The 243,992-nt window shown below is 41.1% G+C and overlaps 8 protein-coding genes and 2 long non-coding RNA genes across 11 annotated transcripts; 6 read left to right on the forward strand and 4 right to left on the reverse strand.

Annotated features, from left to right (window-relative positions):
* Positions 1-457: 457 nt before the first annotated feature.
* Positions 458-20,634, reverse strand: LOC106904611 (uncharacterized). The gene is made up of 13 exons (XM_014969026.2): positions 20,583-20,634; positions 13,491-13,805; positions 12,360-12,653; positions 11,347-11,652; positions 10,634-10,744; positions 8,123-8,284; positions 6,690-6,920; positions 6,558-6,608; positions 5,528-5,782; positions 4,294-4,641; positions 2,648-2,917; positions 1,597-1,872; positions 458-742 (listed from the first exon to the last, which is right to left on the reverse strand). The coding sequence occupies exons 1-13, from the start codon at positions 20,632-20,634 to the stop codon at positions 711-713; spliced, it is 2,703 nt and encodes a 900-aa protein (XP_014824512.2). The 3' UTR covers positions 458-710.
* A 4,216-nt stretch (positions 20,635-24,850) lies between these two features.
* On the forward strand, positions 24,851-33,094 carry LOC106909825 (chymotrypsin-like protease CTRL-1). The gene is made up of 6 exons (XM_088000968.1): positions 24,851-24,948; positions 25,779-25,793; positions 25,912-26,074; positions 30,621-30,889; positions 30,984-31,129; positions 32,152-33,094. The coding sequence occupies exons 1-6, from the start codon at positions 24,891-24,893 to the stop codon at positions 32,449-32,451; spliced, it is 951 nt and encodes a 316-aa protein (XP_087857094.1). The 5' UTR covers positions 24,851-24,890; the 3' UTR covers positions 32,452-33,094.
* Positions 33,095-37,016: 3,922 nt separating this feature from the next.
* LOC106909826 (fructose-bisphosphate aldolase A) lies at positions 37,017-78,611 on the reverse strand. 2 transcript variants are annotated; one of them, XM_088000967.1, is made up of 7 exons: positions 78,493-78,611; positions 41,775-41,893; positions 40,549-40,815; positions 40,319-40,479; positions 39,186-39,444; positions 37,728-37,927; positions 37,017-37,649 (listed from the first exon to the last, which is right to left on the reverse strand). In XM_088000967.1, the coding sequence occupies exons 2-7, from the start codon at positions 41,884-41,886 to the stop codon at positions 37,557-37,559; spliced, it is 1,092 nt and encodes a 363-aa protein (XP_087857093.1). In that variant the 5' UTR covers positions 41,887-41,893; positions 78,493-78,611; the 3' UTR covers positions 37,017-37,556. The 2 variants fall into 2 exon arrangements, with proteins under 2 accessions (XP_087857093.1, XP_014831788.1); XM_014976302.2 differs by lacking the exon at positions 78,493-78,611 and adding an exon at positions 43,288-43,408.
* On the forward strand, positions 41,829-43,262 carry LOC148153756 (uncharacterized). Its single transcript, XR_015761517.1, has 3 exons — positions 41,829-41,966; positions 42,044-42,107; positions 42,602-43,262. It is a non-coding gene; the product is annotated as an uncharacterized LOC148153756 (long non-coding RNA).
* Positions 48,088-71,697, forward strand: LOC106909824 (integrin alpha-M-like). The gene is made up of 30 exons (XM_088000958.1): positions 48,088-48,764; positions 50,776-50,878; positions 50,966-51,069; positions 51,734-51,804; positions 51,910-52,024; positions 52,153-52,280; positions 52,531-52,673; positions 53,759-53,909; positions 54,324-54,474; positions 54,719-54,792; positions 54,894-55,017; positions 55,240-55,376; positions 57,100-57,240; positions 57,335-57,556; positions 57,895-58,028; positions 58,177-58,319; positions 58,393-58,547; positions 58,651-58,776; positions 58,970-59,043; positions 60,518-60,659; positions 68,155-68,253; positions 68,334-68,413; positions 68,492-68,578; positions 68,660-68,729; positions 68,827-68,925; positions 69,001-69,078; positions 69,319-69,429; positions 69,532-69,645; positions 69,730-69,840; positions 71,054-71,697. The coding sequence occupies exons 1-30, from the start codon at positions 48,728-48,730 to the stop codon at positions 71,132-71,134; spliced, it is 3,405 nt and encodes a 1,134-aa protein (XP_087857084.1). The 5' UTR covers positions 48,088-48,727; the 3' UTR covers positions 71,135-71,697.
* Positions 78,612-78,734: 123 nt separating the features above from the next.
* Positions 78,735-102,722, forward strand: LOC106912808 (integrin alpha-M-like). The gene is made up of 30 exons (XM_088000960.1): positions 78,735-78,819; positions 80,289-80,391; positions 80,463-80,563; positions 81,217-81,287; positions 81,366-81,480; positions 81,608-81,735; positions 81,880-82,022; positions 84,309-84,459; positions 84,875-85,025; positions 85,244-85,317; positions 85,426-85,549; positions 93,435-93,571; positions 93,993-94,133; positions 94,223-94,444; positions 95,426-95,559; positions 95,728-95,870; positions 95,949-96,103; positions 96,199-96,324; positions 96,537-96,610; positions 98,670-98,811; positions 98,880-98,978; positions 99,058-99,137; positions 99,216-99,302; positions 99,397-99,466; positions 99,569-99,667; positions 99,743-99,823; positions 100,060-100,170; positions 100,272-100,385; positions 100,470-100,580; positions 102,048-102,722. The coding sequence occupies exons 1-30, from the start codon at positions 78,783-78,785 to the stop codon at positions 102,126-102,128; spliced, it is 3,405 nt and encodes a 1,134-aa protein (XP_087857086.1). The 5' UTR covers positions 78,735-78,782; the 3' UTR covers positions 102,129-102,722.
* On the reverse strand, positions 90,531-93,050 carry LOC148153757 (uncharacterized). The gene is made up of 4 exons (XM_088001032.1): positions 93,023-93,050; positions 92,679-92,743; positions 92,544-92,574; positions 90,531-91,558 (listed from the first exon to the last, which is right to left on the reverse strand). The coding sequence occupies exons 1-4, from the start codon at positions 93,048-93,050 to the stop codon at positions 90,531-90,533; spliced, it is 1,152 nt and encodes a 383-aa protein (XP_087857158.1).
* Positions 102,723-105,399: 2,677 nt separating the features above from the next.
* On the reverse strand, positions 105,400-106,762 carry LOC148153758 (uncharacterized). Its single transcript, XR_015761519.1, has 4 exons — positions 106,646-106,762; positions 105,929-105,972; positions 105,631-105,698; positions 105,400-105,521 (listed from the first exon to the last, which is right to left on the reverse strand). It is a non-coding gene; the product is annotated as an uncharacterized LOC148153758 (long non-coding RNA).
* An 11,180-nt stretch (positions 106,763-117,942) lies between these two features.
* On the forward strand, positions 117,943-225,686 carry LOC106911476 (integrin alpha-M-like). Its single transcript, XM_088000959.1, has 30 exons — positions 117,943-118,039; positions 122,089-122,191; positions 122,266-122,366; positions 123,480-123,550; positions 123,629-123,743; positions 123,871-123,998; positions 124,128-124,270; positions 125,039-125,189; positions 125,616-125,766; positions 125,984-126,057; positions 126,151-126,274; positions 126,486-126,622; positions 127,049-127,189; positions 127,279-127,500; positions 127,882-128,015; positions 216,367-216,509; positions 216,588-216,742; positions 216,838-216,963; positions 217,176-217,249; positions 220,435-220,576; positions 220,645-220,743; positions 220,824-220,903; positions 220,982-221,068; positions 221,162-221,231; positions 221,334-221,432; positions 221,508-221,588; positions 221,879-221,989; positions 222,094-222,207; positions 222,292-222,402; positions 223,441-225,686. Exons 1-30 carry the CDS (start codon positions 118,003-118,005, stop codon positions 223,519-223,521), a joined length of 3,405 nt encoding a protein of 1,134 aa, XP_087857085.1. The 5' UTR covers positions 117,943-118,002; the 3' UTR covers positions 223,522-225,686.
* Positions 225,687-226,795: 1,109 nt separating this feature from the next.
* On the forward strand, positions 226,796-243,369 carry LOC148153759 (integrin alpha-M-like). The gene is made up of 30 exons (XM_088000957.1): positions 226,796-226,897; positions 230,022-230,124; positions 230,199-230,299; positions 231,413-231,483; positions 231,562-231,676; positions 231,804-231,931; positions 232,061-232,203; positions 233,048-233,198; positions 233,620-233,770; positions 233,987-234,060; positions 234,154-234,277; positions 234,489-234,625; positions 235,046-235,186; positions 235,276-235,497; positions 235,879-236,012; positions 236,184-236,326; positions 236,405-236,559; positions 236,655-236,780; positions 236,981-237,054; positions 238,941-239,082; positions 239,151-239,249; positions 239,330-239,409; positions 239,488-239,574; positions 239,668-239,737; positions 239,840-239,938; positions 240,014-240,094; positions 240,346-240,456; positions 241,577-241,690; positions 241,775-241,885; positions 242,609-243,369. The coding sequence occupies exons 1-30, from the start codon at positions 226,861-226,863 to the stop codon at positions 242,705-242,707; spliced, it is 3,423 nt and encodes a 1,140-aa protein (XP_087857083.1). The 5' UTR covers positions 226,796-226,860; the 3' UTR covers positions 242,708-243,369.
* Positions 243,370-243,992: the final 623 nt, after the last annotated feature.

The following is a 243,992-nucleotide window of genomic DNA, read 5'->3' on the forward strand; positions in this document are numbered from 1 at the left end:
AGTGTGAGAGAAAAGAAATTCCTCGTTTGCGACCCAAACTTGGCAAACGGAGCTGATTCTGGTTAAAACTTCAACGTGCCTTAATACCAGAAACCACTTCCTGTTTCAAGTCCACTGCCTCATGAAGTATTGCTTCATGGCTTCCGAAAGTACAACTTACACCAAAATGTTGTAATACAGAATTTATAAACACAGTCCTGCAACACTGAGTGGCATTTAATAAAACAGTGCAAAAAGTGATCAATGTGACATAAATTTGTAAATAAGGACGCCACGTCTCTGCAGCACCTATGCAGAGATGAGTAATGAGCTGCTCCTGTGGTCAGAGCATAAAAAAAAAAAAAAACAGAAGTATATTTTGAAACAAGAACTAATCTTGGCAGGTAACCGTAACGGCTACATCTTTTTCACATAACTTTAAACACCAGAGCTGCAGAAACGACAAAACACATCCAGGTCAACATGATTTAGTTTTTATTTTATCGTCAGCTTATTCATACAAAAATAGGAACTTTTGTGGGAAAAACATACAAAGTTTAGAAGAAAGTAAAAGACAAAAGACTGGAGATATAAATAGACCCTCATCTAACAGCGAAAACATGTGAGATGCAGCTGAATGCTGTAATTTTTGTTAAGCTTCAGAGATAAATACATCACATCAGATACATTAGAAGGGATGTGAAATAAGGAAGCTGAGATGCGAATCTTCTTCATGCAGAGGATGAAATTTCCTCATTGGGCTCTGAAAGAGAAAAACACAGATGAGCAAACTTCCTATTGAATGTGGGAGTTTCTTTCTTAACTGGTAAATATTTCTTCATCTGAGAAATGTTTGTCTGTTAGTAGAAAAGTTTCACGTTATTATGGTTGATATTTAAAAGTGGAGTTAAAGTGCTAAAGTATAAAGTTTGAATAAAGTTTGTTGAATAAAATATTTTAGTTGGAAGTTGAAATATTTTTAATAAATTCTTATATTTGGAAGAGATAAATAAGAGGCTCTGCTTCCCCCTCATGCTTCATTCTAATGTTTTATCACTGCACTGCAAAACACTAAATCTTAATCCAACTACTTTTGGTGTAGTTTCTAGTGAAAATATCTTAATAAACTTGAAATAAGACAAAACTAATCCAAAACTCACTTTTCAGCAAGATGTAGGAGCTTGTTTTCAGTCAATAATTGGGTCTCTGTCTCTTTAAAAACTCCTGTTCTTTCTGAAGCTCTGCCTTCAGGAAGTCATCCCAACATGGTTCCTCTTTAAACCCTTTAAAGGTTTTTTACCAGCGTTTCACTGGGAAGTACCACAGCAGATGAGCAGTTCCACCAGGTGTTTGCTAATTGCTGCTGGCTAGTCTGAAGGAGCTGAGTGGGGGAGGAGCTGTGCCTCAAAGGCAGAGCTAAGTTCATCCAGGCGTTTTGAACAGCTGAATGGTTGCCATGGAGACTAAAGGATTTCTCAAACATGCATGAAAGAATCAAGGCAACACTCCAGGAATGTTTTTGATGACACAATAATATAATATGATGCAAAGCTCAATAAAGTAAATTTTACGTAGCACTGCCCCTTTAAATGAAAGGTGTGCTACTGAGGGTCTCACCTGTCCACGTCCGGTAAACAGGAATCTTGAGTGCCGGGTGTGTGATCTCCACACACACTCTCAGACGTTCCCTCTCGCCGTCTCTCAGACCCGTCCTCAGGTTGACTTTGTTGATGTGAAGCGCGCCGGCGGCGCCCGCCATTTCCTTATCGCTGTCCTCTTCGTCCTCCTCCGACTCGGATATCGTCTCCTCGTCCCTGTCCTTCTCTCTGTCCACCTTCTCATCTATGTATTCTATGCCTTCAGTGTCGGGGTCTGTGACAGCCGCTTTTGTTTCTGAAAGACGAATTACATTCCAGAAAAGGTGACTCAATTACTGAACTGATCAAAACATCAATTATTTAATATTTAAAAATTACATAACCAGATGGACCACAATATAAAATTGTGTGAAAATTTTGATATTTTAAAGGTCAAAAAGAAAAGAGCCCTGCTTAATGTTTTTATTACATTGGGTTATAATTGTACATTTATGAAAGTATACTATATTTCTAATAATGCTTAATTACTTTACTATATAAAGTGGTGTGATTGTGCATTTACTGTTTTTGCAGTAAACGTTTTGTTTATGACTTGGACCCCAAGAAGAGTAGCCATTGTTTGTCATTGCGGAATGGGGATCCAAATGAACTAACAAAATGAAAATTAGTCATATTAACAACACAATTAAAGTTTCACAAGTTATAAAACTTATGAAAACTGCAGGTTTATGTCTGGTGAATTTTTGGTTGAAACAAACTTGTTTTTACTCAGTGAAGTTACTCACAGTGGGTCGATTACCCAGAAATTTCACTGAAGAAAGAGCAGCGATACTTCACAATAAAAATACTCAAATAAAAATAAGTAATAAGTACAACTTATTAAAGATACTCATAAAAAGTTTTTTATGGGTATAAAAAAAATCCATCAAATCCTAAAATATTAGCCTGTCTTTTTTTGTGCCAAAAGTGATTTTGGCAAAAATAAATAAATAAATATAAAATAAATAAATCATGCAAAACATGAATAGGCTATTGTATTAGGCTGGTGATATGATATAATAGACATTTACTTATTGCGTGGCCATTCTTGCGTCTCTCCGGTTTGTCCGGTGTTCTCGGCAGGTTTGCGGACTTCTCCAGGGCGCAGACACTTTTCAGTTCTCTCTGTCCGTCATCTCCGATCTCCTCTGTCTCACTGGACACTAACGGAGAGAAAGTCGGTCCCCCCGCTGACCAGAGTAGCTTGGCCTTGGGGTGACCTCCCTTCAGCAGGATGGAGAACACGCCGACGCCTTCGCTGCTCCAACAAACGGAAATCGACGGCGGAATGGTCGGGGAAGCTGAAGAAAACGGAAGGAAGTCGTCAAATGTTAATCCTGAATCAGGACTTTACGCTACGTTCACACAGCAAGTCATCATGCTGATAATTCCCTACATGCTACTAATTAAACGCTACAGCAACAAGATTTCTGTATAAATGGCTAACGGCCCTAAAGCAACCCGCATGCGCAGAAGAAGAACGTTGACGTCACACAGCAGCGCTTTGTTTACGGAAGTAATAGTGGATTGAGCCGTTTTGGATTTGGAAAGTTTATTCAGCAATGAGAGCCGATAGTATTGTTGTCACATGATCATAAAAAGAAAGATTAATTGATAGCGATGGCTTTTTGTGGAGCATTTACTGTAATTTATGTTGGAAAGTTTGCTTGGATGTGTAGTAAGAGCCAGAGACTGCGATTTATAAATTCATAACCATAATTTTCAGTCATTGTTTACGTCCTGATTTACAGCGTCTAGTCTTTTCTGGTCCAGAATTAAGACACATGTTTCACCTCAATCACGTAAAATTCGGATAAAATACGACATGATCCTCCAGACTGCAGAAGCTGTGAAAATAATATCCGAACTACCACACCGAACAGATCTGTTTTTTGGGGGGATTTTCCCTGAAAAGGTTGGAATTGTATGACAGAATATTAGGGAATTAAATCATAAATAAATAAAGAAGACTGGTTCTGTTCTAGCAAAACTGTGGAACCTCTGGAGATGATAATGGAAATGATTTTACAGGAAATCAAGAAAACCAGGGACAAACCTGACCATCCTGTCCGAGAGGCTGTCTTAGAAAAACTGAGTGCTATAGTCAGAAGCTTCTTCAGATTTGCCATAAGACAGACCTCCACAGGAGATCTTTCCTGCCAATAGTCATCACTATTTACAATAACTCTGAAGAATTTTTTAATTAATATGAGTTACAACATTTAATTCCCTTTGGGCTCAATAACATATTTTTGAATTTGAAAGAAATGATCAAATAAATAAAAAGATGACAAAAAAGTGAACATTGCGAGAATAAAGTCATAGTATTACAAAATTAAAGTTGTAGCATTAGGAGAATAGTCATAATATTACGGTTTGATTCTCATACTATGACTTTATTTTCATAATAATTCTGATATTGATACGTTGTTGTTCATAAGACTTTATTCTCATAAAACTATCACTTTATTCCCTTACAAGCTTTTTACTCATAATTTAATTTTTGTTTTTAATTTTTCTTAGTTTGGTTCTAAAACTCTGTTGTAGAATTAAGTCATTCAGACTGAAGGGATGAAGTTGGATATAGGTTGCATTTGAGCTAAAATACTGATTTGGGTCACATTTGTTAATGTGTGTTAATATGGCTGTAATAACTGTAAATGTTAATATTTCCCACCATTGTCTCCGTTTCTCCAGTGTCTCTCTATTGGCTCCTTTAGGGAACAATGCTGGACTCTGCAGGTAATGCCGCCTCCTCTGTCCCTTTTCTCCTGCAGGATTGGTTTCCTCTTCAGAGTCGCTGTGGCCCTGAAGAGTCTGGGTTCAGTTTGTATGGGGCCCCACAGCTCTCCTCCCTCTATCACCTCCTCTTCTCTGTCATCCTCCTCTCCATCTCGGAGCTTCAGCCACGTGACAGAAATGTTTGGAGGGTAGAAATCTGTGATTTCACATCCCAGAGTGAAGCTCTGATCCGAGGCTTGAGTGAAGCTGACAACATCAGACACACACGGCCTTTTGATGAAGCCTGAAAGGAAGTAAATGTTGCAGAAATGTGACGTATGTTACATGTAAAGTTTCTTTTTATTAGCTGCGTTTCCATTACAAATGTATGCAAACCTTTGTCAATATTCTGCTGATGCCGAAAAAAAAAAGTAATTTTGCAATTTCTGTGTGTCCATTAAATAGGAAATTAAATTAAAATCACGTGAATAAGCTTGTTTATAAGCCATTAAAATGGATGTAAACAGTTACATGAGAAATATTCATAATTCAGCCATCAGCCAATCAGAGGAGACGTTGGTGTGTTATTTCCTAAGGGCCGTGCTAATAAAAAAAATATGAAAATAAAGTCATAATATTTCAAGAATAAATTCATAATATTACTAGAGTAAAGTTGTAATTTTATTACTTTATTCTTGTAATTTTTTTTTCTAAGCGTGGCCCTAACACTGCACCGTGCAAATATCTCAGCACTTTTGAAATAAGACAAAACTAACTTGCAAGTAACTTTTCTGGACAATTTTGGGGAATTTGTAGTTGGTGATTTCACAGAAGAGCTATAGATTTAATATATTTAAATGACAACCAACTTCTTATGAACTGTGACACTGTGAGAGCTCTGGTGGAATCGGCTCCACATTGTCTGAAAAAACAAAAACAAACCATCGTCCTTGTACCACTTCCTGTCGTCTTTGCAGTTCCCGGCAGTAGTAACATCCGGTTGTTGATCACATATTTCATGTAATGTGAAAAAAGTCTTTCGATATGGTTCCAGCACAAAAACGTTTTATGGCAAAACATGAGTTTTGTCAAAATTGATGTGTTTCTATTAAGTTATTTTTTTTCTCGTCATTTCAGTTTGCGCAATTTTTTGGTAAATGGAAACGCAGCTCGTTGTCTGTTGTGGGCACCTCTAGTCTCGCGGGTGATTGGTTGCTTCAGGGCGACGTGGTGCACGCTCACCCACACCTTGGTGGCGCCCTTCTCCACTTCGCAGCGGGGAAGTTTGCACTGACTGAAGGCGGAGAAGAAGCCCTCTGAATTGGGCCGAGGTGACGAAGAGGCCTTGGACGCCACGGGGCTGAGCTCCCCGCCCTGACAGAACCAGCGGAAGGTGATGACATCCGGATGGAAATGTGTCGCCTGCACTGTCATGTTGATGACATCTGAAAGAAAAGGACGCAGCTTTGAAAACACGGGAGACTAACACACTGGATGGTACATTTAATACACAAACCTGAATGTGTTTTAGTGGGACTGGCAGGCAAACACAAAGTGGGACATGATTCATTCATTTACCTCTGAAGCCATGTTTTTACTCAAGTAAAAGTAAAAAAGTATTTAGTAAAAAGGAAACTCAAGTGCTGAGTAACTGATCAAAACATCAATCACTTAATATTTAAAAATTACCTAATCAAGCAGATCAAAATATGGAAATTTTGATATTTTAAAGACCAAAATGAAAAAATTTGTATCATAATTACAAAATAACAAGATCAGGAAAAATAAATATTTTTTCAAATCAATTTATTTTAATATTAAAATCACAACACTTTAATAAAAACTGCAGGTCTGTATCTGGTGAATTTTTGGTTGCAGCATGTTTGTTCTTTATTCAGTGAAGTTACTCACATTACGTTTTACTCAAGTAAGAGAAGTGATACTTCATAATAAAACTACTCAAGTGAAAGTAAAAAGTACATCATAATAAAAACTAAGTAAATGTAAACAGTTACTCTGGGTGTCATGTATTGGTTTTGATCAGCTTCCTTGTCTGTGCTAAGAGCATTCCCACAGCATAATACTGCTGAAAATTGATGTTTACTGACTCAGTCTGAGGTGTTTTGTGGTCTAAACTCACTATTCCTTCTAGTCCCAATGAAGTTTGTGGTTTTAATGTCAACGGATGTGGAGAAATGTTTACATGAGGATTTTATTTACCTGGATTATTTTCTGTCTCTGCCAGCTGTATTTCAGACACCTCTGGAGCAGCTGCGTACAAAAAAGCATTGTTACAAACAGATTCTAAAGAAAAATTTAACGTATTTGAAGAGAAAAAACAGGCTTTCTTACAGAGAATAGTAAACCTCTCCGACACTCTTTCCTCCACAATCTTGTCCTTGCCCACATAGGACACCTGACATTTAAACACAGCGCCCTTGTGCAGAGAAATCCGCGGGACGAAGGTGAGAGCGGAAACCAGCTGCTGGGTCCCCTTCCCGGAGGAGAGGACCGGCCCCTGCGTGTGCAGCTTGTAGTACCCCATCTCGCCTCTGGAGGTCAGCAGAGGACCTTTCTCTGAAGCTGGGGAGGTGAGAGTTAGACCGAAGGGCAGATGGATGGTTGTTAGCGGAGTGTAAAGGCAGTTAAAGTTAGACCTGGAAGTTTCTATTTGCATGTTATGTTGTCAGGCGGGAGGATTATGGAGACGTTGATGAGAAAACATTACAAGTTAGATGTGCAAATATTTCACCATCACTTATTTAAAAGTTGTTGCACTGCAAAAACACGAAATCTTACCAATTGTTTTTGGTCTGGTTTCTAGTGCAAATATATGACGCAGTACTAGGGCTATACTAGTAAAAAACAATAAAATAAAATGATGAGAATAAAGTTATAAAACCACAAGAACAAAGTAATAATATTATGAGAAAAAATTATATTATTACTTATTTTGAAGAATGAAGTTGTATGATAATAAAGTTATACTATTCATTGACTTGAAATACCACAACTTTATTCTCGTATTGTTTCGGTTTCATTCTTGTACGAGTTTATTCTATTACGACTTTATTCTTGTAATTTTACAACTTTTTCTTGTAATCTTATAACACTATTCTAGTAATTTTATTATCTTGTTCGTGTAATTCTATAACTACTTTTTTGTAGGTTTATGACTTTATTCTCGTAATTTTATGGACTTTCTTCCATGTAATTTTATTAGTACTTGAAATAAGACAAAACTAACTTACAAGAAACTTTTCTTCAATAAATATGAGCTTGTTTTAAGTAGGTAATTCTTCAAAATTATGAGCTATAAATGAAATAATCTGCCTGTGGAACAAGACATTTTAACTCATAATATGGATGAATATGGGTAATATGTCTTGTTGCAATGGCAGATTATTTCACTTATAACTACTTGTTTTTAGTTAATATCAAGGAATTGCTAACTTGAAGCAAGCTCCTATAATTTGCTGAAAAGTTACTTGTAAGTTAGTTTTGTTTTATCTCAAGTGTACTAAGATATTTGCAGTAGAAACTAAACCGTTTGCAGTGCTGGATGATGCAGAAATGGTCTGATATTGCTTCTCTCTAGAATCCCAGATCAACCTTTTGACCTGCACTCATCCATTTTCCTGTCAACAATCTAAAATACACAACATTTCACTTACATTTTCTTACTTTTCCTGTATTTACATTAAGAAAAGAACTAATTTATTCCTGTCATTCAATCCAAGCTTAGCTCAGTTTGATGAAACCTGCTGCATCTGAAGTGTCCCAACCTGTGAGCGAGGTGTCATTGATGGCGGTGTCGTTGAGGAACCACCTGGTCTGGACCCGGTCCACGCGCCGGCCCTCGATGCTCACGCTCACCCGCCCCTTTTGGCCGGCGATGATGCGCGGCGGCAGGATGATTCCCGACACAGTGAGCGACTTCTGTTTCTCTGTGGCAGGTGAGGCAGAGGAAATGAAAGCGTTGAAAAAAATAAACAGTTCCTTCATCTGGCCTTCCCCTAAATTTGACCTCTAACCCAGTGGCGTCCAAACGTTTTGCAATGAGGGCCAAAATAATTTTATTATGGGTTTTCCAGCCACATGATAATTACTTGATTATTATAGCACAATTAAATAATTTTATTATGCAACACAAATCTGGAAAAAACTTCCAGAAAACTGCAAAACAGCTGAAACACTGAGTTCCTTTGAATCCAGACTGAAACCCCTCCTGTTTAAAGTTGCTTTTGAAACATAATAAATGAAACATTAATCAACATCCTCATGTGTAACAATGGCAGTTAACAAAATGTGATGCTTCAGTTATTTTTGTGTTTTTATCATGTAAAACATTTTGAACAGTCTTGGTGCTGAATCAGTCAAAAAATAAACTTGACTGATTGATAAAAATGCTCTATATATCAATTATGACTTAAAAGGAATGTTGGCTTTGTGAAATTGGGCCTCTGTCTCTTTAAGAAACCTTTGCTCTTTTTGAATTTCTGCTTTCAGCAAGTAATCACAACATAAATAAACTTTTTACACTTTTTACATTTTTTTTATCTGCTTGATAAAAAACTAAAACTGTCTTTAAATCAACAAAATATATGTTTCTGTTCAGAAGGTGAAGGAAATGTCAACATGGCTGAACCTGTTTCTCAGAAATGAACTCACTTAGAGCTAAAAGCAGAGTCAGTAGAATAAATGTTTTTATTTTTAAGCTGGCCTGTTTAGGATGCGGCTTCGTGACATTTCCTGAGTGAATGTGTGAACACGCTGCTGCAGCGATGCAAATGGGATTTAATCTGTCATTTGCAGGAAAAAAAAATTCTCCCTCATTTTGAAGCATTTTTGTTATATTTTGAAAAATATATTTTCTCATAAAATAAAGAAAATCCATTATATTTTTAAAATATTTTAGGGGCTAAATAAAGACAACAAATGACTGACCTAAAATGTGTTTAGGTTTCGCAGAAAATGTGATTATATACTCTTTTTTACTGTTTTGTGTTTTTGTTCTGTTATTTCTGCTAATGTGAGACATATTGTTGATAAAATCCATGAAAATAGAAAATAAATGATCAGCTCTCTTCCTACACTGCAAAAACAGAAAATCTTACTAATTATTTTTGGTTGAGATTAATGTAAATATGAAAAAAGTTTAAGTTCCACCAGCAGATTATTTCACCTATAACTTGGATAAAATGTCTTGGTTTAAGTAAAATAATCTGCTAATTTAACCAAAACTTTGTCATCAACATTAAGGAATTAATGACTTAAAACAGACTTCTTCATGATGCTGAAAATGACTGGTAAGTTGGTTCTGTCTTATTTCAAGATATTTGCATTTGGAACTAGAAATTAATGCATGGTAAAATGTTGTGTTTTTGCAGCGCCTGACTGTGTGTCTAACCTTTTAGAAGATAAACTCATGCATTATTTGTTTTACCCAGTTTTTAAAACGTTTTAGCCTTGAAAAGGCCACATAAAGATACAGTACTCACTAAGTCCATAATGTCCCACTCAAAACAGACCTTTAACAGTTTTTACATTTCATCATGAGGTAACCAAAAACACTTAAAAAAAACCTTTCTGTGGTAAACCAACACAAAGTTGTACTTGATTGTGATGCAGATTGGACAGGATACATGCAGACTGTGACATGTTTTTATATGTCATGAGTTTTCACATCCAAAGACTGACATATTTCCTCCTTCAGTCAGGCCCAGTCAGACTGACTGTAAACACCAATTTTTAAGTCTTTCCATAGATTCTCAACTCAATATAGGTCTGGACTTTGACTAGGCCATTCTAACACATGACAATGCTTCAATCTAAACCATCCTATCATGTCTCTGGCTGTTTAGGGTCGTATCTGTATTTAGCCCTTCCATAAATGTCAGATTTGTGCTGCACATATTACCTATCCACTCATTCTCCCACCTGAGCTATGGATCTCTGCAGCTCCTCCAGAGTCACCAACAAGTGGTTTCTAGATGATAAGTCACCAACAGAACTCTCAAAATGTTCTGGAGTTCAGATTGGGTTGCTAGGTAACAGGCCTTGGCTTTGCTGGGGTTGCTAGGTAACAGCCCAGTTGAATGTGACTTAACAGTCGGGAGGTTTTTGAAACAAAAAAACATTAAGTTATTGCCAATAAAACAGCTGGATGGTTTTTTAAGTACTTGGGTTGTTTTTAGAAGCAGCAGAGACACAAATGAAAGGACAAGAAACTGAAAAATGATCATTTTGAGTAAAAGATCCCCTTTAAGCTTTCTGCATCTCAGGCTCTGACTCACCGTCTCTCCTCCTCCAGGAAAAGCCGAAGCAAAGCAGGAAGACCAACACAATAGAGATACACATCATGGCCACGGACGCTTTGGCTGACTTCGTCAACACAGGAGCTTCATCTGGCAGAGGGAAAAAAAAGGAAAAACTTAATGAAGAAGAACAAAAACAGCAAAAACTAAAATACACTTTAAAAAAATCCACATTTCAAGCAGCTCAAGATGCCAGAAGAAGATATTTATTTAATCAGATACGAGAGAGCATTTACAAGCCCAGAGATTCTCAGAAAATAAAAAAAAAAACTATCACATCTTAGAATCAACAAAAATGGAAAATAAATTATTAACTGTCTTCCTACACTGCAAAAACACAAAATCTTAGCAAATATTTTGTCTAGTTTCTCGTGCAAATATCTGACTTGAAATAAGACAAAACTGGATTCAAAGTAGCTTTTCAGCAGAAGTTTAAGTAAATAATCTGTGAAAGTAAAATAAAAATAAAAAACTAATTCTACTAGGAGATTTTTTCACTTATAATGTGTGAAAATGTCTTTTTATAAGAATTATCTACTCAAAACAAACTGCTATATTTTCCTGAAAAGTCACTTGTAACTTAGTTTTATCTTATTTCAAGAGTACTAAGATATTTGCAGTTAGAACTAGATTAAAGCGACTTGGTACGACTTTGTGTTTTTGTAGTGCAGACCAGCATGCTGAGCTCTTACCCAGAGGGTCCAGCTTGTCTAGATCTGCTGATGTTCTGGTTGGATCCACTGCCCCCGGCTGGTTCACTGCACACTCCACCGTGCCGCGCCTCCGCCTCTGCTCCGGGCTCAACGTGAAATACCGCCTGGTGCTGTAGGTCCGATCTGGGTTCTGATCCGTGGCCGGGGGTTCTGGGAGCGCCGTGCCGTTCTGGAACCAGGACACAGACACGTCCTCTGGGTAGAAACGCTCCACATCGCAGTAAAGAGTAAGAGGAGCGTTGGTGGAGTGAGTCTGAACTACGGACAACCTGACAGAAGGGAGACCTGAGAAGACAAGCAAGAAAAATCTTCAGACTCAAATGAATTTAAATCAGATGCAGCAGGGTGTTAAGGCTATTGTGGGTAAAAATGCCAATAAACTAAAAAATTGAGAATTATCTCAGAAATTTTCTAGAAAAAAATAATTTCTGAGCTCTAAAAGTTCAAAAGTTGCAAGAAAAAAAACATATAATTTTAGATGAATCTAAATTTTTTAAAAACAGTTGAAAAACTAAAAACTTCTAGAAATTTTGAGATTAATCTAAAAAAAATTTCTAGGAAAAATCTGAAAATCTCTGAGTTTAAAATGATGGCAAATTTCAACTTTTGAAAATTTTGACTTTCCAAACTGAGAAATTTTCCAAAAGTTTTTTTTTTTTTTTTTTACTTTTGAAACTCAAAAATTAAAAAAAAAATTATTCTTTTTTTTGCGGGGGGGGGGGGTGGGGAATCTTAACTTTTCAAACTCAGAAATTTAAAAGTTATTATTTATTTAAAAATTTTCATTTTTGGAGTTCTGAATTATGTCTGAAATTAATCTAAAAATTTCAGTGTTTTTCTAGCAAATTTTTGATTTTTTTTAAACTCAGAAATTCTCAAGTTTTTTCTTGAAAATGTATAAAACGGTACTGTGATCCTAATACTCTGTCATAATGAGATTTTCATGCTAAGCCTCAGGCCACAGAGCATTTTTCTGTTGAAAACAAACTCACGGGTGACACTGAGCCGGAAGTCCAGCTCCTTGGTGCTGCCTCTGTGTGACACCTGGCAGCTAAAGGTCACGTTCTGGTCCTCTTTGGACGGGTAAAAGGTCAGGTTGTTCACCGCCGTGTAGAATCCATCCGGACTCGGCTCGCCTTCCACCCGCAGGGCCGGCTGGATCACTTCTTCTTCTCTGGTCCAGGAGAAAAACACCGGCGGCGGGTAGAAGCCTCTGGCATGGCACTCAAGCTGACTCTCTTTCTCCAACAGAACCCACTTCTGAGGCACGGAGACTGAAGGGGGCGCTAAAGAGCAGAAACAACAGAGAAAGGAAGCAGACTGTCACAATGGAGCATTAGGGCCAAGGTAGATATATAAAAAAAGAGTACATTTCTGTCAAAAAGTTAAGAAATTTTTTCCAAAAGTTGACATTTTGAAGCTCAGAAAAGTTTCTTTTTTTTTTTTTTTTTGAAAATATGTTAAATTAATCTAAAAAATTCTGAGGTTTTATTTTCACAAATTTTCAACTTTTGGAGTTCAGAAATTTCCTAGTTTTTCATGAAAAATTTCTGATTTATTTCTCATAATTTCTGGATTTTTTGAGCCAGAAAATTTCCAAGATTTGCGATTAATCTAAAAATTTCTGAGTTATTTCTAGCAAAACTTTGACTTTTGGAGCTCAGAAATTTCTTTTTTTTTCCTTTTCTTTTTCTTTCTTTCTTTAATTTTAATTTCTTGATCTCCAAATGTCACATTTTTCCCCTCGTACATTTATTACCAGTAGCTTGAAAATATAAATTTTATTTCTGGAAAATTTGACATTTCAGATGCTGAATAGTTTCTGAGTTCTTTCTATTAAATTTTTGACTTTTGAATCTCAGAAATTTTCATGTTGTTTCTAGAAATTTCTGAGGTTAATCTCAAACTTTCTAATTTTTTCTTACAAATTTATGATTGTTGTAAGGAAATCCCAATATTTTTCTAGAAAATTTCTGACATCATCTCAAAATTTCTGAGCTCTTTCGGCAGAGATGTACTCCTTTTTTCGAACCACAAAATCTGTAATATGCCGTTGTAGACTTTAAATTTTTGCTTCAGTTTTACAGAATGAATCCATTAGAAACAAGTAAACTATAACATACCTAGAATACTGAACGTAACATTTCTAGAGAGCAGGTCTGTAGAGTTGTAGCTGACTGTGCATTTATAAATCCCCTGCAGACTGAAGCTGGCGCTGAGGATGGAGATGGAAAAATCCCCGTTGGTGAAATTGTAGGGATCCCAACTGAATCCCTCCTTTATTTCTTCTTCTGCTCCATCGAAGGAGGCGACAGTCGAGTTTTCTCTCGTCCAGTCGACTCTGATCAGAGAGACGTCCATTTTGTCTCCTGGTGGGGAGAAGCTGCAGGGGAGCGTCGCATTTGTGTTCGGGTTCGCCTCGATTTCATCAGCAGACACTGAAGCAGAGCAAACAGAAGCACATCTCAGTGAAGTTCATTCAAAAAGCAAAACTCATGTCGATAATTTCACAGAGTGATGCATTTAAGTTGTTAATTTTGTTATAACTTGGAGGTAATGAAACAAAACATTCAGTTTATCTGAAAGCTTGAATATCACCTAAAAGAAATAAACAAGAAGAGTAAGTATCTGGAAAGTTAAGTGGAAGGAAAAAGATCCATCAAGTTAGAATATTACATAAAACCAATAAAAAGGAGGTTGTTGCTTAAATGGTTGACTGTAGTATCCGAGTATGTTAATGGAAAGTTGAGTGGAAGGAGACAAATTATAGGAAGTAAAAATATTACATAAAACCAATAATGAGGGTAAACTGCAAGACGTCATTACTTAAGAGGTTGGCTGTAGCATCTGAGTATGTGAATGGAAAATGAATGAGAGGGAAAAAAATCCATAAAGTTACAATATTACATAAAACTAAAGTGACTTAAATAAAATATATTTTATCTAAATATATTTTATTAATGGGTAGTCCTTGTCAATATTAAATTTATTTATGTAGGTTTAAAACTGCACCAAAGTGCTGCACAAGAACAATAAGAAGTTGGTTATTTATTAAAAGAAAAGAAAAATAATACAAGAAAAAAATGTATGTATAACGTTAAAATAAGAGTAGTAATAATAAGTAAACTCTCATGACTGGGGGGTTTTGGTGAGGTGAGGGAGGATGCAGGCAGGCCAGGATGAAGATGATGGTTCAATGCTAGTCCAACAGAACAACAGGGAGCAAGACGCAACATGACGAGGATTCGACAAGAGACAAAGACAACAAGTGGGACTAAATACAGACTAAATACTAAATACCAGTGTTGTGTTCAAGACCACCTAACCCGAGACCAAGACAAGACCAAGACCAGAGTGTATCGAGACCGAGACAAGACCAAGACTTTTGGGGTCCGAGACCAAGTCAAGACCAAGACCGAGGGGAGTCGAGACCGAGTCAAGACCAAGACCAGCGGCCCGTGCTACATGACACAATAAAATGTAAAATATGATCGAAATTGCTTCTCAAAATAATCTGAAAGATCCATATTACCATAAAACACCTAGATATTAAATACTTAATACATTTTACCAATATTAAATATTCCATTTCTGTGCTAAAATGTGTGATGGTCTCGTGCCAACCCTAAAAACATAACGCCCTGGGCATTTGCCCATATTGCTCATATAAGAAACCACCACTGTCTGCACCATTAAACATAGCAATTGAGGCAATGCCCTGACGGTAAATAACGCTCAACCATGAACACTGACCAAGGAGCAACAAGCAAGAAGTGACCAAACAGAAGGCGCTTATAGTGACTGTTTTCACTCTATCCCAGTACATGAAGCCAGGTAGTCTGACACCATGGCAGACATTACAGCTGCCACTTTGAACAAAAACAATCAAAGAGCAATGTGCATGCTCTGCGTGCTCTTTCGTTCTTGTGTTTTAGTTATTTGTTAATTTAAATATCAATGTACATAATTAAATAAAATAATGATGCAGTGTACACAGAACAAAGAACGGGTGTTCTGTCAGGTCAGATCGTCATACGCTTAGCACAAACTCGCGGTGTTTTGTCAGATCAGCATACGTTGTCAGATAGTCGTACGCTTAGCTCAGACATGCATACGCTGTCATTACCATATGATTTTATTTAATCAGCAACATAGAATAATGACGTAGATCATCATACACTTGGTTATTAACAGTTGTATGGCATCCAGCTGCAGCCAGACCTGCTTTAAACACATTTTGAAACCACGACAACGCATGTATATCCATCTAGTTATCACATTATGTCATATTAGAAACAATTTAATTACTTATTTTCGTCATAACTTGTTGCGTATACTGACAACTACACTGACGGTCGGACTTAATGCGCATGCGCTGGCATGGTACTCACTGCATGTATGCTATTCTGACAGCGTATGGCTATGTGATAGAACACCGGCTATATCTGTCAGACACGTCATTACCATAAGATTTTATTTAATCAACATAGAATCATGACGTAGGTCGTCATACACTTTGTTATTAACAGTTGTATGGCATCCTGACTTAGCGGTTAAGTGAGTTTTACACGGGCGTGTGTTGTAGCTGACTCCAGCTGCAGCCAGACCTGCTTTAAATACACTTTGAAACCATGACAACACATGTATGTCTATATAGTTATCATTGAAAACAATTTAATGACTTATGTTCATCATAACTTGCTGCATATGGTGAACTGACAACTCCTCTGATGGTCGGATTTCTTAATGCTTAATGCATGTATGCTATCTTGACAGCGTATGGCTATCTGATAGAACAACGGCTCTCAGTGAGTGACACTCCAGTCCTATCTAATAAGTAAAGAGCCGTGGAGAATCGACTGTTTCTGAATGTCACCTCACTATATTACAGACTTTTGGACATAGCGTTGTCCCATATATGCGACAAGTCAGTCAACACCTCCGCACAATAATTCAGCACAGTGAGTGATAACATTTTTCATCACAATGCTTATGTGTCTCTATACAGCTAGCTTTGCTAACATCACGTCAACGGAGCTTACCTTCTTTGAGCTACTTTTCTAAGTGACGAAAAAAGTTAGACGTTGTCCCCACCGTCTGTGAAAGCGAAGCGCTGCTGAGTTAGCTGTGGCCATCGGATTTCTTACTATTTATGCAGCGATATTCCATTACTGACGATTAGACAAACATTTTCTGCCGCTGAGAGGAAACCACTGCGTGTGTCCTGGAGCGCCGCGCGTGAGTGAAAGGTGGGGAGGGGAGGGGGAGGGAGAGTAAAAGGTGGGGAGGGGAGGGGGGAGTAACAGAAACACGTGGTTGCTTGGATTTTAATCGGTGCGTTTTGCATCCACTGAAAACAAAGATGTTAACAAAGTGGACAGAATGCTGTACGTTTAGTGATATTTTCACAGTTGCGGTCTTGACTGGTCTTGAAATAAAATGCCGAGTCCTCAGCGCCCGAGACCGAGACAAGACCGAGACCAAATGCGGTCGAGTCCGAGACGAGACCGAGACCATCAAAAAATGGTCTTAAGACCGGTCTTAAGACCAAGACCAACTTCGAGTACCACAACACTGCTAAATACAATACTAAATACTAAATTAAAGAAATGAGACACAGCTGGGAGCAATCAACAGGGAAGACAGAGACTCACAGGGGAACAGGCTAATAAACACAGAAAAACTTCAAAATAAATGACAGAAAACACAGATCACAGCATAAACAAAAACAAAAGACGGTTGGTTGTCCTGTTTGTCTCAGGTAAGAAGCGTTTGATGCTCCCTGTGGGTCAGGAGTGGCCTAACTCAAGTAATGTGACAGTTTCAGTCCATGTGTGCAGGTTCCTGCATCACCAACTCCAGCTGCGGTCCAGGCCTTTTGGGTCTCCCCAAAACTCCTAAATGTGCTTTATGTTCAGTTTAACCTTTGTTCAGAATAAACTGAACAAAGGCTCAGTTTATCCGCCAAACTTTTTCCTTCCACTCAACTTTCCATCAGGATGCTTAAGAACATCATCCTGTTCACATTCAGTTTCTCTGACATTCAGTTTGTCTAACAATGGCCTTTGTGACATAACTTATTTTTCTCAAGTTTGTAATTTTCTAAAATTAAATCAAATTCTTTAAAACTACAATAAAGATTATATATCAGTTTCACATTTTAAATTTAATAACTGAAAATTAACTTCTAGATGGTATTCTAGTTAACTGAGATGCAAATGTTTGTATTTTATTTCATATATTTCTTGTAATATTCTCTGCAGCAGAAGAAGGAAGAAGGAAGTTACAAAACTCGTAGAAAATTTTTTAATTTTCTTCCTGGAATGAAAAATCCTCTGTGCCTTTGAAAGCAACACCAAATTCAAACAATTTTTAAATCATATCAGTCTTTGAACCTGGAGTTAAACGCAGATAGGTCGATTTTTATTTCATTTATCGCTCGTCTCCAGACTCTAGTGTTTTAGTTTCATTCGTTTCCCCTCTAAAGGTAAATCAGTAATCGCAGTATAACCCATTCTCAATGAATCGGTGTAAATATAAAGTCTTCTAATCGGCTTAATTAGTAACCTGCACAATAATTACTTGCATGCAGATACAGCACCAAGTTACACGAAACTTTCCACACTGAAGTGTTTATGTTTCACCTCCAGCAAAGTGTGACAGACGAGCCTTTAGGACTGAACGACGCCTTTTTGTTGCTCATAAGTGCAAATAAGGTGAAGTAATTTCAACCTCAGCTGCAATCAATCATGTTGAGAAAGTTATTTTCCACACTGAGGCACAACTGGAGCTTTTTTAGCTTAAGTCAATTTTACTTCATGAAAATGTATTAGTTCCACTTACAGATTATTTTACCTACAGCAAGATATTTTCCCCATGTTACAAGTGAAATAATCTGGAAGTGGAACTAGAATTGGGTTGCTAGGTAACAGGCTGAGCTTGGCTGGGGTTGCTAGGTAACGGCGCCAGTGGAACTAGAACTTTTTCATCAATATAAGAGATTTTTGAATTAAATCCAGCTCTTATTTTCTTGCTGAAAAGTTACTTGTAAGTTTGTTTGGTCTTATTTTGAGTCTACTAAGATATTTACAGTAGAAACTAGACCAGAAATAGTTGGTAATATCTGTGTTTTTGCAGTGATTCCGTCTGTGGAGTCATTTGTTTTAAATTGGTGCACTGCAAAAACACAAAACTTTTTTGTTCTAGTTTCCAGTGTAAAAATCTTAAACTTGAAATAAGACAAAACTTACTCACTGGAAACCTTTTTGGCAAGATTGATTTAAGTAATCAACTCCTTAATATCGGTGGAAAAAGTTCTAGTTCCAGTGGGGCCGTTACCTAGCAACCCCAGCTAAATTCAGCCCGTTACCTAGCAACCCAGTTCTAGTTCCACTGGCAGATTATTTCACTTGTAACATGATATTTTCCCCATATTATAAGTGAAATAATCTGCCAGTGGAACAAGTATTTTTTAATCAATATTATGGAAATTTAAAAAAGCTCTTTTATCTAGCTGAAAAGTTGCTTGTGAATTTGTTTGATCTTATTTCTTGTGAACTAAGGTATTTGCACCAGAACATAGAACAAAAATACTTGGTAATGTTTGTGTAGAACAACCTGTTTTCAGATTCCAATCTGTGACCAATTTATTTTTATTTAACATGTTCAGCAAGCCCTCTGGAGGTGAAACAAGCCCACAGCATCATAGGTCGCCTACCATACTTAAAGGTGTTTTTGTTTCACACCTCACCCACCTGGAGTGTTTTGTTGCTGAAAAGCTCAATCTTGATCTCATTTGATCTAGTCAAAGCCCAAGTAGTGCTCTGCAGAAACTCCATATGTAAATGTTTGTGATGGTACAGAAAAGTTTTTTTAGGAAGATTACTAATGTAATAATATATTTGAACTAGGAACTAGATTAAAAAACTTGTTAAGATTAATATTTTCTGCAGTGCAGGATAAAGTCGCGTCTTCATCTGGTTTCATTTTTCACAGTAACTTTGATTTTTTTTTTTTATTATTTCTTCATGTAGGATATTTTTTGCTGAACAACTTTTGTTGCATTAAAACTTGCATTTTTCTTAATTTTCTTTTCAGTTAAGATACTGCACTACAGTATTCATTTATTTTCCACACCTTTGCTAGGATTTCCAATAAATGCTGAAGGACATTTTACCCCGAAGCAGTTATATTGTTCTATGTATTGTTTTAGTGAAGATTTTTTAAAAAGCTACATTTTTATTCTTGAAATAATTCAGTTTTAATGTTCTACTTACCCTGCAGCAGGAAGAGTCGGCCACACTAGACAATCATTTCATAAAAACACAGCAGACACCATGTTTCACCAGCGAATATGTGGATAAAAATTAACATAAAGTGCTAGAAAACATTGCTACAGTGCCTTACTTGGAGACTCTTCTTATGCTTTTTTGACATTTTTCCCACTTCCTTGTCCTCTTTTTATCAGCATTATCAGATCATAAATAAGTAAATAATGGCAGTACTTATTGCAAAAACTGCAATATTGGTGCTGATACACTGCAAAAACACAAAATTGTACCAAGTAATTTTGGTCTAGTTTCTAGAACAAATATTTTAGTTCACTTAAAATAAGACAAACTATCTTAAAAGTAACTTTTCAGCAAGATATAGAGGTTTGTGTTAAGTAAATAATTGCTTAATATTGATGAAAAAGTGGTAGTTGATTTGTTGATTTTTTTTATGTTCCTATGACAAAACATTTTGAACTGAACTGTTGCTTAAATGTGCCATAAAAATAACATTTGATTTGTTAATAATCTGCCAACAGAACTAGTAATTTATCATCATATTGACTTAAAACAAACCTCTATATTGTGCTGAAAAGTTACTTTTTAAGTTAGTTTGTCTTATTTAAAGTGCATTAAGATACTCGGACTAGAAACTAGGCCAATAATTCTTGGTAAAATGTTGTGTTTTTGCAGTATACGCATTAAATTGACATAATTTAAAGAAATAAATCTACATTTTTCTACTTTATCATCATTATGCATGAATGTACACCACTTTAATACTGCATGATCACAATATTACAAAGCATAAATTCCCTCTAAGAGTTAAAACAGGAAGCAAAACTCTGCTAAACTCTTACAAACATCCAGTTTGAGCTGGAACCCGCAGATTATGCCCCGGATTATCCATGCAGGCCTGTGAGTGCAATAACACACAATACTCACCAGGCTTTATGAGAGCCAGGAGCACAGCGAAGACGAGGACTTTACACCGCATGGTTGGGCTTGTCTTCACTGCAGGTTCTTATCAACAGGTCCGTTCTGCAGGCTCATGCTTATATAGAGATCCGAGGTGACAGTGGGCGGGATTGTCCCGAAGGAACAAGAAATATTGTTCCTGGGCCTCACAGAGAGTGAAAGGAGGCTCTTTGATATGTGGACGTTCCTCCAAATAAAGGAGGAAAGAGGGGAAAGATGTGCGGGGAAGCACAAGTGGAGGAAACGGGTCACTTAAAATTCACACGGGCCGGAGTCCAAGGTTTTCTGGGGGGCTGCTTGACATTGGTGCAGTGTTGCCGTGAACAAACGGAGAGTAATCCCCACTGAGCTGGTGTGGGCAAACACTCAGCCGACACTACAGCGCTTTTCTGAGAGAGCAAAAAGTTACATTTAGGAGAGAAAAGGAGGTTCTGTTCTCCTTCACAGAGTTTAGTCCCGGCCGTGATGAGCTCCTCACAGGGTTAACGGCTGGAGGAAAGTCTAAGTTTTCACTTAATTGGATGTTTATCTTGCTTCACTTTGGATATTGAAACTATTAGGGCCATCGTAGATAGAAAACGGAAAAAAGGAGGAATACATTTTCATTTATTTTTAGCCCCAACAGTTGAAAATTGGCAAGAACATTTTTTTAGGTTAAGCTCACATATTTTCTAGAAAAAACTTGGGAATTTTTGAAAATCTTTAATATCCAGGTTATTTCCCTAAAATACGTTTGAGATCTCAAAATCTGAGCTTTTACTTCTGGAACTCAAAATTTCAGTTTTCTCCTTGTTTTTTTTTTTCTAGAAAATTTCAGAGATCAATCTTAAAATTTATGACTCATAGCAAGACATTTTTCCCAAGTTATAGGTGAAATAATCTGCCAGTTGAACTAATACTTTCATCAATATTAAGGAATAATCAACTGAAAACAAGCTCCTCTGTGTCTTTCTAAAAGTAACATGTAAATTAGTTTTGTCCAGTTTGAAGGGTACTAAGATCTCTGCACTAGAAACTAGATGAAGTTAGCTGGTAACATTTTATGTTTTTGCAGTGCAGACTGGTTCTGAAAGGTTTTAACGGATCCAGCAGGAATTTGGTTTGAATGTTTGAAATCCAACTCAGATTTCTGGAAAATGTGGATAATTTTCCAGGCTGGTTTGAGCAGCTTTCTTAAAATCATAATTTGATACAATACTTATTTTATTTACTCAGGTTATATTTATTCTATATTTGAATATGTTCAACAGTCAAATACTTTTTCCTAGAATAACACAGCGTACCTACGTCACAGAGCTGAAGTATGTGTGAAGCAAACACAAGGCTTGAAATGCTTTAGAAAGTGACGAATGTTTGTTCATTTGACTTGTTTGCATACTGTGTTTGAACACTTACTCTTATTTAACGGAAGATTTTCTCTTTTCTCCTTTGACACCGATTGGTTTTAGCGTGAACGTTTAAAAAGACGAATAACAGGAAGGAGAACTTTCACCTTTCACCTGATGATTTGATGTTTCGTCTCTGGTTTGGTCTGAGCATCAACAAAATCCTTCTTTAGGCTAAAACAGGACATTTATTTTCCATGCAGACTCATTAAACGTTTTGGCAGACAGAGAAGTAAATAACAAATGTCATGGTGATGGTGCAACTTTGGACAAACGACGTCGGCTCGATTTCAGTTTAATTTTGCTTTTGTTTTTAAATAAAAACTATTTTGAAGAGATTTGACATCAGGGTAGAAGAATCCATCCAAACATCCTCCCGTTTCTCATTTCAGTCGCTTGGATCCACAAATTTGGTCAGAGATCGGACCGAAGATGATGGTTTAATGAAGATCGATCAGAACAAATCCGCCGATCGATCTCCTGCTCCACTTTTACTCATTCCTGAAGAAGATAGGAAGAGGAATCTAACAAAAAAAACAAACCTTTCTATGACGGATCATTAGGGCCACTTTAGACAGAAAAAAGAGAAGTAAATGACCCCAAAAATCTCAGAAATTTTGAGATTAATTTCAGATATTTTCAAGAAAAAACAAGAAAATATTTGAGCTCCAAAAGCTAAAAATTTAGAAGAAAGCAGAATATAACATTTTGAGATTAATCTCAAACATTTTCTTGAAAAGACTTGGAAATTTCTGAGTTTGAAAATGTTTAATTTGCTAGAAAAATATATAAAAATTTAGAATTTAAGAAATTTTCTAGAAAATGTTTTGAAAATTTCTGAGTTTGAAAAATAGAAAGTTAGTTAAAAATGAATTAGAAATGTTGGTGTTAATCTCAAAATTGTTCTTGAAAAACTTGGATTTTTCAGTTTGAAAAGTTTAAAATTTGCAAGAAAAACTCAGAAATTGTGAGATTATTCTCAAAAATATTCTAGAAGAAATTTGAAAATTTCTGAATTTAAAAAGTTTTAAATTTTCTAGAATATAATAATAAATTTTAGATTAAACTCAGACATTTTCTTGAAAAACTTGACATTTTCTGAGTTTTAAAAGTCAAATATTTGCTATAACACCTTCCAAATTTTTTAGAATAGTCTCAGAAATGGCATAGAAAGAATTGGGAAATTTCTGAGTTTCAAAAGTTTAAAATTTGCAAGAAAAAAATCAGAAATTTTAAGATTAATCTAAAAAATTTTGTAGAGGAAATTTGGAAATTTCGGAGTTTGAAAAATAGAAAGTTAGTTAAAAATGAATTAGAAATGTTGGTGTTAATCTCAAAATTGTTCTTGAAAAACTTGGATTTTTCAGTTTGAAAAGTTTAAAATTTGCAAGAAAAACTCAGAAATTGTGAGATTATTCTCAAAAATATTCTAGAAGAAATTTGAAAATTTCTGAATTTAAAAAGTTTTAAATTTTCTAGAATATAATAATAAATTTTAGATTAAACTCAGACATTTTCTTGAAAAACTTGACATTTTCTGAGTTTTAAAAGTCAAATATTTGCTATAACACCTTCCAAATTTTTTAGAATAGTCTCAGAAATGGCATAGAAAGAATTGGGAAATTTCTGAGTTTCAAAAGTTTAAAATTTGCAAGAAAAAAATCAGAAATTTTAAGATTAATCTAAAAAATTTTGTAGAGGAAATTTGGAAATTTCGGAGTTTGAAAAATAGAAAGTTAGTTAAAAATGAATTAGAAATGTTGGTGTTAATCTCAAAATTGTTCTTGAAAAACTTGGATTTTTCAGTTTGAAAAGTTTAAAATTTGCAAGAAAAACTCAGAAATTGTGAGATTATTCTCAAAAATATTCTAGAAGAAATTTGAAAATTTCTGAATTTAAAAAGTTTTAAATTTTCTAGAATATAGTAAAAAAATTTAGATTAATCTCAGACATTTTCTTGAAAAACTTGAAATTTTCTGAGTTTTAAAAGTCAAATATTTGCTATAACACCTTCCAAAATTTTGAGAATAGTCTCAGAAATGGCATAGAAAGAACTGGGAAATTTCTGAGTTTGAAAAGTTTAAAATTTGCAAGAAAAAATCAGAAATTTTAAGATTAATCTCAAAAATTTGTAGAGGAAATTTGGAAATTTTGGAGTTTGAAAAGTTGCTATTAAACATTCAAAAATCTTCAGTTTAATTTAAGAAATTGCTGAAAAGATAAATGAAAAGATAAATGTAAGTTAGTTTAGTCTCACTTTAAGTACTAAGATATTTCCACTAGAAACTAAACCTAAATTAATTGGTAAGATTTAGTATTTTTGCAGTGTCATCAGCTGCCATTTTGACGTCCTTCATAGCATCACCTGCACTGTGTGAATGTCTAGAAATGGTGTGTGTTGTTTTCCAGAAACCAAAAGCCTTTTTGTCTAACAGAGGTGTATCTGGGGTCAGATTACAACTATGATACATACATACACACACACACACACACACACACACACACACACACACACACACACACACACACACACACACACACACACACACACACACACACACACACACACACACACACACACACACACACACATTTACCAGAGATGCTAGAAAAGAACAGGTTGGGCTGCTTGGATAAGAGATGAATAGAAAGCACACGACGTCAGACATTTCTTGACGACTCTATAATTAACTGTAAACTATTTTTCAGGCTTTGGATCCACGCAAAGGCAACAGGAGGGAGTGTACTGGCATAAAGAGAAACAGGTTTGGGCAGGAAGTGTTTTCCTTGTTTCCTTAACGTACATATAAGCAACAAAGACATGAAGCTGAATAAAAGCTTTCTCAACAGTTTGTGCAGACAGAAAACAGGAAGATTGGTTGCAAACAACATGGCGGCGGCTTCGACTCTGTGGGTGCTGTTGATGTGTACGGTCCTCTCTGGCCGAGGTGGGATTAATTACTAATTATATTAATTATATTTACCCTGCTTGTGTGTGTGTTATGTGGCAAACAGGTGAATATAAACTGTTTAAGCTGATTTTTAGTGTTTCTTTGTAGTGAAATCCATTTAAATTCTCAAGAGGTGAATTTCTGCGTTTAAAAGAATTCAAAAAATAGTTTTTCCTGTTCAATTGTACCTGTAAAATTTGAAATTATGACATTTTATATAAAATGCACTGTAAAATCACAAAATTACCAAGTATTTCTGTCTAGTTTTAGTGTAAATATCATAGCACACTTGAAGTAAGACAAAACTAACTTACAAGTAACATTTCAGCAAGAAACAGGAGCTTGTTTTACGTAAATAATTCATTAATATTGAGGATAAAATTCTTCTAGTTCCATTGGCAGATTGTCTCATTTATAACAAGACATTTTCCCCATATGTTATGAAAAAATACTTGTATGTTAGTTTTGTCTTATTTCAACTTTAATAAGATACTTGCACTAGAAACTAAACCAAAAACACTTGGTAAGACTTTATGTTTTCACGGTGTGTAAACATTTGACAGGTTTTTGTTGTGTTTTAACACATATGAGGATTATAAATAAACTGACCAAGGAAATTGAAGCTTAATTTTATCTGTTAAATTCATGGTAGTACAGGTAGGGAACAATAAAAATGTTTATTGGGTTCTAAAAATAAAACATGTCGAAGTTCAGTACAAAGTTCACTGTGTTCTCAAAGAAAGCGCGAACTGCAGCGCCCTCGTGTGGTCATGTTGACACACTGCGATCACCAAGCTGTCATTAATTTTCATTTTCTTTTCCTGCAGGGCTGAAAGCTCAGGGTGAGTGCAATGCCGCTTTTTACAACTTTCTAAAGTTGTAAATAATGAAAATTACTCTAGTAATTATTATTATCACTAAACTCCTGGATATATAATTCTGATCTGTTTGCTTTGTCAGACTGCGGCGTCGCACCTCTAAACACGAAGATTGTGGGCGGTGATGGCGCGACTGCCGGGTCGTGGCCGTGGCAGGTCAGCATCCACCAGAGGTCGAGCCACGTCTGTGGAGGGACGCTCATCAACAGCCAGTGGGTTCTCACTGCGGCCCACTGCATCTTGACGTAAGACCCACTCAACATATCGTCCACTGTGGGAACATTTATGAGAAAAGGAGAAATATTTTTTGTCAAAAAAGACCAGAACCACCTGAAAATAATCAAGTAATAATCATTCAGACTTAAAGTTTGAAGCTAAAGGAGAAGAAAGCAAACAAAAACAGAAGAGCAAAAAGAAGTCAATTGATAAACTTTAGCCTTTTAGTGTCTCTGCTTTAACACACCTAAAAAAACCATAAAGTATATAACTTTTATAAAATAATCTTTTTTTTTACATTTTTGTTACATGTGTGTTGTGACAGTACTTATGAGACAGATAATCTGTGAAAAAACTTCCTCCATCTCTTCCCTGATCTCCTATTTCCATCTGAAGAAATCCACTGCTTGAAAATCAGCCAATCAGAGGCAGAGGCTGTCAATCAGCTTTGTGTATGCTCTACTCAATGTGCTAATGGCTAAGAAACAGCTCACTATTCCAGGAAAACTGTTTATCTATCATCTGTGGCTATGCTAATTATCATTAGCATTCCTGGCAGATTCTGCTATCTGGAAGAATCTGCCACAACAATCACTGTTGTGTAGTGATTAACAGCACTAAGTCCCGCCTCCTGGCTCTGATTGGTTGTTTCTAGTTAGCGCTTGAAGAAGGCAGACTAGCTTGAATTTTTTTCACAGATTATCTCTCTCATATCGTACAGTCACAACATAGTGACAGTTTCAACAGTTTTTTTAAAGTTACATATCAGAGCTTTCATCAAATAACTACATTACAGTTCATTTATTTCACACAGACACAATGTAAAACATTAGAATAACTGTGTAAAAGGAGAGATGCTTGGTACCACATTATAGCAAAAAATGTTACTTTTCACATGGACATGTTGGTGTAAATAAGCATTAACGTACAGATTATAAATTGATGGGAAGCCAGTTTAATAATCCCAGTCAGGATCTGACAGAGACTCTATGAAGGAAACTAAAGATTAGGGTGATGGTAAAGAGGCCCTCTAGCCTTAAAGAGTTGGGAGTTTACTAGCAAATATAAAATCATCAAAACACCAGTGGAAAAATTACAAACGTTTCTGATCCAGCTTTGGTGACAGCAGCTCCCCCAACTGGAGAGAATAGGTAGCGCACCAGCAAAAACAAAACGAAAAGGAAAGAAACGGGAGTCGGAAGGATCCACAACGGTCAGGATATGACGACTTCCTGACAAAGTCATTAGTTCAACAAAAGTATTTTAAATCTGAATATTCCAGGTGTATGTGTACTTTGAGCTGATCACGTACCTGCAACACAAAACTAATGGAGATCGAATACTGAATGCAGATAAATGCAAAAATACATAGACAAACTTTTTTAGTGTTTCAAAACACCTTTTCTGATTCATTAGTAGTTAATATTTACAGTTTTCTGGGAACCTGAACTTTGGACTTTTATTACTTTTAAGGTATAATTATCAGTAATAAACTTTAAATACACACTATGTCTTTAAAGAATGTGTAATTACTGAAATAAGTAAATTTTTCATTTATATTTCAAAGACTTGAGTCACACTAAACTGTCACTGCAAAAAAGTGGCTGACTGTTGTGCAATAGCAAAATACAAAATCTTACCAAGTAATATTGGTTTAGTTTTTAGTGCAATTATCTTAGCACAGTTGAAATAAGACAAAACTACCTTAAAAGTAACTTTATAGCAAGATATACTAGTTTTAAGTAAATAATTATTTAATATTGATAAAAAGGCAGATAAATTAACCTATAATAATGTAAAAAAGAGAAATAATCTGCCAATGAAACAAGTACTTTTCCATCAATACTAAGAAATTATTTACTTAAATCAAGTGCCTCTTGCTACAAAGTTACTTTTAAGGTAGTCTTGTCTTATTTCAACTGTGCAAAGATAATTGCAACAGAAACTAGACCAAAAGTACTTGGTAAGATTTTGTGTTTACGTGGAAAACCACAGTTTGTTCAGCAGAAACTCTTTGGAAAATTCAACATGACAACATGAATACTGGTCAGCAATACTAACTTCAGAGGAGGTAAACGTCTCTGGATACCAGTAACATCTGCCTTTAAAAACACTGAGGTGACATTTAAGCGAAGCAACTAGACAAATATCTTCCATCCAGCAGACGAGAGACTTCCTCAGTGGTGAAACACCCGCCTTCAGCTGTGCGTCGTCGGCTGAAACGTGGCGCCGGGCCAAATAAGGAACACGTCGAGTTTCCCACAAGTGTTTCTCATTCTGACTGGTCACCAGTGCAGAAAGTCACAAACTGACCAACTTAAGGACAGAAAACCTGCAATGACTGAATAAAACTTCGGTTAGAGTTTTTAAAATGAATTTTGTTTTTGCAATGGATAAAAGGGGATTGTGGTTTTTATTCTGTGGTGGGTTTTTTAAGGATCCAGTTTCTCATCGTTTTGACCTTTTTAAGGCAATCAAACACATGGAGGAAGTGTAGGAAGGGGTGGTGATGTGTAAAACAAACAACGACAAAACAAAAAAACTTGAAACTCCCACTGGTTCCCTATGTTTACCACAGGTTTGGCACCATGTCCCACTCTGCTGGAAATCCACTAACCAGAGCTTCTTTATTTTATTTGATTTTATTTGATTCACCTGTAAAGGAGGAAGTGAAACATTATGATTCATCATGAGACTGTTGATGGCTTAAATACAGGAACAATTATTAGTAAGCCGCCTCTTCTCAGAAGGACACGCTATATTACCACCATAAAATCATCATATTAGTTTTGAAACTGTGTAACAGATTAAGGTTTTACTTCCATGGAAAATAAAGAATCAGTACAGAGAAGGATTTTCCTCTCAGTAAACAATGACTTCACCTTTAAAACTGTGACAATAAAATGCAGAACATAATTCAAATCAGTTCCAGTCACCAATCTTGTGCAGCTGCTGGCTAACAGTTTTTCTCATTGTATGACGTTAAATCAGATTAAACATTTCCTGCTTTCATGCTGACCTGAGTAAATACAAAAAGGTATTTTTTTTATCATCCCATTATTTCAAATGAAGCTAAATATTGTAAAATCACAACCCAATATTGTTCTCAAAGCGACTGCTAAATATTCCCAGTATATCTATTGGTATGTGCTGAATGTGCATCATCAGGCATCTGCAAATTTTGTTTCCCTGAATAAATTAAATTATTTAACTGTAAAAAAAAAGAAGCAAAAACAGAACAAGTCTACCGTTTTAAGGCAACGTACACAAATTGCTTGTGGATGTTGCCAAGTAATTTGCGACAGATGAAATCACGATGACAATAATTGATTACATTTGAGTTAATTGGAAACACAACTTTGATTTAAAGGGAAAACACCAAACATGCTGCTTCCTTATGTGACATTGTGGAAAATTCAAAAGAAATGAGATAAACACAGTTAAATACAGGTACAAAATAGCAGTTGACCAAACACTGTCGTTTTGGGGAGGTGATGTATTTTTTGTCCCAGAGATGGAAATATTTTTGGTTAAATGTGCGTCTTGACTCTAGAATAGAAGCAGAAGAACTCATGAAAAACTGATAAGTGTAATCATCATCTTTTGTTTTATTTTTTGCATCCTCTGCCCTGGTTGTGTAACATATGGTAGCTATGTTGGTCAACAGAGGTGCAGTTACTCAATCAAGTTCAAACATTGTGCAGCTACCGACTCATTTCACCACCTGCAGCTTACTAACCTGCTCTCTACAGAAAACGACAAACTAGAACGTGTTTTTTCAAACTTCATGTTTGACGTAAAAAGGGGATCTATTACGCATAATTCACATTTTGCATATTTTTATACTTTCATTTGGGTTTTTACTGCTTCTAAAAACACAGTGTTTTCGCAATAAGTTAATGTTTTTTGGTGTCTGGAAAATGAGCCATTTCAAAAACCTCCCAAATGCTGAGTCAATGGGGACTGCACTGTTACCTAGCAACTAAATCTGAGCTCCAGGATTGCGCTGTACAATGGCTGCAGGAAAAGACAAAATGTTTTGTTGTTGATTTACAATCCAGAAACCACTTGTTGCATTCTTGTTGACTGTACTGGAGGCTCCACTTCTGCTTTTCATACCTGTATGGCTGTATATTTGTGCACCTGTTTTCTGCCATTTTCATGTGGAAGTGTAAGTGCTGAGTTGGGGGCGGGTGGCCAGCAGCAACTTATATGATTTAAAAAGACAAGAGGACCTAAAGGCTCATTCTGAAAAGAGCCCCCAATAGCAGAGCAAAGTAAAATCTCATAATCTAAGAATGACTTTGTGCAAATAAATGTAACAAACATGTTTTGTGTAGATTACAGACCTATCCTAAACTGTTCAAGGAAACACAATAGGTCACCTGTAAATATGCTTGCCACCTTAAATGGCAAGAAATGGTATTTGAGGCTTGCAGAAAGTAATACGTGAGATTTGTTTTTTTTTTTGGGACAGAAAACAGTAAAAAATAAAATAAAAACATCAAATAAATTAGACACATGCCTAATTACGAGACCATTTGTTTTCTTCTTGTTTAATCCCTCTAAACGCAGGACCACAGTGAGTGAGTGGATCCTCTACTTTGGAAGACAGACCCAGGCTGGCCCCAATAATAACGAGGTTTCACGCCAGTTGAGCCAGATCATCGTCCATCCAAACTACAACAACTCGCTCTACAACAACGACCTCGCCTTGATGAAACTCAGCAGCTCGGTCTCTTTCACCAACTTCATCCAACCCATCTGCCTCGCCAGCAACCTCAGCCAGTTCTTCAACTCCACTTCATGCTGGATCACTGGCTGGGGAAAACTGTTGAGCAATGGTGAAGATTCTGTGTGGAGTTTTGTTTGTCAAATTGAATGTTATTATTTTTTAACTGGATCATCTAATGCTAATTGTCACATTGTGATCCTCAGTGTCTTTGCCAGCGACCTCTAATCTACAGGAAGTTGAGGTTCCTGTCATTGGAAACAACGAGTGCGCCTGTAGCTACACAGCGACAGACGCAACCATCACGGGCAAAATGATGTGCGCTGGGCAAGAGAACAAAGGAGCATGTCAGGTGAATCCCTGTAAAGAGCTAAAACGTCTAACGTCAACGTGATTAACCGAGCTAATACACAAGCCTCAGCTCAAAGATTCAACCCACATTATTTTTATGTCATAAACTAACACAAAGTAACGTGAAGAGAAAGGAAAATGATGCTTAGTTTCGAGGGTTTTTTTTTTTTTTTTTTGCAAATAAAGTGTTTCATGCATTCATGTTTGGTCTCAACAGCTGAACCACCAATTAGAGCAGAAAGTCTCAACCAGACAACCACGTCCTTCCGAAACAGATAAAGCTCTTTTAGCTCTAAAGCGCCATCTCTTAACTGGATTTTAGTGTCTTTGTCACAGATTCTCATGTGAATTTAGCAGGCTTTATTTCAGCATTGCCTTGATTTTGGGTCTTCATGTTGCAAAATCAGGATAAGAAGAACATATCACCATGTTTCAGTACAAGGTGATACGAAGTATTTTTGTCTAGTTTCTAGTGTAAATATTTTAATTCGCTTGAAATAAAACAAGACTAACTTACTTGTAATTTTTCAGCAAGATATTGGAACTTGTTTTAAGTAAATAATTCTTTAATATTGATGAAAAATACTAGTTCCACTGGCAAATTATGTGACTTATGACACTGGGAAAATGTCTTGTTATAAGTGAAATAATCTGCCAGTGGAACTAGAACTGTGTTGCTAGGTAACGGGCTGGGCTTGGCTGGTGTTGCTAGGTAACGGGCTGGGATCCGCGGGTGTTGCTAGGTAACGGTGACAATGGAACTAAAACTTTTTTTAAAGGGATTATTTACTTAAAACAAGCTGCTATGTCTTGCTGAAAAGTTACCTGTAAGTTGGTTTTGTCTCAAGTGAACTAAGATATTTTCAGTTGAAACTAGACAAAATACTTAAGATTTAGTTGTTTTGCAGTGTAATCTGACAAAATATCTAAACGTTCAATGGTACAAACAGTTTTGCAAGACACCACATTGTTTGTTATTTATTGTTGTGTTACTCAACTGTGTATTTTGTTGTGCTGTGTTAGGGAGACTCCGGTGGACCTCTGCAATGCAAGCAGGGCTCCAGGTGGATCCAGGCTGGAATCACAAGCTATGGGATCCCTTGTGCCACTGCTGGTTTTCCTGAGGTTTACGCTCGAGTGTCGGAGTTTCAGGCATGGATCACAGACCAGATCGCTGGCACCACAGCGGACTTCGTGACATTCAGCTCTAACGGCACTGACGCAGACACCAGCTTTACGTGTCGCAACTCAGGCGATCTTTCCACTCAGTTCTCATTTGCCGTCCTTGTGACTGTGATGCTGCATCCATTCATCACTAAATGAAAGTCTTTTTTTTAACAGTTTTGCTACACTTTAAATAATCTTACAAAAATAATTATATTTTAGAATAAATAATGTTGGTCAGAGTTGACTTTGTATAAATAGTATCAGTGCATTTGTCATAATTTAGTGGTGCCATAAAGACCCAAAAGTCTAATTTAAAAAGGGAGACTGGAAGCCATGAAAAACAAATTGTACTAGTTTTTCAGTCTTGTACTGTTGAAAATATATATTTTTTCTGTCTGAAGTTAAATCTGATTAAACTTCTCTTGATTTTGGATAGTTGGAATTACCAAAATAATTTATTTATGCTAAATGCAAGAAAACCTTTTTATAATTTTTTTAAATTCATAAGTTCACATAAGTAGGTCAGTATCAGACATAACTGTCTTTTAAACCGCCTGTGCAGTGCAAGTGATTGCGCCTCTGCAGGAAGACTGAATGCTGCAAGTCAGCGATGAAGCAAACAGCTGGGTTTCCTTACAGAGAAAGTTTGTCAAACTAATTTGAATTGAACATGATGTTTGGTAACTAGGAACAATGACGGCGTGATTTAGCTGAAGTGACTTTGTAAAATTCTGTTGTGAAGTAAAGTTATTTGAATCTTAATAAAACAATCTAATAAAATAACATATTATATAATCTATATATATATTGTACAGTTTTGACTTGGTTAGTGCTCTGAATGTTGTTTTTGTTTCAGCAAATTTATATTTTGTTGAGTCTAAAAACTCCAATTAACAATTAATCAATTACTGAATTAGTTGACGATTATTTCAGTAATCCATTAATCTTGCTTTTAAGACTGTTTAACCCCAAGATCCCAATCTAAACTGCACTTTTTCCTGCACTAGAAATAAACTTCTGTTATGTCACGTTTATAATCCAGGAAAACAAAAAGTCGATAATTACTAAGCAGAAGTGCTTAGAAATGGGGATAAACTTACAAACTTCACATTTATTTATTTTAAATGGACCGCCTACTGTTATTAATATCAATTAAATCATTTTTATTGTGAAAGAATATGCAGATGAGATGAGGAGAAAACATTTTAAAGCATTTTTCACATCTTCAGCAGGCAGAAGGTTCATCTGTGTCTGTTCAGGATTAGAGAGCAAAGCATGACAACTATGGCGCTGTGGCGCAGCTGTCTGTGTGCACGTCCACCAGAGGCTCGCGACTGAAATGACACTCTGGCCTTTTTTAGACCGAGGCTGGATATGACAGAGACGATGTTCAGGCCTAAGATTAAAACAAGAGAAAGAAAAAGAATTGATCTCAAACTCTGGAGATAAAAGTCTCTGCAACAGTTGGGACTTTCATTACTTCTCTATCTGGTGTTTATTTTTGCATAATTTGTGTTGAATGTGTCACTTATATATGTGTGTAAGGAGGAAAGAGATAAGGAGTTTGACACTTCATCATGTTGAGGGCATGACATTTTTGGTCATTTCACAGACTTCAGAATCTAAATCTGGTGGTGTCCTCACCAGCACTGTTTCCTCTGCAGCGGCGAAAAGAAGGAACTCATGAAATGTCACAGAAATTCGTGTGAAAAGAGAAACCGAGCCCAGCAGAACAAAAGTACAAAGGAAAATTTAATTACCCATTAAAAAAGGAGAACAGAGTTCAGTCTGGCATGAAGGAGCAACCAATGCGTTAAAATGACTCAATGTGAGAAAATAGGGCAGAATTTAAGTTATTTTTCATGCATGGCGACAAGAAGTCCCAGCTACATGAAGCGCTGATGTAATGAGAAACTACAGGTAAGTGAAGATCTCGTTACTGTGAATTCAAGAAGTGAAAAAAACAAAAAGGGAACAAGAAACAACAGAACAAAGCTGTAAAAAACAGCATTCAAATGTTTTCACTGCTGATAAAATGACATTTACTCTGAAACATTTTGTCTTTTGCTCATTATGTGTCACATAAACACTTGGCTCCCCATCAGGGGTTTGATAGAAATACTAAAGGTCACTGATGGGTGGAGCTGTTTGCCTTTGAGTCAAACAGCTCCACTGTTTACAAAGATAGTTGATAACAGATTTTCCAAATCTACAAAAACCATCTATAACCCAATAACTGGAAAGGAAAATTCGGTCTTCAATGTTTTAATAATCTGTAATCTCTCTGGTCCTGTACAGACCGAGGCCTTAACATCTAATTTATTTATTAGATAATGACTCCATTATGGTTTAAAAATACTACTTTTACTTTTTTTTAGATTTTTCTAGACATTCAGGAGAACCTTGTGTCTTTGCAAGAAGCTGCTAAAAAACAAGTGTTAAACTGCTTCAAAAGAACAAGAGTAGCTGCTTTTCCATTGACCATCTGATTCCGGAAATTGGAATTACGAAAATAAATTTGCTCAACAGAAACACACCAATTGAAAAAAAAGTTTATTTAATGATAATGAGCTGGATTTTCAGCTGCATCAAAATTGCTGTACTTCGTAAATGTGCAGGGGAAAGACTGTTTCTTCGCGTCACACGAGTCATGTGATCAACAACAGGAAGTTACTACTGAGGGAGACGAAGAAGACGACAGGAAGTGACAGGAGGAAGATCTTTTAAATGACGACGCCTGAATAAATGTATTCTCCTGAGATTTCAACTGCGTTTCTGTTTTTAAAGGTTTTGTTGGCTCGATTGTCCTTTATTTGAAAGTAGTTTGACAGGAAAGTGGGTAATGAGAGATGGGGAAGACATGCGGCAAATGTCACCAGGCTGGGAATCAAACCAAGGCCTCAGTAAGTGGGTCGTGGTTTTCCCCACAGCTCCGCTTCAATCGTTTCTAATTTAATGCAAACACATCTGTTTCGAAACTGTGGGTTTTTTTACATTAGAAAATATTGACCCAGTTTTGTTTTTGCTGGCATGTATATGAGAACGTGTAATGTGTTTTTATTTAGCCATCTGTTTTTAAAATTTATTTTATTATGGTATTCACATGACTTTTACGGTGTGAATTGCATTCCATAGCAGAAGCAGCTTTGTTTATTGTATAATGTACAAGACAAATTTCCCTTTGGGGGCAATAAAGTGTCTGTCTGTCTGTCATGCAAACGAGTGACTAAAACAGGATGAACCTCTGAACTGTAATGACGTCGTTTAGTCAGATGTTTGTTGTTCTGCTTTGACTTGTTGCTGTGGAACAGCTGATTACAGATCAGGAAGTTGACTGTAATCTGGTAATCAATACATTTATTTATCATCTGAAACTTCCTGAGGAGACAGACAGGTACAGACATGGACTCATTTCGAGAAATCATGATGCTCATCATGACTTAATCTGCTTTTCTTGTGCAATTTCCTGTTTTAGTATTGGGAGGGACATTCCTACTAACAAAAGGAAAACTCAACCAGTTACAGTTAAATGTCAGACATTATCTGATTGCTTTACAGCTCTACATTACTGCAGCTGAAATAATATATTAATTGCATTTATGATTTTATTTTTATTACTGTAGGTTTTCTTTAAGCTAACAATGTTTATAAAAAGCAATCATTTAGATTTACGTGAATTTGCAGCAAGCATCAGATAAAACTGTGGAAGAAGATGAATCTGGAATAATCAGCCGCTCAGACTATTTGAGGTTTTTAAGTAAATATTATTATTGTGCAGAATATAAACGCTTCAGAAACAACCAATCAGAGCCAGGAGGAGGGACTTAGTGCTGTCAATCAAGCTCATGCTCAACCAGTCTCTGCTAAGCTATTGCTGTTTCACTACTATGAAGCCTGAAGCCAATGCTAAAGCTAGCTAGCATAGCCACTAATGATTTATTTTCCTGTAACATTAAGTTGTTTCTCCAGCATTATGACGTTGAGCGGCGTACACAAGTATGGTTGACGGCGCTAAGACCCGCCTCCCAGCTCTGATTGGATGTTTTTGACTGGGAGTGGTTCATATTAGTAGCACTCAGAGGAGAGCTCAATTTTTTAACAGATTATCTCGGATTATACTGTCAGGACACAGTGTCAATTTGAATAAATATAGAAAAAACTTAATGTTTTAAAAGTGACATACAGCAGCTTTAAGTTAATCTCCATTGTGTTTCGCTGTAATGTTCAAACAACTCATTTCCTGCATTACAGATATCCTAAAAATGATATGCGAATTTATTTTACTACTTACAGATTAAGTCAGCAGAGAAGTTGCTTTGTTTGGACTGTGGCTCTGCCTGAGCCAGAACCAGGCTGCGGCTGTTACGAAACTCAACCGCTGCCATGTTTAGAGGTGACAAAGTGAGGATGACATCCTGCGAAGGGCCGCTGTGACTAAAATGGGTTTAGCATTTGCTGCGACTGACGTCTGGTGCCCAGTGATAACACCTTTTATCTTCTCAGTACCTTTCTTGTCACACATTGCAAAAACCAATAAGTTTTCTTCCTCTTTCCAAAACAGACAATTTTATCTGCAGAAATGAAGAAGTTAATCATGGAACATATCTTTGAAGCTGCTTCTTTTTGCCACTAATGCAGCTTCTCTCCCTGCTTCAGGTTATCACTGTTATTATGTGACATGCAAATAGAAGAGAACTACAAACAGGAAGTAAAGCAACATGTTTGGATACAAACTTTATTTCACGGTATTTGTACACAGCAAAAAACACAAATCTTACATTTTTAGTTATGTTTCTAGTTGGATAATTACTTAATATTGATGAAAAATTATTAGTTCCACTGATAAAAATCAATATTAAGGAACTATTTACTTAAAACAAGCTCCTATGTCTTGCTGAAAAGTTACCTGTAAGTTAGTTTTGTCTTATTTCAAGTGTGCTAGAAACTAGACTAAAGACACTTGGTGAGATTAGTATTTTTTGCAGTGTAAATGTTAAACTCTGTACTTGTCCGAAGCAGATCAAGGAACAAAATGTGTAAAAACAAAAAGGGAATCTTCACCTGTACAAAAAGGTGTTTAGAAATAAAAGGTAAGGGAATGGAGACAAACATTTTCCACTTCTTTCTCTTTCGGCCAAAGTGTTGGTGTTGCTCTTACTGGTGAACAAAGGATGTTGAAGGCGCTCCTTTATGTAGGAAATGCCCTTTTTATAAATGGTGATGCAGTAATGGTGAGTAGAAGGTGGGGAGTGTATTTATGCTTAATAAGCATGATTAGCCACAAACAGTGACTCTCCACCAGCAGCGCTGGCTCCAGAGGAGACGTATTTGCCCTGGCAGGCCAGGCTGTTGGCCTGAAGGAGGAACATTAAAAGTACATTAGTGGATTTATTCTGAGTTCATTCTGGAGTATTTCATATTTGAAAGCTTACCAGAGCTCTCTTGATGAACTCATCTTGGCATGCCTTTCCGTTCTCCTTCTTGCCCCCCCAGGCTTTCAGGGCGGAGGCCTGCAGGGCGCGGCCGTATGAGAAGGTCAGAGCCCAAGGTCGGTGCAGAGGGCACTGGTTCATGGCATTCAAGTTGACAGAGGCCTCCTCCTCGCTCTGGCCGCCAGACAGGAAGGTGATTCCTGTACAAGGAATGGAAATACAGTCAAGTAACAACTTTCCCTGAAGATTTATCCAGAGCAGGCCCAAGGCATATATGAGCGAAGGGGGTGGTTAGGGCCCCCATCACCACCAGGGGGCCCCCAAGAGCGTCATTTTATTTTATTTTGTAGTGACAGATTACACATTTTACACTGTCAACAGTTTCTGTTTTACATTTTAAGAACATAACATATTAAACTTGCTAACTTGGTTACTGCAAATTCAGTGTTTGTCTGCAAATGCTACTTCCAAATAGTTACAGCAAACACCGCTCTGCATTTAAAAATGCAAATTAATTATAGCATCTTCGCTTGTTTGCTACTCCTATAAGATTAAAACCAAGACAAATAATAAAATGGGTATGATGCACACTGCAAAAATTACAAATCTCATCAGTATTTTTGGTCTAAATTCTAATGTAAATACCTTAGTTCACTTAAAATAAGACAAAATTAACTTAAAAGTGGCTTTTCAGCTTGTTTTAAGTCAATATATCCTTAATATTGATTAATATCTTTAAGTATTGGTTCTACTAATGCAGTGTTTCTCAATTCCGGTCCTCAGGCCCCCCTGCCCTGCATGTTTTAGGTGTTTCCCTTCTGCCACACACCTGAATTGTATCTCTGGGTGATTAACAGGCTTCTGCAGTACTTGATGGTCATGCAATCATTTGAATCAGCTGTTCTGGGATAGAACAGCTGATTCAGAAACATGCAGGCGGTGAGGACTGGAACTGAGAAGCACTGTACTAATGAGAGGAAGTAATATGAAGACATTTCCTCATATTATAAATAAGGAAATGTCTCACTTATAAAATAATTTCCTCTTAAAAGTGGAAATCTCTCTTCATCAATATTCAATTATATAATATTACTGACTTAAAACAAGCTCCTACATCTTGCTAAAAACTTAATTGTGAGCTAAATTTGTCTTATTTCAAGTGTGCTGAGATATTTTTCTAGAAACTAGACTAAAAAAATACTTAAGATTGTGTGTTTTTGCAGTGTAAGTTAATAGTAGTTATGTTACATGGATAGTGTAGCGTAGGACTGATGAAGTATCTAGTTTTTGACATATTAATATGAGGCACCCCAAAGTAAAATCTGCTTAGGGCCCCAAAAAGGTTTGGGCCGGCCCTGTATTTATCCTTTATATCAACAAATCCATCAAGAACTGAGGACGTAAAGAAGAAAGCTGCCTTTCTTTTTCCTTTTTTTAAAGTGTTTATAGGTCGTTTACCTGGGACTGCAGGGGGCACAGTGCGACGCAGGGCAGTGACCGTTGCCATGGCGATCTCCTGGTTGCTGTACTTGTGTGAGCAGGAGTGTCCGGAGGTGACCATGTTGGGCTTGAGCAGGGTGCCCTCGAGGTAGACGTGGTGGTCGGAGAGGGCTTTGTAGACGGCGGCCAGGACCTTCTCGGTTATGTACTGGCAGCGCTTCAGGTCGTGGTCGCCATCAGGGAGGATCTCCGGCTCAACGATGGGGACGATGCCATGCTGAGGAGCAAAGGCAAGAAGAAAGAATATCAGAGGAAAGACACTGCTGATGCTAAAGATGACATTTTATGCTTCCTTGAACAGTTAGCACAGCTCTATACTAAATGTCTTCATTACATTTTTTGTACTAAATCATTCTTAGATGATGAGATTTTAGTCTGCTCAGTTCTGCCTGTTCTGAGCTCCTTTCAGAATGAGCTGTTTCAGGGCCTCTTGTCACTGTAAGAGCAATGTTTACACTCGCACGTGAAAACAGTTGAAAACATTGGTTTTCAACTGTTTTTTCAACTGTTTTCAACTGTTGAAAACCTGCTTTCTTTGAAAAGCAGAAGTGGAGCATCCTGCACAACCCACAAGAATGCAGCAAGTAGTTTCAGGACAGTAAGTGAACAACAAAATACTTCTCTTTTCCAGCAGCCATTGTACAGCGCATACAGCAGTAAAACTAGCTAAGCATGCTGGAGCTCCACTCGCTAGGTTGCTAGGTAACCAGCTAGGCTTTGTTTGGGTAGCTAGGTCAGGGGAAGTGCCTGCTGATTTGTTACACAACAATCAGGAGTTTTTTTGAAAGGTGTCATTTTACAGACATTAATTAATTGGCTACGTGTTTTTTAAGAACTTTTGCTGTTTTTAGAAGCAGTTGAGACCCAAATGCAAGTACAAAAACATATAAAATGTGAATTTTGGATAATAGATCTTCTTTAAATTCTAACTTCTTAACATTTTCCTGACATTGATGGACATATTGTATTTGAGTATTTACGACTTTTAAGGTTTGAGCTGTTTTAAAAGTTTAACTTAACAACTATGGGATTAATGGATACAAAATCCTCAGTGAAACAGATTCTGAACCTTCTCAAGAGATTGTTCTCACCATCTGGCAGATGCTGGCGTAGCGAGCCAGGACATTGGCGTTCTCCAGGATGGCCAGCTTTGAGGGGGTGGTGGGCGTGATCTTCAGAACGCAGCGCCACTTGGCGAAGTCAGCACCATCCTTCTTGTACTGTGCGCAGCGCTCATACAGTCCATCAAGACCTGTCGGACGGAACGTATTGCAAAAGTGGCTGGCACAAATCATTGGTTGCCAGCTGCTGTTCTACTCACCCTGGGTGGTCGTCTCGCCGTTGGTCCCGGCCAGAGGGACAACACCCTTGTCTACCTTGATGCCGACCACCATGCCTCTTTCCTTCAGGTACTGAGGGAAGGTCTTTCCGTCGTCGGTCTTCTGGTACATGGTCTCGTGGAACAGGATGACGCCACCAATGCAAGGGACGATGCGGTCGTCAGCGGTGAAGAGGAGCTGGCGGTACAGCCTCCTGTTCTCCTCAGTGTTCTCAGCATTGATGCTCTGGAAGCGCTTAGCCACACTCCCTGCAGGTTATAAAACCACTTTTTGACTGAACTAATGCAGAAGATTCCATATTATTTTGATTTAAAGGTGCATATATCAATGCTAAAGTGTCTCAAAGTTACTTATTTCGGGCTAAAGAGTTATCCAGTTAGCATGGGTTTGGCTAATAACCATTGCTGAATCAACATTTCTAAGTAGTGACACTATTTGTGGTTGTAGTTACAGTAAACAAATGGTAATTTAGTGAAAAATATGACACATGATCAGCTTGATACCACATCTGAGCTACTATTTATAGCTGGGATAGAAAATAATGTTCAAATCTCAATCAGACGATTGAATAACATTTAAAGGGCAAGTTTTAAGTTATTTTTTTAAGGATAATGTTTTCTGTATTCTTATATACAGTTTATTGTTATTATAATCTTGATTTTTTATCATTTGTTTTAACACTAAGAACTTTTTGTGTGAACCTTTAAATCTGTTGCTGCTATTTCACCTGAATTTCCCTTTTGAGGGACATTAAAGATTGTTTCTATTTCTAATGGTTGTTTGTTGTTCAAAATCTAAAGATTAAAGGCTTGGCCAAAGCCCAACAGGATAACTCTTTGGTAACAGAGATTTATTAAAGTGCAGTTTGGAATTACAACGCTGAAGTTTGGGATACTTTAAATGGTATCCTGTTTAAAAACTCCCAGACATTAAGAACTGAACCCTGGACTGAATTAAACTACGCTGATAAATGATCCATAGAAACAGTTTAGATTTGTTAATCATTTTCTCTATGTTTGAAAACAACAAAAAAGTAATATTGGTGTTTAAAACAGAGCGCAACATGGCAATAGATCTCAATACAGCTGCTATTACGTTTATTGTATTGAATCGTGTTTAGCTCTTGGTTGCCATGATATAAATAGATTTTTAAGGAGGATGTTTGTTTTACATTCGCGGTGGATTCTCACTGCTCGCTCTCTCTCACCTGTGGACTCATCTGCAGCAAGGATTCCCTTGCCTGGAGCGACAATCTTCTGAGCAATGTCGCTGAGCTCCTTCTTCTGCTCAGGAGTGAGGAAAGGATAAGCGTGAGGCATCCTGACTCTGCGCAGAGAAAGGAAGCGCAGACAAAGCTTAGGACCACCAAGAGCAAACAAAGGAGCTTAAACTTTACCAAGTACTGAACGGGGGGAAAAGTTCAGAAAAACTGCAACGGTGCAACGTCTAACGTCTGTGGTTTCGGTTTTCTTCTAGATGAGTGGGAAAGTGCTCAATGAGGGGCAAAGACCGAAAGGTTGACAGTGCGAAGGAAGTGGTGGTAAGGAGTATTTGCATATGGTTTTTTTTTGTCTCTCTAAGTTTTGGCATAAAGGGAAACCTGCTAAAGCGTTTGGTACAGTTTCACATGTATGAGTGTTTTCTGTTACTTCTCAGAACAACGCATTGATGATTACCAGGGCTGTTGTAGTTAGAAAAAAATGAGGGGTAAATTTCCACCAAAAGGCTGACTAATTTTGAGATAAATCTCAGAAATTTTTCTAGAAAAAACTTTGAGATTTCAGTTTCAAATGTTTGTCCTACAAAATTTCATTTTTTATTTCTCCTCACAGATTTTCAGTTTTTTGAGCTCATAAATTTCCTTGTTTCAATAATTATGAGATTAATCTAAAAATTTCAGGTTTTTTTCTTGTAAATTTTTGAAGCTCAGAAAAGTCCTTGTTTTGATAGAAAGAAATTCTGTGATGAAACTCAAACTTTATGAGCTTTCTGGCAAAATTAACTCCACCTTTCTGTGTTTTTTTCTATCTGCAGTGGCCCTAACATGCCGTCATACTTAGGAGATCTGCACTCCACCCCCACACTTTAAAATCCCTCCTAGCATGTGGCTGACCTATTCCATTTTCCAGCCTAGTATCTCTGACCTTTCCCTTCACTTGCTTCCTCTTGTCTTTGCCTGCTCTATGAATAGGCTGAGCTAAATTTACATGGTATGCCACTGCAAGGCTCCAAAGCCGAGGAAAAATCCTCACATGTTCAGCAGCCATGCCACTCTGGAGGAGGATTAACAATGCAAACAGCCCTACTGGATTAAAACCATTTCTAAACGACAACTTGTTAGTTTCCCACGTATCGAAAACAGAAACGCCACCACACTAACCACAGTCTCTGATGCTCTGTCTGCTCACTCATAGCACCTATTGAACCGTAACAAGCTGTTATGTTCACTGTATAGGGGCTAAAGATAAAAAGATTTGCAGGCAGAAGTACTGTGATGATGTTATTCACCACACGTTAAAAGTCTTTGTAATAAACAAGTGAAAAACTTGTACGAAGCATGTCAGCTGCAGTGGTGAGCCTGTGGGTTGCATGCAGCACACGTATCTTTTTGCAGTCAACTCGCACTTACAAAATGTGACAATCGTCTGTTTTATCTCTGATTATTCAAAATATTAAATAAAAAGAGGAGATTTTAGACTCTGCGCTCTTTTTTATTTTACCTTTGAGTTTGGGAGGAGAGCTGAGAGAAGAGTGGTAGGCAGAAGATCCGGCCTTCGTCTGCGACACCTCTCTGCCGCGCTGGCCCTTGTATTTATCCTGCCATTGTGACCCCTCACATTTCAGCTGCCCGGCTATAAAAAGAACAGGACGCAACCAGAGACGGCTTGTGACATTCAGCGAGCTCTCAGGCTGGAGTAGCATGCTAGTGGGCAGCCACTGAAAGGGCAAAGATGGTTTCGGTGAATGGCAGAGAACGCAACAAAGTTGAAACGGTTGTAGAGGTGAACAGGCAGGTTTGCTTGATCCCAGTTATTTTACACTCCTGCACCTAAATTCAGCAATTTCCAACATTTTTTTAGTGCTTTAGTGAAATGTGTAAAACTAAAACACTGTTAAAAATGTATTACATAAACCAAAACAAGCCTCTTATTTTAAAGGCTGAATGGTAGAACACTGCTCTGTATTACAGTACCATGGATGCAACTTTTTCACAATTTGTAGAGTTAAAATCACAAACTATAATGTGTTTTATGGAGTTTCATGTGATGTAAAGTTAAATGAAAAATAGCAATAAAAACCAAAAATATTTGACTTACCTGTTGTCTTTAACAGGCAAGTCAAATTGCCTGCTATTTTATTTGGGTGTAAAATAGCCGATTTTACACCCAAATAAAATCAGCTATTTGTCCTGATACAGTAAATGGCGTCATTTTCAGTATACATGCAGCTGTTCTGAGAAGGTTTGTTAGAGAACATTAGAAAACATTGAAAACTAAGGAATCCAGCAGACAGGTCAGGAAAGTTGTTAAGTTTAAAGCAGAATTATCTTCTAAAACTTTATCCAAAGTTGTTCACTGCATGATCAAAACATGCAAAACGCATTGCACTACCGAATGGCCGTTCACCTAAAATGTTGTGAGGGAGCTTCAATAAGAGAAGCACCGTAACTCTAGAGGAGCTGCAGAGAACCACAGCTCAGGTGGGAGAACTAGTTAACAGAAAAAACTATTAGCGTTACATTTCAACAATTCTGGTCTTTATTGAAGAGTGATAAGAAAACCCAGCAAAAGAGTGTAAGAAGATCCTCAGGGAATTCCTTCTCTGATGGAAAATTAACACTGCACATCATCCAGGATTCACTATTCACACTATGAAACATCTGTTCTAAATGCAATTAAGACATTCCTCATCCAGACTGACTGAGCTTGAGGTATTTTGCAAAAGTAAATGTTTAAAACATCTGTCTCTAGTTGTGTAACGCAGGTAGAGTAACACTTTCTGCTACAACAGCAGTGAAAAGTGGTAGAAACACTGAGGGGGCTGAAGACAAATACATGCTGCACTTCTGCAGCTGTGACCATTATTCAAAACCTATGCATGATGACTGCCTCATATTTGTGATCAACTTTTGTTGGTCTGTCATAAAATATAAATAGGTTGACTGAAGAATGTGACTGTAATGAGACAAAATGTGAAAGTTAAAGGGGAATTAAAACTTTTGCAATCACTCTGTAGAGCGAAGGAGCTAATGGTACATATGGGGGCTTGTGCAGCAAGTGACATTGCAAACCTGCCTTTAGAAATCCAAGCCAGACACGGCAACACAGAGCCCTGATCCTTGACCTTTTCCCGACCTTTCTCGCCCGTCTTTGCTTGGCAGGAATGGGGGTCGAACAGCAAGCTCTAGAAAAGGTTGGATGCTTTATATCTGTGATACCCACCCCACAGCTGGGTAGTGGGTGAGGAGTGGGAGCCTTAAAGGTGACCTATTATGCTTCCTTAAACAGCTTCAGATAGGTCAAACAAAACATGTTCATTAATTTTTATTTTATTTTTTACAGAAAATCATTCTTAGATAATCAGATTTTAGTTTGCTCAGTTCTGTCTATGTCGAGGTCCTTTCAGAATCAGCTGTTTTAGGGCTCTGTCACTTTAAAACCAAATAAGCTTCTGCTGGCCACGCCCCCTAGTGGTGTTTACACGTTTACACTCACGAGAAAAAACCTGCAAAACAGATGTTAGACCCTACAACTTCGAAAAGCAAAAGTGGAGCTTCCTGCACAACCAGTGAAAATGCGGCACGTGGTTTCGGGATGGTAAGTCACAGAGCCAGTCAAAGCCTTTTTGGGGCTCTAAGCAGATTCCTAAGATACACATAAGCTTCTGTATGTGTAGCTTAGGAATGATACCGACTATCACTACTGTCATTTGTAATTAGCTTACATCATACCAGTGATATTGTGGCTGATGATTTTAATCTTACAGGAGTAGCAAACTAAAAAAAACATTTGGATTTTTTAATGCAGAGTGGTATTTAGGTATGCCATATTAATTTACATATCTGAAAGTAACATCAGCTGGTAAACGCTAAATTTACAGTAAACAAGTTTAATATTTTATAATTCGCTTGTGGTAGCAGCCAACATCAGGAAGAGATTAGCCTATTATTTGTATCTGTGATAGAATTTAGTTTGGGTTATTCAATGTTATTTCAAATATATACATACATTTTATCATGCTAGCTTGATGCTCTTAGGGTTCCCTGGAGGTGTGAGACACTGAAGCAGCCGCTTAACTATCCCTTAGGCTGGCTCTGGTAAGTTAACAACAAAACACTTGTATTTTTCAGCAGCCATTGTACAGAGCATACAGCGGTAAAACCAGCTGACCAAATATGCTAGAGTTGCTAGGCAACGATCTGGGCTTTGCTGGGGTTGCTAGCGCCTGCTGATTAGAGACATTACATTTCAACAGTTTTTGATGCTGTCGCTTCCCAGACACCAAAACACATTAGCTTATTACCAAAAAATGTCTGGGTGCTTTTTTAAGAACTTGGTCGTTTTTAGAAGCAGCTGAGACTGAAATGAAAATATAAAAACGTGCAAAATGTAAATTTTGCGTAATTCAACCCTTCAAAAGCAGAACAAAGTGAGTAAACTTTATCACTGATAACCAGCAGCCAGAGGGGAGGTTCACTTCCTGAGCTGGTGGCTAAATGAGTCAGAAAAAGAAAGGAGGTTGAGACATGGCAGGCGTGAAACGGAACATAACCTCCACAAGCAGACCGACTTCAAAATACAGACTGCTTTCTGTCTCACCCTGCAGCAAACCTCAGATTATTGTGATAAGACAGATCAGACTTCATGTTTTCAAGATGCAATTCAGCTGTAACAATCTCTTTAAACATGATTTTTTCTCTCTCTTCATAAGCAACATACATCTTTGTCAATTCATCTTTGATAACCAGCTGACATACAGAAACAGCTCATCCTGTCTCACACACAGGATAAAAATATTCAGAGGAAGTCTGACAGAAGCAGAAATGTTCCTTTTCATTTTAACGTGAGTGTTGTGAGAAGACTTGAAAGACTTATGTATGATTTGACAGATGGCTAAATGATAATATTTTCACACCTAGATAATCTGGACTTTTCCTGAATCAAACAAGCAGCAACTTCTCTTTATTTAACAGAAACAAACCCCACCTCCTCCTTTGGCTATGACCAATTTATTCAAACTATCACAAAAAGAAAACATATAGCTTTGGATTAAGGATAATAAATAATACCACAAGTTGCAGTAGAGAAATACTGTAGACTCCCATCTGTTCATGAAGTCACCATATTTTTTTGTGGAAAGTAACTTGGCATATTGTAGCTATTCACACGCATGTTCTTGTTTCTTTAAGACAAGTATAAGTAAAGTGATGTTCAGCAAATTGCTGTTAATTAAGTTTGGCTATGAATTACAAGAATAGACTATTTTAATGCACTGACTTTAAAGTTGCAGTATGTAACTTTTATTAAAACATTTTTTAACTAATTTGTTAAAACTGTCACTATGTCGTGACAATATGAGACAGATAATCTGTGAGAATAAAAATAAATCAAGCTGCTGTGCCATCAGAAGTGCAAACTAGAAACAACCAATCAGAGCTAGGAGGCGGGTCTTAGCGCTGTCAATCACAGCTGTTGCGGAGCTGCTCATTTCCTCTTCACCTCCCTGAAAGCTAATGGCAACTGATGATGGCGGAGTTTTTCCTGTAATGGTGAGTTGCTTCTCTGCCATTAGCTCATTGAGCAGTACATTCACGAGAATGATTGACAGCGCTAAGACCCTCCTCCTGGCTCTGATTGGTTGTTTTTGGTTGGGAACGGCGCATATCTTCAGACAGCAATAGTAGAATGGAGAAGGTGGAGAATATCAATCTCTTCAGAGACCATCTGTGTAATTGTGTTGGTGAACGTTTTAATAAGTATGAAAAAAAAAGATTTTTTAAAATAAAAGTTACATACTGCAGCTTTAGGGTGTAACAAAACCACAACCCAGTAGAGGTTTGAACAGCAGCAAAAAGAGTGTGCTGCAAATGTCACGTCAAAACGTGGTTTGTATGCACCAGATTTATTTTAAGTTGGAGTAAATGGGGCTAGATATAAATGTATGTCACCATTTAAATGTTTTTTTTTTTTTTAGTATTTTCTCTTTAATTTCAGAATAATGTACTACTTTTATGCTTGGTTTATAACATAATAAAACGCAGGGGAAAAGTTAATGGTGGTATGAATGTTTCAAAAACCAGTCAAAGCTGCTGTTAATAATTTAATGTTGTTGTGTAATGAAAGTTAATGCTTATTTCTGCTTACATACAAAATCTGCTCCATATTCTTCTATTTGTATAACTCACTTAAAGAGGGTATGTTGCGTAAACAAAGTTTCTGCAGATATCTCCTCCCACACCACACTTCACACACTGTGAGATGAAAACAGACGGTATCAGAAAGCTGCGTGCAAGCAGCAGTGTGCTCACTTCCAGCTCTATATCTTATGACTAGAAGGGGCAAAAACACCAGATATTTGATGCAAAAGTAATCAGAGGTTATTAGTGAAATCAATAGCAGATTTACTGATGTAAATTAAGCAGCAAAGTTATTTTTATTGCAGGATAAAAACTACAGCAGATCTGTCTGGCATCTTTTTAGGATGTGGCTTCACAGGTTTTAGACTAAATACTAAACAACCCAAATCCGCAAAGACAAATGGCAGAACGATACCCTATTTGGACACAACCTGATTATTTCTACATTTATAGTTAAAACAACCCAAACACAGGTGAGCAAACCCTGATCCCGTTTCCTCCTGCTATCGGTTTAACCTGAGCTAATTAATTAAAGCTGTTAAGACTTCACACTACAATTTTAGAAAACAGACGGGAAAAAAAGGAAATTAAAATACTTCTGATCTGATTTTCAAGTGCCCCTGTCGTAACTCCTCCTACGTCACTCTTCCTCTATTTGCTTTGAGGAGTCTGCATAAATTTCTGCAGTGTACCCCTCAGCACTTTTAGGGGGTAAAGTGACGCTCCCTGCCACCATTTCCTGCTGAAACTGGTTCACAGAGAGGATATCACACTTTTAGTTGGCTCTCCACGCCAGAAGCACAATGGACTGGATAATTACTTTGGCACTTTTCTGTTCAGGTAAGGAACAATTGTGTATCTTTATTTCATTCAGATGTCTTGTCCCAATGTAATGACTTTATTAGGTGTGATCACTTGATGGTAGCTGCAGACAATAAAATAAGCTCTTGTTTTATCCATTACTTCTTGAATGTTACTCAACAAAGTCATAAATAACAGAACTAAGCACAAGATCTATGTTTAAAATCCCCTATGTATATCATCTATAAGATTAAATGTAAAGTAAATACAGTTTCTTATGTCTTACGTAGAAAAAAGCAGAGGCATTTTATTCTTTAGATACTGAACTTCTTACAGTCCTTACTCTGGCCACAAGAGACGTTTTCTACGTGCATTGTACTTTGCTTCACTTATATTTAGTGATTGACCATCAATAAAATATGAAAAATTGTCATTACATATATTCGTGGATAATGTTATCAGGTGAAACCTGTTGGAAAACAAACTAATCTGAACTTTTAAGATCAACACTTTCAAGTGCAGCTTTTCTGTAAAAATATTTCAAAACATGATTTATTGCATCCTTACTGCCACAGTCTTACAGGTGGTGGTTGAGCAACATCCACATCAAGCAAAAATGTATATGTTGACAAAAACCAAAAGGAAGCATAGAAAAACAACATTCAAGGTGCAAAAACATATTAGGAAACAAACGTTCCTGGTTCGTGAACAAACTGGAGGGAAGACAATGAGTTACATGGGGCAGACTAGCTGACTAAGCATCCAGCTGTGACTACGAACCGAAGGTTCCAGTTCTCACTAACATTAAATTAGTGAGAACTGACGAGTGGAACATGATTTATCTGAGAAACAAATGGGAGCTGTCAGAAAATGAACTGTAAAACAGGAACTGAACAAACAAGAAACTAATAAGCACCACAGGATTAAAACACACCTGGATATAAGACTCAAAACCAACAGGAGACTGGGAAATGCGGAAATAGTAGGAAAACAGGAAGTAAAGAAAATACAGAACAGAAAGGACCAAAACAACCAAAATAAAACAGGAAGCTTCTATTAAGAAATAACTAAATTCAAGAAACTCTCCACACCTGATGAATAAGGTTCAATAAATGACTCTCAATTTGAAACAATGAACAAACCAGAATGTTAACATCCAGATATCTGCAGAGGTTTACCACAAAAGAAGTTTAATTCAATCCCCCCACCCCCAGGGTTTGAATTAATGGATGAACAGTAGAAATTTGTGCATGAACATAATTCCTATATACGTGGAATCCATACTACATTTTTTGCTTAATTTGCCATCTGTAAATGAATTAATATTCATATCTCATACATTCTACAATTGAACGGACATTGAAAATAAGCAACAGAAAAATAACCTGATATAATTTTTTCACATTTATTTACTATTTCCTTGTTTGCTGCCCCCAAAGTCACACCACCCTGAGTGGTGAACCATAATGTCAAAATCTTACCTCGTGTGACATTATTTATTTAAAGAAATATCCAACTAGAAGGTCCTGGGTTCGATTCCCAGCTGCATGGAGTTTGCATGTTCTCTCTGTGCATGCGTGGGTTCTTTCCAGGTACTCCGGCTTCCTACCACAGTCCAAAAACATGGCTGTCAGGTTAATTAAGTTCCCTAAAATTCTCCTTGGGTGCGTGCATACATGGTTGTTTGTCCTGGCTATCTCTGGGTTGCCCTGTGACAGCCTGGCCACCTGTCCAGGGTGACCCCGCCTGTCGTTCGTTGGCAGCACCAGCACCCCTCCAGAACCCAATGAGATAAGGCTGTAAGAAAAAGCTAAAAGGGTTTGTGGAAGAAGATTCCCAACCTAAGATTTTGGTATTTAGTGCTCCCTAGAGGTTAAACACAGACATTGCTGAATATGTCAGCTCTCTCCCGTAATCTTCACCGAAATGGTACTGTACACATGTACACAGTCATTAAAACAGAAAACGTGAATAACAAACAAATGATAAACCCGCTCATGGCTCTGTATTAAAGAAATTCAGGGAATTGTTTTCTTCTTTTTTTTCTCAGTGCTAAAAGCTGCAGTCGGCTTTAATGTTGATTCTGGGTCTTGGACAACTTTGAGTGAAGATGATGAAAGTTTTGGCTACCACGTGGTGCAAAGACAATCAGAGTGAGTCTTGATTTAATTTTTAAAAACTTTGTTTTGTATAATGTTTATAAAATGGTTTCCAAATATTGTTTTCTGTGTTTCTCTCAGTGTGCTTGTCAGCGCCCCACTACTGGAGTATCAAGGGAATAAAAGGGGACGGATATATCGGTGCAACCCAAGAGAGAAGAGATGTAGCGCTATTCTTGCTCTAGGTAGGAATAATTTTACTCCTGATTTTAGGTGTGCACAAATTTCACAATAAAAAATATTTAAACTTACAAATTTTAAAAGTTGATCTCATGACCAGATGTTGTTTGCACCAGGAGCTCCAAGAAAATATTTCACACTAAATACTGAGCAATGTCAAACATGCTGTCCTATAAAAAAGTATTTCCTCCATCAAACTTAGATACTCCATATTGTGATCTAAATATTTTCAACAAGGCAAAAACACACAATCTTACCAAAAATGTTTATCTAGTTTTGAGTTCAAATATTTTAGTACACTTGAACTAACACAAAAATAACTTAGAAGTAACTTCTCAAAATATGATTAATACGCTTGCTTTAAGTTAATCAATCTTAAATACAGCCACAAACGGTACAACCAGCAGATTTTTGTTTCACTTAAAACTGGAAAAAGGTCTTGTAACACATTGCCAGTGGAGCAATTAGTATTTGTGTCTATATTAAAAATTGTTGACTTAAAGCAATTTTTTACTATTATGTTAATTTGTCTTGTCTATCATCAGTTGTGAGGGTATTTAGATGAAAACAAAGTGAAATGCTGCAGTAGTATGGTATTTATTATATGGGAACCAGGTAAAATCGGTGATAGCTTAGAAAAGTTGTCACCACCAGTGATTGTTTTTACAGAGCAAATAGCTGCTGTCAACATGTCTCTTGGTTTGGCGATGGCGAATGATCCGTCAACACAAAACACAATGGTGAGAGGATGAGCTGCAGAAAATAATGAATAGATAATGGATGAAAACATAAAGTTAAAGTGACCATCAAATATGAATTTGTTATATTATTGACACCTTTGTCAGGTCTGTGGTCCAACCATTCCCAGAGACTGCACAACTATCACCATGTCTAATGGTTTGTGCTATGAGATCGATCAATATGATACGATTGGAAAGTCTTATCCGTCTGAGACTGAAGGTAGGCACAGTGAGCTTGTTCCATCATAATTATGTCACTGCCTCTGTAAACTGGAGGTTAACTTTCTCATCAGCACACTTGAATAACGGTGCAGGAAACTGATCTAGATCTCTGATTTCTTTTCACAGAGTGTCGAAGCCAAGCTGACATTGCATTTCTGCTGGATGGATCAGGCAGCGTATCTACTGAAGATTTCAACACAATGAAAGAATTTGTGAAAAAGCTTATCGAAACATTCCTGGGAAGAGATACACAGGTGAGTCTCTCATTGGTAATTTGGTCTATTGTTTTAGTAAACGTGTCTGCTGCTGGGCATAGCTGGGAGGCCCACAAAAATTATCCAGTAAGGCAAATGGGAATGAAAAAAATTATCATAACTTCTTCATCAAAAAAGTTTTTTTAAAGTGTACATCTTGTTTAATTTATTTGCTGTTTTTATTATACTCTAGTTCTTTTTTATTGAAGGGAGTTTTAATTTAATAACCATGTTTTTGTTTTTTTTACAGTTTGCCATAACCCAGTTTTCCAATGATCCACGAACAGAATATGACTTTAATACTTTTAATGATTCCAACTGGAAATCACAGATTGACAAGATCCATCAATTAGCCAGAGGAACATTTACAGCTAAAGCCATCCAAAATGTTGTGTAAGTATTGTGGCTTGTCAATGTATTATATACTACATTATTTCAAGTGTATTATACAGAAAGCATAAATTAACAAATGAAAAGTTAAAAATAATTTTCAAAAGTCATGTTAGAATACCACTTTTTCTGTTTAAAGAAAGCAAACAGTTATTTAGCAGCTCATGGTTTTCACCCGCAAGGAAAAATAATTATTGATGTAACTCAAGAGAGATTCTAGATTGACCCTAGCCTGCCCATTCCCTTCCTGTGCTTTTCGGCTCAATTCAAATCTCGCTTACAGCACAATCTAGATCTTCTGCCATTTACTTGGATTTTCTCCAGAAGAACATCTACTGGGCCAATCAGCGAACAGAAGGAGAAGTTGAGAATGATGATGTCGATTTTCTGCAGTGTTTTGTAGTCTGCCTGTAGTTTAAGCAATGGTGGCGGAAGAAGTGAACAAGTTGGCCACACTTCCCAATATTAAATGAACATTAACAGCCATCTCATTCGGTTCAGACCTTCTCTTTGCAGAGGAGGATAGCTATCTTCTAACTTATGGTAAGCTTCATAGCGTTGAACTGGCGTGTTAAATAAGTCAAAGGGAAACGTTAACAAATGGGTCAAATTTAAAACCTCAAAACAGACCACCGCTCCAAGAAGCGATCGTTCCTGTATGACCCCTTCATAAGAAGAAAACTTTCCTTCAGAATATCATCTCTCATCTGGGAGCTATCTGAGAGCTGATGGGGCCACATTGTAAAAAGTTATGGACAAATGACTTTGGAATGCATCTGGTGAATCTGAACCATTGCTGTGAGATTATTTTTCCACTGAAGGGAGTGTTTGCAGGATGAGGTAGCATTCAGAGTCTTGCTGACTTCTGATCACTTAAATTGGCGAAATAGTGCCTTTCAAAACTTTGTCACTGCAGAGAAATAGGTAACTAATCAGCTAGATGATGACACAATGTGGATTAACCATTCAGCTTGTTGAATATTAATTAAAACTAAATGAAAATGAAATGTCATTAAATGTCGAGATCAGTAATCAGTGATCGATATATATATATATAATTAATTTTTTTTTTCTTCTTCGTTTGGTAGGGAGGATGTCTTCTCACCACAAAAGGGTTCCAGGTCAAATGTGAAAAGGATTTTGATAGTGATTACAGATGGACAGTCAAATGATCCCGAACAATTACCAGCAGCAACACAATTAGCTGATAAAAAGAAAATAGCTCGATTTGTTATTGGCGTAAGTTGCATCTATTACTTCTTTTCCAATTTCTTGTAAATATTTATGTCTTTTGTGTGTTAAAACTAGACACATTAAATTTTCATACCGCAAAAACCTTTATTAGCTTTGATACTTATTGCATTGTTACATCCTCATTTGTAAGGTGAATCTGCCAAAAGCATAAATCTAAAAGATACAGTGTCTTTCTTTTCCTCTCAAGATCTTGATATAAATTCTCACATATAATCCAAACTTTTAAAGTTTTTAAAACAAATTGCTAAAAAGTCAGAAAAACAGGTATGTTTTTCCGACTTTTTTTTTGTCACAAAAACATGGACTAAGAGAAAATTTAGATTAAGACAATTGTGACTACTGTTTTAAAAAGAACTACTGCAATATAATGTTTTACCCGCATTGTATTTACACGTCTAGGTGGGGGACGCATCCAAAACTGATGAAGCAAAAGAAGAGCTCAAAACGATTGCATCTCAACCTGCTGACAATTTTGTGTTTGAAGTGGGAAGCTTTGATGCTCTTGACAAAATACAGAACAATTTGCAGGCCAAAATTTTTTCCATTGAAGGTAAAAAATTTATAGTTTTACAAACAACTGTTCACTTTTCAGCATGATAAAATGCTTTTGAAATCACATTTTATTTCATAACTGTGGCTTTTAACAAATCACAATAATATAACAAATAATATATAGTTAGAAATTTTACTTTTGTACTTTGCAGAAACAAAAACTCAAAAACCTACAAAACATCTCAGGTTTCTGAGTTCTCTAATGAATTCAGAAACCTAATATCTTTTTTTGTTTTGCACAGGATCTCAAGGGACTGGACAGACGCTGAAACAAGAAATGTCTCAAGAAGGCTTCAGAACAGCTTATGTGTCTGGGGTAAACAATATCAAAGTGAAATTTTCAGAGTGCTACGGTGTTACGGCGTTAAAAACAACCCATATTTGAAATAAATTGCTCTCTTTGTTTTTGCATTGCAGTATATTCAGATGACTATGGTTGGTGCTAACCAGTGGAAAGGAGGCTACAAGAAATACTTGCTTAGTAATGTTTTAAACAACGTCACATTTGAGCCATCGTCCATTGAGCCTGACAGTTACCTTGGTAAGAATAGATCAGAAATCTGATTTCTAAGGCTTTTTACCTGCACAATTTCTGTTTGATTTAACAAAGATAATTAATTGACCCAGAAAGCTGCTATATTTGTCTATTAAAAAGCCACATGTAGGTATTTCAGTTTGTTAAACAACATAACTGTCCAAAATGTTTAATGTTACAAAAACTATTTTCCCTGATGTCTCTGATTATTTAACCATTAAACTCCAGGTTATTCCATGGCTGTTGCTAAAACCAACGATGGTCCTCTGACAATTCTTGGTGCTCCAAGAAATGAACACAAAGGAGTTGTTATGACAGTTTTCAAAGAACAACCGAGAGATCAAATCAGACCCTTTGAACAACAGGTAGGTACAGATAAAACCAGACATTTACATGTACTCAAAAGAAGACATAACTCATTTTCATCTGTGTCTGGCATTAAATTAGGGCAATCTATTCTTGTTTTAGGACAGCAAGGAAAACCGAAATTATTTCTGTTTGATAAACACCAAAATAATGAGATTACTTTCTTACTTTTTCCAAATTCAGTGGCTCAGATACATTTCCTTTGTATTTAATAGAAAAAAACATGTTGATATTCTTGGGGACTGATAGGAATTTGTACGGCCAGCATTTCATGAAGCTTGATGGCCTTGTTGCTGAACGCTATTCCCCCATTACTGTGATTACTCCTAAATAAAATTTATAAGCTAGATATTTCCAATCCAAGTTTCAGAACCTAAGAAGCTTTCAACATTAAGGTTATGTTGTCCTGTATGGAGGACCAAAACCAACATAATAAGAAATAAAAGCATAAATGTCATGAAGTGGTGGTTTGAGAGGTGGTGAGGATTAATGCTGAGACCCAGGTTATGGTGATGATGAAGATGATTTAATAAAGAGAGCTCAAACAGTCCAATACAGGCAGCACGGCAGAGACTATAGCACACAGCTAATTACCGGTAGCAACTGAAAAAACTGAAGACTGAATACACGAGCAACCAACACAGGACTTAACAGTTCAACTGTGATGGGGTGCAGACAAATGACAAAAGACTTACGACGGACAATGGATGTAACATTGATGAGGACTCAACAAAAGACAGAGACAACAGGTGGGGTTAAATACATAAGGAGGGTAATCAGGGAACTAGACACAGCTGGGAGCAATCATCAGGGAAGACAGGACTCACAGGAACAGGATCAAAATAAGACAGAGAAACCTAAACTAAACATACAGAGAACTCAGAAAAACCTAAATCCCAACAATAAATATATATTTCAATATATGTCTATGGCTCTCCTCATTAACATAACCATGCAGCAGAGAAAGAGCAAGCAGAAAAGGGAGAAGCAAAAAAAAAAAAAAAAAAAGACAAAACAAAATATTTACTTTTCTTGACAAAAACGCATGTTTAGGGGAAATGAAAAAGAAAATATATACATTACTTGATGGAAACTCATGTGTAAGGAAAAGGAAAAACAAAATCAATATTTATGCTTTTATTTCTTATTATGTCGGTTTTGGTCCTCCATAGTTATGAAGTCACCTTCAAACTAATTTGCTTATATTCTTAGTCATAGTATGTTCGACAGACAAGCTTTAGCTTCCTGGAAGATGTATTTTGACATACTTCAGACAATGATGGTATCTAGTTTGAGAAGTGTATCAGAAATTCCTCAGCAGAATACATGGTGCCGCCATCGCCATCCTTCACAGCTTGGATGATGTTCCCAGGCTTGCAAACTGCTTTCTTTTCTTCTAAAAATAATTATGGTCATTATAACTTAAACTTAATTTGCTTAGTTTCGTTAGACCAGAGAGCACGTCACTAAACCAAAAAAAGACATTTGTCCCCGAGTACATTTCCAAACTGTCACCTGGACTTTATATTGTTTCTAGAGAAAGGGCCTCTTCTTCTCTGAGTGGTTTTTCAGTTCATGTAGGTACTTGGTTAGTTTCATCCTTGATAAGGAAGCAGGAACTTTGAACTGTGTCTGGCATTAAATTAACTTTGTATGCAGCTAATGATGGCTCTCTTGAAAGAAATGGATTGTCTCTTGTTAATTTCTTCTTATTTTATCCAGACTGGTGAATATTTTGGGGCTGAGGTTTGTGCCATGGATGTGGATTCTGATGGTGTGACTGATCTAATCCTCATATCCTCTCCGATGTACAAAGACGTTGATAGAGAAGGACGAGTTTATGTCTGTGAATTAAGTGGTTTGGTAAATATCGTGTGATTTATGTCTTTTTGATTTGATGTCCTGTTGTTATTTGGATAAAAACACATAACTTTTTCTCATCTACATATTTTTCCAGGATGTGCAATGTCACTTTCATAAACCATCAGAAATAACCACACTAAGAGGTGATGCGTCTGTCAGAGGGAGGTTTGGGTCGTCTCTTGCTGTTGTGGCTGATATAAATGCAGATAAATTCAATGATTTGGCCGTTGGAGCTCCTTTGGAGAATGATGGCCAAGGCAGCATCTACATATTCCAAGGAGAAGGAAGAGGAAAAATAAATCCTACTTACTCACAGGTGAGCAAAACACAAACATAAACCACTAAATGTTTTGTTTTTCAGCATGAGTTGAACCTTCACAGTTGGTAGGGTCACTATTGAATAGAGTTTACTTGTTCTTCATATTATTCTGTAAGTTCTCTCCAGGTACTCTGGCTTCCTCCCACAGTCCCAAGATGAAACTACTAGATCAACTGGTTATGTTCAGTCACCCTTAAAAGAGTGTGTGTTTGTCTGTTGCCTCATGGTGGGCTGGTGACCTTTACCCCCAGCCACCCTTTGACTCTGCACAGACAAGCTGGTATAAAAAAATAGATGGATGATCGTGATAAACCAAGATGTTTCTCATTACACAGAGAATTGCTGCATCTGCAGTCCAATCAGGCCTGAAGTCATTTGGCATCTCCATCAGTCAGTCTTCCTACGATCAGAGTGGTGATGGACTTCCTGACTTAGCAGTGGGTTCAAAGGGAAAAGTTGTCCTACTCAGGTAAGTCCCCATTGTTGTTATTTATTAACACACATCTTCTGTAATTCAAATTATTATTCTTCATTTGCAACCTAAATATGTTTATGCGATAAATGTGCTAATTGCTTCACAATCTCAAAACAAACAACATGGCCTTTTCTGTTTCTAGATCCAGACCAGTTGTAACAGTGACTGCCACTGTGTCGTTCAACCCAGATCTGATCCCAACTCAAAACCCAGACTGTTCAAAACCACTGCCAAGCAAGGCTACGGTCTGTTTTATGATGAACAAGTTGTCTCACATGAATGAAGGTACCTACTTGACTCTAATTTTTAATTTATATTTTTAACAAAGCACTTTCATGAAACAAAACATATTTTCCAGCTCAAGCACAGGTTAATTTCACTTTAACATTGGACGCAAATCGTAAGATACCAAACAACCGAGCTGAGATCAGCAAGGATGTGAGACACAAGAGTGGATCGCTTAATCTTAAATTAAATAAGGAGAAATGTGATTATGTTGTCTTCTTTATCAAGGTAAGTTCTAATGCAACTATTGCAGTATTCTACAACTACATAAGATTCTACTGTTTTTTTTAAATTATCTTTTATATTTCATAATGTCTCCATTGTCTTGAAGCCTTGTCCAGATGATTCTTTCAATCCACTCAATAATGAGCTCAGATTCACATTTGATGGTTTAGTTTCTGGCTCAAACCCAAGACCAAGCCTTTCTCCAAAGGTTCAAACCACAACCTTGAATTCTGTGAGTAACTCCTGTACACCCATTACCTGATGAGCAAAATCTTCATGGTTCATAGTTCCTTTCATGGCTACTGCTATTCCGTACAAAATGTTTATGCAGTATTAAATGACAAATTTATCTGAAAATCATATGACTGACCTAAATATAATTTTTTCTGAGTAGATCTCCTGAATAGTTTGCTTCTCATTCACAGCTTGGCTTTAAGATCAACTGTGGAGCTGATAAAGTTTGTGAAGATAACTTGAAGGTGGATTTCAACTTCACTACGTAAGAGAGTTGTTTCTGGAAGTAAAACCATGTGTGAACTTTTTCATATTATGTCTACAAAAACTACACATCTGCACATTTTTGGCAAAAGCAACAACTAAATGAGACTGAAAATCTTCAAGTTCAGCAAACTTAAGTTACAGTTTACTGAAATCAGGTGTTGACTAGCCTGGTAAAAACCATCCCCCTGTTCTACTTTGTGCCTCATACAAAGGGTCTAGACCCCTGGCTATAAAAACAATTGCTTAGGTGGACGCCGGTGAAGTTTAAAATTTTTCCGGCAATCACTAACTTTTAACTGTGACGCGTGTAATGCACCAGTTCAATGCGAAGCTTACCAGAAGTGGCCTGCCCTGTAAACAACCATTCCCCACTTCAAAGTGCCAACCTGAACAAGGCATCTCCTAATATTTAGAAGCATAGCCAGCATGTTCTGAATGACTATGTTCACTTCAACTGCTGCCATTACTAAACTACAGACAAACAATAATTACAAAGCCTTGCAGAAAATTGTCGTCATCGTTCATAATTTTTCTTTTTGTTCGCTAACTGGCCCGGTTGAAATGGCCAGACAATGTGTGACAGACAATATATAAAAAGTTTTTTCTCCTGACTTTGCCTGTTAAATCAGATTGTGCTTCTCCTGTTTTATGTCAGGTAAAATTACCAAATGATTTCTACATACTAAATCCCAACATAATGAGAGGAAGATAAAATTATATTTCCTCAAATTCAGAAGGTTCCATACATCTCCATAGTATTTGGTAGAGTTGCATTTGAATGGGCTTTTTGATAACTGCTTCAAAACCTTAACTTTGTTTTCCTCAAATCACTTTTTAACTAATCTAGTAGTGGCTTGGTTACAATCACTTCCATATTTATGAAATCCATTTTTGCCCAAGGTTAATGTGTTTAACAACATTTTCAGATTATGTTCTTCTCTCAGGATACTGGCGTATTTTGTGAAATACACTAGCCCCTCCTGCAACAGTCTGGGGATGTTTTCAGGTGTGTAGCAGGCCATTTCATCCACATACTACATTTCGGAGTCTTGAAAGAGGATACGTCTCCACATATTAAGGTCCTTGCCGCTGATGGCATTTGAGAACCATTATCTGGTGTTTCGTGTTGCTTTTGGAGCAATTACTTCATCCTCGCTCCATCCATGTTTGAAAGTGTTAAAAGGTGGATAATGAACCTCTCTTTCCAGGTTCAGTCAGCATCTTCACCAGGTCTTATGCTTCTGTGCATAAAGAGAATAAAGAGAATGGTGTTCTCCAATTTTCGGGTGTTCACTATGTATTAAGATTTCCCTTGAACAATATTCTGCAATACTGAGATCAGAGAAGCTGCTATTGAATTGTTTTCACACACTTTGGGTTCTGTGCTGACTGTCAGTCCAGGTTTACATTCCACTTTACAAACCTGTTGTGATTTGGTTTCATCTTTTTGTTCTTGTCACATGTTTTTTCAGATCTTCAGTGTTTAAAGTTGGAATAGATGAACTTCTAAATGTGACTGTCTTTGTGGAAAACAGAGGAGAAAACTCGTACAACAGTCGCATTATTCTCACATACCCAGTGGGGCTCTCCTACAGGAAGGTTAAATCTGAGAAAGTAAGGCACTTTATAGATATATATATATATATATATAAAAAATTCCCTTCTCACCCTCTATGGGTGGTCTCTCTCTCTGTCTCTCATCCTCTGAGCTCGGGTCCTCTACCAGAGGCCTGGGAGCTTCAGGTTCTCCTCCAGTATCTTGGCTGTGCCTAGAACTACACATTTCTGGACTGAGATGTCTGATGTTGTTCCTGGGATCTGTTTTAGCCACTGCTCCAGTTTGGGGGTGACTGCCCCGAGGGCCCCAATAACCACAGGCACCACTGTGGTTTTCACCTTCTAAGCCAGTGTTTCTCAACCTTTTTTGGGCCCTCACTGCCCCAAGTCAAAGAATTTGTAGGCTACTTTGCACTGAATATTATTTTATTATTAATATTACTATCACTGTTGTTGATTTTTTTATTTTTCTGCTTGTTTTTGGAGTCATCAAAAACAATTTCCCAGAGAACAAAAAACGCAATGCGAATAGAAATTATTTTTACAGGTGTCTAAGAAAAAAATTAATAAATGGACATTCAACTTAAAATCGGTAGGCCTAACAGCAGCCAGAGTGGAAAAAATATTATTGTTCTATGCCTTTTTCTAGTTGTTAAATATTACACAAAATGACCAGATAAAAGATGTACAACAATGCCAGTTTAAATTTTGAACTATTTGCAAAAAGACTGAGCTCTGCAACATTTCTCTCCCATGTTTCTGTGAGTTTCCGGTGGTGCAGCTCTGTGCTGCCTTCAGGAGAATGGGGCATCAGAGTATCATTCATAAAATTTCACCCACATGGCATTTACTGTGCAAACCAGAGCTTTCAGTGGAAAAACAAAGTTCCAGATCCTTTTAATGCCATACAAATATGGGACAGGAACATGGGTTATATTTTTATATAGACTTGTCTATTGGTTCATAGATTAATAGTTCGTTGCTCCGTTCTACGTCACGGTTCTCCTGTTTCAGAGTTTTGAGCAACGTGCGCATTGTCTTTTTTTTTCACAACATAAGGCGCGGAGTGGTCGGGAAAGCACGTATCAATGGAGAAAAGCAGACTGACGTAAACCTTTTAGCTCTGGTATTCCGATGATTAGAATTCAAAAGTACTGGGGTGCTACCGTTTCATACCGGATCACTTAGAGAACCAATATTAACTCTATAAAATGAATGCTCTCTATCCCACCCATGAACGGATTTCTTTATTTAAATGGGTTCATTTTTCTGAGGGACACACAGTGAGGGTATTATGACATGTTTATAAGAGTGATTTTCTGTTGTCCTTCCCTGGAAGCGGGCAGCATCCAGACAGAAATAAAACACTTTTTAATATAAGTTGCTGCTTTGACATAATCACAGAACTGCCAAAACATATGTACAAAAATCCTCAATAAAACATAAAATATCTGAAAATCAGACACCAGACAAGTGTCAACCAGCAACATCATCAGCCGGTGTAACGTTGAATTGATGGTGAAGCTACCAGTAGCAGGAGCGGAGCTGCGCCAAGAAGCTACAAACATTGAAGAGAAGAAGAAGAGCTGCCATTGATACAGTTGCAGCCAAGCATGTTTTAATGTTACACAATGCAGTTTTAGCAAGTTGCTCAACGTCTAAACTGGTATTGTGCTTTTAAGGTGTAAAGATTACCTTCAAGCAAACACCCCCCAAAGGAATCCCAGTGCCACCCTTTTGTAAAAAATTCCGCCAGTATCTCTTGCCATCCTCTGAATGCCCCCCGGGGGGTGGTACCGCCCCCGTTAAGAACCGCTATTCTAGGCCTTTTCCAGTTCCTCTCTGAGGCCCTGGTATTTCTCCAGTTTCCGGTGCTCTTTTTCCTGATGCTGCAATCACTTGGTATCGCTACATCCACCACAACTGCTTTCCTCTCTTTATCCACCACCACAATGTCCGGTTGGTTCGCCATTACCATCTTGTCTGTCTGGATCTGGAAGTCCCACAGGATCTTAGCTCGGTCATTCTCCACCACCTTTGGAGGTGTTCCCCACTTTGATCTCAGGGCTTCCAGTCCATATTCTGCACAGATGTTCCTGTACACTATGCCCGCCACTTGGTTATGTCGTTCCATGTACGCTTTCCCTGCCAGCATCTTGCACCCTGCTGTTATGTGCTGGACTGTCTCAGGGGCCTCCTTGCACAACCTACACCTTGGGTCTTGTCTGGTGTGGTAGATCTGAGCCTCTATTGCTCTGGTGTTTAGGGCCTGTTCCTGGGCGGCCAGGATGAGGGCCTCTCTCTCTCTCTCTCTCTCTCTCTCTCTCTCTCTCTCTCTCTCTCTCTATATATATATATATATATATATATATATATATATAAGTGACGTGCGGTGAGGTTCATTGCTGGTGAGGCACTGACTTGTGACTTAGACACCATGCATGTTATTGGACCTACCATCCAACGCTGGGGGGCAAAAAGACTATTCTTTTACATGTCATCCATAGCCGCGTTAACTCTGTGAAACTTAGAAATGTAGGTATTGATTTCGTGCCGTGATCCACAGCAAAGTGATCTGTATTCGCCAAGCTACGCAGACTCGTTGCCATAGCAACTGACAACAATGCCACTTCATGTTTTAGGATTTAACACCAAAAAACATTCAAGAAATTTGCACACAGAACAGAACATTCAGTCTGTTGTTGTACGTTTTAGGCTTAATGTTTCATTAATAAATAATTGTTGTGGTAGATTAATAAATAATTGTTGTGGTAGATTAGCTACCGCTCTATTTTACTGAATTATTTAAACATAAACTGTAGCCCACAAAACGCACATTTCATTAAAAAACTAAACAAAAACATCTTATTGCTGTCTTACCTTTACTTATCAATGAAATCCATGCACCGCTAAGTCTGCACAAAAATATCCATTCATCTAAAGCCAAGTCTATCGTCGGCATGTCTTTTCTACTCCGTCTGAGAATCGTCAAACTGTCTCGAAGCAAAACCTGCAGCTGCAGTGTTGGTCTTCCTTTAGTTATTATCTCCTGCTTCAATTGAAAATCCACTTTAGAAAACTGTTAAAGTGTAGAAATGTAGTCTTTCATGTAGACATCTGAAGAGATGAGAAAACAAATATATCACTGTACTTTACTTATTTACTGTATGGCTAGCTCCATGGCTAGCTCACTGTGTCTTACTCTGCAGTTGTGCAGTCACAATGTCTGGGATCATGAACGCCCCCTGCCATGAGGCAAGAGAACTGCCTGCCTCCCCTGGAGTCTGTTCTCTGCAGTTTCTGATTGCTCCTCCGCACACAAAACACGATACACACACAGTTGGTGACAAAAAATACACTGTACATTATATACATAAGCGAAATTATGGAAAATCAGTTCATATATTAAATGTTTTTTAGCCATTTTATTGCTGGCGTACAGACAGGAGGAACATGCTCTCATAGAATGGCAGCCAGTGCAGTTAGCGAGAGGTTGCGCAATCCCAGGTGAGGCTCAGCTCGCTGCTGCCTCACCGGCTTCGCTTCTGAGCATTTTAATGGGAAAATGCGACAATCCAGCGATTTTAAGAAAAAACTAATCAGAATTGGTTAAGCTAAGTAAAAAATAGATACTTTATAGTACAAACTACAGGGTGAAAATAGCAATATAAATGATTTTACTATTATATATTATTTTTCCATGATGGCAGGTGAGGCTCTGCCTCACCCGCCTCCCCTGACCGCACATCACTGATATATAAAAAATTCCCTTCTCACCCTCCGCGGGTGGTCTCTTTCATCCTCTGAGCTCGGGTCCTCTACCAGAGGCCTGGGAGCTTGAGGGTTCTGCGCAGTATCTTGGCTGTGCCTAGAACTGCACATTTCTGGACTGAGATGTCTGATGTTGTTCCTGGGATCTGTTTGAGCCACTGCTCCAGTTTGGGGGTGACTGCCCCGAGGGCCCCTATGACCACAGGCACCACTGTGGTCTTCACCTTCCAGGCCTTCTCCAGTTCCTCTCTGAGGCCCTGGTATTTCTCCAGTTTCTCATGCTCCTTTTTCCTGATGTTGTGGTCACTTGGTATTGCTACATCCACCACAACGGCTTTCCTCTGTTCTTTATCCACCACCACAATGTCCGGTTGGTTCGCCATTACCATCTTGTCTGTCTGGATCTGGAAGTCCCACAGGATCTTAGCTCGGTCATTCTCCACCACCTTTGGGGGTGTTCCCCACTTTGACCTCGGGGCTTCCAGTCCATATTCGGCACAGATGTTCCTGTACACTATGCCCGCCACTTGGTTATGTCGTTCCATGTATGCTTTCCCTGCCAGCATCTTGCACCCTGCTGTTATGTGCTGGACTGTCTCAGAGGCCTCCTTGCACAACCTACACCTTGGGTCTTGTCTGGTGTGGTAGATCTGAGCCTCTATTGCTCTGGTGTTTAGTGCCAGTTCCTGGGCGGCCAGGATGAGGGCCTCTGTGCTGTCCTTGAGTCCAGCTTTCTCCAGCCATTGGTAGGATTTCCTGATATCAGCCACTTCAGTTATTTGTCGGTGGTACATCCCATGTAGGGGCTTGTCTTCCCATGATGGTTCCTCCAGCACCTCGTCCTCTGTTCCCCATTGTCTGAGAGATTCGCTGAGCACATCGTCCATTGAGGCTTTCATCCTGGACAGTGGCTCTCACACTCACTAGTCCTCTGCCTCCTTCCTTACGGCTTGTGTACAGTCTCAGGGTGCTGGATTTGGGGTGGAACCCTCCATGCATGGTTAGCAGCTTCCGAGTCTTAACGTCCGTGGCCTTTATCTCTTCCATTGGCCAGCTAATTATTCCGGCAGGGTATCTGATTACTGGTAAGGCATAGCTGTTTATTGCACGGATCTTGTTCTTGCCATTGAGCTGGCTTCTCAGGACTTGCCTTATTCGTTGGAGGTATTTGGCCTTTCCTTGTGACCTCATCGAGGTTGCCATTTGCTTGTGGTATTCCCAGGTACTTGTAGCTGTGCTCTATGTCTGCTATTGTTCCCTCTGGGAGTGAGACCCCTTCTGTGTGGATGACCTTCCCTCTCTTTGTAACCATCCGGCCACACTTCTCTAGTCCGAATGACATCCCAATGTCAGTGCTGTAGATCCTGGTGGTGTGGATCAGTGAGTCGATGTCTCGCTCGTTCTTGGCATACAGCTTGATGTCATCCATGTAGAGGAGGTGACTGATTGTCGGTATCCGTAGCCAGTCTTGTTGATGATTTGGCTAAGGGGGTTCAGGCCTATGCAGAACAGCAGTGGGGACAGAGCATCTCCTTGGTATATGCCACATTTGATGGACACTTGTGCAAGTGGTTTGCAGTTGGCTTCAAGGGTGGTTTTCCACAGCCCCATCGAGTTTGCAATGAAGGCTCTTAGAGTCCTATTGATGTTGTACATCTCTAAGCATTCAATGATCCAAGTGTGTGGCATCGAGTCATAGGCTTTCTTGTAATCAATCCAAGCGGTGCACAGGTTGGTGTGTCGGGTTTTGCAGTCTCGGGTGATTGTGTGGTCTACAAGGAGTTGGTGTTTGGCTCCTCTGCTATTTATGCCGATGCCCTTCTGTGCCGTGTTCATGTATTTATCCATGTGCCCGCTTATCTTAGCTGCTATGATGCCTGACATGAGCTTCCATGTTGTAGAGAGACAGGTTATCGGCCGATAGTTGGATGGGACTGAACCCTTTGAGGGATCCTTCTGGATCAGGATTGTGCGCCCTTCAGTTAGCCATTCAGGGTGAGTCCCATTCTGTAGCAGCTGGTTCAGTTGAACTGCCAGTCGCTCATGGAGGGCAGTGAGTTTCTTTAGCCAGTAGGCATGGATCATGTCAGGCCCTGGTGCTGTCCAGTTTTTCATACCCGAGACTCTTTCTTGGACATCTGCCACAGCATGTGCATTGCTGTTGTGGGACGCCTCCCTCTCCCATATGCCTTTCCAGTATTGTTCAGTCTCCAGCCTTGGTGGGTCTGCTCTGTTGTTAGTACCCTGCCATTGAGAGTACACTTCACGTCTTCATTCACTTTCTGATGGTACTGTAACTGTAATTGGCGTCGGGGTTGCCTGGTGTTCATTCGGGTCTCTCTCAGGTCAGTTGCTGTCTCGTTCAGCTTTGATAGTTCGTTCATTACTGGGGCTGCATACCCAGTCTCGGGGTGGGGAGTAGTTAACTCCCCCCTGACCTTATCTTTGGGCTCCTCCCTTTTGCCGTAGCATTTGTGTTGTACCTCGTCAATCTCAAGTTGTGATAGCAGTTGCCGTTTGCGGATGTTGGAACACTGAGCTACTAGTTGTTTGGCAGTCATTGTAGACTGTGGGTGTTGAAGTAACCATTCCACCCTCAGTCTTTGCATGTAACCCCTCTGACTAGGGTTACTTGAGTAGTAGCATTCCAACAGATCCATGTTTTTGTCTCTCGCCCATTTCCGTCTTGTTCCAGTAGCCCATTTTTCATCAAGGTGCTCTGGTTCCCCAGCACCTGACGCAGACCTTGTTTGGCCGGGCGACGTCTGAGCCGGCATGTTATGCGTATCAATGTCTCTCATGTTATGAGGTAGGCTATATAGCTCCAAGGGTCTTGCCTAAGGACCCACACTGCATAGCTCAATTGCACAATTGCACTGTTGTAACTCGCCCCAGCCCGGATTCGAACCCCGGTCTCCCGGGTGGTAGACTGGTGTCTACCCACTGAGCTATACAGTCAGCTATGTGTATATATATATATATATATATATATATATATATATATATATATATATATATATATATATATATATATATATATATATATATATATATATATATATATATATATATATCCATCCATTCATTTTCTTCTGCTTCATCCGGGATCGGGTCGTGGGGGCAGCAGCTTCAGAAGGGAGGTCCAGACTTCCGTCTCCCCAGCCACTTGTTCCAGCTCCTCCTGGGGAACTCCAAGGCGTTCCCAGGCCAGCCAAGAAACATAGTCCCTCCAGCGTGTCCTGGGTCTTCCCTGGGGCCTGCTCCCGGTGGGACGTGCCCGGAACACCTCACCAGGGAGGCGTCCAGGAGGCATCCTGACGAGATGCCAGAGCCACCTCAACTGGCTCCTCTCAACATGGAGGAGCAGCGGCTCTACTCTGAGTCCCTCCCGGATGACTGAGTTTTTCACCCTACCTCTAAGGGAGAGCCCAGCCACCCTGCAGAGGAAACCCATTTCGGCCACTTGTATCTGGGACCTTGTTCTTTCTGTCATGACCCAAAGCTCATGACCATAGAGGAGGGTGGGAATGTAGATCGACCGGTAAATCGAGAGCTTTGCTTTTTGACTTAGCTCTCTCTTTACCACAACGGACCGGTACAGCGCCTGCTGTACCGGTCATAGCTCCTAGCTCTTAGGATCATTGGGACACTCAAACCCCTCCACCACGTTAAGGTTGAGAGGCATATATATATATATATATATATATATATATATATATATATATATATATATATATGAGAGAAGTTGCTGTGACAAGCTGATGACTGTGTTTTATTACAGGGAAGAATTGAGTGCAACTCTGTGGACAGTGAGGATGGCGTAACACAAGGAAAGACAGTCTGTAGCATCAACAAACCAATATTCAAAACCAACTCTATGGTTAGTTTGTGCTGCTGCTTTATTCATTATTTAACTGGAAGAGGAAGTCTTCTGATCCCTCTGTTTCATTTCCTTTTTAGGTAATCTTCATCGTCTCCTATGGTTTCAACACCAACAGTGATCTTGGTAGAAAGATCGAAGTGACTGCAGACGCCATCAGGTACAACACAAGAGTTTAAGGTGCAGCTCTTTGATGCTGAAGTTTTAACACATTTTTTAACACATCTTTCCCATCCAGTGACAATGAGCGTCACTCCCCTTCTAGTGAAGTCTACAAAAACAAAGACATTGATGTCAAGTACAGTGTTTTTATTACAATTGAAAGGTCTGTTAAATCAAGCAAATTATTTATTGTTCTATGGTTAAAAGATGTCTGATTAAACAATTTCATTAAATGTATGCTCAGCTCCCTCAGCTACAACAATTTCACATTTGGAGAAAATGCTGTTCAGAAACCACTTGAGCAAAAAATAAAGGTAAAAGAAAATTTTATTGGGATCAGCAATATATTCTACATTCTGGTTAGTCATCATATAATTTGTGTTCTTTGTGTTTTATTCCCACTTATCTAAGGTTGCTAACACCATGAGACCACTAAATTTTACTGTAGTGATCAAAGTTCCTGTAAAACTCGGTGATAAAGACATCTGGATGGACACAAACAGTTTTCAGGTGAAAAATGCTACAAATTAGAACTAATTAAATGTAAATAAGACTTGAACTGATGTGATGGAGCTCTGTTTTCAGATTCCAGGCTGTCAGAGCAGCAGAGATGAAGAACCTACTGTCACTGATCTTAAGACAATAAAAGAAAAGAAAATATTGGTATGTATGTGTTTATGCAGTGTTTCTTTATAAAGGAGTAGCTCTCAAAAGTTTACATAATGTTATACAATTTCCAAATATTTTTCACACAATGTGACATTTCAACTTTAATTTAATCAGAGGTTTTATTGTGTTCACATCACAGAACTAATTAATACTTTGCTAAACTGTCTTTTTGATTCAGTTTCTTCTGAAATTCCCACATTTAATCAATATATTGCAACTTTAATTTTGCTACAGGACTGCACTGTAGCAAAGTGCAGAGTGTTCAGGTGCTCCACGTTCATGGAAAGGAACAAGGACACAATGTACACCATCTCTGCAAACATCAGCTCAGGATGGATAGAACAGGTAATTAATGTGAAGTTCATGTAGATGCACTGACTAGGCTGTAAAATGTAAAGAATAAACAATAAAAAAGCTCATCATCCCTGATGTGTTTCTCTCTCTCAGATCGGACTTTCATCTGCCAAGTTCCTCCTGACCAGTACAGCCAGTCTAGAGTACGATGAGAACCAGTACATCTTCTTCTCTACAACCTCTAATAGTGGCCCTCCTGTTCACCAGGTGATAGAATATGACTGTCAATGTCTTAGTACCAATCAGACCTTTAATGGTTTTATTTGAAACTTCTAAACCTCTCATTTTCAGATTGAAGCAGCAGTAGAAGTGTTTCCTAAACCAGATTTCACTAAAGCGATTATAGGAGGAATTGTGGGAGGGTTGCTCATTCTGGTTTTACTTACTGCTGGTCTGTATAAGGTGAGTCAACCGAGGTCTTAACATCCCTAAGTTCCCCAGTTGAAAGTAATTGACAAAACATGACCCGTAATTTCTAACAAGCAGATTTTTTTTAATGGGGACACATTATGCAAAATTAACTTTTGCACATTTTTATACTTCCATTGGTAAAATGGACCGAACTTTTCCAATCATTTTGACCAAATCAACATACTTTACACTAGAGTCACATTTACCCTTAAGCATTCACACATTTAGACACCTATATGCAGATTGGTAGGCAATTTGGGGTTAAGTGCCTTGCCTAGAGGAAGCTGGAATCGAACAGAGCCACAGTCTCCCTTTGAATCATTGGCATCTCAACTGCTTCTAAGCACTTAAAAAGTCCAAGCACTTGGGGGGGAGATACCCAGCCCAGTTACCTAGCAACCCAAGTGGATCTCCGGCATGTCTGATTAGCTGGTTTTATTGCAGTACAATTGCAGCTGGAAAAGACAAGTTTTGTGTGATGGACCAATTAACCAGTATTTAAAAATCACTTGCTACATTCTTGTTGGTTGTGCAGGAGGCTCTTCTGCTTTTCAAAGATGTACAGTTGTATAATTGCACATCAGTTTGCAGCCATCTTCATGTACAAGTGTGTAAATGTGCTGTTGGGGGGCATGGCTAGCAGCAGCTTATTTGGATTTAAAGTTATAGGAGGACCTAAATCAGTTCATTCTGAAAGGAGCTCTAAATAGAACCGACCAGACTGAAGTCTCATTATCTAATGAGGGTTCACACCAAACGTGCTGTACATGTCAACAACGCGTCTGATGTACACTTTGAAGTCAGAAGCTTAACATTTTGCTGTAGACACGCGTCAAAATCGCTGTAGTGCGCACTGGGACAAGCTGTTGCTTTCAGTTGCCGATTGATTGGTTGACGCTCTCCCGTCTAGTGGCAAAATTTCAGATTTTCCAACTCCATCATTGGTCGCGTTAGACTCGCTTGACGCTCGAAACAAAACATATAACATAGACTCTGAATGTAAACAAGACGCCCCTGACGCTCAGTTCGTTTGAATGCAGCATATTATTATTTTGTGCAACATGTTTTGCATAGCTCACAGAACTATCCTAACTTGTTCAAGGAAGCATAATAGGTAACCTTCAAATGTTTATCTTATGTCTTCCAGCATTTATCTTGCCACATATAATTTTCATTCCACTCTCTTTACTGTTTTTCTTCTCAGGCTGGATTTTTCAAAAGCAAATATAATGAGATGATTAATGAAAATGCAGGAGCCGAAGGAGACGCATCAGCAGAGGATTGAAATGCCCTCTTACTTGTAATGTCCATCCAGTACATTAGTAATACTAGTTTCAACAACAAACAGTAGTAAAATGTTTGCTGTTGTACACAGTAAAGGTATGTATAGAATAACTGGTAAAAATGTAGTTTTTCTTAATTTTAGGGAAGTGTTGAGAATACATTCTCTCTTTTAAAACGGCAACTGAAGACACAAAAGAGAGCTTGGCTGTGCTGCTCACAGTTACTGGGGATTTAAGGGGTTTAATAATGTCGATGTGTAAAGGATCTGAAACACAAAATGAACTATCCACAAATGCAATGTAATGTTTCAGAAGCTTTACTAATAGTGTCTTAAAAATGACTGTTATGAGATTGCTTTGCACTTTGAATAAAACCGTTTGTATTTAAATGTTTTATCTTTACCAGGTGATTTCATGGTAGACAAAAGAAACTTAACGGTCAGGGATTTTCAAATAGTTAGAATAACAACATGCTTTAAGCTACTTGAAGGCTAAAACAGTGTCTGTGCTTGACAAAAGTATGTAAATAGCTTTGTGTATAAATAAATAACATATGCAAGATAAACATGTTTCTTGTGCTGTGTTATTGACAAAAAACATATTTTATTTAAGAAAATTAAAGAACAGATGTTCTTGTCTTGTTCATTTTTTGTTGTATTAATGTGTAATATAATGCATGGAAACAAATAGTCAGACATATTTAAATCTTTAAAGGCTGATGGAAGAATTACTCCAAAGAAACATTTATAGATATACATAACTGCTTGATGGATAAAAATCCAACAAAAATAAATATCACCCTGATATCATAGAACTCTAAACTATTGTAGCCCTGGGGTTTGAGAACCACAAGAAGTGGGGGTTTATGTCTTTTGATAGGTAACTGGGGTTAAGAATGGGTAAGAGAGTTACATCAATGTATAATTCGGCTAAAGAGCCCCCTGGTGGTTGAAGAAAAATCCACGTATAAGCCGCATGGTCCAAAGCTCAGGAAAAAAGAAGCGGTGTATAGTTCGGAAAATACGGTAAATATTTCTTACTGAGCACAATTTATTAAAAAAAAGTAACTAAGAGGAAATAATCACAGATAAAAGGAGCAAAGGGTTTAAATTAGGACTTATTACCATGTTAAAATGGACCCATCAATTGAGACATTCATCCAGTCTGACTGAACTTGAGGTATTTTGCAAAAATAAATGGTCTAAACTTCTGTCTCTAGTTGAGTAAAGTATAGGGAAACCTAAAAGACTTCCTGCTGCAACCACAGTAAAAAGTGGTTGAAGAACTCAGAGGGCTGAAGACAAAGCTGAAATTATTAGATTTGTTGCAGTGAATACTTTCCAAAATATATGCATAATTAAGATTACATCCTACTTCTGCCCCATACACTGCAAAAACACAAAATCTTACAAAGTATTTTTGGTCTAATTTTTACTGCAAATATCTTAATACATTTGAAATTAGACAAAACTCACTTACAAGTAACTTTTCAACAAGAATCAATAATTCATTAATATTGATGCAAAAGTTGGATTATTGACCTGTCCAGAGTCTGCCCCGCCTCTCGCCCATTGACAGCTAAAGATAGGCAGCTGCAATGATTGCAAAAGATGATTTTGCAACCATCTTTACAAGATTCAGGTCTGACCCCAATGGGATAAGGGTGTAAGAAAATGGATGGATGATGCAAAAGTACCAGTTCCACTGGCAGACTATTTCAACTATAACATGGGAAAAATATGTTGTTTAAAACAAATTGTGTTTTTGCATTCTAGTCGAGTCCTATTTTTGTGAGTTGTCATATAATCAAAGTAGAATAGGATGGGGATTGAAGATTAATGAAATGGGACAAATTGTGGCAGACAGTATGTAGAGCAAGGTCTTCATCCTTGGTCCGCAAGCTTTACATGTCCCCCATTCTGGCCCAACTGATTAAAATAATTACACTACCTCTTTAGCATGCCAAACAAACAAGATGAGAATATTGAGGAAGTCTAAGAAAAGCAGAAATGTTCCATTTTATTTGTTCCATTTTATTTTTTACTCATGTGTTGTGGAGAGACTTGAAGGACTGATGTACGACTGGACAAATGGCTAAATGATAAAATTTTCCCACATAGATTATATGAACTCTCTGGTTTATGATAAGGATCATAAAACATAAAAAAAAAATTAAAATCAGTACAAAAATACAGTGGATATAAATATTTGTGGATCAGTATTCACAGAATTTTTTGTTTAGCATATCTAAAATATTTGAAAGAAAATTTAGCTTGATAAGCAGAGATACCGAGGTATGATGATACTTGGCATGCTAATGGCTAGCTTGCAATCTAGAAAGACTGTAGAAAGCCTGAGGAAAGCCTCCACTGTCCATTATGTTAGGTTCCGTGTTTCTGTGTGCTTATTTTTGAGTTTCTCTGTGTTCAGTCCTGTGTTCCTGTTAGTCTCTGTCCTGTCCTCCCCGTTGATTGCTCCCCAGGTGTGTTCCATTTCCCCTGATTACCCCGTGTGTATTTAAACCCTCCTGTTGTCTGTGTTCCTCGTCGGGTCCTTGTCTAAGTTTGTCTACTGCCGTCGTGTCGTAGTTTGTCACTCGCCAGTTGAACTGTAAAGTCCTGGTTTGTGCTTGCTCCCGTCGAGTCTGATTAATCAGTTGCTACCGGTACTTAGCTGTGTGCTAGTCTCTGCCGTGCTGCCTGTATGGACTGTGGAGCTTTATTTTCACCATTAAATTCATCATCATCACCATAACCTGGGTCTCAGCGTTCTCTCCTCACCACTTCAACCCCCACCTCACGATAGAAGGACCCGACCACGACCGGTGAGGCTCGCAGATTATCATCATGGACCCAGTAACCACTACAACTCCACCGCTCTTCCCATTCCTCAAATCTAAGGACATTCACAACATCGAGTTCGAGGAGGATTTCTGTTATCTTTTCAATCTGTTTCACAATGACCCGTTTATGCTGGATTTGGTTCACGAGCTCCACGAAGAGTTTCTCGCCAAGAAAGTATTCACCATACCTGTTCCCGTTCCGTCCCTCCGCACCACCCCTCCGTTGCCTCCAGCCGCCACCTCCGTCTGCCCGTCTCCAGCCGCCACCTCCGTCTGCCCGTCTCCAGCCGCGTTCCAGCTCCCCGAGTCTGCTGCCGGAGCGCAGCCGCCCGAGCTCCCCGAGTCTGCTGCCGGAGCGCAGCCGCCCGAGCTCCCCGAGTCTGCTGCCGGAGCGCAGCCGCCCGAGCTCCCCGAGTCTGCTGCCGGAGCGCAGCCGCCCGAGCTCCCCGAGTCTGCTGCCGGAGCGCAGCCGCCCGAGCTCCCCGAGTCTGCTGCCGGAGCGCAGCCTTCCCCCGAGCCAGAGCTCCCCGAGCCTGCTGCCGGAGCGCAGCCTTCCCCCGAGCCAGAGCTCCCCGAGCCTGCTGCCGGAGCCCAGCCTTCCCCCGAGCCAGAGCTCCCCGAGCCTGCTGCCGGAGCGCAGCCTTCCCCCGAGCCAGAGCTCCCCGAGTCTGCTGCCGGAGCGCAGCCTTCCCCCGAGCCAGAGCTCCCCGAGCCTGCTGCCGGAGCGCAGCCTTCCCCCGAGCCAGAGCTCCCCGAGCCTGCTGCCGGAGCGCAGCCTTCCCCCGAGCCAGAGCTCCCCGAGTCTGCTCCGCCCGAGTTTCCTGAGTCTGCTCCGCCCGAGTTTCCTGAGTCTGCTCCGCCCGAGTTTCCTGAGTCTGCTCCGCCCGAGTTTCCTGAGTCTGCTCCGCCCGAGTTTCCTGAGTCTGCTCCGCCCGAGACCCCAGCCGGCCTTCCTGCCGGCCCGGCGGATCCGCCTCCACGTCTCTGCTTCCTGCGCCGGCGGAGGAGACCGCCGGACCCGCCTCCACGTCTCTGCTTCCTGCGCCGGCGGAAGAGACCGCCGGACCCGCCTACACGTCTCTGCTTCCTGCGCCGGCGGAAGAGACCGCCGGACCCGCCTACACGTCTCTGCTTCCTGCGCCGGCGGAAGAGACCGCCGGACCCGCCTCCGGGACTCCGGTTCCTGCGCCGGCGACGCCCGCCGGACCCGGCTCCCCGCCCACCCTGGTGGGTTGTTTTCTTTGTTTTGGACTGTTTTTTCTGGACTCTAGCCCTCCTGCCGTCGTTGCCTTCTCCGCCCACCCTGTTGGGTAGTTTTTTGTTGGACTGTTTTCCTATGGACTCTTGCCCTCCTTCCGTCGCCCCTCCACCCACCCTGTTGGGTTGTTTTGTGTTTATTTGGATTTTTTTTTTTTTGTGGGCGTCTGGTATCCGCCCTTGAGGGGGGGGTACTGTTAGGTTCCGTGTTTCTGTGTGCTTATTTTTGAGTTTCTCTGTGTTCAGTCCTGTGTTCCTGTTAGTCTCTGTCCTGTCCTCCCCGTTGATTGCTCCCCAGGTGTGTTCCATTTCCCCTGATTACCCCGTGTGTATTTAAACCCTCCTGTTGTCTGTGTTCCTCGTCGGGTCCTTGTCTAAGTTTGTCTACTGCCGTCGTGTCGTAGTTTGTCACTCGCCAGTTGAACTGTAAAGTCCTGGTTTGTGCTTGCTCCCGTCGAGTCTGATTAATCAGTTGCTACCGGTACTTAGCTGTGTGCTAGTCTCTGCCGTGCTGCCTGTATGGACTGTGGAGCTTTATTTTCACCATTAAATTCATCATCATCACCATAACCTGGGTCTCAGCGTTCTCTCCTCACCACTTCAACCCCCACCTCACGACACATTAGGGCTGTATAAGTAAATCGATTCGGCGATATATATTAATATTTTCCGCCCTCGGAAAGTATCGATCCGTTAAACCATAGGGGTCCATAGCCTTATAGCTCTTTTTAATGTATAGTTTGTTAAGGCGTAGCAGCAAGACTCCACCTCCCTCAGTCTCACTTTCAACTTGAGCTTAAAGTGCACATTATAAACTACACACCAGTTTTTAAATTGTGTTAATAGGCCAAGTATAACCGGAGTTATGCTAAAATTAGTAAACCATATTTTTCCGAATGTCAGAGAAATGTCAAAAGCGTCACCATTCCCCGGCTTTTCCGATTATGTGAGAAGGAATGAGCTTCCAGAGTCCTGTGCTTTTGGAAATGTAAAATCTTCAATAAATAACGATGGGCTTTATTTTTTTGCTGAGAAATGAAGCAAAGTTGCACAAGTAACCGTGAAAGAGAAGCGGAACGGAGAAGCGGAAAGGAGTAGCGGCGCGAACGGAGCAGCTGCAAAAGCAGTGAGATCGCAAAATTAATGCAAATTTCGACTGGTAGCATTCACTTTGTAATTAGTTTTTAGCTTAGCGGTTTCTGTTCTGTATATAAAGGATTACCTGAAGAATGAACATGGGTTGATAACATCCTGGCGCGCAGCGGCGCTGTGTTTTGAGCAGAAAGACGAAGAGGAAAAACCCCCAGCCGGAATCCGCGGCGCAGTGAGGATTCCCATGATAACAATGGCTGATCGATCATTCTTATTAGCAACAGACAAAGAGTATCAGAGACTGAGAGTACTATGAGATCCTGGCAGTCTGAGAGGCAGCTACTCAGAGATCCAAGCAGGGGAATAGCGGCGCTGCATAGCTGCAGGGAGTCGATCACTACAGGGTGAGGCGGAGCCACTACTTTAGCAGTTAGAAGAAAGCAGCTTACAGCCACGGCTAACTCCGGGAGACAAGGTAAAAAAATGCCTTTTTCCCCATAGACCAAAAGACTGCATTTGTGGCTGCATTTTTACTCCAAAATGCAGCCACAGTCTCCAAAAGAAAAAACATAAGTGGAATCATTTGCATATTGAGAGTCTACAGAGGCTGATAATCTCCCCACTCTGCTCCTGGATTAGTTTAAATTTTTGAGTTTTATGTCAAATCCACATGAATTAAATGACAGAAACTAATTCTCTCACTGCATCTTTGATTCATTTTGTCCAGCTGCAGACTGTTAGACTGTCCAATCAGTCAGGTATTGTGTAGTTGGTGCTTATAATCAGTTTTCAGTTAACTAAATTGAAGTCTGTGGAACACAAAATGTCACTAAATCACTCTGTCCTTCTAAAATCTTTCAGAAAATCGTAAAAATGCACTGAATCATAGCAAATTGTATCGCCCAACAAATATCGTAATACATATCGTATGGGGACCAGAAAATCGTATATCGTCTCGTGAAATTATTGTATTGCTACACCCCTACTGTCCATATTAATGCATATTGAGGTATATTAAGTGTGTGTGGTAGTGTAAGGAAAACTGTTTTAAGAGACTCTCCCCCAAATATGGCTGTTGATTCATTTTTGCTCAGAGTTGCCTGATTAAAACAGTTTTAATCTATTTCATTTTTGCTGACTTTAAAGTGTAACCAAACCGCAACTAAAGAGAGGATTTCGAAATGGTAAGAAGACTGCTTTGTTCTGTCACATCAATACATGCACTGGATTTTTTTATTAAGGATATCAGAGTAAAAAGGCTAAATACAAATTCATGTCATGCTTTTTACATTTTACTTGTACTACCATTTTTTTTTATTTTACAACAATGTATCTATTTTTTGTTTGGTTTATAACATAGTAAAACACCGGGGAAACTTTCAAGGTGGTATGAGTGTTTTGTTTTGTTGCCAGGGATTGAATGAAAATAGAAAGTGCAAAAAAATGTCTTCAGTCAAATGGCTGGAAATTATTTTATGTTGTCCTGTAGTGCATTGTTAATGTTTACTTCTGCTTATTTTGTGCAAACTTAGCTTAGTAATCTTTTCTTTGTATGATACACTTAAAAAGAGGATGTTTTTTCGAAAAGGTTTCTGTATGGATCCCCACCTCCCCCTCCATACACACATTCTTGCACAAAACCACATAGCATCAGAAAGCTCCATGCAAACAACAGTGTGTTGATTACCATCTGTATATTTTATGAATAAAACAGACTAAAGCACTAGATATTTGATGTAAAAGTAATCAGAGGCTATTAGTGAAATCAATAAGAGATACAGTGCAAAAAACACAAAATATTTCCAAGTATTTTTGGTCTAGTCCTAGCGCAAATTTCTTAGTACACTTGAAAAAAAAGAAAGAAGCCAAAACTAACTTACAAGTAACTGTCCAGCCAATTAAAGGAGCTTATATTAAGTAGATAATTTCTTAAAACCAATAAAAGAGTACTAGTTCTACTGGTACATTATTTAACATATGATGAGACATTTTCCCATGCTACAAGTGAAAAAATCTGTCTGGTGGAACTGGTGCGTTTGATCACCATTAAGGAATTATTTACTTATAACAAGTTTATGTACACTGCATCAAAAATTTTGTGTTTTTGCACAAGGTAAACTATGCAGCATCAGTAATTCATCAAAAGCACAGTAGAAAGATTGCACTTACTTCAGGAAGAGAACAGATACTGATCTATCCGGGCAGGCAACAACAAACACCAATTCTGTTACCTCCACCCATTGTTTTACCCTGAACCAACTAAAGCTGCTAGATTTCACATTACAATTTTAAAGGTCAGAAGAGAAAAAGGGTAAATGAAAATATGTCTCTTCTGAGTTGAAAGTGACCCTGTTGTAACTCCTCCTACATCATGGAAAGTAATGCACTGCCTCTCAGTTTAAATTGGTTGACCAGAGAGGAAATCACACTTTTAGTTTGATCTCAATGCCAGAAACACAATGGACTGGATAATTACTGTGGCACTTTTCTGTTCAGGTAAGGATAGTTTGTGTCTTCTGATTTCATGCAGATGTTTTAAATAATCTGCCAATGTCAAAACTGTCAGAGCGATTACTTGATGGAAGCTGCAGACAATAAAATAAGTTTCTGTTTTACCTATTATTTCTTAGACGCCTCAAAACAAAAACCACAAATAACCTAGAAGTGCAAGAACAATGTTTAATAGCTTTTATATATCATTCAAAGATAAAGTGTAAAGTTTATGATGTTGTGACTGTGGAAGGAGTTTGCTGGTTCAAACCCCAGCTCCTAAGTCTGGATCCAGGGTGAATAACTGAATGTATATGGAGGAATTTTTCTGCCATAACCCAAGAGCACACATTTTCAGTCTGAAAGCAGGATTTTATGTCTTTTGTTCTCAAAACTTTTAATACTTTTTACATTTTTATTTTGAAAGCAGGACTTCATTGTCTATCTTCTCAAAACTTGTAATGCTTAAACTCAAAACTTCTCGTGCTCAGACTAGGTCTCTGCTCAATCACTCTGCTTGCTTACGAAACATTTTCTGCTTGCTTCTGGAACAAAAATGCACCATTGCCTGGCAACCTCTCAGCCAATAAAATGGCCGATTTTGCAATCATCGTTATAAGATTCAGATCTGACTAAATCACTACACCCAGATTTTGGGCTTCATCACTAATTTCTCCCTGAAGCTAATAACTGAAACTATGAGCTGACTAAATTGTTTCACTTTGGGTTCAAAGATAATAACTTCACTTTTGATTTTATTCAGCTGGAGAAAGTTATGGCACATCCAGGCATTTATCTGTTCCAACCATCTGTTCAGTGCTTGGATAGCTTCAGAGTCAGCAGGTGACACGATTTGTAGTGAATCAGAAGAGCCAAATCCCATTAAGTGAGAGCCAGCTCCTCCCTTTTTTTCCCATTTGCTGCTCAGCTCTCACTCTCAGTGACTTCGCCCTGCTGCCTGCAGAGCTTTGTTTTGCTTGGCAGGACATTGGTCTAATTAGATTCTAAAAGGATGTAAATCTCACCCTACCCCAGGTAACATTACTAATTTTAAATATATGAAGCTAAATTGATTGTGGAGAAAGAAAATCTAATAAATAGAATCTGTTACACAGGAAAAGTCCTTCAATATTACGCAAAGACATCTTTGGGAGCAAAATCTATTTCAGTTTTTACAGTAAAAAAAATAACAAGCCAGTTGCATGATACAACTTAAATATTAAAACCTGACTGCAATATTCAACTTACACTGTTAACTTTATTGTTCCTGTTTCTTGTGACATTTGAAGTTTGGTCTTTAGTGCTTTCAAGTGGTTAAACACTGACATTGCAGAACATGTCTGTTCTCTCCTACATTCTTCTCCAAAATATCACCGTACTCAGTCATTAAAACAAAATAACAATAAATAATAAAAGAAAAACCATAATAGCTTTGAATTAAAGAGATTCTGTGGATTTGTTCTTTTTTTCCTCAGTGCTAAAAGCTGCAGTCGGCTTTAACGTTGATTCTGGGGCTTGGAAAACCCTGACAGAAAATGATGAAAGTTTTGGCTACCAGGTGGTGCAAAGACAATCAGAGTGAGTCATCTCGATTCAATTTTTAAAAAACGTTTGTAACATGTTGTCACCAATGATTGTGTTTCTCTCAGTCTGCTTGTCAGCGCCCCACTACTACAGTACCAAGGGAATAAAAGGGGACGGATATATCAATGCAACACAGGAGGCAGTTGCAGCAATCTTGTTGCTCTAGGTAGGAATCATTTTACTACCAATATTATGAACACACAAATTTCACAATAAAGACATTTAAAAGTACAAATTTTATGAGTTTATATCATGACCAGAGGTTGGTTGCACAAGGAGCTTAAAGGAAAGATTTTACACGAAATACTGAACAATGTCAAACATGCTGTCCTGTAAACAAGTATTTCCTCCATCAAACTTATATGTTTCAGCTGAAGTTTTAATATCAGACAAAGGTAATATAACATCCAGTGAACATTCAGTTCTTAGATTTAGGGAGAAGTTACTCGCTCCTCTACTTACACAGGTACTATGTTGTTGCCCCCAAAAAAGAAAAAATCTGTAAGGGTGAAATAATCTTTCTTATCCAAGGTCAGCCTTCACTTCTCATTTTTACATCTTGTTAACATTTTATGTAAAAAATAGCAGACATTTCCCTCTAACAGTTTCCTTTTTTCAGTTTAAGGTTTATGGAGCAACATTCAGCAAAGTCAACATTTCACCAAACTTGTGTTATAACAGCTTGAGTTCGTAGACATTTAGATTAAAACAAAATGAAATGCTGCAAATAATTACTGTAATTTATGGGAACAATTCTTAATTGACAAGTGACAATTGATAATTTTGACAAGTCGTCGTCACAAGTGATTGTTTTTACAGAGCAAATAGCTGCTGTCAACATGTCTTTTGGTTTGGAGATGGCAAATGATCCGTCAACACGAAACACAATGGTGAGAGGATGAGCTGCAGAAAATAATGAATAAATAATGAATGAAAATATAAAGGTATATTATTCACACCTTTTCCAGGTCTGTGGTCCAACCATTCCCAGAGACTGCAAAACTATCACCATGTACAACGGTTTGTGCTATGAGATCAATCGATCTAATTCGTTTGTAAAGTCTTACCCGTCTGCGACTGAAGGTAGGCACAGTGAGCTTGTTTCATAATAATTATGTCACTGCCTCTGTAAACTGGAGGTTAACTTTCTCATCAGCACACTTGAATAACGGTCAGGAAACTGATCTAGATCTCTGATTTCTTTTCACAGAGTGTCGAACCCAAGCAGACATTGCATTTCTGCTGGATGGCTCAGGCAGTGTAGCTCCCACTGATTTCAGCAGAATGAAAGACTTTGTGAAAAATATGATCAGATCATTCCTGGGAAGAGATACACAGGTGAGACCTGTGACTTCATCACAAACATTGTTGATGCTTCTCTAAGTGTACATCTCCTTTAAGGTCATTGCTGCTTTTAATTTACTGTAGTTGATTTTTACTGAAAGTAGTTTCAACTTCATATCCATTTTTTCTTTTTTGCAGTTTGCCATCACCCAGTTTTCATATTCTCCAACAACACATTACTACTTTAATACTTTTAGCACTTCCAACTGGGAATCTCAAATTAACAACATCCGTCAATTTGGCGGAGGAACAAATACAGCTGGAGCCATCCAAAATGTTGTGTAAGTATTTCTGACATGTTAGTGTGTAATACAATACATTAAGTCAACATTATCATGGAGAAAGCTTAAATGGACAAAATGACATTTAAATCTGATCATGAAAAGTTTAGAAAGTCCCTTCTTCTGTTTAAACAGACAAATATTGTTTTAGCAAGTAATGTGTGTTTACCCACTAGGAAAAACAATTATCAATGTAACTCAGAGAAGATTCCAGATTGATTTTGATGTGCACAGAATACTACAATCTTTTTGAAGTCAGATTATTTTTTACTTAGTTCGTATAGATAAAAAGAGCTATACTGTTACCCTTGTCTTTAAGATATTGCAAAGAAACTAGTAGTATTTACTTTTGTCTACTTCATAGTTGCACAAATGATAAAAAATAAAAGCAAATCAGATGAAACTACTTAATAAAAGATGATGAGAAAAATAGACAGCATAAACTACTGTCATGCACTTGATGTATGACATTAGTTTAAAATAAAGAAAATGTTTATAGTCTAAGATTATTACAGACCCGACGTACTAAGGAGCAGTACATGAAGTATTTCCTGCTTGAGGTGGTCAGACGTTATACATATGTAGCCTCTAGAGACGTGACTTAAATGAGTATATTTTTAGCAATTGATTGAGTGATGTGTCTTCAAGACCAGACTGATCATTATTTATTGATGTTTGTGTTTTTTTATTGTTTTCATTTTTAATCCAGGACAATATTTAAACATTTCTGATAGCCACAACATTGGTAAAATAAAGGCTACAACATGTAGGATGGAAACAACCCAACACTGCAGTTTGTTCACATTACATTTCTTTAAGGGATTTGTGTTAGCCTAAATATGTTGTATTTTTCCTATTAAAACAAATGCTGTTTGTGATACACCAAGGGTGTCCAAAGTCGGTCCTCGAGGGCCGGCATCCTGCATGTTTTAGTTCTCTCCCTAGTGGTTATAACAACGTCCTCAGCAAGTCAATGTTCTCCTTAGGCCTTCTAACGAGCCATCATTTGATGCAGGTGTGCTAGACCAGGGAGAGAACTAAAACATGCAGGATGCTGCCCCTCGAGGACTGACTTTGGACACTCCTGTGATACACCAAAACTCACAATTACTTTAAATATATATATCTTTTGTTATATTTTTCACCCATGGAGGTTGTCATTTTTTCACATGTGCTATGCATGCTGGGTTAATGACGTGGTTGGATCCGTTCTGTACTGGAGTAAACACAGGAACGCTAACTTTACCCGAGTTATAGTAAAGTTATTTGTAGTCAGACAATTGCAGACTTTATTGTGTTTGACATGTGTAAATTTATACAATACCACACTATGTTGCTGTTGGCTGTAACTAAAACAAACTTGTGAGGTGAGGCTAGATCATTTCCCACATGAAATAAAGAAGAGCGCAGTGGAGAGAGCCAAACACAACTTCTGAATGACCCATTTGTGCCCTCAACATTTCTCTCCAGAATACTTTCAGTCATTTGTATGAGCAAAACTGGGAAGGCTCTAACAGGTTATAGTTAACCCTCGCAAGCTAAAACCAAATGCCCTGCCGACAGTTTTTATCCACAAAGCACATAAACTCCGTTGCAGGCTAGCAAACCAAAGATGCAGGGAAAAACATCAGAGACAGGCTATGTTGGAAGCTCTTATAAATGATGACAGAGCTATTGCTACTGCCGCCGGTACATATGAAACCACAGACCTGATACCAGACCAAAGACCAGACACTAAACAGCTGTTAGTGGACGGGACACAAAAATACATACCTACTTACCGGATCCCACCTTCTGACCAGAGGTACTTGTCATTCATTGTTTGAAGCAGAAGTTTATGACAACAGTAGCACAAACACCAGCTTCTTCAGCCAACTCTGTCCTTTTTCTCCATTTGGTCCTCCCAATCTACATTATTCCTTGTGATTTCGACATCCCCATCAATTTAAACGTGCTCTGGTTCAAAATAAAAGGTTTAAAGACATTAGTCTTTGCTGCTTTGGCTGGACGAAGCTGGTGCAATCGGACCAAGCATTCATCATTTACCCAGAATGAATTGCAGCGTAAAACATAGTAACGTCTGTGTGACAATATTTTATTGAAATTTATAAATACTAAACAGCCTGCAATATTTACTCAGATGTTTTTCCATATAAAATAAATATTTCTCACATACAGTCTATTGTTACAATTAATTGTGGATCCCTTTAAGAGAGAAAGAGAAAACAGAGACATTATTCTAGGAACACAAATACCACTACAACTAATAATATTTTTCTTTAACAGGAATGATGTCTTCTCACCACAAAGGGGTTCCAGGTCAAATGTGAAAAGAATTTTAATAGTGATTACAGATGGACAGTCTCAGGATCGCAGTCAATTACCAGCAGCAACACAGTCAGCTGATCAAAAAAACATTCTTCGATTTGCTATTGGGGTAAGTAGCATTTATGATTTTTTTTTTTGCAAATACGTGTAAATGTTTATATGTTTATTGTCTGCTTGAGTGCAACAAATTGCAATTTCACACTGCAAAAATAGTTATTAGCTTTGATTGTAACTGCATTGTTATACATTAATTTGTAAACCAAAACTGTCAAATATATAACTATAAAAACACAGAATTTTGCTTCTCCCCCCCCTAAACATCTTCAGATAAAATTTTACATAAATTCTGAACTTTAATTTTATTTCTGAAACCATTTATTGTACTGTATTTAAAAAAGTGTTACACTTTGAGTGCTATGGCTGATCTTAACTCAAAGACATGAAGAGAATATTTAAATTATGACGTGGTTTGAAAAGAACTACTGCAGCATAATGATTTACTCACATTGTATTTACACCTCTAGGTGGGGAGCGCATTCACATATTATGATGCAAAACAAGAGCTCAGAACGATTGCATCTCAACCTGCTGACAATTTTGTGTTTGAAGTGGGAAGCTTTGATGCTCTTGACAAAATACGGGACAACTTGCAGGCCAAAATTTTTTCCATTGAAGGTATAAATGTATAATTTAACATCTGAAACATTTGTTACATTTTTCAGCAACATGAACACATTTTGATTCATGGCTAACAGTGGCTACTTACAAATATGAATCACAATTTTATTAAATTACAAAGTAATTAATACATCTAAGTTATTGTTGTGTTCTGTGGTGTAGAGGAACTCTAAAGAACTCTGTAAAATAATATTTAATTTGTTTTGAATTTACAGGATCGCAAAGTGGTGGAGAGACGCTGAAACAGGAAATGTCTCAAGAAGGCTTCAGAGCAGCTTATGTGTCTGGGGTAAATAAAATAAAAGTAAAAGTAAAATAAATAAAAGTCTTACGGTCTTACAGCATTAAAAGCAACCCATATTTGAAATAAAATGCTCTCTCTATTCTTGCATTACAGTATATTCAGATGACTATGGTTGGTGCTAACCAGTGGAAAGGAGGCTACAAGAAATACTTGCTTAGTAATGTTTTAAACAACGTCACATTTGAGCCATCGTCCATTGAGCCTGACAGTTACCTTGGTAAGAACAGGACAGAAATTTGTCGCTTTCTGTCAGAGTTGACACCTATTAAACACAGCACATAACACAGGAAAGACAAGAGAAAGTTAGATTCTTAATACTCGCGAGGAGAACAGACAGAGATGTGCTCAGTTACAAATCTCCTACTGCTCTGAAGCACATTTGCCTGCCCCTCTCTTTTTATTGTCTTTAGGATCCCTAATCACAGAGAGCGCTGTAACTCTAAGGGGAGGGGGAAAGACACTTCATCACACAGTCACAGCGCCAAGATTATAGCTAACTAACAACACAATCTATCTCGCACTAGCTTATCCAGTTCCTGACCCAGGATCAAGCAGGACAAGTTGTACATCTTCACGGCGATGGTTTTATAGCTATCTAAGAGGTCAAAGCAGGCCGTTCTGAGAAGAGCTGCTGTCACTGCTCTTCTTCAGAGAGGCCTTCTGTGAAAGCAAGCCAGAGTGATTAACAATACAGAAACATTCCTTAAAACCTATGACTAAACTAAATAAGTAAGAATACATAAACTAAGAACATAATAAAGATATACCAAATAGTTGATAATACAATTTACCTAACATTCCCCCCTGTTTATCAAATATTTGTTCTAAGTCTCACATCCCTTCTAAACAGCCACTTCAAACGATTTTCAGCCGGGAGTTCATTTTTAAGAAAGCAAATATTTTTACTGTTAAGGGTTGTAGTCAGTTCAAAAATTAGGATCTAAATACATGTGAGGGGAATCCTCAGCAGAGGATTCTGTGTCAGACTCAGCATGTTTTAACAACAAAGGATACATCTGTGCCATCCGGTCCTCCATGGGCAAAATTGCTGTGGTGACGATACGGTTAAACAAAGAACGCAGGCAAAAAGTACAACGGCATTCACACAAGGTTAGAATGGCAGCAAAGACTGCCATTGATACTAAAGCAGAGGACACAAGGGTTTGGTATCTTCCAACAACCTCCAACCATGCATCCCACATAGAGGTGTTTGCTCCAGAGGCGTCCTTCATTTTGCCATTCAGGGTTCGGTGCCCCGTAATGGTCTCCGCCAGGCTCTCATCGGCTGCTGCATTGGTTGGCAGGTAACACACACACCCACCTCTTTCTCAGCTAGCAACATGTCAAGAGCCATACAGTTTTGGAAAGCCATCAGTGAAGTAGCGGCCAGCTGCTCATGAACCGCCTCGAACTCAGCCTGTGTCTAGTTACTTAGTTTTGCACGTTGTAATGAATGAAATTGATCCCGTCTACGTCCCTATTTACAGTACACCACCAACAAACTGTAGATTCAAAACCTGATCGGTCAAAATTGGTGAGGGACTCGGATGGCATGGATGTATGTAGATGCACATGTTCCCATGACAGCTCTTGTTTCTGGAAATGGTAAGACAGAACATGTGTTAGATCGGTTTCTGTCATAGGATAAACAAATACAGGCAATAAAGAAACTGGAGCACAGAAACCCGTAACCTTTCAGGGTAACTTATCAAAAAGCCTGTCATCATCGCTCCACCACCAGACATCTCTCCAAAATATGACTTATGTAAAAATCCAAGTCACTGACAGAAAGTTTACTTCAGTTAAAGTCTTAAAGCATCTGAAATGTCTCGTCTTTAAGTATGGAAATTACTGTAATAATGGATGTACTCAAGTAAGGTAATGAAAAGTATAAGTAAAAAGTAAAACAAGGCAAATGCAGTTTGAATGACTTCTTTTTTATTTATATACTGGTAAATTTGTCAAATAAACTTAAAGTAATGTACACAACAAGGTGCAGGCAAAATTAAACTTGCTAATAGATATACCTGCAGGCATCATTTAGTTAAAAAAATAGGCGCTTTACCTATACAAGGTTAACTTAACCTAGTTTACAACTGAACCAGCTTCTTAGTATCCCCTCCAGGACAGAACATACAAAGGTTTTGTAAGCCTTAAGTTTTCCCTTCAAGTAAGGTCAGTAATGAAAATGAGAAAAATAAAAAGTTCGTACAGAAAATGCGGCCAACATGAAAGGCAGGCAAGGCCAGTAAGCTACCAACTTTGTTGCAGTCAATCAGTAGGTGGGGTCAAAATACTGGCCTAAAAGTGAAAGTTCATCAAAAATTGTCATAATTATTTACGCTTTCCTTTTAGAAAGGAATCTTTTCATCAGTTACTGCAAGAGGAAATATTGAACATAAATCCTACAAGTGCTTTTAGGATTAGTTTTACTCATCATTAAGAATTACTTTTTAATGATTGCTAGGGTTGGCCATAGTAAATGTCTTGGTTCCATACATACTACACAATCTTGCTTGACTAATTTATAAGCCTGATCTACCATTAATAATAAGAATAACAAAATAATAAGCAGTTATTATTTTGTCCAGGCTGAAAACATAAAATGAAAATAAAAAACAACATTTGTATTCGCCATTTCAGTAACGTGTAAGTTCGTTCGGCTCCTAAGGATGCTCCAGGGTTGTGGACAATCTTCACCAGTTTTGAGACGGTCAAACTATTTGGTTTAGCCCCCTTTGCAACCTGGCCTTTGCCCTGTAGGTCAGTGAGCCTCCGGAACTTATTCTGTCTTTTTTTTTTTTTACTTCTGAGCTGAAATGACCTTTCTGCTATTTTTATGGCTGTGGGAGTAATCAGCAGCACCTGGTACGGCCCGTCGCGCTTAGGAGAATACGCCGAGATGAGAGTATAGGCCAAAATAGTTTGTTTTTGTTTATTTAAGTTAGCTTCTCATATAATCAGCTTAAGTAGCTTCCTCATCTATTTACCATTGATTATTAAACTGTGACAATCTATACAGTCTTCCAAATAATGTTTTTAAAAAGGTGTAAGTTTTGATGTACTTGTAACGTTAATGTATAATTTTACCAAGTCTAAACATTGCGTCCAGGGCCTACTAGTTCCTCCAAGACATGTTTTAATCTGCTTTTCACAGTACCATTTGTTCTTTCCACCAACCCTGCACTCTAAGGATGATAAGCACAGTGGTTTTTCAATGTCATTCCCACATCACTTGTCACCGTAATCAGTCTGTGGAATGTTGTATATTGCGCAGATTGAACAAGTTCTACAAAAAATTTTCGAATGAGAAATAAATCCATAAGTAGTATAATACTGATGTACTTGTCCGACCATTCCCCCTGTCGAGACATGTTACACACCATGGCTCGATATTGCAGCCCATTTATATAGATTTTTTGGTAAAATATTTATTATTGTTGCTCCTTTCTTCGTCCATAATTCTTTTTCATTTTGTGGACTTGCTTGTTGCATTTCACGTAGAAGTTTTGATCACAAGATTGAACTTTCTTCTAAATGCAACACTGTTACTGTTCCTGTCGCTGCTTGTTTGCCATCTTATCAGCGAACGCATTCCCCAGGGACACTCTGTCTGTCCCTGCAGTGTGTGCCGCACATTTGCAGATTGGTAGTTGCTTTTGGAGTTGTACAGCTTCAAGTAATTCTTTTAACAATTCTGCATGTGTCACTGGTTTTCCTGTTGATGATATCATACCTCTATATTGCCAATATTGTGCAAAAGTATGAACAGTTGCAAACGCATACTGTCAGTATAAATCGTTACTAATTTATCTGTCATAAGTTTACAAGCAGTGGTAAGTGCAATTAATTCGGCAGCTTGGGCTGAGTAATGTGAAGGGAGCTTTTCAGCTTTTAGCATTGTCATATCAGTTACCACTGCATACCCAGTTTGAGTTTTCCCTAGTTCATCTTTTTCCGAGCAACCATCTACAAAAAGTGTTTCACCTTTGTCTAATGGTAGATCCTTTAAATTGCTTCTACGTCTAGCCGTTTGTTCTGCTAAAAAGGTGATAAAAAGGTCATATTTATCTGCAGTAATAGTGCTGATACCGCGTGTGGTACTCTTAGTGTTAATGGATGAAATAGTACAATAAGAGCGCTAACTTCAACAGCCATGGAAGCAGCAATAACAGCCCTCACACAGTGAGGCAACGCACACGCCACACTATCTAGTTTAGAGGAGTAATATGCGACCGGTCTCATTTTATCACCATGTTGTTGTGCCAGTACCGAGGTCATAAAATGACCTTTGCAATCCACCGTCTGAACAAAAGGTTTTTTGTTAACTTGGTAAAGCTAGGGCAGAGGTTGACACAAGGGCCTGCTTTATATTTTGAGATTTTCACTATACATTAATTTGTTTAAAGGTGCCACAATTTCCGCATAATTAGGCACCAATTTATATGATATCCCCCTTTTTACACATTTTTTGTAAGAATTTATCTCGATATTATTATTATCACCACATTTCCCTTTCCCCCCCCTTTTAACACATGGCATTGCCCATGTGTCACAGTCACTTAAGCTTCTAATAAAGTGTTTGGGAGGACAGGTGAACTCATAGGTTTATAGAAGGTATTTTAGCAGACATGTACTATAAAGCAAATCTAGATTAAAATGTTTTAGACTGAAATCTAGAAAGTGTTGCTGTCATTCACAATCATCAATTTTTAGTAGCCATTCATATCTATCAGGTTGCTTAAAATCTCAGACTTTCACTTAACCTTGCATTTCAGACAAGTTAACAACGGAAGTTTTTATATCTAATATTAAATGGTCAATAGTTTCATCCGTTACTCAATTTTTTAGCAGTTTTTCTTTATAGAACTAACTTGCATTCATAAAAGCATCAACAAAAAATCACACAAAAACCAAACCAATTTCAATCAATTTTGAGATTCTTTATAGGATTAAACTCTAAATTAAATTTGAGTTAAATTCAATTATCAATTATTTTCAGTATTTAGAGGCGTTTAATTTATTTCCACAATAATATTTCTTAAAATGAATTGTCTGTCACTTGTGAGTTTTAAACCCAACTTTAGTAACGTTAAAATATATATATATATGTTTATGCACCGGTATCGCACAGAAAGTCAATTCATTTTATGATTCCACTTAACGTGTCCCAAGCTGCACATATGTCCACCATTTCATCAATTTGGTGTGGTGGTTTGTCTTTTAGGGGTGTGATAAACTCTGATCATGCTGAGGATTACTCCTTTTTGAGGTCTCCTCACTCCACCACCCCTCCTGTTGTTCCGTGCAGCAATCTTTGAAGGGCAGTTTCTTGCCCAGTGACCAGTACCGCCACAAATCCAGCAGCCATTCGGACTGCGTGGATTTTGTGGGGTATCATTTTTGGTTCGTCGCCTAGTGCAACCTCCTCTGTCTCTGCTTTTTCCACGGCCTTTCATCGGGCCGTTGAAAAAGGCAGAGGTTCCTAAACTTCCAAATTCATCCAGCTGAAAAACATCCGATCCTTGGTTAGGTTTTTCAAGGATTTCTTCAGCATGAATTGCCCACGTGGTTAATTGTGAGACAGGGACAGTTTCAATTTCAACCAGGTGTTTTCTTATCCATCTCCCAATTTCAGGGCGAAAGCCCGTCAGCAAAGCATTTTTCAGTTGCTGTTGATATGCACTGGTGTCATCTTCATTAAAAGTTATCCCACTATGTATTTTAAACTCTTTTTCAAAACGCAAACAGAAATCATGTACTCCTTCTCCAACTATTTGTTTTATCCCTGCCAAGTGGCGGTAATTTGCTTTTTTGCGAAAATTTCTTTTGACTCTTTCACATAATGGATCCCATTGTGCTTTGAATGCTTCACTCAGTTCTGGATTAGCTCCCATAGGGTATTTTATTGGGCCTAATCTACCATTTTGATCAGTTATTTTTCCCGTATAATTCCCTCTTACTTTTGCCCAGTCTTTCCCTAGTGAGGACATTGCAGCTTCCCCTGCTTCTGTCCCATTTAATCTATAGGAATGAATTAATCCAGTCATGTCTTCTACCCATATATCGGGATCCTCTGCTGCAGGTGTTATTCCTTCCACAGCCTTCCTGGCTTCTTCTAAGGTCCAGGGTCTGAAAATAAATAAGTCTTGTGCCCCTTCGTCTAGTGAGGGGTACAGTCGTGCTGCTGAGACCGCAGCGGCTGATACTGGGGCAGACGGAGCTGCTGCAGCGGCAGGGGGAGGGGTGGCTGCAGGAGCTTGCGCTCCCAGCACCGTTACAGCAGTCCGTGTGCTTTCTTTTGTTCTTACAAATAAGTTCTCGGATTCTTTTAACCATAATTTAGCACAACTCAACTCCTCCTCCTTTTTCGCCTTTTTTCTTCCTCTTTTTTCCATTACACTGTTCTCCAAAGTTTTTACTACAATTTGCCATTGTTCAAATTTTAATTTCCCCTCTACTCCATATTTCTTCTTCCATTTTGTCATATATACAGTGCTACCAGGAAATCTGGACAGCATGTACTTCTCATCCCCTTCGGGACCCTCAGCGAGTGAGGAATTACAAGAATTCGTGTTTCCCATTATTTAAAGTACTTGCAATTTTAATTTGAAAAATTATTAACTTATTTACCTTTGGTTTGCTATTTTAGCTTCAAAAATTTATTTATTTAAATTTGGTCCAGGTTCGTTGACTCCTAGGGAGTCCTATGAACTGGAGTTTGTTTCAGTAGGCCAGCAATTAAAAATACCTTGTTGTGGTATTCTCCACTTCAACTCTTTCGAGTGGGAGAATCTTGCCTATTGCATCCACAAGAGGTTTGCTGCTTACAACCCTACTGTTTTATATGAGGTAAAATACCGAGTGGTATTTAAACCTCCATTCACTCTCACTTTCACACTTTTTGTCACGGAAATTAAGCGCCTGTTTGTCGCCGGACTCCGCAGTCCGCTACCACGGGTATTAGCCAGGCCCCGCAGCCTAACAGGACAAGGTCTCCAACCTTGCACAGCACCAGGCTCCGTCCGCCTGTTACGCGAAGACTTTGCGCTAGGACTTTCGCTATCCTACGCGGATTTTGTGCATTAATTTAGTTACCTGTTAGAGTCTAGAATTTCCAGGGTTTTATATACGCGCAATGACCCCCAGTCACTCGCCACACTTTTTTTTTATTTTTTTATTTTTTTTATTTTAAAACAAGAATCACTCACCCCTGTTGCCTTTCCTTGGAGTCTCGTCAACCTTCAGATCCCAGCAGGCAGGCAGAGTGTCAGTCCTTGAACAGGTTCTGAAAAGCTTCCACTAGGAAGCTTGCCGTGCACGGTCTCTACTGGCATCTACCTTACCCGCTGGAATTCTTCCGGTATGTTGAGCTCCGGCTCGAAGGACCAAATTATGTCAGAGTTGACACCTATTAAACACAGCACATAACACAGGAAAGACAAGAGAAAGTTAGATTCTTAATACTCGCGAGGAGAACAGACAGAGATGTGCTCAGTTACAAATCTCCTACTGCTCTGAAGCACATTTGCCTGCCCCTCTCTTTTTATTGTCTTTAGGATCCCTAATCACAGAGAGCGCTGTAACTCTAAGGGGAGGGGGAAAGACACTTCATCACACAGTCACAGCGCCAAGATTATAGCTAACTAACAACACAATCTATCTCGCACTAGCTTATCCAGTTCCTGACCCAGGATCAAGCAGGACAAGTTGTACATCTTCACGGCGATGGTTTTATAGCTATCTAAGAGGTCAAAGCAGGCCGTTCTGAGAAGAGCTGCTGTCACTGCTCTTCTTCAGAGAGGCCTTCTGTGAAAGCAAGCCAGAGTGATTAACAATACAGAAACATTCCTTAAAACCTATGACTAAACTAAATAAGTAAGAATACATAAACTAAGAACATAATAAAGATATACCAAATAGTTGATAATACAATTTACCTAACACTTTCTGTGCGATTTCAGAATAAGTCAGACCCAGACAGCTGTTGTTTGTCTATTAAAAGCCAAGCGTAGATATTTCAATCTGTTTCACAAAACATTTAAACTTTCTGAAAAACTATTTTCCCTGATGTCTCTGACTATTTAACCATTGAACTCCAGGTTATTCTATGGCTGTTGCTAAAACCGTTTATGGTCCTCTGACAATTCTTGGTGCTCCAAGAAATGAACACAAAGGAGTTGTTATGACAGCTTTCAATGAACAACTTGGAGATCAAATCAGACCCTTTGAATCACAGGTAGGTACAGTTTAAATTTACATCTATTCAATGAAAAGACACAACTATTTTTCCTCTTTCTAGCATTAAATTAAAACAAACTATTTTTGTTGTAGATCAGCTATGAAAACAAAAGCTATTTCTATCTGCTAAATACAAAATTGATCAATGTTTTAGAAATTATTTTTCCAAATTCAGAGGCTCAGATACATTTTCTTTGTACTTAGCAATTAAGTTGTACACATGTTGACATTCTTAGTGACAAAGGGAATTATTGAAATGAGGGTAGGGGTCAGAGTTTCATGTGACTTGTGGCCCATTAGTTAAGAACGGTCTTGTTACTGAATGCTATTGCTGAATTACTGTGATCAGATTATAAGACCAACTGTGTAAAAAAATGAAGGTTTCTTTCTGATGACCATTTATTCTTGTTTTTTCACAGACTGGTGAATATTTTGGGGCTGAGGTTTGTGCCATGGATGTGGATTCTGATGGTGTGACTGATCTAATCCTCATATCCTCTCCGATGTACAAAGACGTTGATAGAGAAGGACGAGTTTATGTCTGTGAATTAAATCGCTTGGTAAATGCTGAGTCATTTATGTTGATTTATTTAACCTCCTGTTAAGTTTAGGCATGAATAAAGTTTTTCTCATCCTCTCATTTTTCCAGAGTGTGGTTTGTTATTTTGATAATCCGTCACAAATAACCACATTAAGAGGTGATGCGTCTGTCAGAGGGAGGTTTGGGTCGTCTCTTGCTGTTCTGCCTGATATAAATGCAGACACATTCAATGATTTGGCCGTTGGAGCTCCTTTGGAGAATGATGGCCAAGGCAGCATCTACATATTCCAAGGAGAAGGAGGAAGAAAAATAAATCCTACTTACTCACAGGTGAGCAAAACACAAACACAAAACATTAAATGTTTTTGTTTTTCAAAATGAGTTGAACCTTCACAGTTGGTAGGGTCATTATTGAATAGAGTTTACTTGTTCTTCATATTATTCTGCAAGTTCTCTCCAGGTACTCTGGCTTCCTCCGATAGACCAAAATCATGATTGTTAGGTTTATTGGTTACTCTCAATTGCACTAAGAATTGTGTCCATTATGGGTGCGTTCAAACTGCAGCCTGAAGTGACTCAATTCCGATTTTTTTGAAGTAATGCGACCTGTATCTGATCTTTTCATGGCAGTGTGAGCAGCACAGGTCGGATTCTTTTTCAAATCTGACCCATATCCGATACGTATCCGATTCAAATGCGACCTAACGTCCAGGTCGCATTCATCCGAATTGAACGTCACTGTTTCTCAAAAAAATCTCACTATTCTGCGTCCTGATACGCGCAAGTGGGAAGAAAAACAACAACCATGACAGAATATATGAGGATTAAGTTGTTAATATGTTGCTCCGGCCGGATAACAACTTCAAATATGTAAGCTAAGCTCCACCGTTAGCCTCCATGTTTACTTCCGCAAACACTGAGCACTTCTTCTTTTTATGGTGGTTGGCAGAACACTTAGAATGCTGACGCTATTGCGCCCTCTACTGCGCATGCGGGACACTTTCAGGTCGTTTGCCCGTTTACACTGCAGAACACATACATGTCGCCTTTACTGGCAGTGTGAACGGTCCCGGCAAAAAAATTCGGAATTGCCAAAAAATCGGAATTGAGTCACTTCAGGCTGCAGTGTGAACGCACCCTATGTCTTACCTAATGGTTGCATTAGGTTAAATCCTAATGCACCAGCCCACTCCTAATGGGGGGTCTGCTGGTGACCTTTACCCCCAGCCAACCTTTGACTCTGCACAGACAAGCTGGTAAAAAAAAATGGATGGATAATCGTGATAAAGCAACATGTTTCTCATTACACAGAGAATTGCTGCATCTGCAGTCCAATCAGGCCTGAAGTCATTTGGCATCTCCATCAGTCAGTCTTCCTACGATCAGAGTGGTGATGGACTTCCTGACTTAGCAGTGGGTTCAAAGGGAAAAGTTGTCCTACTCAGGTATGTCCCCATTGTTGTTCATTAACACACATCTTCTGTAATTCAACAAATTCTTCTTCATTTGCAACCTAAATATGTTTACAGGATAAAAACTCTGAATGTTACTGAATGAAGTTTTTACTTGCTTCACAATCTCAAAACAAACAACATGGCCTTTTCTGTTTCTAGATCCAGACCAGTTGTAACAGTGACTGCCACTGTGTCGTTCAACCCAAATCTGATCCCAACTCAAAACCCAGACTGTTCAAAACCACTGCCAAGCAATGCTACCGTCTGCTTTACTATGAGCAAACTGTCCAATGTGAATGAAGGTACATTTCTTACTTTAGTTTTTCTATTTGTCCATCATTTTATTTAAGAACTTTTATCAAACAAAACACATCTTGCAGCTCAAGCACAGGTTAATTTCACTTTAACTTTGGACGCAAATCGTAAGATACCAAACAACCGAGCTGAGATCAGCAAGGATGTGAGGCACAAGAGTGGATCAATTAATCTTAATTTAAATACAAAAGAATGCACTGATGTGGACTTTTTTATTGAGGTAAGTCTTAATGGAACAGTTACAGTAATCTTATACAACTATATAATATTCAACAGTTTATTAATTAATCATCTTTCTATCTCAATGTCTTCCAGTCTTGTCCAGAAGATGCTCTCAATCCACTCAATAATGAGCTCAGATTCACGTTTGATGGATTGTCTTCTGGCTCGAACCCCAGACCAAGCCTTTCTCCACAGGTTAAAACCACAACATTTCATCCTGTGAGTAAATCCTGTACATCCTGAATCTAAACAGAAAGATCTTTACTGAGCTTTAACCTTTCCATTACATTTGATGAGTTCCTTTCATGGTTACCAATATGACCGTTTCATACAAAACATTACATCACAAAGTAATTTGAAAAACATATGATTGACCTAAATGTGAATTTTTCTCTGAGTAGATCTGTTTAATAGTTTACTGTCATCCATAGATTGGGTTTGAGATCAGCTGTGGAGCTGATGAAGTGTGTGAAGATAATCTGAAGGTGGATTTTAACTTCACAGAGTAAGAGATTTGTTTCTGGAAGTAAAGCCTTGATATGTCTAGTGAACTATACACATTATGTCTGCAAAACTTACACGTTTGTATTTGTTTGGCAAAAGCAAGATTTACAGGAAATCTCAGACTGTGCTTCTTCTGTTTTATATCCCAGAAATATTTCTGTTGGCACATGCCCAAATGATCTGACGGCAAGTAGCAAAAAGTCACATCTACCATCGTACATAAATGCAACTATAGCCACATTTTGCAAAGTACTGAAGATTAACTTTATTGTAAGATTCAGTAATTCTCTTCAATATCAAGATCAGAGAAGAAGCTATTATGGTTTCGCAGCCTTAGCCTCTGTGCTGACTGTAAGTCTGGTTGTGAAGGCCTCTTTGCACTCGGCTTCATCTTTGTCAGGAAGTCGAGTCACTCATGGGTTACAACCCAAGAACATTTATTTGTGAGTTTCTTAACAGATACATACAACACAACACATTCTCCAGCTCAGCAGCTTCCCCATCTAATTCTGCTCTGCCCCCTAGTGGCTGGAAACAGAACTATGAGTAAAACTACTAGCATCTAACTTCACTTCTTCAGTGCCTAAACCCTATTTCACAGTAAAACATCATTATAATGTAACTCCCACAACACATCAGAAGCATAGAACAATGTGAACTCCTACTTTTCAGTGGGTAAACAATTTTTTTCCCTGTTTATTTTTAGAACAAACTGTTAAACACGGCATTAAATTAAGAATTAACTCTGAAGTATCTGCCATCAAAATTGCCCCTAAAAATGTTAATCATCACAATGGAAATTATTGATCTCATTTTAATTTATCATGAGATTACTTGCATATTGCGACAGGCTAACTGAAACCGACTCTTCACTCTTCCCCTGTCCCTCGGTGAGTCTGTGAAAGCATGGATTCTCATTGTGCTTCTTTTAGGGATAAATCGTTTCATAATAGTCCTATTTATCATCTGCTGTGAGTAAAGGTGCTAAATATTAGCGCTGCCTCTTTGCCCATCACATAAAAAAGTGTATTTACTTGGTGTACTTCACCATCTTCCTGGTCAAGCTTTGTAGCGATATGATCCCAGGAGAAGAAGTGCTTCTTCCAGGCAGGCCACGATGACGGCTGGGTAAAGTCTAACGGCTCCGGCGGATGACACGGCGCCATTTTGATGCTTAAATCTTCCCCTTCACTGACTTCTGACACCATGTCAAGAAGTCTAGCAACTGATTAATTTGCTTTCAGGAATATCCATCTATCTATACATCCATCCATCCATCCATCCATCCGTCCATCCATCCATCCATTTCCTAACACCCTTGTCCCTAATGGGGTCGGGAGGGTTGCTGGTGCCGATCTCCATATAACGTTCTGGGCGTGAGGCGGGGTACACCTTGGACAGGTCGCCAGTCTGTCGCAGGTCTCCAGGAACATTTATTTGTGAATTTCCTTCTTTACGAAAAAGTAAAATACAATGGCCATTAATCTCAAGCTAAAATTCTTCTCCATTTTACATCTCTGTAACGTATTCTGCTGTGCCCCCTAGTGGTTAGGAACAGAACTACTATGTATTTGTCTTCTTAATATAATTATTATTCCTTTTTATGACGGTTGGCAAGCAACTTTTATATGTGCATTACCGCCGTCTATTGAATCTATATGCAAAATGTAAAACTAAAAATAAAGAAATAGTAAAAGAAAAAAAAGCAGAAAAAGAAAACTAAATAACCACATTCTATCTATTAATTTTGTCTTCCTATGGTGCCCTAACAAAAAAAATTCAAAAGAGAAAAGTTTATCCAAAAGATCTTGTATATTCAACTGCAATTGGTTTTCCTGTAATCTACATTCTAGTTCCTTACTCTCAGTTGAAAAAAAATTGGGTAGAACTAAAAGACATGTTTTACTGTCTCTTCTTGAAAACAAAAATCACATTTTCCTGTAGGATGTTTTCCCATTTTAAATAATATTAAATGTTCAACATTGTCTGACCAAAACGTAGACTGGATAGTAAGTTATATCACAGTCTTTATGCACCTGTCATTTATCATGTTTTTTCAGGTCCTCAGTGGTTAAAGTCGGCATAGATGAACTTTTGAGTGCGACCGTCTTTGTGGAGAACAGAGGAGAAAACTCGTACAACAGTCGCATTACTCTCACATACCCTGTTGGGCTCTCCTACAGGAAGGTTACACCTCTGGAAGTAAGGCACTAATATTAATCTATGTTGGTGAAGCTGCTGCAACAAGCTGATGATGTGTTTTACTGCAGGGAAGAATTGAGTGCAACTCTGTGGACAGTGAGGATGGCGTAACAAGAGGAAAGACAGTCTGTAGCATCAACAAACCAATATTCAAAAGCAACTCTACGGTTAGTTTGTGCTGCTGCTTTATTCATTATTAACCAGAAGAGGAAGTCTTCTGATCCCCCTCTTTCATTTCCTTTTTAGGCAACCTTCATCGTCTCCTATGGTTTCAACACCAACAGAGACCTTAGTAGAAAGATCGAAGTGACTGCGAACGCCTCCAGGTACAACACAAGAGTTTAAGGTGCAGCTCTTTGATGCTGAAGTTTTATCTAATTTTTTATTTGATGTTTCTCTTATAGTGACAATGAGCGTCACTCCCCTTCTAGTGATGTCTACAAAAAACAGGAGATTGATGTCAAGTACAGTGTTTTTGTCACAATTGAAAGGTTTGTTAATTCAAGCAAATAATTTTATTATTTAAAAAAATCAACAATGGTTTAAATATATCTTATTAAATTAATGCATGAAATGTATGCTCAGCTCCCTCAGCTACACCAATTTCACATTTGGAGAAAATGCTGTTCAGAAACCACTTGAGCAAAAAATAAAGGTAGAAGATGATTTCACTCAGTCAGATCAGAAATATATTCTATATTTAACATTAGTCGTTATATAATTTGGGTTCTTTGTGTTTTATTCCCACTTCTCTTAGGTTTTTAACACTATCAGACCACTAAATTTAACTGTAGTGATCAAAGTTCCTGTAAGACTTGGTGACAAAGACATCTGGATGGACACGAGCAGTTTTCAGGTGAAAAATTCTACCAAGCAGAACCAATGGAAGGTAAGTAAGACTTGAACTGATGTGATGGAGCTCTGTTTTCAGATTCCAGGCTGTCAGAGCAGCAGAGATGAAGAACCTACTGTCACTGATCTTGTTAAGACAATAAAAGAAAAGAAAATATTGGTATGTATGTGTTTATCCAGTGTTTCTTAATAAAGGAGTAGCTCTCAAAAGTTTACATAAATGTTATACTATTTCCAAATATTTTCCACACAATGTGACATTTCAACTTTAATCAAAGGTTTTGTGTTCACTTCTTAATACTTTGCTTAACTGTCTTTTTTTTATTTACGTTTTGCATTCAGTCTTCTGAAATTACGACATTTAATCAATATCTTGCAACTTTAATTTTGGTACAGGACTGCACTGTAGCAAAGTGCAGAGTGTTCAGGTGCTCCACGTTCATGGAAAGGAACAAGGACACAATGTACACCATCTCTGCAAACATCAGCTCAGGATGGATAGAACAGGTAATTAATGTGAAGTTCATATAGATGCACTGACTAGGCTGTAAAATGTAAAGAATAAAAATAAAAAAGTTCATCATCCCTGATGTGTCTCTCTCTCTCAGATCGGACTTTCATCTGCCAAGTTCTTCCTGACCAGTACAGCCAGTCTAGAGTACGATGAGAACCAGTACATCTTCTTCTCTTCAACCTCTAATAGTGGCCCTCCTGTTCACCAGGTGATAGAATGCTGCTGTCAATGTCTTAGTACCAATCAGACCTTTAATGGTTTTATTTGAAACTTTTAAACCTCTCATTTTCAGATTGAGGCAGCGGTAGAAGTGTTTCCTAAACCAGATTTCACTAAAGAAATTATAGGAGGATCTCTGGGAGGATTGGCCTTTCTGGCTTTACTTACTGCTGGTCTGTATAAGGTGAGTCAACTAAGATTTTCTTAAAATCTCAAAGATTTCCTGTTGAAATAATTGACTAACATGACCAGTAGTTACTTTTTTTTTTTTTTAAAGGGGACACATGATGCAAAATTAACTTTTGACATATTTTTAGACTTCTATTTGCATCTTAACTGCTTCTAAAAAACAGCCCAAGCACTTGAAAACATACCCAGCCCAGTTACCTAGCAACCCAAGTCGATCTCCAGCATGTTTGGTTAGCTGGTTCTAATACTGTGCACTTTGTACAATGGCTGCTGAAAAAACAAGCATTTTGTTAACCTAGAATTTAAAACCCACTTGCTACATTCTTGTTGGTTGTGCAGGAGGTTCTTCTGCTTTTCAAAGATGTACAGTTGTATAACTGCACATCAGTTTGCAGCCATCTTCATTAGTGAGTGTAAATGTTCAGTTGGGGGGTATGGCTAGCAGCAGCTTATTTGGATTTAAGGTGACCTTAAAACAGCTCATTCTGAAAGGAGCTCTAAATAGAACCGACCAGACTGAACACTCATTATCGAATGCTGTGTTTAGACCAAAAGCGTTTTGCATGCACACAACACATCTGACATGTGCACTTTGAAGTCAGACGCTTGACATTTTGCTGCAGACGCTTGTTAATATTGTGGTAGATGCACTTTGGGACGAGCTGTTGTTTTCAATTGCTGTATTTGTACAAAGACGCATAGAATTGAGAGTGGCAACAAAATATGTCATGAAATCTTCTGCAATCTTAATGGAGGCTCAGATGTCTACTGAACATTTTGTGCTCAGTTTTTATTGAACAAAAGCTGGAACAGGTGGTAATGGCACGACGCACAATAGGAGGACCCTCTTGTCTTTTTGCCTCTCCCAGTTACTTTGAACAATGGCAGCTGAAATGTCGAGGGTCTTTGCTTTATTTACAGAAAGCCGTGAATTCACCGGATAATTCTAAGGTTTTGTGAGGTTGGTGAGTTTCATGAGCTAGCTGGACGCTGATGAGGGTACCCATTAGCACTATTTTTGTCTCACCCGGACCCAGTTTGATAACCCACAGCGGTACCTGCATCTCCTGGCAGGATATCAACTGCAGGCCACTAAGTCACTTAGCAGTCTCTTTGATTGGTTGACTCTCTGCTCTAACGGTAAAATTTCATATTTTCCAACTCCAGCATTGGCTGTGTTGGAGTCGCTTGACACTCGAAATGCTTTAACCACGCAGTGCTAGACGCGCATCACATGTAAAATAAACTTTGAATGTAAACCAGACGCCCCTGACGCTCAAATCATGCTCAGTCTGAATGCAGCATAAGAATGATTTTGTGCCAAGTTTTGCATAGTTCATAGAAATATAATCTGTTCAAGGAAACATAATAGGTCAGCTTTAAATGTTTATTCTATATCTTCCAGCATTTATCTTGCCACACATAATTTTCATTCTGCTTTCCTTCCTGTTTTTCCTCTCAGGCTGGATTTTTCAAGAGCAAATATAAGGACATGATTAATAAAAATGCAGAAGCTGAAGGAGACGCACCAGCAGAGGGATGAAATTCCCACTTACTTGTCATGTCCATCCAGTACCTCTGTACAGAAACTACTGCTGATCAATTTATTCAGGCATTTCCTTCAACTGATACATACTCCTGTACTTCTCCGAGTGATTTAATGGACAATTTTATTTTTAAAATTGAGAAAGTTATTGATACTATTGCTCCCGTTGCAACAAAAGTAATCTCTGCGAATCATAAACCACGTTGGAGAAATTTTGAGTCGAAGAGTGCCAAAAAGAACAATGTCAGTGGGGTAAAAGTAAACTACTAGTCTATTTAGATATCTACAAACTCAAATTTTTTATTTTGAACTGAGAAATGCTGGACAGCTTTTTTTTCAAAAAATCTCTATCAACAACTCTCGTGCTCCGTTTTCCATTTTTGACAGGTTGACAAATCCACATTCTTCTATTAAAGATGATTTTTTTTCTCTTCTGAGGACTGTCTGAGGTCAAATTTGCCACTTTTTTTATAAACAAAATTGTGAAAATAACAACATGCTTTAAGCTGCTTGAAGGCTAAAAAAGTGTCTGTGCTCAACAAAACCATGTAAATAGCTTTGTTTAGAAATAAATAATATATGCAATATAAACATGTTTCTTGTGCTTTGTTATTGATCAAAAACTGTTATTTTATTTCAGAAAATTAATGATTAGATATTCTTGTCCTGTTCATCTTTTGTTGTATTAATGTGTAATGTGATAAATGGAAACAGTTAGACATATTTAAATCTTTAAAGGCTGATGTAAGAATTACTCCAAAGAAACATTTAAGAATCTGTTCGATGGATAAAAATCCAACAAAAATAAATTCCACCAGTAGTTTCTAGTAGATATACTTTATACTAGGGCTGTTATAAACTACTATTTTAGTAATCGAGTAATCTATCAATTATTCTTACGATTGATCGAGAAATCGGATTAAAAAAAAATTATTAAATAAAACATTATTAAATCTAACATAACAGCAGTGTTACTATAAGATATCAACATCAGTCAATTTTTTGATATTTGAGCATCCAGGGTTTCCCCCAGAAAACCTGGATGTTGATATCCAGGTTTTCTGGATATCAACATCCAGAAAACCTGGATGTTGATATCCAGGTTTTCTGGACCGACCACCGGTCCACCGCCGGTGGACCGGTGGTCGGTCCACCGGCGGTCCACCATGTTTTTGTATTAAAAGATGTTAAGTTGACAGGAAATGTAAAAGTATTACAGTTTAATTATATGTTACGGGAAAAGATGTCAAGTGAAATGCTATTTAAACCCACAACTAGTCTAAAAACAACAAATTTGCACTTCTGTTTAATCCAAATTAAGTCAGCGGCTCCATCAGGCCTCCAAGGGCTTCAGGGGCCCCATAAATGCTTATATATTAAAACAGACCACAGATACAAATGTAATACTTGTTTATTGAAATTATCAATGCTGTTAAATTTTATTCAATTGTTTAGGCATACATAAATTAAATGATTTTAAATTGTTTAATATTTAAATACAAGATTTTAAGGAGCTGGCAAGTTTACTTTGTAAAACTTCAAAGAACAATATTCATAGTTAGATTGTTTTGTTACCATAGCAACAATCTGATGCTGTGAGTTTAATCTTTGAATTTACAAATCCAATTTAGTAAACTGCGATGATAACTTATTGCTTTTTAGGCTGACCAATTAAACTACTCCCTTCTCCCATATTTCACTAAATCTAACACAGAAGCTGTTAGAGGTGCTGATATTTTTAGCAACAAAAGGGGCCCCTAAGTCAAATTCTGCTCAAGCCCTCATGCAGCCTTGGACCGGCCCTGCATGATGAGGTAATCTGCTGCACTATGCAGAAATGCACAACAAACAGGAGATTTAATTCAATGCTGCTAATGTGGCTTTAGTAGCTCTTCTATTTCGTGTCTGTTGAGTTTTTAATCGTCACAGAAACTATTCTGGTTGGTCGAGTTTATGGGACTCGACTGTGTCTGATGGTCACGAGTTTCTCAGTTCTCCGTGCGGCCGCGCGGATTAACTCTAAGTAGACATCGCATTTGATATGGTTTGATGCATCGTGTAACCGGAAAAATAATACTAAAAATAATAATATTTTCAGCGTTAAGCGTGACTCCAAGGAGAGCGTTAAAGCTCCTCACCAGGCTGAACCTGCATGATTAGGTTAGCGCTGCTCGTTATCCACAAACGCTCCGGCCAACCGGGACCGCAGACATAAACTTTACAGGGAAGACAGACACAGAGCCACACACTGGGCAGCGTGCTGAGATGTAAACGGCGCATATAACTGTTCGTTCACAAAGATAAATCATTCTCACCGCTCCACAACGCGACCTCTGAATTCGCTACAAGTTATTCCTGCGTTTCACATTGAGCTGCGCAACCAGAGCTAACGCGGCGGGTTTTAAACTCTTACCTAGAGTTCTCCAAAGGATCATAATTCCTCACAGTAAGTTGATGTAAATATCCATACAGGTCAGCCTGAGTACAGTTTGAGTGAAAGGAGGCGCGCGCGATCCCGCTGAGGTAAGGCAGCGGCAGCGCGAGGCAAAGTGCAGAGGCGCCAGCTGTGTGATTGGTCTGCGCTGTCGGCTTTTAAATGCCTAAACTATAAACCTATCTATTATAAACCTATCCTTTAGGAATTAATCTGCTCTGCTAGTGAAATGCTAACAGCAAAAGAGACGCTTGTAGCCCAGCTTAAAAAAAAAAAAAGATTTTTGTTTTGTTTTCTTTTCTTTTAATTTTCCTAGAAACGTAAACAATTAACGCTTAGCCTGGCGGCGAGGCTAGTAAAGCATGGCGGGCCGCCAGGCTTATAATACACTTATAATACACTGGCATCACTACCAGTTACGTTTCTAGTTTAGAAAATTAACCTGTAACAATAGTAGCTCACTTTCTAAGTTAACCTGAAGAAAGTTTATACAAAAATCTGAAATTATATCAAATTTAATAATTAAGAGGCAGGCTCACAAATGTCTATACTCCAGCTTTTATTTCACATATTCATCTTCAGTCAATATAATAGATGAACTCTCACTTCACCCAGCAATTTATAGCTTTTATGTCCATGTAAACGAGCGGATTCGACGCCTTCATTCGCCACACAGAAACACATCTACCAGCTATGAACCACGATGCACTCTGCCACTCATTGGCTGAGACCAGAATAATATGAAATTTATTTTCCAGTTTGTCCATAAAGCTACACTTACGTTAAGCATCAACTACAGTGCAGCCGACCTCAGTGTTCAATCTATCAACTCACCTGTATAAATACACCTGCAGGACTCCTCCATGCCGTTTGCTCTGAACCGGCCACCACGCAGCAGTTCCGGGAGGAGAAAGGCTGCCGTACACCAGGTATCGCGCCAGTCGTTTTAAGGATGCCTATTGGTCCACCGAAAACAATAAAACCCAGACATTATCATAAATCAATAAAATCCTCACAGACTGACCTTAAAAGTTGGACATTATGCTGCTAACACTTAGTACTTACCAGCAACTCATCGGAGGAAGTGAGAGCGCTGCCCAAAGCAAATAATGACCCGGCTGGAACACAGTGCGCTAAATAGTAAAACATAATTTAATGAAACTTCGAGGCAAATATATTTTCAGAGGAATTTTAATAATTGAGATAATCGAATCATTCAAGGAATGGTTGCAGCCCTACTTTATACTTTTATTTTAGTTAAATCATTTTCTAAAAATAGTACTGAGACTTGAAATGGTGTAATTAAATAACTCTAATGATGCAGATGTACTTCTACTTGACAGTTTTTCAGTAATCATTTTACCTCTGCTGACAGCTTCTTGAGGAGTCCAGGAAGTTGCTGAATATCTGTAAATAAATAACGAAAAAGCAGTACTAATGTCAAAATTCTGAGAGAGAAAAAAGTGGCCCTAATTGTCTTCCGTAAGAATCAGAACAGATGCATCTTTAAGTGGGGCAAACAGGAATGTTGGTGAACGATTCCTGGCTGAAACAAAGTGCTACGACTTAACGACTATTTTAACGACTTAACGACTATTTTACATTAACGACCTTAACGACTATTTTACATTAAAGTTACATATCCTTACGATTTAAACAATCCGCCACAAACAAAAGAAAAGAGCAACTGTAGTCACTGATTCAAATTTTCTGCTTCAAATACGTACATGGTACATTATATTATACACTCTGGAAACTCTTGTGAGTCATCAAATAAGTCAACATTTATATTAGCGACACAAAACAAATAGTAAATAATAGTTTTACTTACATTTGATGTGTTGGCTCCATAGTCAGTGGAAGTGGCAGTTGTCTGAACCGCTTTGAGCGCATTGTAAACCAAAAACCTACGTTCTGGCGCATGCGCAGTATGCGCCAGAACGTAGAACGCCAGATTTGATTTTATTGCAATTTTTACTATTCACAAATAGGTACTGTTAACAGGATTTACCACCTATAATAAAGTTGATTTGTTACCTTATATAATTTTAAGTGATTAAAATGGATTGTATTTACAAACCTCAAAATCCTTTTTCTTTCAGTGTGGTCATCAATAGATTTATGAAGGCTTTTTGAAGAACTGGGGTTACACCCGTGCATTCTGTTACAGAACAGAGCAGTTTCTGAGAATACAATAAAAAACAGCTGTTATTTACTACTGTAGTAAATGAAATACAGAAAATAAACATGTGAGTAAATAAACCTATTTCTCAGTATTAACTTCCTTTGTCATAAATGCTGTTTTAGCCTGAACACTGTCTGGCTAACGGATCAAGATTAATGGCTCAAGGCTAACGGCGAAGTTAGCTTCTATGCTAAATCACGCCCATACTAACAACAAAGAGATAGTTTAAAGACTACAAACATACACCGGCAGCCAAACAGCACCGTCAGAAGTGGTAATTCACATTAACACATTCATATCACATGATTACTAACATTACTCACATCTTCAGTGACTGCTTCTCCGCCATTATGCAAATCGGGTCTAGAACGTGAAGAAGGAAGAGGAAACTGCATAAAATACCTTCAAAATAAAAGCATGAATATGAAAACAGTCAGTTGGAAATTATTAATAATGTTACTCGTTACTCGCTGTTTGCGAAACAGCCAATACAGGTGCACCATTTATTGGCACTGACTGACGGTACGCCCAGGAATGAAAATTAGGAAAACTATTAGCTTTCTCAATACTAATAAACTTGTTTACACAGTGTTTATTCATGAAAATTAAGGTATACTTTGTGTTTAAAATAGTTTAAACAGTTCTAAGTGTTTTTAAGAGGGTTTCATGTTTTTGCAAATTCCAGCTATTTGTTGGTGGCTGTGGTCTCTAAGCCCGACAAGTACTTAGGTTGCACTTTAGTTTCTAACTGTCTCCTTGCAGCAAGAAGGTTTTAGGTTTGAATCCCAGTCTGGGGTCTTTCTCCATGGAGTGTGCATGTTCTCCCCATTCATGCATGGGTACGGTCTGGATACTCGGGTTTCCTCCCACAGCCCAAAAAATACAACTCTTAAGTAAATTGTTCTCTCAAAATGCAAGGTTGTTTATCTTGTGATGAACTGGCAACCTGTCCTGGTTGTACACTGTTTCTCGCTGAATGACTGCTGGAGATAGGCAGTAATAAATTGAAGTAATGACAAGTTACAAACCAGATTGGAATTAATTAATTAGTGAAGAAAAAAACTAAGTGCTGCCTCTCAATGTTTAGTTTCTGTTTGGATTTAAAGTAGACTTGAACCAGAAGACCTGAATGGTCTGGATGGTTGGTACAGATTAAGGTTTAGTTGCCCATACAGTGCAACATAGCAAAATAGGTTTCCTTTTTAAAAATACTTAAAATTGACACTAAACAGAAGAGATGTCCTTTAGTTTCATCTCTCTAACACCTACAGTGCAGCCTTGACTCGTTTCCTTGGGGGGAGTTACATCCATTCACACACTTCACATGTACACATGTAGGCCTCTTTAGGCGAGATCCTTCGATCCAAGAGACAATGACCCAAACATTTAAGGTCAGAGAGTACCTAAACTTTAGTGGCTCTATATATATAAAATTCCCCTCTCACCCTCTGTGGGTGGTCTCTTTCATCCTCTGAGCTCGGGTCCTCTACCAGAGGCCTGGGAGCTTGAGGGTTCTGCGCAGTATCTTGGCTGTGCCTAGAACTGCACATTTCTGGACTGAGATGTCTGATGTTGTTCCTGGGATCTGTTTGAGCCACTGCTCCAGTTTGGGGGTGACTGCCCCGAGGGCCCCGATGACCACAGGCACCACTGTGGTCTTCACCTTCCAGGCCTTCTCCAGTTCCTCTCTGAGGCCCTGGTATTTCTCCAGTTTCTCATGCTCCTTTTTCCTGATGTTGTGGTCACTTGGTATTGCTACATCCACCACAACGGCTTTCCTCTGTTCTTTATCCACCACCACAATGTCCGGTTGGTTCGCCATTACCATCTTGTCTGTCTGGATCTGGAAGTCCCACAGGATCTTAGCTCGGTCATTCTCCACCACCTTTGGGGGTGTTCCCCACTTTGATCTCGGGGCTTCCAGTCCATATTCTGCACAGATGTTCCTGTATACTATGCCCGCCACTTGGTTATGTCGTTCCATGTACGCTTTCCCTGCCAGCATCTTGCACCCTGCTGTTATGTGCTGGACTGTCTCAGAGGCCTCCTTGCACAACCTACACCTTGGGTCTTGTCTGGTGTGGTAGATCTGAGCCTCTATTGCTCTGGTGTTCAGGGCCTGTTCCTGGGCGGCCAGGATGAGGGCCTCCGTGCTGTCCTTGAGTCCAGCTTTCTCCAGCCATTGGTAGGATTTCCTGATATCAGCCACTTCAGTTATTTGTCGGTGGTACATCCCATGTAGGGGCTTGTCTTCCCATGATGGTTCCTCCAGCACCTCGTCCTCTGTTCCCCATTGCCTGAGACATTCGCTGAGCACATCGTCCGTTGAGGCTTTGTCCTTGATGTATTTATGGATCTTAGATGTTTCATCCTGGACAGTGGCTCTCACACTCACTAGTCCTCTGCCTCCTTCCTTACGGCTCGTGTACAGTCTCAGGGTGCTGGATTTGGGGTGGAACCCTCCATGCATGGTTAGTAGCTTCCGAGTCTTAACATCCGTGGCCTTCATCTCTTCCATTGGCCAGCTAATTATTCCGGCAGGGTATCTGATTACTGGTAAGGCATAGCTGTTTATTGCACGGATCTTGTTCTTGCCATTGAGCTGGCTTCTCAGGACTTGCCTTATTCGTTGGAGGTATTTGGCTGTGGCTCCTTTCCTTGTGACCTCATCGAGGTTGCCATTTGTTTGTGGTATTCCCAGGTACTTGTAGCTGTGCTCTATGTCTGCTATCGTTCCCTCTGGGAGTGAGACCCCTTCTGTGCGGACGACCTTCCCTCTCTTTGTAACCATCCGGCCACACTTCTCTAGTCCGAATGACATCCCAATGTCAGTGCTGTAGATCCTGGTGGTGTGGATCAGTGAGTCGATGTCTCGCTCGCTCTTGGCGTACAGCTTGATGTCATCCATGTAGAGGAGGTGACTGATTGTGGCCCCATTCTTAAGTCGGTATCCGTAGCCAGTCTTGTTGATGATTTGGCTGAGGGGGTTCAGGCCTATGCAGAACAGCAGTGGGGACAGAGCATCTCCTTGGTATATGCCACATTTGATGGACACTTGTGCAAGCGGTTTGCAGTTGGCTTCAAGGGTGGTTTTCCACAGCCCCATCGAGTTTGCAATGAAGGCTCTTAGAGTCCTATTGATGTTGTACATCTCTAAGCATTCAATGATCCAGGTGTGTGGCATTGAGTCATAGGCTTTCTTGTAATCAATCCAAGCGGTGCACAGGTTGGTGTGTCGGGTTTTGCAGTCTCGGGCGACTGTGTGGTCTACAAGGAGTTGGTGTTTGGCTCCTCTACTATTTATGCCGATGCCCTTCTGTGCCGTGCTCATGTATTTATCCATGTGTCCGCTTATCTTAGCCGCTATGATGCCTGACATGAGCTTCCATGTTGTAGAGAGACAGGTTATTGGCCGATAGTTGGATGGGACTGAACCCTTTGAGGGATCCTTCTGGATCAGGATTGTGCGCCCTTCAGTTAACCATTCAGGGTGAGTCCCATTCTGTAGCAGCTGGTTCAGTTGAGCTGCCAGTCGCTCATGGAGGGCAGTGAGTTTCTTTAGCCAGTAGGCATGGATCATGTCAGGCCCTGGTGCTGTCCAGTTTTTCATACCCGAGACTCTTTCTTGGACATCTGCCACAGTGATGGTTACCGGGGCTTGTTCAGGGAGGTTGCTGTGGTCCTCTCGTAGAGAGGTTAGCCACTGTGCCTTGCTGTTGTGGGACGCCTCCCTTTCCCATATGCCTTTCCAGTATTGTTCAGTCTCCAGCCTTGGTGGGTCTGCTCTGTTGTTAGTACCCTGCCATTGAGAGTACACTTTAGCTGGTTGGGTGGAGAAGAGCCGGTTGATCCTCCTGGCTTCATTCTCTCTTGTGTATCTCTTTAGGCGGCTGGCCAAGGCTTGGAGCCTTTGTTTGGCAGTTTCGAGTGCTTCAGGTATGGGCATCTGGCTGTACTTCTTGGGTACTGATCTTTTCATTGCACCCCTTAGGAGCTCTGACAGCTGGCTCACTTCCCTCCTTGTTATCTTGATCTTAGCCTCTAACCGTCTTTTCCATGATGGATATTGGGTCTCATGGTTGCTCTTATAGCCGAGCATTTCAAGGATCACTGATGCTGAGTTGTATATCAGCTCATTGGTTTCTGTTATGGTGTTGGTAGGGATTGTTCTCAATGCTGCATTCACATCTTCAATGAGACTTTCTGATGGTACTTCACTCAGCCGTTGTAATTGGCGTCGGGGTTGCCTGGTGTTCATTCGGGCCACGATTCTCTCTCTCAGGTCAGTTGCTGTCTCGTTCAGCTTTGATAGTTCGTTCATTACTGGGGCTGCATACCCAGTCTCGGGGTGGGGAGTAGTTAACTCCCCCCTGACCTTACCTTTGGGCTCCTCCCTTATGCCGTAGCATTTGTGTTGTACCTCGTCAATCTCAAGTTGTGATAGCAGTTGCCGTTTGCGGATGTTGGAGCACTGAGCTACTAGTTGTTTGGCAGTCATTGTAGACTGTGGGTGTCGAAGTAACCATTCCACCCTCAGTCTTTGCATGTAACCCCTCTGACTAGGGTTACTTGAGTAGTAGCATTCCAACAGATCCATGTTTTCGTCTCTCGCCCATTTCCGTCTTGTTCCAGTAGCCCATTTTTCATCAAGGTGCTCTGGTTCCCCAGCACCTGACGCAGACCTTGTTTGGCCGGGCGACGTCTGAGCCGGCATGTCTCAGACGATATATATATATATATATATATATATATATATATATATATATACACGAAGCCCCGAGATCAAAGTGGGGAACATCCCCAAAGGTGGTGGAGAATGACCGAGCTAAGATCCTGTGGGACTTCCAGATCCAGACAGACAAGATGGTAATGGCGAACCAACCGGACATTGTGGTGGTGGATAAAGAACAGAGGAAAGCCGTTGTGATGGATGTAGCAATACCAAGTGACCACAACATCAGGAAAAAGGAGAAACTGGAGAAATACCAGGGCCTCAGAGAGGAACTGGAGAAGGCCTGGAAGGTGAAGACCACAGTGGTGCCTGTGGTCATCGGGGCCCTCGGGGCAGTCACCCCCAAACTGGAGCAGTGGCTCAAACAGATCCCAGGAACAACATCAGACATCTCAGTCCAGAAATGTGCAGTTCTAGGCACAGCCAAGATACTGCGCAGAACCCTCAAGCTCCCAGGCCTCTGGTAGAGGACCCGAGCTCAGAGGATGAAAGAGACCACCCACGGAGGGTGAGAAGGGAATTATATATATATATATATATATATATATATATATATATATATATATATATATATATATATATATATATATATATATACACATATATATACACATATATATATATATATACACACACACACACACACACACACATCTAAAGGGTTTAAATTAGGGCTTATACATGTGTTAAAATGGACCCATCAAAGCTCAGACTTAAATGTAGTTGCGACTTCTCCATCCATGCTGACTGAACTTGAGGTGTTTTGCAAAAATAAATGGTTCAAACTTCTGTATTTGGTTGTGCAAAGCGTGTAGAGGGGAAACCAGAAAGACTTCCTGCTGAAACCGCAGTAAAAAGTGGTTCAGGAACTCAGGGGGCTGAAGACAATTACCTGCTGCACTTATTAAATTTGTTGTAGTGAATATTTTATAAAATAACTTTCCGAAATATATGCATAATTACATACTTACAACTTTCTTCTGCTGCATACAATGTAAAAGCACAACATCTTAAAAAGTATTTTCTTTCAAATTTCTAATGCAAATATTTTAATACACTTGAAATAAGACTAAATTAATTGACAAGTAACTTTCAGCGAGATATCAGAGCTAGCTTTGATTCAATAATTATTAATATTGATGAAAAGTACCAGTTGCACTGGAAGATAATTTCAGCTATAACATGGATTTCTTAGAATTTTTTTTTTAAATAATGTTTTTGCATTCTAGTTGTGGTCTATTTTTGTTGGTCTGTCATATAACCTAGAATAGGCTGGGGATTGAAGATTAATGATGCAATGTGACAAAATGTGACAGACACTATGTAGAGCAAAGGTCCTCATCCTTGGTGCACAAGCTTTACATGTTCCCCATTCTGGCCCAACTGATTTAAATAATTACATTACCCCTTTAGTAAGTCTCCAGTTGCTGCAGAAGCCTGATATTTACTGATATTTACCCAGTAGACCAGGTGAAACATCTAAAATATGCAGGACAGAGGGCCATGAGGACCACGGTTGAAGAGCTCTGACGTAGACCATGCACTAATAGTTCACAGGGGGGCTTGTGGAGCATTTAACATTTAAAATCTGCCCTTAAAGTTTCACTATTGAACATTTATTTAAAAAAATGTTTTGTTTTATATATGCTAAAACTGACTTTGTGTCATGAAAGTTTGTTATGACGCAGATAATTTGTGAATGCTTCTCCACCTCCTCTCTGTGTTGTTATTGTCATCTGTAGAAATGCACCACTCCTGGGAAAAACAACCAATCAGAGCCAGGAGAAATGTCTTAGTGCTGTCAATCAGGCTCATGTAAGTACTGCTCAGTGTGTGATTGGCAGAGAAACAATTTACTGTTAAAGAAAAATACTTTCTCTGCCTTCATCAGGGGCCATGCTAACTAGCATAAACACACTTATGATTAGCTGCACTGAGATCCTGAGTTTTTTTTCAGGTTATTTATCTCATACTGGACTGTCGCAATATGGTGAGAGTTTTAACAAATATGTAAAAAGTGTTTTTCATAAAAGTTACATACTGCAGCAGCATAAACCAATGATCTCTGATATTTCTCCAGCTTTTCTTGCCCGTCTTTGCTTGACAGAAATCAAACAGCAAGCTCCAGAAAAGGTTGGACGTTTTATATTTGTCATGCACGCTCACAGCTGGGTGATGGGTGAGGAGTGGGAGACCTGAAACCGAAAAAAAAAGTGAGTAAGCTTTATCACTTATGAGCAGCAGCAAGTGGGGAGGTTCACTTCCTGAGCTGAGGGCTAAATTAGTCAACAAAAGTTTGAGACACGACCGAGAAGTTAAACGGAACAACATATCATCTACCAGCAGATGAACCTGCTGCAAGCCTCCAATTATTTAGGCAAAATCAGTCTTAGTGTTGACATTTTTATAAAAATATAATTCAGCTAAAATCTGTCAGCTTATTTGTGATTTATTTTTTCTTTTCTGCTTCAACAAGAAAAAAGCAACATATGACATGCATCTATGATAACCAGCTCACAGGGACTGAACTAGCGTGTCACAAACAGGATGAGAGTATTGAGGAAGTCTAAGAAAAGCAGAAATGTTCGGTTTTATTTTTACTTTTTGTTGTGAAGAGGCTTAAAAGACTGGAGAGATGGTTAAATGATACATTTTTCCCATGTAGATTACTTTAACTCTGGTTTATGATAAGGATAATAAAACATAAAAAATATAAGTACAGAGATACAGTGGCTATAAATAATTGTGGTTCAGTATTCAAGAATTATTTGTTTAATATATCTAAAAGATTTGATAGATAACTCAGCTTGAGCAAAAATACCTCGGTATCATGCTACTTGGCATGCTAATGGCTAGCTTGCAATCTATAAAGACTGTAGCCTCCACTGTCCATATTAATGCTTCTTAAAGTATATTAAGTGTGTACATGAAAAAAAAGTATAATTTATAAAAGTGGTGTATTTGGGGAATTTAATGATTCACAGGTGGTATATAGGCATGTTCATAATGTCCTTGTTTCTTCATGGTACTGTTTTCAGAGACTCTCCTCCTCCCCCAAATATGGCTGTTAATTCAGTTTTTGCTAAGACTTCCCCAATTAAAACAGTTTTAATCCATTTCATTTTGACTGACTTTAGGGCGTAACCAAATCACAACTAAAGAGAAGATTTCCCAATGGTAAGAAGACTCCGTTGTTCCGTCACACCATGTTCTGCTTTCTATGGAAAGAAATATCGTTCATAGGATATCAAATTGGTATAAATGTTGTTTTGTTGCCAGGGATTGAATAAAAATAAAAAGTGCAAAAAAATGTGTTCAGTCAATAAGGCTGAAAATGACTTTATGTTGTCCTGTAGTGCATTGTTAATGTTTACTTATTTTGGGCAACTTTTCCTTAGTATTCTTATCTTTGCACGACACTTAAAAAGAGGATGTTTTTTCAAAAATGTTTCTGCTTGGATCCCTACCCCCACCTCCATACACACGCTCTTGCACGAAAACATATTGCCTCAGAAAGCTGCATGCAAACAGCAGTGTGTTGATTACTATCTATGTATTTTATGATTAAAACGGACCAAACACCAGATATCTGATGCAAAAGTAATGAGATTCCATAAGTGTAATCAATGAGAGATATACTCTGCAAAAAATGCAAAATCTTTCCAAATATTTTTGGTCTAGTTCCACCGCCAATTTCTTAGTACACTTGAAAAAAGCCAAAACTAACTTACAAGTAACGTTGCAGCAAATTAAAGGAGCTTGTTTTAAGTAAATCTTTTCTTAATGTCAGTATAAATGTGCTAGTTCTACTGGTAGACTACTTAACTTGGTACAAGGTATTTTCCCATGCTACAAGTGAAACAAGCTGCCTATTGCAGGGGTCGGCAACCCAAAAAGTTCAAAGAGCCATATTGGACCAAAAAAAACAAATCTGTCTGAAAAAATGAAAAGCCTTATATAAGGCTCATAATGAAGGCAACACAGGCTTTAAGAGTTTATATTAACCTATTATCAAAATGACTACTGCATACATAATTAGCAATTATGATTAAATGTTTATTTTCCCTGCTCTGCGTCCTGGAAAGAACGATGCACCACCTGACTCTGTTGTACGATGGTGCTTTAAGTTTACCTTCCGTTACAATATTAATATTTTATGTTTTGTTGCATTGATAAAATTAAAGAAATGCAATAAAGAATCAGATTTTTGATGTCATTTTTATTATGAAGATTAACAGGGAAAGGATCATTTTTTCCTTTTGGAACTCGAAAAATCTGCTCCCAAATGCAGTTTGCATGACATCGATCGCTCTGTGTAAATAATCACGTTAAGTGTGTGATCTAAAAAACAACAAAACGGAACGTGCTTAACGTGCCGCTTATCTGGGCAACACACGGAGTGCAATAAAACGCAACCTGCAGTTATGAAATAAAACAGCAGCCTTTTGAAAAAGTAAAGTATATAAAATTAAATTAATACACTTTAAGCTTGATTTCTGTGCAAATGCCAAGCAAGTCGGTGCAATGGTAAAACGTAGCAGCATCCTCTTCTCTTTTGAAATGCAGCCATCCTTGGACCAGAGCAACAAAACACAATAATATCGCTATGTGTCATTCTAAATACCGTGTTTCCCCGAAAGTAAGACAGTGTCTTACTTTCTTTTTATCCCCAAAAGCCCCACTATGTCTTACTTTCGGGGTATGTCTTATATTGGAAAAAAATTGTCGAATTTTAAGCAGGAGGTGGCAGTGACAAGTGCAGGGGACGGCGCGGTGACGTATGGAGAGGGGGACGGCGCGGTGACGTATGGAGAGGGGGACGGCGCGGTGACGTATGGAGAGGGGGACGGCGCAGGCGTGGGCAGGAGGCGGCGCTCATTAAGATCAGAGGGAGGTGGCAGACGCGGCGACGTATGGAGAGGGGGACGGCGCGGTGACGTATGGAGAGGGGGACGGCGCAGGCGTGGGCAGGAGGCGGCGCGCAGCTAGATGAGAGATGTACCCCGAAAGTAAGACATATGTCTTACTTTCGGGGTATGGCTTAAATTAGCCGACCCCCCTGAAACCCCCGATACGTCTTACAATCGGGGGTGTCTTACTATCGGGGAAACACGGTGTATACTGACAAAAATCACTAATCATTTTATGAAAACAACCACTTTATTACTAAATATATGCATCTTTGACAGGATTGTGTTTAATGTGCCTTCTGTTTATGGACATCACTGGACAGCTTCTCCACATCGGGCATGTAAGATGTAACTTTGATCTTGATGCTGCAGCTAATGTAGCGCTTCTCTGGAAATGTCTTTCCACATTACCGTATTGTTTGGACTATGCGGCTTATAGCCTGGTGCGGCTTATATATCTACGTTTCCAGTTTTTTTTATTTTTTTTTTTATTTTTTTTTTATTGTAGGTGCTATAGTAAGGTGCGCTCTATAGTCCGGAAAGTACGGTTTGTTATTTGACAACTTCTCGCTACGGCGCAAACATTCAGGTAATCCTTCCACTTTGGCAATGAATGCAAATGATTCGGTCCAAGAATTGTAGAATCTCTCCTCTGCTATTTTCCTCTGTTCCCCTCCATTGACCCCCACACACCCGTCGGTTTGTTTACAACAGCCACCTGCCTTGCGTCCCGCCCAGCTGGAAGAAACGTGTCGCAGGCTATGATGCAAATCTTCGTTGACAGAAATTTAATATTTATTCTACACATTTTTATAGCGTGGAAAACGTTATGAAATGACCGTCATGTTTGTCCTCCTACAGAAACTACATGAAGACAAAAAATATATTTCCCACCCCATCTTTTTCCATTTTCAAATATTTTTGAAAAAGCGTCAGAGCCACTAGGGCAACACTAAAGAGCCGCATGCGTTTCTAGAGTTGCGGGTTGCCGACCTCTGACCTTGTTAATGGTGATCAAACTAGTATGTCTGATCACCATTAAGGAATTATTTACTTAAAACAAGTTTCGATACCTTGCATCAAACGTTTTGTGTTTTTGCACAAACTAAGCAGTATCAGTAGTTCATAAAAAGTACAATAGAAATATTGTGTTACTTCAGGAAGAGAACTGCTGCTGGTCTATGTGGGCAGGCAGGAACCGACACCCACAGAAGGTTTCTTTTAAGGATGTGACTTCATTTTTTTATTTCCACATTAAGCAAAATGACCAAACCCACACAGGAAGATGGCAGAACAACACCTTATTAGGACATGGCCTGATTATTTCAGGATTTCGAGTTAAAACAACCCAAACACAGATGACCAAACACCGATTCTGTTACCTCCACCCATTGTTTTACCCTGAACCAACTAAAGCTGCTAGATTTCACATTACAGTTTTAAAGGTCAGAAGAGAAAAACGGTAAATGAAAATATTTCTCTTCTGAGTTTAAAGTGACCCTGTTGTAACTCCTCCTACATCATGAAAAGTAATGCACTGCCTCTCAGTTTAAATTGGTTGACCAGAGAGGAAATCACACTTTTAGTTTGACCTCAATGCCAGAAACACAATGGACTGGATAATTACTGTGGCACTTTTCTGTTCAGGTAAGGAAAGTTTGTGTCTTCTGATTTCATGCAGATGTTTTAAATAATCTGCCAGTGTGAAAACTGTCAGAGCGATTACTTGATGGAAGCTGCAGACAATAAAATAAGTTTCTGTTTTACCTATTATGTTTTAGAGGCCTAAAAAAAAAAAACAAGCACAAAAGTAACCTAGAAGTGCAAGACATAAGAACGTTTAAAATAGTTTTTGTATATCATCCAATAATAAAATGTAACAAAAGTAAAGTTTATTATGTTGCGACTGTGGTAGGACTTTGTCTTGTAACCTGTGGGTTGCCAGTTCAAACCCCCGCTCATAAGTCTGTGAATGTGTGAATAACTAAATGTAGTCTGAAGCGTTTCAAGTGCTCTAAACTTAACAAAGCATGATGCACATTATGCAAGTACAGGCTGTTTCCCTCTTAAGTCTTTTGGTGAAATAGAGCAGACAGCTACTTTAATTCCTTAAGATGCCTAAGTCTTGATCATTTTTCTGTCTGCAGCAGAGACATTTTCTACTTGAATTTAGCTTTGCTTCCCTTTTAGCAATTTATCATCAGTATGCATGTTAAAAATGGTCATTACATTTAATTGTGTTAAATGCAACATTTAATTGTGTTAAATGCAACTGTGTAACTGTTTTAACTGGAACTGTGTTAAATGTAACTCACAATTCCCCTCACAAATTTCTTCATTATGACAAACATTGTCTTTTACTTCGCCCATACATTCGGACAGTTCTCCAGTCTCAACTCAGGATGTCGAATTTTACTTTTTAGTAATTATTTCAAACTTTTCTTAAGAATGAGCAACATGAATTTAACAAGAGTCAACGCTCTTCAATAAATTATTTTTATTGGTCTATCTGTTTTTAATATATTTGTTCTGTGTAAGCATTTTGATGGGAGCTGCAGATGTTTGCAAATGAGATTTTTTTTCATCTCTGTGGTTGGGATGCTCCGATCAGGTTTTTTGCTGCCGAATCCGATCACCCATAATCACTGCCAATATTCTGGATTGGCTATTAATTTTTCGCGTCAAGTATAAATGCTACTGTGTGATCTGGCAAAATGGAACAATTATTTGGCAATAAATTCGCCTAATTTAGACATAAATATGCAAAATACTTGCAGACACAATGCAGCAGCTATTCAGTTTAAAGGACAACTGAAAAACCTGCAATCAGTAAAATAATATTCAACAGTAAAATTCTCAGTACCATAAATTATACATAAATAAACCTGCCTATATCAAATAATGTCAACAAAAAAAGGAAGCATTAATTCAAAGTCAAATGCAGGCTGCATCAAAATAAACAATCCTAAATAAATCAAAACTTCCTGAGAGCGGCTAGCTGATTAATGCTGGTTCCGGTTACTGACTGAACTGAGTAATTCTGCAGAACACAGAGGAGATCGATTTTCTTTCCCCAGAGATTATCTGTCTTATGTTAGAACATAGCGAAACTTTTAATACACATATTTTTCTTTCTTTATAAGTTACATGCTGCAGCTTTAAGCAGCTATAAATGCATGGTTGTGAGAGTTCACTGTTGGGTTGAGCGGCGATCCGTCTGTGAAATTTTACCACCAGTAGCGCGTAGCGGCGGTTCAACAGCGAGAGCAGAACCAGCGTCTTACACCGCAGCTCGAAGACTTGAATAATTTACTTGTTTAGCTTTCTGACCGTCATGCTCTTCTTGGTGAGTGTTGGTAGTTGTGCTGCTTTACCTGAGAGCTCCGGATGTCTTTTTTTATGCAGCACCAGAACCAAACTTGGTCAAGAGTTTGTTTTTAAATGTCATATTAGACTCGTTGTGTTGATGCATTTGGACGTGCTTTACTCCCGAGGTATTTTTCTGTCGCAACACGCAAACTTCCCCATTCACGCTGAGCGTTACACACCACATTGCTTAGTGTGTATCACCGCATGCTTACGCAGTGCGAAGGAAAGAGGAGATAGCTGCACATACAGGCTGCGAAGTGAGATACAGCAGTGTGATCGGCAACACGATCGGCGATCACCGATCATACACTTTGTCACGAAAATCGGCACAACCCTACTCTGTGGGATTTAAACCTGGTTAAATAAAGGAAAATGAAATAAAACCAGGTGAAAATGTTAAGATTGCTAAGTGAGCTGGTGGCAGAAGCAAACAAAGAAAAGGTTTAGTTTAGATTTAAAGCACAGATCTTTCTGTGACATTAGTCCTTTAAGTCTATATGTTCTTCAGGTGATAGAAGGCCGAGTTTGCAACCGTTTTTATGAGAATCTGAACGTTCAGGTCCGACTCCATGTCTTGAATGGAAGCTTTTAAATGCAGGTCCTCTGTAAAAGTATTTAAAAATATTTTACTGTCACAATCTTCGTGGGGTAGATGAGTAACACCCAAATACAGGCAGAAGGGAGGCAGAAGAAAAGGAAAAATTACGATATTTAATGAGACAAAAATAAACTTAGAAATGGTATGGGAACAGTAACTAAAGAAAACAGAGCAGAAATGACCAGACTACAGACTTTCCAGTACTTCGTTAAAAGTGTTGCAATAAACTCTAACAGTTCAAGCCACGTTTATCTGCAAAGCACATTTCAGCAACACATGCCTTACATCACATCATATAGTCATCAATTATGAAACAAGCAATCGACATTACATTTTGTCAAATGTCATCAAAATCATCAAGAAAACACTTATCAAATATGTTGACCAATGTTTAACTTACTACAAATGAAAGACAACTTTCAACAGGTGGAGTTTTAGTTTAGATTTTAGTTTAGATTTAAAGCATTCAGTGTTTCAGGTGTTTTGCCGTTTTCCAGAAGTTTGTTCCAGATTTGTGGTGAATAGAAGCTGAATGCTGCTTCTCCATGTTTGGTTCCGGTTCTAGATGCACAGCAAACCAAAACCAGAAGACCTGAGAGGTCTGGAAGGTTGCTATGACAACAGCAGATCTTTTATGCATTGTGGTGCTAAACTGTTGAGTGATTTATAAATTAACATCAGTATTTTAAAATGTATTCTCTGAGCTACAGGGAGTCAGTGAACGTACTTTGGAAGTGGAGAGATGTGTTGTAACTTCCTGGTTTTAGTCAGATTTGTGAAGACAGTGTTGCAGTAATCATTGCAACTATAAATGCATGATTGAGTTTCTCTAGAGATCTTGCTTTGACATTAGTCCTTTAAGTCTAGACATGTTCTTCAGGTGATAGAAGGCTGAGTTTGCAACCGTTTATAAGAATCTGAACGTTCAGATCTGACTCCATCACCACATCCAAATTTCAGGTCTGATCACTAATTTCTAGTTGTAATAACTGAAGCTTTGTGCTGACTCTAGGTTGTTCCTCATGGGGTCCAAAGATAATAACTTCACTTTTGTTTTTATTCAGCTGGAGAAAGTTATGGCACATCCAGGCATTTATCTGTTCCAACCATCTGTTCAGTGCTTGGATGGGTTCAGAGTCACCAGGTGACATGCTTTGTAGTGAATTGGAAGACCCAAATCCCATTAAGTGAGAGCCAGCTCCTCGATTTTTTTCGCCCATTTGCTGCTCAGCTCTCACTCTCAGTGACTTCGCCCTGCTCACTGCAGAGTTTTGTTTTGCTTGGCAGGACGTTGGTCCAATTATGTTCTAAAAGGATGTAAATCTAACCAAAGGTGACATTACTAATTTTAAATATATGAAGCTAAATTAACTGTGGAGAAAGAAAATCCAATAAATAGAATCTGTGATACAGGAAAAATCTATTTCAGTTTTTACAGTAAAATAAAATAACAAGCCAGTTGCATGATACAACTTAAATATTAAAACCTGACTGCAATATTCAACTTACACTGTTAACTTTATTGTTCCTGTGACATTTGAAAGGTTTGGTCTTTAGTGCTCTCTAGTGGTTAAACACTGAAACTGCAGAACATGTCTGTTCTCTCCTGCATTCTTCACCAAAATATCTCTGTACTCAGTCATTAAAACAGAAAAACTTAATAGTAAAAGAAAAACCATAATAGCTTTGAATTAAAGAGATTCTGTGGATTTGTTCTTTTTTTCCTCAGTGCTAAAAGCTGCAGTCGGCTTTAACGTTGATTCTGGGGCTTGGAAAACCCTGACAGAAAATGATGAAAGTTTTGGCTACCAGGTGGTGCAAAGACAATCAGAGTGAGTCATCTCGATTCAATTTTTAAAAACTTTTGTAAAATGTTGTAACCAATGTTTGTCTGTGTTTCTCTCAGTCTGCTTGTCAGCGCCCCACTACTACAGTACCAAAGGAATAAAAGGGGACGGATATATCGGTGCAACAGAGGAGGCAGTTGCAGCAATCTTGTTGCTCTAGGTAGGAATCATTTTACTACCAATATTATGAACGCACAAATTTCACAATAAAGACATTTAAAAGTACAAATTTTATAAGTTCATATCATGACCAGAGGTTGGTTGCACAAGGAGCTTAAAGGAAAGATTATGCACTAAATACTGAACAATGTCAAACATGCTGTCCTGTAAACAAGTATTTCCTCCATCAAACTTAGATGTTTCAGCTGAAGTTTTAATATCAGACAAAGGTAATATAACATCCAGTGAACATTCAGTTCTTAGATTTTAAGTAGATCGCTCCTCTACTTACACAGGTACTATGTTGTGGCCATTTATGCAAATTTTGTGAATTGTAATTTCTACTAATTTAGTTTTCTATTTTGGGAAGTTAGAATTTATTTAATTCAGTTTAGAACCAAAATCTGTAATTAATTTGTATATTTGAATTGATTAGACTATGTTGGTAATTGGTTAGAACCTCCCATTAATTTGAGTAATTAAAACACACCGGGTGCTTGGTGGAGGTCTATTGTTTGGCAGATGTTTGGTGTGTTGACGGGAGGTTTTGTAAATTAGTTTTTGACCACTTGTTTTGTACTTGAAAGATCAAATTAAGTTTACTTTCGTTTTCGGCTAAGTTGTAAGACATTTTTAGTAATTATTTTGTCGCTATTATTTTACAAGAAATAAAGAATATATTTTTTCAAAACAAATCAAGTCGGAAGTGCGTGCAAATCAAACCACCTGTTACCATCCACGGCCTTTGTTGGAATTTTGGTTTTTGGAACATAGAAAGCCGTGACAGGTACTATGTTGTTGCCCCCAAAAACGAAAAAAATCTGTAAGGGTGAAATAATCTTTCTTATCCAATGTCAGCCTTCACTTCTCATTTTTACATCTTGTTGCCATTTGATTAAAAAAATAGCAGACATTTCCCTCTAACAGTTTCCTTTTTTCAGTTTAAGGTTTATGGAGCAACATTTCACCAACCTGGTGTTATAACAGCTTCAGTTGGGAGACATTTACATTAAAACAAAATGAAATTCTGCAAATAATTACTGTAATTTATGGGAACAATTCTTAATGAGTGATAATTTTGTCAAATCATCACCACAAATGATTGTTTTTACAGAGCAAATAGCTGCTGTCAACATGTCTCTTGGTTTGGAGATGGCAAATGATCCGTCAACACAAAACACAATGGTGAGAGGATGAGCTGCAGAAAATAATGAATAAATAATGAATGAAAATATAAAGGTATATTATTCACACCTTTTCCAGGTCTGTGGTCCAACCATTCCCAGAGACTGCAAAACTATCACCATGTACAACGGTTTGTGCTATGAGATCGATCGATCTAATTCGTTTGTAAAGTCTTACCCGTCTGCGACTGAAGGTAGGCACAGTGAGCTTGTTTCATCATAATTATGTCACTGCCTCTGTAAACTGGAGGTTAACTTTCTCATCAGCACACTTGAATAACGGTCAGGAAACTGATCTAGATCTCTGATTTCTTTTCACAGAGTGTCGAACCCAAGCAGACATTGCATTTCTGCTGGATGGCTCAGGCAGTGTGGCTGATGAAGATTTCAGCAGAATGAAAGAATTTGTGAAAAATATGATCAGATCACTCCTGGGAAGAGATACACAGGTGAGACCTGTAACTTCATCAAAAACATTGTTGATGCTTTTCTAAGTGTACATCTCCTTTAAGGTCGTTGCTGCTTTTAATTTACTGTAGTTGATTTTTAACTTCATATCCATTTTTTCATTTTTGCAGTTTGCCATCACCCAGTTTTCTTATTCTCCAACAACACATTACTACTTTAATACTTTTAGCACTTTCAACTGGGAATCTCAAATTAACAACATCGGTCAAAAAAGAGGAGGAACATATACAGCTGGAGCCATCCAAAATGTTGTGTAAGTATTTCTGATGTGTTATTTTAATATTACTATAAAGGTTAAAGAAACAAAATTAAATTTGATCATGAATAGCTTAGAAAGTCACTTTTTCTATTTAGAGAGACATGTTGTTTCAGTAGGTAATGTAGTTTTTAACTAGTAGGAAAAATAATTATCAATGTAACTTGAAGAAGATTCTAGATTGACTTTGATGTCCAAAGGACAGTACAATTCTCTAGAAGTTAGATTATAGAAACTAAAAATATTTACTTTTGTCTACTTCATAGTTGCACAAATGATAAAAAAAGCAAATCAGATGAAGCTACTTAATAAAATATGAGAAAAGTAGATTTAAAATAAGATTATATCTGCGCACTTAATGGATGACAGTGGGTTAAAATAAATAAAATGTTTTTAGTCAGATATTTGCAGCCCCTATGTGCTAAGAAGAGCTATGTAATGTATTTTCTGACCAAGTTGGTCAGACTTTATACATATGTAGCCTCTAGAGTGGTGAGACTTAAATGAATATATAATAATAATATATTGAGTGTCCTTACGACTATTACTGCTACTTGTTAAATACTGTGGTTTGTGTTTTTTTGATTATTTTTAAATCCTATATAACATTTCAGTATTTCTGAAAACCACAACATTGGTTAAATAAAGGCTACAGCATTTAGGATGGAAACAAACCAACACAGCTTGTTCACACCACATTTCTTAAGAGAGAAAACAGAGGCAGTGTTGGAGGAACAATAATAATAATAATATATTTTTTAACAGGAATGATGTCTTCTCATCACAATCGGGTTCCAGGTCAAATGTGAAAAGAATTTTAATAGTGATTACAGATGGAGAGTCTCATGATCGCAGTCAATTACCAGCAGCAACACAGTCAGCTGATCGAAAAAACATTATTCGATTTGCTATTGGGGTAAGTAGCATTTATGATTTTTTTTTTTACAATTACATGTAAACATATGTGCTTATTGTCTGTTAGAGTACAACACATTACATTTTCATACTGCAAAAAGCATTATTAGCTTTCATTGTAACTGCATTGTTATATTTTCATTTGTAAACCAAAACTGTCAAATATATAAAAGCATAAAAACACAGAATTTGTTTTTCTTTTCCTCCTCAAGATCTTCATATAAAATTTCACATAAATGCTAAACTTTTATTTTATTCCTAAAACAATTTCTTGTACTGTACTTAAAAGCAGAGTTAATGACTCAGTGCTAGTTTTTATGACTAATCTTGACTCAAAAACTTTAGGAGAAAATGTAAATTACAACGACTGCTTTGAAAAGAACGACTGCATCATAATGTTTCACTGACATTGTATTTACACCTCCAGGTGGGGAACGCATTCACAAGTACAAGTGCAAAACAAGAGCTCAGAATGATTGCATCTCAACCTGCTGACAATTATGTGTTTCAAGTGGGAAGCTTTGATGCTCTTGACAAAATACGGGACAACTTGCAGGCAAAAATTTTTTCCATTGAAGGTATAAATTTATAATTTAACATCTGAAACACTTGTTCCATTTTTCAGCAACATGTACACATTTTGTTTCATAGCTAACAGTGGCTACTTACAAATATAAAGCACAATTATATTAAACTACTAAGTAGTGACTTTATTTAAGTTATTGTTGGTTCTATGGTGTACAGGAACTCTAAAGAACTCTGTAAAATAATATTTAATTTGTTTTGAATTTACAGGATCACAAAGTGGTGGAGAGACGCTGAAACAGGAAATGTCTCAAGAAGGCTTCAGAGCAGCTTATGTGTCTGGGGTAAATAATCACAAAGTAAATATTTCAGAGTCTTACGGCATTAAAAGCAACCCATATTTGAAATAAATTGATCTCTCTGTTCTTGCATTGCAGTATATTCAGATGACTATGGTTGGTGCTAACCAATGGAGAGGAGGCTACAAGAAATACTTGCTTAGTAATGTTTTAAACAACGTCACATTTGAGCCATTGTTCATTGAGCCTGACAGTTACCTTGGTAAGAACAAGACAGAAATCTGATTTTTAGGGATTTTTATCGGCACAATTTCAGTTTGGTTTGACTAAATAATTCACTGACCCACAGAGCTGCTATCTTAGTCTATTAGAAAGATACTTTTAGGTATGTCAGTCTGTTTAGCATCTTAACTGTCCAAAACATTTAAAAGTTTAAAAAGACTGTCTCTGACTATTTAACCATTGAACTCCAGGTTATTCCATGGCTGTTGCTAAAACAAGTTATGGTCCTCTGACAATTCTTGGTGCTCCAAGAAATGAACACAAAGGAGTTGTTATGACAGCTTTCAATGAACGACCGAGAGATGAAATCAGACCCTTTGAACAACAGGTAGGTACAGTTTAAATTTACATCTATTCAATGAAAAGACAGAACTTTTTCCTCTTTCTGGCATTAAATTAAAACAAACTATTTTTGTTGTAGATCAGCTATGAAATCCAAACCTATTTCTATCTGCTAAATACAAAATTGATCAATGTTTTAGAAATGATCTTTTCCAAATTCAGAGGCTCAGATACATTTTCTTTGTACTTATTTAACTAAACAACGCACATGTTGACATTGTTGGTAACAATGACTTAAAGAGAATTAAACAGAGGGTAGGGTCAGAGTTTCAAGTGACTTGTGGCCCATTAGTTAACTACAACATTCTTGTTACTGAATGCTATTGCTGAATTACTGTGATCAGATTATAAGACCAACTGTGTAAAAAATGAAGGTTTCTTTCTGATGACCATTTATTCTTGTTTTCTCCAGACTGGTGAATATTTTGGGGCTGAGGTTTGTGCCATGGATGTGGATTCTGATGGTGTGACTGATCTAATCCTCATATCCTCTCCGATGTACAAAGACGTTGATAGAGAAGGACGAGTTTATGTCTGTGAATTAAGTCGTTTGGTAAATGCCGAGTCATTTATGTTGATTTATTTAACCTCCTGTTAAGTTTTGGCATAAATAAAGTTTTTCTCATCCTCTCATTTTTCCAGAGTGTGGTTTGTTATTTTGATAAACCGTCACAAATAACCACACTAAGAGGTGATGCGTCTGTCAGAGGGAGGTTTGGGTCGTCTCTTGCTGTTCTGCCTGATATAAATGCAGATAAATTCAATGATTTGGCCGTTGGAGCTCCTTTGGAGAATGATGGCCAAGGCAGCATCTACATATTCCAAGGAGAAGGAGGAAGAAAAATAAATCCTACTTACTCACAGGTGAGCAAAACACAAACACAAACCATTAAATGTTTTGTTTTTCAACATGAGTTGAACCTTCACAGTTGGTAGGGTCATTATTGAATAGAGTTTACTTGTTCTTCATATTATTCTGTAAGTTTTCTCCAGGTACTCTGGCTTCCTCCGATAGACCAAAATCATGATTGTTAGGTTTATTGGTTACTCTCAATTGCACTAAGAATTGTGTCCATTATGTCTTACCTAATGGTTGCACTAGGTTAAGTCCTAATGCACCAGCCCACTCCTAATGGGGGGTCTGCTGGTGACCTTTACCCCCAGCCACCCTTTGACTCTGCACAGACAAGCTGGTATAAAGAATGAATGGATGAACTTGATAAACAAAGATTTTTCTCATTACAGAGAATTGCTGCATCTGCAGTCCAATCAGGCCTGAAGTCATTTGGCATCTCCATCAGTCAGTCTTCCTACGATCAGAGTGGTGATGGACTTCCTGACTTAGCAGTGGGTTCAAAGGGAAAAGTTGTCCTACTCAGGTAAGTCTCCATTGTTGTTATTTATTAGCACACATCTTCTGTAATTAGGCCCGAGCAGCTAAGCGCTGCGAAGGCCTATTGTAATCGTGCTGTTAATTAGGCCCGAGCAGCTAAGCGCTGCGAGAGCCTATTGAAACTGTACTGTTTATTAGGCCCGAGCAGCTAAGCGCTGCGAGAGCCTATTGAAACCTTGCTGTTTATTATTATTAGGCCCGAGCAGCTATCGCTGCGAGAGCCTATTGTTTCTGTACTGTTTCTTATTATTATTAGGCCCGAGCAGCTAAGCGCTGCGAGAGCCTATTGAAACCTTGCTGTTTCTTATTATTATTATAGTTCTTGTGCCAAATGAATTGGCTTTTTGGGGGCTTTATCATATTCAAAAACTCACCAAACTTGGCGGGGGCATAGAGCCCGGTGCGAAATTTTGTATTTTATGGTCGTTGCAAAAATCGCAAAAGAAACGGCTCAAGGGCGCCACCTAGCAACTTTCAAAGGACCCTTTCCTATTCACTTACTTTATCGTAGAGACTTGAAACTTGGTACACTTGTACAGCTCCCCAAAACACTCAGAATTTACAATTAATGTCATAGTGCAAGTATCACAGATTGTCGGCCATTTTGGATTAAAGTTCCGATTTTGACCCGATTTTGGGCGTTTGCAGGGTTCGCATTTGATCGAACTTGTCCTAGGGATTTCGATCGATCGGCTTCAAACTCGGTCAGATCGTTCATAAGGCATGGCCGATCCAAAGTTATCGTAGGTTTGCGTTTTCGGGCTTGCTGAAGGGGTCTTTCCGGGGGTCAAAGGTCACCGATTCGCCATGAAACATCAAACTGTTATAACTCTTTGAAAAAAACTCATAGAAGCACCAAACTTTCAGTGATTGATCATCATGGGATGCTCTACAATACCCAATGGTCAAATGATGACGTCACTTAGGCCACGCCCCCTGAGAACAGGAAGTGTCATTTTTTACGCTGAACGGTCGCTATCTGACCCCTTTGACCTAATCGAGGTGAAACTGTGTCCACAGACAGAAAACATGTTGGTGTGTTGAGGATTCCAAGCCAAGCTCATTTGAATCCAGCAGGTGGGCGTGGCGGCGTGGCGAAGTGACCCTAAACGCCGTGTCCTTACGTTTGGCTGTGGATTCCACAATTTTGAGGCCAGCTGCACCAAACTTGACATGAGTGATCCTGGTAGGGTCCCCTACGATCCTATGTTGTCATAGTCTGACGTCATCTAAGCCCCGCCCCCTCAGAACAGGAAGTGCTTTTTTTTCCATGGAAAGCTGCCTTTCTGGCTCACTGCACCTAATCAACATGATTCTGTGTTGGATGACAGATAACATGTTAGTGTCACTTGCTTTAAAGCGCCAAGAGTCTTCTGTAGAGGGCGTGGCCGTGGGACCGCAGCGAAGCAGAGGTAACGCCGCCGCCATACGTTTGGCTCTAGATTCCACATCGTTCAGCCCAGCTGCACCAAACTCACTAGGATGCATCCTTATCCATCCCCGAACAGGAATCCATAACAGTCGTTGATGGGCGTGGCCTAATTTCTCTACAGCGCCCCCTAGAAATTTTTAAATGATCAGCCCCAAGCCATGCTTTAACCTAGAATTATGAAACTTGGTACACATGTGTATCATGTCAGGACCTACAAAAAAGTCTCTTGGAGCCATGGTGCAAACCCAACAGGAAGTCGGCCATTTTGGATCAAAATCAGCCATTTCCTCTTTTTCATAGACATCGCATCTGATCTATCTCCTCCTGCAGCTTTTGAGATAGAGACTTCAAACTCAGTCAGCAGAGACTTGAGACATTAAAGATGAAAAGTTATCGTAGGAATTTTTCTATGTCAAAGCATGTGGGCGTGGCTAAGTCCCAAACTTTGACTATTCGCCATGAAACATCAAGATGCAATAACTTCCACATAGAAGGTCACAGCTGCATCAGACTTCCTATATCTGACTACAGACCACCCCTCATCACATTGAGATGGTCAGTTGATGACATCACCTTAACCCCGCCCACTTCCGACAGGAAGTCACCTGTTTTTTCTATTGTATGTCTTACTTTTACTCTCTAAGTCATATGGGTTTCATCCGGTGTAGGCTGACATGACATGATATGATGATGAACTCTCCCATGATGAACTCGACTGACCCGTGGGGGCGTGGCTAAGTCCCAAACTTTGACTATACAGCATGAAACATGAATGTGAAATAACTTCCAAATGCCAGGTCACAGCTGCATCAGACTTTCTATGTCTCATTATAGACCAGCCTTCATCATAGTTAGGTGGTCGATTGATGACATCACCCTAGCCCCGCCCACTTCCGACAGGAAGTAACCTCTTTCTTCAATTGTATGTCTTACTTTTACTCTCTAATTCTTATGGGTTTCATCCTGTGCAGGCTGACATGAAATGAAATGATGATGAACTCTGCCGTGATGAACTCTACTGACCCGTGGGGGCGTGGCTAAGTCCCAAACTTTGAATATACATCATGAAACATGAATGTGAAATTTCTTCCTAATGCCAGGTCACAGATGCATCAGACTTTCTATGTCTCATTATAGACCAGCCCTCATCACAGTTAGGTGGTCGATTGATGACATCACCTTAGCCCCGCCCACTTCCGACAGGAAGTCACCTCTTTTTTCTACTGTATGTCTTACTTTTACACTCTAAAACATGTTGGTGTGTCATGGATACCAACCCTGTGCAGACTGACATAACATGAGATGATGATGAACTCTGTCAATGCCTACTGACCCGTGGGGGAGTGGCAAAATGGCTGTCCCTCGCCATATGCATACGATCGTCTCTTATTCACAAACGCATCATCCTATTTGCACCAGACTTTTTATGAGTGACACTTGTGAACCTCTGAGGAGCCCAATACAGTTTAATTGCAATTTGACTCCACTGCGCCCCCTAGGTTAATCAAACAGCTGTAGCTCCTTGCCACATGGCCCGATCTGCTCCAGATTTTGGGTGCATGGCCAGGGAACGCTGCCGAAGGCATCAAAGCGGATCGCGTGGAGGACGGCGCGCGAGCGTCGGCGGTGGCCGGCGGGAGGCGGTGCTGGAACATCCGCGGTGGCTATAGGCTTGAGCGGCGCTTGGCTGCGAGGGCCGCTTGAGGCTCCGCGGAGCTTTAATTAGGCCCGAGCAGCTAAGCGCTGCGAGAGCCTATTGAAACTGTACTGTTTCTTATTAGGCCCGAGCAGCTAAGCGCTGCGAAGGCCTATTGTAATCGCGCTGTTTCTTATTATTATTATTATTATTATTATAGTTCTTGTGCCAAATGAATTGGCTTTTTGGGGGCTTTATCATATTCAAAAACTCACCAAACGTGGCGGGGGCATAGAGCCCGTGTAAAATTTACGTATTTTAAGGTCCTCAGAAAAATCGCACAAGAAACGGCTCAAGGGCGCCACCTGGCAAATTTCAAAGGACCCTTTCCTATTCACTTACTTTATCGTAGAGACTTGAAACTTGGTACACTTGTAGAGCTCCCCAAGACACTCAGAATTTACAATTAATGTCATAGTGCAAGTATCACAGAATGTCGGCCATTTTGGATTGAAGTTCCGATTTTGACCCGATTTTGGCCGTTTACAGGGTTCGCATTTTTTCGAACTTGTCCTAGGGATTTCGATCGATCGGCTTCAAACTCGGTCAGATCGTTCATAAGGCATGGCCGATCCAAAGTTATCGTAGGTTTGCGTTTTCGACCTTCCTGAAGGGGGGTTACCTGGGGTCAAAGTTCACCTAGTCGCCATGAAAAATAAAACGGTTATAACTTTTACAAAAAAACTCACAGCAGCACCAAACTGTCAGTGATTGATCATCATCGGGTCCCCTACAATACCCAATGGTCAAATGATGACATCACTTAGGCCACGCCCCCTTAGAACAGGAAGTGTCATTTTTTACTGTGAATGGTCGCTATCTGACCCCTTTGACCTAATCAACATGAAACTGTGTCCACAGACAGAAAACATGTTGGTGTGTCATGGATTCCAACCCTGTTTCGCTTTGATGGAGCAGGTGGGCGTGGCAGCGTGGCGAACTGACCTGTAACGCCGTCGCCATACGTTTGGCTGTAGATTCCACAATTTTAAGCCCAGCTGCACCAAACTTCACATGAGTGATCCTGGTGGGATGCCTTACGATCCTATGTCGTCATAGTCTGACGTCATCTAAGCCCCGCCCCCTCAGAACAGGAAGTGCCTTTTTTTGACTTGTAAAGCTCCATCTATGGTTCTCTCAACCTAATCAAGATGATTCTGTGTTGGATGACAGATAACATGTTGGTCTCACTTGCTTTAAAGCGCCAAGAGTCTTCAGTAGAGGGCGTGGCCGTGGCAGCGCGGCGAAGCAGAGGGAACGCCGCCGCCATACGTTTGCCTCTAGATTCCACATCGTTCAGCCCAGCTGCACCAAACTCACTAGGATGCATCCTTATTTATCCCCGAACAGGAATCCATAACAGTCGTTCATGGGCGTGGCCTAATTTCTCTACAGCGCCCCCTAGAATTATTTAAATAATCAGCCCCAAGCCATGCTTTAACCTAGAATTATGAAACTTGGTACACATGTGTATGATGTCAGGACCTACAAAAAAGTCTCTTGGAGCCATGGTGCAAACCCAAAAGGAAGTCGGCCATTTTGGATCAAAATCCGCCATTTACTGTTTTTCATAGACGTCACATCTGATCCATCTCCTCCTACAGCTTTCGAGATACAGACTTCAAACTCAGTCAGCAGAGAGTTGAGACACTAAAGGTCTGAAGTTATCACAGGAATTTTTGTGTGTCAAAGCGTGTGGGCGTGGCAAAGTCCCAAACTTTGACTATTCACCATTAAGCATCAAAGTGACATAACATGCACATACAAGGTCACAGCTGCATCAGACTTTCTATGTCTCATTATAGACCAGTCCTCATCACGGTTAGGTGGTCGATTGATGACATCACCTTAGCCCCGCCCACTTCCGACAGGAAGTCACCTGTTTTTTCTACTGTATGTCTTACTTTTACACTCTAAGTCATATGGGATTCATCCTGTGCAGACTGACATAAAATGACATGAAGATGAACTCTGTCAATGCCTACTGATGCGTGGGGGCGTCGCAAAATGGCTGTCCCTCGCCATATGCATACGATCATCTCTTATTCACAGACACATCATCCGATTTACACCAGACTTTTTATGAGTGACACTTGTGAACCTCTAAGGAGCCCAGTGGAGTTTAATTGCAATTTGACTCCACTGCGCCCCCTATGTTAATCAAACAGCTGTATCTCCTCTCTACATGGCCCGATGTGCTCCAGATTTTTGGTTCATCGCCAGGGAGCTCTGCCGAAGCCGTAAAAGCGGATAGCGTGGATGAGGGCGCGCGAGCGTCGGCGGTGGCGGGCGGGTGGCGGTGCTGGTACCCCCGCGGTGGCTATAGGCCGGAGCAGCGCTAGCTGCGAGGGCCGCTTGAGGCTCCGCGGAGCTTTAATTTTTTTTATTCTCCCAAATGAATTGGCTTTTTGGGGGCTTTATCATATTCAAAAACTCACCAAACTTGGCGGGGGCATAGAGCCCGTGTAAAATTTACGTATTTTAAGGTTCCGGGAAAAATTGCTACTGAAACGGCTCAAGGGCGCCACCTAGCAAATTTCAAAAGACCCTTTCCTATTCACTTACTTTATCGTAGAGACTTGAAACTTGGCACACTTGTAGAGCTCCCCAAGACGCTCTGAATTTACAATTAATGTCATAGTGCAAGTATCACAGAATGTCGGCCATTTTGGATTGAAGTTCCGATTTTGACCCGATTTTGGACGTTCCCAGGGTTCGCATTTTTTCTAACTTGTCCTAGGGATTTCGATCGATCGGCTTGAAACTCGGTCAGATCGTTCATAAGGCATGGCCGATCCAAAGTTATCGTAGGTTTGCGTTTTCGGGCTTGCTGAAGGGGTCTTTCCGGGGGTCAAAGGTCACCGATTCGCCATGAAACATCAAACTGTTATAACTCTTTGAAAAAAACTCATAGAAGCACCAAACTTTCAGTGATTGATCATCATGGGATGCTCTACAATACCCAACGGTCAAATGATGACGTCACTTAGGCCACGCCCCCTGAGAACAGGAAGTGTCATTTTTTACGCTGAACGGTCGCTATCTGACCCCTTTGACCTAATCAAGGTGAAACTGTGTCCACAGACAGAAAACATGTTGGTGCTTTGAGGATTCCAAGCCAAGCTCATTTGAATCCAGCAGGTGGGCGTGGTGGCGTGGCGAAGTGACCCTAAACGCCGTGTCCTTACGTTTGGCTGTGGATTCCACAATTTTGAGCCCAGCTGCACCAAACTTGACATGACTGATCCTGGTAGGGTCCCCTACGATCCTTTGTCGTCATAGTCTGACGTCATCTAAGCCCCGCCCCCTCAGAACAGGAAGTGCTTTTTTTTCCTTGGAAAGCTGCCTTTCTGGCTCACTGCACCTAATCAACATGATTCTGTGTTGGATGACAGATAACATGTTAGTCTCACTTGCTTTAAAGCGCCAAGAGTCTTCTGTAGAGGGCGTGGCCTTGGCGGCGCGGCGAAGCAGACGTCACGCCGCCGCAATACGTTTGGCTCTAGATTCCACATCGTTCAGCCCAGCTGCACCAAACTCACTAGGATGCATCCTTATCCGTCCCCGAACAGGAATCCATAACAGTCGTTGATGGGCGTGGCCTAATTTCTCTACAGCGCCCCCTAGAAAATTTGAAATGATGAGCCCCAAGCCATGCTTTAACCTACAATTATGAAACTTGGTACACATGTGTATGATGTCAGGACCTACAAAAAAGTCTCTTGGAGCCATGGTGCAAACCCAACAGGAAGTCGGCCATTTTGGATCAAAATCCGCAATTTCCTCTTTTTCATAGACGTCGCATCTGATCTATCTCCTCCTACAGCTTTTGAGATAGAGACTTCAAACTCAGTCAGCAGAGACTTGAGACATTAAAGATGAAAAGTTATCGTAGGAATTTTTCTATGTCAAAGCATGTGGGCGTGGCTAAGTCCCAAACTTTGACTATTCACCATGAAACATCAAGATGCAATAACAACCACATAGAAGGTCACAGCTGCATCAGCCTTTCGATGTCTCATTATAGACCAGTCCTCATCACAGTTAGGTGGTCGATTGATGACATAACATTAGCCCCGCACACTTCCGACAGGAAGTCACCTCTTTCTTCAATTGTATGTCTTACTTTTACTCTCTAATTCTTATGGGTTTCATCCTGTGCAGGCTGACATGACATGACATGATGATGAACTCTCCCATGATGAACTCTACTGACCCGTGGGGGCGTGGCTAAGTCCCAAACTTTGACTATACAGCATGAAACATGAATGTGAAATAACTTCCAAATGCCAGGTCAGAGCTGCATCAGACTTTCTGTGTCTCATTATAGACCAGCCTTCATCATAGTTAGGTGGTCGATTGATGACATCACCCTTGCCCCGCCCACTTCCGACAGGAAGTGACCTGTTTTTTCTACTGTATGTCTTACTTTTTCTCTCTAATTCTTATGGGTTTCATCCTGTGCAGACTGACATAAAATGAGAAGATAATGACCTCTGTCATGATGAACTCTACTGACCCGTGGGAGCGTGGCAAAATGGCTGTCCCTCGCCATATGCATACGATCGTCTCTTATTCACAAACGCATCATCCAATTTGCACCAGACTTTTATGAGTGACACTTGTGAACCTCTAAGGAGCCCAATAGAGTTTAGTTGCAATTTGACTCCACTGCGCCCCCTAGGTTAATCAAACAGCTGTATCTCCTTGCCACATGGCCCAATCTGCTCCAGATTTTTGGTGCATCGCCAGGGAACGCTGCCGAAGGCATCGAAGCGGATCGCGTGAAGGACGGAGCGCGAAGGTCGGCGGTGGCTGGTGGGAGGCGGTGCTGGAACATCCGCGGTGGCTATAGGCTCGAGCGGCGATGGCTGCGAGGGCCGCTTGAGGCTCCGCGGAGCTTTAATTAGGCCCGAGCAGCTAAGCGCTGCGAAGGCCTATTGTAATCGTGCTGTTAATTAGGCCCGAGCAGCTAAGCGCTGCGAGAGCCTATTGTTCCTGTACTGTTTCTTATTAGGCCCGAGCAGCTAAGCGCTGCGAAGGCCTATTGTAATCGCGCTGTTTCTTATTATTATTAGGCCCGAGCAGCTAAGCGCTGCGAGAGCCTATTGAAACTGTGCTGTTTATTATTATAGTTCTTGTGCCAAAAGAATTGGCTTTTTGGGGGCTTTCTCATATTCAAAAACTCACCAAACTTGGCGGGGGCATAGAGTCCGTGTAAAATTTACGTATTTTAAGGTCCCCAGAAAAATCGCACAAGAAACGGCTCAAGGGCGCCACCTAGCAACTTTCAAAAGACCCTTTCCTATTCACTTACTTTATCGTAGAGACTTGAAACTTGGTACACTTGTAGAGCTCCCCAAGACGCTCTGAATTTACAATTAATGTCATAGTGCAAGTATCACAGATTGTCGGCCATTTTGGATTGAAGTTCCGATTTTGACCCGATTTTGGCCGTTTACAGGGTTCGCATTTGATCGAACTTGTCCTAGGGATTTCGATCGATCGGCTTCAAACTCGGTCAGATCGTTCATAAGGCATGGCCGATCCAAAGTTATCGTAGGTTTGCGTTTTCGGGCTTGCTGAAGGGGTCTTTCCGGGGGTCAAAGGTCACCGATTCGCCATGAAACATCAAACTGTTATAACTCTTTGAAAAAAACTCATAGAAGCACCAAACTTTCAGTGATTGATCATCATGGGATGCTCTACAATACCCAACGGTCAAATGATGACGTCACTTAGGCCACGCCCCCTGAGAACAGGAAGTGTCATTTTTTACGCTGAACGGTCGCTATCTGACCCCTTTGACCTAATCGAGGTGAAACTGTGTCCACAGACAGAAAACATGTTGGTGTGTTGAGGATTCCAAGCCAAGCTCATTTGAATCCAGCAGGTGGGCGTGGCGGCGTGGCGAAGTGACCCTAAACGCCGTGTCCTTACGTTTGGCTGTGGATTCCACAATTTTGAGGCCAGCTGCACCAAACTTGACATGATTGATCCTGGTAGGGTCCCCTACGATCTTATGTTGTCATAGTCTGACGTCATCTAAGCCCCGCCCCCTCAGAACAGGAAGTGCTTTTTTTTCCATGGAAAGCTGCCTTTCTGGCTCACTGCACCTAATCAACATGATTCTATGTTGGATGACAGATAACATGTTAGTCTCACTTGCTTTAAAGCGCCAAGAGTCTGCTGTACAGGGCGTGGCCGTGGGATCGCGGCGAAGCAGACGTAACGCCGCCGCCATACGTTTGGCTCTAGATTCCACATCGTTGAGCCCAGCTGCACCAAACTCACTAGGATGCATCCTTATCCATCCCCGAAAAGGAATCCATAACAGTCGTTGATGGGCGTGGCATAATTTCTCTACAGCGCCCCCTAGAAATCTTTAAATGATCAGCCCCAAGCCATGCTTTAACCTAGAATTATGAAACTTGGTACACATGTGTATCATGTCAGGACCTACAAAAAAGTCTCTTGGAGCCATGGTGCAAACCCAACAGGAAGTCGGCCATTTTGGATGAAAATCAGCCATTTCCTCTTTTTCATAGACATCGCATCTGATCTATCTCCTCCTGCAGCTTTTGAGATAGAGACTTCAAACTCAGTCAGCAGAGACTTGAGACATTAAAGATGAAAAGTTATCGTAGGAATTTTTCTATGTCAAAGCATGTGGGCGTGGCTAAGTCCCAAACTTTGACTATTCGCCATGAAACATCAAGATGCAATAACTTCCACATAGAAGGTCACAGCTGCATCAGACTTTCTATATCTCATTATAGACCAGTCCTCATCACAGTTAGGTGGTCAATTCATGACATCACCTTAGCCCCGCCCACTTCCGACAGGAAGTCACCTGTTTTTTCTATTGTATGTCTTACTTTTACTCTCTAAATCATATGGGTTTCATCCTGTGTAGGCTGACATGAAATGACATGATGATGAACTCTCCCATGATGAACTCTACTGACCCGTGGGGGCGTGGCTAAGTCCCAAACTTTGACTATACACCATGAAACATGAATGTGAAATAACTTCCAAATGCCAGGTCACAGCTGCATCAGACTTTCTATGTCTCATTATAGACCAGCCTTCATCATAGTTAGGTGGTCGATTGATGACATCACCCTAGCCCCGCCCACTTCCGACAGGAAGTCACCTGTTTTTTCTACTGTATGTCTGACTTTTACTCTCTAATTCATATGGGTTTCAGCCTTTGCAGACTGACATACAATGACATGAAGATGAACTCTGTCAATGCCTACTGACCTGTGGGGGCATGGAAAAATGGCTGTCCCTCGCTATATGGATCGTCCCAAACTTTTACTATTCGCCATAAATCATGAATGTCAAATAATTTCCAAATGCCAGGTCACAGCTGCATCAGACTTTCTATGTCTCATTATAGACCTGACCTCATCACAGTTAGGTGGTCGATTGATGACATCACCTTAGCCCCGCCCACTTCCGACAGGAAGTCACCTGTTTTTTCTACTGTATGTCTTACTTTTACACTCTAAAACATGTTGGTGTGTCATGGATTCCAACCCTGTGCAGACTGACATAAAATGCCATGATGATGAACTCTGCAAATGCCTACAGACCTGTGGGGGCGTCACAAAATGGCTGACCCTCGCCATATGCATACAATCGTCTCTTATTCACAGACGCATCATCCTATTTGCACAAGACTTTTTATGAGTGACACTTGTGAACCTCTAAGGAGCCCAATAGAGTTTAATTGCAATTTGACTCCACTGCGCCCCCTAGGTTAATCAAACAGCTGTATCTCCTTGCCACATGGCCCAATCTACTCCAGATTTTGGGTGCATGGCCAGGGAACGCTGCCGAAGGCATCAAAGCGGATCGCGTGGAGGACGGCGCGCGAGCGTCGGCGGTGGCTGGCGGGAGGCGGTGCTGGAACATCCGCGGTGGCTATAGGCTTGAGCGGCGCTTGGCTGCGAGGGCCGCTTGAGGCTCCGCGGAGCTTTAATTAGGCCCGAGCAGCTAAGCGCTGCGAAGGCCTATTGTAATCGTGCTGTTAATTATTATTATTATTATGCTTCCGCCAAATAAATTGGCTTTTAGGGGGCTTTATCATATTCAAAAACTCACCAAACTTGGCGGACGCATCAGGTCTGCGTGAAAATTACGTATTTTAAGGTCCCCGGAAAAATCGCAACAGAAACGGCTCAAGGGCGCCACCTAGCAACTTTCGAAAGACCCTTTCCTATTCACTTACTTTATAGTAGAGACTTGAAATTTGGTACACTTGTAGAGCTCCCCAAGACACTCAGAATTTACAATTAATGTCATAGTGCAAGTATCACAGAATGTCGGCCATTTTGGATTGAAGCTCCGATTTTGACCCGATTTTGGCCGTTTACAGGGTTCGCATTTGATCTAACTCCTCCTAGGGATTTCGATCGATCGGCTTGAAACTCGGTCAGATCGTTCAAAAGGCATGGCCGATCCAAAGTTATCGTAGGTTTGCGTTTTCGGGCTTGCTGAAGGGGTCTTTCCGGGGGTCAAAGGTCACCGATTCGCCATGAAACATCAAACTGTTATAACTCTTTGAAAAAAACTCATAGAAGCACCAAACTTTCAGTGATTGATCATCATGGGATGCTCTACAATACCCAACGGTCAAATGATGACGTCACTTAGGCCACGCCCCCTGAGAACAGGAAGTGTCATTTTTTACGCTGAACGGTCGCTATCTGACCCCTTTGACCTAATCGAGGTGAAACTGTGTCCACAGACAGAAAACATGTTGGTGTGTTGAGGATTCCAAGCCAAGCTCATTTGAATCCAGCAGGTGGGCGTGGCGGCGTGGCGAAGTGACCCTAAACGCCGTGTCCTTACGTTTGGCTGTGGATTCCACAATTTTGAGGCCAGCTGCACCAAACTTGACATGAGTGATCCTGGTAGGGTCCCCTACGATCCTATGTTGTCATAGTCTGACGTCATCTAAGCCCCGCCCCCTCAGAACAGGAAGTGCTTTTTTTTCCATGGAAAGCTGCCTTTCTGGCTCACTGCACCTAATCAACATGATTCTGTGTTGGATGACAGATAAGATGTTAGTGTCACTTGCTTTAAAGCGCCAAGAGTCTTCTGTAGAGGGCGTGGCCGTGGGACCGCGGCGAAGCAGAGGTAACGCCGCCGCCATACGTTTGGCTCTAGATTCCACATCGTTCAGCCCAGCTGCACCAAACTCACTAGGATGCATCCTTATCCATCCCCGAACAGGAATCCATAACAGTCGTTGATGGGCGTGGCCTAATTTCTCTACAGCGCCCCCTAGAAATTTTTAAATGATCAGCCCCAAGCCATGCTTTAACCTAGAATTATGAAACTTGGTACACATGTGTATCATGTCAGGACCTACAAAAAAGTCTCTTGGAGCCATGGTGCAAACCCAACAGGAAGTCGGCCATTTTGGATCAAAATCAGCCATTTCCTCTTTTTCATAGACATCGCATCTGATCTATCTCCTCCTGCAGCTTTTGAGATAGAGACTTAAAACTCAGTCAGCAGAGACTTGAGGCATTAAAGATGAAAAGTTATCGTAGGAATTTTTCTATGTCAAAGCATGTGGGCGTGGCTAAGTACCAAACTTTGACTATTCGCCATGAAACATCAAGATGCAATAACTTCCACATAGAAGGTCACAGCTGCATCAGACTTCCTATATCTGACTACAGACCACCCCTCATCACAGTTAGGTGGTCGATTGATGACGTCACCTTTGCCCCGCCCACTTCCGAAAGGAAGTAACATGTTTTTTCAAATGTATGTCTTACAGTCTAATTCATATGGGTTTAATCCTGTGCAGACTGACATAAAATGAAATGATGATGAACTTATTGATGATGAACTCATTGATGATGAACTCTACTGACCCGTGGGGGCGTGGCAAAATGGCTGTCCCTCGTAATATGCATACGTTCGTCTCGTATTCACAAACGCATCATCCGATTTGCACCAGACATTGTATGAGTCACACTTGTGAACCTCTAAGGAGCCCAATAGAGTTTAATTGAGATTTGACTCCACCGCGCCCCCTAGGTTAATCAAACAGCTGTTTCTCCTCTCTACATGGCCCGATGTGCTCCAGATTTTTGGTTCATCGCCAGGGAGCTCTGCCGAAGCCGTAAAAGCGGATAGCGTGGATGAGGGCGCGCGAGCGTCGGCGGTGGCGGGCGGGTGGCGGTGCTGGTACCCCCGCGGTGGATATAGGCCGGAGCAGCGCTAGCTGCGAGGGCCGCTTGAGGCTCCGCGGAGCTTTAATTATTATTATTATTATGCTTCCGCCAAATAAATTGGCTTTTAGGGGGCTTTATCATATTCAAAAACTCACCAAACTTGGCGGACGCGTCAGGTCTGTGTGAAAATTACGTATTTTAAGGTCCTCAGAAAAATCGCACAAGAAACGGCTCAAGGGCGCCACCTAGCAACTTTCAAAAGACCCTTTCCTATTCACTTACTTTATCGTAGAGACTTGAAATTTGGTACACTTGTAGAGCTCCCCAAAACACTCTGAATTTACAATTAATGTCATAGTGCAAGTATCACAGATTGTCGGCCATTTTGGATTAAAGTTCCGATTTTGAACCGATTTTGGGCGTTTGCAGGGTTCGCATTTGATCGAACTTGTCCTAGGGATTTCGATCGATCGGCTTCAAACTCGGTCAGATCGTTCAAAAGGCATGGCCGATCCAAAGTTATCGTACGTTTGTGTTTTCGGGCTTGCTGAAGGGGTCTTTCCGGGGGTCAAAGGTCACCGATTCGCCATGAAACATCAAACTGTTATAACTCTTTGAAAAAAACTCATAGAAGCACCAAACTTTCAGTGATTGATCATCATGGGATGCTCTACAATACCCAACGGTCAAATGATGACGTCACTTAGGCCACGCCCCCTGAGAACAGGAAGTGTCATTTTTTACGCTGAACGGTCGCTATCTGACCCCTTTGACCTAATCGAGGTGAAACTGTGTCCACAGACAGAAAACATGTTGGTGTGTTGAGGATTCCAAGCCAAGCTCATTTGAATCCAGCAGGTGGGCGTGGCGGCGTGGCGAAGTGACCCTAAACGCCGTGTCCTTACGTTTGGCTGTGGATTCCACAATTTTGAGGCCAGCTGCACCAAACTTGACATGACTGATCCTGGTAGGGTCCCCTACGAACCTATGTTGTCATAGTCTGACGTCATCTAAGCCCCGCCCCTCAGAACAGGAAGTGCTTTTTTTTCCATGGAAAGCTGCCTTTCTGGCTCACTGCACCTAATCAACATGATTCTGTGTTGGATGACAGATAACATGTTAGTGTCACTTGCTTTAAAGCGCCAAGAGTCTTCTGTAGAGGGCGTGGCCGTGGGACCGCGGCGAAGCAGAGGTAACGCCGCCGCCATACGTTTGGCTCTAGATTCCACATCGTTCAGCCCAGCTGCACCAAACTCACTAGGATGCATCCTTATCCATCCCCGAACAGGAATCCATAACAGTCGTTGATGGGCGTGGCCTAATTTCTCTACAGCGCCCCCTAGAATTTTTTAAATGATCAGCCCCAAGCCATTCTTTAACCTAGAATTATGAAACTTGGTACACATGTGTATCATGTCAGGACCTACAAAAAAGTCTCTTGGAGCCATGGTGCAAACCCAACAGGAAGTCGGCCATTTTGGATCAAAATCAGCCATTTCCTCTTTTTCATAGACATCGCATCTGATCTATCTCCTCCTGCAGCTTTTGAGATAGAGACTTCAAACTCAGTCAGCAGAGACTTGAGACATTAAAGATGAAAAGTTATCGTAGGAATTTTTCTATGTCAAAGCATGTGGGCGTGGCTAAGTCCCAAACTTTGACTATTCGCCATGAAACATCAAGATACAATAACTTCCACATAGAAGGTCACAGCTGCATCAGACTTCCTATATCTGACTACAGACCACCCCTCATCACATTGAGATGGTCAGTTGATGACATCACCTTAACCCCGCCCACTTCCGACAGGAAATCACCTGTTTTTTCTATTGTATGTCTTACTTTTACTCTCTAAATCATATGGGATTCATCCTGTGCAGGCTGACATGAAATTACATGATGATGAACTCTCCCATGATGAACTCGACTGACCCGTGGGGGCGTGGCTAAGTCCCAAACTTTGACTATACAGCATGAAACATGAATGTGAAATAACTTCCAAATGCCAGGTCACAGCTGCATCAGACTTTCTATGTCTCATTATAGACCAGCCTTCATCATAGTTAGGTGGTCGATTGATGACATCACCCTAGCCCCGCCCACTTCCGACAGGAAGTAACCTCTTTCTTCAATTGTATGTCTTACTTTTACTCTCTAATTCTTATGGGTTTCATCCTGTGCAGGCTGACATGAAATGACATGATGATGAACTCTCCCATGATGAACTCTACTGACCCGTGGGGGCGTGGCTAAGTCCCAAACTTTGACTATACACCATGAAACATGAATGTGAAATAACTTCCAAATGCCAGGTCAGAGCTGCATCAGACTTTCTATGTCTCATTATAGATAAGCCCTCATCACAGTTATGTGGTCGATTGATGACATCACCCTTGCCCCGCCCACTTCCGACAGGAAGTGACCTGTTTTTTCTACTGTATGTCTTACTTTTTCTCTCTAATTCTTATGGGTTTCATCCTGTGCAGACTGACATGAAATGAAATGATGATGAACTCTGCCGTGATGAACTCTACTGACCCGTGGGGGCGTGGCTAAGTCCCAAACTTTGATTATACATCATGAAACATGAATGTGAAATTACTTCCTAATGCCAGGTCACAGATGCATCAGACTTTCTATGTGTCATTATAGACCAGCCATCATGACAGTTAGGTGGTCGATTGATGACATAACATTAGCCCCGCACACTTCCGACAGGAAGTCACCTGTTTTTTCTACTGTATGTCTTACTTTTTCTCTCTAATTCTTATGGGTTTCATCCTGTGCAGACTGACATAAAATGAAATGATGATGAACTTATTGATGATGAACTCATTGATGATGAACTCTACTGACCCGTGGGGGCGTGGCAAAATGGCTGTCCCTCGTAATATGCATACGTTCGTCTCGTATTCACAAACGCATCATCCGATTTGCACCAGACATTGTATGAGTGACACTTGTGAACCTCTAAGGAGCCCAATAGAGTTTAATTGTGATTTGACTCCACTGCGCCCCCTAGGTTAATCAAACAGCTGTATCTCCTCTCTACATGGCCCGATGTGCTCCAGATTTTTGGTTCATCGCCAGGGAGCTCTGCCGAAGCCGTAAAAGCGGATAGCGTGGATGAGGGCGCGCGAGCGTCGGCGGTGGCGGGCGGGGGGCGGTGCTGGTACCCCCGCGGTGGCTATAGGCCGGAGCAGCGCTAGCTGCGAGGGCCGCTTGAGGCTCCGCGGAGCTTTAATTATTATTATTATTATAGTTCTTGTGCCAAATGAATTGGCTTTTTGGGGGCTTTATCATATTCAAAAACTCACCAAACGTGGCGGGGGCATAGAGCCCGTGTAAAATTTACGTATTTTAAGGTCCTCAGAAAAATCGCACAAGAAACGGCTCAAGGGCGCCACCTGGCAAATTTCAAAGGACCCTTTCCTATTCACTTACTTTATCGTAGAGACTTGAAACTTGGTACACTTGTAGAGCTCCCCAAGACACTCAGAATTTACAATTAATGTCATAGTGCAAGTATCACAGAATGTCGGCCATTTTGGATTGAAGTTCCGATTTTGACCCGATTTTGGCCGTTTACAGGGTTCGCATTTTTTCGAACTTGTCCTAGGGATTTCGATCGATCGGCTTCAAACTCGGTCAGATCGTTCATAAGGCATGGCCGATCCAAAGTTATCGTAGGTTTGCGTTTTCGACCTTCCTGAAGGGGGGTTACCTGGGGTCAAAGTTCACCTAGTCGCCATGAAAAATAAAACGGTTATAACTTTTACAAAAAAACTCACAGCAGCACCAAACTGTCAGTGATTGATCATCATCGGGTCCCCTACAATACCCAATGGTCAAATGATGACATCACTTAGGCCACGCCCCCTTAGAACAGGAAGTGTCATTTTTTACTGTGAATGGTCGCTATCTGACCCCTTTGACCTAATCAACATGAAACTGTGTCCACAGACAGAAAACATGTTGGTGTGTCATGGATTCCAACCCTGTTTCGCTTTGATGGAGCAGGTGGGCGTGGCAGCGTGGCGAACTGACCCTAAACGCCGTCGCCATACGTTTGGCTGTAGATTCCACAATTTTAAGCCCAGCTGCACCAAACTTCACATGAGTGATCCTGGTGGGATGCCTTACGATCCTATGTCGTCATAGTCTGACGTCATCTAAGCCCCGCCCCCTCAGAACAGGAAGTGCCTTTTTTTGACTTGTAAAGCTCCATCTATGGTTCTCTCAACCTAATCAAGATGATTCTGTGTTGGATGACAGATAACATGTTGGTCTCACTTGCTTTAAAGCGCCAAGAGTCTTCAGTAGAGGGCGTGGCCGTGGCAGCGCGGCGAAGCAGAGGGAACGCCGCCGCCATACGTTTGGCTCTAGATTCCACATCGTTCAGCCCAGCTGCACCAAACTCACTAGGATGCATCCTTATTTATCCCCGAACAGGAATCCATAACAGTCGTTCATGGGCGTGGCCTAATTTCTCTACAGCGCCCCCTAGAATTATTTAAATAATCAGCCCCAAGCCATGCTTTAACCTAGAATTATGAAACTTGGTACACATGTGTATGATGTCAGGACCTACAAAAAAGTCTCTTGGAGCCATGGTGCAAACCCAACAGGAAGTCGGCCATTTTGGATCAAAATCCGCGATTTACTGTTTTTCATAGACGTCACATCTGATCCATCTCCTCCTACAGCTTTCGAGATACAGACTTCAAACTCAGTCAGCAGAGAGTTGAGACAATAAAGGTCTGAAGTTATCACAGGAATTTTTGTGTGTCAAAGCGTGTGGGCGTGGCAAAGTCCCAAACTTTGACTATTCACCATTAAGCATCAAAGTGACATAACATGCACATACAAGGTCACAGCTGCATCAGACTTTCTATGTCTCATTATAGACCAGTCCTCATCACGGTTAGGTGGTCGATTGATGACATCACCTTAGCCCCGCCCACTTCCGACAGGAAGTCACCTGTTTTTTCTACTGTATGTCTTACTTTTACACTCTAAGTCATATGGGATTCATCCTGTGCAGACTGACATAAAATGACATGAAGATGAACTCTGTCAATGCCTACTGATGCGTGGGGGCGTCGCAAAATGGCTGTCCCTCGCCATATGCATACGATCATCTCTTATTCACAGACACATCATCCGATTTACACCAGACTTTTTATGAGTGACACTTGTGAACCTCTAAGGAGCCCAGTGGAGTTTAATTGCAATTTGACTCCACTGCGCCCCCTATGTTAATCAAACAGCTGTATCTCCTCTCTACATAGCCCGATGTGCTCCAGATTTTTGGTTCATCGCCAGGGAGCTCTGCCGAAGCCGTAAAAGCGGATAGCGTGGATGAGGGCGCGCGAGCGTCGGCGGTGGCGGGCGGGTGGCGGTGCTGGTACCCCCGCGGTGGCTATAGGCCGGAGCAGCGCTAGCTGCGAGGGCCGCTTGAGGCTCCGCGGAGCTTTAATTAGGCCCGAGCAGCTAAGCGCTGCGAGAGCCTATTGTTCTTCTAATGTTTATTATTATTAGGCCCGAGCAGCTAAGCGCTGCGAGAGCCTATTGAAACTGTGCTGTAAATTATTATTATTATTATTATTCTTATTCTTCCGTAAAATAAATTGGCTTTTTGGGGGCTTTATCATATTCAAAAACTCACCAAACTTGGCGGGGGCATAGAGCCCGGTGAAAATTTACGTATTTTAAGGTCCCCAGAAAAATCGCACAAGAAACGGCTCAAGGGCGCCACCTAGCAAATTTCAAAAGACCCTTTCCTATTCACTTACTTTATCGTACAGACTTGAAACTTGGTACACTTGTACAGCTCCCCAAGACACTCAGAATTTACAATTAATGTCATAGTGCAAGTATCACAGAATGTCGGCCATTTTGGATTGAAGTTCCGATTTTGGCCGTTCACAGGGTTCGCATTTTTTCGAACTAGTCCTAGGGACTTCGATCGATCGGCTTCAAACTCAGTCAGATCGTTCATAAGGCATGGCCGATCCAAAGTTATCAGAGTTTTGCGTTTTTTTTTCTTCTAAATGGAGTTACCTGGGGTCAAAGTTCACCTTGTCGCCATGAAAAATAAAAGGGTTATAACTTTTACAACAAAACTCACAGCAGCACCAAACTTTCAGTGATTGATCATCAACGGGTCCCCTACAACACCCAATGGTCAAATGATGACATCACTTAGGCCACGCCCCCTGACAACAGGAAGTGTCATGTTTTACTGTGAACGGTCCTTATCTGACCCCTTTGACCTAATAAACATGAAACTGTGTCCACAGACAGAAAACATGTTGGTGTGTCATGGATTCCAACCCTGTTTGGCTTTGATGGACCAGGTGGGCGTGGCGGCATGGCGAAGTGACCTGTAACGCCGTCGCCATACGTTTGGCTGTAGATTCCTCAATCTTGTGCCCAGCTGCACCAAACTTGACATGAGTGATCCTGGTGGGATGCCTGACGATCCTATGTCGTCATAGTCTGACGTCATCTAAGCCCCGCCCCCTCAGAACAGGAAGTGCCTTTTATTGACTTGTACAGCTCCATCTCTGGCTCTCTCGACCTAATCAAGATGATTCTGTGTTGGATGACAGATAACATGTTGGTCTCACTTGCTTTAAAGCGCCAAGAGTTTTCAGTAGAGGGCGTGGCCGTGGCAGCGCGGCGAAGCAGAGGGAACGCCGCCGCCATACGTTTGGCTCTAGATTCCACATCATTCAGACCAGCTGCACCAAACTCACTAGGATGCATCCTTATTCATCCACGAACAGGAATCCATAACAGTCGTTGATGGGCGTGGCCTAATTTCTCTACAGCGCCCCCTAGAAATTTTTAAATGATCAGCCCCAAGCCATGCTTTAACCTAGAATTATGAAACTTGGTACACATGTGTATCATGTCAGGACCTACAAAAAAGTCTCTTGGAGCCATGGTGCAAACCCAACAGGAAGTCGGCCATTTTGGATCAAAATCAGCCATTTCCTCTTTTTCATAGACATCGCATCTGATCTATCTCCTCCTGCAGCTTTTGAGATAGAGACTTCAAACTCAGTCAGCAGAGACTTGAGACATTAAAGATGAAAAGTTATCGTAGGAATTTTTCTATGTCAAAGCATGTGGGCGTGGCTAAGTCCCAAACTTTGACTATTCGCCATGAAACATCAAGATGCAATAACTTCCACATAGAAGGTCACAGCTGCATCAGACTTCCTATATCTGACTACAGACCACCCCTCATCACATTGAGATGGTCAGTTGATGACATCACCTTAACCCCGCCCACTTCCGACAGGAAGTCACCTGTTTTTTCTATTGTATGTCTTACTTTTACTCTCTAAGTCATATGGGTTTCATCCGGTGTAGGCTGACATGACATGATATGATGATGAACTCTCCCATGATGAACTCGACTGACCCGTGGGGGCGTGGCTAAGTCCCAAACTTTGACTATACAGCATGAAACATGAATGTGAAATAACTTCCAAATGCCAGGTCACAGCTGCATCAGACTTTCTATGTCTCATTATAGACCAGCCTTCATCATAGTTAGGTGGTCGATTGATGACATCACCCTAGCCCCGCCCACTTCCGACAGGAAGTAACCTCTTTCTTCAATTGTATGTCTTACTTTTACTCTCTAATTCTTATGGGTTTCATCCTGTGCAGGCTGACATGAAATGACATGATGATGAACTCTCCCATGATGAACTCTACTGACCCGTGGGGGCGTGGCTAAGTCCCAAACTTTGACTATACACCATGAAACATGAATGTGAAATAACTTCCAAATGCCAGGTCAGAGCTGCATCAGACTTTCTATGTCTCATTATAGACCAGACCTCATCACAGTTAGGTGGTCGATTGATGACATCACCTTAGCCACGCCCACTTCCGACAGGAAGTCACCTGTTTTTTCTACTGTATGTCTGACTTTTACTCTCTAAGTCATATGGGTTTCATGCTTTGCAGACTGACATAAAATGACATGAAGATGAACTCTGTAAATGCCTACTGACCCGTGGAGGCGTGGCCAGATGGCAGTCCCTCGCCATATGCAAACGATCATCTCTTATTCACACACGCATCATCCCATTTGCTCCAGACTTTTTATGAGTGACACTTGTGAACCTCTAAGGAGCCCAATAGAGTTTAATTGCAATTTGACTCCACTGCGCACCCAGGTTAATCAAACACCTGTGTCTCCTTGCGATATCAGCTGATCTACACCAGATTTTTGTGCATTGTCTGGGAGCAATGTCGAACATGACAGGTGACTATCTTCAGGGCGGGTTTGGCAGCTCCTTGAGAGCAAGGCGGTGGCTGGGGGTAGGCGGTGGCTGGGGTGACATGGTGCTGAGGGGAGGCAGTGGCTGGGGGGAGGTGGTGCTGAGGGGAGGCGGTGGCTGGGGGGAGGTGGTGCTGGAACATACGCGGTGGCTATAGGCTTGAGCGGCGCTTGGCTGCGAGGGCCGCTTGAGGCTCCGCGGAGCTTTAATTATAGTTCTTGTGCCAAATGAATTGGCTTTTTGGGGGCTTTATCATATTCAAAAACTCACCAAACTTGGCGGGGCCATAGAGTCTGGTGAAAATTTACGTATTTTAAGGTCCCCGGAAAAATCGCACCAGAAACAGCTCAAGGGCGCCACCTAGCAACTTTCAAAAGACCCTTTCCTATTCACTTACTTTATCGTAGAGACTTGAAATTTGGTACACTTGTAGAGCTCCCCAAAACACTAAGAATTTACAATTAATGTCATAGTGCAAGTATCACAGATTGTCGGCCATTTTGGATTGAAGTTCCGATTTTGACCCGATTTTGGCCGTTTACAGGGTTCGCATTTTTTCGAACTTGTCCTAGGGATTTCGATCGATCGGCTTGAAACTCGGTCAGATCGTTCATAAGGCATGGCCGATCCAAAGTTATCGTAGGTTTGCGTTTTCGGGCTTGCTGAAGGGGTCTTTCCGGGGGTCAAAGGTCACCGATTCGCCATGAAACATCAAACTGTTATAACTCTTTGAAAAAAACTCATAGAAGCACCAAACTTTCAGTGATTGATCATCATGGGATGCTCTACAATACCCAACGGTCAAATGATGACGTCACTTAGGCCACGCCCCCTGAGAACAGGAAGTGTCATTTTTTACGCTGAACGGTCGCTATCTAACCCCTTTGACCTAATCGAGGTGAAACTGTGTCCACAGACAGAAAACATGTTGGTGTGTTGAGGATTCCAAGCCAAGCTCATTTGAATCCAGCAGGTGGGCGTGGCGGCCTGGCGAAGTGACCCTAAACGCCGTGTCCTTACGTTTGGCTGTGGATTCCACAATTTTGAGGCCAGCTGCACCAAACTTGACATGAGTGATCCTGGTAGGGTCCCCTACGATCCTATGTTGTCATAGTCTGACGTCATCTAAGCCCCGCCCCCTCAGAACAGGAAGTGCTTTTTTTTCCATGGAAAGCTGCCTTTCTGGCTCACTGCACCTAATCAACATGATTCTGTGTTGGATGACAGATAACATGTTAGTCTCACTTGCTTTAAAGCGCCAAGAGTCTTCTGTAGAGGGCGTGGCCGTGGGGCCGCGGCGAAGCAGAGGTAACGCCGCCGCCATACGTTTGGCTCTAGATTCCACATCGTTCAGCCCAGCTGCACCAAACTCACTAGGATGCATCCTTATCCATCCCCGAACAGGAATCCATAACAGTCGTTGATGGGCGTGGCCTAATTTATCTACAGCGCCCCCTAGAAATTTTTAAATGATCAGCCCCAAGCCATGCTTTAACCTAGAATTATGAAACTTGGTACACATGTGTATCATGTCAGGACCTACAAAAAAGTCTCTTGGAGCCATGGTGCAAACCCAACAGGAAGTCGGCCATTTTGGATCAAAATCAGCCATTTCCTCTTTTTCATAGACATCGCATCTGATCTATCTCCTCCTGCAGCTTTTGAGATAGAGACTTCAAACTCAGTCAGCAGAGACTTGAGACATTAAAGATGAAAAGTTATCGTAGGAATTTTTCTATGTCAAAGCATGTGGGCGTGGCTAAGTCCCAAACTTTGACTATTCGCCATGAAACATCAAGATGCAATAACTTCCACATAGAAGGTCACAGCTGCATCAGACTTCCTATATCTGACTACAGACCACCCCTCATCACATTGAGATGGTCAGTTGATGACATCACCTTAACCCCGCCCACTTCCGACAGGAAGTCACCTGTTTTTTCTATTGTATGTCTTACTTTTACTCTCTAAGTCATATGGGTTTCATCCGGTGTAGGCTGACATGACATGATATGATGATGAACTCTCCCATGATGAACTCGACTGACCCGTGAGGGCGTGGCTAAGTCCCAAACTTTGACTATACAGCATGAAACATGAATGTGAAATAACTTCCAAATGCCAGGTCAGAGCTGCATCAGACTTTCTATGTCTCATTATAGATAAGCCCTCATCACAGTTATGTGGTCGATTGATGACATCACCCTTGCCCCGCCCACTTCCGACAGGAAGTGACCTGTTTTTTCTACTGTATGTCTTACTTTTACACTCTAAAACATGTTGGTGTGTCATGGATTCCAACCCTGTGCAGACTGACATAAAATGAGATGATGATGAACTCTGTAAAGGCCTGCTGACCCGTGGGGGCGTGACAAAATGGCTGTCCCTCGCCATATGCATACGATCGTCTCTTATTCACAGACGCATCATCCGATTTGCACCAGACTTTTTATGAGTGACACTTGTTAACCTCTAAGGAGCCCAATAGAGTTTAATTGCAATTTCACTCCACTGCGCCCCCTAGGTTAATCAAACAGCTGTATCTCCTTGCCACATGGCCCAATCTGCTCCAGATTGGGGGTGCATGGCCAGGGAACGCTGCCGAAGGCATCGAAGCGGATCGCGTGGAGGACGGCGCGCGAGCGTCGGCGGTGGCCGGCGGGAGGCGGTGCTGGAACATCCGCGGTGGCTATAGGCTTGAGCGGCGCTTGGCTGCGAGGGCCGCTTGAGGCTCCGCGGAGCTTTAATTAGGCCCGAGCAGCTAAGCGCTGCGAGAGCCTATTGAAACTGTACTGTTTATTATTATTAGGCCCGAGCAGCTAAGCGCTGCGAGAGCCTATTGAAACCTTGCTGTTTCTTATTATTATAGTTCTTCAGCCAAATTAATTGGCTTTTTGGGGGCTTTATCATATTCAAAAACTCACCAAACTTGGCGGGGGCATAGAGCCCGTGTAAAATTTACGTATTTTAAGGTACCTGCAAAAATCGCACAAGAAACGGCTCAAGGGCGCCACCTACCAACTTTCAAAAGACCCTTTCCTATTCACTTACTTTATCGTACAGACTTGAAACTTGGTACACTTGTAGAGCTCCCCAAGACACTCTGAATTTACAATTAATGTCATAGTGCAAGTATCACAGATTGTCGGCCATTTTGGATTGAAGTTCCGATTTTGACCCGATTTTGGCCGTTTACAGGGTTCGCATTTGATCGAACTTGTCCTAGGGATTTCGATCGATCGGCTTCAAACTCGGTCAGATCGTTCATAAGGCATGGCCGATCCAAAGTTATCGTAGGTTTGCGTTTTCGGGCTTGCTGAAGGGGTCTTTCCGGGGGTCAAAGGTCACCGATTCGCCATGAAACATCAAACTGTTATAACTCTTTGAAAAAAACTCATAGAAGCACCAAACTTTCAGTGATTGATCATCATGGGATGCTCTACAATACCCAACGGTCAAATGATGACGTCACTTAGGCCACGCCCCCTGAGAACAGGAAGTGTCATTTTTTACGCTGAACGGTCGCTATCTGACCCCTTTGACCTAATCGAGGTGAAACTGTGTCCACAGACAGAAAACATGTTGGTGTGTTGAGGATTCCAAGCCAAGCTCATTTGAATCCAGCAGGTGGGCGTGGCGGCGTGGCGAAGTGACCCTAAACGCCGTGTCCTTACGTTTGGCTGTGGATTCCACAATTTTGAGGCCAGCTGCACCAAACTTGACATGAGTGATCCTGGTAGGGTCCCCTACGATCCTATGTTGTCATAGTCTGACGTCATCTAAGCCCCGCCCCCTCAGAACAGGAAGTGCTTTTTTTTCCATGGAAAGCTGCCTTTCTGGCTCACTGCACCTAATCAACATGATTCTGTGTTGGATGACAGATAACATGTTAGTCTCACTTGCTTTAAAGCGCCAAGAGTCTTCTGTAGAGGGCGTGGCCGTGGGACCGCGGCGAAGCAGAGGTAACGCCGCCGCCATACGTTTGGCTCTAGATTCCACATCGTTCAGCCCAGCTGCACCAAACTCACTAGGATGCATCCTTATCCATCCCCGAACAGGAATCCATAACAGTCGTTGATGGGCGTGGCCTAATTTCTCTACAGCGCCCCCTAGAAATTTTTAAATGATCAGCCCCAAGCCATGCTTTAACCTAGAATTATGAAACTTGGTACACATGTGTATCATGTCAGGACCTACAAAAAAGTCTCTTGGAGCCATGGTGCAAACCCAACAGGAAGTCGGCCATTTTGGATCAAAATCAGCCATTTCCTCTTTTTCATAGACATCGCATCTGATCTATCTCCTCCTGCAGCTTTTGAGATAGAGACTTCAAACTCAGTCAGCAGAGACTTGAGACATTAAAGATGAAAAGTTATCGTAGGAATTTTTCTATGTCAAAGCATGTGGGCGTGGCTAAGTCCCAAACTTTGACTATTCGCCATGAAACATCAAGATGCAATAACTTCCACATAGAAGGTCACAGCTGCATCAGACTTCCTATATCTGACTACAGACCACCCCTCATCACATTGAGATGGTCAGTTGATGACATCACCTTAACCCCGCCCACTTCCGACAGGAAGTCACCTGTTTTTTCTATTGTATGTCTTACTTTTACTCTCTAAGTCATATGGGTTTCATCCGGTGTAGGCTGACATGACATGATATGATGATGAACTCTCCCATGATGAACTCGACTGACCCGTGGGGGCGTGGCTAAGTCCCAAACTTTGACTATACAGCATGAAACATGAATGTGAAATAACTTCCAAATGCCAGGTCACAGCTGCATCAGACTTTCTATGTCTCATTATAGACCAGCCTTCATCATAGTTAGGTGGTCGATTGATGACATCACCCTAGCCCCGCCCACTTCCGACAGGAAGTAACCTCTTTCTTCAATTGTATGTCTTACTTTTACTCTCTAATTCTTATGGGTTTCATCCTGTGCAGGCTGACATGAAATGAAATGATGATGAACTCTCCCATGATGAACTCTACTGACCCGTGGGGGCGTGGCTAAGTCCCAAACTTTGACTATACACCATGAAACATGAATGTGAAATAACTTCCTAATGCCAGGTCACAGCTGCAACAGACTTTCTATGTCTCATTATAGACCAGCCATCATGACAGTTAGGTGGTCGATTGATGACATAACATTAGCCCCGCCCACTTCCGACAGGAAGTCACCTGTTTTTTCTACTGTATGTCTTACTTTTTCTCTCTAATTCTTATGGGTTTCATCCTGTCCTGACTGACATGAAATGAAATGATGATGAACTCTCCCATGATGAACTCGACTGACCCGTGGGGGCGTGGCTAAGTCCCAAACTTTGACTATACAGCATGAAACATGAATGTGAAATAACTTCCAAATGCCAGGTCACAGCTGCATCAGACTTTCTATGTCTCATTATAGACCAGCCTTCATCATAGTTAGGTGGTCGATTGATGACATCACCCTAGCCCCGCCCACTTCCGACAGGAAGTAACCTCTTTCTTCAATTGTATGTCTTACTTTTACTCTCTAATTCTTATGGGTTTCATCCTGTGCAGGCTGACATGAAATGAAATGATGATGAACTCTCCCATGATGAACTCTACTGACCCGTGGGGGCGTGGCTAAGTCCCAAACTTTGACTATACACCATGAAACATGAATGTGAAATAACTTCCTAATGCCAGGTCACAGCTGCAACAGACTTTCTATGTCTCATTATAGACCAGCCATCATGACAGTTAGGTGGTCGATTGATGACATAACATTAGCCCCGCCCACTTCCGACAGGAAGTCACCTGTTTTTTCTACTGTATGTCTTACTTTTTCTCTCTAATTCTTATGGGTTTCATCCTGTCCTGACTGACATGAAATGAAATGATGATGAACTCTGACGTGATGAACTCTACTGACCCGTGGGGGCGTGGCTAAGTCCCAAACTTTGAATATACATCATGAAACATTAATGTGAAATTACTTCCTAATGCCAGGTCACAGATGCATCAGACTTTCTATGTCTCATTATAGATAAGCCCTCATCACAGTTACGTGGTCGATTGATGACGTCACCTTAGCCCCGCCCACTTCAGACAGGAAGTCACCTGTTTTTTCTACTGTATGTCTTACTTTTTCTCTCTATTTCACATGGGTGTCATCCTTTGCAGACTGACATAAAATGACATGAAGATGAACTCTGCCGTGATGAACTCTACTGACCCGTGGGGGCGTGGCTAAGTCCCAAACTTTGAATATACATCATGAAACATGAATGTGAAATTACTTCCTAATGCCAGGTCACAGATGCATCAGACTTTCTATGTCTCATTATAGACCAGCCCTCATCACAGTTAGGTGGTCGATTGATGACATCACCGTAGCCCCGCCCACTTCCGACATTAAGTCACCTGTTTTTTATACTGTATGTCTTACTTTTACACTCTAAAACATGTTGGTGTGTCATGGATTCCAACCCTGTGCACACTGACATAACATGAGATGATGATGAACTCTGTCAATGCCTACTGACCCGTGGGGACGTGGCAAAATGGCTGTCCCTCGCCATATACATACGATCGTCTCTTATTCACAAACGCATCATCCGATTTACACCAGACTTTTTATGAGTGACACTTGTGAACCTCTAAGAAGCCCAATACAGTTTAATTGCAATTTGACTCCACTGCGCCCCCTATGTTAATCAAACAGCTGTATCTCCTTGCCACATGGCCCAATCTGCTCCAGATTTTGGGTGCATCGCCAGGGAATGCTGCCGAAGGCATCAAAGCGGATCGCATGGAGGACGGCGCGCGAGCGTTGGCGGTGGCTGGGGGGAGGTGGTGCTGAGGGGAGGCGGTGGCTGGGGGTAGGAGGTGCTGAGGGGAGGCGGTGCTGGAACATCCGCGGTGGCTAGGCTTGAGCGGCGCTTGGCTGCGAGGGCCGCTTGAGGCTCCGCGGAGCTTTAATTATAGTTCTTGTGCCAAATGAATTGGCTTTTTGGGGGCTTTATCATATTCAAAAACTCACCAAACTTGGCGGGGGCATAGAGCCCGGTGAAAATTTACGTATTTTAAGGTCCTCGGAAAAATCGCACAAGAAACGGCTAAAGGGCGCCACCTAGCAACTTTCGAAAGACCCTTTCCTATTCACTTGCTTCATCGTAGAGACTTGAAACTTGGTACACTTGTACAGCTCCCCAAAACACTGAGAATTTACAATTAATGTCATAGTGCAAGTATCACAGATTGTCGGCCATTTTGGATTAAAGTTCCGATTTTGAACCGATTTTGGGCGTTTGCAGGGTTCGCATTTGATCGAACTTGTCCTAGGGATTTCGATCGATCGGCTTGAAACTCGGTCAGATCGTTCATAAGGCATGGCCGATCCAAAGTTATCGTAGGTTTGCGTTTTCGGGCTTGCTGAAGGGGTCTTTCCGGGGGTCAAAGGTCACCGATTCGCCATGAAACATCAAACTGTTATAACTCTTTGAAAAAAACTCATAGAAGCACCAAACTTTCAGTGATTGATCATCATGGGATGCTCTACAATACCCAACGGTCAAATGATGACGTCACTTAGGCCACGCCCCCTGAGAACAGGAAGTGTCATTTTTTACGCTGAACGGTCGCTATCTGACCCCTTTGACCTAATCGAGGTGAAACTGTGTCCACAGACAGAAAACATGTTGGTGTGTTGAGGATTCCAAGCCAAGCTCATTTGAATCCAGCAGGTGGGCGTGGCGGCGTGGCGAAGTGACCCTAAACGCCGTGTCCTTACGTTTGGCTGTGGATTCCACAATTTTGAGGCCAGCTGCACCAAACTTGACATGAGTGATCCTGGTAGGGTCCCCTACGATCCTATGTTGTCATAGTCTGACGTCATCTAAGCCCCGCCCCCTCAGAACAGGAAGTGCTTTTTTTTCCATGGAAAGCTGCCTTTCTGGCTCACTGCACCTAATCAACATAATTCTGTGTTGGATGACAGATAACATGTTAGTCTCACTTGCTTTAAAGCGCCAAGAGTCTTCTGTAGAGGGCGTGGCCGTGGGACCGCGGCGAAGCAGAGGTAACGCCGCCGCCATACGTTTGGCTCTAGATTCCACATCGTTCAGCCCAGCTGCACCAAACTCACTAGGATGCATCCTTATCCATCCCCGAACAGGAATCCATAACAGTCGTTGATGGGCGTGGCCTAATTTCTCTACAGCGCCCCCTAGAAATTTTTAAATGATCAGCCCCAAGCCATGCTTTAACCTAGAATTATGAAACTTGGTACACATGTGTATCATGTCAGGACCTACAAAAAAGTCTCTTGGAGCCATGGTGCAAACCCAACAGGAAGTCGGCCATTTTGGATCAAAATCAGCCATTTCCTCTTTTTCATAGACATCGCATCTGATCTATCTCCTCCTGCAGCTTTTGAGATAGAGACTTCAAACTCAGTCAGCAGAGACTTGAGACATTAAAGATGAAAAGTTATCGTAGGAATTTTTCTACGTCAAAGCATGTGGGCGTGGCTAAGTCCCAAACTTTGACTATTCGCCATGAAACATCAAGATGCAATAACTTCCACATAGAAGGTCACAGCTGCATCAGACTTCCTATATCTGACTACAGACCACCCCTCATCACATTGAGATGGTCAGTTGATGACATCACCTTAACCCCGCCCACTTCCGACAGGAAGTCACCTGTTTTTTCTATTGTATGTCTTACTTTTACTCTCTAAGTCATATGGGTTTCATCCGGTGTAGGCTGACATGACATGATATGATGATGAACTCTCCCATGATGAACTCGACTGACCCGTGGGGGCGTGGCTAAGTCCCAAACTTTGACTATACACCATGAAACATGAATGTGAAATAACTTCCAAATGCCAGGTCACAGCTGCATCAGACTTTCTATGTCTCATTATAGACCAGCCTTCATCATAGTTAGGTGGTCGATTGATGACATCACCCTAGCCCCGCCCACTTCCGACAGGAAGTAACCTCTTTCTTCAATTGTATGTCTTACTTTTACTCTCTAATTCTTATGGGTTTCATCCTGTGCAGGCTGACATGAAATGACATGATGATGAACTCTGCCGTGATGAACTCTACTGACCCGTGGGGGCGTGGCTAAGTCCCAAACTTTGAATATACATCATGAAACATGAATGTGAAATTACTTCCTAATGCCAGGTCACAGATGCATCAGACTTTCTATGTCTCATTATAGACCAGCCCTCATCACAGTTAGGTGGTCGATTGATGACATCACCTTAGCCCCGCCCACTTCCGACAAGAAGTAACCTCTTTCTTCAATTGTATGTCTTACTTTTACTCTCTAATTCTTATGGGTTTCATCCTGTGCAGGCTGACATGAAATGACATGATGATGAACTCTCCCATGATGAACTCTACTGACCCGTGGGGGCGTGGCTAAGTCCCAAACTTTGACTATACACCATGAAACATGAATGTGAAATAACTTCCAAATGCCAGGTCAGAGCTGCATCAGACTTTCTATGTCTCATTATAGATAAGCCCTCATCACAGTTAGGTGGTCGATTGATGACATCACCCTTGCCCCGCCCACTTCCGACAGGAAGTGACCTGTTTTTTCTACTGTATGTCTTACTTTTACACTCTAAAAAATGTTGGTGTGTCATGGATTCCAACCCTGTGCAGACTGACATAAAATGAGATGATGATGAACTCTGTAAAGGCCTGCTGACCCGTGGGGGCGTGACAAAATGGCTGTCCCTCGCCATATGCATACGATCGTCTTATTCACAGACGCATCATCCGATTTGCACCAGACTTTTTATGAGTGACACTTGTTAACCTCTAAGGAGCCCAATAGAGTTTAATTGCAATTTCACTCCACTGCGCCCCCTAGGTTAATCAAACAGCTGTATCTCCTTGCCACATGGCCCAATCTGCTCCAGATTGGGGGTGCATGGCCAGGGAACGCTGCCGAAGGCATCGAAGCGGATCGCGTGGAGGACGGCGCGCGAGCGTCGGCGGTGGCCGGCGGGAGGCGGTGCTGGAACATCCGCGGTGGCTATAGGCTTGAGCGGCGCTTGGCTGCGAGGGCCGCTTGAGGCTCCGCGGAGCTTTAATTAGGCCCGAGCAGCTAAGCGCTGCGAGAGCCTATTGAAACTGTACTGTTTTATTATTTTTATTGTGCCAAAAGAATTGGCTTTTTGGGGGCTTTCTCATATTCAAAAACTCACCAAACTTGGCGGGGGCATAGAGCCCGTGTAAAATTTACGTATTTTAAGGTCCCCAGAAAAATCGCACAAGAAACGGCTCAAGGGCGCCACCTAGCAACTTTCAAAGGACCCTTTCCTATTCACTTACTTTATCGTAGAGACTTGAAACTTGGTACACTTGTACAGCTCCCCAAAACACTCAGAATTTACAATTAATGTCATAGTGCAAGTATCACAGATTGTCGGCCATTTTGGATTAAAGTTCCGATTTTGACCCGATTTTGGGCGTTTGCAGGGTTCGCATTTGATCGAACTTGTCCTAGGGATTTCGATCGATCGGCTTCAAACTCGGTCAGATCGTTCATAAGGCATGGCCGATCCAAAGTTATCGTAGGTTTGCGTTTTCGGGCTTGCTGAAGGGGTCTTTCCGGGGGTCAAAGGTCACCGATTCGCCATGAAACATCAAACTGTTATAACTCTTTGAAAAAAACTCATAGAAGCACCAAACTTTCAGTGATTGATCATCATGGGATGCTCTACAATACCCAACGGTCAAATGATGACGTCACTTAGGCCACGCCCCCTGAGAACAGGAAGTGTCATTTTTTACGCTGAACGGTCGCTATCTGACCCCTTTGACCTAATCGAGGTGAAACTGTGTCCACAGACAGAAAACATGTTGGTGTGTTGAGGATTCCAAGCCAAGCTCATTTGAATCCAGCAGGTGGGCGTGGCGGCGTGGCGAAGTGACCCTAAACGCCGTGTCCTTACGTTTGGCTGTGGATTCCACAATTTTGAGGCCAGCTGCACCAAACTTGACATGAGTGATCCTGGTAGGGTCCCCTACGATCCTATGTTGTCATAGTCTGACGTCATCTAAGCCCCGCCCCCTCAGAACAGGAAGTGCTTTTTTTTCCATGGAAAGCTGCCTTTCTGGCTCACTGCACCTAATCAACATGATTCTGTGTTGGATGACAGATAACATGTTAGTGTCACTTGCTTTAAAGCGCCAAGAGTCTTCTGTAGAGGGCGTGGCCGTGGGACCGCGGCGAAGCAGAGGTAACGCCGCCGCCATACGTTTGGCTCTAGATTCCACATCGTTCAGCCCAGCTGCACCAAACTCACTAGGATGCATCCTTATCCATCCCCGAACAGGAATCCATAACAGTCGTTGATGGGCGTGGCCTAATTTCTCTACAGCGCCCCCTAGAAATTTTTAAATGATCAGCCCCAAGCCATGCTTTAACCTAGAATTATGAAACTTGGTACACATGTGTATCATGTCAGGACCTACAAAAAAGTCTCTTGGAGCCATGGTGCAAACCCAACAGGAAGTCGGCCATTTTGGATCAAAATCAGCCATTTCCTCTTTTTCATAGACATCGCATCTGATCTATCTCCTCCTGCAGCTTTTGAGATAGAGACTTCAAACTCAGTCAGCAGAGACTTGAGACATTAAAGATGAAAAGTTATCGTAGGAATTTTTCTATGTCAAAGCATGTGGGCGTGGCTAAGTCCCAAACTTTGACTATTCGCCATGAAACATCAAGATGCAATAACTTCCACATAGAAGGTCACAGCTGCATCAGACTTATTATATCTGACTACAGACCACCCCTCATCACATTGAGATGGTCAGTTGATGACATCACCTTAACCCCGCCCACTTCCGACAGGAAGTCACCTGTTTTTTCTATTGTATGTCTTACTTTTACTCTCTAAGTCATATGGGTTTCATCCGGTGTAGGCTGACATGACATGATATGATGATGAACTCTCCCATGATGAACTCGACTGACCCGTGGGGGCGTGGCTAAGTCCCAAACTTTGACTATACAGCATGAAACATGAATGTGAAATAACTTCCAAATGCCAGGTCAGAGCTTCATCAGACTTTCTATGTCTCATTATAGACCAGTCCTCATCACAGTTAGGTGGTCGATTGATGACATCACCTTAGCCCCGCCCACTTCCGACAGGAAGTCACCTGTTTTTTCTACTGTATGTCTGACTTTTACTCTCTAAGTCATATGGGTTTCATCCTGTGCAGACTGACATAAAATGCCATGAAGATGAACTCTGTCAATGGCATCTGACCCTTGTGGGTGTGGCAAAAATGGCTGTCCCTCGCCATATGCATACGATCGTCTCTTATTGACAAACGCATCATCCCATTTGCTCCAGACTTTTTATGAGTGACACTTGTGAACCTCTAAGGAGCCCAATAGAGTTTAATTGCAATTTGACTCTACTGCGCACCCAGGTTAATCAAACACCTGTGTCTCCTTGCGATATCAGCTGATCTACACCAGATTTTTGTGCATTGACTGGGAGCAATGTCGAACATGAAAGGGTGACTATCTTCAGGGCGGGTTTGGCAGCTCCGTGAGAGCAAGGCGGTGGCTGGGGGTAGGCGGTGGCTGGGGTGACATGGTGCTGAGGGGAGGCAGTGGCTGGGGGGAGGTGGTGCTGAGGGGAGGCGGTGGCTGAGGGGAGGCGGTGCTGGAACATCCGCGGTGGCTATAGGCTTGAGCGGCGCTTGGCTGCGAGGGCCGCTTGAGGCTCCGCGGAGCTTTAATTAGGCCCGAGCAGCTAAGCGCTGCGAGAGCCTATTGTTTTCGTGCTGTTTATTATTATTATTTTTATTGTGCCAAAAGAATTGGCTTTTTGGGGGCTTTCTCATATTCAAAAACTCACCAAACTTGGCGGGGGCATAGAGCCCGTGTAAAATTTACGTATTTTAAGGTCCCCAGAAAAATCGCACAAGAAACGGCTCAAGGGCGCCACCTAGCAACTTTCAAAAGACCCTTTCCTATTCACTTACTTTATCGTAGAGACTTGAAACTTGGTACACTTGTAGAGCTCCGCAAGACACTCTGAATTTACAATTAATGTCATAGTGCAAGTATCACAGATTGTCGGCCATTTTGGATTGAAGTTCCGATTTTGACCCGATTTTGGCCGTTTACAGGGTTCGCATTTGATCGAACTTGTCCTAGGGATTTCGATCGATCGGCTTCAAACTCGGTCAGATCGTTCATAAGGCATGGCCGATCCAAAGTTATCGTAGGTTTGCGTTTTCGGGCTTGCTGAAGGGGTCTTTCCGGGGGTCAAAGGTCACCGATTCGCCATGAAACATCAAACTGTTATAACTCTTTGAAAAAAACTCATAGAAGCACCAAACTTTCAGTGATTGATCATCATGGGATGCTCTACAATACCCAACGGTCAAATGATGACGTCACTTAGGCCACGCCCCCTGAGAACAGGAAGTGTCATTTTTTACGCTGAACGGTCGCTATCTGACCCCTTTGACCTAATCGAGGTGAAACTGTGTCCACAGACAGAAAACATGTTGGTGTGTTGAGGATTCCAAGCCAAGCTCATTTGAATCCAGCAGGTGGGCGTGGCGGCGTGGCGAAGTGACCCTAAACGCCGTGTCCTTACGTTTGGCTGTGGATTCCACAATTTTGAGGCCAGCTGCACCAAACTTGACATGAGTGATCCTGGTAGGGTCCCCTACGATCCTATGTTGTCATAGTCTGACGTCATCTAAGCCCCGCCCCCTCAGAACAGGAAGTGCTTTTTTTTCCATGGAAAGCTGCCTTTCTGGCTCACTGCACCTAATCAACATGATTCTGTGTTGGATGACAGATAACATGTTAGTCTCACTTGCTTTAAAGCGCCAAGAGTCTTCTGTAGAGGGCGTGGCCGTGGGACCGCGGCGAAGCAGAGGTAACGCCGCCGCCATACGTTTGGCTCTAGATTCCACATCGTTCAGCCCAGCTGCACCAAACTCACTAGGATGCATCCTTATCCATCCCCGAACAGGAATCCATAACAGTCGTTGATGGGCGTGGCCTAATTTCTCTACAGCGCCCCCTAGAAATTTTTAAATGATCAGCCCCAAGCCATGCTTTAACCTAGAATTATGAAACTTGGTACACATGTGTATCATGTCAGGACCTACAAAAAAGTCTCTTGGAGCCATGGTGCAAACCCAACAGGAAGTCGGCCATTTTGGATCAAAATCAGCCATTTCCTCTTTTTCATAGAGATCGCATCTGATCTATCTCCTCCTGCAGCTTTTGAGATAGAGACTTCAAACTCAGTCAGCAGAGACTTGAGACATTAAAGATGAAAAGTTATCGTAGGAATTTTTCTATGTCAAAGCATGTGGGCGTGGCTAAGTCCCAAACTTTGACTATTCGCCATGAAACATCAAGATGCAATAACTTCCACATAGAAGGTCACAGCTGCATCAGACTTCCTATATCTGACTACAGACCACCCCTCATCACATTGAGATGGTCAGTTGATGACATCACCTTAACCCCGCCCACTTCCGACAGGAAGTCACCTGTTTTTTCTATTGTATGTCTTACTTTTACTCTAAGTCATATGGGTTTCATCCGGTGTAGGCTGACATGACATGATATGATGATGAACTCTCCCATGATGAACTCGACTGACCCGTGGGGGCGTGGCTAAGTCCCAAACTTTGACTATACAGCATGAAACATGAATGTGAAATAACTTCCAAATGCCAGGTCACAGCTGCATCAGACTTTCTATGTCTCATTATAGACCAGCCTTCATCATAGTTAGGTGGTCGATTGATGACATCACCTTAGCCCCGCCCACTTCCGACAGGAAGTCACCTGTTTTTTCTACTGTATGTCTTACTTTTACACTCTAAAACATGTTGGTGTGTCATGGATTCCAACCCTGTGCACACTGACATAACATGAGATGATGATGAACTCTGTCAATGCCTACAGACCCGTGGGGGAGTGGCAAAATGGCTGTCCCTCGCCATATGCATACGATCGTCTCTTATTCACAAACGCATCATCCTATTTGCACCAGACTTTTTATGAGTGAAACTTGTGAACCTCTGAGGAGCCCAATACAGTTTAATTGCAATTTGACTCCACTGCGCCCCCTAGGTTAATCAAACAGCTGTATCTCCTTGCCACATGGCCCAATCTGCTCCAGATTTTGGGTGCATGGCCAGTGAACGCTGCCGAAGACATCGAAGCGGATCGCATGGAGGACGGCGCGCGAGCGTCGGCGGTGGCCGGCGGGAGGCGGTGCTGGAACATCCGCGGTGGCTATAGGCTTGAGCGGCGCTTGGCTGCGAGGGCCGCTTGAGGCTCCGCGGAGCTTTAATTATTATTATTTTTTTTATCTTCCCAAATGAATTGGCTTTTTGGGGGCTTTATCATATTCAAAAACTCACCATACTTGGCGGGGGCATAGAGCACGTGTAAAATTTACGTATTTTAAGGTACCTGGAAAAATCGCACAAGAAACGGCTCAAGGGCGCCACCTAGCAACTTTCAAAAGACCCTTTCCTATTCACTGACTTTATCGTAGAGACTTGAAACTTGGTACACTTGTAGAGCTCCCCAAGACACTCTGAATTTACAATTAATGTCATAGTGCAAGTATCACAGATTGTCGGCCATTTTGGATTGAAATTCCGATTTTGACCCGATTTTGGCCGTTTACAGGGTTCGCATTTGATCGAACTTGTCCTAGGGATTTCGATCGATCGGCTTCAAACTCGGTCAGATCGTTCAAAAGGCATGGCCGATCCAAAGTTATCGTAGGTTTGCGTTTTCGGGCTTGCTGAAGGGGTCTTTCCGGGGGTCAAAGGTCACCGATTCGCCATGAAACATCAAACTGTTATAACTCTTTGAAAAAAACTCATAGAAGCACCAAACTTTCAGTGATTGATCATCATGGGATGCTCTACAATACCCAAAGGTCAAATGATGACGTCACTTAGGCCACGCCCCCTGAGAACAGGAAGTGTCATTTTTTACGCTGAACGGTCGCTATCTGACCCCTTTGACCTAATCGAGGTGAAACTGTGTCCACAGACAGAAAACATGTTGGTGTGTTGAGGATTCCAAGCCAAGCTCATTTGAATCCAGCAGGTGGGCGTGGCGGCGTGGCGAAGTGACCCTAAACGCCGTGTCCTTACGTTTGGCTGTGGATTCCACAATTTTGAGGCCAGCTGCACCAAACTTGACATGAGTGATCCTGGTAGGGTCCCCTACGATCCTATGTTGTCATAGTCTGACGTCATCTAAGCCCCGCCCCCTCAGAACAGGAAGTGCTTTTTTTTCCATGGAAAGCTGCCTTTCTGGCTCACTGCACCTAATCAACATGATTCTGTGTTGGATGACATATAACATGTTAGTCTCACTTGCTTTAAAGCGCCAAGAGTCTTCTGTAGAGGGCGTGGCCGTGGGACCGCGGCGAAGCAGAGGTAACGCCGCCGCCATACGTTTGGCTCTAGATTCCACATCGTTCAGCCCAGCTGCACCAAACTCACTAGGATGCATCCTTATCCATCCCCGAACAGGAATCCATAACAGTCGTTGATGGGCGTGGCCTAATTTCTCTACAGCGCCCCCTAGAAATTTTTAAATGATCAGCCCCAAGCCATGCTTTAACCTAGAATTATGAAACTTGGTACACATGTGTATCATGTCAGGACCTACAAAAAAGTCTCTTGGAGCCATGGTGCAAACCCAACAGGAAGTCGGCCATTTTGGATCAAAATCAGCTATTTCCTCTTTTTCATAGACATCGCATCTGATCTATCTCCTCCTGCAGCTTTTGAGATAGAGACTTCAAAGTCAGTCAGCAGAGACTTGAGAGATTAAAGATGAAAAGTTATCGTAGGAATTTTTCTATGTCAAAGCATGTGGGCGTGGCTAAGTCCCAAACTTTGACTATTCGCCATGAAACATCAAGATGCAATAACTTCCACATAGAAGGTCACAGCTGCATAAGACTTCCTATATCTGACTACAGACCACCCCTCATCACATTGAGATGGTCAGTTGATGACATCACCCTTGCCCCGCCCACTTCCGACAGGAAGTCACCTGTTTTTTCTACTGTATGTCTTACTTTTTCTCTCTAATTCTTATGGGTTTCATCCTGTGCAGACTGACATGAAATGAAATGATGATGAACTCTGCCGTGATGAACTCTACTGACCCGTGGGGGCGTGGCTAAGTCCCAAACTTTGAATATACATCATGAAACATGAATGTGAAATTACTTCCTAATGCCAGGTCACAGATGCATCAGACTTTCTATGTGTCATTATAGACCAGCCTTCATGACAGTTAGGTGGTCGATTGATGACATAACATTAGCCCCGCCCACTTCCGACAGGAAGTCACCTGTTTTTTCTACTGTATGTCTTACTTTTTCTCTCTAATTCTTATGGGTTTCATCCTGTCCTGACTGACATGAAATGAAATGATGATGAACTTATTGATGATGAACTCATTGATGATGTACTCTAAGCAGCCCCAAGCCATTCTTTAACCTAGAATTATGAAACTTGGTACACATGTGTATAATGTCAGGACCTACAAAAAAGTCTCTTGGAGCCATGGTGCAAACCCAACAGGAAGTCGGCCATTTTGGATCAAAATCCGCCATTTACTGTTTTTCATAGACATCGCATCTGATCTATCTCCTCCTGCAGCTTTTGAGATAGAGACTTCAAACTCAGTCAGCAGAGACTTGAGACATTAAAGATGAAAAGTTATCGTAGGAATTTTTCTATGTCAAAGCATGTGGGCGTGGCTAAGTCCCAAACTTTGACTATTCGCCATGAAACATCAAGATGCAATAACTTCCACATAGAAGGTCACAGCTGCATCAGACTTCCTATATCTGACTACAGACCACCCCTCATCACATTGAGATGGTCAGTTGATGACATCACCTTAACCCCGCCCACTTCCGACAGGAAGTCACCTGTTTTTTCTATTGTATGTCTTACTTTTACTCTCTAAATCATATGGGTTTCATCCTGTGCAGGCTGACATGAAATGACATGATGATGAACTCTCCCATGATGAACTCTACTGACCCGTGGGGGCGTGGCTAAGTCCCAAACTTTGACTATACACCATGAAACATGAATGTGAAATAACTTCCAAATGCCAGGTCAGAGCTGCATCAGACTTTCTATGTCTCATTATAGATAAGCCCTCATCACAGTTATGTGGTCGATTGATGACATCACCCTTGCCCCGCCCACTTCCGACAGGAAGTCACCTGTTTTTTATACTGTATGTCTTACTTTTTCTCTCTAATTCTTATGGGTTTCATCCTGTGCAGACTGACATGAAATGAAATGATGATGAACTCTGCCGTGATGAACTCTACTGACCCGTGGGGGCGTGGCTAAGTCCCAAACTTTGAATATACATCATGAAACATGAATGTGAAATTACTTCCTAATGCCAGGTCACAGATGCATCAGACTTTCTATGTCTCATTATAGACCAGCCCTCATCACAGTTAGGTGGTCGATTGATGACATCACCTTAGCCCCGCCCACTTCCGACAGGAAGTCACCTGTTTTTTATACTGTATGTCTTACTTTTACACTCTAAAACATGTTGGTGTGTCATGGATTCCAACCCTGTGCACACTGACATAACATGACATGATGATGAACTCTGTCAATGCCTACTGACCCGTGGGGGAGTGGCAAAATGGCTGTCCCTCGCCATATGCATACGATCGTCTCTTATTCACAAACGCATCATCCTATTTGCACCAGACTTTTTATGAGTGAAACTTGTGAACCTCTGAGGAGCCCAATACAGTTTAATTGCAATTTGACTCCACTGCGCCCCCTAGGTTAATCAAACAGCTGTATCTCCTTGCCACATGGCCCAATCTGCTCCAGATTTTGGGTGCATGGCCAGTGAACGCTGCCGAAGACATCGAAGCGGATCGCGTGGAGGACGGCGCGCGAGCGTCGGCGGTGGCCGGCGGGAGGCGGTGCTGGAACATCCGCGGTGGCTATAGGCTTGAGCGGCGCTTGGCTGCGAGGGCCGCTTGAGGCTCCGCGGAGCTTTAATTAGGCCCGAGCAGCTAAGCGCTGCGAGAGCCTATTGAAACCTTGCTGTTTCTTATTATTATAGTTCTTCAGCCAAATGAATTGGCTTTTTGGGGGCTTTATCATACTCAAAAACTCACCAAACGTGGCGGGGGCATAGAGCCCGTGTAAAATTTACGTATTTTAAGGTCCCCAGAAAAATCGCTAAAGAAACGGCTCAAGGGCGCCACCTAGCAACTTTCAAAGGACCCTTTCCTATTCACTTACTTTATCGTAGAGACTTGAAACTTGGTACACTTGTAGAGCTCCCCAAAACACTCAGAATTTACAATTAATGTCATAGTGCAAGTATCACAGATTGTCGGCCATTTTGGATTAAAGTTCCGATTTTGACCCGATTTTGGGCGTTTGCAGGGTTCGCATTTGATCGAACTTGTCCTAGGGATTTCCATCGATCGGCTTCAAACTCGGTCAGATCGTTCATAAGGCATGGCCGATCCAAAGTTATCGTAGGTTTGCGTTTTCGGGCTTGCTGAAGGGGTCTTTCCGGGGGTCAAAGGTCACCGATTCGCCATGAAACATCAAACTGTTATAACTCTTTGAAAAAAACTCATAGAAGCACCAAACTTTCAGTGATTGATCATCATGGGATGCTCTACAATACCCAACGGTCAAATGATGACGTCACTTAGGCCACGCCCCCTGAGAACAGGAAGTGTCATTTTTTACGCTGAACGGTCGCTATCTGACCCCTTTGACCTAATCGAGGTGAAACTGTGTCCACAGACAGAAAACATGTTGGTGTGTTGAGGATTCCAAGCCAAGCTCATTTGAATCCAGCAGGTGGGCGTGGCGGCGTGGCGAAGTGACCCTAAACGCCGTGTCCTTACGTTTGGCTGTGGATTCCACAATTTTGAGGCCAGCTGCACCAAACTTGACATGAGTGATCCTGGTAGGGTCCCCTACGATCCTATGTTGTCATAGTCTGACGTCATCTAAGCCCCGCCCCCTCAGAACAGGAAGTGCTTTTTTTTCCATGGAAAGCTGCCTTTCTGGCTCACTGCACCTAATCAACATGATTCTGTGTTGGATGACAGATAACATGTTAGTCTCACTTGCTTTAAAGCGCCAAGAGTCTTCTGTAGAGGGCGTGGCCGTGGGACCGCGGCGAAGCAGAGGTAACGCCGCCGCCATACGTTTGGCTCTAGATTCCACATCGTTCAGCCCAGCTGCACCAAACTCACTAGGATGCATCCTTATCCATCCCCGAACAGGAATCCATAACAGTCGTTGATGGGCGTGGCCTAATTTCTCTACAGCGCCCCCTAGAAATTTTTAAATGATGAGCCCCAAGGCATGCTTTAACCTAGAATTATGAAACTTGGTACACATGTGTATCATGTCAGGACCTACAAAAAAGTCTCTTGGAGCCATGGTGCAAACCCAACAGGAAGTCGGCCATTTTGGATCAAAATCAGCCATTTCCTCTTTTTCATAGACATCGCATCTGATCTATCTCCTCCTGCAGCTTTTGAGATAGAGACTTCAAACTCAGTCAGCAGAGACTTGAGACATTAAAGATGAAAAGTTATCGTAGGAATTTTTCTATGTCAAAGCATGTGGGCGTGGCTAAGTCCCAAACTTTGACTATTCGCCATGAAACATCAAGATGCAATAACTTCCACATAGAAGGTCACAGCTGCATCAGACTTACTATATCTGACTACAGACCACCCCTCATCACATTGAGATGGTCAGTTGATGACATCACCTTAACCCCGCCCACTTCCGACAGGAAGTCACCTGTTTTTTCTATTGTATGTCTTACTTTTACTTTCTAAGTCATATGGGTTTCATCCGGTGTAGGCTGACATGACATGATATGATGATGAACTCTCCCATGATGAACTCGACTGACCCGTGGGGGCGTGGCTAAGTCCCAAACTTTGACTATACAGCATGAAACATGAATGTGAAATAACTTCCAAATGCCAGGTCACAGCTGCATCAGACTTTCTATGTCTCATTATAGACCAGCCTTCATCATAGTTAGGTGGTCGATTGATGACATCACCCTAGCCCCGCCCACTTCCGACAGGAAGTAACCTCTTTCTTCAATTGTATGTCTTACTTTTACTCTCTAATTCTTATGGGTTTCATCCTGTGCAGGCTAACATGAAATGACATGATGATGAACTCTCCCATGATGAACTCTACTGACCCGTGGGGGCGTGGCTAAGTCCCAAACTTTGAATATACATCATGAAACATGAATGTGAAATTACTTCCTAATGCCAGGTCACAGATGCATCAGACTTTCTATGTCTCATTATAGACCAGCCCTCATCACAGTTAGGTGGTCGATTGATGACATCACCTTAGCCCCGCCCACTTCCGACAGGAAGTCACCTGTTTTTTATACTGTATGTCTTACTTTTACACTCTAAAACATGTTGGTGTGTCATGGATTCCAACCCTGTGCAGACTGACATAACATGACATGATGATGAACTCTGTCAATGCCTACTGACCCGTGGGGGAGTGGCAAAATGGCTGTCCCTCGCCATATGCATATGATCGTCTCTTATTCACAAACGCATCATCCTATTTGCACCAGACTTTTTATGAGTGAAACTTGTGAACCTCTGAGGAGCCCAATACAGTTTAATTGCAATTTGACTCCACTGCGCCCCCTAGGTTAATCAAACAGCTGTATCTCCTTGCCACATGGCCCAATCTGCTCCAGATTTTGGGTGCATGGCCAGTGAACGCTGCCGAAGACATCGAAGCGGATCGCGTGGAGGACGGCGCGCGAGCGTCGGCGGTGGCCGGCGGGAGGCGGTGCTGGAACATCCGCGGTGGCTATAGGCTTGAGCGGCGCTTGGCTGCGAGGGCCGCTTGAGGCTCCGCGGAGCTTTAATTTTTTTTATTCTCCCAAATGAATTGGCTTTTTGGGGGCTTTATCATATTCAAAAACTCACCAAACTTGGCGGGGGCATAGAGCCCGTGTAAAATTTACGTATTTTAAGGTTCCCGGAAAAATCGCTACAGAAACGGCTCAAGGGCGCCACCTAGCAAATTTCAAAAGACCCTTTCCTATTCACTTACTTTATCGTAGAGACTTGAAACTTGGCACACTTGTAGAGCTCCCCAAGACACTCTGAATTTACAATTAATGTCATAGTGCAAGTATCACAGAATGTCGGCCATTTTGGATTGAAGTTCCGATTTTGACCCGATTTTGGCCGTTTACAGGGTTCGCATTTTTTCTAACTTGTCCTAGGGACTTCGATCGATCGGCTTCAAACTCGGTCAGATCGTTCATAAGGCATGGCCGATCCAAAGTTATCAAAGGTTTGCGTTTTCGACCTTCCTGAAGGGGGGTTACCTGGGGTCAAAGTTCACCTAGTCGCCATGAAAAATAAAACGGTTATAACTTTTAAAAAAAAACTCACAGCAGCACCAAACTTTCAGTGATTGATCATCATCGGGTCCCCTACAATACACAATGGTGAAATGATGACATCACTTAGGCCACGCCCCCTGAGAACAGGAAGTGTCATGTTTTACTCTAAACTGTCGCTATCTGACCCCTTTGACCTAATCAACATGAAACTGTGTCCACAGACAGAAAACATGTTGGTGTGTCATGGATTCCAACCCTGTTTCGCTTTGAAGGAGCAGGTGGGCGTGGCGGCGTGGCGAAGTGACCTGTAACGCCGTCGCCATACGTTTGGCTGTAGATTCCACAATTTTGAGCCCAGCTGCACCAAACTTCACATGAGTGATCCTGGTGGGATGCCTGACGATCCTATATCGTCATAGTCTGACGTCATCTAAGCCCCGCCCCCTCAGAACAGGAAGTGCCTTTTTTTGACTTGTAAAGCTCCATCTATGGCTCTCTCCACCTAATCAAGATGATTCTGTGTTGGATGACAGATAACATGTTGGTCTCACTTGCTTTAAAGCGCCAAGAGTTTTCAGTAGAGGGCGTGGCCGTGGCAGCGCGGCGAAGCAGAGGGAACGCCGCCGACATACGTTTGGCTCTAGATTCCACATGTTTCAGCCCAGCTGCACCAAACTCACTAGGATGCATCCTTATTCATCCCCGAACAGGAATCCATAACAGTCGTCGATAGGCGTGGCCTAATTTATCTACAGCGCCCCCTAGAATTATTTAAATAATCAGCCCCAAGCCATTCTTTAACCTAGAATTATGAAACTTGGTACACATGTGTATAATGTCAGGACCTACAAAAAAGTCTCTTGGAGCCATGGTGCAAACCCAACAGGAAGTCGGCCATTTTGGATCAAAATCCGCCATTTACTGTTTTTCATAGACGTCGGATCTGATCTATCTCCTCCTACAGCTTTCAAGATACAGACTTCAAACTCAGTCAGCAGAGAGTTGAGACATTAAACGTCAGAAGTTATCAGAGGAATTTTTGGGTGTCAAAGCATGTGGGCGTGGCTTAGTCCCAAACTTTGACTATTCACCATTAATCATCAAAGTGACATAACATGCACATACAAGGTCACAGCTGCATCAGACTTTCTATGTCTCATTATAGACCAGTCCTCATCACAGTTAGGTGGTCAATTGATGACATCACCTTAGCCCCGCCCACTTCCGAGAGGAAGTCACCTGTTTTTTCCACTGTATGTCTGACTTTTACACTCTAAAACATGTTGGTGTGTCATGGATTCCAACCCTGGGCAGACTGACATAAAATGAGATGATGATGAAGTCTGTAAATCCCTACTGACCTGGGGGGTGTGGCAAAATGGCTGTCCCTCGCCATATGGATCGTCCCAAACTTTGACTATTCGCCATAAAACATGAATGTCAAATAATTTCCAAATGCCAGGTCACAGCTGCATCAGACTTTCTATGTCTCATTATAGACCAGACCTCATCACAGTTAGGTGGTCGATTGATGACATCACCTTAGCCCCGCCCACTTCCGACAGGAAGTCATCTGTTTTTTCTACTGTATGTCTTACTTTTACACTCTAAAACATGTTGGTGTGTCATGGATTCCAACCCTGTGCAGACTGACATAACATGACATGATGATGAACTCTGTCAATGCCTACTGACCCGTGGGGGAGTGGCAAAATGGCTGTCCCTCGCCATATGCATATGATCGTCTCTTATTCACAAACGCATCATCCTATTTGCACCAGACTTTTTATGAGTGAAACTTGTGAACCTCTGAGGAGCCCAATACAGTTTAATTGCAATTTGACTCCACTGCGCCCCCTAGGTTAATCAAACAGCTGTATCTCCTTGCCACATGGCCCAATCTGCTCCAGATTTTGGGTGCATGGCCAGTGAACGCTGCCGAAGACATCGAAGCGGATCGCGTGGAGGACGGCGCGCGAGCGTCGGCGGTGGCCGGCGGGAGGCGGTGCTGGAACATCCGCGGTGGCTATAGGCTTGAGCGGCGCTTGGCTGCGAGGGCCGCTTGAGGCTCCGCGGAGCTTTAATTATTATTATTTTTTTTATCTTCCCAAATGAATTGGCTTTTTGGGGGCTTTATCATATTCAAAAACTCACCATACTTGGCGGGGGCATAGAGCACGTGTAAAATTTACGTATTTTAAGGTACCTGGAAAAATCGCACAAGAAACGGCTCAAGGGCGCCACCTAGCAACTTTCAAAAGACCCTTTCCTATTCACTGACTTTATCGTAGAGACTTGAAACTTGGTACACTTGTAGAGCTCCCCAAGACACTCTGAATTTACAATTAATGTCATAGTGCAAGTATCACAGATTGTCGGCCATTTTGGATTGAAATTCCGATTTTGACCCGATTTTGGCCGTTTACAGGGTTCGCATTTGATCGAACTTGTCCTAGGGATTTCGATCGATCGGCTTCAAACTCGGTCAGATCGTTCAAAAGGCATGGCCGATCCAAAGTTATCGTAGGTTTGCGTTTTCGGGCTTGCTGAAGGGGTCTTTCCGGGGGTCAAAGGTCACCGATTCGCCATGAAACATCAAACTGTTATAACTCTTTGAAAAAAACTCATAGAAGCACCAAACTTTCAGTGATTGATCATCATGGGATGCTCTACAATACCCAAAGGTCAAATGATGACGTCACTTAGGCCACGCCCCCTGAGAACAGGAAGTGTCATTTTTTACGCTGAACGGTCGCTATCTGACCCCTTTGACCTAATCGAGGTGAAACTGTGTCCACAGACAGAAAACATGTTGGTGTGTTGAGGATTCCAAGCCAAGCTCATTTGAATCCAGCAGGTGGGCGTGGCGGCGTGGCGAAGTGACCCTAAACGCCGTGTCCTTACGTTTGGCTGTGGATTCCACAATTTTGAGGCCAGCTGCACCAAACTTGACATGAGTGATCCTGGTAGGGTCCCCTACGATCCTATGTTGTCATAGTCTGACGTCATCTAAGCCCCGCCCCCTCAGAACAGGAAGTGCTTTTTTTTCCATGGAAAGCTGCCTTTCTGGCTCACTGCACCTAATCAACATGATTCTGTGTTGGATGACATATAACATGTTAGTCTCACTTGCTTTAAAGCGCCAAGAGTCTTCTGTAGAGGGCGTGGCCGTGGGACCGCGGCGAAGCAGAGGTAACGCCGCCGCCATACGTTTGGCTCTAGATTCCACATCGTTCAGCCCAGCTGCACCAAACTCACTAGGATGCATCCTTATCCATCCCCGAACAGGAATCCATAACAGTCGTTGATGGGCGTGGCCTAATTTCTCTACAGCGCCCCCTAGAAATTTTTAAATGATCAGCCCCAAGCCATGCTTTAACCTAGAATTATGAAACTTGGTACACATGTGTATCATGTCAGGACCTACAAAAAAGTCTCTTGGAGCCATGGTGCAAACCCAACAGGAAGTCGGCCATTTTGGATCAAAATCAGCTATTTCCTCTTTTTCATAGACATCGCATCTGATCTATCTCCTCCTGCAGCTTTTGAGATAGAGACTTCAAAGTCAGTCAGCAGAGACTTGAGAGATTAAAGATGAAAAGTTATCGTAGGAATTTTTCTATGTCAAAGCATGTGGGCGTGGCTAAGTCCCAAACTTTGACTATTCGCCATGAAACATCAAGATGCAATAACTTCCACATAGAAGGTCACAGCTGCATAAGACTTCCTATATCTGACTACAGACCACCCCTCATCACATTGAGATGGTCAGTTGATGACATCACCCTTGCCCCGCCCACTTCCGACAGGAAGTCACCTGTTTTTTCTACTGTATGTCTTACTTTTTCTCTCTAATTCTTATGGGTTTCATCCTGTGCAGACTGACATGAAATGAAATGATGATGAACTCTGCCGTGATGAACTCTACTGACCCGTGGGGGCGTGGCTAAGTCCCAAACTTTGAATATACATCATGAAACATGAATGTGAAATTACTTCCTAATGCCAGGTCACAGATGCATCAGACTTTCTATGTGTCATTATAGACCAGCCTTCATGACAGTTAGGTGGTCGATTGATGACATAACATTAGCCCCGCCCACTTCCGACAGGAAGTCACCTGTTTTTTCTACTGTATGTCTTACTTTTTCTCTCTAATTCTTATGGGTTTCATCCTGTCCTGACTGACATGAAATGAAATGATGATGAACTTATTGATGATGAACTCATTGATGATGTACTCTAAGCAGCCCCAAGCCATTCTTTAACCTAGAATTATGAAACTTGGTACACATGTGTATAATGTCAGGACCTACAAAAAAGTCTCTTGGAGCCATGGTGCAAACCCAACAGGAAGTCGGCCATTTTGGATCAAAATCCGCCATTTACTGTTTTTCATAGACATCGCATCTGATCTATCTCCTCCTGCAGCTTTTGAGATAGAGACTTCAAACTCAGTCAGCAGAGACTTGAGACATTAAAGATGAAAAGTTATCGTAGGAATTTTTCTATGTCAAAGCATGTGGGCGTGGCTAAGTCCCAAACTTTGACTATTCGCCATGAAACATCAAGATGCAATAACTTCCACATAGAAGGTCACAGCTGCATCAGACTTCCTATATCTGACTACAGACCACCCCTCATCACATTGAGATGGTCAGTTGATGACATCACCTTAACCCCGCCCACTTCCGACAGGAAGTCACCTGTTTTTTCTATTGTATGTCTTACTTTTACTCTCTAAATCATATGGGTTTCATCCTGTGCAGGCTGACATGAAATGACATGATGATGAACTCTCCCATGATGAACTCTACTGACCCGTGGGGGCGTGGCTAAGTCCCAAACTTTGACTATACACCATGAAACATGAATGTGAAATAACTTCCAAATGCCAGGTCAGAGCTGCATCAGACTTTCTATGTCTCATTATAGATAAGCCCTCATCACAGTTATGTGGTCGATTGATGACATCACCCTTGCCCCGCCCACTTCCGACAGGAAGTCACCTGTTTTTTATACTGTATGTCTTACTTTTTCTCTCTAATTCTTATGGGTTTCATCCTGTGCAGACTGACATGAAATGAAATGATGATGAACTCTGCCGTGATGAACTCTACTGACCCGTGGGGGCGTGGCTAAGTCCCAAACTTTGAATATACATCATGAAACATGAATGTGAAATTACTTCCTAATGCCAGGTCACAGATGCATCAGACTTTCTATGTCTCATTATAGACCAGCCCTCATCACAGTTAGGTGGTCGATTGATGACATCACCTTAGCCCCGCCCACTTCCGACAGGAAGTCACCTGTTTTTTATACTGTATGTCTTACTTTTACACTCTAAAACATGTTGGTGTGTCATGGATTCCAACCCTGTGCACACTGACATAACATGACATGATGATGAACTCTGTCAATGCCTACTGACCCGTGGGGGAGTGGCAAAATGGCTGTCCCTCGCCATATGCATACGATCGTCTCTTATTCACAAACGCATCATCCTATTTGCACCAGACTTTTTATGAGTGAAACTTGTGAACCTCTGAGGAGCCCAATACAGTTTAATTGCAATTTGACTCCACTGCGCCCCCTAGGTTAATCAAACAGCTGTATCTCCTTGCCACATGGCCCAATCTGCTCCAGATTTTGGGTGCATGGCCAGTGAACGCTGCCGAAGACATCGAAGCGGATCGCGTGGAGGACGGCGCGCGAGCGTCGGCGGTGGCCGGCGGGAGGCGGTGCTGGAACATCCGCGGTGGCTATAGGCTTGAGCGGCGCTTGGCTGCGAGGGCCGCTTGAGGCTCCGCGGAGCTTTAATTAGGCCCGAGCAGCTAAGCGCTGCGAGAGCCTATTGAAACCTTGCTGTTTCTTATTATTATAGTTCTTCAGCCAAATGAATTGGCTTTTTGGGGGCTTTATCATATTCAAAAACTCACCAAACTTGGCGGGGGCATAGAGCCCGTGTAAAATTTACGTATTTTAAGGTACCTGCAAAAATCGCACAAGAAACGGCTCAAGGGCGCCACCTAGCAACTTTCGAAAGACCCTTTCCTATTCACTTACTTTATAGTAGAGACTTGAAATTTGGTACACTTGTAGAGCTCCCCAAGACACTCAGAATTTACAATTAATGTCATAGTGCAAGTATCACAGATTGTCGGCCATTTTGGATTAAAGTTCCGATTTTGACCCGATTTTGGGCGTTTGCAGGGTTCGCATTTGATCGAACTTGTCCTAGGGATTTCGATCGATCGGCTTCAAACTCGGTCAGATCGTTCATAAGGCATGGCCGATCCAAAGTTATCGTAGGTTTGCGTTTTCGGGCTTGCTGAAGGGGTCTTTCCGGGGGTCAAAGGTCACCGATTCGCCATGAAACATCAAACTGTTATAACTCTTTGAAAAAAACTCATAGAAGCACCAAACTTTCAGTGATTGATCATCATGGGATGCTCTACAATACCCAACGGTCAAATGATGACGTCACTTAGGCCACGCCCCCTGAGAACAGGAAGTGTCATTTTTTACGCTGAACGGTCGCTATCTGACCCCTTTGACCTAATCGAGGTGAAACTGTGTCCACAGACAGAAAACATGTTGGTGTGTTGAGGATTCCAAGCCAAGCTCATTTGAATCCAGCAGGTGGGCGTGGCGGCGTGGCGAAGTGACCCTAAACGCCGTGTCCTTACGTTTGGCTGTGGATTCCACAACTTTGAGGCCAGCTGCACCAAACTTGACATGAGTGATCCTGGTAGGGTCCCCTACGATCCTATGTTGTCATAGTCTGACGTCATCTAAGCCCCGCCCCCTCAGAACAGGAAGTGCTTTTTTTTCCATGGAAAGCTGCCTTTCTGGCTCACTGCACCTAATCAACATGATTCTGTGTTGGATGACAGATAACATGTTAGTCTCACTTGCTTTAAAGCGCCAAGAGTCTTCTGTAGAGGGCGTGGCCGTGGGACCGCGGCGAAGCAGAGGTAACGCTGCCGCCATACGTTTGGCTCTAGATTCCACATCGTTCAGCCCAGCTGCACCAAACTCACTAGGATGCATCCTTATCCATCCCCGAACAGGAATCCATAACAGTCGTTGATGGGCGTGGCCTAATTTCTCTACAGCGCCCCCTAGAAATTTTTAAATGATCAGCCCCAAGCCATGCTTTAACCTAGAATTATGAAACTTGGTACACATGTGTATCATGTCAGGACCTACAAAAAAGTCTCTTGGAGCCATGGTGCAAACCCAACAGGAAGTCGGCCATTTTGGATCAAAATCAGCCATTTCCTCTTTTTCATAGACATCGCATCTGATCTATCTCCTCCTGCAGCTTTTGAGATAGAGACTTCAAACTCAGTCAGCAGAGACTTGAGACATTAAAGATGAAAAGTTATCGTAGGAATTTTTCTATGTCAAAGCATGTGGGCGTGGCTAAGTCCCAAACTTTGACTATTCGCCATGAAACATCAAGATGCAATAACTTCCACATAGAAGGTCACAGCTGCATCAGACTTCCTATATCTGACTACAGACCACCCCTCATCACATTGAGATGGTCAGTTGATGACATCACCTTAACCCCGCCCACTTCCGACAGGAAGTCACCTGTTTTTTCTATTGTATGTCTTACTTTTACTCTCTAAGTCATATGGGTTTCATCCGGTGTAGGCTGACATGACATGATATGATGATGAACTCTCCCATGATGAACTCGACTGACCCGTGGGGGCGTGGCTAAGTCCCAAACTTTGACTATACAGCATGAAACATGAATGTGAAATAACTTCCAAATGCCAGGTCACAGCTGCATCAGACTTTCTATGTCTCATTATAGATAAGCCCTCATCACAGTTATGTGGTCGATTGATGACATCACCCTTGCCCCGCCCACTTCCGACAGGAAGTCACCTGTTTTTTCTATTGTATGTCTTACTTTTACTCTCTAAGTCATATGGGTTTCATCCGGTGTAGGCTGACATGACATGATATGATGATGAACTCTCCCATGATGAACTCGACTGACCCGTGGGGGCGTGGCTAAGTCCCAAACTTTGACTATACAGCATGAAACATGAATGTGAAATAACTTCCAAATGCCAGGTCACAGCTGCATCAGACTTTCTATGTCTCATTATAGATAAGCCCTCATCACAGTTATGTGGTCGATTGATGACATCACCCTTGCCCCGCCCACTTCCGACAGGAAGTGACCTGTTTTTTCTACTGTATGTCTTACTTTTACACTCTAAAACATGTTGGTGTGTCATGGATTCCAACCCTGTGCAGACTGACATAAAATGAGATGATGATGAACTCTGTAAAGGCCTGCTGACCCGTGGGGGCGTGACAAAATGGCTGTCCCTCGTAATATGCATACGTTCGTCTCGTATTCACAAACGCATCATCCGATTTGCACCAGACATTGTATGAGTGACACTTGTGAACCTCTAAAGAGCCCAATAGAGTTTAATTGCAATTTCACTCCACTGCGCCCCCTAGGTTAATCAAACAGCTGTATCTCCTTGCCACATGGCCAGATCTGCTCCAGATTTTGGGTGCATGGCCAGGGAATGGTGCCGAAGGCATCAAAGCGGATTGCGTGGAGGACGGCGCGCGAGCGTCGGCGGTGGCCGGCGGGAGGCGGTGCTGGAACATCCGCGGTGGCTATAGGCTTGAGCGGCGCTTGGCTGCGAGGGCCGCTTGAGGCTCCGCGGAGCTTTAATTAGGCCCGAGCAGCTATCGCTGCGAGAGCCTATTGAAACTGTACTGTTTATTATTTTTTTTATTCTCCCAAATGAATTGGCTTTTTGGGGGCTTTATCATATTCAAAAACTCACCAAACTTGGCGGGGGCATAGAGCCCGTGTAAAATTTACGTATTTTAAGGTTCCCGGAAAAATCGCTACAGAAACGGCTCAAGGGCGCCACCTAGCAAATTTCAAAAGACCCTTTCCTATTCACTTACTTTATCGTAGAGACTTGAAACTTGGCACACTTGTAGAGCTCCCCAAGACGCTCTGAATTTACAATTAATGTCATAGTGCAAGTATCACAGAATGTCAGCCATTTTGGATCGAAGTTCCGATTTTGACCCGATTTTGGCCGTTTACAGGGTTCGCATTTTTTCTAACTTGTCCTAGGGACTTCGATCGATCGGCTTCAAACTCGGTCAGATCGTTCATAAGGCATGGCCGATCCAAAGTTATCAAAGGTTTGCGTTTTCGACCTTCCTGAAGGGGGGTTACCTGGGGTCAAAGTTCACCTAGTCGCCATGAAACACCAAACAGTTATAACTTTTACAAAAAAACTCACAGAGGCACCAAACTATCAGTGATTGATCATCATCGGGTCCCCTACAATACCCAATGGTCAAATGATGACATCACTTAGGCCACGCCCCCTGAGACCAGGAAGTGTCATGTTTTACTGTGAACGGTCGCTATCTGACCCCTTTGACCTCATCAACATGAAACAGTGTCCACAGACAGAAAACATGTTGGTGTGTCATGTATTCCAACCCTGTATGGATTTGATGGAGCAGGTGGGCGTGGCGGCATGGCGAAGTGACCTGTAACGCCGTGTCCATACGTTTGGCTGCAGATTCCACAATTTTGAGGCCAGCTGCACCAAACTTGACATGAGTGATCCTGGTGGGATGCCTGACGATGCTATGTCGTCATAGTCTGACGTCATCTAAGCCCCGCCCCCTCAGAACAGGAAGTGCCTTTTTGTGACTTGTAAAGCTCCATCTATGCCTCTCTCAACCTAATCAAGATGATTCTGTGTTGGATGACATATGACATGTTGCTCTCACTTGCTTTAAAGCGCCAAGAGTTTTCAGTAGAGGGCGTGGCCGTGGCAGCGCGGCGAAGCAGAGGGAACGCCGCCGCCATACGTTTGGCTCTAGAATCCACATCGTTCAGCCCAGCTGCACCAAACTCACTAGGATGCATCCTTATTCGTCCCCGAACATGAATCCATAACAGTCGTTGATGGGCGTGGCCTAATTTCTCTACAGCGCCCCCTAGAATTTTTTAAATAAGCAGCCCCAAGCCATTCTTTAACCTAGAATTATGAAACTTGGTACACATGTGTATAATGTCAGGACCTACAAAAAAGTCTCTTGGAGCCATGGTGCAAACCCAACAGGAAGTCGGCCATTTTGGATCAAAATCCGCCATTTACTGTTCTTCATAGACGTCGGATCTGATCTATCTCCTCCTACAGCTTTCAAGATACAGACTTCAAACTCAGTCAGCAGAGAGTTGAGACATTAAAGGTCAGAAGTTATCACAGGAATTTTTGTGTGGCAAAGCATGTGGGCGTGGCTAAGTCCTAAACTTTGACTATTCACCATGAAACATGAATGTGAAATAACTTCCAAATGCCAGGTCACAGCTGCATCAGACTTTCTATGTCTCATTATAGAGCAGCCGTCATCAAAGTTAGGTGGTCGATTGATGACATCACCTTAGCCCCGCCCACTTCCGACAGGAAGTCACCTGTTTTTTCTACTGTATGTCTTACTTTTACACTCTAAAACATGTTGGTGTGTCATGGATTCCAACCCTGTGCAGACTGACATAAAATGAGATGATGATGAACTCTGTAAATGCCTACTGACCTGTGGGGGCGTGGCAAAATGGCTGTCCCCTGTCCCTCGCCATATGCATATGATCATCCCAAACTTTGAGTATTCGCCATAAATCATGAAAGTGAGATAACAGGGACATACGAGGTCACAGCTGCAACAGACTTTCTATGTCTCATTATAGACCAGACCTCATCACAGTTAGGTGGTCGATTGATGACATCACCTTAGCCCCGCCCACTTCCGACAGGAAGTCACCTGTTTTTTCTACTGTATGTCTTACTTTTACACTCTAAAACATATTGGTGTGTCATGGATTCCAACCCTGTGCAGACTGACATAAAATGAGATGAAGATGAACTCTGTCAATGGCATCTGACCCTTGTGGGTGTGGCAAAACTGGCTGTCCCTCGCCATATGCATACGATCGTCTCTTATTCACAAACGCATCATCCAATTTGCACCAGACTTTTTATGAGTGACACTTGTGAACCTCTAAGGAGCCCAATAGAGTTTAATTGCAATTTGACTCCACTGCGCCCCCTAGGTTAATCAAACAGCTGTATCTCCTTGCCACATGGCCCGATATGCTCCAGATTTTGGGTGCATCGCCAGGGAACGCTGCCGAAGGCATCAAAGCGGATCGCGTGGAGGACGGCGCGCGAGCGTCGGCGGTGGCTGGTGGGAGGCGGTGCTGGAACATACTCGGTGGCTATAGGCTCGAGCGGCGATGGCTGCGAGGGCCGCTTGAGGCTCCGCGGAGCTTTAATTAGGCCCGAGCAGCTAAGCGCTGCGAGAGCCTATTGAAACCTTGCTGTTTCTTATTATTATAGTTCTTCAGCCAAATGAATTGGCTTTTTGGGGGCTTTATCATACTCAAAAACTCACCAAACGTGGCGGGGGCATAGAGCCCGTGTAAAATTTACGTATTTTAAGGTCCCCAGAAAAATCGCTAAAGAAACGGCTCAAGGGCGCCACCTAGCAACTTTCAAAGGACCCTTTCCTATTCACTTACTTTATCGTAGAGACTTGAAACTTGGTACACTTGTAGAGCTCCCCAAAACACTCAGAATTTACAATTAATGTCATAGTGCAAGTATCACAGATTGTCGGCCATTTTGGATTAAAGTTCCGATTTTGACCCGATTTTGGGCGTTTGCAGGGTTCGCATTTGATCAAACTTGTCCTAGGGATTTCGATCGATCGGCTTCAAACTCGGTCAGATCGTTCATAAGGCATGGCCGATCCAAAGTTATCGTAGGTTTGCGTTTTCGGGCTTGCTGAAGGGGTCTTTCCGGGGGTCAAAGGTCACCGATTCGCCATGAAACATCAAACTGTTATAACTCTTTGAAAAAAACTCATAGAAGCACCAAACTTTCAGTGATTGATCATCATGGGATGCTCTACAATACCCAACGGTCAAATGATGACGTCACTTAGGCCACGCCCCCTGAGAACAGGAAGTGTCATTTTTTACGCTGAACGGTCGCTATCTGACCCCTTTGACCTAATCGAGGTGAAACTGTGTCCACAGACAGAAAACATGTTGGTGTGTTGAGGATTCCAAGCCAAGCTCATTTGAATCCAGCAGGTGGGCGTGGCGGCGTGGCGAAGTGACCCTAAACGCCGTGTCCTTACGTTTGGCTGTGGATTCCACAATTTTGAGGCCAGCTGCACCAAACTTGACATGAGTGATCCTGGTAGGGTCCCCTACGATCCTATGTTGTCATAGTCTGACGTCATCTAAGCCCCGCCCCCTCAGAACAGGAAGTGCTTTTTTTTCCATGGAAAGCTGCCTTTCTGGCTCACTGCACCTAATCAACATGATTCTGTGTTGGATGACAGATAACATGTTAGTCTCACTTGCTTTAAAGCGCCAAGAGTCTTCTGTAGAGGGCGTGGCCGTGGGACCGCGGCGAAGCAGAGGTAACGCCGCCGCCATACGTTTGGCTCTAGATTCCACATCGTTCAGCCCAGCTGCACCAAACTCACTAGGATGCATCCTTATCCATCCCCGAACAGGAATCCATAACAGTCGTTGATGGGCGTGGCCTAATTTCTCTACAGCGCCCCCTAGAAATTTTTAAATAATCAGCCCCAAGCCATGCTTTAACCTAGAATTATGAAACTTGGTACACATGTGTATCATGTCAGGACCTACAAAAAAGTCTCTTGGAGCCATGGTGCAAACCCAACAGGAAGTCGGCCATTTTGGATCAAAATCAGCCATTTCCTCTTTTTCATAGACATCGCATCTGATCTATCTCCTCCTGCAGCTTTTGAGATAGAGACTTCAAACTCAGTCAGCAGAGACTTGAGACATTAAAGATGAAAAGTTATCGTAGGAATTTTTCTATGTCAAAGCATGTGGGCGTGGCTAAGTCCCAAACTTTGACTATTCGCCATGAAACATCAAGATGCAATAACTTCCACATAGAAGGTCACAGCTGCATCAGACTTCCTATATCTGACTACAGACCACCCCTCATCACATTGAGATGGTCAGTTGATGACATCACCTTAACCCCGCCCACTTCCGACAGGAAGTCACCTGTTTTTTCTATTGTATGTCTTACTTTTACTCTCTAAGTCATATGGGTTTCATCCGGTGTAGGCTGACATGACATGATATGATGATGAACTCTCCCATGATGAACTCGACTGACCCGTGGGGGCGTGGCTAAGTCCCAAACTTTGACTATACAGCATGAAACATGAATGTAAAATAACTTCCAAATGCCAGGTCACAGCTGCATCAGACTTTCTATGTCTCATTATAGACCAGCCTTCATCATAGTTAGGTGGTCGATTGATGACATCACCCTAGCCCCGCCCACTTCCGACAGGAAGTAACCTCTTTCTTCAATTGTATGTCTTACTTTTACTCTCTAATTCTTATGGGTTTCATCCTGTGCAGGCTGACATGAAATGACATGATGATGAACTCTCCCATGATGAACTCTACTGACCCGTGGGGGCGTGGCTAAGTCCCAAACTTTGACTATACACCATGAAACATGAATGTGAAATAACTTCCAAATGCCAGGTCAGAGCTGCATCAGACTTTCTATGTCTCATTATAGATAAGCCCTCATCACAGTTATGTGGTCGATTGATGACATCACCCTTGCCCCGCCCACTTCCGACAGGAAGTGACCTGTTTTTTCTACTGTATGTCTTACTTTTTCTCTCTAATTCTTATGGGTTTCATCCTGTGCAGACTGACATGAAATGAAATGATGATGAACTCTGCCGTGATGAACTCTACTGACCCGTGGGGGCGTGGCTAAGTCCCAAACTTTGAATATACATCATGAAACATGAATGTGAAATTACTTCCTAATGCCAGGTCACAGATGCATCAGACTTTCTATGTGTCATTATAGACCAGCCCTCATCACAGTTAGGTGGTCGATTGATGACATCACCTTAGCCCCGCCCACTTCCGACAGGAAGTCACCTGTTTTTTATACTGTATGTCTTACTTTTACACTGTAAAACATGTTGGTGTGTCATGGATTCCAACCCTGTGCAGACTGACATAACATGACATGATGATGAACTCTGTCAATGCCTACTGACCCGTGGGGGAGTGGCAAAATGGCTGTCCCTCGCCATATGCATATGATCGTCTCTTATTCACAAACGCATCATCCTATTTGCACCAGACGTTTTATGAGTGAAACTTGTGAACCTCTGAGGAGCCCAATACAGTTTAATTGCAATTTGACTCCACTGCGCCCCCTAGGTTAATCAAACAGCTGTATCTCCTTGCCACATGGCCCAATCTGCTCCAGATTTTGGGTGCATGGCCAGTGAACGCTGCCGAAGACATCGAAGCGGATCGCATGGAGGACGGCGCGCGAGCGTCGGCGGTGGCCGGCGGGAGGCGGTGCTGGAACATCCGCGGTGGCTATAGGCTTGAGCGGCGCTTGGCTGCGAGGGCCGCTTGAGGCTCCGCGGAGCTTTAATTATAGTTCTTCAGCCAAATGAATTGGCTTTTTGGGGGCTTTATCATACTCAAAAACTCACCAAACGTGGCGGGGGCATAGAGCCCGTGTAAAATTTACGTATTTTAAGGTCCCCAGAAAAATCGCTAAAGAAACGGCTCAAGGGCGCCACCTAGCAACTTTCAAAGGACCCTTTCCTATTCACTTACTTTATCGTAGAGACTTGAAACTTGGTACACTTGTAGAGCTCCCCAAAACACTCAGAATTTACAATTAATGTCATAGTGCAAGTATCACAGATTGTCGGCCATTTTGGATTAAAGTTCCGATTTTGACCCGATTTTGGGCGTTTGCAGGGTTCGCATTTGATCAAACTTGTCCTAGGGATTTCGATCGATCGGCTTCAAACTCGGTCAGATCGTTCATAAGGCATGGCCGATCCAAAGTTATCGTAGGTTTGCGTTTTCGGGCTTGCTGAAGGGGTCTTTCCGGGGGTCAAAGGTCACCGATTCGCCATGAAACATCAAACTGTTATAACTCTTTGAAAAAAACTCATAGAAGCACCAAACTTTCAGTGATTGATCATCATGGGATGCTCTACAATACCCAACGGTCAAATGATGACGTCACTTAGGCCACGCCCCCTGAGAACAGGAAGTGTCATTTTTTACGCTGAACGGTCGCTATCTGACCCCTTTGACCTAATCGAGGTGAAACTGTGTCCACAGACAGAAAACATGTTGGTGTGTTGAGGATTCCAAGCCAAGCTCATTTGAATCCAGCAGGTGGGCGTGGCGGCGTGGCGAAGTGACCCTAAACGCCGTGTCCTTACGTTTGGCTGTGGATTCCACAATTTTGAGGCCAGCTGCACCAAACTTGACATGAGTGATCCTGGTAGGGTCCCCTACGATCCTATGTTGTCATAGTCTGACGTCATCTAAGCCCCGCCCCCTCAGAACAGGAAGTGCTTTTTTTTCCATGGAAAGCTGCCTTTCTGGCTCACTGCACCTAATCAACATGATTCTGTGTTGGATGACAGATAACATGTTAGTCTCACTTGCTTTAAAGCGCCAAGAGTCTTCTGTAGAGGGCGTGGCCGTGGGACCGCGGCGAAGCAGAGGTAACGCCGCCGCCATACGTTTGGCTCTAGATTCCACATCGTTCAGCCCAGCTGCACCAAACTCACTAGGATGCATCCTTATCCATCCCCGAACAGGAATCCATAACAGTCGTTGATGGGCGTGGCCTAATTTCTCTACAGCGCCCCCTAGAAATTTTTAAATAATCAGCCCCAAGCCATGCTTTAACCTAGAATTATGAAACTTGGTACACATGTGTATCATGTCAGGACCTACAAAAAAGTCTCTTGGAGCCATGGTGCAAACCCAACAGGAAGTCGGCCATTTTGGATCAAAATCAGCCATTTCCTCTTTTTCATAGACATCGCATCTGATCTATCTCCTCCTGCAGCTTTTGAGATAGAGACTTCAAACTCAGTCAGCAGAGACTTGAGACATTAAAGATGAAAAGTTATCGTAGGAATTTTTCTATGTCAAAGCATGTGGGCGTGGCTAAGTCCCAAACTTTGACTATTCGCCATGAAACATCAAGATGCAATAACTTCCACATAGAAGGTCACAGCTGCATCAGACTTCCTATATCTGACTACAGACCACCCCTCATCACATTGAGATGGTCAGTTGATGACATCACCTTAACCCCGCCCACTTCCGACAGGAAGTCACCTGTTTTTTCTATTGTATGTCTTACTTTTACTCTCTAAGTCATATGGGTTTCATCCGGTGTAGGCTGACATGACATGATATGATGATGAACTCTCCCATGATGAACTCGACTGACCCGTGGGGGCGTGGCTAAGTCCCAAACTTTGACTATACAGCATGAAACATGAATGTAAAATAACTTCCAAATGCCAGGTCACAGCTGCATCAGACTTTCTATGTCTCATTATAGACCAGCCTTCATCATAGTTAGGTGGTCGATTGATGACATCACCCTAGCCCCGCCCACTTCCGACAGGAAGTAACCTCTTTCTTCAATTGTATGTCTTACTTTTACTCTCTAATTCTTATGGGTTTCATCCTGTGCAGGCTGACATGAAATGACATGATGATGAACTCTCCCATGATGAACTCTACTGACCCGTGGGGGCGTGGCTAAGTCCCAAACTTTGACTATACACCATGAAACATGAATGTGAAATAACTTCCAAATGCCAGGTCAGAGCTGCATCAGACTTTCTATGTCTCATTATAGATAAGCCCTCATCACAGTTATGTGGTCGATTGATGACATCACCCTTGCCCCGCCCACTTCCGACAGGAAGTGACCTGTTTTTTCTACTGTATGTCTTACTTTTTCTCTCTAATTCTTATGGGTTTCATCCTGTGCAGACTGACATGAAATGAAATGATGATGAACTCTGCCGTGATGAACTCTACTGACCCGTGGGGGCGTGGCTAAGTCCCAAACTTTGAATATACATCATGAAACATGAATGTGAAATTACTTCCTAATGCCAGGTCACAGATGCATCAGACTTTCTATGTGTCATTATAGACCAGCCCTCATCACAGTTAGGTGGTCGATTGATGACATCACCTTAGCCCCGCCCACTTCCGACAGGAAGTCACCTGTTTTTTATACTGTATGTCTTACTTTTACACTGTAAAACATGTTGGTGTGTCATGGATTCCAACCCTGTGCAGACTGACATAACATGACATGATGATGAACTCTGTCAATGCCTACTGACCCGTGGGGGAGTGGCAAAATGGCTGTCCCTCGCCATATGCATATGATCGTCTCTTATTCACAAACGCATCATCCTATTTGCACCAGACGTTTTATGAGTGAAACTTGTGAACCTCTGAGGAGCCCAATACAGTTTAATTGCAATTTGACTCCACTGCGCCCCCTAGGTTAATCAAACAGCTGTATCTCCTTGCCACATGGCCCAATCTGCTCCAGATTTTGGGTGCATGGCCAGTGAACGCTGCCGAAGACATCGAAGCGGATCGCATGGAGGACGGCGCGCGAGCGTCGGCGGTGGCCGGCGGGAGGCGGTGCTGGAACATCCGCGGTGGCTATAGGCTTGAGCGGCGCTTGGCTGCGAGGGCCGCTTGAGGCTCCGCGGAGCTTTAATTATTAGGCCCGAGCAGCTAAGCGCTGCGAGAGCCTATTGAAACCTTGCTGTTTCTTATTAGGCCCGAGCAGCTAAGCGCTGCGAGAGCCTATTGAAACTGTGCTGTTTATTATTATAGTTCTTGTGCCAAAAGAATTGGCTTTTTGGGGGCTTTCTCATATTCAAAAACTCACCAAACTTGGCGGGGGCATAGAGTCCGTGTAAAATTTACGTATTTTAAGGTCCCCAGAAAAATCGCACAAGAAACGGCTCAAGGGCGCCACCTAGCAACTTTCAAAAGACCCTTTCCTATTCACTTACTTTATCGTAGAGACTTGAAACTTGGTACACTTGTAGAGCTCCCCAAGACGCTCTGAATTTACAATTAATGTCATAGTGCAAGTATCACAGATTGTCGGCCATTTTGGATTGAAGTTCCGATTTTGACCCGATTTTGGCCGTTTACAGGGTTCGCATTTGATCGAACTTGTCCTAGGGATTTCGATCGATCGGCTTCAAACTCGGTCAGATCGTTCATAAGGCATGGCCGATCCAAAGTTATCGTAGGTTTGCGTTTTCGGGCTTGCTGAAGGGGTCTTTCCGGGGGTCAAAGGTCACCGATTCGCCATGAAACATCAAACTGTTATAACTCTTTGAAAAAAACTCATAGAAGCACCAAACTTTCAGTGATTGATCATCATGGGATGCTCTACAATACCCAACGGTCAAATGATGACGTCACTTAGGCCACGCCCCCTGAGAACAGGAAGTGTCATTTTTTACGCTGAACGGTCGCTATCTGACCCCTTTGACCTAATCGAGGTGAAACTGTGTCCACAGACAGAAAACATGTTGGTGTGTTGAGGATTCCAAGCCAAGCTCATTTGAATCCAGCAGGTGGGCGTGGCGGCGTGGCGAAGTGACCCTAAACGCCGTGTCCTTACGTTTGGCTGTGGATTCCACAATTTTGAGGCCAGCTGCACCAAACTTGACATGAGTGATCCTGGTAGGGTCCCCTACGATCCTATGTTGTCATAGTCTGACGTCATCTAAGCCCCGCCCCCTCAGAACAGGAAGTGCTTTTTTTTCCATGGAAAGCTGCCTTTCTGGCTCACTGCACCTAATCAACATGATTCTGTGTTGGATGACAGATAACATGTTAGTGTCACTTGCTTTAAAGCGCCAAGAGTCTTCTGTAGAGGGCGTGGCCGTGGGACCGCGGCGAAGCAGAGGTAACGCCGCCGCCATACGTTTGGCTCTAGATTCCACATCGTTCAGCCCAGCTGCACCAAACTCACTAGGATGCATCCTTATCCATCCCCGAACAGGAATCCATAACAGTCGTTGATGGGCGTGGCCTAATTTCTCTACAGCGCCCCCTAGAAATTTTTAAATGATCAGCCCCAAGCCATGCTTTAACCTAGAATTATGAAACTTGGTACACATGTGTATCATGTCAGGACCTACAAAAAAGTCTCTTGGAGCCATGGTGCAAACCCAACAGGAAGTCGGCCATTTTGGATCAAAATCAGCCATTTCCTCTTTTTCATAGACATCGCATCTGATCTATCTCCTCCTGCAGCTTTTGAGATAGAGACTTCAAACTCAGTCAGCAGAGACTTGAGACATTAAAGATGAAAAGTTATCGTAGGAATTTTTCTATGTCAAAGCATGTGGGCGTGGCTAAGTCCCAAACTTTGACTATTCGCCATGAAACATCAAGATGCAATAACTTCCACATAGAAGGTCACAGCTGCATCAGACTTCCTATATCTGACTACAGACCACCCCTCATCACATTGAGATGGTCAGTTGATGACATCACCTTAACCCCGCCCACTTCCGACAGGAAGTCACCTGTTTTTTCTATTGTATGTCTTACTTTTACTCTCTAAGTCATATGGGTTTCATCCGGTGTAGGCTGACATGACATGATATGATGATGAACTCTCCCATGATGAACTCGACTGACCCGTGGGGGCGTGGCTAAGTCCCAAACTTTGACTATACAGCATGAAACATGAATGTGAAATAACTTCCAAATGCCAGGTCACAGCTGCATCAGACTTTCTATGTCTCATTATAGACCAGCCTTCATCATAGTTAGGTGGTCGATTGATGACATCACCCTAGCCCCGCCCACTTCCGACAGGAAGTAACCTCTTTCTTCAATTGTATGTCTTACTTTTACTCTCTAATTCTTATGGGTTTCATCCTGTGCAGGCTGACATGAAATGACATGATGATGAACTCTCCCATGATGAACTCTACTGACCCGTGGGGGCGTGGCTAAGTCCCAAACTTTGACTATACACCATGAAACATGAATGTGAAATAACTTCCAAATGCCAGGTCAGAGCTGCATCAGACTTTCTATGTCTCATTATAGATAAGCCCTCATCACAGTTATGTGGTCGATTGATGACATCACCCTTGCCCCGCCCACTTCCGACAGGAAGTGACCTGTTTTTTCTACTGTATGTCTTACTTTTTCTCTCTAATTCTTATGGGTTTCATCCTGTGCAGACTGACATGAAATGAAATGATGATGAACTCTGCCGTGATGAACTCTACTGACCCGTGGGGGCGTGGCTAAGTCCCAAACTTTGAATATACATCATGAAACATGAATGTGAAATTACTTCCTAATGCCAGGTCACAGATGCATCAGACTTTCTATGTGTCATTATAGACCAGCCATCATGACAGTTAGGTGGTCGATTGATGACATAACATTAGCCCCGCCCACTTCCGACAGGAAGTCACCTGTTTTTTCTACTGTATGTCTTACTTTTTCTCTCTAATTCTTATGGGTTTCATCCTGTCCTGACTGACATAAAATGAAATGATGATGAACTTATTGATGATGAACTCATTGATGATGTACTCTACTGACCCGTGGGGTCGTGGCAAAATGGCTGTCCCTCGTAATATGCATACGTTCGTCTCATATTCACAAACGCATCATCCGATTTGCACCAGACATTGTATGAGTGACACTTGTGAACCTCTAAGGAGCCCAATAGACTTTAATTGTGATTTGACTCCACTGCGCCCCCTAGGTTAATCAAACACCTGTGTCTCCTTGCGATATTAGCTGATCTACACCAGATTTTTGTGCATTGTCTGGGAGCAATGTCGAACATGACAGGGTGACTATCTTCAGGGCGGGTTTGGCAGCTCCGTGAGAGCAAGGAAGTGGCTGGGGGTAGGCGGTGGCTGGGGTGACATGGTGCTGAGGGGAGGCAGTGGCTGGGGGGAGGTGGTGCTGAGGGGAGGCGGTGGCTGGGGGGAGGCGGTGCTGGAACATCCGCGGTGGCTAGGCTTGAGCGGCGCTTGGCTGCGAGGGCCGCTTGAGGCTCCGCGGAGCTTTAATTATTATTACGATTCTGCCACCCTTTTTAGGGGGCTTTTTGGGGGCTTTATCATATTCAAAAACTCACCAAACGTGGCGGGGGCATAGAGCCCGGTGAAAAATTTCGTATTTTAAGGTCCCCAGAAAAATCGCACAAGAAACGGCTCAAGGGCGCCACCTAGCAACTTTCAAAAGACCCTTTCCTATTCACTTACTTTATCGTAGAGACTTGAAACTTGGTACACTTGTAGAGCTCCCCAAAACACTCTGAATTTACAATTAATGTCATAGTGCAAGTATCACAGATTGTCGGCCATTTTGGATTAAAGTTCCGATTTTGACCCGATTTTGGGCGTTTGCAGGGTTCGCATTTGATCGAACTTGTCCTAGGGATTTCGATCGATCGGCTTGAAACTCGGTCAGATCGTTCATAAGGCATGGCCGATCCAAAGTTATCGTAGGTTTGCGTTTTCGGGCTTGCTGAAGGGGTCTTTCCGGGGGTCAAAGGTCACCGATTCGCCATGAAACATCAAACTGTTATAACTCTTTGAAAAAAACTCATAGAAGCACCAAACTTTCAGTGATTGATCATCATGGGATGCTCTACAATACCCAACGGTCAAATGATGACGTCACTTAGGCCACGCCCCCTGAGAACAGGAAGTGTCATTTTTTACGCTGAACGGTCGCTATCTAACCCCTTTGACCTAATCGAGGTGAAACTGTGTCCACAGACAGAAAACATGTTGGTGTGTTGAGGATTCCAAGCCAAGCTCATTTGAATCCAGCAGGTGGGCGTGGCGGCCTGGCGAAGTGACCCTAAACGCCGTGTCCTTACGTTTGGCTGTGGATTCCACAATTTTGAGGCCAGCTGCACCAAACTTGACATGAGTGATCCTGGTAGGGTCCCCTACGATCCTATGTTGTCATAGTCTGACGTCATCTAAGCCCCGCCCCCTCAGAACAGGAAGTGCTTTTTTTTCCATGGAAAGCTGCCTTTCTGGCTCACTGCACCTAATCAACATGATTCTGTGTTGGATGACAGATAACATGTTAGTCTCACTTGCTTTAAAGCGCCAAGAGTCTTCTGTAGAGGGCGTGGCCGTGGGGCCGCGGCGAAGCAGAGGTAACGCCGCCGCCATACGTTTGGCTCTAGATTCCACATCGTTCAGCCCAGCTGCACCAAACTCACTAGGATGCATCCTTATCCATCCCCGAACAGGAATCCATAACAGTCGTTGATGGGCGTGGCCTAATTTATCTACAGCGCCCCCTAGAAATTTTTAAATGATCAGCCCCAAGCCATGCTTTAACCTAGAATTATGAAACTTGGTACACATGTGTATCATGTCAGGACCTACAAAAAAGTCTCTTGGAGCCATGGTGCAAACCCAACAGGAAGTCGGCCATTTTGGATCAAAATCAGCCATTTCCTCTTTTTCATAGACATCGCATCTGATCTATCTCCTCCTGCAGCTTTTGAGATAGAGACTTCAAACTCAGTCAGCAGAGACTTGAGACATTAAAGATGAAAAGTTATCGTAGGAATTTTTCTATGTCAAAGCATGTGGGCGTGGCTAAGTCCCAAACTTTGACTATTCGCCATGAAACATCAAGATGCAATAACTTCCACATAGAAGGTCACAGCTGCATCAGACTTCCTATATCTGACTACAGACCACCCCTCATCACATTGAGATGGTCAGTTGATGACATCACCTTAACCCCGCCCACTTCCGACAGGAAGTCACCTGTTTTTTCTATTGTATGTCTTACTTTTACTCTCTAAGTCATATGGGTTTCATCCGGTGTAGGCTGACATGACATGATATGATGATGAACTCTCCCATGATGAACTCGACTGACCCGTGAGGGCGTGGCTAAGTCCCAAACTTTGACTATACAGCATGAAACATGAATGTGAAATAACTTCCAAATGCCAGGTCAGAGCTGCATCAGACTTTCTATGTCTCATTATAGATAAGCCCTCATCACAGTTATGTGGTCGATTGATGACATCACCCTTGCCCCGCCCACTTCCGACAGGAAGTGACCTGTTTTTTCTACTGTATGTCTTACTTTTACACTCTAAAACATGTTGGTGTGTCATGGATTCCAACCCTGTGCAGACTGACATAAAATGAGATGATGATGAACTCTGTAAAGGCCTGCTGACCCGTGGGGGCGTGACAAAATGGCTGTCCCTCGCCATATGCATACGATCGTCTCTTATTCACAGACGCATCATCCGATTTGCACCAGACTTTTTATGAGTGACACTTGTTAACCTCTAAGGAGCCCAATAGAGTTTAATTGCAATTTCACTCCACTGCGCCCCCTAGGTTAATCAAACAGCTGTATCTCCTTGCCACATGGCCCAATCTGCTCCAGATTGGGGGTGCATGGCCAGGGAACGCTGCCGAAGGCATCGAAGCGGATCGCGTGGAGGACGGCGCGCGAGCGTCGGCGGTGGCCGGCGGGAGGCGGTGCTGGAACATCCGCGGTGGCTATAGGCTTGAGCGGCGCTTGGCTGCGAGGGCCGCTTGAGGCTCCGCGGAGCTTTAATTATTAGGCCCGAGCAGCTAAGCGCTGCGAAGGCCTATTGTAATCGCGCTGTTTATTATTCTTATTATTAGGCCCGAGCAGCTAAGCGCTGCGAAGGCCTATTGTAATCGCGCTGTTTATTATTCTTATTATTATTATTATTATTATGCTTCCGCCAAATAAATTGGCTTTTAGGGGGCTTTATCATATTCAAAAACTCACCAAACTTGGCGGACGCGTCAGGTCTGTGTGAAAATTACGTATTTTAAGGTCCTCAGAAAAATCGCACAAGAAACGGCTCAAGGGCGCCACCTAGCAACTTTCAAAAGACCCTTTCCTATTCACTTACTTTATCGTAGAGACTTGAAATTTGGTACACTTGTAGAGCTCCCCAAAACACTCTGAATTTACAATTAATGTCATAGTGCAAGTATCACAGATTGTCGGCCATTTTGGATTAAAGTTCCGATTTTGAACCGATTTTGGGCGTTTGCAGGGTTCGCATTTGATCGAACTTGTCCTAGGGATTTCGATCGATCGGCTTCAAACTCGGTCAGATCGTTCAAAAGGCATGGCCGATCCAAAGTTATCGTACGTTTGTGTTTTCGGGCTTGCTGAAGGGGTCTTTCCGGGGGTCAAAGGTCACCGATTCGCCATGAAACATCAAACTGTTATAACTCTTTGAAAAAAACTCATAGAAGCACCAAACTTTCAGTGATTGATCATCATGGGATGCTCTACAATACCCAACGGTCAAATGATGACGTCACTTAGGCCACGCCCCCTGAGAACAGGAAGTGTCATTTTTTACGCTGAACGGTCGCTATCTGACCCCTTTGACCTAATCGAGGTGAAACTGTGTCCACAGACAGAAAACATGTTGGTGTGTTGAGGATTCCAAGCCAAGCTCATTTGAATCCAGCAGGTGGGCGTGGCGGCGTGGCGAAGTGACCCTAAACGCCGTGTCCTTACGTTTGGCTGTGGATTCCACAATTTTGAGGCCAGCTGCACCAAACTTGACATGACTGATCCTGGTAGGGTCCCCTACGAACCTATGTTGTCATAGTCTGACGTCATCTAAGCCCCGCCCCTCAGAACAGGAAGTGCTTTTTTTTCCATGGAAAGCTGCCTTTCTGGCTCACTGCACCTAATCAACATGATTCTGTGTTGGATGACAGATAACATGTTAGTGTCACTTGCTTTAAAGCGCCAAGAGTCTTCTGTAGAGGGCGTGGCCGTGGGACCGCGGCGAAGCAGAGGTAACGCCGCCGCCATACGTTTGGCTCTAGATTCCACATCGTTCAGCCCAGCTGCACCAAACTCACTAGGATGCATCCTTATCCATCCCCGAACAGGAATCCATAACAGTCGTTGATGGGCGTGGCCTAATTTCTCTACAGCGCCCCCTAGAATTTTTTAAATGATCAGCCCCAAGCCATTCTTTAACCTAGAATTATGAAACTTGGTACACATGTGTATCATGTCAGGACCTACAAAAAAGTCTCTTGGAGCCATGGTGCAAACCCAACAGGAAGTCGGCCATTTTGGATCAAAATCAGCCATTTCCTCTTTTTCATAGACATCGCATCTGATCTATCTCCTCCTGCAGCTTTTGAGATAGAGACTTCAAACTCAGTCAGCAGAGACTTGAGACATTAAAGATGAAAAGTTATCGTAGGAATTTTTCTATGTCAAAGCATGTGGGCGTGGCTAAGTCCCAAACTTTGACTATTCGCCATGAAACATCAAGATACAATAACTTCCACATAGAAGGTCACAGCTGCATCAGACTTCCTATATCTGACTACAGACCACCCCTCATCACATTGAGATGGTCAGTTGATGACATCACCTTAACCCCGCCCACTTCCGACAGGAAATCACCTGTTTTTTCTATTGTATGTCTTACTTTTACTCTCTAAATCATATGGGATTCATCCTGTGCAGGCTGACATGAAATTACATGATGATGAACTCTCCCATGATGAACTCGACTGACCCGTGGGGGCGTGGCTAAGTCCCAAACTTTGACTATACAGCATGAAACATGAATGTGAAATAACTTCCAAATGCCAGGTCACAGCTGCATCAGACTTTCTATGTCTCATTATAGACCAGCCTTCATCATAGTTAGGTGGTCGATTGATGACATCACCCTAGCCCCGCCCACTTCCGACAGGAAGTAACCTCTTTCTTCAATTGTATGTCTTACTTTTACTCTCTAATTCTTATGGGTTTCATCCTGTGCAGGCTGACATGAAATGACATGATGATGAACTCTCCCATGATGAACTCTACTGACCCGTGGGGGCGTGGCTAAGTCCCAAACTTTGACTATACACCATGAAACATGAATGTGAAATAACTTCCAAATGCCAGGTCAGAGCTGCATCAGACTTTCTATGTCTCATTATAGATAAGCCCTCATCACAGTTATGTGGTCGATTGATGACATCACCCTTGCCCCGCCCACTTCCGACAGGAAGTGACCTGTTTTTTCTACTGTATGTCTTACTTTTTCTCTCTAATTCTTATGGGTTTCATCCTGTGCAGACTGACATGAAATGAAATGATGATGAACTCTGCCGTGATGAACTCTACTGACCCGTGGGGGCGTGGCTAAGTCCCAAACTTTGATTATACATCATGAAACATGAATGTGAAATTACTTCCTAATGCCAGGTCACAGATGCATCAGACTTTCTATGTGTCATTATAGACCAGCCATCATGACAGTTAGGTGGTCGATTGATGACATAACATTAGCCCCGCACACTTCCGACAGGAAGTCACCTGTTTTTTCTACTGTATGTCTTACTTTTTCTCTCTAATTCTTATGGGTTTCATCCTGTGCAGACTGACATAAAATGAAATGATGATGAACTTATTGATGATGAACTCATTGATGATGAACTCTACTGACCCGTGGGGGCGTGGCAAAATGGCTGTCCCTCGTAATATGCATACGTTCGTCTCGTATTCACAAACGCATCATCCGATTTGCACCAGACATTGTATGAGTGACACTTGTGAACCTCTAAGGAGCCCAATAGAGTTTAATTGTGATTTGACTCCACTGCGCCCCCTAGGTTAATCAAACAGCTGTATCTCCTCTCTACATGGCCCGATGTGCTCCAGATTTTTGGTTCATCGCCAGGGAGCTCTGCCGAAGCCGTAAAAGCGGATAGCGTGGATGAGGGCGCGCGAGCGTCGGCGGTGGCGGGCGGGGGGCGGTGCTGGTACCCCCGCGGTGGCTATAGGCCGGAGCAGCGCTAGCTGCGAGGGCCGCTTGAGGCTCCGCGGAGCTTTAATTAGGCCCGAGCAGCTAAGCGCTGCGAAGGCCTATTGTAATCGCGCTGTTTATTAGGCCCGAGCAGCTAAGCGCTGCGAAGGCCTATTGTAATCGTGCTGTTAATTATTATTATTATTATGCTTCCGCCAAATAAATTGGCTTTTAGGGGGCTTTATCATATTCAAAAACTCACCAAACTTGGCGGACGCATCAGGTCTGCGTGAAAATTACGTATTTTAAGGTCCCCAGAAAAATCGCACAAGAAACGGCTCAAGGGCGCCACCTAGCAACTTTCAAAGGACCCTTTCCTATTCACTTACTTTATCGTAGAGACTTGAAACTTGGTACACTTGTACAGCTCCCCAAAACACTCTGAATTTACAATTAATGTCATAGTGCAAGTATCACAGATTGTCGGCCATTTTGGATTGAATCTCCGATTTTGACCCGATTTTGTCCGTTTACAGGGTTCGCATTTGATCGAACTTGTCCTAGGGATTTCGATCGATCGGCTTCAAACTCGGTCAGATCGTTCATAAGGCATGGCCGATCCAAAGTTATCGTAGGTTTGCGTTTTCGGGCTTGCTGAAGCGGTCTTTCCGGGGGTCAAAGGTCACCGATTCGCCATGAAACATCAAACTGTTATAACTCTTTGAAAAAAACTCATAGAAGCACCAAACTTTCAGTGATTGATCATCATGGGATGCTCTACAATACCCAACGGTCAAATGATGACGTCACTTAGGCCACGCCCCCTGAGAACAGGAAGTGTCATTTTTTACGCTGAACGGTCGCTATCTGACCCCTTTGTCCTAATCGAGGTGAAACTGTGTCCACAGACAGAAAACATGTTGGTGTGTTGAGGATTCCAAGCCAAGCTCATTTGAATCCAGCAGGTGGGCGTGGCGGCGTGGCGAAGTGACCCTAAACGCCGTGTCCTTACGTTTGGCTGTGGATTCCACAATTTTGAGGCCAGCTGCACCAAACTTGACATGAGTGATCCTGGTAGGGTCCCCTACGATCCTATGTTGTCATAGTCTGACGTCATCTAAGCCCCGCCCCCTCAGAACAGGAAGTGCTTTTTTTTCCATGGAAAGCTGCCTTTCTGGCTCACTGCACCTAATCAACATGATTCTGTGTTGGATGACAGATAACATGTTAGTGTCACTTGCTTTAAAGCGCCAAGAGTCTTCTGTAGAGGGCGTGGCCGTGGGACCGCGTCGAAGCAGAGGTAACGCCGCCGCCATACGTTTGGCTCTAGATTCCACATGGTTCAGCCCAGCTGCACCAAACTCACTAGGATGCATCCTTATCCATCCCCGAACAGGAATCCATAACAGTCGTTGATGGGCGTGGCCTAATTTCTCTACAGCGCCCCCTAGAAATTTTTAAATGATCAGCCCCAAGCCATGCTTTAACCTAGAATTATGAAACTTGGTACACATGTGTATCATGTCAGGACCTACAAAAAAGTCTCTTGGAGCCATGGTGCAAACCCAACAGGAAGTCGGCCATTTTGGATCAAAATCAGCCATTTCCTCTTTTTCATAGACATCGCATCTGATCTATCTCCTCCTGCAGCTTTTGAGATAGAGACTTCAAACTCAGTCAGCAGAGACTTGAGACATTAAAGATGAAAAGTTATCGTAGGAATTTTTCTATGTCAAAGCATGTGGGCGTGGCTAAGTCCCAAACTTTGACTATTCGCCATGAAACATCAAGATGCAATAACTTCCACATAGAAGGTCACAGCTGCATCAGACTTCCTATATCTGACTACAGACCACCCCTCATCACATTGAGATGGTCAGTTGATGACATCACCTTAACCCCGCCCACTTCCGACAGGAAGTCACCTGTTTTTTCTATTGTATGTCTTACTTTTACTCTCTAAGTCATATGGGTTTCATCCGGTGTAGGCTGACATGACATGATATGATGATGAACTCTCCCATGATGAACTCGACTGACCCGTGGGGGCGTGGCTAAGTCCCAAACTTTGACTATACACCATGAAACATGAATGTGAAATAACTTCCAAATGCCAGGTCAGAGCTGCATCAGACTTTCTATGTCTCATTATAGATAAGCCCTCATCACAGTTAGGTGGTCGATTGATGACGTCACCTTTGCCCCGCCCACTTCCGAAAGGAAGTAACATGTTTTTTCAAATGTATGTCTTACAGTCTAATTCATATGGGTTTAATCCTGTGCAGACTGACATAAAATGAAATGATGATGAACTTATTGATGATGAACTCATTGATGATGAACTCTACTGACCCGTGGGGGCGTGGCAAAATGGCTGTCCCTCGTAATATGCATACGTTCGTCTCGTATTCACAAACGCATCATCCGATTTGCACCAGACATTGTATGAGTGACACTTGTGAACCTCTAAGGAGCCCAATAGAGTTTATTTGTGATTTGACTCCACTGCGCCCCCTAGGTTAATCAAACAGCTGTATCTCCTCTCTACATGGCCCGATGTGCTCCAGATTTTTGGTTCATCGCCAGGGAGCTCTGCCGAAGCCGTAAAAGCGGATAGCGTGGATGAGGGCGCGCGAGCGTCGGCGGTGGCGGGCGGGTGGCGGTGCTGGTACCCCCGCGGTGGCTATAGGCCGGAGCAGCGCTAGCTGCGAGGGCCGCTTGAGGCTCCGCGGAGCTTTAATTATTCTTATTATTATTATTATTATTATGCTTCCGCCAAATAAATTGGCTTTTAGGGGGCTTTATCATATTCAAAAACTCACCAAACTTGGCGGACGCGTCAGGTCTGTGTGAAAATTACGTATTTTAAGGTCCTCAGAAAAATCGCACAAGAAACGGCTCAAGGGCGCCACCTAGCAACTTTCAAAAGACCCTTTCCTATTCACTTACTTTATCGTAGAGACTTGAAATTTGGTACACTTGTAGAGCTCCCCAAAACACTCTGAATTTACAATTAATGTCATAGTGCAAGTATCACAGATTGTCGGCCATTTTGGATTAAAGTTCCGATTTTGAACCGATTTTGGGCGTTTGCAGGGTTCGCATTTGATCGAACTTGTCCTAGGGATTTCGATCGATCGGCTTCAAACTCGGTCAGATCGTTCAAAAGGCATGGCCGATCCAAAGTTATCGTACGTTTGTGTTTTCGGGCTTGCTGAAGGGGTCTTTCCGGGGGTCAAAGGTCACCGATTCGCCATGAAACATCAAACTGTTATAACTCTTTGAAAAAAACTCATAGAAGCACCAAACTTTCAGTGATTGATCATCATGGGATGCTCTACAATACCCAACGGTCAAATGATGACGTCACTTAGGCCACGCCCCCTGAGAACAGGAAGTGTCATTTTTTACGCTGAACGGTCGCTATCTGACCCCTTTGACCTAATCGAGGTGAAACTGTGTCCACAGACAGAAAACATGTTGGTGTGTTGAGGATTCCAAGCCAAGCTCATTTGAATCCAGCAGGTGGGCGTGGCGGCGTGGCGAAGTGACCCTAAACGCCGTGTCCTTACGTTTGGCTGTGGATTCCACAATTTTGAGGCCAGCTGCACCAAACTTGACATGACTGATCCTGGTAGGGTCCCCTACGAACCTATGTTGTCATAGTCTGACGTCATCTAAGCCCCGCCCCTCAGAACAGGAAGTGCTTTTTTTTCCATGGAAAGCTGCCTTTCTGGCTCACTGCACCTAATCAACATGATTCTGTGTTGGATGACAGATAACATGTTAGTGTCACTTGCTTTAAAGCGCCAAGAGTCTTCTGTAGAGGGCGTGGCCGTGGGACCGCGGCGAAGCAGAGGTAACGCCGCCGCCATACGTTTGGCTCTAGATTCCACATCGTTCAGCCCAGCTGCACCAAACTCACTAGGATGCATCCTTATCCATCCCCGAACAGGAATCCATAACAGTCGTTGATGGGCGTGGCCTAATTTCTCTACAGCGCCCCCTAGAATTTTTTAAATGATCAGCCCCAAGCCATTCTTTAACCTAGAATTATGAAACTTGGTACACATGTGTATCATGTCAGGACCTACAAAAAAGTCTCTTGGAGCCATGGTGCAAACCCAACAGGAAGTCGGCCATTTTGGATCAAAATCAGCCATTTCCTCTTTTTCATAGACATCGCATCTGATCTATCTCCTCCTGCAGCTTTTGAGATAGAGACTTCAAACTCAGTCAGCAGAGACTTGAGACATTAAAGATGAAAAGTTATCGTAGGAATTTTTCTATGTCAAAGCATGTGGGCGTGGCTAAGTCCCAAACTTTGACTATTCGCCATGAAACATCAAGATACAATAACTTCCACATAGAAGGTCACAGCTGCATCAGACTTCCTATATCTGACTACAGACCACCCCTCATCACATTGAGATGGTCAGTTGATGACATCACCTTAACCCCGCCCACTTCCGACAGGAAATCACCTGTTTTTTCTATTGTATGTCTTACTTTTACTCTCTAAATCATATGGGATTCATCCTGTGCAGGCTGACATGAAATTACATGATGATGAACTCTCCCATGATGAACTCGACTGACCCGTGGGGGCGTGGCTAAGTCCCAAACTTTGACTATACAGCATGAAACATGAATGTGAAATAACTTCCAAATGCCAGGTCACAGCTGCATCAGACTTTCTATGTCTCATTATAGACCAGCCTTCATCATAGTTAGGTGGTCGATTGATGACATCACCCTAGCCCCGCCCACTTCCGACAGGAAGTAACCTCTTTCTTCAATTGTATGTCTTACTTTTACTCTCTAATTCTTATGGGTTTCATCCTGTGCAGGCTGACATGAAATGACATGATGATGAACTCTCCCATGATGAACTCTACTGACCCGTGGGGGCGTGGCTAAGTCCCAAACTTTGACTATACACCATGAAACATGAATGTGAAATAACTTCCAAATGCCAGGTCAGAGCTGCATCAGACTTTCTATGTCTCATTATAGATAAGCCCTCATCACAGTTATGTGGTCGATTGATGACATCACCCTTGCCCCGCCCACTTCCGACAGGAAGTGACCTGTTTTTTCTACTGTATGTCTTACTTTTTCTCTCTAATTCTTATGGGTTTCATCCTGTGCAGACTGACATGAAATGAAATGATGATGAACTCTGCCGTGATGAACTCTACTGACCCGTGGGGGCGTGGCTAAATCCCAAACTTTGATTATACATCATGAAACATGAATGTGAAATTACTTCCTAATGCCAGGTCACAGATGCATCAGACTTTCTATGTGTCATTATAGCCCAGCCATCATGACAGTTAGGTGGTCGATTGATGACATAACATTAGCCCCGCACACTTCCGACAGGAAGTCACCTGTTTTTTCTACTGTATGTCTTACTTTTTCTCTCTAATTCTTATGGGTTTCATCCTGTGCAGACTGACATAAAATGAAATGATGATGAACTTATTGATGATGAACTCATTGATGATGAACTCTACTGACCCGTGGGGGCGTGGCAAAATGGCTGTCCCTCGTAATATGCATACGTTCGTCTCGTATTCACAAACGCATCATCCGATTTGCACCAGACATTGTATGAGTGACACTTGTGAACCTCTAAGGAGCCCAATAGAGTTTAATTGTGATTTGACTCCACTGCGCCCCCTAGGTTAATCAAACAGCTGTATCTCCTCTCTACATGGCCCGAGGTGCTCCAGATTTTTGGTTCATCGCCAGGGAGCTCTGCCGAAGCCGTAAAAGCGGATAGCGTGGATGAGGGCGCGCGAGCGTCGGCGGTGGCGGGCGGGTGGCGGTGCTGGTACCCCCGCGGTGGCTATAGGCCGGAGCAGCGCTAGCTGCGAGGGCCGCTTGAGGCTCCGCGGAGCTTTAATTATTATTATTATTATGCTTCCGCCAAATAAATTGGCTTTTAGGGGGCTTTATCATATTCAAAAACTCACCAAACTTGGCGGACGCGTCAGGTCTGTGTGAAAATTACGTATTTTAAGGTCCTCAGAAAAATCGCACAAGAAACGGCTCAAGGGCGCCACCTAGCAACTTTCAAAAGACCCTTTCCTATTCACTTACTTTATCGTAGAGACTTGAAATTTGGTACACTTGTAGAGCTCCCCAAAACACTCTGAATTTACAATTAATGTCATAGTGCAAGTATCACAGATTGTCGGCCATTTTGGATTAAAGTTCCGATTTTGAACCGATTTTGGGCGTTTGCAGGGTTCGCATTTGATCGAACTTGTCCTAGGGATTTCGATCGATCGGCTTCAAACTCGGTCAGATCGTTCAAAAGGCATGGCCGATCCAAAGTTATCGTACGTTTGTGTTTTCGGGCTTGCTGAAGGGGTCTTTCCGGGGGTCAAAGGTCACCGATTCGCCATGAAACATCAAACTGTTATAACTCTTTGAAAAAAACTCATAGAAGCACCAAACTTTCAGTGATTGATCATCATGGGATGCTCTACAATACCCAACGGTCAAATGATGACGTCACTTAGGCCACGCCCCCTGAGAACAGGAAGTGTCATTTTTTACGCTGAACGGTCGCTATCTGACCCCTTTGACCTAATCGAGGTGAAACTGTGTCCACAGACAGAAAACATGTTGGTGTGTTGAGGATTCCAAGCCAAGCTCATTTGAATCCAGCAGGTGGGCGTGGCGGCGTGGCGAAGTGACCCTAAACGCCGTGTCCTTACGTTTGGCTGTGGATTCCACAATTTTGAGGCCAGCTGCACCAAACTTGACATGACTGATCCTGGTAGGGTCCCCTACGAACCTATGTTGTCATAGTCTGACGTCATCTAAGCCCCGCCCCTCAGAACAGGAAGTGCTTTTTTTTCCATGGAAAGCTGCCTTTCTGGCTCACTGCACCTAATCAACATGATTCTGTGTTGGATGACAGATAACATGTTAGTGTCACTTGCTTTAAAGCGCCAAGAGTCTTCTGTAGAGGGCGTGGCCGTGGGACCGCGGCGAAGCAGAGGTAACGCCGCCGCCATACGTTTGGCTCTAGATTCCACATCGTTCAGCCCAGCTGCACCAAACTCACTAGGATGCATCCTTATCCATCCCCGAACAGGAATCCATAACAGTCGTTGATGGGCGTGGCCTAATTTCTCTACAGCGCCCCCTAGAATTTTTTAAATGATCAGCCCCAAGCCATTCTTTAACCTAGAATTATGAAACTTGGTACACATGTGTATCATGTCAGGACCTACAAAAAAGTCTCTTGGAGCCATGGTGCAAACCCAACAGGAAGTCGGCCATTTTGGATCAAAATCAGCCATTTCCTCTTTTTCATAGACATCGCATCTGATCTATCTCCTCCTGCAGCTTTTGAGATAGAGACTTCAAACTCAGTCAGCAGAGACTTGAGACATTAAAGATGAAAAGTTATCGTAGGAATTTTTCTATGTCAAAGCATGTGGGCGTGGCTAAGTCCCAAACTTTGACTATTCGCCATGAAACATCAAGATACAATAACTTCCACATAGAAGGTCACAGCTGCATCAGACTTCCTATATCTGACTACAGACCACCCCTCATCACATTGAGATGGTCAGTTGATGACATCACCTTAACCCCGCCCACTTCCGACAGGAAATCACCTGTTTTTTCTATTGTATGTCTTACTTTTACTCTCTAAATCATATGGGATTCATCCTGTGCAGGCTGACATGAAATTACATGATGATGAACTCTCCCATGATGAACTCGACTGACCCGTGGGGGCGTGGCTAAGTCCCAAACTTTGACTATACAGCATGAAACATGAATGTGAAATAACTTCCAAATGCCAGGTCACAGCTGCATCAGACTTTCTATGTCTCATTATAGACCAGCCTTCATCATAGTTAGGTGGTCGATTGATGACATCACCCTAGCCCCGCCCACTTCCGACAGGAAGTAACCTCTTTCTTCAATTGTATGTCTTACTTTTACTCTCTAATTCTTATGGGTTTCATCCTGTGCAGGCTGACATGAAATGACATGATGATGAACTCTCCCATGATGAACTCTACTGACCCGTGGGGGCGTGGCTAAGTCCCAAACTTTGACTATACACCATGAAACATGAATGTGAAATAACTTCCAAATGCCAGGTCAGAGCTGCATCAGACTTTCTATGTCTCATTATAGATAAGCCCTCATCACAGTTATGTGGTCGATTGATGACATCACCCTTGCCCCGCCCACTTCCGACAGGAAGTGACCTGTTTTTTCTACTGTATGTCTTACTTTTTCTCTCTAATTCTTATGGGTTTCATCCTGTGCAGACTGACATGAAATGAAATGATGATGAACTCTGCCGTGATGAACTCTACTGACCCGTGGGGGCGTGGCTAAGTCCCAAACTTTGATTATACATCATGAAACATGAATGTGAAATTACTTCCTAATGCCAGGTCACAGATGCATCAGACTTTCTATGTGTCATTATAGACCAGCCATCATGACAGTTAGGTGGTCGATTGATGACATAACATTAGCCCCGCACACTTCCGACAGGAAGTCACCTGTTTTTTCTACTGTATGTCTTACTTTTTCTCTCTAATTCTTATGGGTTTCATCCTGTGCAGACTGACATAAAATGAAATGATGATGAACTTATTGATGATGAACTCATTGATGATGAACTCTACTGACCCGTGGGGGCGTGGCAAAATGGCTGTCCCTCGTAATATGCATACGTTCGTCTCGTATTCACAAACGCATCATCCGATTTGCACCAGACATTGTATGAGTGACACTTGTGAACCTCTAAGGAGCCCAATAGAGTTTAATTGTGATTTGACTCCACTGCGCCCCCTAGGTTAATCAAACAGCTGTATCTCCTCTCTACATGGCCCGATGTGCTCCAGATTTTTGGTTCATCGCCAGGGAGCTCTGCCGAAGCCGTAAAAGCGGATAGCGTGGATGAGGGCGCGCGAGCGTCGGCGGTGGCGGGCGGGGGGCGGTGCTGGTACCCCCGCGGTGGCTATAGGCCGGAGCAGCGCTAGCTGCGAGGGCCGCTTGAGGCTCCGCGGAGCTTTAATTATTATTATTATGCTTCCGCCAAATAAATTGGCTTTTAGGGGGCTTTATCATATTCAAAAACTCACCAAACTTGGCGGACGCATCAGGTCTGCGTGAAAATTACGTATTTTAAGGTCCCCGGAAAAATCGCAAGAGAAACGTCTCAATGGCGCCACCTACCAACTTTCAAAGGACCCTTTCCTATTCACTTACTTTATCGTAGAGACTTGAAACTTGGTACACTTGTAGAGCTCCCCAAGACACTCTGAATTTACAATTAATGTCATAGTGCAAGTATCACAGAATGTCGGCCATTTTGGATTGAAGCTCCGATTTTGACCCGATTTTGGCCGTTTACAGGGTTCGCATTTGATCTAACTCCTCCTAGGGATTTCGATCGATCGGCTTGAAACTCGGTCAGATCGTTCAAAAGGCATGGCCGATCCAAAGTTATCGTAGGTTTGCGTTTTCGGGCTTGCTGAAGGGGTCTTTCTGGGGGTCAAAGGTCACCGATTCGCCATGAAACATCAAACTGTTATAACTCTTTGAAAAAAACTCATAGAAGCACCAAACTTTCAGTGATTGATCATCATGGGATGCTCTACAATACCCAACGGTCAAATGATGACGTCACTTAGGCCACGCCCCCTGAGAACAGGAAGTGTCATTTTTTACGCTGAACGGTCGCTATCTGACCCCTTTGACCTAATCGAGGTGAAACTGTGTCCACAGACAGAAAACATGTTGGTGTGTTGAGGATTCCAAGCCAAGCTCATTTGAATCCAGCAGGTGGGCGTGGCGGCGTGGCGAAGTGACCCTAAACGCCGTGTCCTTACGTTTGGCTGTGGATTCCACAATTTTGAGGCCAGCTGCACCAAACTTGACATGACTGATCCTGGTGGGATGCCTGCCGATCCTATGTTGTCATAGTCTGACGTCATCTAAGCCCCGCCCCCTCAGAACATGAAGTGCTTTTTATTCCATGGAAAGCTGCCTTTCTGGCTCACTGCACCTAATCAACATGATTCTGTGTTGGATGACAGATAACATGTTAGTGTCACTTGCTTTAAAGCGCCAAGAGTCTTCTGTAGAGGGCGTGGCCGTGGGACCGCGGCGAAGCAGAGGTAACGCCGCCGCCATACGTTTGGCTCTAGATTCCACATCGTTCAGCCCAGCTGCACCAAACTCACTAGGATGCATCCTTATCCATCCCCGAACAGGAATCCATAACAGTCGTTGATGGGCGTGGCCTAATTTCTCTACAGCGCCCCCTAGAAATTTTTAAATGATCAGCCCCAAGCCATGCTTTAACCTAGAATTATGAAACTTGGTACACATGTGTATCATGTCAGGACCTACAAAAAAGTCTCTTGGAGCCATGGTGCAAACCCAACAGGAAGTCGGCCATTTTGGATCAAAATCAGCCATTTCCTCTTTTTCATAGACATCGCATCTGATCTATCTCCTCCTGCAGCTTTTGAGATAGAGACTTCAAACTCAGTCAGCAGAGACTTGAGACATTAAAGATGAAAAGTTATCGTAGGAATTTTTCTATGTCAAAGCATGTGGGCGTGGCTAAGTCCCAAACTTTGACTATTCGCCATGAAACATCAAGATGCAATAACTTCCACATAGAAGGTCACAGCTGCATCAGACTTCCTATATCTGACTACAGACCACCCCTCATCACAGTTAGGTGGTCGATTGATGACGTCACCTTTGCCCCACCCACTTCCGAAAGGAAGTAACATGTTTTTTCAAATGTATGTCTTACAGTCTAATTCATATGGGTTTAATCCTGTGCAGACTGACATAAAATGAAATGATGATGAACTTATTGATGATGAACTCATTGATGATGAACTCTACTGACCCGTGGGGGCGTGGCAAAATGGCTGTCCCTCGTAATATGCATACGTTCGTCTCGTATTCACAAACGCATCATCCGATTTGCACCAGACATTGTATGAGTGACACTTGTGAACCTCTAAGGAGCCCAATAGAGTTTAATTGTGATTTGACTCCACTGCGCCCCCTAGGTTAATCAAACAGCTGTATCTCCTCTCTACATGGCCCGATGTGCTCCAGATTTTTGGTTCATCGCCAGGGAGCTCTGCCGAAGCCGTAAAAGCGGATAGCGTGGATGAGGGCGCGCGAGCGTCGGCGGTGGCGGGCGGGTGGCGGTGCTGGTACCCCCGCGGTGGCTATAGGCCGGAGCAGCGCTAGCTGCGAGGGCCGCTTGAGGCTCCGCGGAGCTTTAATTATTATTTTTCCCGTGCCAAATAAAGTGGCTTTTTGGGGGCTTTATCATATTCAAAAACTCACCAAACGTGGCGGGGGCATAGAGCCCGGTGAAAAATTTCGTATTTTAAGGTCCCCAGAAAAATCGCACAAGAAACGGCTCAAGGGCGCCACCTAGCAACTTTCAAAGGACCCTTTCCTATTCACTTACTTTATCGTAGAGACTTGAAACTTGGTACACTTGTATAGCTCCCCAAAACACTCAGAATTTACAATTAATGTCATAGTGCAAGTATCACAGATTGTCGGCCATTTTGGATTAAAGTTCCGATTTTAACCCGATTTTGGGCGTTCGCAAGGTTCGCATTTGATCGAACTTGTCCTAGGGATTTCGATCGATCGGCTTCAAACTCGGTCAGATCGTTCATAAGGCATGGCCGATCCAAAGTTATCGTAGGTTTGCGTTTTCGGGCTTGCTGAAGGGGTCTTTCCGGGGGTCAAAGGTCACCGATTCGCCATGAAACATCAAACTGTTATAACTCTTTGAAAAAAACTCATAGAAGCACCAAACTTTCAGTGATTGATCATCATGGGATGCTCTACAATACCCAACGGTCAAATGATGACGTCACTTAGGCCACGCCCCCTGAGAACAGGAAGTGTCATTTTTTACGCTGAACGGTCGCTATCTGACCCCTTTGACCTAATCGAGGTGAAACTGTGTCCACAGACAGAAAACATGTTGGTGTGTTGAGGATTCCAAGCCAAGCTCATTTGAATCCAGCAGGTGGGCGTGGCGGCGTGGCGAAGTGACCCTAAACGCCGTGTCCTTACGTTTGGCTGTGGATTCCACAATTTTGAGGCCAGCTGCACCAAACTTGACATGAGTGATCCTGGTAGGGTCCCCTACGATCCTATGTTGTCATAGTCTGACGTCATCTAAGCCCCGCCCCCTCAGAACAGGAAGTGCTTTTTTTTCCATGGAAAGCTGCCTTTCTGGCTCACTGCACCTAATCAACATGATTCTGTGTTGGATGACAGATAACATGTTAGTCTCACTTGCTTTAAAGCGCCAAGAGTCTTCTGTAGAGGGCGTGGCCGTGGGACCGCGGCAAAGCAGAGGTAACGCCGCCGCCATACGTTTGGCTCTAGATTCCACATCGTTCAGCCCAGCTGCACCAAACTCACTAGGATGCATCCTTATCCATGCCCGAACAGGAATCCATAACAGTCGTTGATGGGCGTGGCCTAATTTCTCTACAGCGCCCCCTAGAAATTTTTAAATGATCAGCCCCAAGCCATGCTTTAACCTAGAATTATGAAACTTGGTACACATGTGTATCATGTCAGGACCTACAAAAAAGTCTCTTGGAGCCATGGTGCAAACCCAACAGGAAGTCGGCCATTTTGGATCAAAATCAGCCATTTCCTCTATTTCATAGACATCGCATCTGATCTATCTCCTCCTGCAGCTTTTGAGATAGAGACTTCAAACTCAGTCAGCAGAGACTTGAGACATTAAAGATGAAAAGTTATCGTAGGAATTTTTCTATGTCAAAGCATGTGGGCGTGGCTAAGTCCCAAACTTTGACTATTCGCCATGAAACATCAAGATGCAATAACTTCCACATAGAAGGTCACAGCTGCATCAGACTTCCTATATCTGACTACAGACCACCCCTCATCACATTGAGATGGTCAGTTGATGACATCACCTTAACCCCGCCCACTTCCGACAGGAAGTGACCTGTTTTTTCTATTGTATGTCTTACTTTTACTCTCTAATTCTTATGGGTTTCATCCTGTGCAGGCTGACATGAAATGACATGATGATGAACTCTCCCATGATGAACTCTACTGACCCGTGGGGGCGTGGCTAAGTCCCAAACTTTGACTATACACCATGAAACATGAATGTGAAATAACTTCCAAATGCCAGGTCAGAGCTGCATCAGACTTTCTATGTCTCATTATAGACCAGCCTTCATCATAGTTAGGTGGTCGATTGATGACATCACCCTAGCCCCGCCCACTTCCGACAGGAAGTAACCTCTTTCTTCAATTGTATGTCTTACTTTTACTCTCTAATTCTTATGGGTTTCATCCTGTGCAGGCTGACATGAAATGACATGATGATGAACTCTCCCATGATGAACTCTACTGACCCGTGGGGGCGTGGCTAAGTCCCAAACTTTGACTATACACCATGAAACATGAATGTGAAATAACTTCCAAATGCCAGGTCAGAGCTGCATCAGCCTTTTGATGTCTCATTATAGACCAGTCCTCATCACAGTTAGGTTGTCGATTGATGACATAACATTAGCCCCGCCCACTTCCGACAGGAAGTCACCTCTTTCTTCAATTGTATGTCTTACTTTTACTCTCTAATTCTTATGGGTTTCATCCTGTGCAGGCTGACATGACATGACATGATGATGAACTCTCCCATGATGAACTCTACTGACCCGTGGGGGCGTGGCTAAGTCCCAAACTTTGACTATACAGCATGAAACATGAATGTGAAATAACTTCCAAATGCCAGGTCAGAGCTGCATCAGACTTTCTGTGTCTCATTATAGACCAGCCTTCATCATAGTTAGGTGGTCGATTGATGACATCACCCTTGCCCCGCCCACTTCCGACAGGAAGTGACCTGTTTTTTCTACTGTATGTCTTACTTTTTCTCTATAATTCTTATGGGTTTCATCCTGTGCAGACTGACATAAAATGAGAAGATAATGACCTCTGTCATGATGAACTCTACTGACCCGTGGGAGCGTGGCAAAATGGCTGTCCCTCGCCATATGCATACGATCGTCTCTTATTCACAAACGCATCATCCAATTTGCACCAGACTTTTATGAGTGACACTTGTGAACCTCTAAGGAGCCCAATAGAGTTTAGTTGCAATTTGACTCCACCACGCCCCCTAGGTTAATCAAACAGCTGTATCTCCTTGCCACATGGCCCAATCTGCTCCAGATTTTTGGTGCATCGCCAGGGAACGCTGCCGAAGGCATCGAAGCGGATCGCGTGGAGGACGGAGCGCGAAGGTCGGCGGTGGCTGGTGGGAGGCGGTGCTGGAACATCCGCGGTGGCTATAGGCTCGAGCGGCGATGGCTGCGAGGGCCGCTTGAGGCTCCGCGGAGCTTTAATTATAGTTCTTGTGCCAAATGAATTGGCTTTTTGGGGGCTTTATCATATTCAAAAACTCACCAAACTTGGCGGGGGCATAGAGCCCGTGTAAAATTTACGTATTTTAAGGTCCCCGGAAAAATCGCACAAGAAACGGCTCAAGGGCGCCACCTAGCAACTTTCAAAAGACCCTTTCCTATTCACTTACTTTATCGTAGAGACTTGAAACTTGGTACACTTGTACAGCTCCCCAAAACACTCAGAATTTACAATTAATGTCATAGTGCAAGTATCACAGATTGTCGGCCATTTTGGAATAAAGTTCCGATTTTGACCCGATTTTGGGCGTTTGCAGGGTTCGCATTTGATCGAACTTGTCCTAGGGATTTCGATCGATCGGCTTCAAACTCGGTCAGATCGTTCATAAGGCATGGCCGATCCAAAGTTATCGTAGGTTTGCGTTTTCGGGCTTGCTGAAGGGGTCTTTCCGGGGGTCAAAGGTCACCGATTCGCCATGAAACATCAAACTGTTATAACTCTTTGAAAAAAACTCATAGAAGCACCAAACTTTCAGTGATTGATCATCATGGGATGCTCTACAATACCCAACGGTCAAATGATGACGTCACTTAGGCCACGCCCCCTGAGAACAGGAAGTGTCATTTTTTACGCTGAACGGTCGCTATCTGACCCCTTTGACCTAATCGAGGTGAAACTGTGTCCACAGACAGAAAACATGTTGGTGTGTTGAGGATTCCAAGCCAAGCTCATTTGAATCCAGCAGGTGGGCGTGGCGGCGTGGCGAAGTGACCCTAAACGCCGTGTCCTTACGTTTGGCTGTGGATTCCACAATTTTGAGGCCAGCTGCACCAAACTTGACATGAGTGATCCTGGTAGGGTCCCCTACGATCCTATGTTGTCATAGTCTGACGTCATCTAAGCCCCGCACCCTCAGAACAGGAAGTGCTTTTTTTTCCATGGAAAGCTGCCTTTCTGGCTCACTGCACCTAATCAACATGATTCTGTGTTGGATGACAGATAACATGTTAGTGTCACTTGCTTTAAAGCGCCAAGAGTCTTCTGTAGAGGGCGTGGCCGTGGGACCGCGGCGAAGCAGAGGTAACGCCGCCGCCATACGTTTGGCTCTAGATTCCACATCGTTCAGCCCAGCTGCACCAAACTCACTAGGATGCATCCTTATCCATGCCCGAACAGGAATCCATAACAGTCGTTGATGGGCGTGGCCTAATTTCTCTACAGCGCCCCCTAGAAATTTTTAAATGATCAGCCCCAAGCCATGCTTTAACCTAGAATTATGAAACTTGGTACACATGTGTATCATGTCAGGACCTACAAAAAAGTCTCTTGGAGCCATGGTGCAAACCCAACAGGAAGTCGGCCATTTTGGATCAAAATCAGCCATTTCCTCTTTTTCATAGACATCGCATCTGATCTATCTCCTCCTGCAGCTTTTGAGATAGAGACTTCAAACTCAGTCAGCAGAGACTTGAGACATTAAAGATGAAAAGTTATCGTAGGAATTTTTCTATGTCAAAGCATGTGGGCGTGGCTAAGTCCCAAACTTTGACTATTCGCCATGAAACATCAAGATGCAATAACTTCCACATAGAAGGTCACAGCTGCATCAGACTTCCTATATCTGACTACAGACCACCCCTCATCACATTGAGATGGTCAGTTGATGACATCACCTTAACCCCGCCCACTTCCGACAGGAAGTAGCCTGTTTTTTCTATTGTATGTCTTACGTTTACTCTCTAAGTCATATGGGTTTCATCCGGTGTAGGCTGACATGACATGATATGATGATGAACTCTCCCATGATGAACTCGACTGACCCGTGGGGGCGTGGCTAAGTCCCAAACTTTGACTATACAGCATGAAACATGAATGTGAAATAACTTCCAAATGCCAGGTCACAGCTGCATCAGACTTTCTATGTCTCATTATAGACCAGCCTTCATCATAGTTAGGTGGTCGATTGATGACATCACCCTAGCCCCGCCCACTTCCGACAGGAAGTAACCTCTTTCTTCAATTGTATGTCTTACTTTTACTCTCTAATTCTTATGGGTTTCATCCTGTGCTGACTGACATGAAATTAAATGATGATGAACTCTGCCGTGATGAACTCTACTGACCCGTGTGGGCGTGGCTAAGTCCCAAACTTTGACTATACACCATGAAACATGAATGTGAAATAACTTCCAAATGCCAGGTCAGAGCTGCATCAGACTTTCTATGTCTCATTATAGATAAGCCCTCATCACAGTTAGGTGGTCGATTGATGACGTCACCTTTGCCCCGCCCACTTCCGAAAGGAAGTAACACGTTTTTTCAAATGTATGTCTTACAGTCTAATTCATATGGGTTTAATCCTGTGCAGACTGACATAAAATGAAATGATGATGAACTTATTGATGATGAACTCATTGATGATGAACTCTACTGACCCGTGGGGGCGTGGCAAAATGGCTGTCCCTCGTAATATGCATACGTTCGTCTCGTATTCACAAACGCATCATCCGATTTGCACCAGACATTGTATGAGTGACACTTGTGAACCTCTAAGGAGCCCAATAGAGTTTAATTGTGATTTGACTCCACTGCGCCCCCTAGGTTAATCAAACAGCTGTATCTCCTCTCTACATGGCCCGATGTGCTCCAGATTTTTGGTTCATCGCCAGGGAGCTCTGCCGAAGCCGTAAAAGCAGATAGCGTGGATGAGGGCGCGCGAGCGTCGGCGGTGGCGGGCGGGTGGCGGTGCTGGTACCCCCGCGGTGGCTATAGGCCGGAGCAGCGCTAGCTGCGAGGGCCGCTTGTTCAAATTATTCTTCTTCATTTGCAACCTAAATATGTTTACAGGATAAAAACTCTGAATGTTACTGAATGAAGTTTTTACTTGCTTCACAATCTCAAAACAAACAACATGGCCTTTTCTGTTTCTAGATCCAGACCAGTTGTAACAGTGACTGCCACTGTGTCGTTCAACCCAAATCTGATCCCAACTCAAAACCCAGACTGTTCAAAACCACTGCCAAGCAAGGCTACTGTCTGCTTTACTATGAGCAAACTGTCCAATGTGAATGAAGGTACATTTCTTACTTTAGTTTTTCTATTTGTCCATCATTTTATTTAAGAACTTTTATCAAACAAAACACATCTTGCAGCTCAAGCACAGGTTAATTTCACTTTAACTTTGGACGCAAATCGTAAGATACCAAACAACCGAGCTGAGATCAGCAAGGATGTGAGGCACAAGAGTGGATCGCTTAATCTTATATTAAATAGTAAAAACTGCGCTGATGTGGACTTCAGAATTGAGGTAAGTCCTAATGGAACCGCTACAGTAATCTTATACAACTATATAATATTCAACAGTTTTTTAATTAATCATATTTCTATCTCAATGTCTTCCAGTCTTGTCCAGAAGATGCTCTCAATCCACTCAATAATGAGCTCAGATTCACGTTTGACGGTTTGCCTTCTGGCTCAAACCCCAGACCAAGCCTTTCTCCACAGGTTAAAACCACAACATTTCATCCTGTGAGTAAATCCTGTACATCCTGAATCTGAACAGGAATATCTTTACTGAGCTTTAACCTTTTCATTACATTTGATGAGTTCCTTTCATGGTTACCAATATGACCGTTTCATACAAAACATTGCATCACAAAGTAATTTGAAAAACATAGGATTGACCTAAATGTGAATTTTTCTCTGAGTAGATCTGTTTAATAGTTTACTGTCATCCACAGATTGGGTTTGAGATCAGCTGTGGAGCTGATGAAGTGTGTGAAGATAATCTGAAGGTGGATTTTAACTTCACAGAGTAAGAGATTTGTTTCTGGAAGTAAAGCCTTGATATGTCTAGTGAACTATACACATTATGTCTGCAAAACTTACACGTTTGTATTTGTTTGGCAAAAGCAAGATTTACAAGAAATCTCAGACTGTGCTTCTTCTGTTTTATATCCCAGAAATATTTCTGTTGGCACATGCCCAAATGATCTGACGGCAAGTAGCAAAAAGTCACATCTACCATCATATATAAAGGCAACTATAGCCACATTTTGCAAAGTACTGAGGATTAACTTTATTGTAAGATTCAGTAATTCTCTTCAATATCAAGATCACAGAAGAAGCTATTATGGTTTCGCAGCCTTAGCCTCTGTGCTGACTGTAAGGCCTCTTTGCACTCGGCTTCATCTTTGTCAGGAAGTCGAGTCACTCATGGGTTACAACCCAAGAACATTTATTTGTGAGTTTCTTAACAGATACATACAACACAACACATTCTCCAGCTCAGCAGCTTCCCCATCTAATTCTGCTCTGCCCCCTAGTGGCTGGAAACAGAACTATGAGTAAAACTACTAGCATCTCACCCCTTTCACTTCTTCAGTGCCTAAACCCTATTTCACAGTAAAACATTATAATGTAACTCCCACAACACATCAGAAGCATAGAACAATGTGAACTCCTACTTTTCAGTGGGTAAACAATTTTTTTCCCTGTTTATTGTTAGAACAAACTGTTAAACACGGCTAGGCCTGTCGCGATAAACGATAAATCAATTAATCGCACGATAAATTAAACCTATCGACCTTATTTTAATTAACGGCTTTATCGTCTCTTCCTGCCTTTTTTCTTCTTCTTGATGACACTGAATGAAAAAAACCTCAGCTCCGGTGCTCTCCACTGAGCCTCCCTTCCTCATTTTCTTTGTGCAATGTCCAGCTCACACTACATGAGTTGTCTGCCTATTTTCAAAACCTAAGAGACACATTAGCCGTCAGAAACTCTAGGTATATCGGTTCCATCGGGTTCGTAGTGCCCTGTGGTGTCCAGCCACCTGGGCACAAAATAATGTCTACAAGTCCAGTTAACTAATTTTAAAATCGGGCATTAATCAATACTTTACTAGAATCTACGTGTGACGCATGTGGCTAGTGTCAGCGTAAAGTTCTGACTGAATGAAAATCATTATAACCTATTTATGTCACGTTAATGAAGAACAGCTGAAAACCTACCGAGTTTATCAACTGCGGTAGCAATTTGGCTCCAACTCCTCCCCTTCTCATTTCTATATTCTTTCTCGAAATGTTGAATAAATATTAATGTTGTTTCCACATATCATCTCCAATGTCCGCTGGACTTGTGTCAGCTGTTTGGGATTCCCCTCGTAATTTCCCCTCAGAAAGCAGGAGGAGAATCCGGCTTTCTGATTGGCTACCTGTCACATTCAGCGTTAAGCACCCAATCGGGGAAAACCCCTGATTTAGATCGGAGCGGCCACAACGATCCACACTGCAGGATGATCGGTTAAGAAATCACCAGCGACAATCTTAGATCGGCCAACGTACTAAGATTATCGTAAGGAGAAAATAGGGGCAAAACATCGTGTAGTGTGAACTATTGCATTAGGTAGTCGGATGTGCCCATCTTCTCTATTGATCTAGTGATTACTGAAAGGCAATGTACAGACTTCACAATCTGCGCTCTTTTGGTTGAATGCAGTATTTATTTCAACTTTGGCTTTATGTTTAGTTTTTATTCAAGTACTTTTTTTGTTCATTTTATTTTTGTTTTTGGTTGTTTTGTTAATTTAGTTAATCAGTTCCAGTGTTATGTGTTCTTTTGAAAATGAAGTGTATCTATCTATGGTGGGAAATCACATGCATTATTAGTCATTTTCATTAAATCAGTGTCAAAAGGTCTTGAAACAATATTATCGTTTATCGCAATAATTTATTAGACAGTTAATCACTCTGCAAAATTTATCGTGACAGGCCTAAACATGGCATTAAATTAAGAATTAACTCTGAAGTATCTGCCATCAAAATTGCCCTTAAAAATGTTAATCATCACAATGGAAATTATTGATCTCATTTTAATTTATCATGAGATTACTTGCATATTGCGACAGGCTAGCTGAAACCGACTCTTCACTCTTCCTCTGTTGCTGGGTGAGTCTGTGAAAGCACGAATTATCATTGTGCTTCTTTTAGGGATAAATCGCTTCATAATAGTCCTATTTATCATCTGCTGTTAACGTAAAGGTGCTAAATATTAGCTCTGCCTCTTTGCCCATCACATAAAAAAGTGTATTTACTTGTACTTCACCATCTTCCTGGTCAAGCTTTGTAGCGATATGATCCCGGGAAAAGAAGTGCTTCTTCCAGGAAGGCCACGATGACGGCTGGGTAAAGTCTAACGGCTCCGGCGGATGACACGGCGCCATTTTGATGCTTAAATCTTCCCCTTCACTGACTTCTGACACCACGTCAAGAAGTCGAGCAACTGAGTAATTCGCATTTATTTATGGGTTGCGTTCTTTACAAGAGAGCAAAACACGTCGGCCATTATTGTCCAGCACAAATTCTTCTCCGTTTTACATATTTTTGTTTTGTTCTACTGTGCCCCCTAGTGGTTGGGAACAGAACTACAATGTATTTGTCTTCCTGTTATTCCTTTTTACGGCAGCTGGCAATTCAACTTTTAGATGTGCATCTACTGGAATGGAGTGTGGATCTATGTGCAATTTTTAAAACTAAGAATAAATAAATAACATCCATCCATTTTCTGTACACCCTTGTCCCTGGCAGGGTCAGGAGGGGTGCTGGTGTCTATCTCCAGTGAACGTTTCAGGCGAGAGGCGGGGTCACCCTGGACAAAATAACCACATTCTCTCTATTAATTTTACTTTTTAAGGTGCCCTAACAAAAATCAATAAGATTCAAAACAGGGAAGTTTATACAACACGGCTTGTATATTCAACTGCAATTGGTTTTCCTGTAATCTACATTCTACTTCCTTTCTCTCAGTTGAAAAAAAATTGGGTAGAACTAAAAGATATGTTTTACTGTCTTTTCTTGAAAACAAAAATCACATTTTCCTGTAGGATGTTTTCCCATTTTAAATAATATTAAATGTTCAACATTGTCTGACCAAAACGTAGACTGGATAGTAAGCTATATCACAGTCTTTATGCACATGTCATTTATCATGTTTTTTCAGATCCTCAGTGGTTAAAGTCGGCATAGATGAACTTTTGAGTGCGACCGTCTTTGTGAAGAACAGAGGAGAAAACTCGTACAACAGTCGCATTACTCTCACATACCCTGTTGGGCTCTCCTACAGGAAGGTTACACCTCTGGAAGTAAGGCACTAATATTAATCTATGTTGGTGAAGCTGCTGCAACAAGCTGATGATCTGTTTTACTGCAGGGAAGAATTGAGTGCAACTCTGTGGACAGTGAGGATGGCGTAACAAGAGGAAAGACAGTCTGTAGCATCAACAAACCAATATTCAAAAGCAACTCTATGGTTAGTTTGTGCTGCTGCTTTATTCATTTTTTAACCAGAAGAGGAAGTCTTCTGATCCCCCTCTTTCATTTCCTTTTTAGGCAACCTTCATCGTCTCCTATGGTTTCAACACCAACAGTGATCTTGGTAGAAAGATCGAAGTGACTGCGAACGCCTCCAGGTACAACACAAGAGTTTAAGGTGCAGCTCTTTGATGCTGAAGTTTTATCTAATTTTTTATTTGATGTTTCTCTTATAGTGACAATAAGCGTCACTCCCCTTCTAGTGAAGTCTACAAAAAACAGGAGATTGATGTCAAGTACAGTGTTTTTGTCACAATTGAAAGGTTTGTTAGTTGAAGCAAATAATTTATTATTTAAAAAAATCAACAATGGTTTAAATATATCTTATTAAATGAATGCATGAAATGTATGCTCAGCTCCCCCAGCTACACCAATTTCACATTTGGAGAAAATGCTGTTCAGAAACCACTTGAGCAAAAAATAAAGGTAGAAGATGATTTCACTCAGTCAGATCAGAAATATATTCTATATTTAACATTAGTCGTTATATAATTTGGGTTCTTTGTGTTTTATTCCCATTTCTCTTAGGTTTTTAACACGATCAGACCACTAAATTTAACTGTAGTGATCAAAGTTCCTGTAAGACTTGGTGACAAAGACATCTGGATGGACACGAGCAGCTTTCAGGTGAAAAATTCTACCAAGTAGAACCAATGAAAGGTAAGTAAGACTTAAACTGATGTGATGGAGCTCTGTTTTCAGATTCCAGGCTGTCAGAGCAGCAGAGATGAAGAACCTACTGTCACTGATCTTGTTGATAAGATAAAAGAAAAGACAATATTAGTAAGTGTTTCTTTATGCAGTGTTTGATGATGAAAAAATGTAGTTCAATAGTTTACACACCGTTGATTTTGAAAATTACTCAGAATTTTTGTTAAAAACTATTTCAGAAAAGTTTTAAAATAATGTGACATGTATCTGTCACAGTTGAACAGCAAATTCTTGAGAAGTTGTTTTGGATTCACATCACAGAACTAGTACTTTCTTAAAGTGTCTTTTGTTTCAGTTTTTGCATTCAGTCTTCTGAAATTCCCACATTTAATCAATATATTGCAACTTTACCTTTGGTACAGGACTGCACTGTAGCAAAGTGCAGAGTGTTCAGGTGCTCCAAGTTCATGGAAAGGAACAAGGACACAACGTACACCATCTCTGCAAACATCAGCTCAGGATGGATACAACAGGTAATTAATGTGAAGTTCATATAGATGCACTGACTAGGCTGTAAAATGTAAAGAATAAACAGGACAAAAAAGCTCGTCATCTCTGATGTGTTTCTCTCTCTCAGATCGGACTTTCATCTGCCAAGTTCCTCCTGACCAGTACAGCCAGTCTAGAGTACGATGAGAACCAGTACATCTTCTTCTCTTCAACCTCTAATAGTGGCCCTCCTGTTCACCAGGTGATAGAACGCTGCTGTCAATGTCTTTGTACCAATCAGACCTTTAAGGGTTTTATTTGAAACTTTTAAACCTCTCATTTTCAGATTGAGGCAGAGGTAGAAGTGTTTCCTAAACCAGATTTCACTAAAGAGATTATAGGAGGATCTCTGGGAGGATTGGCCTTTCTGGCTCTACTTACTGCTGGTCTGTATAAGGTGAGTCAACTAAGATTTTCTTAAAATCCCAAAGATCCCCAGTTGAAAATAATTGACACAACATGCCCAGTAATTTCTAACAAGCATTTTTTTAAAGGGGACACATGATGCAAAATTAACTTTTGGAACATGTTTATATTTCCATTTGCATCTCAACTGCTTCTAAAAAACAACTTATGTACTTAAAAAAAATACCCAGCCCAGTTACCAAGTGGATCTTCAGCATGTTTGGTTAACTGGTTATATTGCTGTACACACTGTACAATGGCTGCTGGAAAAGACAAGCATTTTGTTATTGACCAATTAACTTAGAATTTAAAACCCACTTGCTACATTCTTGTTGGTTGTGCAGGAGGTTCTTCTGCTTTTCAAAGATGTACCACTGTATAACTGCACATCAGTTTGTAGCCATCTTCATGTGTGAGTGTAAATATTCAGTTGGGGGGCATGGCTAGCAGCAGATTATTAGGATTTAAAGTGAAAGAAGGCTCTAAAACAGTTCATTCTGAAAGGAGCTCTAAATAGAACCAACCAGACTGAACACTCATCTAATGAGCGTTCAGACCAAACGCATTTTGTGTGTCAACAACACGTCTGATGTGCATTTTGAAGTCAGATGCTCGACATTTTGCTGTAGACACGTGTTAAAATCGCTGTAGTGTGCATTGGGACGATCCGTTGTTTTCAGTTGCCGATTGGTTGACGTCTAGCAGCAAAATTTCAGATTTTCCAACTCCAGCGTCAGTCGCGTTGGACTCACTTGACGCTTGAAACGCTTTAACCACAGAGCGCTAGATGCGGAAAGCATGTAACAGACTTTGAATGTAAACCAGACGCCCCTGATGCTCAGATCATGTTCGCTCTGAATGCAGCGCAAGAATGATTTTGTGCAACATGTTTTGCACAACTTGTACAATTATCCTAACTTGTTCAAGAAAGCATAGTAGATCACCTTCAAATGTTTATCTTATGTCTTCCAGCATTTATCTTGCCACATATAATTTTCATTCCACTTCTCTTTACCATTTTTCTTTTCAGGCTGGATTTTTCAAGAGCAAATATAATGAGATGATTAATGAAAATGCAGAAGCTGAAGGAGAAGCACCAGCAGAGGGATAAAATTGCCTCTTATTTGTCATGTCCATCCAGTACCTTTGTAATGATCACTGTTTCTATGAAATGGCCTTTTAATTTAGTGAATGTACCAAACACAATGTGTATTTCCCAAACCATACTAGTTTGAACAACAAACCGTAGTAAAATGTTTGCTGTGTAAACAGTAAAGGTATGTATAGAATAACTGGTAAAAAAAATGTAGTTTTTCTTGATGTTTGGGATGTGTTGAGGATACATTCTCTCTTTTAAAATGGCAATTGAAGACACAAAAGAGAGCTTTGCTGTGCTGCTCACAGTTATTGGGGATTTAAGGGGTTTAATAATGTCGATATGTAAAAGATCTGAAACACATCATGAAATATTCACAAATGCAATGTAATGTTTCAGAAGCTTTACCAATAGTGTCTTAAAAATGACTGTTATGCTCTGGAAAAGGTTGGACGTTTTATATTTGTCATGCACGCTCACAGCTGGGTGAGGAGTGGGAGTCTTGAAACCGAAAAAAAAGTGAGTAAGCTTCATCAACTATGAGCAATAGCAAGTGGGGAGGTTCACTTCCTGAGCTGAGGGCTAAATTAGTCAACAAAAGTCTGAGACACGACCGAGAAGTTAAACGGGACAACATATCATCTACCCTCAGATGAACCTCCTGCAAGCCTCCAATTATTTAGGCAAAATCAGTCTTAGTGTTGACATTTTTATAAAAATATAATTCAGCTAAAATCTGTCAGCTTATTTTAGCTGAATGTGATTTATTTTTTCTTTTCTGCTTCAACAAGAAAAAAGCAACATATGACATGCATCTATGATAACCAGCTCACAGGGACTGAACTAGTGTGTCACAAACAGGATGAGAGTATTGAGGAAGTCTAAGAAAAGCAGAAATGTTCGGTTTTATTTTTACTTTTTGTTGCGAAGAGGCTTAAAAGACTGGAGAGATGGTTAAATGATACATTTTTCCCATGTAGATTACTTTAACTCTGGTTTATGATAAGGATAATAAAACATAAAAAATATAAGTACAGAGATACAGTGGCTATAAATAATTGTGGTTCAGTATTCGAGAATTATTTGTTTAATATATCTAAAAGATTTGATAGATAACTAAGCTTAATGAGCAAAAATACCTCGGTATCATGCTACTTGGCATGCTAATGGCTAGCTTGCAATCTAGAAAGACTGTAGCCTCCACTGTCCATATTACTGTATTTTCCGGACTACAGAGCACACTTAACTATAAGCCGCACCCCCAAAGTTTAAAAAAAAAACAAAAAAATACTGGAAACTTACATATATAAGTCGCTGATATCTATGCTGCTCTCGGTTTTCCACAAGAAAATAGATCTGCTATTAAGGACGCCACCGCAAAACCATGGATTCGTTCGCCCCGAGCTTAGTACACCGGCTCTCGATCTGTACTGCCAGATCAATAGCCTTCAACTTAGATCCTGCATCATATGCGTTTGAAAACATTTCTCCATTGTGCCTGCTGCTAGCATGTGCTTGTTCTAAATGAAAATTAGCGCCTTCTTCTTTGATTTCCAGTTTTGACTTGCAATGATTCACGTCCTGCTAAAGAGCCCCCTGGTGGTTGAAGAAAAATCCGCAGAAAAGCCGCATGGTTCAAAGCGTAGGGGGAAAGTAGCGGCTTATAGTCCGAAAGATATGGTAATGCTTATTAAGATATATTAAGTGTTACATGAAAAAAAAAATCATTTATAGAAGTGGTGTATTTGGGGCATTTAATAATTCGCAGGCGGTATACAGACATGTTCTTAGTGTCATTGTTTCTTCATGGTACTGTAAGGAAAGGTTTTCAGAGACTCTCCTCCTCCCCCAAATACGGCTTTCGATTCATTCATTTTTGCTAAGAATTGCCTGATTAAAACTGTTTTAATCCATTTAATTTCTGCTGACTTTAAAGTGTAACCAAACCACAACTGAGAGGATTTCACAATGGTAAGAAGACTGCGTTGTTCTGTCACACCAACATGTTCTGCTTTCTATGCGTTGGATGTTTGTTTTATAAAGATATCAGAGTAAAGAGGCTAGATACAAATGCATGTCATGCATTTCAGATTTTTATTTGTATTTTCTGTTCCATTTTTAAGTAATTAGCTTCTTTTTTGTTTAGTTTATAACAATAAAACACCGGAAAAGACTTCCAAGATGGTATGATTGTTTTCTTGTTGTTTTGTTTGTGTTTTTTTTTTTTCTTTTTTGCCAGAGATGGCGATTTTTGCATAGGGAACCATCAATGTTTACTTCTGCTTATTTTATACAAACTTTTCTGTTATTTGCCAAATTCACCTAAAGTGTTGCGTAAAACTTTCTGCATGGATCCCCACCACACTCCATACTCACACAAACACATTACCTCAGAAAGCTGCATGCACAGCAGTGTGTTGATTACTACCTCTATATTTTATGATTAAAACAGACCAAAGCACCAGATATTTGATGCAAACGTATTAGTGAATAGCAGATATATACTAAAACACAAAATCTTAGGATTTTTTGCTTTAGTTTCTAGTGCAAATATCTAAATACACTTGAAATAAGTCAAAGCTAAATAAAGCTAAATAAAGAAGCTTGTTTTAAGTAAATAATTTCTTAGTATTGCTTAAAAAAATACTAGTTCCACCAATAACAAAGCATTTTTCCCATCTTACAAGTGAAATAATCTGCTCTTAGAACTAGTACTTTTGATCAATATTAAGGAATTATCTACTCCAAACAAGTCCCTACATCTTGCTTTAAAGTGTGCTAAGATATTTGTGCTAAATAGACCCTAACACTTGGTAAGATTTTGTGTTTTTGCAGTGTATTGATGTAAACTAAGCAGTATCAGTAGTTCATAAAAAGTACAATAGAAAGATTGTGTTACTTCAGGAAGAGAACTGCTGCTGATCTATGTGGGCAGGCAGCAACCAACACCCACAGAAGGTTTCTTTTAAGGATGTGACTTCATTTTTTTATTTCCACATTAAGCAAAATGATCAAACCCAACCAGGAATATGGCAGAACAACACCTTATTAGGACATGGCCTGATTATTTCAGGATTTCGAGTTAAAACAACCCAAACACAGATGACCAAACACCAATTCTGTTACCTCCACCCATTGTTTTACCCTGAACCAACTAAAGCTGCTAGATTTCACATTACAATTTTAAAGGTCAGAAGAGAAAAAGGGTAAATGAAAATATTTCTCTTCTAAGTTGAAAGTGACCCTGTTGTAACTCCTCCTACATCATGAAAAGTAATGCACTGCCTCTCAGTTTAAATTGGTTGACCAGAGAGGAAATCACACTTTTAGTTTGATCTCAATGCCAGAAACACAATGGACTGGATAATTACTGTGGCACTTTTCTGTTCAGGTAAGGATAGTTTGTGTCTTCTGATTTCATGCAGATGTTTTAAATAATCTGCCAATGTCAAAACTGTCAGAGCGATTACTTGATGGAAGCTGCAGACAATAAAATACGTTTCTGTTTTACCTATTATTTCTTAGACGCCTCAAAACAAAAATCACAAATAACCTAGAAGTGCAAGACATAAGAACGTTTAAAATAGTTTTTGTATATCATCCAATAATAAAATGTAACAAAAGTAAAGTTTATTATGTTGCGACTGTGGTAGGACTTTGTCTTGTAACCTGTGGGTTGCCAGTTCAAACCCCCGCTCATAAGTCTGTGAATGTGTGAATAACTTTATGAAATTCCCTTTACAATTTTCTTCATTATGACAAATATTTTCTTTTGCTTAGTCCAAACGTTCCGTCAGTTTTCAAGATGTCGGACTTTATTTCTTTGGAATTATTTTGAACTTTTCTTAAGAATAAGCAACGTGAATCTATTAACAAGAGTCAACACTCTTAAATTAATTATCTTTAATGGTCAAACTGTTTTATGTATCTCTGTTCTGTGTAAGCATTTCGATGGTTACACAGGTTCCTCTTGAAAATGAAACTTTTATCTGTGTTGGATGTGAACCTGGTTAAATAAAGGAAATATTAAAAGTGAAATCAGGTGAAAATGTTAAGATTGCCTGAATGAGCTGGTGGCAAAAGCAAACAGAGAAAAGATGAACTTTTAGTTGCGTCTCTTGGACGAAAGCTTTTAAATGCAGGTTTTCTGTAAAAGTAATTAAAAACATCTTACTGTCACAATCTTCGTGGCAGATGTTGAGTAATACCCCAATACAGGAAAAAGGGAGGCAGAAGGGAAGTGAAAATATATGTGTTCAGTAAGACAAAAATAAAAAATAAGACAATGAAACTAGTTAAATTTATTACAAACCAGAAAGAGGAAGACGATGAGTTACACAGGGCAGGGCGGGTGACAAAGCAGATGATCCAGAGGTGACTCAAGAATCAAAATATTCTGAGATGAACTGATGAGTGGAACAAGAATCAACCAAGGAGCAAATGAGAGAGCTGTCAGAGAATGAACAGCAAAACAGAGACCGGTAACTAATAAGCAATGCCCGATTACAACACAACTAGATGTAAGAGAATCAAAACCAGCAGCAGACTGGGAAATTTAGAAATGGTACAAGAACAGGAAGTAAAGAAAACACAGAACAGAAATGACCAGACCACACGCTTTCCAACACTTCGTCTGAAGTATAGAAATCGGTTCCAACAGCTCAAGTCAAGTTTGTTTGCACATTTCAGCACCAAGCCAGTTAGAAGTGCTTTACATCACACAGTCATCGATCATGAAACAAGTAATTAGGGGTTCCTTAATTTTCATTAATTTTGTGAGATCGTGATCAATTCATACTTAAATGTGAAGCCGATCTGACCCACCGAACTTATCTACCTCATCAGAGGTCTAAAGGTCAACCACTGTCCTCTTCTAGACTGGCCCACCAGGTCATGTGTGCTTGTTTCCAGTTAACAACCATCAGCCCCCTGTTGCCAACTCAGCGACTTTATGGCGATATTTAGCAACGTTCCAGACAAAAAAAGGAATCGGCAAAAATCTGAATCAGCAGGTCAGGCTTTTTATAGAGCAAATAATCAGCGATTGGCCAGAAAACGGCAATCGGTGTCTCCCTACGAACAATAGACATTACATTTTGTCAAATGTCATCAAAATCATGAAGGAAAAACATCAGATATGTTGATCAATGTTTCACTAACAACAAATGAAAGGCAACTCTCAACAGGTGGGCTTTTAGTTTAGATACAAAGCATTCAGTGTTTCAGGTGTTTTGCTGTTTTCCAGAAGTTTGTTACAGATTTGTGGTGAATAGAAGCTGAATGCTGCTTCTCCATGTTTTGTTCCGGTTCTAGATGCACAGCAGAACCAGAACCGGAAGACCTGAGAGGTCTGGAAGGTTGCTATGACAACAGTAGATCTTAAATGTACTGTGGTGCTAAACTGTTCAGTGATTTAACATCAGTATTTTAAAGTCTATCCTCTGAACTACAGAGAGCCGGTGTAAGGACTTTAAAACTGGGGCGATGTGCTCCAACTTCCTGGTTTTAGTCAGAACATGAGCAGCAGCGCAATGGATCAGCTGCAGCTGGGGGATTGTTTTTTTCAGGCAGACCTGTGAAGACACTGTTGCAATAATCAATGAATAAGCATATGGCTGAGTTTCTCTAGATCTTGCTGAGACATTGACCCTTTAAGTCTAGACATGTTCTTCAGGTGATAGAAGGCCGAGTTTGCAACCGTTTTTATAAGAATCTGAACGTTCAGATCTGACTCTATCACCACATCCAAATTTCAGGTCTGATCACTAATTTCTAGTTGTAATAACTGAAGCTTTGTGCTGACTCTAGATTGTTCCTCATGGGGTCCAAAGATAATAACTTCCCTTTTGTTTTTATTCAGCTGGAGAAAGTTATGGCACATCCAGGCATTTATCTGTTCCAACTATCTGTTCAGTGCTTGGGTGGGTTCAGAGTCACCAGGTGACACACTTTGCAGTGAATTGGAAGAGCAAAATCCCATTAAGTGAGAGCCAGCTCCTCGATTTTTTTCTCCCATTTGCTGCTCAGCTCTCACTCTCAGTGACTTCGCCCTGCTCACTGCAGAGTTTTGTTTTGCTTGGCAGGATGTTGGTCCAATTATGTTCTAAAAGGATGTAAATCTAATCAAAGGTGACATTACTAATTTTAAATATATGAAGCTAAATTGATTGTGGAGAAAGAAAATCCAATAAATAGAATCTGTGATACAGGAAAAATCCAAGACATTTATGGGAGCAAAATCTATTTCAGTTTTTACAGTAAAAAAATAACAAGCCAGTGGCATGATACAACTTAACTATTAAAACCTGACTGCAATATTCAACTTACACTGTTAACTTTATTGTTCCTGTTTCCTGTGACATTTGAAAGGTTTGGTCTTTAGTGCTCTCTAGTGGTTAAACACTGACATTGCAGAACATGTCTGTTCTCTCCTGCATTCTTCACCAAAATATCACTGTACTCAGTCATTAAATTGAATTAAAGAGATTCTGTGGATTTGTTCTTTTTTTCCTCAGTGCTAAAAGCTGCAGTCGGCTTTAACGTTGATTCTGGGGCTTGGAAAACCCTGACAGAAAATGATGAAAGTTTTGGCTACCAGGTGGTGCAAAGACAATCAGAGTGAGTCATCTCGATTCAATTTTTAAAAACTTTTGTAAAATGTTGTAACCAATGTTTGTCTGTGTTTCTCTCAGTCTGCTTGTCAGCGCCCCACTACTACAGTACCAAAGGAATAAAAGGGGACGGATATATCGGTGCAACACAGGAGGCAGTTGCAGCAATCTTGTTGCTTTAGGTAGGAATCATTTTACTACCAATATTATGAACGCACAAATTTCACAATAAAGAGATTTAAAAGTACAAATTTTATAAGTTCATATCATGACCAGAGGTTGGTTGCACCAGGAGCTTAAAGAAAAGATTTTACACTAAATACTGAACAATGTCAAACATGCTGTCCTGTAAACAAGTATTTCCTCCATCAAACTTATATGTTTCAGCTGAAGTTTTAATATCAGACAAAGGTAATATAACATCCAGTGAACATTCAGTTCTTAGATTTTAAGTAGATCGCTCCTCTACTTACACAGGTACTATGTTGTGGCCATTTATGCAAATTTTGTGAATTGTAATTTCTACTCATTTAGTTTTCTATTTTGGGACGTTAGAATTTATTTAATTCAGTTTAGAACCAAAATCTGTAATTAATTTGTATATTTGAATTGATTAGACTATGTTGGTAATTGGTTAGAACCTCCCATTAATTTGAGTAATTAAAACACACCGGGTGCTTGGTGGAGGTCTATTGTTTGGCAGATGTTTGGTGTGTTGACGGGAGGTTTTGTAAATTATTTTTTGACCATTTTTTATGTACTTGAAACATCAAATTAAGTTTACTTTCGTTTTCGGCTAAGTTGTAAGACATTTTTAGTAATTATTTTGTCGCTATTATTTTACAAGAAATAAAGAATATATTTTTTCAAAACAAATCAAGTCAGAAGTGCGTGCAAATCAAACCACCTGTTACCACCCACGGCCTTTGTTGGAATTTTGGTTTTTGGAACATAGAAAGCTGTGACAGGTACTATGTCGTTGCCCCCAAAAACGAAAAAAATCTGTAAGGGTGAAATAATCTTTCTTATCCAAGGTCAGCCTTCACTTCTCATTTTTACATCTTGTTGCCATTTGATTAAAAAAATAGCAGACATTTCCCTCTAACAGTTTCCTTTTTTCAGTTTAAGGTTTATGGAGCAACATTTCACCAACCTGGTGTTATAACAGCTTCAGTTGGGAGACATTTAGATTAAAACAAAATGAAATTCTGCAAATAATTACTGTAATTTATGGGAACAATTCTTAATGAGTGATAATTTTGTCAAATCATCACAACAAGTGATTGTTTTTACAGAGCAAATAGCTGCTGTCAACATGTCTCTTGGTTTGGCGATGGCAAATGATCCGTCAACACGAAACACAATGGTGAGAGGATGAGCTGCAGAAAATAATGAATAAATAATGAATGAAAATATAAAGGTATATTATTCACACCTTTTCCAGGTCTGTGGTCCAACCATTCCCAGAGACTGCAAAACTATCACCATGTACAACGGTTTGTGCTATGAGATCGATCGATCTAATTCGTTTGTAAAGTCTTACCCGTCTGCGAATGAAGGTAGGTACAGTGAGCTTGTTTCATAATAATTATGTCACTGCCTCTGTAAACTGGAGGTTAACTTTCTCATCAGCACACTTGAATAACGGTCAGGAAACTGATCTAGATCTCTGATTTCTTTTCACAGAGTGTCGAACCCAAGCAGACATTGCATTTCTGCTGGATGGCTCAGGCAGTGTGGCTGATGAAGATTTCAGCAGAATGAAAGAATTTGTGAAAAATATGATCAGATCACTCCTGGGAAGAGATACACAGGTGAGACCTGTAACTTCATCAAAAACATTGTTGATGTTTTTCTAAGTGTACATCTCCTTTAAGGTCGTTGCTGCTTTTAATTTGCTGTAGTTGATTTTTAACTTCATATCCATTTTTTCATTTTTGCAGTTTGCCATCACCCAGTTTTCTTATTCTCCAACAACACATTACTACTTTAATACTTTTAGTACTTTCAACTGGGAATCTCAAATTAACAACATCGGTCAAAAAAGAGGAGGAACATATACAGCTGGAGCCATCCAAAATGTTGTGTAAGTATTTCTGATGTGTTATTTTAATATTACTATAAAGGTTAAAGAAACAAAATTAAATTTGATCATGAATAGCTTAGAAAGTCACTTTTTCTATTTAGAGACATGTTGTTTCAGTAGGTAATGTAGTTTTTAACTAGTAGGAAAAATAATTATCAATGTAACTTGAAGAAGATTCTAGATTGACTTTGATGTCCAAAGGACAGTACAATTCTTTTGAAGTTAGATTATTGTTTATTATTTTTTTACTCAGTTTGTACAGATAAAAAGAGCTACACTACTACCCTTGTCTTTAAGATATTGTAAGGAAACTAAAAATATTTACTTTTGTCTACTTCATAGTTGCACAAATGATAAAAAAAAAAGCAAATCAGATGAAACTACTTAATAAAATATGAAAAAAGTAGATTTAAAATAAGATTATATCTGCACACTTAATGGATGACAGTGGGTTAAAATAAATAAAATGTTTTTAGTCAGATATTTGCAGCCCCTATGTGCTAAGAAGAGCTATATAAAGTATTTTCTGACCAAGTTGGTCAGACTTTATACATATGTAGCCTCTAGAGTGGTGAGACTTAAATGAATATATAATAATAATATATTGAGTGTCCTTACGACTATTACTGCTACTTGTTAAATACTGTGGTTTGTGTTTTTTTTATTATTTTTAAATCCTAAATAACATTTTAGTATTTCTGAAAACCACAACATTGGTTAAATAAAGGCTACAGCATTTAGGATGGAAACAAACCAACACAGCTTGTTCACACCACATTTCTTAAGAGAGAAAACAGAGGCAGTGTTGGAGGAACAATAATAATAATAATATATTTTTTAACAGGAATGATGTCTTCTCACCACAAAGGGGTTCCAGGTCAAATGTGAAAAGAATTTTAATAGTGATTACAGATGGAGAGTCTCAGGATCGCAAAAATTTACCAGCAGCAACACAGTCAGCTGATCGAAAAAACATTCTTCGATTTGCTATTGGGGTAAGTAGCATCTATGATTTTTTTTTTACAATTACATGTAAACATATGTGCTTATTGTCTGTTAGAGTACAACACATTACATTTTCATACTGCAAAAAGCGTTATTAGCTTTCATTGTAACTGCATTGTTATATTTTCATTTGTAAACCAAAACTGTCAAATATATAAAAGCATAAAAACACAGAATCTCTTATTTCCTCCTCAAGATCTTCATATAAAATTTCACATAAATGCTAAACTTTTATTTTATTCCTAAAACAATTTCTTGTACTGTATTTAAAAGCAGAGTTAATGACTCAGTGCTAGTTTTTATGACTAATCTTGACTCAAAAACTTTAGGAGAAAATGTAAATTACAACGACTGCTTTGAAAAGAACGACTGCATCATAATGTTTCACTGACATTGTATTTACACCTCCAGGTGGGGAACGCATTCACATCTTATAATGCAAAACAAGAGCTCAGAACGATTGCATCTCAACCTGCTGACAATTATGTGTTTCAAGTGGGAAGCTTTGATGCTCTTGACAAAATACGGGACAACTTGCAGGCCAAAATTTTTTCCATTGAAGGTATAAATGTATAATTTAACATCTGAAACACTTGTTCCATTTTTCAGCAACATGAACACATTTTGTTTCATAGCTAACAGTGGCTACTTACAAATATAAGCACAATTATATTAAACTACTAAGTAGTGAGTTTATTTAAGTTATTGTTGGTTCTATGGTGTACAGGAACTCTAAAGAACTCTGTAAAATAATATTTAATTTGTTTTGAATTTACAGGATCACAAAGTGGTGGAGAGACGCTGAAACAGGAAATGTCTCAAGAAGGCTTCAGAGCAGCTTATGTGTCTGGGGTAAATAATCACAAAGTAAATATTTCAGAGTATTACGGCATTAAAAGCAACCCATATTTGAAATAAAATGATCTCTCTGTTCTTGCATTGCAGTATATTCAGATGACTATGGTTGGTGCTAACCAGTGGAGAGGAGGCTACAAGAAATACTTGCTTAGTAATGTTTTAAACAACGTCATGTTTGAGCCATTGTTCATTGAGCCTGACAGTTACCTTGGTAAGAACAGGACAGAAATCTGATTTTTAGGGATTTTTATCGGCACAATTTCAGTTTGGTTTGACCAAATAATTCACTGACCCACAGAGCTGCTATGTTAGTCTATTAGAAAGATACTTTTAGGTATTTCAGTCTGTTTAGCATCTTAACTGTCCAAAACATTTAAAAGTTTAAAAAGACTGTCTCTGACTATTTAACCATTGAACTCCAGGTTATTCCATGGCTGTTGCTAAAACAAATTATGGTCCACTGACAATTCTTGGTGCTCCAAGAAATCAACACAAAGGATTTGTTATGACAGCTTTCAATGAACGACCGAGAGATGAAATCAGACCCTTTGAACGACAGGTAGGTACAGTTTAAATTTACATCTATTCAATGAAAAGACACAACTATTTTTCCTCTTTCTGGCATTAAATGAAAACAAACTATTTTTGTTGTAGATCAGCTATGAAAACCAAAGCTATTTCTATCTGCTAAATACAAAATTGATCAATGTTTTAGAAATTATTTTTCCAAATTCAGAGGCTCAGATACATTTTCTTTGTACTTAAACTAAACAACGCACATGTTGACATTGTTGGTAATAATGACTTAAAGAGAATTAAACAGAGGGTAGGGTCAGAGTTTCATGTGACTTCTGGCCCATTAATTAACAACGGTCTTGTTACTGACAACTATTGCTCTATTATTGTGATCAGATTATAAGACCAACTGTGTAAAAAATGAAGGTTTCTTTCTGATGACCATTTCTTCTTGTTTTTTCAGACTGGTGAATATTTTGGGGCTGAGGTTTGTGCCATGGATGTGGATTCTGATGGTGTGACTGATCTAATCCTCATATCCTCTCCGATGTACAAAGACGTTGATAGAGAAGGACGAGTTTATGTCTGTGAATTAAATCGTTTGGTAAATGCCGAGTCATTTATGTTGATTTATTTAACCTCCTGTTAAGTTTAGGCATGAATAAAGTTTTTCTCATCCTCTCATTTTTCCAGAGTGTGGTTTGTTATTTTGATAAACCATCACAAATAACCACACTAAGAGGTGATGTGTCTGTCAGAGGGAGGTTTGGGTCGTCTCTTGCTGTTCTGCCTGATATAAATGCAGATAAATTCAATGATTTGGCCGTTGGAGCTCCTTTGGAGAATGATGGCCAAGGCAGCATCTACATATTCCAAGGAGAAGGAGGAAGAAAAATAAATCCTACTTACTCACAGGTGAGCAAAACACAAACACAAAACATTAAATGTTTTGTTTTTCAACATGAGTTGAACCTTCACAGTTGGTAGGGTCATTATTGAATAGAGTTTACTTGTTCTTCATATTATTCTGTAAGTTCTCTCCAGGTACTCTGGCTTCCTCCGATAGTCCAAAATCATGATTGTTAGGTTTATTGGTTACTCTCAATTGCACTAAGAATTGTGTCCATTATGTCTTACCTAATGGTTGCATTAGGTTAAGTCATAATGCACCAGCCCACTCCTAATGGGGGGTCTGCTGGTGACCTTTACCCCCAGCCACCCTTTGACTCTGCACAGACAAGCTGGTATAAAGAATGAATGGATGAACTTGATAAACAAAGATTTTTCTCATTACAGAGAATTGCTGCATCTGCAGTCCAATCAGGCCTGAAGTCATTTGGCATCTCCATCAGTCAGTCCTCCTACGATCAGAGTGGTGATGGACTTCCTGACTTAGCAGTGGGTTCAAAGGGAAAAGTTGTCCTACTCAGGTAAGTCTCCATTGTTGTTATTTATTAACACACATCTTCTGTAATTCAACAAATTCTTCTTCATTTGCAACCTAAATATGTTTACAGGATAAAAACTCTGAATGTTACTGAATGAAGTTTTTACTTGCTTCACAATCTCAAAACAAACAACATGGCCTTTTCTGTTTCTAGATCCAGACCAGTTGTAACAGTGACTGCCACTGTGTCGTTCAACCCAAATCTGATCCCAACTCAAAACCCAGACTGTTCAAAACCACTGCCAAGCAAGGCTACTGTCTGCTTTACTATGAGCAAACTGTCCAATGTGAATGAAGGTACATTTCTTACTTTAGTTTTTCTATTTGTCTATTATTTTATTTAAGAACTTTTATCAAACAAAACACATCTTGCAGCTCGAGCACAGGTTAATTTCACTTTAACTTTGGACGCAAATCGTAAGATACCAAACAACCGAGCTGAGATCAGCAAGGATGTGAGGCACAAGAGTGGATCACTTAATCTTAATTTAAATACAAAAGAATGCACAGATGTGGACTTCAGAATTGAGGTAAGTCCTAATGGAACCGTTACAGTAATCTTATACAACTATATAATATTCAACAGTTTATTAATTCATCATATTTCTATCTCAATGTCTTCCAGTCTTGTCCAGAAGATGCTCTCAATCCACTCAATAATGAGCTCAGATTCACGTTTGATGGTTTGCCTTCTGGCTCAAACCCCAGACCAAGCCTTTCTCCACAGGTTAAAACCACAACATTTCATCTTGTGAGTAAATCCTGTACATCCTGAATCTGAACAGAAAGATCTTTACTGAGCTTTAACCTTTCCATTACATTTGATGAGTTCCTTTCATGGTTACCAATATGACCGTTTCATACAAAACATTACGTCACAAAGTAATTTGAAAAACATAGGATTGACCTAAATGTGAGTAGATCTGTTTAATAGTTTACTGTCATCCACAGATTGGGTTTGAGATCAGCTGTGGAGCTGATGAAGTGTGTGAAGATAATCTGAAGGTGGATTTTAACTTCACAGAGTAAGAGATTTGTTTCTGGAAGTAAAGCCTTGATATGTCTAGTGAACTATACACATTATGTCTGCAAAACTTACACGTTTGTATTTGTTTGGCAAAAGCAAGATTTACAGGAAATCTCAGACTGTGCTTCTTCTGTTTTATATCCCAGAAATATTTCTGTTGGCACATGCCCAAATGATCTGACGGCAAGTAGCAAAAAGTCACATCTACCATCATATATAAAGGCAACTATAGCCACATTTTGCAAAGTACTGAGGATTTACTTTATTGTAAGATTCAGTAATTCTCTACAATATTAAGATCAGAGAAGAAGCTATTATGGTTTTGCAGCCTTAGCCTCTGTGCTGACTGTAAGTCTGGTTGTGAAGGCCTCTTTGCACTTGGCTTCATCTTTGTCAGGAAGTCGAGTCACTCATGGGTTACAACCCAAGAACATTTATTTGTGAGTTTCTTAACAGATAAATACAACACAACACATTCTCCAGCTCAGCAGCTTCCCCATCTAATTCTGCTCTGCCCCCTAGTGGCTGGAAACAGAACTATGAGTAAAACTACTAGCATCTCACCCCTTTCACTTCTTCAGTGCCTAAACCCTATTTCACAGTAAAACATCATTATAATGCAACTCCCACAACACATCAGAAGCATAGAACAATGTGAACTCCTACTTTTCAGTGGGTAAACAATTTTTTTTCCCTGTTTATTTTTAGAACAAACTGTTAAACACGGCATTAAATTAAGAATTAACTCTGAAGTATCTGCCATCAAAATTGCCCCTAAAATATTAATCATCACAATGGAAATTATTGATCTCATTTTATCATGAGATTACTTGCATATTGCGACAGGCTAACTGAAACCGACTATTCACTCTTCCCCTGTCCCTCGGTGAGTCTGTGAAAGCATGGATTCTCATTGTGTTTCTTTTAGGGATAAATCGTTTCATAATAGTCCTATTTATCATCTGCTGTTAACGTAAAGGTGCTAAATATTAGCTCTGCCTCTTTGCCCATCACATAAAAAAGTGTATTTACTTGTACTTCACCATCTTCCTGGTCAAGCTTTGTAGCGATATGATCCCGGGAAAAGAAGTGCTTCTTCCAGGCAGGCCACGATGACGGCTGGGTAAAGTCTAACGGCTCCGGCGGATGACACGGCGCCATTTTGATGCTTAAATCTTCCCCTTCACTGACTTCTGACACCATGTCAAGAAGTCTAGCAACTGAGTAGTTCGCATTTATTTATGGTTTGGGTTCTTTACAAGAGAGCAAAACACGTCGGCCATTATTGTCCAGCACAAATTCTTCTCCGTTTTACATATTTTTGTCTTATTCTGCTGTGCCCCCTAGTGGTTATTAACAGAACTACTATGTATTTTTCTTCTTACTGTTATTCCTTTTTATGACAGCTGGCAATTCAAATTTTAGATGTGGATTACCGCCATCTACTGGAATGGAGTGTAGATCTATGTGCAATTTTTAAAACTAAAAGTAAATAATAAAGGAAAAACAAAACAAAAGAAAGCAGCAAAAAGAATCAAAACAAAATAACCACATTCTCTATTAATTTTACTTCCTAAGGTGCCCTAAACAAAACCAATAAGATTCAAAAGGGAAAAGTTTATCCAAAAGATCTTGTATATTCAACTGCAATTGGTTTTCCTGTAATCTACATTCTAGTTCCTTTCTCTCAGTTGATAAAAAATTGGGAAGAACTATAAGACATGTTTTACTGCCTCTTCTTGAAAACAAAAAACACATTTTCCTGTAGGATGTTTTCCCATTTTAAATAATATTAAATGTTCAACATTGTCTGACCAAAACGTAGACTGGATAGTAAGTTATATCACAGTCTTTATGCACCTGTCATTTATCATGTTTTTTCAGAACCTCAGTGGTTAAAGTCGGCATAGATGAACTTTTGAGTGCGAACGTCTTTGTGGAGAACAGAGAAGAAAACTCGTACAACAGTCGCATTACTCTCACATACCCTGTTGGGCTCTCCTACAGGAAGGTTACACCTCTGGAAGTAAGGCACTAATATTAATCTATGTTGGTGAAGCTGCTGCAACAAGCTGATGATCTGTTTTACTGCAGGGAAGAATTGAGTGCAACTCTGTGGACAGTGAGGATGGCGTAACAAGAGGAAAGACAGTCTGTAGCATCAACAAACCAATATTCAAAAGCAACTCTATGGTTAGTTTGTGCTGCTGCTTTATTCATTTTTTAACCAGAAGAGGAAGTCTTCTGATCCCCCTCTTTCATTTCCTTTTTAGGCAACCTTCATCGTCTCCTATGGTTTCAACACCAACAGTGATCTTGGTAGAAAGATCGAAGTGACTGTGAACGCCTCCAGGTACAACACAAGAGTTTAAGGTGCAGCTCTTTGATACTGAAGTTTTATCTAATTTTTTATTTGATGTTTCTCTTATAGTGACAATGAGCGTCACTCCCCTTCTAGTGAAGTCTACAAAAAACAGGAGATTGATGTCAAGTACAGTGTTTTTGTCACAATTGAAAGGTTTGTTAATTCAAGCAAATAATTTATTATTTAAAAAAATCAACAATGGTTTAAATATATCTTATTAAATGAATGCATGAAATGTATGCTCAGCTCCCCCAGCTACACCAATTTCACATTTGGAGAAAATGCTGTTCAGAAACCACTTGAGCAAAAAATAAAGGTAGAAGATGATTTCACTCAGTCAGATCAGAAATATATTCTATATTTAACATTAGTCGTTATATAATTTGGGTTCTTTGTGTTTTATTCCCACTTCTCTTAGGTTTTTAACACTATCAGACCACTAAATTTAACTGTAGTGATCAAAGTTCCTGTAAGACTTGGTGACAAAGACATCTGGATGGACACAAGCAGTTTTCAGGTGAAAAATGCTACAAACTAGAACTAATTTAATGTAAATAAGACTTTAACTGATGTGATGGAGCTCTGTTTTCAGATTCCAGGCTGTCAGAGCAGCAGAGATGAAGAACCTACTGTCACTGATCTTGTTAAGACAATAAAAGAAAAGAAAATATTGGTATGTATGTGTTTATGCAGTGTTTATTAATAAAGGAGTAGCTCTCAAAAGTTTACATAATGTTATACAATGTCCAAATATTTGTCACACAGTGTGACATTTCAACTTTAATTTAATCAGAGGTTTTATTGTGTTCACATCACAGGACTAATTAATACTTTGCTAAACTGTCTTTTTGATTCAGTTTTTGCATTTAGTCTTCTGAAATTCCCAGATTTAATCAGTATCATACAACTTTACCTTTGGTACAGGACTGCACTGTAGCAAAGTGCAGAGTGTTCAGGTGCTCCGAGTTCATGGAAAGGAATGAGGACACAACGTACACCATCTCTGCAAACATCAGCTCAGGATGGATAGAACAGGTAATTGATGTGAAGTTCATATAGATGCACTGACTAGGCTGTAAAATCAAGGGCGTAGGTTCGGTCTAAGTTTTGGTGGGGACCTTGACACCCCCCCGGCAGCACAGTGAAATGCCCAAGAGCACCGAACATTTTTGAGAAGAGGGGGGAAACCACATTGGCTTAATAACCCCCTGCCCCCAACCATAACCATATCATACATCTTGTGTATACAACCAGATACAGTCATACTCAGCAGATCAGTTCAAGAACACTTTACTTTTTCCTTTACCAAATTCAGCAAACGTTACAAGTAAGATCAAAAGAAATCCTCTGGATACTCCCTGGTCACTGGCACTCACACTGACTGCCTCCTATAGAGCAAACAAAGCGTAACCTGGTTTGTATTCACACTAGCTTAACTTAATTTAAGACTAACACTTCAAATGCCATATTTACTGAGATAATTTCACAGTATATTTCATATCTGAGAACTAACACCTCACCTGGAGCCCTGAAGCTCCAGCCACCTCTCCATCGTTCTGCTCTGCCCCTTGCTCTGCTGTTTGAGCATCCTATGTGAAAAAAATATTACATAATTAACAGACCTATTCTACCTCACATTCAGTGCTGACCTTACTAAACACCGGACTTTACAACAAATGCGTTGCGTGATAGATATCTAACTTATGGGTCCACTCACTGTACTTACAGCCGACGTAGCGAAATAACTTCTAATGTCTGTCCTTTTCTTTTTTGGTGGCGACATGGTCTCGGAGACTCAGAAGGAGACGCGTGTGCCCAGCTAGCCGCCGCCTTTTGCAGCTAATCAAAGAACGTCCGACGATTCAACTGACTCCCCCTCCCCCCACAGCACCGTTCCGACACGGTCTCGGAGGCTCATAATAAATGTCAAACTAAGAAGCTTCCGTTCCGCGCACCGCCTGTTGCTGCTAATCAAAGATCGTAGATCCACGTTCTTTGAGCCAATATGGCAAAAATTGGTCGGGACTTTTTCATATCCCGTGAATATTGGTCGGGACATGTCCCTACCGTCCCTACCCAAACCTACGCCCATGTGTAAAATGTAAAGAATAAACAATAAAAAAGCTCGTCTCTGATGTGTGTTTCTCTCTCTCAGATCGGACTTTCATCTGCCAAGTTCCTCCTGACCAGTACAGCCAGTCTAGAGTACGATGAGAACCAGTACATCTTCTTCTCTACAACCTCTAATAGTGGCCCTCCTGTTCACCAGGTGATAGAATGCTGCTGTCAATGTCTTAGTACCAATCAGACCTTTAATGGTTTTATTTGAAACTTTTAAACCTCTCATTTTCAGATTGAGGCAGAGGTAGAAGTGTTTCCTAAACCAGATTTCACTAAAGAGATTATAGGAGGATCTCTGGGAGGATTGGCCTTTCTGGCTCTACTTACTGCTGGTCTGTATAAGGTGAGTCAACTAAGATTTTCTTAAAGTCCCAAAAACCCCAGTTGAAAGTAATTGACACAACATGCCCAGTAATTTCTAACAAGCAGATTTATTCATTTTTCTTTTCAAAATTCCCATTTTCAATGTTTTCATGCTTTCCTTTCTGTCTCTACTGCGTCTAAAAACAGCCCAAGTGCTTCACCCAGACATTTTCTGGGAATAACTGAGTGCCTTTTAGCGTCTGGATAATGAGCCGTTTCAAAAACAGCAGATGCTGAGTAATACTATGGTGTTACCTAGCAAGCACAGCAGAGCTCAGCCCATTTGGTCAGCTGGCTGTATCCCTGTATGTGCTGTACAATGGCTGCTGGAAAAGACAAAAGTTTTGTTGTTGACTTACCATCCAGAAACCACTTGCTTCATTTTTGTTGATTGTGCAGGAGGCCCCACTTCTGCTTTTCAAAGATATACGTTTGCAACTAAGTGTCCTGAGTGGTTTGACGTGGCCAGATGCCACTTATTTAGATCTAAAGTGACAGGAGACCTTAAAACAGCTAATTTTGAAAGGAGGTCAAAAAAGGCAGAACTGAGCAGACTAAAATCTTTGGTTTTGTGCAAAGGATGTAATAAAAAAATAGTCTGCATCGCCCACCATGTTCAAGGAAGCATAATAAGTCACTTTTAAATGTTTATCTAAAGTCTTCACTCACTTATCTTGCTCTTTCTTTCCTGTGTTTCTCTCAGGCTGGATTTTTCAAGAGCAAGTACAGTCAGATGATGAATGAAAATGAAGGAGGAGAAGCAGCACCAGGAGCTGAAGAAGCAGCTCCCACAAATGGATGAAAGTTCCAGTACATTTGCAATGAACATTGCTTCTATGAAATGTATCTGTTGGTCGTTTAGTTTAGTGAAGGTACCAAACACAGTGTGTGTCTTTCAAACCATTCCCTGTGTTACTTTGTACAAATGAGTTTGAACAACAAACCAGTAAATCTATGCAGAATTACTGGTATTAATGTAGTTTCTCTTAATATTAGGGTAGTACTGATGATATACTTGCTTTTTTAAAAAAGAACTGTGATTGAGGACATATGCTGTAACTGCTGCGCTGCTCAAAGTTACAGTGGATTAAAGTGTAATAATAATATAAATGTGGAGGGATCTGAAATGCAAAGTGAACAATGTAATGTAATATTTCAGAAACTTTAAATATAAAAGAATGTTTGTTTGCTTTGGACTTTCTGGTGAAATATTTGTGTTATATGACAAGGTGATTTTATGGTGGACAGAAAGCATACCAGTGTTCAGTGATTTTTAAATATTTCAAAACACAACATGATTAAAGTTGCTTGTAAGCTAAAAAAAGTATTTGTGCTTGACAAAAGGATGTAAACTGCTTTACTGAGAAATAAAGAATAATTTATATTAATGAAACATCTTTCCTGTACTGTGTTAAGTAAATAATCCAGACATTTTATTTTTGAAAAATAAATATCTGATTTTATTGTCCTGTGTCACATTTTGTGATTTAAATGTGTTTAAAAATAAATGTCTATTTATGAATAAAATTTTCATGGAACTGATGAATTAAGAATTACTGGTGATGCATTAATCCTTAATTTCCAGCTAAAAGTATTAAATCAAAGCCAAAAACAAAGTCCACTTTTTTGAGCTTTACATCATGTTGTAATTTTATTCAGTCATCAAACCTGGAGTGTTGCCTTGATTCTTGCATGAAAGTTTGAGAAATCCTTTAATCTCCATGGCAACCATTCTGCTGTGCAAAAGGCCTGGGTGGACCTAGCTCCGCCTTCCAGACACAGCTCCTCCTCAGGGCTGCAGTTTCACCGCGACTTCCCCACTCAGTTCCTTACGACTAGCCCACAGCAGTTAGCCAACACCTGGTAGAACTGCTGAGCTCATTATAGGAGCTATGTCTCAGAGAAACCGGTAAAAACGTTAGTAAAGGGTTATTAATAAAGGAGCCATGTTGGGGTGACTTCCTGGAGGCCGAGTTTCAGAAAGAGCAGGAGTTTCTTAAAGAGATAGAAGTGCAATTTCAAAGCATTAAATATGGAAGTCAAACTTAAGTCATATTTGATACATATGGCATTTTTATAACAACTGA

This window comes from Poecilia mexicana, unplaced genomic scaffold, assembly GCF_051168715.1.
Source record: "Poecilia mexicana isolate PSO_F unplaced genomic scaffold, ASM5116871v1 scaffold_19, whole genome shotgun sequence".
Classification (NCBI taxonomy): domain Eukaryota; kingdom Metazoa; phylum Chordata; class Actinopteri; order Cyprinodontiformes; family Poeciliidae; genus Poecilia; species Poecilia mexicana.

Coding starts and splice junctions, on each gene's coding strand:
- LOC106904611 (XM_014969026.2), bottom strand. CDS start 20,634: ATGCGGTGTAAAGTCCTCGTCTTCGCTGTGCTCCTGGCTCTCATAAAG. Junction 10,745..11,346: donor AGACAAGCTGGACCCTCTGG/GTAAGAGCTCAG, acceptor TCCCTCTGCCAG/ATGAAGCTCCTGTGTTGACG. Junction 6,921..8,122: donor CAATGACACCTCGCTCACAG/GTTGGGACACTT, acceptor TCACCTCCCCAG/CTTCAGAGAAAGGTCCTCTG.
- LOC106909825 (XM_088000968.1), top strand. CDS start 24,891: ATGGCGGCGGCTTCGACTCTGTGGGTGCTGTTGATGTGTACGGTCCTC. Junction 26,075..30,620: donor GCGGCCCACTGCATCTTGAC/GTAAGACCCACT, acceptor CTCTAAACGCAG/GACCACAGTGAGTGAGTGGA. Junction 31,130..32,151: donor AGAACAAAGGAGCATGTCAG/GTGAATCCCTGT, acceptor GTGCTGTGTTAG/GGAGACTCCGGTGGACCTCT.
- LOC106909826 (XM_088000967.1), bottom strand. CDS start 41,886: ATGCCTCACGCTTATCCTTTCCTCACTCCTGAGCAGAAGAAGGAGCTC. Junction 40,816..41,774: donor TGCTGCAGATGAGTCCACAG/GTGAGAGAGAGC, acceptor TATAACCTGCAG/GGAGTGTGGCTAAGCGCTTC. Junction 40,480..40,548: donor CGGCGAGACGACCACCCAGG/GTGAGTAGAACA, acceptor TCCGTCCGACAG/GTCTTGATGGACTGTATGAG.
- LOC106909824 (XM_088000958.1), top strand. CDS start 48,728: ATGGACTGGATAATTACTTTGGCACTTTTCTGTTCAG. Junction 51,805..51,909: donor CGTCAACACAAAACACAATG/GTGAGAGGATGA, acceptor CACCTTTGTCAG/GTCTGTGGTCCAACCATTCC. Junction 54,793..54,893: donor GAACAGCTTATGTGTCTGGG/GTAAACAATATC, acceptor TTTGCATTGCAG/TATATTCAGATGACTATGGT.
- LOC106912808 (XM_088000960.1), top strand. CDS start 78,783: ATGGACTGGATAATTACTGTGGCACTTTTCTGTTCAG. Junction 81,736..81,879: donor TCCTGGGAAGAGATACACAG/GTGAGACCTGTG, acceptor TCTTTTTTGCAG/TTTGCCATCACCCAGTTTTC. Junction 82,023..84,308: donor GGAGCCATCCAAAATGTTGT/GTAAGTATTTCT, acceptor TTTCTTTAACAG/GAATGATGTCTTCTCACCAC.
- LOC148153757 (XM_088001032.1), bottom strand. CDS start 93,050: ATGTACAACTTGTCCTGCTTGATCCTGG. Junction 92,744..93,022: donor CTTGTCCTGCTTGATCCTGG/GTCAGGAACTGG, acceptor TGTGTTTAATAG/GTGTCAACTCTGACATAATT. Junction 91,559..92,543: donor TCCAAGGAAAGGCAACAGGG/GTGAGTGATTCT, acceptor CTGCCGCTGCAG/CAGCTCCGTCTGCCCCAGTA.
- LOC106911476 (XM_088000959.1), top strand. CDS start 118,003: ATGGACTGGATAATTACTGTGGCACTTTTCTGTTCAG. Junction 123,551..123,628: donor CGTCAACACAAAACACAATG/GTGAGAGGATGA, acceptor CACCTTTTCCAG/GTCTGTGGTCCAACCATTCC. Junction 126,275..126,485: donor TGAGCCTGACAGTTACCTTG/GTAAGAACAAGA, acceptor ATTGAACTCCAG/GTTATTCCATGGCTGTTGCT.
- LOC148153759 (XM_088000957.1), top strand. CDS start 226,861: ATGGACTGGATAATTACTGTGGCACTTTTCTGTTCAG. Junction 231,677..231,803: donor TTACCCGTCTGCGAATGAAG/GTAGGTACAGTG, acceptor TTCTTTTCACAG/AGTGTCGAACCCAAGCAGAC. Junction 235,498..235,878: donor TAAATCCTACTTACTCACAG/GTGAGCAAAACA, acceptor TTCTCATTACAG/AGAATTGCTGCATCTGCAGT.